General features: G+C 40.6%; 11 protein-coding genes, 1 long non-coding RNA gene and 1 gene segment (V, D, J or C); 1 reads left to right on the top strand and 12 right to left on the bottom strand.

The window, feature by feature from the left end:
- Positions 1 to 1525: 1525 nt before the first annotated feature.
- LOC141781030 (immunoglobulin lambda-1 light chain-like) lies at positions 1526 to 3553 on the bottom strand. The gene is made up of 4 exons (XM_074656544.1): positions 3514 to 3553; positions 3113 to 3428; positions 2757 to 2797; positions 1526 to 1921 (listed from the first exon to the last, which is right to left on the bottom strand). Exons 1-4 carry the CDS (start codon positions 3551 to 3553, stop codon positions 1596 to 1598), a joined length of 723 nt encoding a protein of 240 aa, XP_074512645.1. The 3' UTR covers positions 1526 to 1595.
- Positions 3554 to 5758: 2205 nt separating this feature from the next.
- On the bottom strand, positions 5759 to 16100 carry LOC141781040 (immunoglobulin lambda-1 light chain-like). 2 transcript variants are annotated; one of them, XM_074656552.1, is made up of 5 exons: positions 16054 to 16100; positions 14620 to 14755; positions 14216 to 14534; positions 11821 to 11861; positions 10450 to 10982 (listed from the first exon to the last, which is right to left on the bottom strand). In XM_074656552.1, exons 2-5 carry the CDS (start codon positions 14657 to 14659, stop codon positions 10657 to 10659), a joined length of 726 nt encoding a protein of 241 aa, XP_074512653.1. In that variant the 5' UTR covers positions 14660 to 14755; positions 16054 to 16100; the 3' UTR covers positions 10450 to 10656. The 2 variants fall into 2 exon arrangements, 1 of the variants encoding a protein (XP_074512653.1); XR_012596756.1 differs by lacking the exons at positions 10450 to 10982; positions 11821 to 11861; positions 14216 to 14534; positions 14620 to 14755 and adding an exon at positions 5759 to 5875.
- Positions 16101 to 16289: 189 nt separating this feature from the next.
- LOC141781552 (immunoglobulin lambda variable 3-21-like) lies at positions 16290 to 16759 on the bottom strand. The segment is given in 2 exon segments: positions 16290 to 16627; positions 16720 to 16759. Coding segments are annotated over 2 exon segments (378 nt in total).
- A 972-nt stretch (positions 16760 to 17731) lies between these two features.
- LOC141781029 (immunoglobulin lambda-1 light chain-like) lies at positions 17732 to 21674 on the bottom strand. Its single transcript, XM_074656543.1, has 4 exons — positions 21635 to 21674; positions 21220 to 21542; positions 19098 to 19134; positions 17732 to 18261 (listed from the first exon to the last, which is right to left on the bottom strand). Exons 1-4 carry the CDS (start codon positions 21672 to 21674, stop codon positions 17936 to 17938), a joined length of 726 nt encoding a protein of 241 aa, XP_074512644.1. The 3' UTR covers positions 17732 to 17935.
- Positions 21675 to 26255: 4581 nt separating this feature from the next.
- Positions 26256 to 31793, bottom strand: LOC141781025 (immunoglobulin lambda-1 light chain-like). Its single transcript, XM_074656539.1, has 4 exons — positions 31754 to 31793; positions 31336 to 31661; positions 27606 to 27639; positions 26256 to 26768 (listed from the first exon to the last, which is right to left on the bottom strand). The coding sequence occupies exons 1-4, from the start codon at positions 31791 to 31793 to the stop codon at positions 26443 to 26445; spliced, it is 726 nt and encodes a 241-aa protein (XP_074512640.1). The 3' UTR covers positions 26256 to 26442.
- A 949-nt stretch (positions 31794 to 32742) lies between these two features.
- Positions 32743 to 37257, bottom strand: LOC141781027 (immunoglobulin lambda-1 light chain-like). The gene is made up of 5 exons (XM_074656541.1): positions 37218 to 37257; positions 36808 to 37125; positions 35434 to 35437; positions 34105 to 34142; positions 32743 to 33267 (listed from the first exon to the last, which is right to left on the bottom strand). Exons 1-5 carry the CDS (start codon positions 37255 to 37257, stop codon positions 32942 to 32944), a joined length of 726 nt encoding a protein of 241 aa, XP_074512642.1. The 3' UTR covers positions 32743 to 32941.
- Positions 37258 to 40127: 2870 nt separating this feature from the next.
- LOC141781028 (immunoglobulin lambda-1 light chain-like) lies at positions 40128 to 46488 on the bottom strand. Its single transcript, XM_074656542.1, has 4 exons — positions 46400 to 46488; positions 45983 to 46307; positions 41502 to 41536; positions 40128 to 40663 (listed from the first exon to the last, which is right to left on the bottom strand). Exons 1-4 carry the CDS (start codon positions 46437 to 46439, stop codon positions 40338 to 40340), a joined length of 726 nt encoding a protein of 241 aa, XP_074512643.1. The 5' UTR covers positions 46440 to 46488; the 3' UTR covers positions 40128 to 40337.
- A 923-nt stretch (positions 46489 to 47411) lies between these two features.
- On the bottom strand, positions 47412 to 54027 carry LOC141781026 (immunoglobulin lambda-1 light chain-like). Of its 2 annotated transcripts, XM_074656540.1 has the most exons (4): positions 53988 to 54027; positions 53577 to 53895; positions 48777 to 48814; positions 47412 to 47941 (listed from the first exon to the last, which is right to left on the bottom strand). In XM_074656540.1, exons 1-4 carry the CDS (start codon positions 54025 to 54027, stop codon positions 47616 to 47618), a joined length of 723 nt encoding a protein of 240 aa, XP_074512641.1. In that variant the 3' UTR covers positions 47412 to 47615. The 2 variants fall into 2 exon arrangements, 1 of the variants encoding a protein (XP_074512641.1); XR_012596754.1 differs by lacking the exons at positions 53577 to 53895; positions 53988 to 54027 and adding an exon at positions 51790 to 51908 and having other exon boundaries at positions 47809 to 47941; positions 48777 to 48889.
- A 3379-nt stretch (positions 54028 to 57406) lies between these two features.
- aatka (apoptosis-associated tyrosine kinase a) lies at positions 57407 to 96316 on the top strand. 4 transcript variants are annotated; one of them, XM_074656518.1, is made up of 15 exons: positions 57407 to 57528; positions 60426 to 60541; positions 75570 to 75703; positions 81673 to 81814; positions 86279 to 86358; positions 86778 to 86896; positions 86994 to 87081; positions 87204 to 87337; positions 88050 to 88134; positions 88238 to 88359; positions 88885 to 89034; positions 90060 to 93420; positions 93499 to 93679; positions 93784 to 93987; positions 94726 to 96316. In XM_074656518.1, the coding sequence occupies exons 1-15, from the start codon at positions 57503 to 57505 to the stop codon at positions 94752 to 94754; spliced, it is 4971 nt and encodes a 1656-aa protein (XP_074512619.1). In that variant the 5' UTR covers positions 57407 to 57502; the 3' UTR covers positions 94755 to 96316. The 4 variants fall into 4 exon arrangements, with proteins under 4 accessions (XP_074512619.1, XP_074512621.1, XP_074512620.1 ...); XM_074656520.1 differs by lacking the exon at positions 57407 to 57528 and adding an exon at positions 59912 to 60310; XM_074656519.1 differs by lacking the exon at positions 57407 to 57528 and adding an exon at positions 59912 to 60327.
- A 74-nt stretch (positions 96317 to 96390) lies between these two features.
- LOC141781022 (BAR/IMD domain-containing adapter protein 2-like) lies at positions 96391 to 165767 on the bottom strand. 7 transcript variants are annotated; one of them, XM_074656537.1, is made up of 16 exons: positions 165520 to 165767; positions 145865 to 145940; positions 140864 to 140950; positions 124303 to 124320; positions 124082 to 124143; positions 121932 to 122003; positions 117864 to 118001; positions 110167 to 110319; positions 107477 to 107719; positions 106645 to 106876; positions 105085 to 105286; positions 104927 to 104995; positions 104683 to 104836; positions 104414 to 104451; positions 99117 to 99159; positions 96391 to 98667 (listed from the first exon to the last, which is right to left on the bottom strand). In XM_074656537.1, the coding sequence occupies exons 1-15, from the start codon at positions 165589 to 165591 to the stop codon at positions 99132 to 99134; spliced, it is 1644 nt and encodes a 547-aa protein (XP_074512638.1). In that variant the 5' UTR covers positions 165592 to 165767; the 3' UTR covers positions 96391 to 98667; positions 99117 to 99131. The 7 variants fall into 7 exon arrangements, with proteins under 7 accessions (XP_074512638.1, XP_074512634.1, XP_074512636.1 ...); XM_074656533.1 differs by lacking the exon at positions 99117 to 99159; XM_074656536.1 differs by lacking the exons at positions 96391 to 98667; positions 99117 to 99159 and adding an exon at positions 100576 to 101838.
- A 2629-nt stretch (positions 165768 to 168396) lies between these two features.
- Positions 168397 to 175801, bottom strand: LOC141781017 (charged multivesicular body protein 6-like). The gene is made up of 8 exons (XM_074656517.1): positions 175588 to 175801; positions 173141 to 173250; positions 172753 to 172840; positions 171752 to 171838; positions 171279 to 171344; positions 170899 to 170979; positions 168833 to 168926; positions 168397 to 168695 (listed from the first exon to the last, which is right to left on the bottom strand). The coding sequence occupies exons 1-8, from the start codon at positions 175651 to 175653 to the stop codon at positions 168646 to 168648; spliced, it is 642 nt and encodes a 213-aa protein (XP_074512618.1). The 5' UTR covers positions 175654 to 175801; the 3' UTR covers positions 168397 to 168645.
- A 1556-nt stretch (positions 175802 to 177357) lies between these two features.
- Positions 177358 to 217081, bottom strand: ttyh2l (tweety homolog 2, like). Its single transcript, XM_074656516.1, has 14 exons — positions 216654 to 217081; positions 210222 to 210394; positions 204085 to 204196; positions 196964 to 197184; positions 192485 to 192580; positions 190139 to 190211; positions 186915 to 186984; positions 186764 to 186819; positions 184110 to 184202; positions 183927 to 184019; positions 181753 to 181895; positions 181435 to 181620; positions 181270 to 181348; positions 177358 to 178575 (listed from the first exon to the last, which is right to left on the bottom strand). Exons 1-14 carry the CDS (start codon positions 216780 to 216782, stop codon positions 178495 to 178497), a joined length of 1605 nt encoding a protein of 534 aa, XP_074512617.1. The 5' UTR covers positions 216783 to 217081; the 3' UTR covers positions 177358 to 178494.
- Positions 217082 to 242182: 25101 nt separating this feature from the next.
- LOC141781015 (uncharacterized) lies at positions 242183 to 246121 on the bottom strand. Its single transcript, XR_012596753.1, has 3 exons — positions 245632 to 246121; positions 245488 to 245558; positions 242183 to 242498 (listed from the first exon to the last, which is right to left on the bottom strand). It is a non-coding gene; the product is annotated as an uncharacterized LOC141781015 (long non-coding RNA).
- Positions 246122 to 263385: the final 17264 nt, after the last annotated feature.

Here is a 263385-nt window from a genome sequence, read left to right as displayed (position 1 = left end):
AGTAATAGACTGCTGAGTCTCCCTCCTCCACATTGTTGATGATCAAACGATAATCTGATGTTGACTGATGAGTGGATGTGAATTTTGGAGAGGAGAAACCAGAGCCATAATATACAGTGCTCCAACCGTGATAAAACCTCAGTACATGCTGAGGAACTCCTCCAGGAGTCTGTCTATACCAGTAAGCAGGGCTGTTAGTAACAGTCCCCAGGTTACAGTCCATGGTGGCTGTCTCTCCTTTCGTCACCGCCACAACAGGAGGCTTCTGTGTCACCACCGTCACACCACTCACACCTGGAAACAACAAGATGACACGGAGTCAAGAGAAACACACAGACTGATGAATCCAACATGAGGTCAAAGCTGCAGTAAGTCAGCCTCCTTACATGTTAGAGCAGTGATGAGAGTGCAGAGGATCCCCAGCATGTTGTCAGAGTGTGCTGAGAACGGCCTTGTAACCTGGAAAGTGAGCTCACTGCTGACAGATTAGAGGGTTTGGAGGATGAGGAGAGGAGGTGCTGGAGGAGCAATTTAATACAACACTGAAACTGAGAGGGACTGACAGGAGGAGGAGCTTTGCTTCAATCTGCATAGTTTCTCACATGTGTTGCTCAGTTATATTCTGTGGAGGGAAATGTCTTTAATTTATCCATTAAAGTCAGTGTAGATGACAACTTTAATTTACAAAATACCATGGTGTCATGATGTCAAAGAGGCCTGCAATTTATATGGATTTCTTAGTATTTTCAGTTCCTAATGAATGAGATTTATGTATGAAAGTTTTAATATATTTTGCATCATTTTGCAGGTTTTTCGTACGTCAACAACAGACATCTGCTGCAGGATATAAACTTTGGCTCTGCACACACACATAAGAAGTAAACAGACATTGATTGAGCAGATGTTAATAATGAAACTATCAGAGTGTTTCCAGTCAGAGACATTTCCCTCTGATGTTACAGAGAGCTGACACTTGACCTCTTCATTTACATGCAGCTATAAATAAGGAGAAGAGGCCTACAGGTGCATCCTGTGAAGGAAGAGAGGGAGGAGTAGAGAGGTGATGCTTCACTGATGGAGGATGAAAACTCAGTTTCAGTTGCTCATTTTATCTGATTTTTCTAACGTCTCAACTACTGCAAGCAACTAAAACCAGTCAAATTAATATTAATCTCTCTGTGTTGTATTTTATTGCAAGTTAACATTAATAATATATACATATACATACATTCAACTAAGAATTAAAAATAAATATGTCTGTTATCTTTGTGTCCTGGACTAACTGTAATTATCAGTGAGATGAACATCAGGAGAAGAATAAAATCTAGTGAAATTAATGTAACATTATAAATGATGTTTTCATGAGTACAAATAAATACAAACACTTTTTCCTTCAAAGTTTTTTTTTTTGTATTTTTATTGAATAATTCTTGAAAAAAGCATCATTTTGCAAAGCTGATACAACACCTCCACCTAACGGTCACAGCATGTATTACAAGCATGCAGACAAGTCTTTTACACCATGTGAAGCTTGTGATGAGCAAACAGCACAAACAGTAAAGAAGCAGATGTTAAATGGTCATTGTGCTCCTCTACTATTGTTCAGTGGAACAGTCTGACTTCTTGATGTTTTTCTCTGAAGTCTGGGAGCCCAAAGACACTTTACATGTGTAAACCTGATCCGTGTTCCAGTCTGACGTCTGGACGGCCAGATAGCTGCTGATTTGGAAAGTGTGGTCTAGTTGCTGAACAGCGATGCTGGTAGAGATCCCACTGCTCACTGGACTCCCACCAGACAACCAGCTCACATCTGCAAAAGGCCCAGACTGACTGGACAGACAGACCAGAGAGGCTTTGTTGGACTGGAGCTCAGCACTGGACGGAGGGAAGACTGTCAGGACAGGAGGAGGGAAGCTGGAGCCTGAAAATACATGGAGCACTTTCATCAGATAACTAGGAATCACATCATTAATACAAAGCAGGACAGTAACACATTAGTTTATTAGTTGTGTTGACAATTTAACAAACACGCTGAAGAATTAAAACATTTTAAATCAGCAGAAACATTTAGAAATCATCACCTAAATATGAGCAGTGTTCCTCTTTAAAACATCAACAATCTATCAACCACTAATTTAGAGATGTTTTGATTAATTCAGTATAATATTTATGTTGGAAACTGTCATAAAGTCACTTTCTGTGTCATAAAAAAAGTGGTATTTAAACTCTCATATGATTATTTAAAGCATCGTGATAAATTAAAGTATATCTGTAGTAGTAGTTTAGTGGTGTCTATAACACAAAAAATCTAATTTCAAACAGCCACAATAATATTCAGGTAAAATCTGAATTATCCATAAACTTTAGAAGATTAGTAAACCAACATTACAAGAACAGTTTGGTATTGATATGACAGCGTAAAATACTCTTGATTATTTAACATGGAGTTTTAAGATGTTAAAATAAAAGATAAAAATCTTGTAAATGTTGTCCAACTGGTAAAATCCTCAGCCGCTAAAAACTTTTGAGTATTTGTCAAAAATATTTAAAATATTGTGATCAGTAGCAGATCTTTCCTTTGCCTTCAAACACACAGCCTGGTATCAAAGCAGATATTAAGAAGTCAATCTATTATTCACCAAACAACATGTTGAATATTTTAAACAATTAGCAACAGATACATTGATTATTTTCTCTTAATATGTATCAGAAACATAAAATCCATCCTGTTTTATGATCAGTTAAAAAGTACTTACTTGTCACAGTCAGCTTGGTGCCTGGTCCGAATACCACAGTGATTCAGTTTGTATACATGGCCGTACAAAAACCTCCTGACTCTCACTAATGAGGGGAGTGGAACTGAAACATCCTGTTGAGACCAACTTTCACTGTCAACGTCTCATTCACTTCATCAGTCTGCTTTCATTACAAAACACTGCTGGACTTGTTTCAAACACTTTTGACTCTTTAGACGACTTTGTTCATTATCCGTCCTTGTTTTGATCAGATTTACTGATTTGATTCATTTTATTTTGCTCAAAATTCATAAAAGCTGCAGTGAGTTTCTCACTGAGGTTTTTGTCACAGTGTGAATCACTGTGATACAGCTGCAGTACCAGAGTTATCCCATGTCTGACAGTAATAGACAGCAGAGTCTCCTGCCTCTGTCTGCTTTATGATGAACTGATAATCTATGTCTGATGAGGATTCAGAGTTGAATCGGTCTGAAGAGAATCCTGATCCAAAGGTGGGTGAACTGGCTGAATGGTGAAAACTGAGAACAAACTGAGGAGCTTCACCAGGAACCTGTTTATGCCAACTGACATAAGCATAATCTGTCTGAACGTTGCAGTTGAGAACAGCCTGTTGTCCTGTAGAAACTGTGTGGACTGCAGGCGTCTGAGTCAGCACTTTCACTGCATCAACATCTGTCAACACACAGAGAAAAAGACGTGAATGAAAGGTTTCTGTGTGGAAATCTGGGCTGTAAAAGGAAAGAGAAGAAGATCTTACATGTTAGAGCAGTGATGAGAGTGCAGAGGATCCCCAGCATGTTGTCAGTGTGTGGTGTTAACATCCCTCACTGTCCAGCTGAGAGGTGAGCAGGGTTGGAGTGAGAGGAGAAGAGAGACTGAAGCTTATAAAGACACTGAGGAGAGGAGACATGGAGGAGGAGAATGAGGAGGAGGAGGAGGAGAATGAGGATCAGGAGGAGGAGGAGTGTCAACACTTGACTCTGTTTTCACTCATAATTTAACATCATGCATGCAGTTTCACATTAAATAATTTCTTATTAATCAGCATATATTTGGTAATTTTTATTCCTCATTAAAATGTATCTGAAAAATGTATTTGATAGCAGTTGGTGATTTTTGGCCTGAGATTAATCTACAATTCTTATAACAGATTCAAATCTGGAATTAATTTATATTTTTCCATATCATTATTAATCACATAAACCACAGGATTAACACATATTCGTTGTTTTATAAGTTTGTGTTATAAACTTTTAACTAAGTTGTATATTTTATAGGTAAACAGAACTATTGAGTGTAAAAGTTTACTTCTCACCTCAGTGTTTTTCTTCTTCTAAATATTCCTCATTAATCCAAATTGCTCTGACTAAACTATTAAAAACTAATCAAAAATGTCTTTATCCCCCGCAGCAACCACTAGCTCTTTTTTAATGCTTGTTTCGGTGTCTGCATTATTATGATTTTTATTATTATTATTATTATTTTATATATCTATCTATATATCTATCTATCTATATCTATAGATATAGATATCTATATCTATAGATATAGATATAGATATATATATACTGTTGTACTATACCTTTTGTGCCAATAAAGATTTAACATAAAAATGTCTTTATCTACATGACCTATATTTTGTTGTGTTTTAGCTGCACATTAATGAACTTTTTCAACATCTAAATGCTTTTATGGCGTTCCTACATACATTTTAAAGCTACATCTTAAATTGCACTTTGCAAACATGTTTAATTAAGGAAAAATGAGTTTAAGCAAAGCACCAGTAAATATACTCAACAGTCATTCCTGATATCTGAGTCTGACGTATAAAACAGACTTTAAATGCTGCTGTGTGTTGCCATTTAACATGTTGTAGTCATAGAACGTTTATAGAAGCTGTTCTGAATACCCCAAATGTGATAAATACTTTTGAGATACACAGATGAAAATGAATTAAATCTGACAGTAATCTAAGTGCATTAATCATTTTTCATGAAGCAGACACAAAGTGTTGTTTGATGGCTCTATTATCAGATGTGTCAGAGTCTCAAAAAGCAGAAGTATTAGTGAGGAGGTTTTTGTCACAGTGTAAATCACTGTGATACGTACTCACTAACAGAGCTGTCCCATGTTTTACAGTAATAGACTGCTGAGTCTCCCTCCTCCACATTGTTGATGATCAAACGATAATCTGATGTTGACTGATGAGTGGATGTGAATTTTGGAGAGGAGAAACCAGAGCCATATGTTGGAGAACTACTGCTGTGATAAAACAGTAAGTCAGCCTCCTTACATGTTAGAGCAGTGATGAGAGTGAGGAGAGGAGACGTGGAGGAGGAGGAGGAGGAGGAGGAGGAGGAGGAGGAGGAGTTTTCACCCACTGATAAACTAAATAGTGTTTTAACAACCATCACTACCTGAGTACAGGAGGATTCAACATTTATCACATTTTGTGTATTTCAACTTGTGTCTGTAAACTTTCTGTTACATAAAGATATGTTAAAGTTATTCAAAGCTTGAATTACATAACAATGGCAGATATTATGGATGATGATGGAGTGCATACTGGTGCATTACTTATTTCTTTATTTTTTCATCATTGAAGCATGTATTTAAGGTATAAATAAATATACTGTCATTGATTAATGTGGGAATTAATCCAATAAGAGCATTTAAATGTTTGAAAACAAATAAGAGTGTTGTTTGATGGCTCTATTATCAGATGTTTCAGAGTCTCAAAAAGCAGAAGTAATAGTGAGGAGGTTTTTGTCACATGGTAAATCACTGTGATACGCTCTCCTTAGCAGAGTTATCCCATGTGTAACAGTAATAGACAGCAGAGTCTCCTGCCTCTGTCTGCTTTATGATGAACTGATAATCTATGTTTGATGAAGATTTAGAGTTGAATCGGTCTGAAGAGAATCCTGAACCAAAGTCGGGTGAACTTTTACTATTGTGAAATCTGAGAACATACTGAGGAGCTTCACCGGGAACCTGTTTATACCATTCTACATAATATCCATCATCTCTCTGGATGTTGCAGTTGAGAACAGCCTGTTGTCCTGTAGAAACTGTGTGGACTGCAGGCGTTTGAGTCAGCACTATCACTGCATCAACATCTGTCAACACACAGAGAAAAAGACGTGAATGAAAGGTTTCTGTGTGGAAATCTGGGCTGTGAAAGGAAAGAGAAGAAGATCTTACATGTTAGAGCAGTGATGAGAGTGCAGAGGATCCCCAGCATGTTGTCAGTGTGTGGTGTAAACGTCCCTCACTGTCCAGCTGAGAGGTGAGCAGGGTTGGAGTGAGAGGAGAAGAGAGACTGAAGCTTATAAAGACACTGAGGAGAGGAGACGTGGAGGAGGAGGAGGAGGAGGAGAATGAGGATCAGGAGGAGGAGGAGGAGGAGGAGAATGAGGATCAGGAGGAGGAGGAGGAGGAGGAGGAGGAGGAGGAGGAGTGTCAACACTTGACTCTGTTTTCACTCATAATTCAACATCATGCATGCAGTTTCACATTAAATAATTTCTTATTAATCAGCATATATTTGGTCATTTTTATTCCTCATATAAAATGTATCTGAAAAATGTATTTGATAGCCGTTGACAATTTTTGGCCTGAGATTAATCTACAATTCTTATAACAGATTCAAATCTGGAATTCATTTCTATTTTTCCATATTATTCTTAATCACATAAACCACAGGATTAACACATGGTCGTTGTTTTCTAAGTTTGTGTTATAAAGTTGTACATTTTGTAGGTAAACAGAACTATAGAGTGTAAAAGTTTACTTCTCATATCAGTGTCTTTATTCTTCTAAATATTCCTAACTAATACAAATTGCTCTGACTAAAACTATTAAAAACTATTCAAAAATGTCTTTATCCCCGCAGCAACCACTAGCTCTTTTTTTTAGATGCTTGTTTCGGTGTCTGCATTATTAAGATTTTATTATTAATAATTTATATATATATATATATATATATATATTTGTGTGTGTGTGTGTGTGTGTGTGTGTGTGTGTGTGTATATGTATATATATTTTGTTTTATTGCTTTTATTATTATTTATTATTATTATTATTATTTTATATTATTTTATCTATTTATTTGTTTTTCCTTCTTTGAGATTACTTAATGTAATTCCATGTTTAAGTTGTCAAATCTTCCATGTGTACCAAACTATATCAATCACAAAGATGATTGAAGGGGTTAGGAAATATGGGTGTAGCATAACATTGTTGCAAAATTTGTAAAATACCAGTCCCTTTATTGTTGTACTGTTGTACTATACCTTTTGTGCCAATATAAATTTGAACATAAAAATATCTTTATATACATGACCTTTAGGAGGGTTAATGTAGCATTTTATTATCTTGTGTTTTAGCTGCACATTAATGAATTTTGTTGACATCTAAATGCTTTTATTGGATTCCTACATACATTTTAAAGGTATATCTTAAATTGCGCTTTGCAAACATGTTTAATTAATGAAAAATAAATATAAGCAAAGCAACAGTAAATGTACTCCACCGTCATCCCTGATATCTGAGTCTGACGTATAAAACAGACTTTAAATGTTGCTGTGTGTTGCCATTTAACATGTTGTAGTCATAGAAAGTTTACAGAAGCTGTTCTGAATACCACAAATGTGATAAATACTTTTCAATTACACAGATGAAGATGAAGTAAATCTGACAGTAATCTAAGTGCATTAATCATTTTTCATGAAGCAGACAGAGAGTGTTGTTTGATGGCTCTTTTATCAGATGTGTCAGAGTCTCAAAAAGCAGAAGTATTAGTGAGGAGGTTTTTGTCACAGTGTAAATCACTGTGATACGTACTCACTAACAGAGCTGTCCCATGTTTTACAGTAATAGACTGCTGAGTCTCCCTCCTCCACATTGTTGATGATCAAACGATAATCTGATGTTGACTGATGAGTGGATGTGAATTTTGGAGAGGAGAAACCAGAGCCATATGTTGGAGAACTACTGCTGTGATAAAACATCAGTATATACTGAGGAACTCCTCCAGGAGTCTGTTTATACCAGCGAGCCTGACTGTTAGTAACAGTCCCCAGGTTACAGTCCATGGTGGCTGTCTCTCCTTTCCTCACCGCCACAACAGGAGGCTTCTGTGTCACCACCGTCACACCACTCACACCTGGAAACAACAAGATGACACGGAGTCAAGAGAAACACACAGACTGATGAATCCAACATGAGGTCAAAGCTGCAGTAAGTCAGCCTCCTTACATGTTAGAGCAGTGATGAGAGTGCAGAGGGTCCCCAGCATGTTGTCAGTGTGTGGTGTAAACGTCCCTCACTGTCCAGCTGAGAGGTGAGCAGGGTTGGAGTGAGAGGAGAAGAGAGACTGAAGCTAATAAAGACACTGAGGAGAGGAGACGTGGAGGAGGAGGAGGAGGAGGAGGAGGAGGAGTTTTCACCCACAGATAAACTAAATAGTGTTTGTGGTTTCACATTGTGTCATTGAATCATTTTACATTAACAATATCATATTTCATAATGAGCAGTTGGTGTTTGTAAGTCTGCTGATGTCCTTTGCGTGAGTATTATTGCCTCCAGTCAGACTGATTTCCTGATTAAATCTCCATTTTAATTCTTCTTCAAATAATCCAATAAATCACATCATCACTGTATCGGTTCATCTTCATCTTTTATTGTTGAATGTGAAGTAAACAGTGTTCTATAATATCTCTGTTTCTTCACACGTCTACATTTTTTATACCACCAAACAAACATGTTTCCTAATAATCCAAACTGATTTAACATAAATTAAGAATATCTTCATCTAGATGACCTGATGTAAAGTTAATGCAGAGTTTTCATTGGTTGTGCTTTAGCTGCATGTAGTCAGATTACTGTCAAGATCGCTGCAGCTAGAAATGTAACAACCATCACTACCTGAGTACAGAAGGATTCAACATTTATCACATTTTGTGTATTTCAACTAGTGTCTGTAAACTTTCTGTTACTTAAAGATATGTTAAAGTTATTCAAAGCTTGAATTACATGAAAATGTCAGATATTATGGATGATGGTGGAGTACTGGTGCATTACTTATTTCTTTATTTTTTCATCATTAAAGCATGTATGTAAGGTACAAATAAATATACTGAAATTGATTAATGTGGGATTTAATCCAATATGAGCATTTAAATGTTTGAAAACAAATTAGAGTGTTGTTTGATGGCTCTATTATCAGATGTGTCAGAGTCTCAAAAAGCAGAAGTAATAGTGAGGAGGTTTTTGTCACAGTGTAAATCACTGTGATACGTACTCATTAACAGAGCTGTCCCATGTTTTACAGTAATAGACTGCTGAGTCTCCCTCCTCCACATTGTTGATGGTCAAACGATAATCTGATGTTGACTGATGAGTGGATGTGAACTTTGGAGAGGAGAAACCAGAGCCATATGTCACAGAGCTCCAACCGTGATAAAAGCTAAGTACAAACTGAGGAACTCCTCCAGGAGTCTGTTTATACCAGCAAGCCTGATAGTTAGTAACAGTCCCCAGGTTACAGTCCATGGTGGATGTCTCTCCTTTCGTCACCGTCACAACAGGAGGCTTCTGTGTCACCACCGTCACACCACTCACACCTGGAAACAACAAGTTGACACGGAGTCAAGAGAAACACAAAGACTGATGAATCCAACATGAGGTCAAAGCTGCAGTAAGTCAGCCTCCTTACATGTTAGAGCAGTGATGAGAGTGCAGAGGGTCCCCAGCATGTTGTCAGTGTGTGATGAGAACGGCCTTGTAACCTGGAAAGTGAACTCACTGCTGACAGATTAGAGGGTTTGGAGGATGAGGAGAGGAGGTGCTGGAGGAGCAATTTAATACAACACTGAAACTGAGAGGGACTGACAGGAGGAGGCGCTTTGCTTAAATCTGCATAGTTTCTCACATGTGTTGCTCTATTATCTTCTGTGGAGAGAAATGTCTTTAATTCATCCATTAAAGTCAGTGTAGATGACAACTTTAATTTACAAAAATACCATCATTATGTCAAAGAGGCCTGCAATTTATATGTATTTCTTAGTATTTTCAGTTCCTAATGAATGAGATTCATGTATGAATGTTTTAATATATTTTGCATCATTTTGCAGGTTTTTCGTACGTCAACAACAGACATCTGCTGCAGGATATAAACTTTGGCTCTGCGCACACACATAAGAAGTAAACAGTCATTAATTGAGCAGATGTTAATAATGAAACTATCAGTGTGTTTCCAGTCAGAGACAGTTCCCTCTGATGTTACAGAGAGCTGACACTTGACCTCTTCATTTACATGCAGCTATAAATAAGGAGAGGAGGCCTGCAGGTGCATCCTGTGAAGGAAGAGAGGGAGGAGTAGAGAGGTGATGCTTCACTGATGGAGGATGAAAACTCAGTTTCAGTTGCTCATTTTATCTGATTTTTCTAACGTCTTAAATTAATCTTTCTGCTGTACTTTTTTTGCAAATTAACTTCTAATAACAACATAGCTTTCTGAATTTAAATAAACATATTCAAGTTAGAATTAAAAATAAATATGTGTGTTATCTTTGTGTCCTGGACTAACTGTAATTATCAGTGAGATGAACATCAGGAGAAGAATAAAATCTAGTGAAGTTAATGTAACATTATAAATGATGTTTTCATGAGTACAAATAAATACAAACACTTTTTTGTTCACAGTTTTTTTTGTATTTTTATTGAATAATTCTTGAAAAAAGCATCATTTTGCAAAGCTGATACAATACCTCCACCTAACGGTCACAACATGTATTACAAGCATGCAGACAAGTCTTTTACACCATGTGAAGCTTGTGATGAGCAAACAGCACAAACAGTAAAGAAGCAGATGTTAAATGGTCATTGTGCTCCTCTACTATTGTTCAGTGGGACAGTCAGACTTCTTGATGTTTTTCTCTGAAGTCTGGGAGCCCACAGACACTTTACATGTGTAAACCTGATCCGTGTTCCAGTCTGACGTCTGGACGGCCAGATAGCTGCTGATTTGGAAAGTCTGGTCTGGTTGCTGAACAGCGGTGCTGGTAGAGATCCCACTGCTCACTGGACTCCCACCAGACAACCAGCTCACATCTGCAAAAGGCCCAGACTGACTGGACAGACAGACCAGAGAGGCTTTGTTGGACTGGAGCTCAGCACTGGACGGAGGGAAGACTGTCAGGACAGGAGGAGAGAAGCTGGAGCCTGAAAATACATGGAGCACTTTCATCAGATAACTAGGAATCACATCATTAATACAAAGCAGGACAGTAACACATTAGTTTATTAGTTGTGTTGACAATTTAACAAACACGCTAAAGAATTAAAGCATTTTAAATCAGCAAAAACATTTAGAAATCATCACCTAAATATGAGCAGTGTTCCTCTTTAAAACATAAACAATCTATCAACCACTAACTTAGAAATATTTTTGATTAATTCAGTAAAATCTTTATGTTGGAAACTGTCATAAAGTCACTTTCTGTGTTATAGTTTAAGTGGTATTTAAACTCTCATATGATTATTTAAAGCATTGTGATAAATTAAAGTATATCTGTAGTAGTAGTTTAGTGGTGTTTATAACACAAAAAATCTCATTTCAAACAGCCACAATAATATTCAGGTAAAATCTGAATTATCCATAAACTTTAGAAGATTAGTAAACCAACATTATAACAACAGTTTGGTGTTGATATCACAATGTAAAATACTCTTGACTATTTAACATGGAGTTTTATAATGTTAAAATAAATAAGAAAAATCTTATAAATGTTGTCCAACTGTTAAAAATCCTCAGCCGCTAAAAGACTTTTGAGTATTTGTCAAAAACATTTAAAATATTGTGATCAGTAGCAGATCTTTCCTTTGCCTTCAAACACACAGCCTGGTATCAAAGCAGATATTAAGAAGTCAATCTATTATTCACCAAACAACATGTTGAATATTTTAAACAATTAGCAACAGATACATTGATTATTTTCTCTTAATATGTATCAGAAACATAAAATCCATCCTGTTTTATGATCAGTTAAAAAGTACTTACTTGTCACAGTCAGCTTGGTGCCTGGTCCGAATACCACAGTGATTCAGTTTGTATACATGGCCGTACAAAAACCTCCTGACTCTCACTAATGAGGGGAGTGGAACTGAAACATCCTGTTGAGACCAACTTTCACTGTCAACGTCTCATTCACTTCATCAGTCTGCTTTCATTACAAAACACTGCATGACTTGTTTCAAACACTTTAGGCTCTTTAGATGACTTTGTTCAGTATCCGTCCTTGTTTTGATCAGATTTACTGATTTGATTCATTTTATTTTGCTCAAAATTCATAGAAGCTGTGGTGAGTTTCTCACTGAGGTTTTTGTCACAGTGTGAATCACTGTGATACAGCTGCAAAGGGAGAGCTATCCCATGTCTGACAGTAATAGACAGCAGAGTCTCCTGCCTCTGTCTGCTTTATGATGAACTGATAATCTATGTTTGATGAAGATTTAGAGTTGAATCGGTCTGAAGAGAATCCTGATCCAAAGCTGGGTGAACTGTCACCATAGTGAAATCTGAGAACATACTGAGGAGCTTCACCAGGAACCTGTTTATACCAACTGACATGAGCATAATTTGTCTGAACGTTGCAGTTGAGAACAGCCTGTTGTCCTGTAGAAACTGTGTGGACAGCAGGCGTCTGAGTCAGAACTTTCACTGCATCAACATCTGTCAACACACAGAGAAAAAGACGTGAATGAAAGGTTTCTGTGTGGAAATCTGGGCTGTGAAAGGAAAGAGAAGAAGATCTTACATGTTAGAGCAGTGATGAGAGTGCAGAGGATCCCCAGCATGTTGTCAGTGTGTGGTGTAAACGTCCCTCACTGTCCAGCTGAGAGGTGAGCAGGGTTGGAGTGAGAGGAGAAGAGAGACTGAAGCTTATAAAGACACTGAGGAGAGGAGACGTGGAGGAGGAGGAGGAGGAGGAGGAAGAGGAGGAGGAGAATGAGGAAGAGGAGGAGGAGAATGAGGATCAGGAGGAGGAGGAGTGTCAACACTTTACTCTTTTTTCACTCATAATTCAACATCATGCATGCAGTTTCACATTAAATAATTTCTTATTAATCAGCATATATTTGGTAATTTGTATTCCTTATAAAAATGTATCTGAAAAATGTATTTGATAGCCGTTGATGATTTTTTCCTGAGATGAATCTATAATTGTTATATCAGATTTAAATCTGGAATTAATTTCTATTTTTCCATATTATTTTTAATCACATAAACCATAGGATTAATACATGGTCGTTGTTTTCTAAGTTTGTGTTATAAAGTTGTAACTAAGTTGTACATTTTATAGGTAAACAGAACTATAGAGTGTAAAAGTTTACTTCTCATCTCAGTGTCTTTATTCTTCTAAATAATCCTCACTAATACAAATTGCTCTGACTAAAACTATTAAAAACTATTCAAAAATGTCTTTATCCCCGCAGCAACCACTAGCTCTTTTTTTTAGATGCTTGTTTCGGTGTCTGCATTATTAAGATTTTATTATTAATAATTTATATATATATATATATATATATTTGTGTGTGTGTGTGTGTGTTTGTGTGTGTGTGTGTGTGTGTGTGTGTGTGTGTGTATATATATATATATATATATATTGTTTTATTGCTTTTATTATTATTTATTATTATTATTATTATTATTATTTTATATTATTTTATCTATTTATTTGTTTTTCCTTCTTTGTGATTGCTTAATGTAATTATATGTTTAAGTTGTCAAATCTTCCATGTGTACCAAACTATCTCAATTACAAAGAGATTTGGAGGGGTTAGGAAATATGGGTCTAGCATAACATTGTTGCGAAAATATGTAAAATACTAGTCCCGTTATAGTTGTACTGTTGTACTATACTTTTTGTGCCAATAAAAATTTGAACATAAAAATATCTTTATCTACATGACCTATATTTTCTTGTGTTTTAGCTGCACATTAATGAACTTTTTTGACATCTAAATGCTTTTATTGGATTACTACATACATTTTAAAGCTATATCTTAAATTGCACTTTGCAAACATGCTTAATTTATGAAAAATAAATTTAAGCAAAGCACCAGTAAATATACTCAACAGTCATTCCTGATATCTGAGTCTGACGTATAAAACAGACTTTAAATGCTGCTGTGTGTTGCCATTTAACATGTTGTAGTCATAGAAAGTTTACAGAAGCTGTTCTGAATAACCCAAAATGTGATAAATACTTTTGAGATACACAGATGAAGATGAAATATATCTGACAGTAATCTAAGTGCATTAATCATATTTCATGAAGCAGACAGAGAGTGTTGTTTGATGGCTCTTTTATCAGATGTGTCAGAGTCTCAAAAAGCAGAAGTAATAGGGAGTAGGTTTTTGTCACAGTGTAAATCACTGTGATACAGCTGCAGAGGCAGAGTCATCCCATGTCTGACAGTAATAGACAGCAGAGTCTCCTGCCTCTGTCCGCTTTATGATGAACTGAAAATCTATGTTTGATGAGGATTTAGAGTTGAATCGGTCTGAAGAGAATCCTGATCCAATGCTGAGTGAACTGTCATGATGGCGAAATCTGAGAACAAACTGAGGAGCTTCACCAGGAACCTGTTTATACCAATGGACATAATTGTTGTAATTTGTCTGGATGTTACAGTTGAGAACAGCCTGTTGTCCTGTAGAAACTGTGTGGACAGCAGGCGTCTGAGTCACCACTATCACTGCATCAACATCTGTCAACACACAGAGAAAAAGACATGAGTGAAAGGTTCCTGTGTGGAAATCTGGGCTGTAAAAGGAAAGAGAAGAAGATCTTACATGTTAGAGCAGTGATGAGAGTGCAGAGGATCCCCAGCATGTTGTCAGTGTGTGGTGTAAACGTCCCTCACTGTCCAGCTGAGAGGTGAGCAGGGTTGGAGTGAGAGGAGAAGAGAGACTGAAGCTTATAAAGACACTGAGGAGAGGAGACGTGGAGGAGGAGGAGGAGGAGGAGGAGGAGGAGGAGATTTAACACTTGACTCAGTTTTCATTCATAAATCAACTACATCAAGTATGTGGGTTTCACATCAGACACTTTTTCATAACTTCTGTTGTCAACAAACATGTCTCCAATAACTTTCCTTCTTTACTCATTGTTGCCAAATACAATGATTTCTGTCTAGTCTTTATTTAATTGAAGCAAATTTAATTGCATTCAGCTATTTACTTTCTCTAAGCATTGATAGAGTGAGTCTAAAGGACCGTAGTCACTTGGTTAAAGAGCTGAGTAAATCAGAGTGTCGTCTGCGTAGCTGAGATAAGAAACGTTATCATCATGTATGATTTGACCTGGGAGCACGTACAGTTTGAATAATAGCGGCTCAAGAATCGAACCCTGTTGGATTCCACATGTCATGATGATTGCTCGGATTTATAATCACTCTATCTCTGGTATTTTACAGTAAGCAGTATATAAGCATGGTGTAGAATTGACTTTATTTCATCATCTCGTCACCCTTTCAAATGATTTGCTCTCACTGAAGTAGCATGCTCTATATTAATTAAGTCTCCTGCCTGTGTTTCATTTTGTGGAAACACATCATGAATCACTAAATCTATGTGACATATTGCCAGATTAATGCAGCATTTGTTTGTGTTTTAGCTGCTCATAACTTTCTGTTGTTGTAACTTTGGGCTTCCAGATTACCTTTTGACCTGTTCATGAAGAGGGAACTACCAGATCACTATCTAATACCAAAAAGTGTTTGTGTGACAATCTTCACTACCTGTGCACCAATTAATTTATATCAATTAAGATTATCTGAGTTCAGAACAGCAAATGAGAATATTCTGTAGTCTTTCTATATCTGCAAGAGACGTTCATATTTACTGTTTCACAGTTTAATAGATCATAACTTTTGTTTCAGTGGTTTACATTTACTAGTGAGTATATTATCTGTTTTAGTGATAAAGTGTGTACACATGGCATACTGTATATAACTACCATAGGAACCATAAATCCCTCCTAATGCCTCACTCTCTCATTCGTTCATTCTACCTGGTTTTCCATGTCACTAACTGTCTTGTTGTTTCAGAACCAGCCACTCCCACCTGCCCTCTGATCACCGCTTTCCCGCCAGTTTCCCCACCTGGCCTGCTCCTCCCACTCACTCACCTGCTTCTCATTCCCCTGATTACCAGCGTAGAGTATAAACAGGCCCATTTAATCCTCTGTCTGATTGTCTTTTGCGCTAAGCTTATATTTACACTTACCTGTCTGATGCTGCCTGCCTGATTTCTGGTTTCTGTCTGTTCTGTGTCACTCAGTGTTTCACCAGGAAATATCAGAGGATATATGTGAAAATCCCAAAAGTTTAAGAATATATTTTAAATGTGTAAGTGGGGAAGAAAAACAGAAAGCACTGGCTGTTGGCTTCACTCCCAGTCCAGATGTGTCAGAGTCTCAAAAAGCAGAAGTAATAGTGAGGAGGTTTTTGTCACAGTGTAAATCACTGTGATACCCACTCATTAACAGAGCTGTCCCATGTTTGACAGTAATACACTGCTGAGTCTCCCTCCTCCACATTGTTGATGATCAAACGATAATCTGATGTTGACTGATGAGTGGATGTGAACTTTGGAGAGGAGAAACCAGAGCCATAATATACAGAGCTATAACTGTGATGAAACCTCAGTATATACTGAGGAACTCCTCCAGGAGTCTGTTTATACCAGCGAGCCTCACTGTTAGTAACAGTCCCCAGGTTACAGTCCATGGTGGCTGTCTCTCCTTTCGTCACCGCCACAACAGGAGGCTTCTGTGTCACCACCGTCACACCACTCACACCTGGAAACAACAAGATGACACGGAGTCAAGAGAAACACACAGACTGATGAATCCAACATGAGGTCAAAGCTGCAGTAAGTCAGCCTCCTTACATGTTAGAGCAGTGATGAGAGTGCAGAGGGTCCCCAGCATGTTGTCAGTGTGTGCTGAGAACGGCCTTGTAACCTGGAAAGTGAGCTCACTGCTGACAGATTAGAGGGTTTGGAGGATGAGGAGAGGAGGTGCTGGAGGAGCAATTTAATACAACACTGAAACTGAGAGGGACTGACAGGAGGAGGAGCTTTGCCTCAATCTGCATAGTTTCTCACATTCGTTGCACTATTATCTTCTGTGAAGGGAAATGTCTTTAATTCATCCATTAAAGTCAGTGTAGTTGACAACTTTAATTTACAAAATACCATGATGTCATTATGTCAAAGAGGCCTGCAGTTTATATGTATTTCTTAGTATTTTCAGTTCCTAATGAATGAGATTCATGTATGAATGTTTTCATATATTTTGCATATTGTTTTAGGTTCTTCATAAGTCAACAACAGACATCTGCTGCAGGATATAAACTTTGGCTCTGCACACACACATAAGAAGTAAACAGTCATTGATTGAGCAGATGTTAATAATAAAACTATCAGAGTGTTTCCAGTCAGAGACAGTTCCCTCTGATGTTACAGAGAGCTGACACTTGACCTCTTCATTTACATGCAGCTATAAATAAGGAGAGGAGGCCTGCAGGTGCATCCTAGGAAGGAAGAGAGGGAGGAGTCGAGAGGTGATGCTTCACTGATGGAGGATGAAAACTTAGTTTCAGTTGCTCATTTTATCTGATTTTTTTAACGTCTCAACTACTGCAAGAAACTAAAACCAGTTAAATTAATAATAATCTCTCTGTTGTGTTTTTATTGCAAATTAACTTCTAATAACTCCGTAGCTTTCTGAATTTAAATATACATATTCATCTGTGAATTAAAAAGAAATATGTCTGTTATCTTTGTGTCCTGGACTAACTGTAATTATCAGTGAGATGAACATCAGGAGAAGAATAAAATCTAGTGAAGTTAAGGTAACATTATAAATGATGTTTTCATGAGTACAAATAAATACAAACACTTTTTGTTCACAGTTTTTTTTGTATTTTTATTGAATAATTCTTGAAAAAAGCATCATTTTGCAAAGCTGATACAACACCTCCACCTAACGGTCACAACATGTATTACAAGCATGCAGACACGTCTTCTACCATGTGAAGCTTGTGATGAGCAAACAGCACAAACAGTAAAGAAGCAGATGTTAAATGGTCATTGTGCTCCTCTACTATTGTTCAGTGGGACAGTCTGACTTCTTGATGTTTTTCTCTGAAGTCTGGGAGCCCAAAGACACTTTACATGTGTAAACCTGATCCGTGTTCCAGTCTAACGTCTGGACGGCCAGATAGCTGCTGATTTGGAAAGTCTGGTCTGGTTGCTGAACAGCGGTGCTGGTAGAGATCCCACTGCTCACTGGACTCCCACCAGACAACCAGCTCACATCTGCAAAAGGCCCAGACTGACTGGACAGACAGACCAGAGAGGCTTTGTTGGACTGGAGCTCAGCACTGGACGGAGGGAAGACTGTCAGGACAGGAGGAGAGAAGCTGGAGCCTGAAAATACATGGAGCACTTTCATCAGATAACTAGGAATCACATCATTAATAGAAAGCAGGACAGTAACACATTAGTTCATTAGTTTTGTTGATAATTTAACAAACACGCTGAAGAATTAAAGTATTTTAAATCAGCAAGAACATTTAGAAATCATCACCTAAATATGAGAAGTGTTCCTCTTTAAAACATCAACAATCTATCAATCACTAACTTAGAAATATTTTGATTAGTTCAGTAGAATATTTATGTTGGAAACTGTCATAAAGTCACTTTCTGTGTTATAAAATAGTGGTAATTAAACTCTTATATGATTATTTAAAGCATTGTGATAAATTAAAGTATATCTGTAGTAGTAGTTTAGTGGTGTCTATAACACAAAACATCTCATTTCAAACAGCCACAATAATATTCAGGTAAAATCTGAATTATCCATAAACTTTAGAAGATTAGTAAACCAACATTACAAGAACAGTTTGGTATTTATATGACAGCGTAAAATACTCTTGACTATTTAACATGGAGTTTTATGATGTTAAAATAAGCAAGAAAGATCTTGTAAATGTTGTCCAACTGTTAAAAATTCTCAGCCGCTAAAAAACTTTTGAGTATTTGTCAAAAAAATTTTAAATATTGTGATCAGTAGCAGATCTTTCCTTTGCCTTCAAACACACAGCCTGGTATCAAAGCAGATGTTAAAAAGTCAATCTATTATTCACCAAACAACATGTTGAATATTTTAAACAATAAGCAACAGATACATTGATTATTTTCTCTTAATATGTATCAGAAACATAAAATCCATCCTGTTTTATGATCAGTTAAAATGTACTTACTTGTCACAGTCAGCTTGGTGCCTGGTCCGAATACCACAGTGATTCAGTTTGTATACATGGCCGTACAAAAACCTCCTGACTCTCACTAATGAGGGGAGTGGAACTGAAACATCCTGTTGAGACCAACTTTCACTGTCAACGTCTCATTCACTTCATCAGTCTGCTTTTATTGCAAGACATTGCTGGACTTGTTTCAAACACTTTTGACTCTTTAGATGACTTTGTTCAGTATCAGTCCTTGTTTTGATCAGATTTACTGATTTGATTCATTTTATTTTGCTCAAAATTCATAGAAGCTGCAGTGAGTTTCTCACTGAGGTTTTTGTCACAGTGTGAATCACTGTGATACAGCTGCAAAGGGAGAGCTATCCCATGTCTGACAGTAATAGACAGCAGAGTCTCCTGCCTCTGTCTGCTTTATGATGAACTGATAATCTATGTTTGATGAAGATTTAGAGTTGAATCGGTCTGAAGAGAATCCTGATCCAAAGCTGGGTGAACTGTCACCATAGTGAAATCTGAGAACATACTGAGGAGCTCCACCAGGAACCTGTTTATGCCAACTGACATGAGCATAATTTGTCTGAACGTTGCAGTTGAGAACAGCCTGTTGTCCTGTAGAAACTGTGTGGACAGCAGGCGTCTGAGTCAGCACTTTAACTGCATCAACATCTGTCAACACACAGAGAAAAAGACGTGAGTGAAAGGTTGCTGTGTGGAAATCTGGGCTGTGAAAGGAATGAGAAGAAGATCTTACATGTTAGAGCAGTGATGAGAGTGCAGAGGATCCCCAGCATGTTGTCAGTGTGTGGTGTAAACGTCCCTCACTGTCCAGCTGAGAGGTGAGCAGGGTTGGAGTGAGAGAAGAAGAGAGACTGAAGCTTATAAAGACACTGAGGAGAAGAGATGTGGAGGAGGAGGAGGAGGACGAGGAGGAGGAGAATGAGGATCAGGAGGAGGAGAAGGCGGAGGAGGAGGAGGAGTGTCAACACTTGACTCTGTTTTCACTCATAATTCAACATCATGCATGCAGTTTCACATTAAATAATTTCTTATTAATCAGCATATATTTGGCAATTTCTATTCCTCATAAAAATGTATCTGAAAAATGTATTTGATAGCCATTGATGATTTTGCCTGAAATGAATCTACAATTGTTATATCAGATTCAAATCTGGAATTAATTTCTACTTTTTCATATTATTATTAATCACATAAACCACAGGATTAACACATGGTCGTTGTTTTATAAGTTTGTGTTGTAAAGTTTTAACTAAGTTGTATATTTTGTAGGTAAACAGCATTATAGAGTGTAAAAGTTTACTTCTAACATCAGTTTTTATTCTTCTAAATATTCCTCATTAATCCAAATTACTCTGAGTAATACTATTAAAAACTAATCAAAAATATCTTTATCCCCCGCAGCAACCACTAGCTCTTTTTTAATGCTAGTTTTGGTGTCTGCATTATTATGATTTTATTATTATTATTATTATTTTATACATCTATCTATATATCCATCTATCTATATATATAGATATCTATATCTATATCTATATCTATAAATATAGATATATATATACTGTTGTACTATACCTTTTGTGCCAATAAAGATTGAACATAAAAATGTTTTTATCTACATGTCCTATATTATCTTGTGTTTTAGCTGCACATTAATGAACTTTGTTGACATCTAAATGATTTTATTGCATTCCTACATACATTTTAAAGCTATATCTTATATTGCACTTTGCAAACATGCTTAATTAATGAAAAATAAATTTAAGCAAAGCACCAGTAAATATACTCCACTATCATTCCTGATATCTGAGTCTGACGTATAAAACAGACTTTAATTGCTGCTGTGTGTTGCCATTTAACATGTTGTAGTCATAGAACATTTACAGAAGCTGTTCTGAAAACCACAAATGTGATAGAAACTTTTGAGATACACAGATGAAGATGAATTAAATCTGACATTAATCTAACAGCATTAATCCTATTTCATGAAGCAGACAGAGAGTGTTGTTTGATGGCTCTATTATCAGATGTGTCAGAGTCTCAAAAAGCAGAAGTAATAGTGAGGAGGTTTTTGTCACAGTGTAAATCACTGTGATACGTTCTCACTAGCAGAGCTGTCCCATGTCTGACAGTAATACACTGCTGAGTCTCCCTCCTCCACATTGTTGATGATCAAACGATAATCTGATGTTGACTGATGATTAGAAGTGAATTTGGGAGAGGAGAAACCAGAGCCATATGTTGGAGAACTGCTGCTGTGATGAAAGTACAGTACAAACTGAGGAACTCCTCCAGGAGTCTGTTTATACCAGCGGGCCACACTGTTAGTAACAGTCCCCAGGTTACAGTCCATGGTGGCTGTCTCTTCTTTCCTCACCGCCACAACTGGAGGCTTCTGTGTCACCACCGTCACACCACTCACACCTGGAAACAACAAGATGACACGGAGTCAAGAGAAACACACAGACTGATGAATCCAACATGAGGTCAAAGCTGCAGTAAGTCAGCCTCCTTACATGTTAGAGCAGTGATGAGAGTGCAGAGGGTCCCCAGCATGTCGTCAGTGTGTGGTGTAAACGTCCCTCACTGTCCAGCTGAGAGGTGAGCAGGGTTGGAGTGAGAGGAGAAGAGAGACTGAAGCTTATAAAGTAACTGAGGTGACGTGGAGGAGGAGGAGGAGGAGGAGGAGGAGGAGGAGTTTCAACCCACAGATAAACTAAATAGTGTTTGTGGTTTCACATTGTGTCATTGAATCATTTTACATTAATAATATCATATTTCATAATGAGCAGTTGGTGTTTGTAAGTCTGCTGATGTCCTTTGCGTGAGTATTATTGCCTCCAGTCAGACTGATTTCCTGATTAAATCTCCATTTTAATTCTTCTTCAAATAATCCAATAAATCACATCATCACTGTATCGGTTCATCTTCATCTTTTATTGTTGTATATGAAGTAAACAGTGTTCTATAATATCTCTGTTTCTTCACACGTCTACATTTTTTATACCACCAAAAAAAACATGTTTCCTAATAATCCAAACTGATTTAAAATAAATTAAGAATATCTTCATCTAGATGACCTGGTGTAAAGTTAATGCAGTTTTCATTGGTTGTGCTTTAGCTGTATGTAGTCAGATTACTGTTACAATCGCTGCAGCTAGAAGTGTAACAACCATCACTACCTGAGTACAGGAGGATTCAACATTTATCACATTTTGTGTATTTCAGCTGGTGTCTGTAAACTTTCTGTTACATAAAGATATATTAAAGTTATTCAAAGCTTGAAGTACATGAACATGTCAGATATTATGGATGATGGTGGAGTACTGGTGCATTTCTTATTTCTTTATTTTTTCATCATTAACGCATGTATTTAAGGTACAAATAAATATACTGTCATTGATTAATGTGGGAATTAATCCAATATGAGCATTTAAATGTTTGAAAACAAATTAGAGTGTTGTTTGATGGCTCTATTATCAGATGTGTCAGAGTCTCAAAAAGCAGAAGTATTAGTGGGGAGGTTTTTGTCACAGTGTAAATCACTGTGATACGTACTCAGTAGCAGAGGTGTCCCATGTTTTACAGTGATAGACTGCTGAGTCTCCCTCCTCCACATTGTTGATGGTCAAACGATATTCTGATGTTGACTGATGAGTGGATGTGAACTTTGGAGAGGAGAAACCAGAGCCATATCTCACAGAGCTCCAACCGTGATAAAAGCTCAGTACATACTGAGGAACTCCTCCAGGAGTCTGTTTATACCAGCTAGCTCTTTCGTTAGTAACACACCCCAGGTTACAGTCCATGGTGGCTGTCTCTCCTTTCGTCACCGTCACAACAGGAGGCTTCTGTGTCACCACCGTCACACCACTCACACCTGGAAACAACAAGATGACACGGAGTCAAGAGAAACACACAGACTGATGAATCCAACATGAGGTGAAAGCTGCAGTGAGTCAGCCTCCTTACATGTTAGAGCAGTGATGAGAGTGCAGAGGGTCCCCAGCATGTTGTCAGTGTGTGCTGAGAACGGCCTTGTAACCTGGAAAGTGAGCTCACTGCTGACAGATTAGAGGGTTTGGAGGATGAGGAGAGGAGGTACTGGAGGAGCAATTTAATACAACACTGAAACTGAGAGGGACTGACAGGAGGAGGAGCTTTGCTTCAATCTGCATGGTTTCTCACATGTGTTGCTCAGTTATATTCTGTGGAGGGAAATGTCTTTAATTTATACATTAAAGTCAGTGTAGATGATAACTTTCATTTACCGGATACTATGAAGTCATAATGTCTAAAAACCTGCAATTTATTTTGATTTCTTAGTATTTTTGGTTCCTAATGAATGAGATTCATGTATGAAATCTTTAATATATTTTGCATCATTTTGCAGGTTTTTCGTACGTCAACAACAGACATCTGCTGCAGGATATAAACTTTGGCTCTGCACACACACATAAGAAGTAAACAGACATTGATTGAGCAGATGTTAATAATGAAACTATCAGTGTGTTTCCAGTCAGAGACAGTTCCCTCTGATGTTACAGAGAGCTGACACTTGACCTCTTCATTTACATGCAGCTATAAATAAGGAGAAGAGGCCTACAGGTGCATCCTGGGAAGGAAGAGAGGGAGGAGTAGAGAGGTGATGCTTCACTGATGGAGCAGTGATGAGAGTGCAGAGGGTCCCCAGCATGTTGTCAGTGTGTGGTGTAAACGTCCCTCACTGTCCAGCTGAGAGGTGAGCAGGGTTGGAGTGAGAGGAGAAGAGAGACTGAAGCTTATAAAGACACTGAGGAGAGGAGACGTGGAGGAGGAGGAGGAGAAGGAGGAGGAGGAGGAGTTTCAACCCACAGATAAACTAAATAGTGTTTGTGGTTTCACATTGTGTCATTGAATCATTTTACATTTATAATATCATATTTCATAATGAGCAGTCGGTGTTTGTAAGTCTGTTGATGTCCTTTGCGTGAGTATTATTGCCTCCAGTCAGACTGATTTCCTGATTAAATCTCCATTTTAATTCTTCTTCAAATAATCCAATAAGTCACATCATCACTGTATCAGTTCATCTTCATCTTTTATTGTTGTATGTGAAGTAAACAGTGTTCTATAATATCTCTGTGTCTTCATACGTCTACATTTTTTATACCACCAAACAAACATGTTTCCTAATAATCCAAACTGATTTAAGATAAATTAAGAATATCTTCATCTAGATGACCTGATGTAAAGTTAATGCAGAGTTTTCATTGGTTGTGCTTTAGCTGCATGTAGTCAGATTACTGTCACAATCGCTGCAGCTAGAAGTGTAACAACCATCACTACCTGAGTACAGGAGAATTCAACATTTATCACATTTTGTGTATTTCAACTAGTGTCTGTAAACTTTCTGTTACTTAAAGATATGTTAAAGTTATTCAAAGCTTGAATTACATGAAAATGTCAGATATTATGGATGATGGTGGAGAACTGGTGCATTACTTATTTCTTTATTTTGTCATTATTAAAGCATGTATGGAAGGTACAAATAAATATAATGTAATTGATTAATGTGGGAATTAATCCAATGAGCATTTAAATGTTTTAAAACAAATTAGAGTGTTGATTGATGGCTCTATTATCAGATGTGTCAGAGTCTCAAAAAGCAGAAGTAATAGTGAGGAGGTTTTTGTCACAGTGTAAATCACTGTGATACGTACTCAGTAGCAGAGGTGTCCCATGTTTTACAGTAATAGACTGCTGAGTCTCCCTCCTCCACATTGTTGATGGTCAAACGATATTCTGATGTTGACTGATGAGTGGATGTGAACTTTGGAGAGGAGAAACCAGAGCCATATCTCACAGAGCCCCAAGCGTGATAAAAGTTCAGTACAAACTGAGGAACTCCTCCAGGAGTCTGTTTATACCAGCTTGCTCTTTCGTTAGTAACAGTCCCCAGGTTACATTCCATGGTGGCTGTCTCTCCTTTCGTCACCGCCACAACAGGAGGCTTCTGTGTCACCACCGTCACACCACTCACACCTGGAAACAACAAGATGACACGGAGTCAAGAGAAACACACAGACTGATGAATCCAACATGAGGTCAAAGCTGCAGTAAGTCAGCCTCCTTACATGTTAGAGCAGTGATGAGAGTGCAGAGGATCCCCAGCATGTTGTCAGTGTGTGCTGAGAACGGCCTTGTAACCTGGAAAGTGAGCTCACTGCTGACAGATTAGAGGGTTTGGAGGATGAGGAGAGGAGGTGCTGGAGGAGCAATTTAATACAACACTGAAACTGAGAGGGACTGACAGGAGGAGGAGCTTTGCTTCAATCTGCATGTTTCTCACATGTGTTGCTCAGTTATCTTCTGTGGAGGGAAATGTCTTTAATTTATCCATTAAAGTCAATGTAGTTGACAAATTTAGTATACAAAATACCATGGTGTCATTAAATCAAAGAAGCCTGCAGTTTATATGGATTTCTTAGTATATTGGGCTCCTAATGAATGAGATTTATGTATGAAAGTTTTAATATATTTTGCATCATTTTGCAGGTTTTTCGTACGTCAACAACAGACATCTGCTGCAGGATATAAACTTTGGCTCTGCACACACACATAAGAAGTAAACAGTCATTGATTGAGTAGATGTTAATAATGAAACTATCAGTGTGTTTCAAGTCAGAGACAGTTCCCTCTGATGTTACAGAGAGCTGACACTTGACCTCTTCATTTACATGCAGCTATAAATAAGGAGAGGAGGCCTGCAGGTGCATCCTGGGAAGGAAGAGAGGGAGGAGTAGTGAGGTGATGCTTCACTGATGGAGGATGAAAACTCAGTTTCAGTTGCTCATTTTATCTGATTTTTTTAACGTCTCAACTACTGCAAGCAACTAAAACCAGTCAAATTAATATTAATCTCTCTGTGTTGTATTTTATTGCAAGTTAACATTAATAATATATACATATACATACATTCAACTAAGAATTAAAAATAAATATGTCTGTTATCTTTGTGTCCTGGACTAACTGTAATTATCATTGAGATGAACATCAGGAGAAGAATAAAATCTAGTGAAATTAATGTAACATTATAAATGATGTTTTCATGAGTACAAATAAATACAAACACTTTTTCCTTCAAAGTTTTTTTTTTTGTATTTTTATTGAATAATTCTTGAAAAAAGCATCATTTTGCAAAGCTGATACAACACCTCTACCTAACGGTCACAACATGTATTACAAGCATGCAGACACGTCTTTTCTACCATGTGAAGCTTGTGATGAGCAAACAGCACAAACAGTAAAGAAGCAGATGTTAAATGGTCGTTGTGCTCCTCTACTATTGTTCAGTGGGACAGTCTGACTTCTTGATGTTTTTCTCTGAAGTCTGGGAGCCCAAAGACACTTTACATGTGTAGACCTGATCCGTGTTCCAGTCTGACGTCTGGACGGCCAGATAGCTGCTGATTTGGAAAGTCTGGTCTGGTTGCTGAACAGCGGTGCTGGTAGAGATCCCACTGCTCACTGGACTCCCACCAGACAACCAGCTCACATCTGCAAAAGGCCCAGACTGACTGGACAGACAGACCAGAGAGGCTTTGTTGGACTGGAGCTCAGCACTGGACGGAGGGAAGACTGTCAGGACAGGAGGAGGGAAGCTGGAGCCTGAAAATACATGGAGCACTTTCATCAGATAACTAGGAATCACATCATTAATACAAAGCAGGACAGTAACACATTAGTTTATTAGTTGTGTTGACAATTTAACAAACACGCTGAAGAATTAAAACATTTTAAATCAGCAGAAACATTTAGAAATCATCACCTAAATATGAGCAGTGTTCCTCTTTAAAACATCAACAATCTATCAACCACTAATTTAGAGATGTTTTGATTAATTCAGTAGAATATTTATGTTGGAAACTGTCATAAAGTCACTTTCTGTGTCATAAAAAAAGTGGTATTTAAACTCTCATATGATTATTTAAAGCATCGTGATAAATTAAAGTATATCTGTAGTAGTAGTTTAGTGGTGTCTATAACACAAAGAAATCAAATTTCAAACAGCCACAATAATATTCAGGTAAAATCTGAATTATCCATAAACTTTAGAAGATTAGTAAACCAACATTACAAGAACAGTTTGGTATTGATATGACAGCGTAAAATACTCTTGATTATTTAACATGGAGTTTTAAGATGTTAAAATAAAAGATAAAATTCTTCTAAATGTTGTCCAACTGTTAAAAATCCTCAGCCGCTAAAAACTTTTGAGTATTTGTCAAAAATATTTAAAATATTGTGATCAGTAGCAGATCTTTCCTTTGCCTTCAAACACACAGCCTGGTATCAAAGCAGATGTTAAAAAGTCAATCTATTATTCACCAAACAACATGTTGAATATTTTAAACAATTAGCAACAGATACATTGATTATTTTCTCTTAATATGTATCAGAAACATAAAATCCATCCTGTTTTATGATCAGTTAAAAAGTACTTACTTGTCACAGTCAGCTTGGTGCCTGGTCCGAATACCACAGTGATTCAGTTTGTATACATGGCCGTACAAAAACCTCCTGACTCTCACTAATGAGGGGAGTGGAACTGAAACATCCTGTTGAGACCAACTTTCACTGTCAACGTCTCATTCACTTCATCAGTCTGCTTTCATTACAAAACACTGCTGGACTTGTTTCAAACACTTTTGACTCTTTAGATGACTTTGTTCAGTATCCGTCCTTGTTTTGATCAGATTTACTGATTTGATTCATTTTATTTTGCTCAAAATTCATAAAAGCTGCAGTGAGTTTCTCACTGAGGTTTTTGTCACAGTGTGAATCACTGTGATACAGCTGCAGTACCAGAGTTATCCCATGTCTGACAGTAATAGACAGCAGAGTCTCCTGCCTCTGTCTGCTTTATGATGAACTGATAATCTATGTTTGATGAGGATTTAGAGTCGAATCGGTCTGAAGAGAATCCTGATCCAAAGGTGGGTGAACTCTGACCATGGTAAAAATAGAGAACAAACTGAGGAGCTTCATCAGGAACCTGTTTATGCCAACTGACATAAGTATAATCTGTCTGAACGTTGCAGTTGAGAACAGCCTGTTGTCCTTTAGAAACTGTGTGGACTGCAGGCGTCTGAGTCAGAACTTTCACTGCATCAACATCTGTCAACACACAGAGAAAAAGACGTGAATGAAAGGTTTCTGTGTGGAAATCTGGGCTGTAAAAGGAAAGAGAAGAAGATCTTACATGTTAGAGCAGTGATGAGAGTGCAGAGGATCCCCAGCATGTTGTCAGTGTGTGGTGTAAACGTCCCTCACTGTCCAGCTGAGAGGTGAGCAGGGTTGGAGTGAGAGGAGAAGAGAGACTGAAGCTTATAAAGACACTGAGGAGAGGAGACGTGGAGGAGGAGGAGAGGAGATGTGGAGGAAGAGGAGGAGGAAGAGGAGGAGGAGGAGGAGGAGGAGGAACACTTGACTCACTTTTCACTCATAATTCAACATCATGTATGCAGGTTCACATTAAATAATTTCTTATTAACAGGAATATATTTGGTAATTTTTATTCCTCATAAAAATGTATTTGATAGCCGTTGATGATTTTGGCCTGAGATGAATCTACAATTGTTATATCAGATTTAAATCTGGAATTAATTTCAATTTTTTCATATTATTATTAATCACATAAACCACAGGATTAACACATGGTCGTTGTTTTATAAGTTTGTGTTATAAAGTTTTAACTAAGTTGTATATTTTGTAGGTAAACAGCATTATTGAGTTTAAAAGTTTACTTCTCACCTCAGTGTTTTTATTCTTCTAAATATTCCTCATTAATCAAAATTGCTCTGACTAAAACTATTAAAAACTAATCAAAAATGTCTTTACCCCCGCAGCAACCACTAGCTCTTTTTTTATGCTTGTTTCGGTGTCTGCATTATTATGATTTTATTATTATTATTATTATTTTAAATATATATGTATGTGTGTGTGGGTGTGTATATATATATATTGTTTTTTTTTATTATTATTTATTATTATTTTCTTTTCTCTATTCATTTGTTTTTCCTTCTTTGTGATTGCTTAATGTAATTCCATGTTTAAGTTGTCAAATTGTCCATGTGTACCAAACTATCTCAATCACAAAGAGGATTGGAGGGGTTAGGAAATATGGGTCTAGCATAACATTGTTGAACAATTTGTAAAATACCAGTCCCGTTATAGTTGTACTGTTGTACTATACTTTTTGTGCCAATATAAATTTGAACATAAAAATATCTTTATCTACATGACCTATATTTTTTCATGTTTTAGCTGCACATTAATGAACTTTTTTGACATCTAAATGCTTTTATTGCATTCCTACATACATTTTAAAGGTATATCTTAAATTGCGCTTTGCAAACATGTTTAATTATTGAAAAATACATTTAAGCAAAGCACCAGTAAATGTACTCCACCGTCATTCCTGATATCTGAGTCTGACGTATAAAACAGACTTTAAATGCTGCTTTGTGTTGCCATTTAACATGTTGTAGTCATAGAAAGTTTACAGAAGCTGTTCTGAATACCCCAAATGTGATAAATACTTTTGAGATACACAGATGTAGATGAAGTAAATCTGACAGTAATCTAAGTGCATTAATCATATTTCATGAAGCAGACACAGAGTGTTGTTTGATGGCTCTATTATCAGATGTTTCAGAGTCTCAAAAAGCAGAAGTAATAGTGAGGAGGTTTTTGTCACAGTGTAAATCACTGTGATACGTTCTCACTAACAGAGCTGTCCCATGTCTGACAGTAATAGACTGCTGAGTCTCCCTCCTCCACATTGTTGATGGTCAAACGATAATCTGATGTTGACTGATGATTAGAAGTGAATTTGGGAGAGGAGAAACCAGAGCCATATGTCACAGAGCTCCAACTGTGATAAAAGCTCAGCACAAACTGAGGAACTCCTCCAGGAGTCTGTTTATACCAGCGGGCCACACTGTTAGTAACAGTCCCCAGGTTACAGTCCATGGTGACTGTCTCTCCTTTCCTCACCGCCACAACTGGAGGCTTCTGTGTCACCACCGTCACACCACTCACACCTGGAAACAACAAGATGACACGGAGTCAAGAGAAACACACAGAATGATGAATCCAACATGAGGTCAAAGCTGCAGTAAGTCAGCCTCCTTACATGTTAGAGCAGTGATGAGAGTGCAGAGGATCCTCAGCATGTCGTCAGTGTGTGGTGTAAACGTCCCTCACTGTCCAGCTGAGAGGTGAGCAGGGTTGGAGTGAGAGGAGAAGAGAGACTGAAGCTTATAAAGTAACTGAGGTGACGTGGAGGAGGAGGAGGAGGAGGAGGAGGAGGAGGAGTTTCAACCCACAGATAAACTAAATAGTGTTTGTGGTTTCACATTGTGTCATTGAATCATTTTACATTAATAATATCATATTTCATAATGAGCAGTTGGTGTTTGTAAGTCTGCTGATGTCCTTTGCGTGAGTATTATTGCCTCCAGTCAGACTGATTTCCTGATTAAATCTCCATTTTAATTCTTCTTCAAATAATCCAATAAATCACATCATCACTGTATCGGTTCATCTTCATCTTTTATTGTTGTATATGAAGTAAACTGTGTTCTATAATATCTCTGTTTCTTCACACGTCTACATTTTTTATACCACCAAAAAAAACATGTTTCCTAATAATCCAAACTGATTTAAAATAAATTAAGAATATCTTCATCTAGATGACCTGACGTAAAGTTAATGCAGTTTTCATTGGTTGTGCTTTAGCTGTATGTAGTCAGATTACTGTTACAATCGCTGCAGCTAGAAGTGTAACAACCATCACTACCTGAGTACAGGAGGATTCAACATTTATCACATTTTGTGTATTTCAGCTGGTGTCTGTAAACTTTCTGTTACATAAAGATATGTTAAAGTTATTCAAAGCTTGAAGTACATGAAAATGTCAGATAGTATGGATGATGGTGGAGTACTGGTGCATTTCTTATTTCTTTATTTTTTCATCATTAACGCATGTATGCAAGGTACAAATAAATATACTGTCATTGATTAATGTGGGAATTAATCCAATATGAGCATTTAAATGTTTGAAAACGAATTAGAGTGTTGTTTGATGGCTCTATTATCAGATGTTTCAGAGTCTCAAAAAGCAGAAGTATTAGTGGGGAGGTTTTTGTCACAGTGTAAATCACTGTGATACGTACTCAGTAGCAGAGGTGTCCCATGTTTTACAGTGATAGACTGCTGAGTCTCCCTCCTCCACATTGTTGATGGTCAAACGATATTCTGATGTTGACTGATGAGTGGATGTGAACTTTGGAGAGGAGAAACCAGAGCCATATCTCACAGAGCTCCAACCGTGATAAAAGCTCAGTACATACTGAGGAACTCCTCCAGGAGTCTGTTTATACCAGCTAGCTCTTTCGTTAGTAACACACCCCAGGTTACAGTCCATGGTGGCTGTCTCTCCTTTCGTCACCGTCACAACAGGAGGCTTCTGTGTCACCACCGTCACACCACTCACACCTGGAAACAACAAGATGACACGGAGTCAAGAGAAACACACAGACTGATGAATCCAACATGAGGTGAAAGCTGCAGTGAGTCAGCCTCCTTACATGTTAGAGCAGTGATGAGAGTGCAGAGGGTCCCCAGCATGTTGTCAGTGTGTGCTGAGAACGGCCTTGTAACCTGGAAAGTGAGCTCACTGCTGACAGATTAGAGGGTTTGGAGGATGAGGAGAGGAGGTACTGGAGGAGCAATTTAATACAACACTGAAACTGAGAGGGACTGACAGGAGGAGGAGCTTTGCTTCAATCTGCATGGTTTCTCACATGTGTTGCTCAGTTATATTCTGTGGAGGGAAATGTCTTTAATTTATACATTAAAGTCAGTGTAGATGATAACTTTCATTTACCGGATACTATGAAGTCATAATGTCTAAAAACCTGCAATTTATTTTGATTTCTTAGTATTTTTGGTTCCTAATGAATGAGATTCATGTATGAAAGTTTTAATATATTTTGCATCATTTTGCAGGTTTTTCGTACGTCAACAACAGACATCTGCTGCAGGATATAAACTTTGGCTCTGCACACACACATAAGAAGTAAACAGTCATTGATTGAGCAGATGTTAATAATGAAACTATCAGAGTGTTTCCAGTCAGAGACAGTTCCCTCTGATGTTACAGAGAGCTGACACTTGACCTCTTCATTTACATGCAGCTATAAATAAGGAGAGGAGGCCTGCAGGTGCATCCTGTGAAGGAAGAGAGGGAGGAGTAGAGAGGTGATGCTTCACTGACGGAGGATGAAAACTCAGTTTCAGTTGCTCATTTTATCTGATTTTTCTAACGTCTTAAATTAATCTTTCTGCTCTACTTTTATTGCAAATTAACTTCTAATAACAACATAGCTTTCTGAATTTAAATATACATATTCAAGTTAGAATTAAAAATAAATATGTCTGTTAGCTATGTGTCCTGGACTAACTGTAATTATCAGTGAGATGAACATCAGGAGAAGAATAAAATCTAGTGAAGTTAATGTAACATTATAAATGATGTTTTCATGAGTACAAATAAATACAATCACTTTTTTGTTCACAGTTTTTTTTTTTGTATTTTTATTGAATAATTCTTGAAAAAAGCATCATTTTGCAAAGCTGATACAACACCTCCACCTAACGGTCACAACATGTATTACAAGCATGCAGACACGTCTTTTCTACCATGTGAAGCGTGTGATGAGCAAACAGCACAAACAGTAAAGAAGCAGATGCTAAATGGTCATTGTGCTCCTCTACTATTGTTCAGTGGGACAGTCTGACTTCTTGATGTTTTTCTCTGAAGTCTGGGAGCCCAAAGACACTTTACATGTGTAAACCTGATCCGTGTTCCAGTCTGACGTCTGGACAGCCAGATAGCTGCTGATTTGGAAAGTGTGGTCTGGTTGCTGAACAGCGGTGCTGGTAGAGATCCCACTGCTCACTGGACTCCCACCAGACAACCAGCTCACATCTGCAAAAGGCCCAGACTGACTGGACAGACAGACCAGAGAGGCTTTGTTGGACTGGAGCTCAGCACTGGACGGAGGGAAGACTGTCAGGACAGGAGGAGAGAAGCTGGAGCCTGAAAATACATGGAGCACTTTCATCAGATAACTAGGAATCACATCATTAATACAAAGCAGGACAGTAACACATTAGTTCATTAGTTTTGTTGATAATTTAACAAACACGCTGAAGAATTAAAGCATTTTAAATCAGCAAAAACATTTAGAAATCATCACCTAAATATGAGCAGTGTTCCTCTTTAAAACATCAACAATCTATCATCACTACCTTAGAAATATTTTGATTAATTCAGTAGAATATTTAAGCTGGAAACTGTAATTAAGTCACTTTCTTTGTCATGAAGAAATGGTATTTAAAATCTTATATGATTATTTAAAGCATTGTGATAAATTAAAGTATATCTGTAGTAGTAGTTTAGTGGTGTCTATAACACAAAAAAACCTAATTTCAAACAGCCACAATAATATTCAGGTAAAATCTGAATTATCCATAAACTTTAGAAGATTAGTAAACCAACATTACAAGTACAGTTTGATATTGATATCACAATGTAAAATACTCTTGACTAATTAACATGGAGTTTTGTAATGTTAAAATAAATAAGAAAAATCTTGTAAATGTTGTCCAACTGTTAAAAATCCTCAGCCGCTAAAAAACTTTTGAGTATTTGAAAAAAAATTTTTTAAATATTGTGATCAGTAGCAGATCTTTCCTTTGCCTTCAAACACACAGCCTGGTATCAAAGCAGATATTAAGAAGTCAATCTATTATTCACCAAACAACATGTTGAATATTTTAAACAATTAGCAACAGATACATTGATTATTTTCTCTTAATATGTATCAGAAACATAAAATCCATCCTGTTTTATGATTAGTTAGAAAGTACTTACTTGTCACAGTCAGCTTGGTGCCTGGTCCGAATACCACAGTGATTCAGTTTGTATACATGGCCGTACAAAAACCTCCTGACTCTCACTAATGAGGGGAGTGAAACTGAAACATCCTGTTGAGACCAACTTTCACTGTCAACGTCTCATTCACTTCATCAGTCTGCTTTTATTACAAAACACTGCTGGACTTGTTTCAAACACTTTTGTCTCTTTAGACGACTTTGTTCAGTATCCGTCCTTGTTTTGATCAGATTTACTGATTTGATTCATTTTATTTTGCTCAAAATTCATAAAAGCTGTGGTGAGTTTCTCACTGACCCTAACCCTCACTGAGGAGGAGGAGGAGGAGGAGTTTTCACCCACAGATAAACTAAATAGTATTTGTGGTTTCACATTGTGTCATTGAATCATTTCACATTAATAATATCATATTTCATAATGAGCAGTTGTTGTTTGTAAGTCTGCTGATGTCCTTTGCGTGAGTATTATTGCCTCCAGTCAGACTGATTTCCTGATTAAATCTCCATTTGAATTCATCTTCAAATAATCCAATAAATCACATCATCACTGTATCGGTTCATCTTCATCTTTTATTGTTGTATGTGAAGTAAACTGTGTTCTATAATATCTCTGTGTCTTCACATGTCTACAATTTTTATACCACCAAACAAACATGTTTCCTAATATTCCAAATTGATTTAACATAAATTCAGAATATCTTCACCTAAATGACCTGATGTAAAGTTAATGCAGAGTTTTCATTGGTTGTGCTTTAGCTGTATGTAGTCAGATTACTGTCACAATCGCTGCAGCTAGAAGTGTAACAACCATCACTACCTGAGTACAGGAGGATTCAACATTTATCACATTTTGTGTATTTCAACTAGTGTCTGTAAACTTTCTGTTACTTAAAGATATGTTAAAGTTATTCAAAGCTTGAATTACATAAAAATGTCAGATATTATGGATGATGGTGGAGTGCATTTACTGGTGCATTATTTCTTTCGTTATTTTTTCATCATTAAAACATGTATGGAAGATACAAATAAATATACTGTATTGATTAATGTGGGAAATAATCGGATAAGAGCATTTAAATGTTTGAAAACAAATTAGAGTGTTGTTTGATGGCTCTATTATCAGATGTTTCAGAGTCTCAAAAAGCAGAAGTATTAGTGAGGAGGTTTTTGTCACAGTGTAAATCATTGTGATACAGCTGCAGTGGCAGAGTCATCCCATGTCTCACAGTAATAGACAGCAGAGTCTCCTGCCTCTGTCTGCTTTATGATGAACTGAAAATCTATGTTTGATGAGGATTTAGAGTTGAATCGGTCTGAAGAGAATCCTGATCCAAAGCTGAGTGAACTGTCTGAATGGCGAAAACTAAGCGCATACTGAGGAGTTCCACCAGGAACCTGTTTATACCAACTGACATAATTGTTGTAATGTTTCTGGATGTTGCAGTTGAGAACAGCCTGTTGTCCTGTAGAAACTGTGTGGACAGCAGGCGTCTGAGTCACCACTATCACTGCATCAACATCTGTCAACACACAGAGAAAAAGACATGAGTGAAATGTTTCTGTGTGGAAATCTGGGCTGTGAAAGGAAAGAGAAGAAGATCTTACATGTTAGAGCAGTGATGAGAGTGCAGAGGATCCCCAGCATGTTGTCAGTGTGTGGTGTAAACGTCCCTCACTGTCCAGCTGAGAGGTGAGCAGGGTTGGAGTGAGAGAAGAAGAGAGACTGAAGCTTATAAAGACACTGAGAAGAGGAGACGTGGAGGAGGAGGAGGAGGAGGAGGAGGAGGAGTTTTCACCAACAGATAAACTAAATAGTGTTTTTGGTTTCACATTGTGTCATTGAATCATTTCACATTAATAATATCATATTTCATAATGAGCAGTTGGTGTTTGTAAGTCTGCTGATGTCCTTTGCGTGAGTATTATTGCCTCCAGTCAGACTGATTTCCTGATTAAATCTCCATTTTAATTCTTCTTCAAATAATCCAATAAGTCACATCATCACTGTATCGGTTCATCTTCATCTTTTATTGTTGAATGTGAAGTAAACAGTGTTCTATAATATCTCTGTGTCTTCACACGTCTACATTTTTTATACCACCAAACAAACATGTTTCCTAATAATCCAAACTGATTTAAAATAAATTAAGAATATCTTCATCTAGATGACCTGATGTAAAGTTAATGCAGAGTTTTCATTGGTTGTGATTTAACTGAACATAAATCAACTATGTCTTTGAGGATTCATGTAGTCAGATTACTGTCACAATCGCTGCAGCTAGAAGTGTAACAACCATCACTACCTGAGTACAGGAGGATTCAACATTTATCACATTTTGTGTATTTCAACTAGTGTCTGTAAACTTTCTATTACTCAAAGATATGTTAAAGTTATTCAAAGCTTGAATTACATGAAAATGTCAGATATTATGGATGATGGTGGAGTACTGGTGCATTACTTATTTGTTTATTTTTTCATCATTAAAGCATGTATGGAAGGTACAAATAAATATACTGTCATTGATTAATGTGGGAATTAATCCAATATGAGCATTTAAATGTTTTAAAAAAAATTAGAGTGTTGTTTGATGGCTCTATTATCAGATGTTTCAGAGTCTCAAAAAGCAGAAGTAATAGTGAGGAGGTTTTTGTCACAGTGTAAATCACTGTGATACGTTCTCACTAGCAGAGCTGTCCCATGTCTGACAGTAATAGACTGCTGAGTCTCCCTCCTCCACATTGTTGATGATCAAACGATAATCTGATGTTGACTGATGAGTGGATGTGAACTTTGGAGAGGTGAAACCAGAGCCATGTGCAGGAGCACTCATGCTGTGATAAAAGTACAGTACAAACTGAGGAACTCCTCCAGGAATCTGTTTATACCAGATAACCTGATAGTTAGTAACAGTCCCCAGGTTACAGTCCATGGTGGTTGTCTCTCCTTTCCTCACCGCCACAACAGGAGGCTTCTGTGTCACCACCGTCACACCACTCACACCTGGAAACAACAAGATGACACGGAGTCAAGAAAAACACTCAGACTGATGAATCCAACATGAGGTCAAAGCTGCAGTAAGTCAGCCTCCTTACATGTTAGAGCAGTGATGAGAGTGCAGAGGATCCCCAGCATGTTGTCAGTGTGTGGTGTAAACGTCCCTCACTGTCCAGCTGAGAGGTGAGCAGGGTTGGAGTGAGAGGACAAGAGAGACTGAAGCTTATAAAGACACTGAGGAGAGGAGATGTGGAGGAGGAGGAGGAGGAGGAGGAGAATTAGGATCAGGAGGAGGAAGGAGGAGGAGTGTCAACACTTGACTCTGTTTTCACTCATAATTCAACATCATGCATGCAGTTTCACATTAAATAATTTCCTATTAATCACCATATATTTGGTCATTTCTATTCCTCATAAAAATGTATCTGAAAAATGTATTTGATAGCCGTTGATGATTTTTTTGCCTGAGATTAATCTACAATTGTTATATCAGATTTAAATCTGGAATTAATTTCTACTATTCCATATTATTATTAATCACATAAACCACAGGATTAACACATAGTCATTGTTTTATAAGTTTGTGTTATAAAGTTTTAACTAAATTGTATATTTTGTAGGTAAACAGCATTATAGAGTGTAAAAGTTGACTTCTCACCTCAGTGTTTTTATTCTTCTAAATATTCCTCATTAATCCAAATTACTCTGATTAAAACTATTAAAAACTAATAAAAAATGTCTTTACCCCCGCAGCAACCACTAGCTTTTTCTTAATGCTTGTTTCGGTGTCTGCATTATTATGATTTTATTGTTATTATTATTATTACATATATATATATGTGTTTGTGTGTGTGTGTATATATATATTGATTTTTTTTATTATTATTATTATTAATTATTATTTTCTTTCATCTATTTATTTGTTTTTCCTTCTTTATGATTAACGCAATTCCATGTTTAAGTTGTCAAATCTTCCATGTGTACCACACTATCTCAATCACAAAGAGGATAGGAGGGGTTCGGAAATATGGGTCTAGCATAACATTGTTGTAAAATGTGTACAATACCAGTCTCTTTATTGTTGTACTGTTGTACTATACCTTCTGTGCCAATACAAATTTGAACATAAAAATATCTTTATATACATGACCTATATTTTTTTGTGTTTTAGCTGCATATTAATGAACTTTTTTGACATCTAAATGTTTTTATTGGATTCCTACATACATTTTAAAGCTATATCTTAAATTGCACTTTGCAAACATGCTTAATTAATGAAAAATAAATTTAAGAAAAGCAACAGTAAATGTACTCCACTGTCATCCCTGATATCTGAGTCTGACGTATAAAACAGACTTTAAATGCTGCTGTGTGTTGCCATTTAACATGTTGTAGTCACAGGAGGTTTACAGAAGCTGTTCTGAATACCCCAAATGTGAAAAATACTTTTGAGATACACAGATGAAGATGAAGTAAATCTGACATTAATCATATTTCATGAAGCAGACACAGAGTGTTGTTTGATGGCTCTATTATCAGATGTTTCAGAGTCTCAAAAAGCAGAAGTATTAGTGAGGAGGTTTTTGTCACAGTGTAAATCACTGTGATACGTTCTCACTAGCAGAGCTGTCCCATGTCTGACAGTAATAGACTGCTGAGTCTCCCTCCTCCACATTGTTGATGATCAAACGATAATCTGATGTTGACTGATGAGTGGATGTGAACTTTGGAGAGGAGAAACCAGAGCCATATGTCACAGAGCTCCAACTGCTATGAAAGCTAAGTACAAACTGAGGAACTCCTCCAGGAGTCTGTTTATACCAGCAAGCCTGACTGTTAGTAACAGTCCCCAGGTTACAGTCCATGGTGGCTGTCTCTCCTTTCCTCACCGCCACAACAGGAGGCTTCTGTGTCACCACCGTCACACCACTCACACCTGGAAACAACAAGATGACACGGAGTCAAGAGAAACACACAGAATGATGAATCCAACATGAGGTCAAAGCTGCAGTAAGTCAGCCTCCTTACATGTTAGAGCAGTGATGAGAGTGCAGAGGATCCCCAGCATGTTGTCAGTGTGTGCTGAGAACGGCCTTGTAACCTGGAAAGTGAGCTCACTGCTGACAGATTAGAGGGTTTGGAGGATGAGGAGAGGAGGTGCTGGAGGAGCAATTTAATACAACACTGAAACTGAGAGGGACTGACAGGAGGAGGAGCTTTGCTTCAATCTGCATAGTTTCTCACATGTGTTGCTCAGTTATCTTCTGTGGAGAGAAATGTCTTTAATTTATCCATTAAAGTCAGTGTAGATGACAACTTTTATTTACAAGATACTATGAAGTCATGTTGTCTAAAAACCTGCAATTTATTTTTTTATTTCTTAGTATTTTGGGTTCCTAATAAATGAGATTTATGTATGAAATCTTTAATATATTTTGCATAATTTTGCAGGTTTTTCGTACGTCAACAACAGACATCTGCTGCAGGATATAAACTTTGGCGCTGCACACACACATAAGAAGTAAACAGTCATTGATTGAGCAGATGTTAATAATAAAACTATCAGTGTGTTTCCAGTCAGAGACAGTTCCCTCTGATGTTACAGAGAGCTGACACTTGACCTCTTCATTTACATGCAGCTATAAATAAGGAGAGGAGGCCTACAGGTGCATCCTGGGAAGGAAGAGAGGGAGGAGTAGAGAGGTGATGCTTCACTGACGGAGGATGAAAACTCAGTTTCAGTTGCTCATTTTATCTGATTTTTCTAACGTCTTAAATTAATCTTTCTGCTCTACTTTTATTGCAAATTAACTTCTAATAACAACATAGCTTTCTGAATTTAAATATACATATTCAAGTTAGAATTAAAAATAAATATGTCTGTTAGCTATGTGTCCTGGACTAACTGTAATTATCAGTGAGATGAACATCAGGAGAAGAATAAAATCTAGTGAAGTTAATGTAACATTATAAATGATGTTTTCATGAGTACAAATAAATACAATCACTTTTTTGTTCACAGTTTTTTTTTTTGTATTTTTATTGAATAATTCTTGAAAAAAGCATCATTTTGCAAAGCTGATACAACACCTCCACCTAACGGTCACAACATGTATTACAAGCATGCAGACACGTCTTTTCTACCATGTGAAGCGTGTGATGAGCAAACAGCACAAACAGTAAAGAAGCAGATGTTAAATGGTCATTGTGCTCCTCTACTATTGTTCAGTGGGACAGTCAGACTTCTTGATGTTTTTCTCTGAAGTCTGGGAGCCCAAAGACACTTTACATGTGTAGACCTGATCCGTGTTCCAGTCTGACGTCTGGACGGCCAGATAGCTGCTGATTTGGAAAGTCTGGTCTGGTTGCTGAACAGCGGTGCTGGTAGAGATCCCACTGCTCACTGGACTCCCACCAGACAACCAGCTCACATCTGCAAAAGGCCCAGACTGACTGGACAGACAGACCAGAGAGGCTTTGTTGGACTGGAGCTCAGCACTGGACGGAGGGAAGACTGTCAGGACAGGAGGAGAGAAGCTGGAGCCTGAAAATACATGAAGCACTTTCATCAGATAACTAGGAATCACATCATTAATACAAAGCAGGACAGTAACACATTAGTTTATTAGTTGTGTTGACAATTTAACAAACACGCTAAAGAATTAAAGCATTTTAAATCAGCAAAAACATTTAGAAATCATCACCTAAATATGAGCAGTGTTCCTCTTTAAAACATAAACAATCTATCAACCACTAATTTAGAAATATTTTTGATTAATTCAGTAAAATCTTTATGTTGGAAACTGTCATAAAGTCACTTTCTGTGTTATAGTTTAAGTGGTATTTAAACTCTCATATGATTATTTAAAGCATTGTGATGAATTAAAGTATATCTGTAGTAGTAGTTTAGTGGTGTCTATAACACAAAAAATCTCATTTCAAACAGCCACAATAATATTCAGGTAAAATCTGAATTATCCATAAACTTTAGAAGATTAGTAAACCAACATTATAACAACAGTTTGGTGTTGATATCACAGTGTAAAATACTCTTGACTATTTAACATGGAGTTTTATAATGTTAAAATAAATAAGAAAAATCTTATAAATGTTGTCCAACTGTTAAAAATCCTCAGCCGCTAAAAGACTTTTGAGTATTTGCCAAAAACATTTAAAATATTGTGATCAGTAGCAGATCTTTCCTTTGCCTTCAAACACACAGCCTGGTATCAAAGCAGATATTAAGAAGTCAATCTATTATTCACCAAACAACATGTTGAATATTTTAAACAATAAGCAACAGATACATTGATTATTTTCTCTTAATATGTATCAGAAACATAAAATCCATCCTGTTTTATGATCAGTTAAAAAGTACTTACTTGTCACAGTCAGCTTGGTGCCTGGTCCGAATACCACAGTGATTCAGTTTGTATACATGGCCGTACAAAAACCTCCTGACTCTCACTAATGAGGGGAGTGGAACTGAAACATCCTGTTGAGACCAACTTTCACTGTCAACGTCTCATTCACTTCATCAGTCTGCTTTCATTACAAAACACTGCATGACTTGTTTCAAAGACTTTAGGCTCTTTAGATGACTTTGTTCAGTATCCGTCCTTGTTTTGATCAGATTTACTGATTTGATTAATTTTATTTTGCTCAAAATTCATAGAAGCTGTGGTGAGTTTCTCACTGAGGTTTTTGTCACAGTGTGAATCACTGTGATACAGCTGCAAAGGGAGAGCTATCCCATGTCTGACAGTAATAGACAGCAGAGTCTCCTGCCTCTGTCTGCTTTATGATGAACTGATAATCTATGTTTGATGAAGATTTAGAGTTGAATCGGTCTGAAGAGAATCCTGATCCAAAGCTGGGTGAACTGTCACCATAGTGAAATCTGAGAACATACTGAGGAGCTTCACCAGGAACCTGTTTATGCCAACTGACATGAGCATAATTTGTCTGAACGTTGCAGTTGAGAACAGCCTGTTGTCCTGTAGAAACTGTGTGGACAGCAGGCGTCTGAGTCAGAACTTTCACTGCATCAACATCTGTCAACACACAGAGAAAAAGACGTGAGTGAAAGGTTTCTGTGTGGAAATCTGGGCTGTGAAAGGAAAGAGAAGAAGATCTTACATGTTAGAGCAGTGATGAGAGTGCAGAGGATCCCCAGCATGTTGTCAGTGTGTGGTGTAAACGTCCCTCACTGTCCAGCTGAGAGGTGAGCAGGTTTGGAGTGAGAGGAGAAGAGAGACTGAAGCTTATAAAGACACTGAGGAGAGGAGACGTGGAGGAGGAGGAGGAGGAGGAGGAAGAGGAGGAGGAGAATGAGGAGGAGGAGGAGGAGAATGAGGATCAGGAGGAGGAGGAGTGTCAACACTTTACTCTTTTTTCACTCATAATTCAACATCATGCATGCAGTTTCACATTAAATAATTTCTTATTAATCAGCATATATTTGGTAATTTGTATTCCTTATAAAAATGTATCTGAAAAATGTATTTGATAGCCGTTGATGATTTTTTCCTGAGATGAATCTATAATTGTTATATCAGATTTAAATCTGGAATTAATTTCTATTTTTCCATATTATTATTAATCACATAAACCATAGGATTAATACATGGTCGTTGTTTTATAAGTTTGTGTTATAAAGTTGTAACTAAGTTGTACATTTTATAGGTAAACAGAACTATAGAGTGTAAAAGTTTACTTCTCATCTCAGTGTCTTTATTCTTCTAAATAATCCTCACTAATACAAATTGCTCTGACTAAAACTATTAAAAACTATTCAAAAATGTCTTTATCCCCGCAGCAACCACTAGCTCTTTTTTTTAGATGCTTGTTTCGGTGTCTGCATTATTAAGATTTTATTATTAATAATTTATATATATATATATATATATATATATATTTGTGTGTGTGTGTGTGTGTGTGTGTGTGTGTGTGTGTGTGTGTATATATATATATATATATATATTGTTTTATTGCTTTTATTATTATTTATTATTATTATTATTATTATTATTTTATATTATTTTATCTATTTATTTGTTTTTCCTTCTTTGTGATTGCTTAATGTAATTATATGTTTAAGTTGTCAAATCTTCCATGTGTACCAAACTATCTCAATTACAAAGAGATTTGGAGGGGTTAGGAAATATGGGTCTAGCATAACATTGTTGCGAAAATATGTAAAATACTAGTCCCGTTATAGTTGTACTGTTGTACTATACTTTTTGTGCCAATAAAAATTTGAACATAAAAATATCTTTATCTACATGACCTATATTTTCTTGTGTTTTAGCTGCACATTAATGAACTTTTTTGACATCTAAATGCTTTTATTGGATTACTACATACATTTTAAAGCTATATCTTAAATTGCACTTTGCAAACATGCTTAATTTATGAAAAATAAATTTAAGCAAAGCACCAGTAAATATACTCAACAGTCATTCCTGATATCTGAGTCTGACGTATAAAACAGACTTTAAATGCTGCTGTGTGTTGCCATTTAACATGTTGTAGTCATAGAAAGTTTACAGAAGCTGTTCTGAATAACCCAAAATGTGATAAATACTTTTGAGATACACAGATGAAGATGAAATATATCTGACAGTAATCTAAGTGCATTAATCATATTTCATGAAGCAGACAGAGAGTGTTGTTTGATGGCTCTTTTATCAGATGTGTCAGAGTCTCAAAAAGCAGAAGTAATAGGGAGTAGGTTTTTGTCAGAGTGTAAATCACTGTGATACAGCTGCAGAGGCAGAGTCATCCCATGTCTGACAGTAATAGACAGCAGAGTCTCCTGCCTCTGTCCGCTTTATGATGAACTGAAAATCTATGTTTGATGAGGATTTAGAGTTGAATCGGTCTGAAGAGAATCCTGATCCAATGCTGAGTGAACTGTCATGATGGCGAAATCTGAGAACAAACTGAGGAGCTTCACCAGGAACCTGTTTATACCAATGGACATAATTGTTGTAATTTGTCTGGATGTTACAGTTGAGAACAGCCTGTTGTCCTGTAGAAACTGTGTGGACAGCAGGCGTCTGAGTCACCACTATCACTGCATCAACATCTGTCAACACACAGAGAAAAAGACATGAGTGAAAGGTTCCTGTGTGGAAATCTGGGCTGTAAAAGGAAAGAGAAGAAGATCTTACATGTTAGAGCAGTGATGAGAGTGCAGAGGATCCCCAGCATGTTGTCAGTGTGTGGTGTAAACGTCCCTCACTGTCCAGCTGAGAGGTGAGCAGGGTTGGAGTGAGAGGAGAAGAGAGACTGAAGCTTATAAAGACACTGAGGAGAGGAGACGTGGAGGAGGAGGAGGAGAAGGAGGAGGAGGAGGAGGAGGAGATTTAACACTTGACTCAGTTTTCATTCATAAATCAACTACATCAAGTATGTGGGTTTCACATCAGACACTTTTTCATAACATGTTGTTAACAAACATGTCTCCAATAACTTTCCTTCTTTACTCATTGTTGCCAAATACAATGATTTCTGTCTAGTCTTTATTTAATTGAAGCAAATTTAATTGCATTCAGCTATTTACTTTCTCTAAGCATTGATAGAGTGAGTCTAAAAGGACCGTAGTCACTTGGTTAAAGAGCTGAGTAAATCAGAGTGTCGTCTGCGTAGCTGAGATAAGAAACGTTATCATCATGTATGATTTGACCTGGGAGCACGTACAGTTTGAATAATAGCGGCTCAAGAATCGAACCCTGTTGGATTCCACATGTCATGATGATTGCTCGGATTTATAATCACTCTATCTCTGGTATTTTACAGTAAGCAGTATATAAGCATGGTGTAGAATTGACTTTATTTCATCATCTCGTCACCCTTTCAAATGATTTGCTCTCACTGAAGTAGCATGCTCTATATTAATTAAGTCTCCTGCCTGTGTTTCATTTTGTGGAAACACATCATGAATCACTAAATCTATGTGACATATTGCCAGATTAATGCAGCATTTGTTTGTGTTTTAGCTGCTCATAACTTTCTGTTGTTGTAACTTTGGGCTTCCAGATTACCTTTTGACCTGTTCATGAAGAGGGAACTACCAGATCACTATCTAATACCAAAAAGTGTTTGTGTGACAATCTTCACTACCTGTGCACCAATTAATTTATATCAATTAAGATTATCTGAGTTCAGAACAGCAAATGAGAATATTCTGTAGTCTTTCTATATCTGCAAGAGACGTTCATATTTACTGTTTCACAGTTTAATAGATCATAACTTTTGTTTCAGTGGTTTACATTTACTAGTGAGTATATTATCTGTTTTAGTGATAAAGTGTGTACACATGGCATACTGTATATAACTACCATAGGAACCATAAATCCCTCCTAATGCCTCACTCTCTCATTCGTTCATTCTACCTGGTTTTCCATGTCACTAACTGTCTTGTTGTTTCAGAACCAGCCACTCCCACCTGCCCTCTGATCACCGCTTTCCCGCCAGTTTCCCCACCTGGCCTGCTCCTCCCACTCACTCACCTGCTTCTCATTCCCCTGATTACCAGCGTAGAGTATAAACAGGCCCATTTAATCCTCTGTCTGATTGTCTTTTGCGCTAAGCTTATATTTACACTTACCTGTCTGATGCTGCCTGCCTGATTTCTGGTTTCTGTCTGTTCTGTGTCACTCAGTGTTTCACCAGGAAATATCAGAGGATATATGTGAAAATCCCAAAAGTTTAAGAATATATTTTAAATGTGTAAGTGGGGAAGAAAAACAGAAAGCACTGGCTGTTGGCTTCACTCCCAGTCCAGATGTGTCAGAGTCTCAAAAAGCAGAAGTAATAGTGAGGAGGTTTTTGTCACAGTGTAAATCACTGTGATACCCACTCATTAACAGAGCTGTCCCATGTTTGACAGTAATACACTGCTGAGTCTCCCTCCTCCACATTGTTGATGATCAAACGATAATCTGATGTTGACTGATGAGTGGATGTGAACTTTGGAGAGGAGAAACCAGAGCCATAATATACAGAGCTATAACTGTGATGAAACCTCAGTATATACTGAGGAACTCCTCCAGGAGTCTGTTTATACCAGCGAGCCTCACTGTTAGTAACAGTCCCCAGGTTACAGTCCATGGTGGCTGTCTCTCCTTTCCTCACCGTCACAACAGGAGGCTTCTGTGTCACCACCGTCACACCACTCACACCTGGAAACAACAAGATGACACGGAGTCAAGAGAAACACACAGACTGATGAATCCAACATGAGGTCAAAGCTGCAGTAAGTCAGCCTCCTTACATGTTAGAGCAGTGATGAGAGTGCAGAGGGTCCCCAGCATGTTGTCAGTGTGTGCTGAGAACGGCCTTGTAACCTGGAAAGTGAGCTCACTGCTGACAGATTAGAGGGTTTGGAGGATGAGGAGAGGAGGTGCTGGAGGAGCAATTTAATACAACACTGAAACTGAGAGGGACTGACAGGAGGAGGAGCTTTGCCTCAATCTGCATAGTTTCTCACATTCGTTGCACTATTATCTTCTGTGAAGGGAAATGTCTTTAATTCATCCATTAAAGTCAGTGTAGTTGACAACTTTAATTTACAAAATACCATGATGTCATTATGTCAAAGAGGCCTGCAGTTTATATGTATTTCTTAGTATTTTCAGTTCCTAATGAATGAGATTCATGTATGAATGTTTTCATATATTTTGCATATTGTTTTAGGTTCTTCATAAGTCAACAACAGACATCTGCTGCAGGATATAAACTTTGGCTCTGCACACACACATAAGAAGTAAACAGTCATTGATTGAGCAGATGTTAATAATGAAACTATCAGAGTGTTTCCAGTCAGAGACAGTTCCCTCTGATGTTACAGAGAGCTGACACTTGACCTCTTCATTTACATGCAGCTATAAATAAGGAGAGGAGGCCTGCAGGTGCATCCTAGGAAGGAAGAGAGGGAGGAGTAGAGAGGTGATGCTTCACTGATGGAGGATGAAAACTCAGTTTCAGTTGCTCATTTTATCTGATTTTTTTAACGTCTCAACTACTGCAAGAAACTAAAACCAGTTAAATTAATAATAATCTCTCTGTTGTGTTTTTATTGCAAATTAACTTCTAATAACTCCGTAGCTTTCTGAATTTAAATATACATATTCATCTGTGAATTAAAAATAAATATGTCTGTTATCTTTGTGTCCTGGACTAACTGTAATTATCAGTGAGATGAACATCAGGAGAAGAATAAAATCTAGTGAAGTTAAGGTAACATTATAAATGATGTTTTCATGAGTACAAATAAATACAAACACTTTTTGTTCACAGTTTTTTTTGTATTTTTATTGAATAATTCTTGAAAAAAGCATCATTTTGCAAAGCTGATACAACACCTCCACCTAACGGTCACAACATGTATTACAAGCATGCAGACACGTCTTCTACCAAGTGAAGCTTGTGATGAGCAAACAGCACAAACAGTAAAGAAGCAGATGTTAAATGGTCATTGTGCTCCTCTACTATTGTTCAGTGGGACAGTCTGACTTCTTGATGTTTTTCTCTGAAGTCTGGGAGCCCAAAGACACTTTACATGTGTAAACCTGATCCGTGTTCCAGTCTGACGTCTGGACGGCCAGATAGCTGCTGATTTGGAAAGTGTGGTCTGGTTGCTGAACAGCGGTGCTGGTAGAGATCCCACTGCTCACTGGACTCCCACCAGACAACCAGCTCACATCTGCAAAAGGCCCAGACTGACTGGACAGACAGACCAGAGAGGCTTTGTTGGACTGGAGCTCAGCACTGGACGGAGGGAAGACTGTCAGGACAGGAGGAGAGAAGCTGGAGCCTGAAAATACATGGAGCACTTTCATCAGATAACTAGGAATCACATCATTAATACAAAGCAGGACAGTAACACATTAGTTTATTAGTTGTGTTGACAATTTAACAAACACGCTGAAGAATTAAAGCATTTTAAATCAGCAAAAACATTTAGAAATCATCACCTAAATATGAGCAGTGTTCCTCTTTAAAACATAAACAATCTTTCAATCACTAACTTAGAAATATTTTTGATTAAATCAGTAGAATATTTAGTTTGGAAACTGTCATAAAGTCACTTTCTGTGTTATAAAATAGTGGTATTTAAACTCTCATATGATTATTTAAAGCATTGTGACAAATTAAAGTATATCTGTAGTATTAGTTTAGTGGTATATAACACAAAAAATCTTATTTCAAACAGCCACAATAATATTCAGGTAAAATCTTAATTATCCATAAACTTTAAAAGATTAGTAAACCAACATTACAAGTACAGTTTGGTATTGATATCACAGTGTAAAATACTCTTGACTATTTAACATGGAATTTTATGATGTTAAAATAAATAAGAACAATCTTGTAAATGTTGTCCAACTGTTAAAAATGATCAGCCGCTAAAAATTTTTTCAGTATTTGTCAAAAATATTTAAAATATTGTTATCAGTAGCAGATCTTTTCTTTGTCTTCAAACACACAGCCTGGTATCAAAGCAGATGCTAAAAAGTCAATCTATTATTCACCAAACAACATGTTGAATATTTTAAACAATTAGCAACAGATACATTGATTATTTTCTCTTAATATGTATCAGAAACATAAAATCCATCATGTTTTATGATCAGTTAAACAGTACTTACTTGTCACAGTCAGCTTGGTGCCTGGTCCGAATACCACAGTGATTCAGTTTGTATACATGGCCGTACAAAAACCTCCTGACTCTCACTAATGAGGGGAGTGGAACTGAAACATCCTGTTGAGACCAACTTTCACTGTCAACGTCTCATTCACTTCATCAGTCTGCTTTTATTACAAAACACTGCTGGACTTGTTTCAAACACTCTTGTCACTTTAGATGACTTTATTCAGTATCCGTCCTTGTTTTGATCAGATTTACTGATTTGATTCATTTTATTTTGCTCAAAATTCATAAAAGCTGTGATGAGTTTCTCACTGAGGTTTTTGTCACAGTGTGAATCACTGTGATACAGCTGCAGTACCAGAGTTATCCCATGTCTGACAGTAATAGACAGCAGAGTCTCCTGCCTCTGTCTGCTTTATGATGAACTGATAATCTATGTTTGATGAGGATTTAGAGTTGAATCGGTCTGAAGAGAATCCTGATCCAAAGGTGGGTGAACTTTCACTATGGTGAAATTTGAGAACATACTGAGGAGCTCCACCAGGAACCTGTTTATGCCAACTGACATGAGCATAATCTGTCTGAACGTTGCAGTTGAGAACAGCCTGTTGTCCTGTAGAAACTGTGTGGACTGCAGGCGTCTGAGTCAGCACTTTCACTGCATCAACATCTGTCAACACACAGAGAAGAAGACGTGAGTGAAATGTTTCTGTGTGGAAATCTGGGCTGTAAAAGGAAAGAGAAGAAGATCTTACATGTTAGAGCAGTGATGAGAGTGCAGAGGATCCCCAGCATGTTGTCAGTGTGTGGTGTAAACGTCCCTCACTGTCCAGCTGAGAGGTGAGCAGGGTTGGAGTGAGAGGAGAAGAGAGACTTAAGCTTATAAAGACACTGAGGAGAGGAGACATGGAGGAGGAGAATGAGGAGGAGGAGGAGGAGAATGAGGATCAGGAGGAGGAGGAGTGTCAACACTTGACTCTGTTTTCACTCATAATTTAACATCATGCATGCAGTTTCACATTAAATAATTTCTTATTAATCAGCATATATTTGGTAATTTTTATTCCTCATTAAAATGTATCTGAAAAATTTATTTGATAGCAGTTGGTGATTTTTGGCCTGAGATTAATCTACAATTCTTATAACAGATTCAAATCTGGAATTAATTTATATTTTTCCATATTATTATAAATCATATAAACCACAGGATTAACACATATTCGTTGTTTTATAAGTTTGTGTTATAAACTTTTAACTAAGTTGTATATTTTATAGGTAAACAGAACTATTGAGTGTAAAAGTTTACTTCTCACCTCAGTGTTTTTCTTCTTCTAAATATTCCTCATTAATCCAAATTGCTCTGACTAAACTATTAAAAACTAATCAAAAATGTCTTTATCCCCCGCAGCAACCACTAGCTCTTTTTTAATGCTTGTTTCGGTGTCTGCATTATTATGATTTTTATTATTATTATTATTATTTTATATATCTATCTATATATCTATCTATCTATATCTATAGATATAGATATCTATATCTATAGATATAGATATAGATATATATATACTGTTGTACTATACCTTTTGTGCCAATAAAGATTTAACATAAAAATGTCTTTATCTACATGACCTATATTTTGTTGTGTTTTAGCTGCACATTAATGAACTTTTTCAACATCTAAATGCTTTTATGGCGTTCCTACATACATTTTAAAGCTACATCTTAAATTGCACTTTGCAAACATGTTTAATTAAGGAAAAATTAGTTTAAGCAAAGCACCAGTAAATATTCTCAACAGTCATTCCTGATATCTGAGTCTGACGTATAAAACAGACTTTAAATGCTGCTGTGTGTTGCCATTTAACATGTTGTAGTCATAGAACGTTTATAGAAGCTGTTCTGAATACCCCAAATGTGATAAATACTTTTGAGATACACAGATGAAAATGAAGTAAATCTGACAGTAATCTAACTGCATTAATCATTTTTCATGAAGCAGACACAAAGTGTTGTTTGATGGCTCTATTATCAGATGTGTCAGAGTCTCAAAAAGCAGAAGTATTAGTGAGGAGGTTTTTGTCACAGTGTAAATCACTGTGATACGTACTCACTAACAGAGCTGTCCCATGTTTTACAGTAATAGACTGCTGAGTCTCCCTCCTCCACATTGTTGATGATCAAACGATAATCTGATGTTGACTGATGAGTGGATGTGAATTTTGGAGAGGAGAAACCAGAGCCATATGTTGGAGAACTACTGCTGTGATAAAACAGTAAGTCAGCCTCCTTACATGTTAGAGCAGTGATGAGAGTGAGGAGAGGAGACGTGGAGGAGGAGGAGGAGGAGGAGGAGGAGGAGGAGGAGGAGGAGGAGGAGTTTTCACCCACTGATAAACTAAATAGTGTTTTAACAACCATCACTACCTGAGTACAGGAGGATTCAACATTTATCACATTTTGTGTATTTCAACTTGTGTCTGTAAACTTTCTGTTACATAAAGATATGTTAAAGTTATTCAAAGCTTGAATTACATAACAATGGCAGATATTATGGATGATGATGGAGTGCATACTGGTGCATTACTTATTTCTTTATTTTTTCATCATTGAAGCATGTATTTAAGGTATAAATAAATATACTGTCATTGATTAATGTGGGAATTAATCCAATAAGAGCATTTAAATGTTTGAAAACAAATAAGAGTGTTGTTTGATGGCTCTATTATCAGATGTTTCAGAGTCTCAAAAAGCAGAAGTAATAGTGAGGAGGTTTTTGTCACAGTGTAAATCACTGTGATACGCTCTCCTTAGCAGAGTTATCCCATGTGTAACAGTAATAGACAGCAGAGTCTCCTGCCTCTGTCTGCTTTATGATGAACTGATAATCTATGTTTGATGAAGATTTAGAGTTGAATCGGTCTGAAGAGAATCCTGAACCAAAGTCGGGTGAACTTTTACTATTGTGAAATCTGAGAACATACTGAGGAGCTTCACCGGGAACCTGTTTATACCATTCTACATAATATCCATCATCTCTCTGGATGTTGCAGTTGAGAACAGCCTGTTGTCCTGTAGAAACTGTGTGGACTGCAGGCGTTTGAGTCAGCACTATCACTGCATCAACATCTGTCAACACACAGAGAAAAAGACGTGAATGAAAGGTTTCTGTGTGGAAATCTGGGCTGTGAAAGGAAAGAGAAGAAGATCTTACATGTTAGAGCAGTGATGAGAGTGCAGAGGGTCCCCAGCATGTTGTCAGTGTGTGGTGTAAACGTCCCTCACTGTCCAGCTGAGAGGTGAGCAGGGTTGGAGTGAGAGGAGAAGAGAGACTGAAGCTTATAAAGACACTGAGGAGAGGAGACGTGGAGGAGGAGGAGGAGGAGGAGAATGAGGATCAGGAGGAGGAGGAGGAGGAGTGTCAACACTTGACTCTGTTTTCACTCATAATTCAACATCATGCATGCAGTTTCACATTAAATAATTTCTTATTAATCAGCATATATTTGGTCATTTTTATTCCTCATATAAAATGTATCTGAAAAATGTATTTGATAGCCTTTGACAATTTTTGGCCTGAGATTAATCTACAATTCTTATAACAGATTCAAATCTGGAATTCATTTCTATTTTTCCATATTATTCTTAATCACATAAACCACAGGATTAACACATGGTCGTTGTTTTCTAAGTTTGTGTTATAAAGTTGTACATTTTATAGGTAAACAGAACTATAGAGTGTAAAAGTTTACTTCTCATATCAGTGTCTTTATTCTTCTAAATATTCCTAACTAATACAAATTGCTCTGACTAAAACTATTAAAAACTATTCAAAAATGTCTTTATCCCCGCAGCAACCACTAGCTCTTTTTTTTAGATGCTTGTTTCGGTGTCTGCATTATTAAGATTTTATTATTAATAATTTATATATATATATATATATATATATATTTGTGTGTGTGTGTGTGTGTGTGTGTGTGTGTATATGTATATATATTTTGTTTTATTGCTTTTATTATTATTTATTATTATTATTATTATTTTATATTATTTTATCTATTTATTTGTTTTTCCTTCTTTGAGATTACTTAATGTAATTCCATGTTTAAGTTGTCAAATCTTCCATGTGTACCAAACTATATCAATCACAAAGATGATTGAAGGGGTTAGGAAATATGGGTGTAGCATAACATTGTTGCAAAATTTGTAAAATACCAGTCCCTTTATTGTTGTACTGTTGTACTATACCTTTTGTGCCAATACAAATTTGAACATAAAAATATCTTTATATACATGACCTTTAGGAGGGTTAATGTAGCATTTTATTATCTTGTGTTTTAGCTGCACATTAATGAATTTTGTTGACATCTAAATGCTTTTATTGGATTCCTACATACATTTTAAAGGTATATCTTAAATTGCGCTTTGCAAACATGTTTAATTAATGAAAAATAAATATAAGCAAAGCAACAGTAAATGTACTCCACCGTCATCCCTGATATCTGAGTCTGACGTATAAAACAGACTTTAAATGCTGCTGTGTGTTGCCATTTAACATGTTGTAGTCATAGAAAGTTTACAGAAGCTGTTCTGAATACCACAAATGTGATAAATACTTTTCAATTACACAGATGAAGATGAATTAAGTCTGACAGTAATCTAAGTGCATTAATCATTTTTCATGAAGCAGACACAAAGTGTTGTTTGATGGCTCTATTATCAGATGTGTCAGAGTCTCAAAAAGCAGAAGTATTAGTGAGGAGGTTTTTGTCACAGTGTAAATCACTGTGATACGTACTCACTAACAGAGCTGTCCCATGTTTTACAGTAATAGACTGCTGAGTCTCCCTCCTCCACATTGTTGATGATCAAACGATAATCTGATTTTGACTGATGAGTGGATGTGAATTTTGGAGAGGAGAAACCAGAGCCATATGTTGGAGAACTACTGCTGTGATAAAACATCAGTATATACTGAGGAACTCCTCCAGGAGTCTGTTTATACCAGCGAGCCTGACTGTCAGTAACAGTCCCCAGGTTACAGTCCATGGTGGCTGTCTCTCCTTTCCTCACCGCCACAACTGGAGGCTTCTGTGTCACCACCGTCACACCACTCACACCTGGAAACAACAAGATGACACGGAGTCAAGAGAAACACACAGACTGATGAATCCAACATGAGGTCAAAGCTGCAGTAAGTCAGCCTCCTTACATGTTAGAGCAGTGATGAGAGTGCAGAGGGTCCCCAGCATGTTGTCAGTGTGTGGTGTAAACGTCCCTCACTGTCCAGCTGAGAGGTGAGCAGGGTTGGAGTGAGAGGAGAAGAGAGACTGAAGCTAATAAAGACACTGAGGAGAGGAGACGTGGAGGAGGAGGAGGAGGAGGAGGAGGAGTTTCAACCCACAGATAAACTAAATAGTGTTTGTGGTTTCACATTGTGTCATTGAATCATTTTACATTAACAATATCATATTTCATAATGAACAGTTGTTGTTTGTAAGTCTGCTGATGTCCTTTGCGTGAGTATTATTGCCTCCAGTCAGACTGATTTCCTGATTAAATCTCCATTTTAATTCTTCTTCAAATAATCCAATAAATCACATCATCACTGTATCAGTTCATCTTCATCTTTTATTGTTGTATGTGAAGTAAACAGTGTTCTATAATATCTCTGTTTCTTCACACGTCTACATTTTTTATACCACCAAACAAACATGTTTCCTAATAATCCAAACTGATTTAACATAAATTAAGAATATCTTCATCTAGATGACCTGATGTAAAGTTAATGCAGAGTTTTCATTGGTTGTGCTTTAGCTGCATGTAGTCAGATTACTGTCACAATCGCTGCAGCTAGAAGTGTAACAACCATCACTACCTGAGTACAGGAGGATTCAACATTTATCACATTTTGTGTATTTCAACTAGTGTCTGTAAACTTTCTGTACTTAAAGATATGTTAAAGTTATTCAAAGCTTGAATTACATGAACATGTCAGATATTATGGATGATGGTGGAGTGCATTTACTGGTGCATTACTTATTTCTTTATTTTTTCATCATTAAAGCATGTATGGAAGGTATAAATAAATATACTGAAATTTATTAATGTGGGAATTAATCCAATAAGAGCATTTAAATGTTTGAAAACAAATTAGAGTGTTGTTTGATGGCTCTTTTATCAGATGTTACAGAGTCTCAAAAAGCAGAAGTAATAGTGAGGAGGTTTTTGTCACAGTGTAAATCACTGTGATACGAACTCATTAACAGAGGTGTCCCATGTTTTACAGTAATAGACTGCTGAGTCTCCCTCCTCCACATTGTTGATGATCAAACGATAATCTGATGTTGACTGATGAGTGGATGTGAACTTTGGAGAGGAGAAACCAGAGCCATAATATACAGAGCTCAAACTGCTATGAAAGCTAAGTACATACTGAGGAACTCCTCCAGGAGTCTGTTTATACCAGTAAGCTCTTTTGTTAGTAACAGTCCCCAGGTTACAGTCCATGGTGGCTGTCTCTCCTTTCGTCACCGCCACAACAGGAGGCTTTTGTGTCACCACCGTCACACCACTCACACCTGGAAACAACAAGATGACACGGAGTCAAGAGAAACACACAGACTGATGAATCCAACATGAGGTCAAAGCTGCAGTAAGTCAGCCTCCTTACATGTTAGAGCAGTGATGAGAGTGCAGAGGGTCCCCAGCATGTTGTCAGTGTGTGCTGAGAACGACCTTGTAACCTGGAAAGTGAGCTCACTGCTGACAGATTAGAGGGTTTGGAGGATGAGGAGAGGAGGTACTGGAGGAGCAATTTAATACAACACTGAAACTGAGGGGGACTGACAGGAGGAGGAGCTTTGCCTCAATCTGCATGATTTTTCACATTCGTCTTATTTGTCATCATTATTATCAGTGTAGGTGATTTCCCCAACCTCTCCCAAAAATGTTAGGATCTGAAAAGATTTTCTGCAGTTTTGTTGTAATATAATTGTGACTTTGTCCAGCTCTTAATGATTTGGATTCATGGCATGCATCCAAGTTTGTATTTTTTTAATCTTTATATTACTTTACATACAAAAATCATCTTTATCTAAATCACAAGTTTTTCACAAGTTAAACGGATAGTCCTATTGCAAGATTTAAACGTTGGCTCTTCACACACACACATGTAAAAATGATAATAATTTGCATCATTACTGTGTTTCCAGTCAGGGGCAGTTTTACAGAGAACTGACACTTAACCTCATAATTTACATGAAGCTAAATAAAGACAGGAGGCCTGCAGGTGCATCCTGCAAATGAGAGAGGAGTTGAAAATGAGCCCTGACTTGTGGTGAAATTTAGGGTTGCTTCTCTTTTTGAATGTGTGTTTTTGTGCACATATGTGTCTTTTTTTAATTGCTATTTTTTTTAAACTATTCAAATCAGTAAGAGTGCCCTCTGTGTGTCTCTCTAATAGTAATGCAGTGCTGCCCTCTAGTGTGCATTCAAAAGAATAACACCTTGTACTCTACATCTCCCCTATTTATTGTCATCAGGTTGTGCAGATCTATTGAAAGAAATGCATGCAAAGAACTTGGTAAATACTACTTGAGTAATTTTGTGCAATTACTTCTTCAATCAAAAATTGAAATACATAAATAAATAAATGCATTCCCTGAATTAATATCTAAATGTGAATGTGAAATGTGAATTTTTACTTTGATGCTTGAGAGATTGTGGTGGCACTTTGTCTGCTTTACTGCTAACAACCAGCAGAGGGCCAATAAGAGTGCGTGTGAGGGAGGGAATACATATTTATGTCTGAAGAATGCAGACATTAATCCAACATATGTGTGATCTGTGCATTTGGAATCAATAGTTTGCATAAATCTTCTGAACAGAAACCCCATCAGAATGTATAATCTTACTGAACCAACATGATTCAGAGGAATATCACATGTAAATTGGGCCACAGCAAAAGCAACACTTGTTAGCACTCAAACATGCACATTTATGCGCCTGGCCTCTAGATATCTGAACATGTGCACACCAAAACACTGACAATAATCTGATATTTTCAGGTGAAATTTCATTCATTCATTCATTCATTCTCACTGTGCAATATCATTTTCCACTTGTGCAATTTTATTAATAGTCTGTTTATTGTCAATACTGTGTATACTGCTACTATTTTTAACCTTCCTTTTATTTAAATGGTTCATATTTTATTACACTTTGTTTAGCTCTTTTTTTTTTTTACTGTGTTAGCTGATGCATCTTGTTTTTTGCACTATCCCCTTTGCTGCTGTACACTGCAAATTTCCCCACTGCAGGACTAATAAAGGAATATCTTATCTTATCTTATCTTATCTTATCTTATCTTATTTTATTTTATCTTATTTGATCTTATCTTATCTTATTTGATCTTATCTTATCTTATCTTATCTTATCTTATCTTATCTTATTTTACAGTAAATATGTGGATTGCAAAATTATCCACACTGACTGCAGCGCTGAACCAATCACAGTGTTGGAATTGCTAAGTCCCGCCCCCTTGGATACAGACTGGCCAATCAGAGTGCAGCATCGGCCAGCTACGACTACAGGGTGGGTTCCGACAAACTCCTGATTTTCTACATTTTCAGGCTGTTTTTTGGTGATTTCGAGTCACGGTTAAACTTTGTGCTTGGGGATGTGTAATAGTGATACTCGTTACCCGGAGAGGTTGAAAGGAGATAAATGTATGGATATATGTTTCTAAAACGGTACGTTTCTACGTAAAACTTGTGGAGCTAACATTAGCATAGAACGTTAGCATAGAACGTTAGCTTAGGTCGCAAAACATTTGATCATTGTGATGAAGGTAACGCAGTTTATAGTCTAAGTATATAGTATATACGACTAATGCAGTGAGGGCAAATGTACTACGGAGTATTAGGGCCACATTGAGGGGAAAAAATCGGATATCTCCAGAATAAAGTTATAATATTACGAGAAAAAAGTTTTAATATTACGAGAAAAAAATCATAACTTTACGCGAAAAAAAGAAAGTGACACGTAAAATTACTACTTTATAATATGACTTTATTACGACATTTTCTCATAAATCTATAACTTTATTTTCATAACATTATGACTTTATTCTCGTAATATTACCACTTTTTTTCTCATAAATCAAAAAAAAATTACCGACTTTATTCTCAAAATCACGGATTTTTTTTGTTTCCCTCACTGTGGCCCTAATACTCCGTCTCGTACTGTCGTACCATAGAGGTCAGTGGTATGATAAATAAAAATGAAAATGTAAACAAAAAACAGTTATTCATTTCCATTTCTAAAAATCCACCGGGAGCCACTTGAGAGGAGCTAAAGAGCCGCATGTGGCTTTGGAGCCGCAGGTTGCAGACCCCTGGTGTAGGACGTTAGCGTATCGTTAATTCCAGGGTTTGATGCTGCCTGCCTTTCCTGACCTGTTAGCTACTTTCCCAACTCGCTAGTGTCTTCTGGTGGCTGTTATTTAACAGTGACAGAAAAAAATGGCCACGATGGACTTTTAAATTTTTTTTTTTATTAAAGATAATTCATTTACAAATGTTAAGACATTGTAATTTAAACTCAATACTTCTAACATACACGGAACAATTGGATAGGAAAGATAAAATAATATAATAACAAAAATAAAAGAGGGGGTAGAAAATAATTAAAGGAACAAAAAGAGAAATGCATAAATAAATAAATAAATAATAATAAGACTGCACTCTTCCATAGTAGCTCTATAGGGGTCATCATCATATATGTTCAGTTCTTCATAAGCTCTGAGGAGAGACTTTGCATGTTGCCCTTTCAATAGTCTTAAAGCACTGAGATGATTGTCCACAAAGTCTCTTTTGAAAATGGAAAATAGGGGGTTCATTTTCCTCCATTTGGATGCATGGATGAAAACATTTGCCAGCAGTATCAGATTGTTCAATATCAAGTCACTCTTAGTGTCCTTCATGTTAATACCAAACACAATATTTTCTCTTGTGAGAGGAGCAGAATATATACAGTGGAAAAACAGATGATCAGTATTTTCAATCTCAGTCTCACAGAAGTTGCAGTTATTGTGATCAACATTAAATCTCAGGCCGTGATGGACTCAGCAGACTCTTTTTACTGGCCCAGTGCTCCAGGAAGCCAACCATGCTGTCCTCCATACAACCAGCTGGTCGTGGACTGGCCTGTCTCTGGAGCCTGCTGGTCCTCTTGTGTCTTTCCTCTCCTCTTGGACAGACCTGGTGGTATATGGCAGCATAGAAGGTATGGTGATGCCTGTGTGCTAGTGATGTGTCGGTCATGAACGAGCCGGTTCATTGAGCCGGCTCTTTTAAGTGAACAATAAGAGCCGGCTCCCGTCAGAGAGACGTTTTTTTTCTTTCTTTTTTCTTTAATTAATTCAAGGCAGAATGATAGGACGATCTTCTCCGCGCCACGGGCACTCCATGCACTAACTGTGACTGAATGTGTGTTAATGACGTCCGTGCAACCAATCAAGTTGATGACAGACAAGGATCATACCATCAAGCAGGGCGGGGCAGGGTGTTCAGGGCGCGGTGATGGTCTACAGGTACAGAGCAGGAGGGAGAGGAGGAGAGAAAGATGAGGAGTGCAAATAGCAGACAAGACGAGTGACATTTGGAAACAAAGCAGCATATAAAATTATGGTATTCTGGAAATTTTAAGGTTTAGTATAATTATATTAAATAATTTAAGTGATATATGTGCACACATACTAATCATAGGTCAAAACAGCGCTACATTTGGCTGAATTATAAAAGGCAGAAGTGGTAAAACAAAGAGCCGTTTGGGAGCCGAAAGAGCCGACTCTTCTTGGTGAGCTGAGCCAAATGATCTGACTCATTAAAAAGAGCCGGAATTCCCATCACTACTGTGTGCCCCCCAATTCAAGATAAAACATGAGGAAATATTCCAGTAAAATGTTCAAAAATGACCCCCATACACACTTGCAGGATCCCTGTAGAAATGTCTGCGTCAAGTGGGACACAGAAAGTCGTGATTTTGTCTTCAAAATAAAACGCACACCATTCTTGTGGAACGTAAATGTGCTTTTATTTTGAAGGCTGTAGACTGAAGTACTTGCCTACTGTATGTGGCTTGACACTGGTGCAAGATGTCGCTCATTCTTTCTGGACCGAAGCTGAGACCCAAATGCGCATCGCTGACCGACGCATCTTCTTAAAAAAAAAAAAAAGAGCCAGCTGCTGCTCTCCCTAAAAACGGCATGTGACATGTAGCAAGGAGCAACCAAGGGGTTTTATTCTGAAAGGAACACACATGGGAGATGTGACCAAATATTTGGAGGAGGCAGGATTTGACAGTGTATCAAAATTGGTGTGAAACCGAGTACCAAACCTATCCAGAATAGCAGTCAAATGCAAAGGGATTTTTGTTGTCAAGCAAGTAAACTAACAGATGTGGTAAAAATGGAAATGACTGTCAACATCTGTCTCCAAATCCTATCGAGCTGAAGGTGGAGCAGGATTTTCGGTGGGGCTCTCTGTGAGGTGTGATGGAATAAAATGCTGCGCATTACAGCTTCTACTACAGGTTAATCTAAAACGCACTTGGAATTTATTCTTGACCTTTTTTTTTATGTTTTTAGGCTTTTGCTGTGTTCTGCAACCGCATCGAGGAGGATGGTCTTTGCCCTACATGTGATTGTCATGTCTTCGGCGTTTTTCAATCCCAGCTTTGCCTTCAGCTCCCACTTTGATACAGGTAAGGGTCAAACTGGTGAATAGCTTGAATTTATCCATTTGCTGCAGACCTGCTTGTGATGTATGTATGTTTCTTCGTGATCAAGCTGAGTGTTTGATTCAAGGCCACTGTGTCTTGGTGCTATATCAGGCTATTTCTTAGTCACCAGCAGCAGCATCAATGCCATAACATCATCATCATCATGACAGTGAGCCTAAACATCAAAAGATTAGCTCGGGTGTGGGTGTTTTACATCCAATCTGTCCCTTACAGCTCGGTAACAAGAGGGTTAAAAGTTGTGCCTGCACAGATTCTGCATAGTCCTACACATATGTCCCTGCAGCTGAGTGTGCATGTGTGTATTGTGTGCTTGCTAAATGACTACAACATTACAGAGGTGACCTGCTGACAGAGGAGCATGGCTGTACTGCTTGAGGTTGCTTGTTCTTGGTGTCTGTTTGGATGCAGCGTTTAATCATCCCTCGGGTGTCTGGGTGATGGTGAAGGAGAACCCAGGTGCTGCTGCTGCTGCAGTGCTGTGGGACCACCGAGCAGGAAGTCCTGGCCGTCCTGTGTGAGGGCTTGAATTGGAGCAGAATAAATAACCGTGTGCAAGTGTAAACAGGACTGAGAGAGAGTCCCTGCACTGAGCACAGTGTGCTGAGCATACAAATGACGGTGAGTCCAGTGGCTCTCAAGTTTCAGGGCTTTCTATCTGTCCTCTCCAAACCAGCACACTCTCACTCAGTGATCCCTCTTTGTCCTATTATTCCACCCCTCCTCTACCTTCCTGTGACTCCTCCAGCTCTCAGTCTTTGCATCTCTTCTCTGTTGTCCCTCAGAATGCGACACTAAAAGAGGCTTCCATTTAAAGTCAAATGGGTTATTTATAGGAGGTATGCTGTCCCTGTGCATTTGGGAAGTGTCTGTGCTTACAATAACATTGTAAGACATTATAGCAAGACATAAGAGACCATTTTAACTGTTAACAAACACAGTTTTATTATGTGAAGCACCACAGCAAGACAACTGATAAGGGGACATGGAAAGGATGCTTTTACCATCCCAGAGCATTTTTGGATGCAAAACAACAAGAGACGAAAATAGGAATGTAGTACATTGACACGCATTCACAGCTTTGAAGGATTCCTTCATAAATAATGACTGACCTGGTTCTGCTCTGCTTTAAAACACACTGCACAGAGAAACACAGACTGGTTTAGTGTTTTAGGTATTTGGGAAAAACCATGACAAAAGCACTTCTCGGTGTGGAATGTGTAGTGGGTGCTGAGCCGGCTATCCCTTGTTCTGTGCAGTGAAATATGATACGAACCTACCGGAGGAGTGCAATCATTTAATTTTGAGGCAGGATACATGGTTCCCAGCTGAGTTATGGGTAAAATGTCTGCTAACTGTGGCTCTTCTGGGGCATCTTATAATTTAATTGTCTTGGTATTTTCTTTTCCTGGAAGAGATCTCAGGTTTTTAAGAATTTCCCCCCAGGAATGTGCAGGGACACATTTTCTTTCATCAGATGACAGTAGCTGAATGAGTAGCCTCAGTGACAGGTGACAGGTCAGGGTGGAATCACCACACGCACTGGGATTGGTTAAGCTTTAGGAGTGGGCATGTACATGTAGCTGGAGTGGAGGATAGGCGTCTGGATCGTCACTCTCCTGTCATAATGATCTACATTTCTCATTAGAGCGCCACCTCACTCGCGGTCCTGTTCCTTCCTAGTAATTGCGCTGAGAATTAATGTTGCCTAGGCGATGAAAGGGGGCGTGAGGAGGAACCAGTCATTTTCATGGCCAGTGCTATAAGGACAGAGAAACGTCTCTTAAAGGGGGAGGGACACACAGCATTCAATCAGCTGTAGTTGCTGAATACGTTGTCTTTGAGGCTGAGGAGTAGATTAATAAAACACACCCAGATTTCCAAACACAAAATCCAGCGTTTGAACTGTAGCACTGCTCAAACCGCCCTCAACAGCTGCACTTCCTCCCTTCGCCCGGGGCTATGTAAGAACATAGTGTGCTCTACCTCTCCACACACTTGCACAAACAGTCACTCATGCGCAAACACACTCAGACAGAGGAAAACAACTATGAGGCCAGGTCAGCCGTCACATTGCATGGCATTATATAAGCCATCAGCGTGGACAGGACACACCGTGGCAGGATTTAGTTTTTTTGATCTCCTGACCACATCGGCCCTCACATGTTTGGGGGCTTGGTATGTGTGCGGCCAGCCGGGGGGAAAGTTGGGTGCATGTGTGGCATTCTGCACCAGTGACAACTGCAGCGCCTTGCACCTGGCTTACTACTGCTTCAGCACCTCGGAGAGCTCTCCCATCAGGAGAGGGAGCAGATGTGTGTGTGGTAGCTATTTGAAAACCTAGCTGCATCCTGCGAACAGAATTAATATGCATCGCTTTACTGTCAGGGCAAACAGAAGACAGACCGACCTGGAAGGCAGCGCCGATACACCAACAAGCTGACAATGCAGCAACTGTGGGAGACTGTCTTTCAGCAGTCTCCTCTGGTGCCTGGAGGTGGCAGTGGCAGCTAGTGTGCACGTTACGGACGGTATCTCAGTGTAGATGCAAAACAACACACACTTTACATGTTCCCTCGCATACTCATAGACACATCACTGCAGGCTATAACCAAGGTGGTACTGATACCAGAGAGGAAAGATGTTAAAAATGGTGCCTTGACTTGCTCTCGGAGCTCCTCCCACTGACTCGGTCAGTGCAAGCCAGTGCTGACTGTTTGATTATTCATCTCTCCATGTGTAACCAAGCACTTTAGTTACATAAGTCAGCCTCTGGGGGAACTAGAATAAGAATGAAGTGGATATAGGAAGCAGTCAGGGTCTCCTCTATGTGTTCTCTGTGTGATGTTGTGGGTTTTCTTGGTGTCCTACCCGTTTAAGGCTTGTGTGTGTCTGTGCAAATGCATACTTAACAGGTTTCATGCAGTATTTAAATCACCACCAAGTATAATGTCTTGTTGAATATAAAGCCATTTAGCAACACCGTCACATAGTGGTGGACGGAAGTGGAGAAGTTTGCTAGTTACGAAGCCAGGTCGAGGTGTGTTGGACTGATTTCAGGGATGTTTTATGATGACAGCCAGGGGGGAAAAGCAGATGCATGATGTGTTTTTCACGTGTTCAAAAGGGGCCGCTTCAAATTGGTTAGACAGGTGGAAGACATTTGGGTGAAAAGTGTGACTGTGTGAATTCACTGCATGCGTGTCAGAGTGGGAGTATATGTGCTTAACAATAGCAGCAGGAATCCAGAAGGATATGGGAGGAATAATGAATACATGGTAGCCAGCATAACTCACACTAACTTGTTTTGCTCAGGTATGTTTGTTTTTCAGGCACAAACACATCCCCACACAAAACGTACACACACGCTTCCTTTGTCTGCATCATGAGACTCGGAGCTGAAATGTCATTCCATTAGTGCATATTTCTATGTCTGCATATGGTTTGCACATGCATCTAATTTTATCAGGCCTAAACACATGCAGGGGCCCAATCACTCCTTCCTGTGTGTGTGTGTGCAGAGCTCTATTCTGTCAGGTCTGTATGCTTTAGTCATAGATTATACTATACGACTAATTTGACGTTTAAACAGAAGTTTAAACTTAGATTAGTCGACTACTAAAAGTAAGAAAACGCTCAGAAAAAAGTCAAAATAGATCACTTTAATCTATAAGGTTAGTGCTTATGGGCCATTTGAAATCCTAATATTTCAGTAACCAAATCATATTTTAAACACCACCAGAAGCAATTTGTCCCCAGAGTCCGCTCTGGTTGCTCTGTTAGGAATACGTCTCACGAACCCGGTGTGCGGTGTAATATTTGATGAAACGCCAGTGGGGACTGTAGACTAAGAGGAGTGATGGTTTGGCAATGCTTATAGGCTACCATTAGTATCTTAGTGTGCAAGTTTTATTACCTGCCGCCTTCTCTTCCCCCCACCTCCATCTCTCTCAAACACACACAGCGAGCGACGCATGCTCAGCCCTAGTCGATGTAAAGTAAAATTAATTGTCGCTGTCCTCAGTTCAAAAGTCGAAATTTATTGAAAAAATATAGATGTAATAATTTCCAATGAAATATTCTGCTTCAATCCATATTTGTTGGCGTTTAGCCTTTCAAAAATGACTTTTCCACAGCAGTCAAAAGCCTGTTTACACCAGACATTCAACGCTTCATTCGAAAACCTCAATCAAAACTTTGAATGTAAATGAATGACATGATACAGCCCTATCTGCTAGTCAATCCAGTCGATCAGGAGATAACCAGACCGAATTCTGAACCCTATTTTGTAAAGAGGAGGTGGAGGCAGGCGGAGGCAGGCGGAGGCCGGGGGAACGCGGCGGAGTGGAAGTGAGTCAGGAGCAGCTGATGAGTTCAGATCCCAGCCGTCGCTTCTGGAGGAAGAGCAGTAGCTCTCCACAGCAACAGCTGATATAGCATATGTCAATATGTAATTTTAATGTGTACATTAAAGAGGACCTATTATGCTCAATTTCAGGTTCATACTTATATTTTGGGTTTCTACTAGAGCATGTTTACATGCTTTAATATTAAAAAAACGCTGTATTTTTCTCATACCAGCTGTGCTGCAACACCTCTCTGATTGGTCAGCTGGCCCACTGTTGTGATTGGTAACTAGCTTTGAGGGTGTGTTACTTAGTGACATCACCACGTTACGGAAGAAAAGGCATGACTTAAAGCAAGGCGTTTCAGGCAGTTCAGGAACAGTGTTTCTGTGTGGGAGAGTAACTCACTTTGGCGTGGACTTTGTAACTTTGCAGACCTTAAATGCACGGAAAACAATAAACTGTATCACACTAAAGGAAAGGGACAAAGCACAAAAGCATCATAGGTCCCCTTTAATAAAATAATACGTTTAACAAACGAGTATTTCTGGTGCCGACTAGCGAGGTTAGCAATGCTTTATCAACTAGTGGATTAATCGCGCACATCCCTAATGCAGAAGTAGAGTTCAAACAAATTGTTGTGAAATCAGGAGTTTGTTACGAGCTTTACTGAAATATAATTTATTGTCTGTCCATGTAACCAAATGGTGAGAAAGTTCACCAATCGCGTACTCATGTCCAAATGAGTGATAACACATTTCAACAAAGTACAAGGAAAGCACTAGGCCCATTGGGATATCACAAGTTCAACTTTTTAACATGTGATTTTGGTAACTGACTATCCTAATATACTGGTATTGATTAAATATTGTGATACCAACCGAATAGTTAAAACACTTGAGTTGAAAACCGTTGATAGCCACTGATTTAACTGACTGCATTAGTCCTTTTGGCCCTCTTTTAAGAGCTTTACATGATTTCCATATCCAACTTTGGTTAGTTTTTCACTGTTACATAAATATATAGAAATGCATGCATGTATCCTTCATTACAGTTTTCTCTAGTGTTACCGGGCCATTCCATCTCATATGAAAGTAAAACCTCTATGAATGTATTTTTCAAGTGGTTGATCTGCTTTCTTAAAGGTGCTATGAGTAGCATTTCTCTGTCATTGTTGAATTAATTAATGAGGATTATTACGTCAGAGGTGAAACATTAATATCTCATGGGATTGTTAGTGCTGGTCTTCGGCAGAATTTACATTTCCTATAAACTGTGTTGCTTCCTGTTGCAAAGAGAATCCTTAAATCCTCCGTCTAGTTTCCTCCTCTATTTGACTGAAGAGGATAAACATATTTTCAGTCCGTTCATTCATTCAGCCGTGTGTTTTCCAGTGTGATAAACTGCGAGCAGCTTTTGTGCCATTTGTGCAGAAGGAACAGTCGCTCTGATTCCTTTTGTGCTGCATAATAATCACCCAATTCAGCAGATTTCCTTCAATATCTGAAACCAGACAGCCCACACTGCGAAATGCAGAATAGAGGCCAGTCTCCTCTGCAATAACCTGGTACATTAATTATAATAATGTCTCGAATAAATGAATTATTGATGTTAAATATTACACCTTTACATGCAATGAATGCCCTGGTCGTGTAGTTGGTGAAATCAACTCAAAAAGTCCGTCCATCAGAGACAGAGTTGATACTCAGACCATTTTCTTTCCAGCAGTGTGCCCTTGCCTGGGCTGTCAGGGGACGGACATGACAGGCCTGTAATGCTGATCCATGGTGGTCCTCCTGGGCTCTCACTCCCAGTTAATGACAGTTATCATGGCTCTCTGCAGGCCAGCGAATCCCTCTTCCATCTGCAGTCATTCACAGAGAGCGTGGCTAGAGAACGGCAGAGAGGATGCACATGGGTGGAGGATACGGTACCCTGCCATTAATCGCGCTGTTCCTTTTGCTGTCAATTGGAGACTGACATGTGTGTGCACACGTGTGATTGCCGAGTGCTTCCTCCTCTGCATGTTCAGCCCTCTCTCATCGCAGTCTGATGCTTCTTGCTCTGCAGTTCTGCTTTAGCTCTCCTTTTCCCCAGAGCATTTTCTTTCCCTCCCTCTGTCCTAACTCATGATCTCTCCCCTCTCCATGCAGCCCGTAACAGAGGGTTGCTGTCGGACGTCTTCCTCTCTTGGGAATCCGGGCTGTGTCAGAGCACAGCTCACTTCTCCTTCAATGCAGCTCCTCTCGCTCTCCCAGTGGGGAAAAAAAGAGGAGTGCTAACTCTAGCCGTTCTGCATCCCTAGACGCTGATACATATAGAACAAGTCTTTTAAAAAACAGATGCTCAAATTACATCTTGACACCAAAGATGAGCTAACCACTTGAGCCAACAATTGATCCGTAACGATTGTCCTTATGCATTCTATTTACACATGCACAAAAGCAGTGGAGAATCGATATTTAGCTTGGCTTATATACAGGAAGACAGCTCTCTGTCAATTACCTGAAGCTGTAATATGTATTCAGCTGTAAGCCGATTGTTTTCATTGTCGTTCTGTAGTAGGCAAATATCATTGTAGCTCTGAAAGTTTTCTGCATGTGTGTGTATTTACTTATGTAAATTCTTTGGCTCTGCTCCTGCTGTCTCCTGACTGACCTGTAAAGCTAAACCTAAAGGTCACACTTCTCTCCTGTCTCTATCTATCTAGTCTGCTGTTGTATCCTAAGCACAGCATCCTGTGAGTGTATGCGTTTTTGTTGGAAGCCACTTGGTGCAGCTCAGGCAGGGCAGATGGAGGAGCTTGTTTGCCCCTGCAGCACTGTCCTGAATTTAAACGCATGCTCAGAGAGATTTGGGGCTCTTTCTGCTCTCTTTTATGTGTGCTATGCTTCCCCATTAGGAAGCACTGAGGGGAAGTGGAAGGCAGTTAAGTGGCTGAATGATGGCGGCAGCTAGCCTCCTTTTGCAGGCGGTGACACTAGCATCCACAGAGTTTTCACAATCACTGACTTTGATATATTGCTGTCAACGTTTGTTCACTTTGACTCGGCACCGATCCACTGTGCGCACAAATCCCTTCTCCTACAGTTTATCTCAAATGACTTTATAAACGCCACTATTTTTGTGGACTTTATTCAGCTTTTTCTTGATGTTCTTTTTGGCCCAGATGTCAAGCAAGCATCGGACTTCTGCAGAAGTCCAGGTCAGTCCTCTCCCACTCATGTTTACCTGTCGTTTACCTGTGTTCATCTCAACAAATGAATAGTATGTTCCTGCAATAGAGGAAGCTGCAGTTTCAGGACCGCAGTCCTAGGACCGCATGTGTAGGACCCTAGTTTTTCGCAAAGCCTACTGTCTTCAGTGTAAATACTTGTTTAATACTTCTTGTTTTACCATTTCAATGAAGTTTAAATAATCATAACAATTAAACTAATCTGGCTGCCTGTTAACCCCCACAAAACGTGTTATCAGCCAGTCAAATGTCAATAATCTCACATGTTTCTATTAGGTTTTAGTTGCATCTCTGGACTCGTTGAGACCTTCAGCGGTTCTGTCGTACTCCGCTGTACAAACAGAGAGGTAGTTTGCAAGCAATTTGTAAAAGTAACATTACTTATTTTAACCCAAACCATGATCTTTTCTTTCCTAAACCTAAGGAAGTAGTTATATTGCCTAAATCTAACTGTTTCCATGGTGGCCACACAGTTTTCATGGTCATTTAACATAGGCTATTTCTAATTAGGGGCTAATTAGAGTACGACTACTGCATTCACAACTGCCCAAACGAACCACTCCAGAGTTCGATTAAAACGGACTAAATGTTGGTTTGTGAAAGCGCCCTAAAACTTCCCACAGTCTTTTTGCTGTATATTCCATACAGTTTAGTCATTAGTACCTTGAGGACATGTTTCTACTGTAAGTCAACCTAGCCTTCCTAACAGACACAAAGCTCAGTCTGTGGCCACTGACCACACATCAAATGGAGACTTTTACATAACACAATAGCTTCATAATGTATGTCCCTATTTGTGTCCGGTCTATGAATACCAACTGCAGCCGAAACTGTATCTCACCCTCTCCTCTTTGTCTCCCCCTGACTCTTTCTCAAGACGATTTGATTGCAGTGGTGTGTAGTTTGGCACACTGCCCGCCCTGCAGCACTGTCATTACTTGGTCTCTTGGTCAAAAACAAGAAGCTGTGTGTGTGTGTGTGCATTTGTGCATGCATAGCAACCACACCGGCAAGAAAGAGACAAAGTGAAGTAAAGATGAGAACTCACAGGGAGAGACACTTCTGTTTTGCAGGTTTGTGTCAAAGCATACAACATTATCTGTGGTGTGTTCGAGCTCCTCTTCGTGGACTTGGGGTCGCTGCTGTCAGGAGCAGAAACAACAGCCCACTGCTCTTGAGTTACCACGGAAACTCCAAAGTTATCCCATGCAGCCCAGTGCAACACCTTGACTGGGCTTTCTGTGTGGGTTCATATCTGAATACAAACACATGGCTCGGCCCTGGCCGCGATGCAAGTGTGGGAGGCCACACTGCCTTGAATAAAATCCCTATTTTCTCTCTGCAGCCTTCCCTGCACTTGTTTGTCCTCTCTACCTCTCCTACACATGTCCATTTGGAACAGATTTGTTGAATGCACGATGAGCTCTATCGTGTAAACCGGGTAGTAAATATCCCAGCAGCTGTAGATGTGACATTCACTTGCTTCATCTACAGCTGCACAGCAACAGAAAGCCCTACCTCGCTAGTGCATGCTTTATTTATGATGTACCATGAAAAGCTCAGTGGCTGTGCTTAACGCACTACATTGTCATCTCGTACATAACATGCATGAACACACATACACCCTTGAATTTGAGCATTCCTTAGGTTTCCTGCGTCCTCCTTGAGCCCCCGCATAAATTTCTCTCGCTCTGTTTATTACTCTCTGTCAGTGTGTCTGGTATTTCAGCAGCAGGCGCTATTGCATTTTATGGCTGTTATTTAGTTGCATGTTGAGAAACATGCATTATCAGCTCTTGCTCTGTGACTGTGAAGGACGCCGCTAATTCTTTCCTGCCACAGATGACTGCATGGCCGTAATCTGACAGCACGAGCAAGGCTTCATTAATCCAAGCTGAAGGAGTCATAGATTAGTTGAGTGAAACCGATCCGGAGCGGGAGTGCAAAGTCACGCTTAATATTGATAAGTCTCACTTTTGAGAAATGCAAAGCAACAGCAATGGCCCCCTCATTCATCCTCTTTACACCCACACATCTTTTCCTCCCTCCCTTCATCCCACTGCCTCTTCCTCATCGTCGGCCTGAATTTGCGGAGGGGCCTCCATCGCTCTCCCCTCCCGTTTGTCAGGACATGGCTCATCTTCCTTCAGTCCTGAAGACAGCTTTTTAATAAAGCGGGTATGAGCCCGGCTTTAAGTGCTTTATTTTCATTTCGCCGTGCAGCTGCTGAAGTAATGTGTGCTCCTCAAATATTTATGGAGGTTCCCGGGTCGTCGCTCTCACAGTTCTTCAGAGAGAGTGGGAGATGAATTCCTCAAATGTCGCACTTATGAAAATAGTGCCACTGATTTTCCTCTGGATGACCATATTAGACTTTCTGGTGGTGAATGACGAAGTAAGGTCTGTTGTAGTTAAAACTACATACAAAAAAATCAAGCTACCAAAACTGTAGGTATAACAACAATTCCAGGATGATGAGGATTTTTGATCCTCCATCTATTCATCCATTTTCAAACCATTCGTTTTGATCATAGTGGTGAAAAGATGAGCAAGAAGCACAAACGTCGTTTGTCTCTGCAACTTTCTCCAAATATTTTAGGGGGATTCCCCCAAGCTCTGTCTGCCCTGGAGTCCACACTCAGCCAATCATGCACTTGTAAATACTTGCTGGCTGTTTTTTCGATCCAAACGCCCGCTTAGAGATATTTCAGCTTGATACCAGTAGGCTAGTAGAATCTCAAATAGAAGAGGCAGAGAGGTACACTCTTGTCAGAGTCCAGTGTACATGTGGATCTTATGAATGCAAACACAGCTCCGAATGTAGAAGGACAAATGGCCGTCTGTTACGACTCTACAGGAAACAGTAGTGGTGGTTTGCCAATTTCCATGATGCCTTCATTATCTGCGAAAGAGTAAAAGTTCGGTCCACTGTTTAGCGCCTGTGTTCACCATCTGCTTCATCAGTGGAGGCTTGACAGTTACCAGTTACCTCGGCCTCGGACTCGATAGCTATTCAAGGTAGACAGCTTATCACGATGAATGAGGTTTTGTGGTGGGAGGAAGTGGGCAAGATCGTACACTTTCTACTTCAAGGTGAAAAGTTGCATATTGTTGCTTTTAAAACTTAATATGAAGAGATGTATTTTTGTGGGAGATGATCTTTGCTGAAATAGGTATAGAAAGATGGTGTGTGTAGTAAGGGCATAACAATAAAAAAAGGCGGAAACAGAGCCATTGATCAGCCCTGAGGCTTGCACGTCATGACAGCCGACTTAATAGAAATTGCAACATGTGGATGTGTGTTTTATGTTGTGTCCTTCAGTGAGCCCTGAATCACCACTCCCTCTGATTCAGCATGTGTCATCACTGTCCCTGGCACCATCTGCACAGTGTGCTTCCTCTCTACTCTGTCCACCTTCCTCACATCCATCCACCCATCCATCCATAACCGATGTGCAGCATATTGCTTAAAAAATGCTCACAAGTTTCCATTGAATGGCTGAATAACATCGTTATAAAGTGCTGAATCTCCATTGGAAATTAGGCTAATTTATCTGCGTAATGGCAGAGAGGAAAAAATGCGTGTTTGTAATAGTTGTATTGATTCTTGGATGTGAATATTCATCCCTGTTTCCCCTATCAGCCTCTACACAATGTGTGCTGTCACCGCCCACGCAGGCTTTGTGTTGTGGTATGTGTGGTGGATCCAGAAAGGGCGCTGCTTGGGTTAGCTTCTCCATCTTTTCCACTTCACAGTCACTTTGACATTACAGACACACAAGCTGTTACAGCATAATATAGACGGGAGGGTGCTCCGGTGTACGAGGCACCAGCAAAAACGTGTTTCTTCCAAAAGTGGGTAAATATAGAGGGGGCATGAGGTTTACCGCACCGTAAACGCCAATCAACTAATATGTGTTGGCCAGCAAGGTTGTTACCATGGTGATGTGTTGGCGGGTCAGTGCCCAAAAACACACACACATGCTGTAGTTCTTAAACCAGGCTTCAAGTAGGAACCTAGATGCATTGTGCCTGTCTGTCTTCATTGTGTGTGTGCATGTAGGCTTTATGGCCGTGACCTCATGGTCGAGCTTTGGTCGGAGCGGTACTGTTTGGGCCACAGGAGCTGCTGGGTCTGGAACAGTGCGTTCCCCACAGCCAAGTGGGTCAGGACCGCAGAGTCTCAGTCAGTGAGCTGGAAAAGTATGCACACACAAGCATCACACACCACAATTACTGGTGGACCCAATGGGCACAGGAGTGCCATGCTTGTGTTGTCCTCACAAGGATAGAGAAATAAAGGGAATCCTGGAGTATGCAAGTCCTCTTCTTTAACAGGCTATAGCCGGGTTTCCAGCAAAAAGTTCCTGGTAATTTCAGTCCCGGGACTATTTTTCAAGGAACTAAAAGAGTCCTTCAGCCCATTGTTGTCTGCGTTTCCGTAGCAGCTGCGAAAGCCTGCGAAAATTAGTCCAATGGCGTATGAAAAAGCAACATCACATGGGACGAGGGCTGCTCACAACAGTCAACACACTCTGCAACCATAACATTGCAAACTCAAGCCCAACAGGCAACAACAGCTGTCAGTGTGTCAGTGTGCTGACTTGTCCCAAACTGCATGTGATTATCATAAAGTGGGCATGTCTGTAAAGGGGAGACTTGTGGGTACCCATAGAACCCATTTTCATTCACATATCTGGAGGTCAAGGGACCCCTTTGAAAATGGCCATGACCGTTTTTCCTCGCCAAAATTTAGCGCAAGTTTGGAGCGTTATTTAACCTCCTTCCCGAAGAAAATTAGTGGCATTAAAACGATTTTACATTATTATCATTAGCGTTAACTGTGACATCCATACTTTTAATGTTATCAAACAAAGGGAAATGCTCTCCCCTCGTCCTAAAATGATACTAGAGTACTTTCTTGTTTTATGAATGAAGCGATACAGTTGAAGCAGCGACGCTGTGCGTGTGTTTTACCATAAGCGACGGTCATCCCTGCAACTTGAAAGTTCCTATACTTTCAGAAAGTACAATCCCCGACCAGGGCCATTTTAGTCTGTAAAAAGGCTCCGGAAAATGTCTCTGGACTGAATTTAGACCCTGGTCCCTGCGGTCGAAACGCAATGAGTTCCTCAAAAGGTCCCTAGTTCCAGGGGGAAGTTCCTGCGGTCGAAACGGGGCTTATGATAGATAGATTTACAGCAGATGTAGAAAGGGAGTAAACATGGAGGCCTGGGACTTGGGCATTTCAGAAGTAGACATGTTGGCATAATGCAGTGTGCTGCTGACAGATGGTGGAGTTCTGACAGATTGCTGTGGTTGGCGAGTTAAGTTTACTTGTGGGTATAGTGCTTACGATGACAGAGGAGTTCAGAATATTCACTTTCTGTTTTTGTTTTTTTACAAGAATACATGTTGTGAGAGAAACCGTTAATGAGAACTCGGACCAGAGATGCATAAATACGTTTTATTTAAACAACATGGGAAAATAAGAAGTAATGGATTTGCTGTCTATTAAAAGGGGAAAGCTCTTAGCCGGGAATTTCCGACCACCAAAACATTTCTTAAGATGTGTGTGAGCTTAATTTGGAGAACTAACCACAAAGTATGTAAATTTACCATCATATGAAACGCCTTAACGTCTTAATAACGACTCCACTGATTTAACTCATGAAGATCAGCTTACTTACTTAATCTTTGAAAACAGTTGCGTGACGTCTTTGTGTCTCTGGGGGGAGCTGTTTATAGTTTTCAGGAAATAACCCTGATGATGTCATAGTCATTTTTAACACACAGCCCGTTTTTTTGGCGACTACGTCCACTTCTCATATACAGTCTATGGCATTTACCTGGCCAGGAGATTCTAATGAAAGATGCTATTGAGGTGTGTTGTGGGAGTTGTAGGCCATTTCCAGCATTTTTTTGGAGCTTGAACAATACTAGGGACTAGAAGTCAAGGATTGTTCTCTTTATGTCTTTCACAAATTGCTCAACTACGTGGAAGCCCAATACTCAATTGCTGTAATACCCCTTAAATTAAAATATTCCATAAAGCAGCTCCATCGAGAGGTGATCCCTCCGCTAATGAAAATGACATTAGGGCACTCTTTATAGTAGCATAATAGTGACTAGTTAAAAAGTGTGAAGGGACTATTACTGAACAGAATGGGACCCTAAATAATACATACAGACAAATGAGAAAATCAATGCTCCATGAGCTCATTTTAAAGCATTAAATATGAAGGTCAGATATATGTGCACATTATATTTTCTCCAGCTGTGCTATGAGATGGAGGCTATATTGATGCTCTCCTCATCGCTCCCAGTAGACGGCTAATGCAGGCAGTGGTTAGGTGATGTAGTGCAATAACCTTTGAGTGTCCAATACTTCATTGATTGAGGTTGAGTCCCGCAACCATTTGTTGTTTGGATGCTACAGGTGTACAAATGTTTGTTTAAAGATGAATGCAGTGGGCCCTGATGTGGATGTTAATGAAAAGGCATGTTGGTATGGAGTGAAGAATGAATGTGTTCAGTGAAGGTTTCAATCTCTTTCTCTCTTTCATCTGTCCCGGCAGGAGGTTTAAAACTGTAAATCAGATTTATATGGATGTCCTCAGCTACTGGAGGCTAAAAGACAAACTGACACATGTGTGCTGCACATATGCACGCAAGAAAAACAGTGACAGATGGTGAAAAAACTCGCACAAAGCCCCGAAATAAGTACGCACAATCACCAATGAGCATGTGTGTGTGCTCTCTGTTTATTGGTCACAGACCCACAGAAAACATTTCTTTGACAGACTGCGGTTGAATTAGACCTTTTTCGAAATGCTTTGCACTCAAAACAGAACTACGTCACATTGTGTGCTGTGATTTAATAGCATTGTGTGCATTGTTCTGGAAAGCAGTTATTCCAATTAACTAAATTATGGGTTGTGTTTTGAGGGCGATTTTTGCCGAGCGTTTCAGAAAATGAGAAGCAGATTATAGATTCGCGGTAAGCATTTTCATTCATCGGTTGTTTACATTGAGACAGAACGAGCCACTACACCTACTCTGGCGCTGCTTTATTAAATTATTATCCAGAGGGAGTCATTGTGTTTGTGGGTGGTGTGAAACTCTTTGCCTCGATGACTCAGAGTGCATAGTAACTGCTGTAATTAAGCCACAGGAACCTGATTCCCTATTCAGAGTTACAGATTCTAGCGATGAATAGGAAGCAGAAGAGAATGCTAATTATGAGTCTCATGCTCCTTTCTTCAAGCTGCCAATTAAACGGTCACAAATCATCTGTGTGTGTACAAATCATCTTTGTTTCCATTTAGTTTTAATTTCCTGTATGTTTGCCATTTGATCTGTGTGCGGCTCCACCTTTTTAACACTGGCGTCATCCTTTCCCATGTTGCAGATGGGGCTCCGCTGAGCGAGCTGTCGTGGCCTTCATCCCTGGCGGTGGTCGCTGTCTCCTTCTCCGGCCTCTTCACCTTCGTCTTCCTCATGCTGGCCTGCCTCTGCTGCAAGAAGGGCGACATCGGCTTCAAGGTGAGCTCACTGCTGCCCCCCGCTGGACGTGGTGAGGAGAGCACAACTGTGTGTGTGTGTGTGTGTGTGTGTGTGTGTGTGTGTGTGTGTGTGTGTGTGCACGGTGGATGGGAATCCGTGATTTACATGTGAAAATAACAGAAAAGGAACTAATACTTGTAAAGTATCAAATATGTGTTTCTAGTACTAACACACACTGTACAGACATGAAAAAAAAAAACATCTAAAAGCCTTGAATATATTTTAATAAAGTGTCATTCAACCTCTTTTTAGTGTGCCACTAAGTAAAGGCTGAATTGAGGTTGAAATAAAGCAGGGCTGCAGCTAAAGATTATTCTTTTATTGTTGAGTAATTTGTTGATTTTATTCTTCACTTAACCACTTAGTCTATGAAATGTCAACCAAAAATAAGTGTAAAAATGTTTTGCAATGCCCAACCAACAATTGAAAACTCAAAAATATTCCATTTAAAAAGGATAAACAGAGGAACTTAAATCCTGGAAAGAGCAAATTTGATTGATTTAATTACTTAAATGACTAATTTGTTGCCCACTGTTTTCCTTTCAATCTACTTATCAATTCATTTTTTTAAGCTCTAAAATAAATGTGTCAAGATTGAGTGCCAATTTAAAAAAGAAAAAGAATTGAAAGGGAGCATTCCTGTCCATCACTTGGTACATTAAAAGATTTTTTTTTAAATTTCCTGAAAAAAGTCATAATTAAATGTAAGGGCTGCAACTAACAATTATTTCCATTATCTGCCGATTATTTTCTCAATCGTTTTGTCTATATAATGGTGAAAAGGTGGTGGTGATGCCTTTTTAAATATGTTGTTTCGTGCTATCAACAATCCAAAATCCCAAAATATTCAGGTTACTTTCCTGTATGACAGAGAAAAGCTTCAAATCCTCAAATTTGAGAAGCTGGAACCAGAAAATGTTTGGCATTTGTGCTTAAAAAATGACTTAAATTTATTATTTGATTATCAAAACAGTTGCCAATTAATGTTCTGTCAATCAAGTAATCGCTTAATCAACTAATTATTGCGGATGACTAGAAGAAACGCTTTGGTACTGTGTTAATATTTTACGTTAGAAGTGATTCTCAAGAGACTTCAGTATCATAATCGTATTGATAAAGACCCCTAACTTACATTTACTGTAAATGCTGAAGGACTAATGCCTCGTAGCCTTGGTCCCAGGCTGCCATTGTCTCTATGTTGCCTTCAGCTGCCAGCATGACTCAGCCATGCTGTGTCAAACATCAGCGCTGCACTGAGCGGCTGAGGGCTAACAGAGACTGACACAAGCGGGGGGCATACGGAGAGGCAGAGGGAGGAGAACCCCCAGAGACTGTACTGGCTGCTCCTTTTCGTTACTAGCTCCCTCATTAACTCGCTGCTCATATTATGGCATTAGCATCAAAACATATTTTTCATTTTGGTCGGGCCTTTTTAATGTCTGTAGCTCTTTTAGCTGGAGAATGGATAAATTACAGCCCCGACTGAACAGCCGTCTGTTAAGATCACTTATGCAGAATCGTTTTGCAATTTGAATAATTCCTCGTATGAATTATGGGGCTAGGAATGGAGGGAATAAAAGGACAGGAGGAAGAGGATGAGAGCAGAGCAGCTTGTTTTCTTGTTCATGTATGTGGTGAGAGTCAGGTCTGTGCTTCGGCATTCACACTGAGCAGTGGGAGCAGCCTGTGGGAGGTAGAAACTGCTGCAGGGATAATAGTGCCACTAATGAGCCCGGCATAGAGGAGGCCCATTAACAACTTCTGAACTTTTCTTATGTGTGTGTGTGTGTGTGTGTCTGTCCCACGCCAGATCGCCTCATTACGTGAACGTGTATTTTAATAACCTGCAGGAACGGCAGGAGTCTGGGTCTGTGTCGGCTAATGACAGAAGGATGGCTCTATCTGCTAAAACAACAATAGTTGACTTATTTTGTCATGATACCGTAAACCACGGCCCCACCTTGAGCATGGTGGATTTAAATATGTATTGATTCCTGCAGAGGTATTGTCTTATAGCACCGTGTCATCAGAGAGTTCAGGGTGAAAGTGTAGCTACAGTACAGCTGCCCTCGAGCTGGAAAACAATCAATATCTTTCTCATGGACACTTCAGCGGCGCAGAGTGACAGTTACAAACCACTATGCCACCCTGACTATGTTGTTTTAATCCTCGCATGATTGTCCATTGTGATTAAGTGTAAATTAATCGCACATTTTTTATCTGTTCAAGATGGAGAGTTAAAGGGGAGTGGGCAAATATGCTTGCTTTATGCAAATGTATGTATATATTTATTACTGGAAATCAAATAGCAACACAAAACAATGACAAATATTGTCCATAAACCCTCACAGACTTGACTATGACTTGCCCAAAACTGCATGTGATTATCATAAAGTGGGCATGTCTGTAAAGGGGAGACTCGTGGGTACCCTTAGAACACATTTTTATTCACATTTCTTGAGGTCAGAGGTCAAGGGGGCCCTTTAAAATGGCCATGCCAGTTTTTCCTCGCCAAAATTTAGCATAAGTTTGGAGCGTTATTTAACCTCCTTCTTGACAAGCTGGTATGACAGTTCTCAGGCAATTTGAATTTAAAATATTCTTAATTTATTTGGGTTATGCTAAAATTGTACAAAACAAATAGTTACTTTAGTGAATACAAAATGATGCTTGTTGTCTTTATCATAGTTCACTGTAATTCCTCTATCAAACTATCAAATCTTCTCCTTTCTCTCTGAGTCTGGCAGCAAACTTCACAGAATGGTTCCCCCCTCTTCTTCCCTTCTCTTTGGCCCCGGCCCGTCACTCAACAGCTCACTTGTAAGGTGTGCATTCGTGTGGGACCTGCAAAAATTGCACCGTTGCGCCCGTCCAAAAAGCTCCATTATTCCTCTCTCCATCGCGGTGCTCTTACTGGAGCGCGTAGTGTGAGGCTGGGTATTAAGTGCTTTCTAAACTGAAGGCTCTCTGGGGAGCTATGCAACGCTGACTCACAGCCAGGTGCTCCGCTTTCACACTTCGCTCTGAGGAGAGTGGCAGATGGTTCTCTTGAATGAGAAAACACACATTCCTATGTATATAGACACACACACAGTGGTGTTTTAGGACACCTGTAAACACACACACACACACACACACACACACACACACACACACACACACACACACACACACACAATGAGCCATTCAAATATTTCATATTAGTCCATCCTGCAACCCACTCTCCTGCTCTCCTCCTTTCTCATTTCCTCCTGTTTCTCTCCTCATCTTTTTCTCCTTTCTTTACCTCTGTGGTTGCTGCAAGTGGGAGATGTAAGAGGCTTGTAACAGTTCATTAACCAGCGGATGGATGGATGGCTCAGTGCTTGTGAACAGAGCACCATTGCCAGCCCAGTTTCCCAACATAGCCACAGCCTTAGAAACTGCTAACAAGATGGCCTTGAATCGCTGTGGGATGTTGCTTCGTGTGGTAGGACGTGGTTAGAACAGCATCAAGAGGGGCTTTGACTGAAAGACATGATTTATTAAATGAAATTCAAGAGACTTTCAATGTCTGCTATGACCTAAACAATTATACAGACGAGGACATCATCATAAGTGCAGCATAAGCTTGCCTCAATGACTAATTCATGTGTATGACCTTCTTTAGTGCTGACCTGCTGAGGTTATAATTGACCCTCTCTAAGTCCCGCCCTTTTGCGCTCTGTTCTCCAGTTGAGCAAGCTTGGAACCCGCCAGAACCTCGTTCAACTTTCCCTTTTCCTGTTATACTTAGATATTCTATGTCTGTTCAAAGGTAACATTATTAAGTAAGTCACATTGGTGTCCCAATCTTCACGGACACATTGTATGTAGTCACGGATACTACGAGGACCTTTCATTTTGTGGCGATTTTGGCGGTCCCCGTGGACAAAAGTGTTTCTGAGCACCAGATTCCCTTTGGAGAACCTCTCCTTTTAGTGCAGCAGGGTCGGACAGTCTGCCCCGCGCAGTCCTTGTCCTGGTTCTCCCATGCCTCCCTTCCCATCCAGAGGGCCCAGCAATACGGCCTGGGCCTTGAGCAGCGTGGTGTCGGCTCCCAGCGGGGACCGGCGAAGCAGCGAGGCGAAGCTCTGCTCCTGGCCGGAGGAGGAGTAGCTGCTGGAGCTCTCCGCCTCCCGTCAGAGGTCCGATTGCAGGCCGAAGGCGTCAGCGAAACTGGATCTGGGTCTGTCCACGGCTGGCTGGCCGCTGCTGGAGGCTGAGCTGAAGGAGCAAAGTAAAATCTGTCACAATGACAGTGTGTTGTTCAGCAGTGACGATACATAGAGTATGCTAATAATGTGGGGTTCCTACTGGATTCCTTCCAGGGAAAGAGTAGATTTTGAAGACAATTTCCAGAAAATACTGGGATCTCAATTAACACAATTCAAGCCTCACTCACAGCCCAGAGTGACCGGGATAAGTTAGTTTTTTTAGGTTTACACTGGGACTAGTGCTGAACAAAAATGTGCACTTTTTCCAAACAGAAGAATTAAAAGAGCATAAAAAGTATGAATATGTAACAATAACACAATCATAATTGAACACATAGGACTCACAGAGTTGTTTACTCTTAGAAATCTCGACCCACTCTGACAATACTCTCTGCCTTATGATCTGCCTCATGCTGCAGATTATGCAGTTTGTCTAGTTTACTGTTAATATACTGTTTCTTTTGGCTGCGTCTCTTCTACTGCTCAGCTGGTTTTTCTTAGCATTTACACCATGAAGGTTGAAGGTGTTAAAAGCACTAAATAAAAGCTACTTGGCTGAGTAAAGACAGGTCAGGAGAGTAAAGGACAATACAAGATTTGTCTGGCATGTATGTGCAAAGTATCAAAAATGTCTCCTTCCTGCTATGCGGTATGTCCGCACTTTCCATACATGCTGTATGGGGGTTTCTATATCAGGGACACACTACATTAGAGAGCAAGGACACTGCAGTAGACTGGGGAGCAACGATGGATAGGGGCAGAAAGAAGAGTAGTAGGGATGAAACAGACAGAGCAGAGGATGTGGGATATATGGTGTAGGCTACAGGGATGGAAAGAGAGAAGGTCACTATCTCGCATTTAGCACCTTTAACCTTTTCTATTGTTAATATATAAATAAAGGTTAAACAAATATAAACAGTATTTACTCTATATGTTAGTTCTGGTTATCTTTTTTTTTGTGCACAGTAGAGGATGTAGTTGCAGTTACATGTTGGTGTAACGGGGAAACATTCAACAGAAAGTTCTGGTCTAGTGATTATTATTGATCACAGTCCAGAACAGGTATTTTGTATATTTTTGCAACATTATTGTGTAATAAGCCATCCTTTTTCAGTCCGTACAAACCTTGAAACCTTAGGATGTACAGTACTAATGCAATGCCCTGCACTGGCAGATGTATTCGCACGGTTTAAATCATGAAGCTCCAAATAATCGGGATGCCACAGTGGTGTTTCCTCTCAAATGTTTTAGACATGATGCAAGTGGTGACGTTTCACAAACTAAAACATCCTTTGAGAATAAGAAGTCCTCATAAATAAATGCCAAAATGTACTTTTTACTCTGTAAAAACAAACACAAAAACGAGATGTATGTGAAATCATTTTGTTTTGCAGTTGTTTGACTAGATTGTTTCGTGATGGGAACCTTGGTTTGTATATGTGAGTGTATATGAGCAAGAAAGAAAAGCCAGAAGGAAAGAAAGACAGGCTTTGTGTATACAGTTTGAACACACACATTAGTGTGTTCCCCCTACAGCGTCTTTGTCGTGACCCACACAATACGCCCCGCAACGTACATGACTTATGCATATAGCTCGGTGGGCGTGCCTCAGTGCATTTGAATGCCCTCACAGTTGAACCATTGTCTCCCACTATCTCAGTGGTAGGATGGCTGCGAGTGGGTGACTAATCCAAGCGTGTGTCTTTGCACCAGGAGTTTGAAAACACTGAGGGAGAGGAGTACCAGGCAGATCTCTCCGCCCTGGCCTCGCCTTCCTCCCAGAATGGCCCCGAGGTCTACATCCTTCCCCTCACTGAGGTCTCCCTGCCGGTGTCCAAACAGCCCGGCAGATCCAGTAAGAAACTACACAACACCGTCAAAACACCTCAAAGTTATTTCTGCTTGGACTTTTAATGACCTGTTTTTTAATTTTAGTTTTTGCTTCCTGGTGTTTTTCCTTTCTTCTTTTCTCTCATCTTCTCTCTTTTCTGTATTGCATATCTCTGTAGTCCTTTTTAATTTCCAGCTCTTTAGAAAGAGTGCATGTCTGCCACACTAACAGACTTTTAAAAAAGGTTCTTACATCTCTGGAGCATAGCACACGTGAATTATGTAACATCTTACTGGCTCAATAGATTTGGATGAGATAAAACATTTTATCTACCTTAGTTGAAGCAGACATGGCCTACTTCATTTTGTTATCTTGTATTATATGTCTCTTCTTCATGCCCTCTCTCTCAACAAGGGACATACATCTGTCCATTGTGTAATGCATTTAGAAATCAACCTACATGCTCTATGTGAAAACTGCAGCCCACTGGAGAGGAGGGAATCTGACCACCCAGTATACATTATAAACGGGTTTCTGTGTGTGTTCGTTAAATACATGCTGCTTAACATTAAAGGGATATTTCTGGTGTTTTGAAGTGGGGTTTTATGAGGTACTTGTCCATTATTAGTGCATTACCTAAAGTAGATGACGGTCGGCACGCCCCCAGTTTGGAGAAACAGACAAAGCAATGTACTGCTGTGGACGGGGCCGACACAAAACGTATTTTAGCTTCCTAAAAGAATGGCCAACCTAAAAAAATCAATATCAGTTTAAGTGTACGCTATATTTAGCATTTTCGGCGGTTTAACTTGCCGTTGGACAGCTATCCAATCAAGCTCGTTCTCATTCCCAGGGCGTCAGATACCGACGCTTAAGGCACTCTTTAGCATTGGGAAAGTGTGCATGGAGTGTGGTGGCGTAGTTTTAAGAGCGAAAAGACACGTGGCGGGCAGGCGGGAGAGAGGGGAGGTGGATGGGTCCAACAAACACGAGGCTTTCATCCGGGAGACCGCTGTTCGTGTCCCGTGCATCACGTTAAAATCAATTGTTCGTTCATGTCCAGTGTTCACAACGTTCCGCGTCAATTTCACTGTACAAATGTAGTCGTTTTTAAGCCATGTTGTTTTTTCCTAAACCTAACTATAGTGGTTTTATTGCCTTAACCAAAGCAACTGTTTTTGTTTACTACCCAACATTAAGCATGTGTTTACTGCGTCCAAAAAGAGTGACGCCGAGTTGTCTGAAACAGAAGTCAGTATATGACGAGTTGGGATGAGAACACGTTGTCCAGTCTATGTTTCAGACGGGGAACTGAAGCCGTTATCTATGGTCCTGTAAAGCAACCAGACTCCATTGAAAAAAGACGTAATTTTACCTCACAGAATACGCGGTTACAGAACACGCGGGTTGCTGGTCAACCGCTGCCTCGATCGGTTAGTTTGAATTCACCAGAGTTACACAATATCGCAAACAAACTAACCGATCGAGGCAGCGGAAGAACGGCAACCCCCGTGTTCTGCGAGGTAAAATTACAGGTTTTTACAATGGAGTCTAGTGGCCTTGGCGAGAGCATAGACGATACAACAGCTTCAGTCCCTTGTCGAAAAGGGCTGTCTGACAGCAAGGTAAAGCAGTGAAAATATTCTAAATATAGCGTACACTTAAACAGATTTTTTTAGGTGGGCCTTTCTTTTAGGTGGCTAAAATGCATTTTGCTGCCGGCCCCGTCCTTAGCAGTACATCGCTGTGCTTCCGTGCGATAACTCCTGTCTGCTTCTCCAAACTGGGGGCGTGCCGACCGTCATGTACTGTAGGTAATACACTGACTATGGATAAGTACCTCATGCAACCCCACTTCAAAACAGCCGCACTATCCCTTTAACATGAATCTCCTATTTTACTTCAGTCTTACATAATCCAACATCAGCACTTCAACACACGTCCATATTATGTTGGTGTGTTTAATTTCTATATCCACGATCCTCCTACGCATCGTCACAGCCTGTTTGTTCTTCTTCAGGTCATTCCGCCTCAAACCCAGCCTGTTAAAATGTGTGTGTGCATCATGTATGTGGACTAGAGTGTGTTTGTGTGAGTCTCAGTGTATGTAAGCCAGATCCTGGGTGTCTCTCTCCCTGCATGACTCACTGGCTGTCTGCGCTGCGCTGTGCTGCTCAGCCAGAAGGGAGGTGAGTTGGGGCTCCGCATCCCAGGATGTGAGCTCCGTCAATGATTGGATAAGGCAGCCTCAGGCTCGCAGCCAATCACCAGCCTCCCCTCTGTCCTCCATAGCTACCGCTGTATGATTGGAGCAGGTGTTGCAGGGCGAGGAATGGATGGATGGCGAAAGGAGACGAGAGTGCCTCCTTTCACTGAGTCAGAGAGAATTATTCATTCCTCCTTTCTTATGTAAAGACAGTAAAACACATTGTTATATTCACTTTTTCACATGTACCTATTGTGGATTGGAAGTATTAGGAATGTATACTTTTAGGAAAGCAAATTAGTAAGCATGCAAAAAGATTGAGAGGAGAGGAAATGGCATGAATGACGTCATATTTCAAAAGTATTACATCAATAAGCTGCAGGTCAAGGCTCCTCCATACATATTAACATCATGTCATAAATGATCCACCCCCACACTGACCTACACACGATGAAAATGAGCCTAGTAATTGCATGTTGAACAGAAACACTAGTTATATAGTTTAACCATGAATGGCGTAGTCTATATCACTTATACATCTGTATGAACACGCAGTACAACGTTCGCCATTGATCCGACAGTCCTGCTTTTCACTTGTTGGTCTAATCTTTTATTTAAGAGGTCGTGTAAAGCCTTCACACCCATTACAGAGGCTCGATGCATCAAAGTGAGAGTTATGAAGCGAGTGTGTATCATTCCACGGGCCCACCGATCCCACAGTCTCGCTGGACCCCAACCGTCTTCTCCGGGAATGCCACGACGTAGGACGGGAATGCACACTCACGCTCACACATTCCACATTCGGAATAATGCCACTTTTTAATTTCTCTCCGTCGGGGAGGGGCGGTGTGGGTCTGTTGTCACCGTGACAACCTCTGCCCAGCGTTCCAGTGGAGAATGGGCCTTGTGTGTGTCTGCACATGAGTGTTTGTGTGTGTGTGTTTGGTCCACTGGGTACCAGGAGACGCAGCATGAGCGTGTGAGCGAGCGGGCCAAACAATGGCCCCGATTTAGGCCGGCTGGGCAGTGGGTGAGCATAAGGCCGCGCTGAAACGTCCATGGAACGCACCAGTGGAGGACTGGCATTATGGGCCGAATACAGTGAGAGGTTTGTGACAGGATGAGGAGAGACAGGGGAAGGGTGGTGGCATGCACCAGGACCTAAGAGCGGGGAGGGGAGGCTTGAGATAGGGGTGGCGAGTGTGGATGACAGAGGTCTTTTTCTGCGTCTGACAGAGCAGCGTTTGTGTCCTGTTTGGCTGAGGAATGCTGCTGTCCGGGGTGACAGGGGGGCTTTATGTGGGCCTTATGTCACCACTGGGTGTCTTGAAGCTGCACACAGAACTGGCGCGTCAGACGGCACACTAGCAACATGCGTGACGGTCACATCAGGCGTGATGCATGACCAGAAAATCTCAGCGCCCGAAGCAGAAGTCCTCCCGTCGGCACATCGCTCCACTGCCTCGAAGCCGTGATACGTTTCGATCTCGCTCAGCTCAACCGTAGATTTAAATGTAGTCTTGTGTAGGAAGCGAGGATTTTGCTCGACAGCTGGAGCGCTCCAGACGAGGACAGTGTTGTGTGTTTTCGTGTGTCCCAGTTGGAGGATGAGCTCGGCGCAGACTGGGAGAGGCAGCGTGGCGAGCTTGTTCAGCTGTGCGAGGGCTCGGAGGGTTAAATCCTGCCGAGGCTCTCACACACACACACACACACACACACACGCACACATTACGACCGTGGGCTTTTTCTCAAATACACACAATGAGGCTAAGACGCCTGGGGTTGGGGCTGGGGCCACGGGCTCTCGGTTCTCACACTCTGAACCAGTGCTTCATCTCTGCCTGGGACTCGGACTCAGTCCCCGTCACGGTGCTCAGAGTGGCTGGCCGCTCCACTGCTCCACCATCATCTCTCCACTCACCATCATCATGTCCATTCTTGAGATATGAGGATCCATGGAGGTATTTCAATTTGTACACGACTTGCTGGCTCTTGTAGATACTTATTTAATGTAGCTGGGAAGTTTGGGCAACCTCTCTTTAGTAGATGCAACTATTTATTTAGGAAAATGTGCATTTATTGTTTGGTTGAGAGGAGTTTCTATTGTTTCTCTTCTTATCTCTGTCTGTGATGTTTCCCTGTCCTGTAGGAAAGACCCAACCTTCTATTTTTCTTTTCAGGAATCAGTTTCTTTTCTCTTAATCACTTCTTTCCAACTACAACCGTCTCCTTTTTTGCCTGTCTAAAAGTAATCTTATGTCTTTCTTACTGTTCCTTTCCAGTCCAGCTGCTGAAATCGTCAGACCTCGGCCGCCATAGTCTGCTCTATCTAAAGGAGATTGGACATGGCTGGTTTGGCAAGGTGAAACATGCTTTTTTATTGTTCCTAAAACATACAATCACCCAGTGGTTTTTGGATCCGTAGACACCACCTTTGTACTCATTTGAACTCTTTCAACTGCCTCTGTCTTTACTGTATTAACTGTACTCTAATGTGCTTTCTACTCTGTGAGGAATGCGAGCGTAATGTGATGATGATCTCATTCTAGCGAAGCTAATCTTTGGCACTACTGTTAAAGGAGAGGAGTTGAAATTCACAGTCACAGTAAATTCCTCACAATTTACTGTACAGTACATGCTGCTGTGACACGTCTAGATTTGTCCATGATGCACCGTTCTCGTTCTGCTTTTTTTTCTCACTTTGTAATTGCATTTAGATGCTGTTTGTAGTAAATTCTGATTTACATTAGAGTTTGGTATAAAAGTATGTATACTTCTCAGGTCCTGCTGGGCGAGGTCAACGCGGGCCTCAGCACCACCCAGGTGGTGGTAAAGGAGCTGAAGGCCAGTGCCAGTGTCCAGGATCAGATGCAATTCCTGGAGGAGGTGCAGCCATACCGGTCAGTTCACAGAGATCACACTATGATCAGATTATTTATTGTATGTGCGGTCTTTGTGCATTCATAACTACTTCACAAATCCCGTTTCCTCCGCCAGAACCCTCCAGCACCCGGCCCTCCTGCCGTGCCTGGCCCAGTGCTCAGAGGTCACTCCTTATCTGCTGGTCATGGAGTTTTGCCCTCTGGTTGGACACGCCTTAATGATCAAATTCAGTTCTTTCCACATGTCTTATTATTTTTTCTTGGTGCATTGTTGTTTTGTTTATTCATAAGCGGTCAGAGCAGCTTACGACCTGTTTCCTCTCAGGGCGATCTGAAGAGCTATCTGCGCAGTTGTCGGGTGGCTGACTCCGAGACCCCTGACCCTTTGATCCTCCAGCGAATGGCGTGCGACATTGCCTCAGGGCTTCTGCAACTCCACAAATATAACTTCATACACAGGTGCAGTATGTCAATCAGTCAGTCCCTCTCCATTTACCTTCATCAACCTGAATATTAACGCCCTAGAAAATAGAAAAGGAACCGGTGCGCCCCCTGCTGGTCTCTCCCGGCAACAACATCCTGGTGCTGCCTGAGTAGTTGTCAGAAACTCCAGCATCAGTGATTTTGTTGCCGGGGGCGAGCCCCTATCGCGCTCTCTCTCTCTCTCTCAGCCATGTGGTGGTTGCCATAGCAACCAATCAGTGGCTGCCAGGCGGAGGAGGAGGTGAGATTAAACTAAGTGACTTAGTTTAGTCTGTGTCTTTATATGTACACAGATATGATTTAAATCATGCCGTAGCTGCATAGGATAATCATAATGCTGTGAGACATATTCATTGACAGTATGGCACATATAAAATGTTTTTAACAAACACTGATACACAAGTATAACTAAAGAAAGCTTCCCATAATATACCGACCTGGGTGTAAAAAAAAAAATATATGAATCCTAAAACTTCCAGCAATAATTTAAAGCCCCTGAAAACCTGGTTTCAAATCCTAAATACTTATCTATACTGTAACATTAAATGTTTAAATAAAATAACCTAAAGCTGGATTGAGATTGAAAAAAAAAGGTTTTCAGGGCTTTTAAAGGTGATAAATAAATATGAAATATGTTGATGCAGCTCAGTTGTGCTGTATTAGATAACAGTTTCCTTTGTTTTGACAGTGACCTGGCCTTGCGAAACTGCCTGCTAACTTCAGAAATGTCAGTTAAGATCGGAGACTATGGCCTTTCTCACAGCCGATACAAGGTCAGACTGTCTTTTGATAATGTCATTTTTATTGACTGCATTTTACCTCGTCACCCTATCAGTACTCCAACATGTTTTTGTTGTTGTTCTTCTTCTTCTCTAGGATGACTATTATGTTACACAAGACCAGATTTGGGTGCCCCTGCGCTGGATTGCACCAGAGCTCATAGACGAGGTCCACGGAAACCTGCTGGTGGTTGACCAAACAAAATCCAGCAACATATGGTGAGATATTTATTTTATTTTATTTTATTTTATTTTATTTTATTTTATTTTATTTTATTTTATTTTATTTTATTTTATTTTATTTTATTTTATTATTTATTTTATTTTTATTTTTTTTATTTTATTTTATTTTATTTTATTTTATTTTATTTTATTTTATTTTATTTTATTTTATTATTTTAGTATTAATTTTTAGTACCTGGTCAAAGATTGTGTATTTATTTGTGTTATGACAAACAAAAAAGTTTATTGAGATAACACTACCATACCAACATCACCTTTATCAAAATATAAAAAAGGTTTAACACCATTTTTTTGTGTGTATTTGATTTAATGCAGATTATATTGTTAGAATGTCACTTTGGATTCTCATATTTTGATGTTTACCTGTGAACTTCCTCTGCTTTTATTGTGAAACTCTGTGGGAAATAATGCATACAGCACAAAAATACACTTATGATATAACATAAAGAAGGCCATATCCGGGATATGAGTGGTGAACACACTTTTCTTTGCCCGTTCCAGGTCATTGGGGGTGACTGTGTGGGAGTTGTTTGAGCTGGGAAACCAGCCGTACAGACACTACTCTGACAGACAGGTGCTGACATATGCTGTGAAGGAACAGCAGCTCAAGCTACCCAAACCGCTGCTCCAATTCCCCCTGGCTGAGCGCTGGTAAGACATAGTTGCATGCCCACACACTCGAGGAGACATACTTCACATACACATGCACAGGCTGACCCTCCGAACGGTATATATCTTGATACCACATACATTTTACACATTACAAGCCTTCCGGTCTCGCTGACCAATTAATTTCTAACAAGCCAGTGTGTCTTGTTTTTAAAATCGGTTTCTGCTTTTGGTGGTACACCAGTCCACTGTAGCAATATATCTCTTTGCTAGCGAGGGCAGATGATCAATACTTTCCCCTTTCTTTACGATCCCCCTTGGCATCGACCAGAGTGGAATCACCTCATTCATCTTTCCCTGGGAAGCCAGCCAAATGTTGTTTTTATTTATTTATTTTTCAAAACTGTTCTTCACTAAATTAAATGTGCTCCACTGAGAGGGCTCCAAGGAGGAACGTAAATATCTTTTAACTATGTCAGCATCTGCACTGCACCTCCTTCATGTACTCTATATGTCCTGGACAAGTGCTAGGTGTTGCTAGAAAGCGCTGACTTCTTCTCTTTTATATTCCCCTGTTAGTCTAGAATCAATTGTTTAACTTTTGCCTATTTCTCTCCTTATATGAAAACCTATAGATATTAATAAGTTCTTCTGAGCTAACTGATATGTAGACGTAAGGAGAGTAACACAATTACTGCTACAACTAACAATTATTTTATCTATTATTATTTTCTCTATTAGTTGTTTGGTCTATAAAATGTCTAAAAATGGTGAAAAATGTCCATCAGTGTTTCTCAAGGACCAGGATGACGCCCCTTAAATGTCTTGTTTTTCCCAAAACTCATAGATATTCAGTTTACTGTCATAGAGGAGTAAAGAAATCAGAAAATATTCACATTTAAGAAGCTAGAATCAGAGAATTTTTACTTTTTTTTCTTAAAAAATTACTAAAATCGATTATCAAAATAGTTGGTGATTAATTCAGTAGCTGACAACTAATTAGCTTTAAACACAATTATATCTTATAATCTCTTTTGCCTCTGATCTGTTCTCCTCTCTCCGTCCAGGTACGAGGTGATGCAGTTCTGCTGGCTGCAGCCGGAGCTGAGACCCAGCAGTGAGGAAGTCCACCTTCTGGTCACGTACTTGTGTGCCAAAGGCTCCAGCGAGGCCGAGGAAGACTTTGAACAACGCTGGAACGCTTTGAGACCCAACCTACTCGGCAGCACCTCCCACACAGCCACATCCACGACCCTAGTCCTGACCCCTACGCCCGCCTCAGCTGAAGTCCCCAGTCCAGACCAAACTCAGGCAGTGGAGCTGGCCTCCTCCGCCTCGTCCTCTTTCCCCCTCCTGGAGCACTTCTCTGACAGCTTCCACTCTGACACCGGGGACGACCTGCTGACCGTCACGGAGACCAGCCACGGTCTCAACTTTGAGTACAAGTGGGAGCAGGCCCGAGCCGAGCAGCCCTACTGCTCCTCCTCCACCAGTGGGCAGCTGGGCCAGGGGAACCCATATTACCAGGATATCTACTATTCAAGTAAAGGAAGCACCTCAGGGGGCTGCAAGACTGACAGCCTGACCTCAGGCATATCCCCGTCCTATTATGAACCCGAACACCCGGGTGTGGTCCCAGTGCTGAGCGCTCACAGCCCCTCGGTCAGCAGTGAGTACTACATTCGCATAGAGGAACCAGTAGAGTGTAACATTAACCTGGATGACAGCGTGGTGGACTACAGCCCAGGACTGGAGGCCAGCAGCAGAAGGTTGTCCTCTGACAGTCGGACTGGTTCCTCCATGGCACAACCCAGTGCTTACTGGTCAACTGAGAACAACAGATCTACTGCCTATGACTCCGATTCAAGCCCCACTGTCCAACTCACCATGGAGCCACTGCTGAAACAGTCATCCAGCACCAGCCCTGTAAAGCTCAGCCACTCGCACAACTGCTTCTCGTCCAGTCAAGACGACTACTGTGAATCAGCATACAAGGCACGCCAATCCTGTCTGTCTGTACTGGATACGTCGCCGGAGTCAAACCTCATCCTTCCAGCGGGGCGTTTAGAAAACCCACGCAGTTTGTCACAAGCAGTCAGCAGCCCCAGCTTAGGGTTCTGCGATCCCTACCTTGAAGCGAGCACAGGTCGGAGCACGGTTAGTGAAAGCTGCCAAAGTATGATGGGTCCCCTCAGAAAGACACTACCCATTGTTAACCACATTAGCATCGACGTAGGGACCGACGACGGCTTGCTGGTGGGCCAGCAGCGAGGTGACGACGTCGAGGATGACCTTTTCTCTGAGGGAGAGGCCACAAACTGGACCTCAAACCATTCGGCAAACAATAACAGCCTGAGCTTTGACGGCAGGCAGACAGGAAGTGGGCATGACAGCTACCTGGACCTTCAATATACTGCTCTCTCTAACACAACAGAATTATGGTCTTTAACCAAGGCCACCACCAGAACCTTCCACAGCTCCAGGTCTTGTGGCACCTTGGATGCAGAAGGAGGTTGTAACGCTGCTAACAAGCCCACTGAATTAGATTCATACATTCACTTATGTCACAAAGAAGGAGAGGAAGCTGCCACTCAAGCGGAAAGGAGCTTAACTGCAGAAAATCTAAGAAGTATTGATTCTCTTACCAGCTCAAGTATTAGTGCCAGAGGTACAGAGGGTCGACAAATGGAGGGAAAATATGAAAAGCAGTTGTTGCTTAATGGAGAGAGACTGTACTCTGAGCCTAAGATGATACCCGAGGCCAGCTATATAAAGTCCCCGTCTTTCAACGAGCCTCAGACTGGACAGACTGGAGCCTTGTCGGAGAAGCAGCGAGGCAACATTTGGGAGGGGGTTTCAATCTCTGTTGGTCTGGGAGACAAGAGACTGAACTATCCAGAGACGTCGGAAAGCAGCAGAGCGTTGGACAGCGGTGTGGGGGTCAGAGACTCCAGCCTGGTTGAACTTGGCGACTTTAGCGAGGATGACGACGATGACCTCACAGATATTACGTCGGGGATCTTTGCCGACTTCAACCTGGACTACGCCGAGGTAGAGGAGGAAGAGCTTAGCCCGTCGAATCATCCAGAGAGAACTCCTGACTCCGTAGACACCCTTAACCTGTCCTCATCGATGGCAAGCAACAGCGATCAGGCCTTCAGCCCCGATCCCTTCAACACCCCCGTCCTGCCCAAATCCCTGGACAGTGGCTACGACACGGAGAACAACGAATCACCAGAGTTTTTCTTCAAAGAGCTTGGAGATCCCCGGGGTGGTGAACGGAGCTTGGGTGGAGAACCTGAACTAGTCCTGCAGGTGGGTTTGGGCCAAGGGGTCTGCACATCCACAAGCACCTCAGAGCTACAGCTAAAGGGCCTGACTGATAAGAACCCATACAGGGACTCGGCTTATTTCTCCGACTATGATGCTGAAAATGAGAGGAGCCCTCAAGAGGAAGGCAGCAAGTTCTTTGCAGGTCCAAGTAGCCGCACCTTTCCTGCTGAGAAATCGAGCTCAATCAGAGTAGATGATCTCGTCAAAAGGCAATTCAACGAGGAACATTTAACAAATCTGAGATACGTCAAAAGTTGTGTTTTGGTGAATCTCTCAGAGGCTGAGCCTAGTTCACACCATCCCCTTCCCACCCCTGGGTTGTCCATGCTGTCGCCGTTTCCTCCTCAGATGGGCGGCTGCCTGACTAAAGAGGCAGCCCCTGCAGATGACGACCTCGGGCTGGAGACGGAGCACTCAGGAGAGGAACCTCCCTCAGAGCTTGGCTCCTCCATCGGGTCCGAAGCCTCTACCGCTGTCCAGCAGGCCTCAGGAAACCACGAGGAGGGGAACAGAAGAGCAGACAAATGTTCCCCTGTCCAGTCTTTCCACTCTGACTCCACCTTAACGGACTACAGAGACGAGGCCCCCAGCGAAAATGAAAATGAAAATGGATCCACAGAGGAGGAAATGCCCGAATTCAATCACGTCAAGGAAGAGACGGAGGACAGAAGGGAGATTGTGAGAATAAACGAGGAAGATTTCGAGGACATAGACGCGGGGGAATGTGACTCACAGGACAGCTTATGCGAAGAATCCAACGGCCCCGTCGACCTCTCCTCTTCCTCGTCGCTGTTGGAGCTGTGCGGAGAAGACGTGAGAGCTCCGCTGGAGGAGGCGGAGGATGAAGACGACTCAGATGACAGCGAGTCTGATGAAGAGCTGAGGACATATAACATCCAAGATGAAGACAGTGAGGAGAGTGAGGAGGATGTCAGCACAGTGCCAGTGGTGGTAAGCGACTGCAGCAGGGCGAGACACCTCCGCAGCCTCCTGAAGATGCCCACGCTGCTCACCCAGTCCTTCTGTGACGAGTTGGAGAGGAAGAAAAAAGCGGTGTCCTTTTTTGACGATGTTACGGTGTTCCTTTTTGACCAGGTACGACACGTTTTGACTATTAAAGATTACTTTATTGGTGTAGAATATGAGAGGGATATTTTTGTTTATGACTTCCAGGAGAGCCCCACGGGAGAGCTGGCAGACTTCGCCTTCTCCACAGGAACAGAGTCCAGTGAGCAGGAATCTCCAGAGGAAAAAAACACTGACCACCAGCTGCAGGCTGACCCTGAACTCGAAGCTCAGTCCTGTGAATCATTCTGTGGTTCTGAAGAAACAGATGGGAACAACTCAGAAGAGGGTGAGTTTGTAAAGAACACAAAATGCTACGCAGAGTAATCCGAGTTGATTTCTCCTGGATTGTTCACAATAACTGCAATTGTGGCTTTGTCTGTGTGCACTCAGGAGTGGGTTATGAATGGGAAGATGACCTTTCGTTCGAGCCCCGCCCGTCCTCACCTGACACCATCCCTGAGCCCAAGGCTTCACCCACATCCACCTCCAACAGTCCTGAAGCTCCAAAACCTGCAGCTGTAGCACTTAACCGTTTTATGGTGTCACGATTCTCTATCACACATGTCTCCGACTCCCACGTGGGCTCAGCAACAGGTATGCTTTCACTGTCTTTCATACACAGTTTGGACTGTTGTATAATGTTGAAAACCTCTCAAATCTTTAATTCAAAATCACCCAATATTTTTAAAGTCCAACTGAAATTGAATTGTTTGTTTCATAGTATAGTTAATTAATAATTAATAAATTTTTTATAATGTGATTATTATAAAGTCATAGTGTAGTATGTCATGAAAATGTCATTATCATAAAGTCATAATATAGTATGCGATAATTGTGTAGGGAATCTGTTGTTGTGACAACCCTGGGATGGAGTATAACTTTAAGCTGTTTGATTAATGTCTCTTACGGCCGGGACACATTGCCTGCAGCAGTGCGTGACGGCTGCCTCGCTGAACTGCTGCGTCACTCACGCGTGTGGCGTCCACACTGGCAGCGTTTCTGCTGCCAGCCCTTTCTTTCTACATAGAGTTTGCCTTTCATAATGGCCATTACATTTAATTATAAATGTCATTTATATTAATTTAAAGGTTAAGACGTGTGTGCTCATTTGTAAATAATAGTAATAATCCACAATTAAAAGTACTTTATTCATTCATGGAGCTCTGCAAGTCACTGCATTTTCTACAACATTGTCCTGCAAATTTTTCAGAATAAAAGCCTGGTGTTGAAAATAAAAAACAGGCTCCGCCACGCGCTGCTGATGTTCCCCGTGTGTCCCGGCCGTTACAATGAAAGCTGTCATACTTATTTCCAATACATTTTTTCCAACAGGGAACAGTGAAGAAAGCCCGAAAGATTGATCGCAACACGGTCCCGACTGGAGGAGGACGAGTCCTGGTCCTTCTCGACACAGAAAAAGCAGCATTATTATTATATCTAGATGTTTTACAGAGTTTTATTTTTTATCAACGTGTGGGGCATCTGACCCTGGTGACCCTTTATGAGACAGTGCCTCATGTTGTAGTGAAAGACCCTCAATGATTTGCACATTTCTTTTTTGTTTTTTTTATTTTGTGGAGAAAGAGATAGCTGCTGGTGAGACAACAAAATCAGATCATATTATTTGCAGAAATAGAAATCATCAGTATATTAGTTCAACACACAGTATATGACGATAACTCCTTTGCTTGATGCAGCATCGACTTCTGTTGGTGACCTTACAGGTAATTTAATTTGTAAATTTAAAAGAAAATAAATGAAGATAAATGGAGAAGAAAAATGAAATTCATAGCTGCTCCCCGTCATTGGCTGCCTCGGTCCACCTGCTTACCATCGATCTGGCATTTTTAAAGACTGTTACGGCTCTCATTGTTGGAGCCAGAGAACAATGCTTGAAGAATTTCCCAACACAAAATCAGACTTTATTACAGCCGTGGGTGGTGGTGATGGTGTTTTGAAGATGGAGATGCTGAAACTTAATTTGTCCCTTATTAATCCAAGTCATATCCAAATCATATTGATGGTGGATTCGGTGTGCTATGTTAAAGAAATCAAGGTGTTGCCGCTCCCTATAATTATCACCACCACTCACTCTGGTTAATGATGACCTACAGTATATGTCTACAGTGATCATATCTGTCTGAAGCACTTTGTATAGCCAAGCTGGGTCTTTATTTGTAGAAGTGTGTTGCTCTTCATCAACCCCTCCCCCATCCTGGAATGAAATATCTAAAACATGTGACGTTCCTTATTTGTGTCCACAGTGCCAGCTACAGGTTTATTTTATTGCATATTAGCTTTGTTTATATGACATTTCATCAGCAATAGAGTGACAACCAAAGGGATACAGAGGTGTTGCAACACAACAGAGCGGTGTCATGTCATAAATGTTGAATGTCATCTTTATGCATCTTTTTTCTACGTATCGTCCATAGTGTCATACATAATGTATTCTATTACATTTGTGCTGAATGCCCGGGTCTGAGGTGTACAAAAACAAACAAAAAAAAAGACATTCAAAATATCTCACATAATTGTATGAATGTTTTCTCGACATGTAGCAGGTAGCTTGACTTGAATTACTACTGCTGTATCGGCGGCTCCCTCCCCCTCTCTACCCTTCTGTAGCTCAAAGTGCCAATTCAGTTTCCTCTCACCTTGCCTTTTAAGTCCCTGCAAGAAGAGAAAACTAGTATTTTTGTACGATTTGAAAAGACGCAATCCAGGATGACGGTCTCTAAAATTTGCCAAAGAGATATTACAAAGCCTATTGGCTAAAAGTGGCAGACACCTTTTGGAGAAGGTGAGGTGGGTTGCTCTGTGCACCGGTAGTAACATCATTGCTGTTTCCATTTCCCCCTCCCTTTCCTCACTCATTGCTATTGTACTATCCCAAACAAATAAATCCAAATACTTTGTTTCCCTTCTTGTGTCTGTGATATTGACGTGGAAGAAGTGCAAACAAGAACACATGAAAACACGACAACACAACACATAAAAAGTGTGACGTTTCTGCCCATTTAGATTTATTTTGGACAAGATAATTTATATGCACTTTCTGTACAGTACAGATATAATACAAACGGGGACAAAAAAAAGTGAGAAATGGACACAATGAAAGCTATATAAAAGTAAAAAAAAAAAAATGCATTTGAAACTTGCCGCCCAAATGAGCCGTGTAATAAAAGCCCGATCATATCACTCAGTCTAAAGGACTCATCTGTGGAAAATTGACTTTTCATGATGTTAATTTCTTGCAGTCTAAGAGGCATTTTAGCTCATTCACACAACCACACACATTATTGCTTTTTCATCACATACAGTTCCACTTCTATCCCCACACGTCACACTGTAGATAAATGCCTCTGCTCTAAGCTTCTCTCCCAGATGAGTGTATAATACTGAGAATGAACGATCAAAAGCTACGATAATACTGTACCTTATCTGATAAGCTACCACTCCCTCAAAGCTAAATATATATTTTTTTGAAAAGACCCATTATGTATGCACTGTTTACATCTCTTGGCTATCTGGTAGCTGATATATTACTGACATTTTAAAGGTACAGTGTGTAGGATTTGGTGGCATCTAGTGGTGTGGTTGCAGATTGCAACCAGTGGGCAACCTCCGAGTATGAAAAATGAAGCCAATGAGGAAGTGCCTTAAACTTGCTTTCTTTCTATTAGCCAGCAGGGGGCGACTCCGATTGTATAGAAGTCTGAGAAAATGAGGCTACTTCTCACTTGATTTATTACCTCAGTAAACATTGTAAACATGAATTTATGGTCTCAATCGCTAGTTTCAAGTCTTCTTCAATACATCATGATGTTCATTTAGTAAATAATTGTCCCATTTAGATTCAAATAAACCATAAGGCAGGGTATGCTTTAGGGAAGGTAAGGGACCTTAACCCTAAAATTAAAGTTTATTGTAACTTTTTGGTCGCCTAAAAATGTCTTATTCAGTGTTCGGTTGCTCCACTCTCGTACCACTTCTGATTACAAAAAAAAAAGATGACAACGGCCAAAAACCAAGATTGTCGAAGATCGAGGCTTCAAATCGGTACTCCACAAACCCATGTGTGACGTCACGGTGACTACGTCCATTTCTTATATAGTCTGTGGTAAAAATGTGAAAGGCTCTCTCTAGAGCCAGTGTTTGGTGTGTCCGTTCTGGGCTACTGTAGAAACAAGGCGGACTCCGTGAAGAGACACGCTTCCTATGTAGGTATGAGGAGCTCATTTTAAGCTAACAAAAACACAACAATTCTTAGTTTCAGGTGATAATACACTCATGAAAACATAGTTATAAAAATGATATTCCATTTCTGCCAATAGATCCCCCGAAATGTAACACACTGTTCCTTTAAAGAGGAAAAAACAGCAAAAATATCCTTATTTTGGTGAAATTGCGCTGTACTGGAGCTTGCTAAGCAAAAAAAGATAAAGTCCGAACATTACAAGCAAACAAACACAAAAAAGGGAAATAACCCCACTTATATGTTCAGGAATATATATATTTAAAAAAAAAAAACGTTGAACTTTGATGCAAACCAGTTTACAGAATAATTGGGTCAACGCTGCATGAAGAAAAAAAAAAATAGAAGGCACAGTTCCCACGTTGTAAATATGGGTATACTGTATCACAACTAGTAAATATATAGTACTTTATCACTTAACAAAAGCAGAATCATATCATTCTAGCTATCTGTGGCAGTATTCAATCAACACAGCGCATATTACAGTGATGCACTGAAATCTGTTGTCACCCTCGAGCCTCACTTAAACAACTAAATGCAGAGTGTGCCTTCACTGCTCATTAATGCAAATAATCCTCAAATGAAATTTGTACAGTGTATAGTGTCAAAGAACAAAAGAAATCCCATAGTAGAAGTGCAGATAAATAATAATGTGACTAGTAAAAACCTATTAGCCATACCTTATCAACAACTTTGTGTGATCTAAATAAAATCTACTCTCACACTTGCAGTTGAATGTTCAAGCGAGACATTCAACGTTTGTGGAAGCAAAAAAAATAAAAATATCACGAGGATTAACCGGAAATTCTCCGCGGTGAAGAAACTAAACTTCTTAGCAGTGTAACAAAACTACTGGGCGCTCTTGTGATATAATACAACTCAAACATGCCTCTCTGTTTCCTTCTAAAAGGGCCTCGTTAGTGGACAAAATTGGGGCAGCAGGCCGCTAGTAGAAGATGGGTGCAGATCGGTCATCGGTGAAGGTGGGCCGGAGGTAGACCTCCATGGATCGGTCACTGTGGGGGGAGAGGAAGGGGTGAGACAAGGAACAGTGACAGTTAGGATGAACACGTGACAGAATTTAGAGAGACACACAGTCAGCTATGTAACACCCAAAGAAATCTGCCTTCCCATAGTTGTGTTGAGCAAACAGTTATCTACTGTGAGTTTTAGCAAGCATGTAATGGGGAAAAATAAAGAATAAAAACAGCTTGCTGTAGGCATGCATGCAGGGTTAGTCTTTCTCTGTATGATACACACACATTAAAAAGAAGTATTTCTTTTACAACCCAAAGCCTGCAAGAAATGCTGCCACATCCCTGGATGCCAAAGGACAGAAAAGACCAGCAGCATCCTACTGCAGCCAGACAGCCAGTAACAGCAGAGAGCACCAGGCAGTAATAGAGAGAGGAGGAGGAGGAGAAAAGGGATTGGCTGAGAGGCGATGGGAGGGCTGGTGACTTACGGAGGTCCTGTTCCCTCAGAACCGGGACAATTCTGGACCCAAACTGGAAGGTAAAAAGAACCTTGAATGGGTTTGAATGGCTCAATCGCTCAGATCATGCATGGCTCACATTTTGTTAAAGACACTGCTGGTTAGTCTGGTGCAAGATGAACATACTGTAGGTTGGTAACAATAATAATAACTGGAACTGAAATGAGGTATGGAAGTACACACTCCATGCTCAACATGCCATATGCTCCTTTTCAAATCCTAAAAACCACATGACAAAACGTGTCTGCAGCTCGCCTTAGTGGACATACAGTACATTTCACTGCAAATGCAATCAACAAGCAGGAGTTTCTGATGTTGTGTCTGCTAAAAAATGACCCAAATACAACTCAAACACAAGCTAAAATACAACAAAAAGAAGAAGGTAAGCAGGCAGAGTTCAGATACTCACAATACGCATACACAACACCACCACACACACACACTCACAGTCATTTACAGAGAGCACCATAGATGCTATGGGTGTTACTGGGGGAGGGGTACGGATGACACTGCATGCTTTAGACACAGCAGGGTGGCAGTTTTGAGAAAAAAAAAATGAATTCAAAACATTTAAAGCAGCAGTAGGCAGAATATTGTTGGCATCATTGGACAAAAAGTCCATAATAACCTTTCAGCATATTGTAATTCAAGTGTTCTGAGAGAAAACTAGACTTCTGCACCTCCTCATGGCTCTGTTTTCAGGCTTTAAAAAAATCTAGAGAGAGCGTTCCTATTGGCTGTTCATTCAACGGAGGCAGCTGTCAATCACTCGCAAACTCCGATCAAACTAGGCAGCACTGATTAAATATGAATCAATATTCTGTTACTGTAATGCCTATTACATTTTATAGAAATAGACATTACAGTAACAGAATACTGATTCATATTTGATCAGCGCTGCCTAGTTTGGCCGTTTGATCGGAGTTTGTGAGTGATTGACAGCTGCTCAGAGACGGCAGGCTCCAGCTCGGCTCTGATTGGTTGTTTTCCTCCGGTCTGTGAAATCTTGCAGACACCATTAGGAGCACCGGAGGACACAGAGGCACATGATTTCTTTCAGATTACCTGTCTCATGCACTACTGTCATGATAAAGTGAGTTTTATATGAGTATAAAAATTACTTTTTTTAAAATCATATTTGCTCTAATTCTACCCACTGCAGCTTTAACAGGAAAAGAAGAAAAGAAAATCAGTTCAACTTTGAGAAAAAAAAAAGTTCAACAAAACTGAAAACGTCATCGTCAGTGACAGAACAGATTTCTCGTCAGACCAGACTGTTTATTAATATATAGAGATATGTTTTATTTAGAATACCTTTGTAAAAAGTCACCATACATTCAAGGTCAATTTGTAGTATCACATTTTTCTGGTTTCCCTCCACAGCATGCATAAGATAAACACTTCAACTAATCAGTAGTTTCTGGAAATATTTTGTGTTTTTTTTTTTTTACAAGGACAATAATTTTTCAAAATAAAAGACCAAAAAAACTACATAGCCACTCAGGGAATACAATCATAAATAACACACTGAGAGCCGCAAAAAAGCCGTGATTTGTCATTTAACCTAGAAACGAATTCATTCACAGCTGTTATTGAGGATACTCAACAGAAGATCACTGCAGCTTCAGAAAAAGACCAAACTGAAGGTTATTATTGGAGTGAGGCGTTTTTTATTTTGACAATTCTGGCAGTAAATTCAGCCGAGAATAGGGCTGAGGGTGGAAAGTTTCATCGAAAATTTATATGAAAATGATCATAATACAGTGCAATTTGGTGGACTGACGGAAACAATTTATATATAGAGATATATATATATAATCTGTATATTCTAGAAGCTCTGTTTGAAAATTTGCGTCATTGCACATAAAGTTTGTGTTTAATAGGAAACAAAAAAAAAGAAGCAAAGTAAGGCAAATATGACACACACCCTCTGGACGGAAAGTCTAGCACTGACACGAGGAAGCACAGCGCGACCTATACGGGATCTCTCAGAACAGAAACAGTAATCTGCTGCACAGCCTCACTTTGAACAAAGCTTTTTTTTTTTTTTTGGAGCATGTGTGTGTTGGGTGGGAACTCGATAATACTGGGCCCCACGTGTGCTTAAAAAAAGGCCATTCAGCCGGTGGCTTTAGTACGACGACATTGAAGTCTTTTGGCACTTGTACAGTACATGAACATGTCCTTTTAGTTTGAACAAAATGACACAACCATGTACATGCATGAAAAGACAAGCAGTAGCAAAGGCAGTCTCTTGAGAGATCAGTCCGTGGTGGTGGGCTGCGATCACAGATAAGAGTACTCAGAGTCCGTATCGCTGCATGCCGAGCAGGTAGGCCCCGCTCTGGCTCTCTCGCTCAACGCAATCCTCCACCCACCAACCGCTACTGTCCACACCGACACCAGCAGCAGCAGCAGGAGCACCCAGGGATGGACGGAAGGAGGAAAGGAGGGACCCGAGGAGGAAGAGAGGACAGAAAGGAGGGGATGAAACTGGCCTCTTCCACTTGGAGAAGGGGTGTGTGTGGAAGGCAGAGGAGGAGATAAGTGGACAGGTTGGGGGGAGGCTAAGAGGAGGGGGGAGGGGAGGAGAAGGGGGGAGGAAGAGGCCCCTGTGCTATCCGGAGCTGTCTGTGTCTGTCTGTATGTCTGTTCTCACACAGTCGAAATCAATTTGCCATCAGGGCTGTCACTGTGGAACAAAGAGAGAAGGAAGCTTGCCAGGTCGGACACACTCAGAAAGAAATGGAGAAAGACAAGACAGGCACAAGGAGGCAGGATAGAGTTTTGGAGACGTGTAGGCGGGGGTCGTGAAATCTACGCCGCCCCACCTACAGCTACAACTCCAAACACACCTGATTAGGAAGATTGGACTTCCAATTCCCTCATCAACACTTTTAAAATCTTAGATATTATCGCCCATAATCGAGCAGTTTTCGTGAATATTCGCCTCACTGAAACCCCAGATACGTTACTGTTGATGAGAAAATCAAGTCATCTCCTTAGCTGGAGGGATGTAGTGTTAGATTAGTCTGTTGGGGGTGAATACACCCTGCAGGACAGTGTCGTCTCAAAATACTGATACAGAAAAAAACACATTCAGAGCAGACAAGAGTATGTAAAACAGCTTGACTCTGGTGCCCAAAGCGATGACTGAGATGAGGTCAGCGTGATGTCTACAGTCACAACATCCACCAAACACCGATACGAGTGCACACAGGCCATCTCTCTCGCTCTCTCTCTCTCTCTTTCTTTCTTTCTCTCACACACACACACATGTATATACATGTACACAAAGATGCACTCCCTGATTGGACAGAAACAGGCACAGCATCATTCCTAACCTCACACAACCCTGGTGAGTCAGCGAGGACTTGATAGGATTACGGTGAAAATATACTGGGCCAATAAACTGAGACACTGACCCCGCTAGACTGCATTCATTACTTTAAAAGAGCTAAAGTTAAGTAAACAACAGCAAAGAGGAAAGGACAAAGAAGTCACAGTAAAAAAAATATTCAAAGGAAACACTGTGCATTCATCTCTGGGGATTTTAGCGATTTATTTGCTTGAGCCTAACTATACACCTCACCAGTTGTGAAATCATTAGTCTATTAATCAATGGGTCGATCGACAAAAACTTAATCCCCAACAATTTGGGCAATTGTAAAAGCAAAAGAGCTAAAAAAATTCTGGGTCTAGCCTCTTACATGTGAGGATTTGCTGCTTTTCCCTTTTTTATATTATCATCAATTGGATATATTTGGGTTTTCAGTCAGACAAAAAAGTTCATTTGAAGACAGCTCTAGGGAATTGTGATTGGATTTTGTTAGAGCTGCAACAAAGAATCAATTAATCAATTAGTTGTCAACGATTAAATTAATCGCCAATTATTTTGATAGTAAATTGTTTAAGAAAATAAGTCTAAATTCTCTGATTCCAGCTTCTTAAATGTGAATATTTTCTGGTTTATGACAGTAAACTGAATATCTTTGAGTTGTGGACAACACAAGACATTTGAGGACATCATCTTGGGCTTTGGGAAACACTGATTGACATTTTTCAGACATTTTATAGACCAAACAACTAATCGATTAATCGAGAAAATAATCAACAGATAATGAAAATAATCATTAGTTGCAGCCCTAGAATTTTTCACTATTTTCTGACATTTAAATAGACTTAACGGATAATTGAAAAAGTGAACCTACAGCAAACAATAATAAATACTCCTTGTACTTTATAAACATTGTGTGGAACCTGAGTCTATCAAAGTGTACTATAGTACATAAATATTAACTGTATACACTATGTACTATGTACTAATTGTCATAGAATACACTTTGCAGTTAGTTAAGTAACAAATGTGCTTCAGAATGATGCAATATGTGACTTTGAAATGTCTCTGCCAATTAAAAACTAAAAACATTAAAGAGGACCTATTATGTGTAAGCTCCTCCCCCTCCCGAAAAGCCCAGTCTGCTCTGACTGGTCAACTGGTCCACTCAGTTGTGATTGGTCAACCGAACCAAACTCTTCAGACTCCGCTCCAGCTCCGCTCTAACTAGCTTTGTATGCGGATGTGCCAAACTAGCCGCTGGGCAGGTATTATACAAATGTGTTACTTGGTGACATCACCACGTTACGGAAGAAAAAGCAGGACTTCAAGCAAGACGTTTCAGGCAGTTCAGGAGCAGTGTTTCTGTAGGGGAGAGTAACTCTCTTTGGCGTGGACTTTGTAACTTTGCAGACCTTTTACACGCACAAAAAAACTATATAACACACTATAGGAGTGTGACAAAACACAAAAGCATAATAGGTCCTCTTTAAATAGTCTTTTCTTGTTGCGAGATCTTCCTTGAGCTATCTCACCACTGTCTCCTATTTGTCTTAATGTTTTGCAACTGTGACTCATTGTATTATGAGATAATAGTGTACATCAACAGCACACTCAAAAATCTTTTTAGGACCCATACTAACATTTGGGAGAATAATGTATGTTGAGTATACCAAATTCTGCCCACTACACAACATACTTTGAACCTGCTTAACTACGTGTATGTAGCATTTAATTTGGACACTGCATATATTAAGCAGTAGCCTTTACTAGAGTGTTCTTACATGTAGTAACTCAGGTGAGATGCCATTTATCTAAGATGTCTTCTTCTGATAAGTCACTACTTTGTAAACTATCCAAGTTAAACAATTCAGATGGCAGCAGCAGCAGTCATATCAGTCATTACTTAGAGGGCATAAAAGGGACTTACCTTGTGGCAAAGCGGCCGTCATAATCCTCAATAGCAGGCTGAAAAGATAAAAGTAACATTTACTTACTGAATATCCTGCTGTACTTGCATTCAAACACTAGGCGGCAGCAGAAACTGAGCTAAAGTCTCCTTCTCAGCTACAGTACTGCAGGATTACTCATATCCAATTATGCAACACAAGACTAAACCAGACGGGGGCTACAAATTAAATGAGCAAGAGTAAGAAGTGTTTTGTATGTTAGGTACTACACATGTTGAATTGTACCTACCTGTGTGCCAAAGCCTGCCATGCTGTAGGGGCGTGGGCGGGTCTGTGCTAGGCTCTGTGCCAGCAGTCGGGCAGTCAGGCCGTAGTCAGGTATGGGCAGTGATGCATCACTCTCCAACAAGTTCCCCGTGCTGCTACTTTTCCCATGATGCAGGCTGGGGAGGAGAGAAAACACAAAAAGCCTCAGACTTGAGCTCATTGGGGCTAATTATTACGTCGACACGAGATAGAAAAAGTCTCCATACTTCACTTTGAGCTTCTCGCTGTCGCTTTCAGGCAGCACACGTGTGTAGGAGAACGGGAACCAGCCACGCCTGAGAAGAGTGAACACCTTGTTAAGTCTAACTGTGCCTACATGTGGGGTTCAGGTAAAGTAGAATGAATGAATTAATTCATTACTCACATCTTGTTCTTCTCGTTCTCCCCATAGTGCCAGCCGTCGCGGGCCTCAGGCACGAGCAGGGTGATTACATCTCCCTCAGCGAAACTGAGCAGGGTGCCGTTGTCACCTGCAGCGTGGGAGAAGATGGCCTGGACACGGGCGCGCCCGTTCTTTTCCAGGCCTGCCGCCATGGAGCTGGACCTGGGCAGGGTCCGTGTCTCTCCTGTAGTGCAGACAGAGACGATGGTCAGTGACGTGACATTCATTAAGGCATACTTTTTCTTTTCACTTTTAGTACATACTGCAGCTGCCTTTACAAAGTACGTACTGTAATGCAGTATGCATACAATTGGGACACACTACTTCTTCAAACCTTGAACGTTGACCCTCTTGCTCATATATCTGCTGCGCAGAGGAATGGGGGTTAGAAAAGCATGCTGGCCTGCATACTGCAAAATGCGACCGGATGTAGTAGGACACCCTGGTATTTTTGGCATACTGCATTTGAAATACTATGTATTGGGACATACTAAATCTCTTTCTGGCATAATAAATAGTACGGTAGTATTGGTATTGGAATGCACAGCAAGGGTTAAGAGTACCTGGTGCTCTGAATAACTGGAGTCTGCAGTGCTAACTAAAGCTAACATTTAGGCTCGGTTAGCAGCCAGGCAGATGCTCTAAACTTCGCTTTTTTAAAATGTGCTTTTGTACAGCATTTGTAAAAATTCATATATCACTGCCAGATTAATTTATACTGATACCTATTACACCGCTTTGTCGAATACTTGATTCTGATTGGTCAATCACGGCATCCTATGGTCTGTTATTTCTTCACAACAGGCCGTTGCTATGTATAACAGACCGTTGCTATGGACGCAGTTCTAATATCGGACTCTGGCAGACCATTTTTGTGTCAAATTATTGATTTCTTAAGTAAGTAGCCGTGTATTAAGCGTGATAATGTACGGCTAGCGGGTCATTGTTGGGAAATAAACCCCTTCAGGGCGACACCGCCGCGAAGCGAAAGGGTCTTGCATCGCCCTGTCTGGGTTTATTTCACAACAATGACCCGCTAGCTGTACATTATCACTTACTTATTACACGGCTTTGTTGAATACTTCATTCTGATTGGTCAATCACGGCGTTCTAAGGTCTGTTATTTCTTTATAGTAAACCGTTGCTATGCGTAACAGACCGTTGCTATGGACGCAGTTCTGATGTCGGACTCTGGAGGACCATTTTAATCAATATTTTCTGTACATTATCCTTTACTAAATCACCATAAACACATGAGACTATAGTTGAGATGATTGGTAGACTATCTCATGCCAACATTTCTCATAAATACAAGCTCTTAGTGTATGTTGCTACCTCTCCCTGCTCCTCCAGCAGTTCTCAGCCCAATGGCCAAACTTAGCATAGTCGTTGGTAGGTGATAATCTTATTGTGATTGCAGCTATTTATGTGACGTTAAAATGCCCCTCAGTGTACCTTTAGGTAAAACGATAGGAATAGGTTTGAGGCTCAATCAAATATCCCGCTTGTGATTTCCTTGCTGCAGCGCTACCGTTATCTTACCCACGGGGTTCTTGTTCTTGGCGGGGGCGGGCCTGCGGACAGGGAGGGTGTTGGAGTAGACATCGCTGACCTGTCTCTGGGGCTGAGCCTGGGACTGGCTCTGCGCCTGGGTCTGAGGGGATGAAGGCCTGACTTGGGACACAGATATAGTCCCGCCATCCGTCCAATATTCCTCCCCGTGGACTCCTGTTGTCCCATTTACCATGGACATACCATCGGGGCCCATCAACCTCTGGAATAAACAGGCAGATACATGGATTCAATAAGTTAAATGGTGAAAATGGCTTAGCCTGTGCAATACTACAGTAGCGATTACTTCATGAAATTAGACATTAAGCTGCAGTGATGATGTGTCAGGTTTAAAATCTGCTGCATTCATATTAATTCATCCAAAAAAACTATGGAGAAAAGTCTAGTGAGAGTTTATCCAAGTTCTGAAATGAAATGTGGACTCTAAACAGCCCATTAACCCGAGTGCCATCTTTAAAGTGAGACTGGATTTTCATTTTTATGGAGGGCCAAAGGTGGACAAGCTCACATTAGGAGAGAACTGTTGGCTCCATCACAGTGGTACTACTGAGGAAAGTGAAGTGAAGTAATTCTAGTTATGTAATTCACTTCTCTTAAGAATCAAGAAGGGCAATTTCTGTATAAATTGCCATCAATTTGAAGTCTGTGATGTCATATCCAAGACCACAGTATCTCATCAAAAATGAAAAAAGTATTTGCTCTGGTTTAAAGTTAGCTTCTTTTACAAAATAAAAACATAAATAAATAAAACAGAGACATATTTTTTTTTAGCCTCCATCAGCCACTCCTTTCCTAAACTCACCGCTGGGTGTCCCAGGCCACTGCCCATGAAAACAGCCAACTCCGGGGGCACAGGAAGAGGCACGGCCCCGGGGATGGGGTCTGAGATGACCAGGTTGGATTTGGAGGTATGCAGAGGGCTGGTGCCCCCGAGGGAGGCAGAGCCCATCTGCTGGGCCAGGAGCATGGCCCTCTCTGGCAGCTTGTTGGGGTCTGCGCAGGCCTGTTGCCACACTGGGATCTTCTGGGTCAGCAGGTCTTTACCCTGGAAGTAGGGAGGAGAGATTGGAGAAAGAAAAGTAGAGTTACCGCCTTGCAGTTGTATGCCTCCACCAACCAGTCAAGTTGTCACGTCATCACTTGACAACATATAAGCCTCTGGGGGGAAGGGGCTTCTTCAATACGCCGGTCATTGTTTACAGTCTGATTAGAAACTTGAGATGCGAGACTGGAGTTGAGAGACGACGTGTTTTTTTCACAAGCAGCCAGTTTACAAGCTGATTTTAAACCAATAAGACAGCAGGTGGGTTCAGAGATTGCATTTCGGCCAATGCGTTCCGCCTCCAACCAAAGCCTGCTGCTGTTGAATTATGGCCAAAAATGTGTTTTGTGAGGTCACAGTGACCTTTGACCACCAGAGTCTAATCAGTTCAATCTTCCGAGTGGACGTTTGTGCCAAATTTGAAGAAATTCCCTCCAGGTGTTCCCGAGATATCAAGTTAACGGGAATGGGACGACTCCAGAAAATGCCATAAAAAAAGTCATAAAAAGTCAAAGTATAGCAGCATTATGTCATTAAAAAAAGTCATCGTATATTATGTCGAGCAAGTGGACGTTAGTGCCAAATTTGAAGAAATTCCCTCCAGGAGTTCCTTAGATATCACGTTGATGAGAATGGTATTCTATATTGATATAGCTGCAATGTGACCAGAGAAAGAAGCTCAGTTAAGCATTTTCCTCACTAAACTCTCAATCTCCTTCATATTCTCTCTAAAAAAAAAAAAAAAAAAAAATCCGTTCTCAAAGGTTTTTCCTCACTCTGTATCCTTGACCGCTGCCCTATGCACAGCTATGATAATGTGTTGCTGCTGCTGCGTGGGAGAGGCTGTGGGACAGACGAACGATACAACCGAGCTGCCCACTGCAGCAGCTCACAGCCTGTGGACACGGCTGTTCTCTCTACAACCACAGACACACAGCTTAATGGACGGAAGGACGGAGATCCACACATGTATGACTGTACTGTACAGTATACACACATACAACACGTGGACAGTTTTGTCCCTTTGTATGTGCTGATTTGTAGCCCTCACCATCTCTTTATCCGTCTCTCTCACACACACACACACACACACACACACACACACACACTAGGAACCCGCTGGGAGAGGGTTCTTCAGTTTGCTGAAGGTGAACTCTTCCCACGCACACCCCCATCCTGATTAATGACTAGACTCCATGTTGAAAAAAAGAAGCGGCAGCACAGTCCATGTACACACACACACACACACACACACACACACACACACACACACACACACAGTCCTCCTCCAGCCACATCTTCAGGCTGGCAGTTCACACCCACCAGTAATCCCGGGAGACTGATATACTTCATTACCCAAGAATATCAAATTCTTGGGTAATGGATAAGCATACATTTGTAACACAACAAGCATCTAAATCCTTGTTAATACCGCTCCATTACCTTTGGTGGTACGATATAAGGGGAGGGGGGATCTGTTCGGATTCAAAAGGTTCTTTGCTTTAAATGTCAGCAACAATGTGAAAATAACAAGCAGGTATTATACAACTCTCTAGTGACTGCTGTAAACAAAATGGTAGGGAAACACTTCTGTCCCGTTTGTTGCACTGAGCTTTGATTTCCTCTTTCTCTACATTCAGCTGTATTTTGATGCCTCTTTCCTATTAGAAGTCTTTCATGAACCGAAACAAGCGAGGCAGTTTCTCTACACAAGGAAGTGGCCAGACGCCCGGAGGTGCAATGATGGATTACAGCTTCAGATATGCCTGTCAGCTGGGCATTGTCTACAGTCTTAATGAATTTTTAAAATGAAGAGGCCCCTGTGAGCGGTCAAAGCTAATGCGACTTTGAATTATATATCTCCTAGTATGCTCTTTTTGCTCAACAATGGTCTACAGGAGGTGAGTTTCAAATGAAACGCAGATGACAGATGGGGAGTAGTCGACTAGAATCAACACAATAGCACAAAAAGGAAAAGTTTTATAAATTGACTTAACAATTTAGGTTGATTATAAGCAGTCGGGGCACAGCTGGAAAACAGTGATGTCATGCATTTTAGTGCACCAATCGGAGTTTAGCAACATTTCAATAAAATATGATGACAGTTGAGGAGTTGCCATCACCGTCAATCAAATGTGATGAAAACAAACCCACACAGTCCTGATGAAGCAGATTTGCTGAGTTTTTGAGTGCAAAACTTTGAATTAATAAAACCCAAAGATATTTTTTTCTGAACTTTAACTTTGATTTTTGCTTATTATTATTAGATTAAAGAAATACTTGCTGCTCTAAAGTGGCAGTATTGACTTAAACGTCTATCTTCATGAGGGCGTTTGTTAACTGTGATGTCCTGCAACAAAGATCAGCTGTAAACACTAAATATATCCTCATCTATTCTAATTCAATGGCGTTCACTTCTCCTTATCTCTCTTTGATCAAGAGACACGTACCTTGCCGTGGTAGGCGCTGCTGTTCTTGGCCACGGCACACTGGCGGTCCACCAGGAAGCAGTACCTGCGACGCTCCTCGGACAAGGCTGTCTTGTATCCCTCGGCGATGAAGGTGTCCAGCTCAGTCTGCTTACTGCTGATGGTCTCCACGAACTGGTGGGGTACACACACACAATGACACGTGAGAACTTGGGACATAGTATCTCGAGATTTGTACAAAAGAATCACAACACGCCGGTGTTTGTGTCAAAAGATCTGGATATATTTTATTTTGTTTCATATGCATAAACATAAAGGTTTTACACCTGAGACAGGGAGAAAGAAGTTTTGGTTACTGGTGCATTGCAGGTCCTTCACAGCTGAATGTCAAAAGCCTTTTTCACATATAGTAGGTACATTTCATACATATATAGGTCCTTTTCCGAATAATACATATTATGTAAGGGATAATGTGCAGCGAGCCGGTCATTGTTGCAATGCGATGCGGCACCCCGACGCGGTCTTGCATCGCACCGAAGTGGTTTATTTCACAACAATGACCCACTAGCTGTACATTACTGCAAACACGTACTTGATCGAACAACTTATTCAAGGAAACACTAATTCTGTTATGAAAAACTCAAATCTGTGCATGTAAGGGAAAATGTCATAGTTGGGCTTAAAGTAAGTAAGTAAACTAAGTAAAACATGTACGGAAACAACGTAACCCAACAACGGAAAAACACGTCACAAACGTCAACAAACAGAACAGCGGTCAACAACATTCTAAACACCGGTCTTCTGGTTAAAAGTTTGGCGTTTGTTGGACCCATACACCTCAATAAGTGGTCATTCTTGCTTTTTATACTATGTCACTAACTCTTACCGTAGCATTTATACGTGGATGCGTTTACATACAGGATACATGGCGTACAAAAGTCACGCGGAAATCAAGAAAGGTGTACTTATTGCACGCTAAACGCCTTGTGCATTATCGTTGCATTTATGTGCCTTTTTATGCGAACAGAGGAGGGGAGACTCCCAACGGCTGGAAGTTGGCTCGCAGCCGGCTGGGAGGGAAAATTCTAGTTGGCTGCATCTGTAAGGCTGATTGTCAGAGGGTCTGACGAGGAAAGGGTCCAAGCAGCTAACTAACATCTAAGTGCTTTGTGTTTTAATAACACCTTGCTTCACATTCACACAATTACACACATACACACACACACACACACACTGCTCGGTCCAGCTCTGTCTCGTACTGCCAATCACCGCACAGCTCTGCTGGAGCAATTAGGGGTTGAGAGCACCTTGGCGGTAATAGTTGTGCGAGGAGAAAGCCTTACTCAGTAACTTTGTCGGGCCAGATTTTCCCTCCCGAGTGCTACCGAGGCGAGGCAATTATGACTGAAGATCCCGCAGTGTGGAGGAGGAAATGCTCACAAAGTCCACTTAGTCGATTTTACGTGTCGGACGATAACAAATAACAGGTGTGTTAATGTATGTTTATTAGAGGGAGTAACGGGGACAGGAAGGGAGGGAGTTTGTCTTAACATGAGCTCCCTGAAAATAGTCAGTGACAGTGGTGAGGAGCTACAGGGAGTCTTATTTTGAAGAGGCATTGAGGTGTTTTTGTGAGCGTGTGCATTCACATGTCAGGCTCCGTATTTACAAACAGCAGAGTTTGCATGTCGGTAGCTGAAAGTTTTCGATACTGTAGTCTCGAAGTAGGTCAACTTTCGTGGCTTTAATACTGTAACATCTGGTGATAAATACCGACCTAGAAGAGACGGCTATATTTACTTGCAATGATTTGACCTAGACTTTACTTTTCTTTGGGGTATTGGCTGGTTTGAAGTTTGTTATGGGGTGTGTTTCTCTTACATAACCGGAAACAAATATACCTTTCTTTTGGTATACAAATAAAGCTGGCGTGTCATGTGTAATCACCAAATACACTTTGTTTTTATGCTTACAACGATAGGAAAAAGTCCACCTTGTTTGTTGACACATGACTCCAATACCATTCAATATATTAGGAAACGATAGAGACTTTGGTCCTTTCAGTCTTAGCCGGAGGAGAGGAGAATTGTCATAATTCCTCAAGTTCAGTATTCTCAAGGCACTAGAGTACATTTTTAGAAAGTTTTACAACATATTCCACAAAGGCAAAAGATTAAAAAGCTAATGAAGTTCGTTAAATTTGAGCTCTTCCCTGCAGCTAAATGTAAGATCCTGTGGTGCCACCGCACAGATGCAGACGCATCTCATTTAGTAACCACCAGAGCTCACTACTTCCCCACTGCCAACAGCCACGAGGTTAGTTCATTGGGATTCCAAGTGTGGAGGGAGACTTTAGATGACTAAATGATACCAAACATTTATGCCTTTTTGCATCAACGGCCGGAAGAAATCCACCTAAACCAGCATTACACAAATCCACAGAGCCAAGTTGTCAAATCGAGCAAGACGGGGATGAAAGGATGATGAACGTATTTCTCTCCTGGGACTCAGCCTGACCTTATTCTGTTCTTTCTGCACACCTTAAGCTCAAATTATGTGCTTTGAAACTGGTTCAGTTAGTTGCTTTAGCTCTTTACAGGCACAGCGGCGTTTCGGTTAAAGGGCTTGAGCGTCACCTCGACGAGGCAAAGGGCTTGTCAAATCCGCACGGCCCAATTCTCCGACCATTCAAAAGGTCACCAAAGTAACCCAAGACAATGAGTGCAGTGGGAAAGGCCCCGGCAGACGTCAGCCACTATTATATCTGAGCGACATCATAGCCGGAATGACTTGTTTTGCAAAGGTTATGAATATAAATGAAACCTGCAGCACGTCAATGCAGTTCTCAGCGTTTCTTGCCTCCCCCCTTACACTGACAGATTCAGGACAAAATCCTGACAAAATTTGACATTATGCTCTGAGCAGCTTCCAGTAATTACAAGCTGCCGGGAAGGGAGGGATTCACACCCTTCCAAAAGCGAAGCGATTCACAACAACACAACTGTTTGTGCTCATTTTTCCCTCATTCACAAGCATTTTTTTTCCTGCACAGTTAAGAGCTGCTTAGGTTGGCTCTTCTGCTCCTTCATCATCAGCACTCTTTGGATTCAAAAGAGTCGTATTGCACTGTAACGCTCCGGGGCGCGCAACAGAAAGCACCTATACCTACCTGCTATAAATCTACTGTCTGTGTGTTTGTCAGTGCTTATCTGGCGTCTTTTCTGCTACTGTGTGAATCCACAATTCCCGGTTGGAATCACTTTTCAATTTTATGACACCGAGCTGAAGAAACGCGGCGCTTATCAAACATCTGGAGACATTCATTCCGAATCCTGAACTCCGTCTGGGCTCTTATTAACAGACTATGCGTCGCAAAAGGAGTTTATCTAGATGAAACCCCTTTCTACTGGCACCTTGGTCCACTCCATTGAACTACATAATGAGCTGATTAGCATTTTGGCAGGGGCTTTGCCCATTGATGAGATGGCACAGTGGAGAAGTGTCTGAGAGAGCAGAGGTTGGGGAGTAAAGACAGACAAAGAGACAGACAGAGAGAAGTGGGAGAGACAACAGCGAAAGAGTGTGAGAGAGAGAGAGAGGGCGATCAATGAAATGCGTCCGCCGCCATCTGTGGCCGCCGCCAGACTGCGGCTCAGACACACTTTACTTTTTAATGAAAAGAGAGGAGATAAAAAAGAAAACTTTGCGCCTCTCATCTGCTAGAATAACACAGATGTGGGCAAGGAGGAGGAGGAGGAGGAGGATGAAGAAATGTTGATCTTGCCTTAGCAACTTGTACTTTCTCGACTGCCTCGTCGTATCGCCTGAGAAAACTCATCTCCGTCTGCGCAAATTAGACTAAGCGCTGTGTCTGTAGTCGGCCACTCTCTGAGCCTCTCTAGGTGGAAGTCATTGTGAGTGCAGGGCTCTCTCTCTCCCTCTCTGTGTGTCGTCCTCCTCGGGGGGACTCTGGCACAAACGAGTTGACTTTTCCTCTCACACGCCCACATCCGTGATATGATCAGAGAGAGCGAGCAGGCTGGAAATGGGTAAGGGAGATTGATCTTCCTTTTCTCTGCTCGCTGACGTTATGAGTCCGGAGCCTGATGAGCTTGCTCCTCTGCGCAGATGGGCCCAATTGATCAGTCGTATAGAGACTCAGGAAGAGTGAGGCGCTACTACACTACCGACACTATGTCCAATCAGCACCACGTTTAAATTGTTGGGTTGTCGCTGCATCTACTTAGATCCACAGTAAGATACTGTATCATCCAGAATGAACTACTGGCAATGACATGTGGCATCACGGTACTCATAGGACAAATCTTGAACCCCTGACTTTTAGTCTGCTGTCACCATCCGGTCAAACTTCTAATTAGAACAAATAAAATATCAAAGTCTGTTGGGAAGATTGCCAAGAAATGCCTAGAATATGAATATTTCCTTTCTTGCACCACCGTTAGGATAACAATGTAATATTGCACACAAGATATTCTGTATTAACTGAGCACATTCGTACTCCTCAGGGGATGAGAACTGTTTTATTTTCAATGCCCCCGTGACCTTTCGTAACTCCCTCAAGACAAACTCTAAACTACCATCACTACTCATAAGTAGGGTTGTCCTCGACCAAAGAAATTCTTTGTCAACTAATCAATTAGTTGATTTAATCGCTAGATCTGTAAAACTGAGTTTCTCCACAAAGAATCACCACTTTAAATATTGTGTTTACCAGAAATGTGCTCAGAAGGTTCTTGGAAATAAGTCATTCAACATGAAAAAAGCATAAAAAAGAAAAAACGACTAAAGAAATCTTAGCAGACTAAGACCAAAACAACAGATTATTTGACTAAGAGGGGGCAGCCCTACTCATAAGGCTCTAAATTATGCAAAACTGTCGGAAGATAAATCCTACAAATTTTTATTCTGTGGTGTAATGAAGATTATGGCTTTTAAGGGCCTAAATATGGATTTAGACTTGTATTTTTAGATTTAGTCTATCATTTCTTTAACTAACCAAAAGCTTCCTGCATTCCTGTTTCTGTTCACCAAATCGTGCTTCACCACCTCACCCAACAGATGCCTAAATCATCCAACACAAGGCAGTCAGGAACATGCAACAACTTGCCGCTCTTGACTGAGATTTACAGGCTTAGTGCGCTCAAACACCCCTCCCCATCCTGAGCCCTGCTCCACGCTAAACTGGACTGCTGCGCACACACACTGCCGACACTTCATACAGCATCTCCTCATGGCATCCCTGACACAGTGGAACAAACTCAATGTGACGCAGCAGCACGTCAGATCAACCAGCATATGACAGGAAAGGGCAGATGTGTGTGTGTGTGACTGTATAAACTCAGAGGAGGTGCTTTATTCTACAAGCAAAGTTTTAATACCCAATGAACTCTACAAAACATTGTAAGTGCCGTTAGAATCATGTTTATTGATCTGATTCGGTCATGGGCGGCCATGCTTCACAGCGAGACCGGCAGCAGCTCGGCTCTCACCGAGCAAGCCTTGACCTGTTAGAGATTCTTGTTTCCACCCTCTAGGCAGTCAAGACTTCCAGTTTCTAGAGAAGTTCTTGTGAAGGAACAACTGTCGCCATTTTCTGCTGCGTTCTGCAGTTTGACAGAAGCACAGGCTGCAGGACTAAACCAATCACTGACCCTCACACCACAGTGAAGAGACGGTGTGTGTGTGTGCGTCTATGTGGAGAGAGTACGCTTCTCCCATCAATTAGGCGGTCGAGTGACGTAAAAAACTAAATGTGACAGATAACTAATTAAGTTATGTCTAACACCGAGGGTTCATTCCAACTCATCAGAATTCATTTCACCTGAGCTGCTCTGTCAGAGGTTGCTTTGCTATGGAAATGATCACGACGCCCAAAGCAAACACGGCTTTGTTCCCTCAGTGAATCATGCGACCGCTTCGGTTTGATATACAACCATCTTGACAAGTTGTGAACATCTGACTCCTAAAGACTGAAACTGTTGAAATATTATTGTCTTTGATTCAAATGAGCGTTTTATCCATAATGTACTGTAGCGGTTACACAAGTCACCTAAACACCTTTACCTAAATATAAAAAGCGGATGCTTTTTGTTTAAAACAGACTTAGAATCCCAAACAAATCAATCCACCTGTAGAGCAAATTCAAACAGCACAATATATCTCACAGTGCTGTTCATATGTTCACTTCAAGCCTCATTAAAAACAGAGATTTCTGACTAAAAACACAGAATTTTAAAACCCAGAAACTTCAAAATAAAAGCTTGCAGCAGGATGCTATAGACCATTTCACGGTCGTAAACCTATCCCAGTTTATTTCCTGTTGCAGTGTATGTGAATGACATAAGCTGACAGGAGGTAAACATGGACCCGAGCTGTTGCCTAGCAACGCAATTCCATTGAAATGGTCTATATAATAAATAATACAGAGTGTCTATTTGGATCTGGGTGAGTATAGTCACACGGCAGCTATTCGGCAATTTAAACCCAGCTAAGTTGAATATGCTAGTTAATTTAACAACAGTTAGCTGCAAGAAAGCCGTTCCTGGCAGAAAGATTAGGTATTAGTAGTAGTAGTAGTAGTAATACTAGTACTATAAAGAAACCTGAAGGGGTTTCTTTCACAACAATGACCCGTTAGCTGTACATTATCTCGCTTATTACACGGCTACTTACTTAAGAAATCAATAATTTGACACAAGTCAAGTCCAACATCAGAAACCCGCCCATAGCAACGGTCTGTTATACATAGCAACGGTCTGATATACATAGCAACGGTGTGCTATAAAGAAATAACAGACAGTAGAACGCCGTGTTTGACCAATCAGAATCGGTTATTAAACAAAGCCGTGTAATAAGATGACATAATAACTATAAACCTCTTTAATTAAACACTATAAAAAATTTTTCAAAAATGTAAAAATCATAAATAAGTATATAAATAAGTATAATTAAGTATAATAACCTTTTAAGTAAATAATAGCATTCTGCTTTGAGCTTTTCTTTTGACATGTCTGTGTTTGAGGTACATCATCCTTAGAGGATAATTGAGTCAGCTATTTTGTGGTGCGTATAATTATTCTGTTAGAAACCTGATCAAAGCCATGTGCAGAAATACACTGGCTGAAGTAAATGTGTACTCCTCCAGTACATCAACTAGTACAGCTTAACTACTTGTCTTGTTTCACGTTTGTGTCTGCGTGACAGCTGTATGTGTGTATAGATGTGCTGTATATGTGTGTATAGATGTGCTGTATATGTGTGTATAGATGTGCTGTATATGTGTGTATAGATGTGCTGTATGTGTGTATGGATGTGCGAATAGATTGGCGAGGGCACACAATTCATAATCAAACCTCCACTATTTGCCTTCCCACTCAGGGCACCTCGCCGCCACTGCCACCTCCTCCATCCTTGCTGTTTTGTGGATTTCTCTTTACTTTATGAAGAATAAAGTCATTATCTTGCATTGAGACTCATAAATATTCAAACCAACAGTCTCCCACCACATGCACGCAAACTCTGCGTGAAGTACAGCAGTGCTACAAACTGGCTTGAGAGTTTTATATTTACATTTTCCTTTTTATCTTGTTTGACAGTAGCTCTTTACAAATCTAATTCTGAATTGAGCCATCCATGTTGATGGTTATCTTCATTCTAATTGTTTAGTTGTGATGTAGTATACGAGGCTTCGTGCTCACCTGCATCTCCTTCTCTCCGTACTTGGAGGGGTTCTTGCTGCCCTGGCTCTTCCTGCGCAGCTTCTTCAGCTCGGCCTGGCACTTCTCCAGACTCTCCCCTTTGCTCTTGTGCTCCAGCTGGTATTTCTTCAGGGCAGCCTACATGGGGGGAAACAGCCAGAGCAACAAACACTAAATTAGGACCACAAATTAAAAAGCCTGGGTGACAGACGGTGGTGGATGAGCAAATACATAACAGCACTGCCAACCTATTTCTGAAAGTTTTTACACTAAATCCTACTTTACGAACAAAGAAATCGTCATCTCACAGAACTTTGAAACCTGCTTCAGACATGCAATTTCAATTTAAAGGTCTTATTCATTCGACTTTATTGCCATACGGACGTTATAAACTCAAAGGAAATAGATTGTATTTAGGATAAAATATGCCCTTGTCTAGTCTAAAAAAGGGTAAACATGTTCATTTAATTGTAAAGTGTTGTATATTTAACATATATTTATTATTTTTTACCCCCATCAGCAGCTATAACCCCATAATTTATTATATCTTCAGCTGTGCAATAATCAGGTTTACTCAGGTATTAACGCTGCATTTATTTGTACAGTACATTTAAACTAATATTTGTATGTATTTATACTATTCTTGCGTTTTTACCACACTTAATGATAGATCCTATTTTCAGCATTATTATTTGCACCGTTGTTATAAATATTTCTTATTTTTATTTTCTTATGATTTCTCTATGTTTATATACGTATTTCTAGACTGGGAGCAAAACGTAACTCAATTTCCCCCCGGGGGATAAATAAAGTATTTCTGAGACTGATATTTATTTATAGTTTCCTTGCCGGAGAGAGGGAAGTTCATCCCAAAGCTTGCTGCTGTTTTTAAACCCTACACCTTAAAGAAGAGCGCTTCATGCAGCTGTGAGTGTGACTACAAACAGAGTTTACTCTGTCACGGAGTGGAAGGGTGTAGGGACCGGATTGGAGTTGGGCCTTAGTGTGGAAAAAATAGATAAAGATTGACGGTAAGTGCCTGGCAACGACTTGTTGTGAAGTAAATGCAACGGAACGGGGGAGGGAGAATGTTATCGATGTTATCAATAGCAACTTGAATGTTTGTTTAAGTTACTTATTTCTGTGTGGAATTGTTTTAAAACTCCTTGTTGGTGTATTCAAGAAGACTTTGACATCTTTTTAATCAAAGAAAGAAAGGAAATAGCAAATTCACAGAATTATTATTTTTTGTTTTGCAGATTTGATTTATGCAACGACACATCTCCTGATTGTGCCTCTTAAAACATCATCTGTAATTGATTACCCATCTTCAGCAGATTTCAAGTTATCAGCGTCCTTGGTGAAAAGAATAGAAATCAGTGGCAGCCTGACAATGGGTGATTTGTAGCAACAAAACGACTGGCCCTGTCCCTCTTTACAGCCAGAGTTTATTTATTTAATTCATTTAATTTGCTCTTTTTAATTATTTATTTATTGAGAATAACAACTTTGTTTCCGGGCTGAACCAGCTCTGTTGCTATAGTAACTGTGTCTGGTGTGCGACAAAGCTTGTGTGGATTTCCTGTACGAGGCAAAAATTGGCTGAGGAGAGCTCCTGCATGAGGGTTCAACACCCACATTTGCATACTGCGAGACACGGAGGACGCAGGTATCCTCTGGGTAGCGTTTGGTAGCCAAAAAGAAGCTGTTGACACCAGAAGATATGACACATGCAGTGGGTGGTATTAGCTCTAAACAACCTCTAAACAATAAACTAAGACACTGCTGGAATTTTACATTTTAACTTTATCTACTGTTGATCAATTTTCCAGGTCAGGAGTTTATCTGGAACACTGATTTGCTCAACATTTCAAACATGCCTTTGCAATGGTGTTGTCTTTGCAACCCAATAACAATGAATGACTCATCCTTTCAGTCCCTCCTAGTCTTTGAGGTAAAAGGAGTACATCCAATATGGGTTGCCCTGCTATTCACGTCCAGACCGGTAGCACTAAAAGGTGTGTGAATGACAAGTGTGTAATAAGAACACCCTTCTTGCTTTAGGCGTGTCAGTTTCACAGCATGGTAGACTGTACTTACTGTAATGTAATGACATAGAATAGAAGGGGAGAAAGGCCGCTAATGACGGGCGGGAGGGTCCAACAAATATGGGACTTTCAACCAGGAGACCGGTGTTTGGTTTGGAAGTTACGTTAGTGACGTTTGTCACGTTTATGTAGGTATTTTACTTAGTTTACGTACTTATTTCAAGCCCAACCATGACATTTTATCTAAACCTAAGTGAGTGTTTTTGTTGCTCCCTGCTGGTACTGCACCGTTCTCAAACCCAGGGTGTCAAATACCGACACTTTGTCACGGCCGTCAGCGTTAGATACCAACGCACAAGGCACCCTTTAGCAACGATAGGAGACGCACCAGGCTTTCCATTAACTACATTGTAAACTCATTTACTTTTCATGACGAGTTGGAATGAGAACGCAATGAATATTCATGCCTCGGCGAGGCAAAACGTGAAACTGACACGCTATCCTCTGGTGGACTTTGCTTTCGATTTTAATTACATATTTGTTTATACATTGTGATGTAGTGTTTTTTTATGGACTCCAGCAAGTTTCTACTGTGGTAGTATCTAATGGGGATTCTGGGTAAATAATAATTTAAATAAAGCTAGGACCGGCATGATATCGGTTGTCATATCTTTAACTCCCAGAAGCCGATTCTCCCCAGTGGAAAACCCCCGGAACACAGATCACACAGTGTAGTAATGGTTAGGGAGGACACAGTTGGGTATTGTGGAAAGTCTGCAGGGTGAAGCTGGGTGAACAAGATAACATCCCGATAGCATCTGCCTCATTGATGTGGAATGTTCCCCCTAATTTACAAATCAAAAGCTTGTTGACTTTTGTTACCAGCGCTTGAACCCACAACTCTCCATCACTGGCTACTACTGCAGATAGATCATTAGATCTGATTAGAAACAGAGATGGACTTTGGTGAGAGAATCTGACCTTTGTCCTGCCAGACGTTCTCCTCTAATCTATAGGCTGTTTTTTTTTTTGCATTTCAGGTTTACTGTGTGCCCAAATTCTGACCTCCGAGTTGTAAAACCCGGCGTACGCCATTACGCAAGACAAGAGAAAGAGAGACGGAGGCAGAGGGAGAACAAAGAGAGACACACCGCTGGGAACAGCACACACACTCTTGTAGTCGACAACAGTGAGTCTTTTTGAAGTCAAAATTTCAGATGATTAATTCATAAAAGTCTGAAGCAAAATGACTGCTATTATCGCCGCGGTGGATCTGTAGGAAATTCATTAAAAGTAATGGATGTTAAAACCGCCTCGATAGAGACGTCTAAAATAGTTTATGCATCTGAACTAATAAAGTAAGAAAATATTTCCATATCTTTTTTTTTTTTTTTCCCATATACAGCCAACAGAAATTTGGCAGATGTGTATGGAGTCAAAGATTAAATCAAACACTTATGGTTTTCATTTGGAGTCAACACGGCAACATCTGATTTTACTGATAAGTCTCCCAGCAGCCTACAAACAAACCTTCTTTCCATTTAATTTTAAGAGCAATATATTATAATAAGTGTGTGTGTGTGAGTCAGTGGCTGTGAGCCGCAGCAGCTCATAACGTGGTCTTTCCAACAATACAATACAATAATGGCAACGTTATCCCATCCCCCTAAAACAACGCGCAGCAGTGCTGCTCTACACTCAGGCTGCAGCCCACTCATTCTAAAGATATCACATGTAGACCAGCTCCACACACACTCACGCACACACTCACTCCAGGAGGGCTTTATTATAATCAGTCTACCCTTGACGGGTGAGTAGATGTGAAATATTATTTCAAATCATCACTTTAAACATCCTCTAATCGCCTCAGAGACAGACTTTGATCCAGATGTTAAAACACAACTTCGCCTCCATCTCTGCTATCACTTCGCTCAAATTAGGCCTCGGCAGATTTGATGTAACGTGATATACGAAGTGCTAGAAAATGAGGCTTATTGAGGCTGAGGTGTCAGATACTCACAGTGAGATAGCGGGAGTCCAGGTCCACCTTCTTCTCCAGCTCAGAGAGCAGCTCGTTGTGGAAGGATTTCAACTGGGGAGGAAGCACAAAAACTAAATAAATATACAATTCAATGGCTAAATCCTCCACAGAGGCTGCATGCAGATACAGAGGTCGACGACAAAGTTGTCTCAATAGACAAAGAAGTTATTAAAATACATGTGTTATCTTCATTTACTCAGTCACTGAATAAATGTTTTATCAACAAAGTGCCGGCCTGTGAAGCCTCTCTCAGCTTGCAAATCACTGTCACTGTCACTGATTCAGCGCTATCTGACACAATATTTAGTCACGGGATTGTAAACTGACCTGCCTGAACAACCGGCGACCAAATCAGAACAAAATCTGCTCTGTTCTGCTCTGCTGACATTCATTTATTACATATACTAACTGTCATTGATAACATTAAAGGCAGGGTTGGTATATTAGTTAAATGCTCTGACAAAAAAAGAAGAAAAAAAACAGTATCTGTGGCTGTTGCAGGACTGTAATAATAGGCTACCTGCCTGTGCGCACTCTGCCCGTATACTCATGCACGTCACTGGAGTGTTCTACAAGCTGCCAGCTTGACAGCTGTGAGTACTAACAATAGCCATGTTCGCCGTTCACGATCATTATGATATGTTTATGGTCATAAAGTTAATTTTGGGGGAGTGGCTTTGGAGGGAGGCCTGAAGCGACGGACTGTGAGTGTTGCTGACTTGGTGACTATCTCTCTAGATTTAGGGACTTTTGGAGCAAGTGCTGTTTAGATACTTTCATTGGAAAAGAGTTGGCAACACTTGGATTGTTTTTTCTTCGACTGGATAATTTTTAAAAATCTACTTTACTTTTGCTAGGATTTTAAGACTGCCCACCATGCCTTTAATTATCTTAAATAACATTTTACATAATCATGGAAAGTTTTTTTTTCCTCAATTCATAATCTTTATGATGCCATATTATGGTTGTTGTAGGTAAAAAAAAAAAATACATTTATGAGATTAAAGTGGCCAATTTACGAAAAAAAACAACACAAATTTACAAATTTGTGAGATTATAAAGTCATAAATTTACGAGAAAAAAATCTCGGAAAAATAGTGCAAAACCGTGGTAATGATAAACTGTTTTTTAGTTCCACATCACTTCACTTTGCAAGGTTGGATCAACCCCTTGAACACTGCGGTAACGTGAACCTCCGAGTGCTAAATATATCATATTCATGACTTTATTATCTCACAAATTTGTGAGTTGTTTCTTTTAAATTTGCCACTTTAATCTCAGAGAAAGTTTTTTTCTCATAAATTTACAACTTAAATCAAGTTTTTTTCTCAGATTATTACCCTCCTCCCCCAGCTCCATAATTATTTTCTTTTTCACCTTTTGCACTGCCATAAATCTTTGAAATTAACTGAATAAAAAAATCTAAATTGAAGGTCAGGTTTTGATAAGTAACATGTGCATAGGTTAATATATGTGCGACAGGTTAGTATTTGTCCTACATTTAAATCATATAGTTAGACAGAATCCCAGCAGACTTAAACAGGAAGGAACAGATCAGATTTGGGGAATGTAATCTTCTAATTTAGCTAGTTCAGCTCAAAGTGTCTGAAGCGTTTTTGCAGAGCGAGGACTGTGGATTTAATTCCTGATATCTTAGACTGGAGTCATGCTGAGGAGCTACATGTAACACTGGAGGATCAGTATGAAGAAGAGGAAGGATTACATACATATGGACTGCAGGCATAGGGGCAGGTAGACGACATGACGAGCACCTATATTGTATAGCCCAGGGCTTCTTCTATACTGGACACACACTAATGAACTCTATATTAACTCGTCACGCAAGCATATTACCCAGAAAGCCATACTGTTCAATTAACTCCCTCCACTTCCCCAGCCACCTCCTGTATTAGCAGCTTGGATTTATACGAGCTCAGCGTGTCGGTTCATTCAATACGTGTTCATTTAATTATCGTGCACTGCCCACAGGGGCTCCGGAGCTCAGGGACAACAACTATTGTTAAAATATTACATTAGGAGACCTTTTACATTGCCAGGGTTTTATTATAGAGAGAGAGCTGTGGTGTTGAAGCACACAGCGAACAACCCTTTGAGCTTAGAATACCAACCATCTCCTCTAGCTGCACTTGGATCTGTCTGTGGACCTCCGCCATCTGGAACAGCACATCCCCTGCACACAGAGAGAGAAAGAGAGGGAGACAGGGAACACATGAACAACACTCAACAGCACAAGCATTCCTAGAGCAGAGAGACAGAGAGGAGAGAGGCAGCAGAGAGAAACAGAGAGACCCCAGCGTGCAAAAGCTCATGCAGTAATACACAAACATACAGGACACGTGACTTGTCACTGGGACAACGAAGAACATGATGGAAGTTGTTTTTTTTTAACAGAAAACAGAGAAAATGAAACAATAACAAGTGATGACGAAAATGGGGGAGACAAAATGCTTTAAATTAAATTCTGGTTCTTCAAGCGTGTGAGTGCTGATGTCTCAAGGAGATCAAACATTTTGCCTTTCTTTCTTTGATTAATCTTAAACATCAGGCAACGTGATTTCTACTAGAACAACAAAAATAATATAAACACCTCAAAGAAAGGTTAAAGTCTCCACACAAAAAAAAAGGAAAGAACCAAAAAAAGGGAGGGTCATGCAGCTATTAGTGAAGAGTGTTTCATTGTCATATACCTACAGGCTGCCTCTTCTGAATATGCAGTGCATTGTCGAGAAAAAGGAAAACAAAGAGCTACATTGAGCGAAGGACACATATACATAGAGAGACCTGGTGGAGAGACAGAAAGATGAGACACGTACATTTCCGTGACCAAAAAAGGTCCAAAGCCCCTTAGCTTTACGGGTTATTGCCTAGTGAAAACATTCTAGTATTAAAGGTGTTATTGATAACATTTTTATGTAGAGAAATATTAAAAAAAAATAATCTTTTAGCTTTTAGAAAGGTACCAAATAAAATTGTATTTTACTGAAAAAAAATATTATGATTGTGAATTAATCATTTAAAAAAATTTGGCGGGTCCAAAATGAATGTTTTGTTTATCTCTGTGGAAGATATCTGACGGTTGGTTCCCACTTCTAACAAAGCTTGTGAGCCAATAGTAAAACGACGTTGGTATCACGTGGGTAAGTTAGTGTGGAAAAAAACCGGATAAATGGCTGAGATTGATGGTAAGCGCCTGGCAACCACATGTTGTGAAGTAAATGCAATGGAACAGGGGGAGGGAGAATGCGACATCTAGTGGCTGAACGTTATCAATGTTATCAAATAGCACCTTTAAAAATATGGAGTTACTTTTGTGTCTTTCTTATGCAATCAAACTAAATAGACTATAGCAAAACACTGCAATCAAAAAAATGTTTTATTGCAAGTAAAATAAATTTGTGATTAAAAAATGTATTAATGAGAATTCAAAGGTTTTGTTTGTTGTTGAATCTCGTGGGCAGGACCAACGCTGAAAGATGTAAGACACGTCTCTATTGGCCGGTGTCAAATGGAGTGACAGCTTGGCAACGTCCACTGTTGGATTCGCAAGCAAAACCTTTCAATTACAAATTTATTTTACTTGCAATAAAACATTTTTTGATTGCAGTGTAGGTAGTTTTGTTCTTAAATCTATTTTTAGAATTACATATATATGTATATATATATATACACACATGTATATAGTTAATATAATAAAGACACAAAGGTAACTCCATATAATAATGGTTTATATTGATTATTCAGGAAACATACTTTAATACATTTAACTGTATATTGATTTTAGAGAGAAGTGAGTAGAGCTCAATAAGTGGCCAGTGATGAAAATATCAATAATGTTGTGACAGGTCATATTGTGGTATCATAAATGAGAATCGAAATAGCATTGATTGGCAAAGCAATAGCATTTTAAATCTCAAATTCTGGCAAAGCAAGACTGAACTGTGGTAAAATATCATTTATCTTTGTCTTACTGCAGATATACAGAAGTGCTGGACATTTGAGGCTGAGTAGGAGCTGCGTACCGAAGTGCAATAGAGAGAGAGAGCACATTGGATTTTTCAATCTCACGCTCCCCCGCTGTGTCCTCTTTTTGAAAGCGGACCTGTAAGAGTATACGTCATCTCAACTGTTCTCAAAATGCTTCGTAAGTGAAATCAGAAACTTGTGCTAAAGTGGTTTCAGTACGAACTTTATAGGCCTCGCACCAAAGGGCTTTGGAGTGGTCTCCGTCTCAACACACAGCACACGTACAGTACAATGCAAGTAGCTATACAGACAGACAGTGAAGCAGGTTGGAGCATTAAGACTGTATGGAGGCACAAACAAATACAATATGTTATTACTATTCTGTAAAAAGATGTATCTGTATTATATGTGTTACATGTAAGATGAATGAATGTGATATGAATGTACATGTGTCTTGTGTTTATGAATGTATTAATGGTTTATGTTAGTCCATTCTAGGATAGTATACTGCATACTATCTTACACATCAAGGTATTATATGTTTGTTGGAAAGATATTGTAAGCAAAACCTCATGGTGGAAAGCATAAAATTAAATAAAGGAAAATATGTACAAAAACTACTTAGAAGTGGAAAAAAGTTTCATCTTAATTTTTGTAGTGAAGTAACACATAAGGTCCCCTAGCAACATGGTTTATAACATACTATAATATAGTGGTAAGCAGATATAAGAATTATTTTTTTTATTTATGTACAGTATTTGTCAATAATTATAACGTCACTTATGAAGACATATTTTATATCATTACAACAACTCTATTGTCATTCATTATTCGTTCATACCAAGAGAAGTGAGTAATAATTGTTGACAAATACGTAAGGGATAATGTACAGCGAGCCGGTCATTGTTGTGAAATAAACCCTGACACAAAGCGAAGGGGTCTTGTATCGCCCTGAAGGGGTTTATTTCACAACGATGAATGACCTGCTAGCTGTACATTATCCAGCTTATTACACGGCTACTTACTTAAGAAATCAATAATTTGACACAAAAACGGTCCACCAGAGTCCGAGACCAGAACTGCACCCATAGCAACGGTCTGTTATACATAGCAACGGTCTGCTATGAAGAAATAACAGACCGTGGAACGCCATGATTGACCAATCAGAATCGAGTATTCAACAAAGCCATGTAATAAATATAAATAAACACTTATATATGCTTACAACTACATTATAGTGTTATCAGTGTTTATAAGCTGCTTACAAATGCTAAATAGGGGGACTTAAATTAAAGCGTCACGATGACCAATCATGGACATTTTTCAAAAAGGGGTTTAACTGATATAAATAATGACCTACTAATTAGTCAAATCATCATCATCGCCAGAAACATGAACATGTGTGCAGCAAAATCAAACATATGGTTAAGAAGATTTTTTTATTTTTATGATAACAAGCTAAATTCAGTTCCACCACTGACCCTACAACTCATATATAGCCAAGACGTTCAGGCCTTTTGCCCACGGTGCAACAACCTGCTGATCTTGAGCCTCACAGGAGCAGCGAGAAGCAGGCCAGAGCCTCCCGTCAGTTCCCAGCAGCCCCGCTAAGCAGCTTACAGATACTCATCCCTGATCACAGCCCTTCAGGCTTAGAAACCCTGGCATTCTGTCGGCGGCTTCAACTAGCTGGATCAATTAGCAAATGAGCAGCCATCGCCGTGCACACACAAACACACACAGAGGCTCACACACGTAAACCGGTAGGACAGGGTGTTTGCAAAGAAGCCAGAAAGGTATAAAAATGAATGAATCTGCAATGAGTTCTCATCTTGTCATCTGCAGTTTCATTGCTGCACAATGTACCACAGCATAGAGGAGGAGAAAAAAAAAAAGAAGAAATTCACACTTTGGAGATGCAAACAGTTACCATGGCAACTTCGGTATCATATCGCACAACAACACAGAAAATTGGACTGCAGCCTTCAGGGGCGGTTAACAACGGCAGATAATTCGATCAAGAATCAATAAAGAGGCATAATGTGGAGAATCTGAGTGTGTTGTGCAACAATATTGTTTCGTGCAGGCGTGACACAACCTGACGAGGATATCCGCATACCAGCTAGGAGCTTCGTGACAGACGGCTCGATCGCCACGGTGACAAAGTCATGTACACACACAGCAACAACTCTCTTGTCATGACTGTATCAATAAGCTCGCTTAAACCCCGCCTGTGTCCCTGGGAGAAAACAATAGCTCCTCTGTGGTCGATCTGCACCTGCAGCTCGCAGTGACAAGCAGCCACACGCCCGCTAGCTTTAAACCACTGAGTCAGAGAAGGAAGCACGGACCCGGGTGCACATGAACAGACTGTCCCCTGAAGTATGACATCAGCTTTGTGTAGATGTATCGACTGCTTGTGTAACAGAAGCGATGCATACACCCACACAGGTAGAGAAGAAGAAAAATGTGGGCTACGAAGCAGAAAAAAAAAAAAAAATTAAATAAAAAAAAGTGGAAGTGGAGAGAACACGAGAGAGACAGAGATGGAGAGAATGGAGGAGGTGGATGGAGAGAAACTGAATCACTGGTGAAGGTCAAGTCGGATTCACTACGGGTTGTCATGGAAGCAGGATAATGCTAGGGTCGTTGCCATGGGAGAAGTTGCAAGATGAGGGGCAGCGGCTGCAAAGTGTTGCGTTACAAAACACTGTTCAAAGGATCTCCACCCGTACTATCAGCTATCATCACATCAGCAGCTACGCTTCCCCCCGGGGGGGAGAGTGGAGTGATCCCACCTGGAGAGTCTATGTGTGTGTGTGTGTGTGTACAGTGTGTGGGACTAAACAGTACAGCGATGTTAATACCTGCCTAGTCCTAAGGGAAACAAACAAGTGGCAAAGATAATGGGGCAGAGGGATAACGTGCCAGACGTAGATAATAGCTGAGAGTCTGGGTGGCCGTGTGTGTGTGTGTGAGGACACTCTCTGTGAAACCACAACATATAAACACACTTAATCTCGGAGTGAGGGCAGTTTATGCTTACAGTTCAACCCTCTCTCTCTCTCTCACACTCATTTTGTGAATTGGCTGATAAACTCAGTTTGAACTCTTCCCCCCCCCACTTCAGAGAAATGATTGATATGACGGGTTACTAAAATCGGAAGCTCCGCCATCACAGCCATCACCTACTAACCCGATATAAATTTGTCCAGCAATGGTGTCATGCATTTAGGCCATAATGAAGGCTTACCTAACAGCCTTACTGACTGTGAAAGAGAAGTGGGCCACAGCGCTGTTACAAGTAATCTTTATGTTTGTTCGGAGAAGGTCTCAGGTAGGGTGTCGTGCATTGTCTGCTGGATAAGACTGTTATGTAGTAAATCCAAACCATCTGGTATCAGCGAGCCAAAACCTCTTTTTAAGCCGCTGTTCCACCGGGCCTCAACCGCACAACACGTAACAGCAACACTCTACTTCTGTAGAGTAACATTTAACAAAGAAAGCATAATAGTTGTTTAAATACTAGTTTATTTTAAGCTCAACAACAACAACATATACCATGAGTCTTAAGTCAAAGCCTCATGGGAGTTTTTGAATGCTAACAATTAAAGGTGTAACGATACATCAATCTGGATCGATATATAATCCTATATCATTGATGCAAATAAAATAATCGATAATATCGATACATATTGTCATCTTTAAGATACAACTTTAATTTGAAATTTACCACTTTATATTTATTATTTTTATTAAAAGAATAGATTGTTTTTTGAACTTGTGATTTACACCCCTCCTAACAACATGATTAGGTGTTTAAAATTATTAATAAGTTACATTAACTACTACTTATTGTAGTGTTTAGTAGAAGTTACATTAGAGTAGGGACAGAAACCCAGGTATCAATCGCAATACCTGATGAAAAAAGAAGCCAATTCAGAAGCGTTGCAGGACTTTGGGTTGAAGCAAACATAAAAAAAACATAAATCTAACATTTACTACGGGTCAGCTCTCCATTCCATGAATTCCTGCTCCTTTATTATGCAGAAACTAATAGCTGCATAGCTGATATGTCTGCATGAGTAGCTGGTTGGTCCAGAGCCTCGTAGTGGGCTGGTTCGCGTATCATGTTTCTGAGGTCATGACCTGCATCTGGTTGTACAAGGCTAAGGGTCATCACCCCATTAAGATATCTCCATGACAAAACCTGTGTGATATCCGTCATGAAAGATAAACGTATATATGTTTCACATTGTCTCCAAGGATTGAAACAAGATTTAGAGGTTTAATAACTTAGCTGAGGAAAAACAATCCATGACTTAAACTCTCATAAAAAAAGTACGCCCCCTTTGATTACTGCAGCACAAAACCCCCTTTTCATAATTTATCTGCTTTTACTTGTTGCCGAAAGCAAACTCAGGAGAAACGTAGAGGGACAAAGGAAGGGAGAAAGAGAAAGTGAAATAATAGTGAGTTTGTGGGTGGGTGTGGAATCCTTTAAAAGATCCGGGGTGTTTTTGTCTCTCCGCTGTTTTGCGACAAAGTCCTCTAAGAATCAAAACACAAAGTTCAAAGGGAAGATTGAAGAAAGCGTTACATAAAAGAGAAACCGATTTTGTTCCAGGGCAAATTAGGCAGACAGAGAGAGTGGAGTGAAAAATGGAGTGATGGGGGAAAATCCCTGGAGAATGCAGTAATAACAAGTGATACCTCAAAGCAGCAGAAAAGAAACTGACGTGAACTCGTAGCACACCGTTTTAAGCTTAAATGACGGCGCCGTTTTTCTCCAAAGCTGTGGAGCAGAGCCCTGAGTCATGCATCTACCTGTTGAGGTATGGAGACTCAAGGAGGGGCTGAGTGTGTGTGTGTGTGTGTGTGTTATTTGATCCAGCCCGTTAAACGCCCAGAAACCAGGGTCAATAAGGGTCTCCAAACACAGGGCGTATTCAAGTTGGACTATGCACTAGTGAGAGGGAAATGGTTGGCATGCAGTTATTATTTTAACTCATTAAAAGTGGGTAAAACGATGCTGAAAGGGCAGGATTAAGAAAAGACATTGCAGCAGCTACTATTGCACTTGAGTTTATGTCCACACACAGATATGAGAGCAATGACATATGCAAAAAAAATAAAAAAATGATGCCTGATATTATAAAACCGTGATCCTTTCCTAATGACAAATACTTCAGGGGCTCTTGCATAATCATGACAGACAACATCTGAAACCCACACACCTACAAAATGCAGATTTGCACACATCACAAAACCAAATCAGCCTCAGCTGTAGGGCTGTGTGTTGGCAAGAATCTGGCGATACGATACGTATCATGATACGGGGGTGACGATTCAATATATTGCGATATATCGAATATCAAATCTAATTTTAGGAAAACTGTCACAGTAAAAAGAACACACCATCTGAGTAAAAAACGTCACTATGTGAACTGGCTACTATGAGGACTAACATCATTACACATGAATACAATTGGACTCGTTGGATCCACAAGAGTCTCAGCTTCACAGTGATACCCAATTTATGTAATTCTAAAACTGATTAGGGGACATAACACATTTGTACTGCATTGACTTTGCCCCAAACTGCCTGTGATTATCATAAAGTGGGCATGTCTGTAAAGGGGAGACTCGTGGGTACCCATAGAATCCATTTTCATTCACATATCTTAAGGTCAGAGGTCAAGGGACCCCTTTGAAATTGGCCATGCCGGTTTTTCCTCGCCAAAATTTAGCGAAAGTTTGGAGCATTATTGAGTCTCCTTCCTGACAAGCTAGCACGACATGGTTGGTACTAATGGATTCCTTAGCTTTTCTAGTTTTCTAGTTTCACCATTACCAGAGTGTGGATGTACTGGTTTGATTTCACAGCAGCATGGATGGTGCTGACTGTGGTGCTTTTGCATTGTTGCATGCCAGCCTAACCAGTGCAGAAGATTCCACTGGAGTGTAAGTAAGTGAGTAAAGGAAACATCCGTATCTAAGCTCACCTTCAGCACATGTCACTGCCACGAACAAATGAAGGGCAATGTGGAATGTGTGTAGATGGAGAGAGCATGGGGGCCACTGGCTTCCCATCATGCAGTGCGTGTCTCAGAAATAGAGCAGGAGAAGGCAGGGACCCCTGGGATGGTGGGACAGAGCTAAGAAAAGAGCTCCTCTGCTCTCATTTAAACAGGGACAGGTGCTGGAGGAGAGGAGAGGTAGGCCAGACTAAAGACAGAGAGCTGCGTGTATACGGTAGGTCTACTCTGGGCTGCTCATTCAAATACAGCGTGTCAGAGTTAACGCTTCACCCGCCACCGCTAACCTCTGCTCTTAACAGCAGACGTGTCATTTAGCCTTTTAGATGACATCCATTTACCAGCAGAAATGTAATGCTTACGCCCCGGATCCATTAACCTAAAAAGAGTAATTTATGCTACATCACTTTGCAGCCTCATTTTCCCTGTTTGAACCCTTTTTTTTCTCAGGTAATTATTACTGGGAGGGCTATTTTTTTCTCCCCAGCAGCAACTTCCATTGGTTGACTACAATATGACCCTTTTTTTCCCCCTCTAATGCATGTAATTTCCCAAAAGACATGTCTTTGTGCTGAATCATACACATGTGTTATTAAAACGTGGCAATTAGAAAGGTTACAGAAGTTGATAAGAGGGGAGAAAGATATTTGATTTCCTCTGGCTCAGGGAGGCTGAACTGTAAGCACTTCACATTCCTGTCCAGGTTCTTGAAAAACAGACTAATCAGCCCGAGAGGGGGCTTATTTTTAATTGTTAACTATGGAGGACAGGATGGAAGGAAAGGCTGTGCTACATAGATTCACCAGAATAAGGCTAGTATACAGTTTATAGTTTGACTGTTACACACCTCCAACAGTGAAACACTAGCCATGTAGGGCAGCATAGAGGAACACACCCAGCTCTTAACTCTCTACTTCACCTGAGGACACTAAAAGAACAGGCTGACCATAACAGTGAGTCATAAACAGGCCCATTGCCAGAAACCTATTCCTCCAGTATGTGTATAACCTCCTTATTATTATTATTATTACGTCAGTGCATTCGAGTCAGGTGGGACAAAAGTAGGCTAATATATACATAAAATTGGATTTTATAAACTACCTTTAGCCCTGTTTGTCTTTTTTTTCCAGATTACATCCAAAATCGTTTTTATGTCTGTGAACAGCCATTTTGGACTGAAAGTGACTCCAGTAAAACATGCCGTACAAAAGTAAAACAAAACAATTTCTATTCTATCGTTATATTCAACTGAAATGGCCTGTGTTTAACAATAAAACTGTATGTATAATAAGCGACAGTCGGAAACGAAGCAGCATGTAAAATGACGGTATTCTGGAAATTATAAGGGTTTAGTATAATTATATTAAATAATTTAAGTGATATATATGTGCACACATACTAATCATAGATCAAAACAGCTAAAGCTTAATTTGGCTGAACTATAAAAGGCAGAAGTGGTAAAATTAAGAGCCGTTTGGTGAGCCGAAAGAGCCGGCTCTTCTTGGTGAGCTGAGCCAAATGATCTGGCTCCTTTAAAAGGGCCGGAATTCCCATCACTAACAGTAACGTTAATATCACCGTTAATTACGAGTTCCATTTGAACGCACCATAATTGCGTGTAGCCCCGCCCCCTTCACTCAGTGTAAAGCAGCTGGTGCGGATTAGTTAATAATGTAGGTTAAGATAAACAACAGGGCGAAACAAAGCAGTTTGGTTAAGTTTGTCACAAAAAATACGTCTCGAGGAGCAGGAGGAAGATAATTCAGCTCAATTTCCGCCGTTATTTTCAACCAAAACACAACAGTTTCTCCTCAACAAGTTACCAAGTAGGCTAATAGACACCTAACCGTTACCATGGCTGCTAATTAACGATGACGTCAACCAGTCCATCTCAAAGCTAACCTGCTGCCAAAGCACGTTTAAATATCTTAAATACACAAGAATGAATGAACACTCGTTATATGTAAGGGTTTATGAGAGATGCTCCTGCTTGTTTATCTCTGTCAAAACACGTTGGTGAGGAGGCATTAAGTGTTTTTAATACAGCAGCTGAAGAGGAAGGCCACAGAGGACAGCGCATCTCCATCACTTATTGAGGTGCTCCAGTGACATATTTACCAAAATGAACGTGCTTTCATCACAATACAACAAGCTGTACTGTTGAAAGACTCTTCTCAGCTGTCAGTCAGACAAAAACTGGCATCAGGGCATCAGTGATGACACACAGGCTGACCTCTGTGTCCCTGCTCTCCTCTGAAAGAACTAACTTTGGACTATAATGAAATAATGTCAACACCAAGCCCTGTTGTCTCCTGCTGCGATCATCAAAAGTAAGCTGCCTATTTCAATATTATTGTTTATTGGGTATAGTTTTTTGTTGGATTTTGTGCAGATGTTGCACATCTGTGTGTGGTTGAGGTGGCCGCAGTGCCAGCCTATAAGCATGTTGGTGCCAGTGTACCTCTATCCAGACACTTGATTATAGTGATGCTGTTGTGTCTTTCAGCTGTATGTGGTTTAAGTGTCATTTCTAACGTTACTAAGCATGTTGGTGCCAGTGTACCTCTATCCATGATAGCCTCAATAGCAACATTTGGGGGGATCTCTGGAAAGATCTTGCAATTGTCACTGAAAATGTCTTTTAAAAGCGTACTATGCCCATCAGTATTCACTATTCAAACTGCAAAACATCTAGTCAGAAGATTAATATTGTTGTGTTGCTGTTGCAAATGGTCCGCAATGTTTAGTTTAGAAAATCTAACGTTACCCTGCACAACCTGAAAAGCAAGTGGATTTTTTTCCTGCAGTGACATCATGGTTTCACTCTGTTAGAAGCAGGCTCATGCATCAAGTCGGGGAAACGTGTCAAAGGAGAAAGCAACAGGAAGAAGCCGAGCCCAGGCCTCTGAGGCTCACTCTTTTTAAAGGAAGATAGAATATTTATTTTTTGTATCTCTACCTGTTTGCTGTGCATGAGGTGAAAAGTTGTACAGCGACGGGTAAGAGAAAGAGAGGCTAGTGTGGATTCTGTTGCAGGGCATAGTTGTTGCGTGGTTGTGTAGTTGTGTGTGAGCGGCCTTATTGTTAACAATATCAGCCTTGGTGATGTGTGTGCAAAGACTGGGTCCTGACCCACAGGTGGGTCGCAGGAGATTTATCTGGGTTGCCAAATTAATTTGAAGAATTTCTTCCACAGTCTTATTTAATATTTATATCTGCAATAAACATTTGAGCCACATGAGGGAAACTGATTGTTCGTATTGTTCTGATAGTTGTAGCCTACTTTTAACGCTGTATCTAATATGAAAAGCTAGCGTACAAACGAGTCTGTTAATGCCGCCTGAATGAATTTATTTGGTCTCATTTATAAAGTCTTAGACATGTGTATATGTTTTCAATAACACATGTATTAAACAAAGTTTATTCATCAAACGTATCTCTTCGAAATAGCTAGTTTATCTATTCAAGATAATATAAAGTGATGCAGAAATTGCATTAAAAATGGTCAGGAACATTCATTTACGCACAAATTTGCTCTTCTCACAATTCATACAAACACTGTTGTGTATTGCGCATTGAGTTTGTGTAAGACTTCAGTATAACACTGGAGCACGAGGTGCATTAATGCATTAACGCAATCGATCTTTCGAAAGTTGTAGCGGGCTCAGTTTTAAAGCTAGAGTGAAGATACTGGTATCAAACTAGAAAACCTGAGGATCCATTGGTACCAACCATGTCCAACCAGGCTAAATAAAGCTCCAAACTTACACAAAATGTTGGTGAGGAAAAACGGTCATGGCCATTTTCAAAGGGGTCCCTTGACCTCTTACTTTAAGATATGTGAATGAAAATGGGTTCTTTGGGTACCCACGAGTCTCCCCTTTACAGACATGCCCACTTTATGATAATCACATGCAGTTTGGGGCAAGTCATAGTCAAGTCAGCACACTGACACACTGACAGCTGTTGTTGCCTGTTGGGCTGCAGTTTGCCATGTTATGATTTGAGCATATTATTTATGCTAAATGCAGTACCTGTGAGGGTTTCTGGACAATATTTGTCATTGTTTTGTGTTGTTAATTGATTTCCAGTCATAAATATATACATACATTTGCATGAAGCAAGCATATTTGCCCACTCCCATGTTGATAAGAGTAGAAAATACTTGACAAATCTACCTTTTAAGGAACATTTTGAACAGATGAAAAATGCGATTAATTGCGATTAATCGCAATTAAATATTTTGACAGCCCTGGAAAAATGTAATCCCTCTACAATGTACAAACACTTTGATGCAAGCTGGCTGATTCAACTGACTTTTGAGCCATTTTAATTTTCTTAAAAAGGTAAAATTGGCTATTTGTAACCAAAGAAAAATGAGCTCTATGAATGATGACGAATCAAAACAGGAATTTCTAGTTAAAACCTGTGAATATTCTCATCTGGCTACGGATCTTGTCGTAAATAACAAGCCTCTTAGTTCAGAGGAATATAAACACAACGGAGCAGAGTGGACGGTTAAGATTGTCGTAAATACATCCAGCCCCACTAACTCCACATTTCCTGCATTTCCCTAGAAGGGTTGGAAAGCCACACATGTCACTGAGGTAATAAGTGCTTACGGAGAGGGATAAAGGAAGAGGAGGATGTCAGAAACAGAGGGAGAGAAGGGGAAGAGAAGAAGGGAGGGCAGGTGTGTGTGTTAGCATGTGTGTGTGCATGCATGTGTGTGTGGGCGGCAAAGTGACAGGCGATGATTAGCCCAACCAGAGGAGGATATGTGGGAGGGAGAGTGTGGGAGTAGTGGGGCTGGCGAGAGTGAGCGAGAGAGAGAGACTGTCTCTTTAGGCAGAGATATACACAAGTGGATTAAAAGAGCACTCGTACTGTATAAACACATAGAATTGACAGGAGATTTATGCACAGAAAATGTACAAAACCATGTAACTATAATAGGCATGAACATGTGCAGGCACATAGAGTGGATTCCTGTGGGAACACACTGTGTTTTAAAGGAATGAATTAAGACTGGGGGTAGTTCAGGTTGATTTGTCGCTAATAAAAACAGCTACATTATTTCACAAGGTAATTTAATTCCACTTTAAGCAAAATGTTTATGTGTGTGTATGTGTGTGAAAGACGGGAGAATAAAAAGGGGCGGAGGGAGGAAGAAAGAGATGGAGAGCAGCTGCCGACTCTTAGGTGTGTAGGTGGGACCATTTGCAGCCCGTCTCTTACTGAGCCTCGATGGAATTAACAGGCTTTAAAGACGCGTAGCAAGATATCTAACTCACGCATATGAATGTGTGAGCATGCGCAAATGCCTAGAAAAAAAGCAGATGTTTATCTTTTCAGAATAATCAGCCGATCAACTCAATAACTCTTCAAACAAATAACATTAAAGTCCCAGTGAAATTGAAGTTAGAGCGTCTTTAGCTTCTGTACTGTGACATGTTCCCCAGTGAAACTGAATATTTAAGCTGTGTGCAGTTACAAGGAGGACTTAAAACATCTCGGCGAGTAAGATCATTCGGTTCAGATTCAAACCAACTTTATAAACCCACACGGGGAAATTTGTTGGGTCCAGTGCTCCAGACGTGAGGACAACATAAAGTCCACGGTAAAAATAATAATAACAATAGCATAACATACACAATATGATCTCAATATACTCATAATAAAACACATTTGATCACGTCTTTGTGGTAGGCTATATGTCCCGCCCCTCCTCCACTGTGATTGGAGTAAAAAGTGACAGTGACGAACGCAGTGTTTTACCCAAAGTTCAACATTTTTCAACTCTGGGTGACCTGAAAAAAATGCCAAACGTGCAGCACTTGGTGCAAAAAAGACGCTCAGCATCTTGTCACGCTGCTGGCGTTTAAAAAAAATATGCTGGCCTCAGGAAAAAACGCTTTGGTGGACACGACCTCTTAGTGTTATTTTTTAATTCTCCATCAATGTACACATTAAAACAGGGTGAAATAAGCTATTGAGACACGTTAATTTGGCGAAAAATGACTTATTTACTCACTTTATCGAAAGAGAAACAATTGAAACACTTTGCATTGTGACATCTCTTAAGAAAGATAAGATTAGGCCAAAATAAAATGACAAATTAAAAGCCAATTCTTGAATTAAATTGATATCTTCAAGCAATATCTCACATCTATAGCCTGTGTTGTCGACCGTAGCACATGAGCTGTGGTTTGTTTGGCTAACCTCCAGTATCTGTGTATATTTCTGTGCTCTACCACCGGTCAAACAGGAAACTCCCTTCACACGCTTTTACAGGAGGTCAGAGCGCCGGCGCCGACCTCAGGGTGGGGGACTCCAAAAAGTCGAGAGTAGGTGGCTGGAAAATAAAACAACACCGATGCCTCCCTTGGGAACCACGGTGGCATGTAGTGGAGAGCATTGTGCTGGAGAGTGGCGATGAACAACAGGGGCTAATATCTTTAGCCACAGCACAACCTTTTCTTTTTCAACTAACAACTGCACACAGAGCGATTCAGTCGGTGAACACATACAGGGAGGATGAGTCATTTCAAATATCCAGTCCCTTGCAGATCTTCCTCCAGGCAGGGCTTTTGAAAATGGAATCAGTTTTCAGTTCCCTCATACACTTGTGACAAAAGAGACGAGTAAATTGATATATTTCCACACACACACACGCAGAGTTTCCAAAATTGCCATGGCAATATGTGTAACTACTGGGGGGAGTCGACCAGCACACACGCAGGACTGTAAACACACCTTTAATAGTTTCTGACGATACATTTTCTTTTAAATAAGTCCTTGCTGTTAGAGCCACAGTCTCAAGAAGAGATTAGATCAGCCGTCAGTCGGCTCACATACGCGTTACTCTCTTTTTCGTAACAAGTTCAGCTGAGGATGTCTGGCTTGGAAGAGCCCGCTACTGTAAGTGAGGCTCAGTTCAACACGGAGATACCGCTGTATCAATGGAAAACCTCACAGTGATGGAGAGATAGCAGGAGCGAGAGAAAGAGAGAGAGAGACGCTTACTGAATAAAACATCCTGAGAGCACTTTCATGTCGGTCCCTGTTGGCTGGGGCTGGAGGAAACCCAAACTAGATCTCAGCTCCACCGCAACAAAGGCCCCGTCAAATCAACAAGCTACTTCCACGCAGATCAAGCAGGCGAAAGCCCAATCAGCGCAAAGGGAGTCTCTTCAAACAGGAGCTGATTTCCCACGGGCTGGTGACGGCGAATACAGACGATCACCTAGGAAACAACTCACCAGGAGAGGACCAGGTGTTGGTCGCCAATTGACCTCCATGTTTGTAACCAGAACACACACACCTAATTGCCATGACATACACACATCACATAAGGTGCAACATCTGGGATACATTTTTCCGCACAGAATCAACCCCTAACCAGTCATATAAAAAAGGCTTTTCCAAAAACAATCTCAACCAACTACCCTCTATATACTGCTGTAAATAAATGATGTTCAGCTACCGGCTCGCGGCGCTGACTGTACTGCATTCATTATCTTTTCTACCTCCGATGACATTCCTCTGACAAAAGGAGGCCCATAAATTGAAAAAAAAGTTATTTCCTCCAGGACACAATCTAACAACAACAACCTGCTTTAGGACTAAAATGATTCAGTAAATATTCTAATTAAAAAACACCTCCTGTATCAACCCACACACGTCTCTCTGAATGCAATTTACCTTCCCCTGACACTTTTTCTTTTTACACAGAAAGCTGATGTTAGATGACGTGTGTGTGTGGGAATAATAGTGTTGCACGGTAAACCGATGCTAGAACGGTATCGCAATACCCTGCTGTTAAAAACGGCATGATACTCCATTTTATTAGTACCGGTACTTTAAAAACGGCAGCTTTAGGGTATTTCCTATGAGTTGCGTTGATGTGCAGCAGCGAGGCAGTTTGTGTGTGTGTGTGACTGCATTTAGAGGAGCGGGCGGTTTTAACTTGGCTGCAGGTGGGAGCAGGCAGTCAAAAAATAAACTTTAGCGATAACCAGAATGATGGAGTCAACAAACGCAGTTGAAAAGAAGATTAAAGCAGGCAATGAACCACAGTCACGCTCTGAGCTGGTGTCTGTATCAGCTAAGGCTGACCCGGATGCTTGATTCAACCGTTGCCATGGTAATCAACCTCCAAATCCGGCTCTATTTACCGACCAAATATACCGATTAAATTAGATTCACCATCTTTTCTGAATCTGTCCAAGCATCTCCTGTAATTCGGCAAACACATAATCCACCAAAGAGCATGTGTTAAAGTATAATTTTGCCGTGTGTCTCAGTAACGTGAAGTGAAGGGAAAGGAATTGCAGTCCAGCAGCGACATTCTCTTCACAAACACCACTTAAACACAACACAGCACTTTCTACAAGTTACTGTGGCGTCTTCCTGATTTTAGCAGCTTTTCCCTCATCAACTTCTCACAGAACTTCATCTGAATTTATTATCGTTTTGTGGGTTTTTTCTTTTGGAAGCCTCTCGCGGTCTCCCGTGCTGCAGTACCACTATCTGCCTGAACTGTTACTGATGCGCCGGTGGGGGCGCTGTTTTATAAAAAAAAGTCTTATTTAATGTGTGCTATCTGGTTTCAAATATAAAGTTAACTAGCAAAGAACACACATTAACTCATATATAGGAGACATCAACTTACTGCATATCATGTACATTTTTTATTAATACAGTATGGAGATATTTAGGCAGGGTATCGTATTGAAGTTATAAATTTGATATCGTGACAACATTAGTGTGTAAGTGTATGAAGAACTGCTGCTGCTGTTGTTGGCCAGTGCGGCCAACAAAAAGAAAGAAAAAGAGAGAAAGTGGCAGAAAAAAAAACAGGTTATCAGGTGTATGTCAGTCACTTACCTAAATCTTTGGATCCTTGACTCTCACTGGCCAGTTCACCCATTCTGACCAGAGCATCAAAGTAGCCTTTGGCAGCAAATGTCACATCTGGAGACAAAAGAGAACAAAAAGAAAGCAGGACGGGTTACTAATTTAAAAGTAACAGTGCGTCTCTTCAAATTTGGAAAACTATAACACATCTCAGCTTTATGTAAACAAAGTCGTCAGCAGTCTGGCCAGTGACGCCGAAACATTCGCACTCTTTCCTTCTACCTCTGGTTTCCCTCAGACGCTTTTGAAGCGGTGAATCACAGCTTCTCGCCACCAGAAAATAAGCAACACTGATGTTGCTACGTAATTACTCAACATCATCATCTTGTTGGCATTCTGCGTGCTTGATTGCAAGGAGGAAATTAGTTTCTGACAGATAATCTGTGCTTGATGGGGAAGCCACACAAGCACAAAAATGTGTTTTCTGTTATGTTTATGGCTTAGTGTTACAATGAGGAGAAAAGTTGGTTTATTATCACCACAAAGTATACAGTATGTGAGTAAGTTTAATATTTAGAAAGGGTTTTGGCACTAAGTATATTCCCCCTTCAGTGAAGCCTGATTTAATGTTGCTCCAAACTCATTTCTAGATAACAACTGGAAACACTTGGTCTTAGTCAACTAAGATTTCTTTAGTCCATTAGTCATTTTTATGCTTTTTTCATGCTGAATGTCTTATTTAGATATAAATATCATATTCATTTATGATCATATCTCTGGTAAACACAAAATTAAAAAGGGTGCTTTTGTGTGATTCTTTGTGAAGAAACTCAGTTTTACAAATCTGTCAATTAAATCAACTAATCGATGAGTCAACAAAATCACAAAAGGACAGCCCTAGTTTAACGCTATGATGTCTGGTGTTTGAGTCAACATTTTTTCATTCCTGATCTCTTTTTGATCTCTGACCAAATAGACCAAAAATTCAATATTTGCCAGCCAATAGCTGTGAGATAACATTGTTGTCCCACCAAGGAAATAGCTGTCACGCTGTTAACCACATGCTGTTAATCACCGCTGGTCTTTTCCTTCTTCCATTCCATTTCATCTTTTTTTGTCAATAATATTTCTCAGCAGGGTGACACAGTGACTTGGGGAGACTGTTGATTAGTGGAGGCTCATACACCTGCATAGAAAAGGCTTCGACCTGCTTGGGTGTCCCTCTCAGTGGGCTACCTCCAGGTCTGAAAAGTGAAGCCAATGCTGAAGTGCCTTAAACCTGCATTCTTTCTAACAGCCAGCAGGGGGCGACTCCTCTGGTTGCAAAAAGAAGTCGGACTATATAGAAGTCTATGAGAAAATGAGTCTACTTCTCACTTGATTTATTACCTCAGTAAACATTGTAAAAATTAGTTTATGGTCTCAATCGCTAGTTTCAAGTCTTCTTCAATACAGCATGATGTTCATTTAGTAAATTATGGTCCCGTTTAGAGTCAAATAGACCATAAAGCAGGGTATGGTTTAAGGCGTGGCTACCTTGTGATTGACAGGTCGCTACTATGGCTTTGTCCGGTCTGGGAGTTGTCCGTGTTTTCGCCTTAGAGCTTTGACCCTTCCACAGTGTGTTTTCAGTTCATGAGTTCATTGGTTGCCAGAAAGTGTCTTATTCAGCGTTTGGTTGTAGCTCCACCCTCTCGTATCACTTTTGGTCGCAAAAAAACAACATGGCGACAGCCAAACATCAAGATGGCGACGGCAAAACTCTAGGCTTCAAAACGGCGGTCCACAAACAGCGTTGTCTACGTATACTTCTTATATACATTCTATGGTCCCTCTGCAACACTGGATGCTGTATTGTGGCTGACACTGCAGCGTGACTTCTCAGGGGAGGAGGGGAAGTGAAGGAGTATTTCCCTCTAGCACTGATTAAAAGGTGTAATAATGTAACTCTAATTGCCTCTATAATCTAATGGGGATAGCTAATTGCTCAAATGATCTGTTTTTACACAGAGATTCCAAGGGTCACTAGATGACACATGTGTGCACAGATGTGAACAAACACAAAATGCTTGACCTCTGCTCTAGATCCTCAGGATACACAAAAGCAATCAGTGAGGTTAATCCTAATCAGCAGCCATATCTCTTCTCTCGCGAACTAAATGAAGCTCAAACGTACTCCTGGTTGCCCAGATCAATATTCCCCTTCGGTCCCTATTATTCCTACTGCTGCTGCGCTGGCCGACAAAGGTCACACAGGGCTTCCAGTGATTTCTGCCAATCGGCCCATCTCCAGTGAATAATGGCCGCTGCTTTTAGAGGTGAATCCAACAGCGGTCCAGGTGACAGATGGGCCCTGTGCCTTGAGACAGCTGCCAGGTGAGTGACACGTTCGCAACAATAGCCTGGCAGGGGCAGGCTAATTCTAGCAGACAGATGCATCCCCGCGATAGAGGAAGTCTCCCAGGCTGGAAGCCTCGCAGCTCCGCTCCGAGGCTGAGGGACATATGCTAATGCTAATCCCAATTACGGCTGAGTCAACGGCAGAAGACGGCGTGCGTTTTCCTCTTTCCTCTCTCTTGCCGGGGGAACACCTGAGAACTGAGAGCCGAGCCTCCAGAGCATCACGGCTGATTTCTCTTCATTATGCCAAACAGACCCCCTCCACCTGCCTTGATGTGGAAAGTGTGAGTGTGTCTGTACATGCAAGTTTGCACATGTGCGGTGGGGGGGGTTGTGTGAGTAGGATGGTGGGAGCTACGGCAGATTTTCGAAGTGATCTCCAAGCAACAGACTCTTTCTTTTTGCCTGCTGTTGAGAGTGTGTGTGCAGCTGAAGGGTGGCTGAGTCGATAAGCTGGATCTATACAGATACTTTACTTCTGTCTAATGAAATGTGTGGCGAGGGGCTCACAGAGACAGACGGAGAGGATTACCGGATCTCTGATTGTAAGGCAGACAGACAATTGGTAGGGGACGGGGCTCATCTCAGAGCTACTGATCCATCACTCATGCTTCACTCTAGAGAAGAGGTGGAAGAACCACACACCCCTTTAAATCAGGACAACCATCATTTCCTGTACTTGCATCCTCCTCCTCATGCTGTCGGTGGACTTGTGTAATAAGTTCCAGGCTGTGTTTGGTAGGCAGTTGGAGTCGCTCAGTTGTATGCATCTGTTGCTTTTACACTTACCAAACGCTGTGAGATTTAGCGACTCACTGCTGTGTTGGCAAACCTGGAAAGTGTCCATATCCAGATCTAGCAGGCCTACTCCATGGAGCCCTTTGGCATTTCTGGTACTGAATAATTTCAGTGATTGCACCATATGGGTGGAAGTGTGTCCTCCCATCCCCTGCCCACGCAAATCAGAGCCTCTTAGTCCCTTGGGTCGGGCCAATTCTGCAAAGTGGGTCTTTAATGGCTCAGCGGGTCCCTACCAGTCTGTCTCCTACCTACACCAAGGCCAGGATTAGTTATTGTGTGTGTCAGGGGAAAGAAGCAAAGGCTTGGAGAGGAGGGTGGTACTAATTACTGGATTAGTTGGACTGAGGGGGGTTTGGCCTTGTGTTAAGGTTGAGGGTCGTTTTTGGGAACGAAAGTTTTGGGAACCCAAGATGAAAAATCTCAAAAAGAATGAAAGAATGAATGAATGAATGCCTTTAGTTTCGTTGTACAGCTGTGCAATGACAATAAAGGCATTCATTCGAGATTGACGGTCGTTTTGGAGGAAAGTTTTGGGACTTTGTTACCAAGTCAGAGAGATGACAAATCTCAAAAAGTATGATGCATCGCTGTAAGTGTTCACGTTTACCTTTGTGAATTTGACTGATGCTGACAGATAGCTATCCTCACTTCTACATCAGATAAGAGACCTTTTGTGTTTGTCAGAATACACAAATAGTATACCACATGATAAGGCCTACCCATTTGACATATTGAAATATTGTCCTTTTTTAGCAGGACAAAAAGAAAGAAAGGTAGATAAATATATACATGGAGCTAGGGATGTCATAAGAACAAGTACTTTGGTACCAAGATGATACCAAAATGATGAACACGTGACGTGTTTTTCTACAGTAAGGAAGGTATCGTATGTACCGTCAGCGCTCGAGACCAACGGTGTCCCGTCGTCCCAGGGACGACAGAAAATGTCCAGGTGACGCACCCTATTTTTCCCTGTTCACATTGTGAACAACAAATCTGTGTTGAAATCAGTAGGACGAGAGCTAGTTAATGTTAGCTGTTAGCTCTGTGCAGGACTGTGCTGCTTACCGGCTGCAAACAGTTAAGAGATAATGAACAGCGAGCCGGTCATTGTTGTGAAATAAACCCCAACATGAAGCGGAGGGGTCTTGTATCGCCCTGAAGGGGTTTATTTCACAACAATGACCCGCTAGCTGTACATTATGCTGCTTATTACACAGCTACATACTTAAGAAATCAATAATTTGACACAAAAACGGTCCGCCAGAGTCCGACATCAGAACTGCGCCCATAGCAACGGTCTGTTATACATAGCAACGGTCTGTTACAGGGAAATTACAGACTGCAGAACGCAGTGATTGACCAATCCGAATTGAGTATTCAACAAAGCCAGGTAATAATGACTATTATGATGCGTTCAGGCTCTATTCAGTAAAAATTAGTATTGGGCAAAGATAAATTCTATCGTTATCATGATGTGTTCAAGTGTAATCTTGTAAAATGTAGTTTTTGGTAAGAAACTTGAATAAATCGATAATAGAGAGGGGATTATAACCTGTTTAACTTCCAAACAAAAAACAGTATGCACACTGTAATAAAGGAGTGTATGTTGAATTAAAGAGGATTTATTGTTTTACTTTTGTTTTTACGGTGGTATCAAATTGGTATCGACAATCGTGGAATTTCACTAGTACTGGTATTGACTACAAAATTTCTGGTAACTAGACATCCCTACATGGAGAGAGAGAGAGAGACAGAGAGTGCTGGCTTGGCCGTGTGCCTATAAACCTGCAGTGAAACAGGGAGAAAATAAATGAGGAAAGGACTTACTGGCAAGGGCCTTCTCATAGTTCTTCCCCATGGCAACAAAGTTCCGTAAGCAGGGGTTGAACTGCTCCATGATGGTCTGAAAGAGAAAACAAGAGATAAATGGGAGGTAGGGCTTTCACTTATCAGCAGAGCGGGGTCATGGGCAGAGAAGAAAAGACTTCTTACACATCGCTCTCTTCATTCTCTCTCACACTTCTTCCTGCCTCTCTTTTTTTTCCCTCTCTCCGATACACAAGCCTCCTTCAGCTGCACAAAATCTGTCTCGCAACAGAGCGGAACAGCCATCAACACAATCTTTGGACACTTAAGTGGTTTGTCTTGAATGTTAATAAGGGCAGGAATGGCTTCCTACACTTACATCCTGCCCTCTTATAGTGAGAAATAGTCCAGGCTGGAGAGGATGGGGTTGATGATGATGGTGGCGGAGGAGTGGGAGAGGCACTTGTGAAATTTACATCGACAGGATGCATGTAGAGCATTAGATGATAGACACCAAGGGTCATTATGGCTGCAGAGCAGTGTAGATATACAGACATGGCCATAATTCATCAGCATCTAGACTTAAAAGTCCTGTTATAACATTATATATCTTTATTAGGGCTGTAAAAATGTTAACGAAATAATAACTTGTTAAGGAGGTTAAATAACGCTCCAAACTTGCGCTAAATTTTGGTGCAGAAAAACTGGCATGGCCATTTTCAAAGAGGTCCCTTGACCTCTGACCTCAAGATATGTGAATGAAAATGGGTTCTATGGGTACCCACGAGTCTCCCCTTTACAGACATGCCCACTTTATGATAATCACATGCAGTTTGGGGCAAGTCATAGTCAAGTCAGCACACTGACAGCTGTTTTCTGTTGGGCTTGAGTTTGCCATGTTATGATTTGGGCATATTTTTAATGCAAAATGCAGTACCTGTGAGGGTTTCTGAACAATATTTGTCATTGTTTTGTGTTGTTAATTGATTTCCAGTAATTCATATTTACATACATTTGCATAAAGCAGCATATTTGCCCACTCCCATGTTGATAAGAGTATTAAATACTTAACAAATCTCCCTTTAAGGAACATTTTGAACAAATAAAACATGTGCGATTAATTTGGACAATCATGTGATAAATATTTTAATCGATTGACAACCCTAATCTTTATATAATTCAAGTCTTTTAAGAAACAATCTCATTTACAGTATAAGAAGAAACTGAGCAGATTTTTTTTGTCACGGCAGCAGTAATATGCTGCGTTACTGTAGAGATACAGTATCATACATCATCGGCGTAAAGGCAGAGATGCCTGACATCTCCCAACATCATCGTTTCCTCCACCTCTCCTTCCTCTGCCTGTGCTCCTCCAGGGCTTCCTCCAATTAGCCGGTCCCCAGTCAGCTAGTCAGGAACAGCCAGGGGACAGAGACAGGGACAACCACAACATTGCTGCAGCAGCAGTCCCTACACAAGCCATCAATACTGCAGGAGAATACTTAATAATCTACTTCTAGCCTGGATTCACACCGTGGCAGAAGAATATGGCAAGGTGCCACCAGCGTCAACCTGAAACAACCCCGGCAGCTCATCCTGAAAATCATATGCCTCTCATCTTCAGTCAAACCTCAGCGTTTTTGCTTTTGCCTTCATCTCGCTGTCTGTCTTTTGTTTTTAATGAGAGCCAAGATTTGGATAGGACGGTATAAAGTTGTGTGTGCGCATGCTTTGGTGTGTATCCCGTCAGGAGTCGAAGCTCAAGTGGCTTGAGTGCAGCACAGCCCACCTACAGTAGAAATACCAGTGAGTCAGACATACATCACTAATACTTTAATTACCAACAGTAACTACTTTACTATGCCTCTCCGTTGCATCTAAAGCTGTAGTCAGTCACCACCAATTACAACTGTAAAAGATGCAGCCCGACCTATTGTATACAGTTTTTGACTGAGTATACATGTTTACGTACGTATTAGTACGGATTGTTTCTAGGGCTGTAACTAATGATTATTTTCAGTATTGATTAATATCCCAATTATTTTCTAAATAAAAAAATCCGCACTAACCCTTTCAGTTACTTCCAAATTTAGCACAGCTAACTTTGACCCAGCTAGTGCTAGCGTTCACATTATTCATAACAATATTGATTAGCTTCTATTAGCTTAATTTAGTAACCTACGTCACTGCTTTGCCAACAGCTGAGTGAGCGTTTACATTTGGAAAAAAAAAACGGGAAAAAACGGTGATGGACCCGCCCTTTAAGAAGCTGGAACCAGCAAATGCAATCATCAAAATAGTTGCTGACTTATTTTATGTTGATCAACTAAATCTGTTATTTGTTGCAGCTCTAATTGTTTCCATAGTTTCAGAAGTATGCTAACCTGTGAAAAAATTTAAAACCACCGTAAATTCTGGTCGTTGTGGCAGAAAATATAAACGAGTAAGAAGAGTGAGCAAAAAGACGTGTTATTTCGGTTCCCGTGGATATTAGCTGGCTGAGCTCAGGGGTCACCGTCCTCCCTGTTAAGCTCCTGTCTGTTAACTGGGTCTAGCCCTCCAGCAAAATGGACTCGCAGCAGGTCTGTGCTTGCAGCTCTCGAGAGCACAGCGAGAGAAACTTACTTTGAAAACACAACAGTTGTTCCTGAAGGAAGAAATGTTCTAAAAAAAAGGAGAGCATATTAATACTGCAGACTCTTGAATACACAGCTGATTGTTTTTTTTACAGAGGGCATCGCGTCAGCTTATTGTTTTACATAAACTCATTCCCGAGCTACCATGAAGAGACAGAGCTTTATAAACTACTCTGAACAGCAACTCCTGTTTAAATGAGCTCCCTTTATTTACCATCTGGCTTTGTTAGGCTAATATACAAGAAAAATAGGAGCATAATTGGGGAGAATCCCATCTTCAAGCACACACAAAGCGCTCGTATAAAAAGGTATCCCCGCTCCCGCTGCCTCTGGGAAGATAAAAGACAAACACATCCCTCAGGACCTCGCTACAGAAATGTTTATACCTAAATGTTTCTTCGCGCTGCCTCATTCTGATGTAAAGTGCATCTCACAGATGAGGATAGGGTCACATGAGTGTGTGCAAATCGCACACACGCATACATCAGCGTGTACTCGTGCACACACCTACATTAATACAAGGCTTTATAATAAAGAGTGGTGGTGTTTGAAACCGGTGGGAGGATTACATAACAAAGCAAAGCCCTGTGCAGCATCATTACGGCACACTCTCCCACTGAGGAAGCCAAAGGTAGCTGACACCGGCCCGACCGCCTTTCTTACACATACTGTACAACACACACACGCTGACCCACTGCCACTGAATAAACACACAGAAAATGCAGTTACAGAACATCACAATGCACCCTTATGCAATGGTTCGATATCTTAGTTATTCCTCTTTTTTTGTGCATTTTCCTACGAATGTCCGGCAACACGTAACAATTTTCACACATTACATGCATACAGTCTTTTCAAAATAAACTTCTGCACAGTACGATTAATCGATTAGTTGTCAACGATTAAATTAATCGCCAACTGTTTTGATAATCAATTAAATCGGTTTGAGTAATTGTTGATGAAAAAAAGGTCACAATTCTCTGATTCCAGCTTCTTAAATGTGAATATTTTCTGGTTTCTTCACTCCTCTATGACAGTAAACTGAATATCTTTGAGTTGACGACGTCATCTTGGGCTTTACGAAACACTGATCATCCTTTTTCCCCATTTTCTTGCATTTCATAGACCAAACAACTAATCGATTAATCGAGAAAATGATCGACAGATTAATCGACAATGAAAATAATTGTTTGTTGCTTCTCTACTTCCCATGAAACAACTTGTTTAGGTTTAGGCAAAAAAACTACATGGATAGGTTTAAGTAAAGATCATGGTTTGGGGGAAAATAACTACGGAAGAGGCGTAACTTAAGTACGGATGTTACGTGACAAATCAATGTTGACTTCTGGTTTCACACGGGACACAGACACCAGTCTCCCTAGCAAAGCAAAGAGCATATATTGTCACGAAGTGAAAGTCAATTGTTCATTGCATTGCAACATCAGCGACAGCAGCAAAGCTACATTTCCGCCATTTTGGACTGAAAGTGACTACCGGACGCCAGTAAAACGTCCGCCTAAAAAGTGCCGTACAAAAGTAAAACAAAATTATTTCTATTCTATTGTCATATTCTATCAAAACGGCCTGTGTTGAACAATAAAATATTATCAATATTAGCGTTTTCAGTCCAAAATGGCGGCAGCAGCTGTTGTCAAAAAACACGGAGTTTCGTCTCTTTGCTTTTATACTCGAAAGGTGTTTTTTGACCCATCCATCCACCCGATCTCCTCCCTACGTGGCATTTGTCGCTCTTTATATTTCCTGGTTCACGATTACATGGATTTCGTGGAATATATACGAGTTACAGTGCATTACTTTTCATAGTTATAGCTACAAGCAGTGTATGAGAACAGCCTGAACATAAAGCATTGGATGTTTAGCCATGGATATAAATAAGAGACATAAATTGCAGCGACATGCAGCTAAGGGGAAGTGAAGAGAAAAAAACACACTGAGGTAGTTTCTTTCTTCGTCTCTTCCCATTGTTGCTAAATTTGTCATCCCAGTTCTCTTGTACTACATTGTTACCCTAATTGTGGCAGCTAATTGGGAAATGGGGCCAGGAGGCGACATGAAGAGAGAGAGAGACCGAATGAGAAAGAGAGAGAGAGATCCAGCAAGTGATTGAGTAGAAAATTGCGAGCAAAGGTGTATGGGTAATCATGTATTGTGTATCCCTTCCCATTGAAACACTCCTCTGTATCATCTTTCACTTACAGAAATAATAAAATAAGAAACATGTCACGGCTGAAGAGGTGTAATCTTTCCCTTTGCGGAGACGGAGAAGCTGTCCATTTCGTGACTGCCTACACGAGGACTGAATGAATTCATTACCAGCACTCAGACCAAAAATTAAAGCAAACAATTAAAAAAAAAGAGGGCAGAGAGCAGAGAAATGTCTCCTACAAAAATGAATCAAATCTGTTTGACACCAATTTGTGCTGTGAGGTGAGACGGGAAGAATATGGAGAACTCAGGATTATAAATGCTGCAGATAAGGGAAAACACAGCATTATAAATTGACGGCGTGGAAGTAGCTAACAAGGTCAGTGTATATTAAACAGATTGTTGATTCAAACATCCATCTCCGCTCATTCTGTTCCATCACACAAACGCAGTAATGACATGCAAAGGGGGTAATTTCAAAGTAACACCAGCTGATTAGAATCAGGGGGAATCACGCGCAATCAGAAGCCAGGATGCGATCATCATCATCTGTTCCTTCGCGCCTTCCCCTCGCTCCTTCCTCCTCATCCCCTCTTCTACATGGCAACTAGCCGCGGGCTTGAAAATGCCCAGGATCAGATGAGCACTGTAGCCACCAATTAGTGTATTTGTGAGAACCGTAGGGGCACGTCACGTGGCGATAGGCAGCAGAGGCAGCCGAGCCTAATGATGTAATCAGGGAGGAATGTAAAGAAAAAGGGTCATGTGCGGATGGACTTATGTCAACCGGACAGTTTCTGTCCTAATAAGGAGCAGTGTGAGTTTATACGATGGGTCTCAATCAGCTGAGACCTTTAGCATAAACTGATTAATAGTCAGGTTGCTGTGTAATCTCTTGTCTGGTTGACTCCACTGATGAGGAACCAGGAGGAGACACATCAGGATCCGGGTGTCTCACCACCTCGGCTAAGCAGTTTCCTGGGGGAAACCCTGTAGTTGTTAACACATTGAAATAGTCTTGCTAATTGTGCCCTATCATATTTTGATATCACTAATGTGAAGCTATAAAAGATAAAGCTAGTGGCGTTACTTAGTGCATGTTTACTGAAAATAAACACAGCGAGCCTGGCTAAAAGCTAGGTAAACACTTTAGTAGTTTTTGTCCAGTTAACAGTTTTAAAAATGAACTTTGCAATATGCAAACATGTGCAGAAGAAATTAACTACAATTAAATGAAGTTAAAATCAATGCCACGTTGTTTTGCCGCGGGGTGAGCTATAAATACGCATGTTATTGCAAATCTCTGCGTTCACCGCACTGCGCAAGTCAGTCAATTCCAAAATGATTGGAAAAAAAAAACCTTCAGTGCAATTTATGTGGAGTACGCTGCAGTAGACTGGCTAGCGTACTCCATAAAGATGAGTGTATATGGTTGGGGTGTTAAACCACATCTTAAACATCCAAACCTTTCCACTAACCATGCTTTAATTTGGTTTGTACTCAGATCAGCCTGTCAAAAACATATCATGCTGCCTTCAGGAGCATGCTGGAAATTAGAATTAGAATGTACATAAAGGAACAATTTAACAATGGAAAATACGTAATAAGGACAGTTAGGATTTTCTTTCTTTGTGATCAATTATTTATTTTAAGTTTCACTTGTTTCCCTTCAATCAACCCACTGAAATAAAAAAATAATCATAGAAAAAGGACCCCCCCCCACAAAAAAAACAACAAACAAACAAACAAGACGATATGAATCCCATCCCCCTACAACCCAGGAATCACATGATCATTGTAGACATAAACCAGCAGCATTCTGACGCAAGGGAATTAAATAATTATGCTAATATGGAGGACATTACCATAAATATCTAATTCCTGAATAAAGTTCCACTCACCGGCGGCACGAATGCTCGTCTATCGGCGCATTTTCACCAAATTTCGGGTTGGAGGGCGACTCAACACTTTCCATTAATTTCTTATGGAAAGCAGGAGAAGCAGTCGCCCAGTGCATGGTGGGAATGTTGCGGCGAGTTGGAGAGGGTCTGTATTTGCATACATTTTAAAATCTAAACTTGATGCAAATGAGCCCGTCGAGCACGACGCGTCCAACTCACGAAACTTGGACCAAGCTGTGAAACTACGCGATCTAGTTCTAAAATGAAACGAGATTCAGTAGTGGCATCACCTATTACTCGCTTAAATTGTATTCAGAAATAGATTTTGGTGGATTGTTTAGACGGAATAACAGAAAGTTTACGAGCAGGCCGCCATGTTGTTTCCTGTTTGAAATGGCGAGCAGAAAACCAGGAACCAATCAGGTGCATTCAACGATCGGGTACGTCACCGCTTGAACGGCCAGTTGAGTGGAGCAGCGTGTCTTCTAGTATCCTTGCAGGACCTGTTGGACATGTACCGCTGGATTTAACATTATAGACATGACCACTGACTATTTGTACAACAATTTAGCCACAAATTCACAGACACGGTCCAGCCATATACTCGGTTTTCACCGAGTCTTGTTAAACTATTCCTACTGTTGTCGTAACTGAGAATGGCAGACTTGTTCTATATTGGAGAGACAACAGCCACTTGTAATGGGTTGCATTCCGCACAAATGTTATTACATTTCGCCGGAAGAATGCCAATTTAATTTAAAGTTCATGCTCAAAAAGGAAAGTCAATGTTTTGACTTCTTCCATCTCCTCATAAGGGATTGTGGCAAACTTCTGTTAAATGTTAGATTTAAAGATCAACATCAGTTCCCTGCAAAACAGAGTTATCGAGGGGACCACACAGCAGGGGATGTGGATTCACAAGGAGTCTAAAAATCACTGCAGAGCTACTGTACAAGTGAAGGGAACACAGCCAACTTCTCACTGTAATACAGCTAAAAGACGGGTTACGCTTATTTCAGAGCAAAGTCCAGGTATACACTTTGAGTGGATGCCAAGAAGAAGTCCTTCTTGCATACCTAAAGCCTTACTAACATGCAGTAGGCACAACATGTGCTTTCAGTAGGAGCCAGGGCGGACATCAAATCCAAGAACGCCGCGTGAATATTTGTGTCCTTTCCAAGTTGTATTGAGCAGAGCAAACTTCTCAGCATCGTGAGCTGAGAGGAGACTCTGTACAGTTTGAGAGCAGCTCTCGTGTTCCTTTGTTATAAAAGTGCACAGAGTATATAATTCAGTCAAACACAGACGGGGATCCATAGACGTTCTTCTAACTTTGCTAAGTGCCAAGCAATTCTTTACTAAAGACTGACAGTTCCACACTTGTTCTTGTGTTAAAAATAATGATGTTGCTTACATCATGCAACACTCACTGAATAAAATGGGTCATGCTAACATGACAGATTGATAGGACCATTACGTTTTCTTAAATTTAGCAGTGTATTTTAAAACTACGCCTATCTGTGGGTAAAGGTTTTATCTCTTCTGACTTGGGTGAATGAGAAGGATTTTTCTGCACGTCAGAGACTTCAACAATGAAAAGCTGGCCTCTTGTGATCTCTTAGTCCACCTCGAGCTAGCAACATGCAAGTTATTACAGCTTATTAGTGACCAATTATCCAATTATGGGTTATAGCCGCAGAAGTCACATTAAAACTCATGACCCGGCAGAGTCAGGAAGAGAACAAAAACAATTATGTAAGGGCTCCGTTGTCAGTTAAAGTTTGTAATTGTTGTTCTGCACCTTCTGGAGGCCTAATTATGTTTTTGTCCAGCGTGACTCAGACAGTGCTAACCAAGGAAACTCACCTGTTGGACGCATGCAAAAGGATGCATCTCCCCATTAATCTTGAATCACCTCTTATTAACATTTGTCATATGACACGCCCCATGCTCTTTCCTTTCTCTGCTATGCAAATCCGCCTTGCTATCGAGACTGCGTGGCAGGTGATTAGGGCTGCAACTACAATTGTACCGATACCGAGACCAGTATTGGAACTGCCCAAAGTATCGGCAAGTACGCCGGTCTATGCACCGAGCCAATACCATAATTTATTAACCCAGACAAAAAAATCAACTTGTTTAACAGGAAATCTATTCTTCTCTACCGCTCCAAAACAGGAGCCCATCACTGTCGCCCTGGATGTATCATGGCTGCCACTGGCAACTACTGTTTTAGAAGCAGCGAAGAAGAACTGATATCAGGTAGTTTGTCATGTGACGATAGCAAACAAAATCAGTGCGGTGCTAGTAACGAGTGTAACGGTAAAGGTAGTCAGAGCAAGGCAATATTTCACAGTGGAAAACAACAAGTGAAACGGCGATATGTACAGTATGTAAGGCTTCAGTTTCGATGGGTGGCAGGATGCATGTATTTGTTAATGTTTTACAAAGCGTTTAACCTGAGTCAGGCCATACAACAAAGATAGTAATCATATCACATCCATGCGTAGTAAACAGCTGTTAAATAATAATAATAACTATATCTTTTTTTCACGCTGGGACCAGATCGGTACTCGTTATTGGCCGATACCGCACGTTCAGGTATCGGAATCGGTTTCGGGAAGGGAAAAATAGTAGCGGAACAAATCTAGCTGCAACTAAAAATTCTTTTTATTGTCGATTAATCTGTTGATTATGTTCTTAATTAGTTGTTTGGTCTATAAAATGTCAGAAAATGGTGAAAAATGTCGATCAGTGTTTCCTAAAGCCCAAGATGACGTCCTCAAATGTCTTGTTTTGTCCACAACTCAAAGATATTCAGTTTACTGTCATAGAGGAGTAAAGAAACCAGAAAAATATTCGCATTTAAGAAGCTGGAATCAGAGATTTTTAACTTTTGGCGATTCATTTAATAGTTGATTAATCGATTAATTGTTGCCGCTTTACATGTCAAAGCTAAAAGGTAGAGGAGAAAGGTACAGGCTTATCATTCGTAATCATTTTTCATGAACTTGTGATCCAGAAGGCAAATATCAGCTGTTTATGTAACGTGTGCTTTATCTGTAAACTTCCTCAACCTCTGCAACACATCTAAAACAACACATGCTATGTCATGTGGGAGGAAAATACTTAGTCATGTTGGAGGTGCCTCCCACCTTGCAAAGAAAAGTACTCCTTACACTTTGGTAAATGTTGTCACTAGGGCTGTCAAAGTTTAAGCGATAAAACACGTTAACGCAAATTTGTTTTAACGCCACTAATTTCTTTAACACTTTAATGCAATCGATCTTTCGGAGGTTGTACCGGGCTCAGTTTTAAAGCCAGAGTGAAGATACTGGCATCATATGAAACTAGAAAACTTAAGTCATACTAGCTTGTCCGGAAGAAGGTTAAATAACGCTCCAAATTTATGCTAAATTTGGGCGAGGAAAAACGGGCATGGCCAGTTTCAAACACACTGACAGCTGTTGTTGCCTGTTGGGCTTCAGTTTGCCTTGTTATAATTTGAGCATATTTTGTATGCTAAATGCAGTACCTGTGAGGGTTTCTGGACAATTTTGTCTTTGTTTTGTGTTGTCAATTGATTTCAAATAATTAACATATACATACATGAAAAATGTGCAATTAATAACGATTAACTATGGACAATCATGCCATTAATCATGATCAAATATTTCAATCAATTGATAGCCCTATTGCCACCAATAGATACATTATAAGAGGCTTTTGAGGCCAGTGAAATGGCACAATGTTGTCACATTCAATCAGACATGATGCTTGATGACCCCAAAGTCGTCTAGAAGGGGTCTCAGATGGAGGAGGAAAAACCTCTCATCACCTCTCATACAGGTTCTTTGGCCTGCAGTGTCTGCTGCTGCCAGACAAACAAATCATTTGCTCGCCAGAGACCAACTATTTACTGTGTTTGTTTGCTTTGTTGTCATCTGCAGCCAGTGTGACCCCCCCCCCACACTCCACTCAGCCACTCATCTAACCCAAGACAGGCGCTGGTTACCACAGCAACCAAGACCCAGACCTATTTGCTAGCTTTAGTTCTTTGACCAGCAAAAAAACACCCATTCATTTTGGAGGAGGATCGAAATGTCTCACTCTGAAATCCCTCAAAATAATGTTCTAGTCAATTATGAAAGGCTCAAAAGCAGGAAGTTAATAAAACAGCCAGCAGAGATTGTTGTTTCTCCAAAATGACCATCAAATGAAATAACAAAACAACACATTGTGAAATGACGAACTTCATTTCAGTGTGGGTTGCTTCACTGGTGAGATGAAGAGCAGTCACATTTTGCATGGCAGCTTTAAAGCTTTCAGAAAAGGCGGTTTATGAATTATGGATGTATTGTGTGAGGGTCCCACGGCTGACCTCCTCCTTACAACATTCAGATTTCAACACAGCCATACACAGACAGAAAACCATGTATATTTAGTGATTAACAAATTTAAACTCAAAATACATTTATAGCTCCTATTTAAGTGCCCCACAGTGCTCTCGTCTTTCTGAGTGCTCAGTTAATCTGAATGCGACATTATGGAGGTGGCAATATTTTTCACCGTCTGTCTTTTATTTCATACAGATGCCTCTCAGGGAGCCTGTAAAAATGTACATCCTGCTATATTGCCAGTTAATACAGACTTTGTACAGGGGCAAGCAGGAACATAATTTAAAGAGGACCTATTATGTTTATTTTCAGGTTCATACTTGTATTTTGGGTTTCTACTAGAACATGTTTACATGCTTTAATGTTCAAAAACACTTTATTTTTCTCATACCGGCTGTGCTGCAGCACCTCTTTTCACCCTCTGTCTGAAACACTCTGTTTGAGCTCCTCCCCTTCCGAAAAGCCCAGTCTGCTCTGATTGGTCAGCTGACCCACTCTGTTGTGATTGGTCAATTGAAACAAACTCTTCGGACTCTGCTCCAGCTCCGCTCTAACTAGCTTTGTTTGAGGACGTGCCAAACTAGCCGCTAGGCAGGTATCATACAAATGTGTTACTTGGTGACATCACCACGTTACGGAAGAAAAGGCGGGACTTCAAGCGAGGCGTTTCAGGAAGTTCAGGAGCAGTGTTTCTGTGGGGGAGGGTAACTCCCTTTCGCGTGGACTTTGGGCTTTGTAACTTTGCAGACATTTTACATGCACAAAAACCTATATAACGCCATAAGGGAAAGGGAAAAGCACAAAACCATATTAGGTCCTCTTTAAATAGGAGATGTAAATGCATTTCAACTAGGGCTTTCAAAGTTAACACAATAACATTTTAATGCCACTAATTTCTTTAACGCATTAACGCAACTTGCGATTTTTAGGTGGCAGTGGGCTCAAATTTTGAAGCTAGAGTAAATATACTGGCATCATATGAAACTAGAAAAAACCTAAGGAATCCATTGATACCAACCATGTCATACTAGCTTGTCGGGAATGAGGTTAAATAATGCTCCAAACTTACAATTAATTTTGGCGAGGAAAATCTTGTATGGCCATTTTCAAAAGGAGTCCCTTGACCTCTGACCTCAAGAATGAAAATGAAAATGGGTTCTATGGGTACCCACGAGTCTCCCCTTCACAGACATGCCCACTTTATGATAATCACATGTAGTTTGGGGCAAGTCATAGTCAAGTCAGCACACTGACACACTGAAAACTGTTGTTGCCTGTTGGGCTTGAGTTTGCCCTGTTATGATTTGAGCATATTTGTTATGCTAAATGCAGTACCTGTGAGGGTTTCTGGACGATATTTGTCATCGTTTTGTGTTGTTAATTGATTTCCAATAATAAATATATACATACATTTGCATTAAGCAAGCATATTTGTCCACTCCCATGTTGATAAGAGTATTAAATACTTGACAAATCTCCCTTTAAGGTACATTTTGAACAGATAAAAAATGTGCAATTAATTTCTGATTAATCACGATTAACTATGAACAATCATGCGATTAATCACAATTACATATTTTAATCGATTGACAGCCCTAGTTTTAATAAATAAACTACAGTAGAAGTACAGGGATGCCATAACAGTGTGTCGTATTAGTCACTTTACATCCCAATGGTAAAGTTACACTGCGTGTAAACGTCCTCACCAAAAGGAACATTCAAACCATGTGGGTATGCAAGCCCCATTTCCTACTTTCTGGTACGATAACATGACTGGTTGGGTCTCAGAGAAACACTGTGGCTGCCTGCTCAGCGAGCCCAGTGGGTGGAGTGTGGCCAATGCTGCTGAAAGTAGCAGCATCTGCCACAGAGAGACGTGCAGTAGCACCAGCCACAGGCATGTTAACTGTAGCCCGTGACCCGTAAATGTAAGACCATTGTCCACTGCCACAGTACTAACTGAAATGTTCTGTCTCTGCTTCTGTGTGTCTCTTTCAGTCTGTGTAATTACAGCTTCACCCTCCACAGTAATTAGGGACTATTTCAACAAGGATGTGGAATGTCTCCATCTATTTTTCCTTTCTCTTCATCTCCTTCTTGCTTCCACCCCCACAATAAAGCATTAAGGCTTTCTATAAAGCAAAGAAAAAACTCTTATGTTAGTGCTTTTGTGACAGATAAGTAATATTTTGGACGATCGCCACGTTAGGGTGACCTTACAGATGTTTTTTGCTATTCTGCTGATTGCTTGGAGCTTGTGGTGCACGACGAATTTTTGCGGGAACGGACAATAGCGTTTTTATCAAGGTGACTTCAAATCAACCTTTTCTGTCAGCGACGGTTAAGAAGCTTCTTTTTGCAGTCAATAATACTGTACAGTGTAGCCTCGGATTCAGCGCGGAGCATCTCCAGTCTCCGTCCTTGGGAAGAAAAAAAAAGCAGTGATGAGTAAAAGAAAAGAGAGAACGTCTCTAAACCATCCGCCCCCAGACGTGCAGAGAAGGTGGGCGTGTGGAGCAATAGTCCTCTCTCTCTGCATCGCAGTCAAAGGCACAGGGAACAAATCTGCTGTTCCACAGGCAATGAATGTTATGATATCTCCTGCAGTGTATAATGCAATCTTTTTCAAGGCCCCGAGCAGCGGCAGGCATAAACTTGTTGAAACACCATATTCTGGAGGAAGATGTTCAGGAGCTGAAGTCATTTGAAACTCCATTAAATGGCATATTATAAGGCAAGTGGTGCCTGATGTGATATAGTGCTAGTAAATAAAGTGATGGATGGCGTCATCACTAACCACACAGCACTGTATATACACAGCAGACAGGGTTTACGCCGGACCCCGTATGAAGCGTCAATTACGACAGGTTCAACATATCCATCTTTATCTCCGTCTGAAACAAATAATCCATCACTTTTCCCTCCCTCTCACTCGCCTTCACAAACTGCAAGTCTTTTTAGCACAATGATATGACAGAAACACATAAGAATAATGGCACGTTGTTGCTAAGAGACCACCTGTTCAGATCTCCCACATGAGATTGTGGTGAAACTGTTAGTCCTCTTATCATTATCAGAATATCATTCATTCGAGTGTAGCGAATGTCACGACAATATTTTAACTGAGAGAGGATTATATAATCTTTTAGGGCAGAAAAAACTGCATTTTTAGATCAGGCGTTTTTTTATATCAGTCAACCTACTGAAGCAGACACAATGAAGCTAACCAGAGAGCGTTGAGTAATGCCAAAACAACTATTTTGCCCTCCTCATAACAGCCATTTGAGAAAATGGCAGCCACTGTTTTCCAGGCTGTGTGTTGACGATTAGGGAGTGGCGCTGCATGGGAAAATGAGTGTTGTCCTGAGGGCTGGTTAGAAACGAGACACACCCTTCTATTCCCTTACCTGTCAGGGTGTGTTCAAAAACCTGCACCACACAAAACGTCCTGTGACAAAGACTCTGAATAAATACAAGTAAAAGTTCTACCGCGCTGAAGGGCGTGATCAACCGCCTTGTTACCATGCAACCTAAAACCTGGCGATTAAAAGGTTTCATTATTGGCTGATTTAACACAGTTCTTCTTCAGCCACATTAATCTGTTTGTTCACTTCAGTGTGTCCTCCCCACCTCCCCCCTCCTCAAAGCCAGGTCGGCGCTCAGACTTCATCCACCGGCATGCTAAGAGGCTTGACCCCCGGGGCGCCACCTCTCTCTTCAAACACCCGGCGACAGGGCCAGCTGGTGGAGATGACTGTGGCGCACGCACAAACACGGAAGCACCGAGTGTCAGTCTTAAGTATCCGTCTCACCCTGTCAGCATGGGGATGACTACATGCCAAACGCAGCGTCTGGAACTGCCTGTCTTATCTGAGGGAGGAGAATTGAAGTGAGTCACGGAGGATCACGCTGGGATTGCTGGGTTTTACCGGGGTTGACTCCCCCGTTGATTAAGATAAAGTCATCCCAGAAAGCTAAGGAGTGCCTCTGGCCTTTACCAAAGGAACAACGCTCGCCGTGTGAGATGCTGAATCTCCAGTCTCGCCCTCGCCGCGCTTACACTCCCAGCCCTGTTAAACACACACGCTCAACTGGGCTAACATGAGTCACAGCGGTGCAGTTACCCCCCATCTCCTCCTCCTGCGATTACTCAGTATCTGCCCAGCTGCTGGGCTGCAATGACTTCGCAGCCGCCGTATGTTTTTAGATCTCCTCTTCCTCGGGAGAGGTCTGCTCGCATACATAGCAGACAAAAAACGTCTACGGAGGCTTTCACATGTGTATCGTGGAGAGAAATGGGGGCAGGGTTACAGCAGGGAGCGAGTGTTGTGGAAGTCCCGTTGTTTTCCTCCAAAGTTAGTGTTTTGTGTTAGGAGCTTGACAGTCTCCATGTTTAATCATCAGTGCAAACAATCAGCATTATAAAACAGTAAAAAGCTACAGAAAGTCACACTGTGGATATAACATTAGGGGAGACATCAAAATTGAGTCTCACTCTGCACTATGTTAAGAAATATTCAGTCCTTCCGTCTGTGCTACTAACGACCGGCTGAACTCTGGTACAGTTTTTAGATTTTGGATACATTTTGCATCTTTTCAACAACTTGCATAAGTTCTTGGAAAGAGAGATAACTGGTTGCTCTGTGTATTCAAGGCAAAATGTGTCAGGTGCTCTAGGAAAATAGGAAAAAAATCAGGATAGACAGGAAGGCAATCCAGGCACTCCCAAACACTAAAACAAGTGGCAACGAGGAAGCAAATGTATTAAAAAGCTTTTATTGTAGTGGCTAAATCATTTAAAAATTCAACATGTTTCGACCACTGTAGGTCTCCTAGTTTGTTTGTTTTAAATACTATTTTTAGGGCTTTTTGGCCTTTATTTGATAGTACAGTGGATAAGGGAAAAGGGAAGAGAGAGAGCGGGGTCGACATGCAGCAAAGGGCCGCGGGTTGGATTCAAACCCGGGCCGCTGCGTTAAGGGCGCATAGGTCTCCTAGTTTTTAACACAGGCTGTAAAACAAACATGGGAGGCTATACAGAGAGAAGAAAAATATAAACATTTTACTTATTTACAGAAAGCATGTAAAGTCTATATCCTTGTTAGGACCGAGTACTTTAACACATCCAATCGATGGATCCAAAACACTTGCATAAGTCATTCTTCTTTCTTTACTTATGCAACAAGCCTCGCAGCTCCACCATTCCCTCAATGTGGCTGACAAGCTCATGACATTAAAGTCTGCACTCCAACCTATAACAACAACCAATAGCAGCAGATTGCAGTGACAAAACACGCCGATTACCGTCTATTCCTATAATAAAACAGCATCATTTTAAAAGAAAGTGTGGTTCTGAGGGTAGAAACACCTAATAACATACTGTGACAGATCGACTTTTCATCACTGGGAGTCAAATTGAATCCATCTCTTTAAATATTTAAGCGAACTAAAGAAACCCGCTTTTACACTGCAGGGTTGGTGAGGAAAGCAGGAGGAATGCCAAGTAAGCAGTGTGACTATAGATGACTCTCTCTGTGACCTCCTAGCTTTTGCCACGAGGTCAGATCCCCGGTGTGGAAGAAGGACTCTGTCTCTCCTCTCCACCGCCAATCAGCGTCCCCGGCTGTCAGGACTCTGACTCGGTGCTTTCAGCCCCACTGCTGGGCTTGTGCTTGAATGAGCCTCTACGAAGGGATCTGTCTCTTCCCCCCCGCTAAGGGTTCGGGTTCCAAACACCTACAGTGTGTCTGTGTTGATTAACCCACATTAGTAGGTGTAAATACTTGGACAAACCCCGACAGAGCATGGCGTACAATTCACAATGAGAAAGGATACACTGTAGGTTGTGTGACAAATTCAGGACAGAAATAGCCACCTGAAACGTTTGCTTCCCTTGTTGGCTCTAAAAGAAGCTGCAGTCAAGTCAGTGCTCTCTGCTCATCTGACCTCCTTTCTGATAGATGTCTATTCCCTGTAGGAGCATGAGCAGCTACCCTCTGTTAGGGGAACTACAGCTGGCTTAGGGCGCTGGGGCGAGTGACATTTAAGGGTTATTGTGTGTAAATAATAATGCCTGGGAATACATTGAAAGAGATCTCCTCCAGTGTCAGTGAGCTCGAATCAAAACAGGAACCTGAGATGGTCACAAGATACTGAGGTGTCATCACATGAAGTTTTGTTAAAGGGTAATTTGGGTGTTCTTCCAACCTATTTTCCCATGTGTTTGTGTCTAATCTTTGTGACTAATAGGGCCAACAACTTTTGAAACTGGTCCAGTATTGACGGAAAGAGACTGCAGCTGCTCACGAGGTGTAGTGTAATCCTATTGGGGCAAGCTGGCACTGTCATTTCCGTCCACTAAAAGTGCTTGTTTTTGCCATGACAGGCTCTGATTGTTTTTATAAGAGTCTGACATTGTGGAAAGAGTCTTGCTCAAGGAGACGTCTCGTTCTGAAATCTCGTGAGGTGACACGTTGCCGTAAGATAACGGTGGAAACGTGGAATACATCCATGGTGGAAACGTGAGTGCCAGCCGGGCAGAGTTTGTTGTGTTGCAGTACAGAAAGCGTAGCTAATGCTGGGCACACACTACACAAGAATCAAGCCGATTTTGGGCCCGATTCCCCTCTGTCAGCAAAGCACAGATTTTCTTATGGTTCTAAAGATTATCTTTCCAGATACTCTTGCGGTGCGAAGTATGTTAAGTGTTTTTTACATCCATGATCGGCTCGGATATCCATCCTGGCCGCACCGATTTAAAATCGTAAATATTAAACATGTTCAATATTTACGATCAGATATCCTGTTCTGTGTGTGGGGAACCCGAGGACAGTCAATGACGCAGTCACGTGGGAAAGGACGATAGCCAATTGAAAACCAAGCAGAAGAACAACAACCACAGTGATGGCAGCCGTGGCTAATGCAGGAGCTAATGCAAAACATGAAGCATAAAGTAGTAGTAAGATTGACCTCAGAAGTGGAGGACCGAGCCTGTCAGTTGCAAAAACAAGCACTTAGTGGACGTAACGTTACATTGACGCTGCTCACTTGCCCTTGCGGCTCATTTCATGGTTGCCGGTTACAGCGTTCTCCCTCAATACTGGACCAATTTCAGAAATTGTTGTCTCCATTAGTCACTTAGACACAAACTCTTGGGGAAATAGGATCCAGGTTGGAAAATACCAAAGTTACCCTCTAACATTCCTTCAGTAGGTGCCTGCAACTCTGTCTGAAACATGGCAAAGATAATGGGAGCGCTCCTTTTCCGGCGAGAAGTGATGATGAGCGGCGAGGGAGGAGCATAGCTCATAAATGGAGGGGAAAATATTTGCCGGCGGGAGGAGGCAATGCAATGGATCTGTCAGAGCGATCAATGTTTATTGTGTCTTTAATTGTTGATGAGATAACGACGCCACAGAGACAAAATTATACCAGCAATCACCTGCTGGCTGCTCTGCTGTATGTTACCGACTTCATTCATTCATTTAAAATTGCATTGTTGCAAGTTTTTACCCTGTTTGTATCAGCCATGTGCTCGAGGTAGACTTACACGCTGCTTTTGCCGCTTGATTTGGAGTGGGGCATTTGGCATATGCGCCGTCTGACACGCCTTTAAAATGGTGTGCAGACTCCGCCTACTCTGCGTACGCCAGCGTGGTAATGGTGCGGATCCCTGTGAACCAACGCCTGGACTAAGTTTGAATGAATTTCATAGCAATTATTGCTGAAATGATTTGACAATTAATGGATTAGTTGTTCCACAAACAGTTAATCAGCAACCATTTTCATACTCAAAGTCTTGCATCAAGCATTGTTAGTTAATACATGACAAATCCCCACATTAACCCCACATTAGCTGGTTCGTTTTACATCATGTTGAATGCTTTAGTTTTGGACAAAACAAGCAATTTGTATTTTGGGATCTGACAAATTATGATGGACTATTTTTTTTTATGTTTTATGCTATTTCATAGATAAAATGATCAAATAACCCTTAAATGCTGCTCTGATGCCAATCCATACTATTCTTTTCTTTTTTTTTAACTGAGACTATTTTCCCAGCACTGAGGCTTAACTATCATGCAAAGTTCACACAGGTTCTTCTTAGGCAGAACAGGTTTGAATGTTGAAACCCCTGTGGGGCAAATGTTTACTTGTTGCAACAGATAAGCCCAACCTTCTCTGCCCGTCAAACCACTCACTTCAGGAATGCAATGTCCCCATTTCAGCAGGAAAACTAGGCTATAGAAACCCACTGGTGTCTCAGGAAAAAGCCTACACTACTATACAATAGGCCTACATGTAGGAAAATACTGATTTTGTAAGAAGCTGAGAGGTGTTGCGTTTATTCTCAGAGCTGGTGTCGAGTATGTGGAGGTGGAAGACTAATCAAAAAAAAAAAAATCACCCAACTGCGCTGCTGCGCCTCTCCCTAAAGAGATTACCGAAGGGAGAAAAAAACACACGGCTCTGAATGCGTCTTAGCCAGTCAATAATAAGTCCGATTAAAGGTGGAACTGCACTGACAGCTGCATTCATTATGCACCTCCAAACTTTATTCATTAGTTGAACCTTACCTTATAGACATTTTCCGTCATACGGTGAACCTCGTCGGTGCGAGACATCGTGAAATCTTCAGCCAGGACCATAAACGGTTTTTGTTTTCCTTCAAATGTGTATCCGCGTAAAAAATGGGAGGATAAAATAATAAAACGAAGTGTGGATCAAATAATAAGGCGAAGAAACGCGCCCCGTGGAGAGAGAGAGATGATCCAGCGCTCCAGAAACAAACCACTCCAACTAAACGCACCTTCTCTCTGCACAGCTGACAGCGCGATGCTGCCTTCATGGACTCATCCACAGCGTGGGCTTTTTCCTTAAATCTCAGACGCGTCAGTAGAAGCGTTCAGAAATAAAGTCAGAAATAAAGTAAAAAAAACAGGTCACTAACATTTTACATATGTCATATAATATATCATAATTTTTTATATTTTACATATTTTATAATATATATATTTTTTAATTTGTTATTGTGTTATAAAGTGATTACAAAACAAGTGAAGACATGTGCAGGGACATATATAAAAAAAGACCAAAATATATTATACAGAGAAAGACAAATAACAAAGTACAAAAAAAACCCTGAAACAACACAAGGGGATAAAAGCAGGTTGAAGAATGTGTGTGTGTCTGATGTGTGATGTGGATAATGGATGTGTGTTTGGCATTGAATGAGGCTAGATGGTCATATATGACATATATCTACTCTTAAACACATATATATATATATCATATATCATTATACTTAAAAACACACAGTACACCAGTGATGGGATGGACAGGAGATATTCAAGAATGTAGGCTATATTGCTAAATATGGCAAAAACTAGGCTAAATTACGGTGGCCAATTTTTTTTTGTAAACAATATGTATTGGTTTTCAATAATAAATACAAATGATAAGGACAAACAATGTTCCCCCTCTCCTCACTACTTCTACTTCTCCCTTCCAATAACACAATAACAAAAAATGACACTAACAATAACACATTAGGGATGCACCGATAACAATACTGGATATATTCAATTGAATTCTCTGTTTATATATTATATATATTATATACTGGAATTTGTATTGCTGTTTCAGTTTTGATCAATTTGTTGCTGCATTAACAAGGTTTTCACTTGAAATGTAATGTTGCTGTTGTATTATTTATTATTTTAATAATAAATTACAATTCAGTAAATGTATATCTATGTATTTATTTGTTAGGAAAGCAATGTTTAAGTCAAGCCTGATGTTGCCTTATGTATAAAAGAATGATCCCAGTCACTTCCACACAGTGAGGCTTACAGCTTATTCATTAAACACTGGTATCGGATCGGTACTCGATATCGGTTGGTACCCAAAGCCCAGGTATCGCTATCGGTATCGGTATCGGGACTGAAAAAGTTGGATCGGTGCACCCCTAAACATATTACGAACAAAAGAGGAATGGGTGACATAAATTCATGCAGAAAGGTAAAAAAATAAACAAAAAAACACAGCAGCAACACTCTAGTACCAAAAATAAATATGGCAACACACAAACAAAACTAAGAAAATAAAAAATATAAATACATAAAACATACTTGTGTTAGGGCGTCTCTAATGCTTGCATTACTAAGGAATGTAATAAAAGGTTTCCAGATTTCTACAAACGCATTTTCTCTGTTTCTTAATATTTAAGTTATCCTCACTAATACACTGTGGCCTAAAGTTAAAAAAAAAGTGATAATAAAGTCTAGCATGATGTAATAATTATAATTATATGTCCGTATATTCCATGTTGACATGACTACAGAATGTTTGTTCACTTCGCTCAAACCCTAAATCCAGTAATTCCTACAACAATTGAATGCAGCACCACCTTATCAAGGAGCACATTTGGTGCACACCCCCCATATTTCTCTACCAATTGAGCTCCACCATTTCTGTACTATAATATACAGAGGCAAGTTTGTTTCTCTACAAATAACATTCAATATGTAAATACAGTTCTTGCCCCGGAAAAAGTATATTTATATATTTGCCTATTTATATTGACACTTCTAGTGTGTGTAACGATGAGCTTAAAAGACACAGTTCTCTAAGTTTGCATCCATCTAAGACAATTAGCCTGTAGACACACAAGGTGATTAAGTATCGGAGAAGAGGCCCTGTCATTTTGTCTTCAGAGTAAAGGAGCAAATAAAACCTGTTTGTTTTTCCCTCGTGCATCATTTGGACAGAGAATGGCTGCTCTAAATGAAACCAGTCCAGCCAAAAAGACAGATTTACAGGATGCATCCTGCCCCCGAGTGTACCATGTCCAGACCAGCGAGGTGCATTTTGTTGTTTACTGCCCGTTAAAGCCTTTGTGCACACTGCTGCTATCATCTGAGCAACCCACAGAATGATGTGCTGTACAGTCGTGCCTGTGAAGTTTCTCCTGTTTCTGTTTACAAAAGAACTTTTTATGTACAATTGCATGGCGTAAGTCTGTATAAGAGAGTCATACTCTTAACTGTTTTCAGTAACACCATGGGTGATGTTTTTCTCACAGTGGATAATTTGCGTTAGTTTCATTGTACATGCCAATTAGCGTCTAAGTGCCCACTTAGTGTAGGACTGTAAATACTATACTGGCTTTCTTGTCTAAACATCCCCCACATATCAGCAACATGAGCTTTGTACTTTCTGTCAATAGCCACACACACACCGTGCTGGTGGGATGTGAATGAACACACCTGTTTTGTTGAGTCAAGAAAACAAACTAGCATGGAGTGCCCCCTTCTGGAGAAAACATGATACACACGAGCTGGAAATATGAACAAAATACTATGGTATTAAGTGACAATACAGCCAAAGAACCTTACTTGTTTTGATACCATTAAAAAGGAGAAAAAGTTTATGAAAGAAAAGCCAATAGAATATATTGTTGCCACAGCTCGATTTAATATGGAAAACAACTAATGTGTAAAACATCTAAAAATGAGAAATTGAACATTTCACTGCCTGTATGATACCTCAGAGTGCAGACACAGTGCTGATCCTGTAAAATGTGTGAATGTGCACCGATGTCTGCAGGTCCCGCCTTCACCTGCTAACACTTAAAGATGAAATACTGAAATTAACACAGCGCCCTTCAGTGCAAAGACAGCCTACTCCCAACCACAGATGTTTTAGGCTGCCAACATTTCTCTGTCAGGCCTGTTCTTCGCTTCTCTCCTCTCTAGAAAAGAGAGTCAAAGAAAAAGCAAATATGATCAGTCTGTCATGAATTACTGTACAAGTATATATATATATATATATATATATATGAAGTGTGAAGGAATGCTTTGTGAGGTGAAATAAGAAAAACACCCGTACCTGGTTCAGCTTTAGCTGCCTCTGGGACCTCTGGTACCTCTGGTACCTCTGGTATTGGCTCAGTGGGGACCTCTGGAAGTGCTACGTCTTCTCCCTGTTTCAGTACAGGGCACATGGTAACAATAGAAGTTACACTGATCAACTAGAAAAGCACAAAAATATTTATTTGTCAACCTGGCCTCTTGGCAAAGGGCGTTTGGCAAAACAGGTAATGCACCTGTGAAGCGGGGCTGCGATCACATGTGATTAACTGAAAAATGTGGTTTCTCTCTCTCAAAGACAGTAGTCTACATGAAACTACCACGACATGAGATATGAATTCCCCCTTCCCTCCCACAGTCCAAAAGCTAGCTAGCCCTACTGGCATCAAAACAGGAAGGAAGTGGTAAAGTAGTTAAGACCGCCTCTTGCTTGATTTGATTAGTTGCTTGGGCCAAGTGTGACATTAACGAGCCCTGGCTCTGAAAAGTTGAGACTATTTTAACTTTTGTGTGTTTAAAAACGGCTTGAAAAACGCGTCGCCAGAGAGGAGCGCACTGTAGGCGCGTTGCACCGTAGGAAAACAATGGTTTTGCTGGTGATGCGTTTCTAGCGGCGTGTCTCTGTGATCAGCCCCATAGGCTGCATTTTCGATTTTAAGTCACATATATAAGTAGAGAGAAGTTATTTAAGCCAAACTTGTTGGGTGGCACATCCAAAACATTTGTAGATAAACTGCTAAAAGGAATATTACATTGCTTGCTGCCTTTTTGTCAAATTGAGAAGACTTGGAATTCAAATCTGTGTCTGTGTTCAAGTGTGAAACATAATAATTTGTGCAGTTTGATAGGCTTGAGAGTGTGTGTCATTTGGAATAATAACTAGATCACAAAAGAGGAAAAATCTGCTGAGGTTTTAATTATTAGGAATCAACCGAATTCATATCCACAACAATTATACAGCCTGTTATTACATACAAATAATGATATTGTGGCTTCTAACGTTGCCAGACTTACTCCTCTCCTCGAGAGACAGATGTTGTACAAATCTGGTCAAAATACCAACATGCAGTTTGGGTATGAAATCTGCACTTGACTCAACTCTGAATCACAGATTTGACAACAGCACTGCTCCAGTGGAAACGCTACAGTAAGTAGCAGCTGAAGCCTGTAGTTACACCAGGCCTCAGTGTGTGTGTGTGTCACGATTAATGTGAAGTGGGGTGTTACAGGGAAAGATCATGCACACGTTCTCTGTGTTAAAGGGCAGGTCCATCTGCGTTCTGTGCTGTCTTTTTCAAATGGAAACGCCCACTCAGCTGGTGCAAAAAGCAGTACCGTAGGTTACCAAAGTATGCTAACCGAAGCTAATTAATAAGGTTATGAATAATGTGAACGCTAGCACTAGCTGAGTCAAAGTAAGCTTGTTTGGAAATAACTAAAAGGGTTGGTTTGGATTAAATTAATTGGTAAAATTACTGCTTTTGTGATGTAGTCTGGTGGCTTTGATGAGAGCGATATAACTGCTTCAGTTCCCTTTACCTCGCTATCAGACAGCCCATTCTGGCGGGGTACTGAAGCCCTTATATACAGTATATCGCTGTCTTCAAAGCCACCAGACCAAACTCCATTCATAAAAACAGTCATTTTACCATGCAGAACATGGGAGTTGCTGGTCTACCGCTGCATCGATCGGTTGGTTTGTTTGTAACGTGGCGTCCACAGCAGTACGTTGCTTAACATCTGTGCCGGTACTCCTGTCTGCTTCTCCAAACTGGGAGCATGCCGACCGTCATCTAAGTTACTGTATGTGACGTTAATACATTGACTATAAGGCTGTGTATATACTGTACATGTAGCAGCGTCATCATGCGGAAACCTACATCAGGTCACGTGGGAAAAAGGTTTTTAGAAGGGCTTGGGAAATAGCATTTCGATGGCAAAACATACATACTTTGACCAAACTGAATACATTGAATACACAAGGGACATCACTGGGAAACTACAGAATGATATAAAAACCTAAAAAAAAATAAAAATAATGGACCCACTAATGTTCAAAGGTTAAACATGCAGCACAGCACCCACCTGAGTGATAGCTTCAAGCTCTGCTAAAACAGCGTCCTCGTCCTCCTGCGTCAGGGCTCCAGCCAGCATTTCATCAATTTGCTGCAGGAGCAAAAAAAAATTGTTAGGTGACAGCTGACAGCTCAGGGATTTTGCTGACTAACCGAAAACATGGACAGTTATCCATGTAATGTCTAGGAAAGTTTTGATTTCAGCACTCTGCATCCTCTAAACATAGGGTATATTGTAATATGAAGAAATAATTAAAGTAGTTGCTTGTCAGTTATAATGTAATTTTAGTTGATATGATAGCTTATACCTAATATAAACATATACTATACTGGTTGTAGTCGAAAAAGCAATGTAAAGGTGTGTTTGACTGACATCAAGCAGACATTTACCCTTTGATATTCAATTGCTTCCTGGGTCTCATCCAGGATTCTCTCCACGTCTTCAATTGACATGATCTGTCACAAACAAGAAAAGGAAGCTCATATTACAGAAGAAAACTGATTGTTTTGGATGAAAAGTGATTTCCACATATTCCGGCTGGCTTGTTGTGAATTTCCTGAGCGAGATCTGCACACTGTATCCAAGGATGTGCAGCAGTCACACCGCTGTAGTCAAGGCTTTGCCTCTTAATCCCTTAATCTTCAAACAATGTGCACCAGCTATGCCAACACAAACCACAAGCTTTCTCCGCTGCTCAGTCCTCACCCAAGGATCACATTAAATAAAGTATGTTTATCAGTGGAAACTTTGACATTGTTGAAGTGTACACTCACGTATCTAAAGCTTAAGGGGGTATTCTTATCACATGGATGTGAAAAGCATATTTCTAAACACTGGAAAAGAAACATGAAAGCATATTTACCTCGTGCATACTCTTCAGACAATCGTTGCCAACCTTGAGCCCCTCGATGACTTTCATCTCAATTTGCATGAACTCGATATCTTGAACCTGTTCACAAATATTAGCATGTAAAAACATTAAATTGCAAAATTCCAAACAAACAAAAACTGCATTATGGGTGATCAAAAATAGTATGCATTGACTACCTAGTGGCTCATTATGTTATATATGGCATTTCAACACCAATACACCCTAAGTACATTGAATTTGAGACAGCCATATACTATAAAAAAACAAGTTCATTACTCATAATGACAGCACCGATCATTCTCTACACATTTTTGACGCTCAGGTTTAGTTTGGATTTTGGCAGGAAATCAGTAAGCAGAAAATGAGTGAGCAGATTTTGGAAGATTTTACTTTTTATCTTAATATTTATATCACGTTGAACCCTTCTCCTCGTAAGTATAAAACTGAAACACTCATGAGCGGTGGCTCAACCCGTTCTCATCCCCAGATCATCAAATACAGAGGCTTTGTCACAGCCATCGGCGTTTGACACCACCACCGCACAAGGCACCCCTTAGTGCCGTTATGAAACGCATTAACTACGATGTAAACCCATCCGCGGCGACAGTAAATGCTCCGAGAAAGTGCGACAAGAGTGTGGTCACGTAGTTTAAGGAGCAAAAAGACACAAGCCGGGCGGGCAGGAGGGGAGGCGGATTGGTCTAACAAACACAAGACTTTCATGTCCCTTGCGTCACGTTACATTTTCACTTTACAATCAGCTGATCGTTCGTGTCCCGTGTTCACAACGTTCAGCGTCATTTTCACTGTACAAACGTAGAAGTTTTAAGCCCAACCATGTAGTTCTTAAACCTAACTATAGTGGTTTTGGTGCCTGGTCCTAAAGTGACGCCAAGGGGGCGGTATGTGACGAGTTGGACTGAGAAGGGTGTTGGTTGGCTTGGTGACTTAAAACGTGATGACATCAAACCGTGTAATCTCACAAAACTTACCATGCGCTCTAGGTTTGAAATCTGATTTTCAGTCTTGTCTAGTAGCTGGTCCTGATATCGTTTTTTCTTAAGAAGCAGCAGTGCTTTTCTGCAACAACAAATAAAAAGGAGAAACATAATACAGCAAAAAGTAGTAAGTAAGTATTTTTTTAAGGTGCGTAGCATTGCATACAGATGATGCTATTGTGCTCGTGGAGGGGTCTGCAACTTTAATTACATTACAAGTAGGATACAACAAATAAATAAAAGTACAGTATTTTCTGTCAGTAGAGGTTTTTAAAGCTGCACTTTGGTCAACCATAGTGGTGTCTGCTGTGACTACATGGTGATAGATATTGTTTCAGATCTGAACTGAAAAGAGTGGTATGTTATTTGTTTTTATGCTTACTCTTTCCTGCCATCTTTTAGCAACTGCTTTGCCAGAAGTCGCTCTTTGTCCAGTTGTAGGGTGATTCTCTTTTTGTACTGCTTCAGTTTATCTCTCTGCTGCTTCAGTTGCTGAGCAAAAAAAACAAAACACACAAAGTCAGACATATTCTTAACAAACACTACACAGTAATCGGGAAGGCCAGCTCTGTCTTGGGATGCCCCCTCGACACAGTGGAGGTGGTGGGAGAGAGAAGAATGATGGCTAAGCTGTCATCCATGATGGAGAATGACTCCCACCCCATGCAGGACACCATCTCAGCACTGGAGAGCTCCTTCAGCGACAGGCTGCTCCACCCGAAGTGTGTGAAGGAGCTCTATCTATCGCAGGTCCTTCCTTCCTGCAGCTGTCAGACTCCACAACCAGCACTGCTCCCAGTAGACCAATTACACTTACACATCAAATACTGACAATAACTGCACTATACTGTATAATGACTGTGCAATATCATTATCATTAGTACTACTCAGGTGTAATTCATACTGTGCAATATTTCCAGGTGGAATTTCATTTCATTCTCACTGTACAATACCATTTTCCATTTGTGCAATTTTTTTTAATAGTCTGTTTATTGTCAATACTGTATATACTGCTCCTATTTTTATACTTCCTTCTATTTAAATGGTTCATATTTTGTTACACTTTGTTTAGCTCTTTTCTTTTTTACTGTGTTAGCTGATGCTTCTTGTTTTTTTGCAAATGTCCCACTGCAAACTAAACTAAAAACGTTAGAATCACCACATATCCGTTAATGTGTCAAAGCAGTTAAGTTTCACCAAAGTAATAATGCATTACATGACTGTTTAGTAGGCTAACTTTCTGCATTGCAATGCACAGGGAGCTCTGTTACACTTCATCACAACACACAGACACAAATGTACAACATTTGCTAGCTCAGGGGTCAGAAGCTGCGGCTCTTCAGCTCCTCTCCAGTGGCTCCCTGTGGATTTATAGAAATGGAAATGAATAACTGTTTTTTGTTTACATTTTCATGTTTTATTTATCATTGTTGTAGGTCTATGGTACGACGGGGTATTAGGGCCACATTGAGGGAAAAATAAATAAATCTGAGATCTCGAGAATAAAATCATAATATAACGAGAAAAAAGTCAAAAGTTCATGTGAAAAAAAGTTGTAATATGAGAATAAAGTTACAAGTTTAAGAGAAAAAAGTTGTAATATTATGAGAATAAAGTCACAAGTTTAAGAGAATAAAAGTTGTAATATTATGAGAATAAAGTCATAAGTTTAAGAGAAAAAAGTTGTAATATGAAAATAAAGTCACAAGTTTAAGAGAATAAAATTGTAATATTATGAGAATAAAGTCAATATTATAAAGTAGTAATTTTACGAGTTATTTTCTTTTTTTCTAGTAAAGTTATGACTTTATTCTTGTAATATTAAAAAAAAAATTCTAGTAATGTTATGACTTTATTCTGTAAATCTCAGATGTTTTTCCCTCAATGTGGCCCTAACACTCCGTCGCACATTGTCACTTCATCCCTCACTGCATTAGACTTATATATTATATACTTAGACTATAAACTGTGTAACCTTCATCACAATGCTCAAATGTTGTTTTTTTGCCTAAAATGTCTCTTTTGATAGTAAAGGTTGCTGAGCTAGCTAGTCCCAACAAATGACTTCTGTCTAACGCTAGATTACAGTAAAATGCATCATCTGTGTTGCCTTGCAGCCAGAGCTCTCTGCAGCCCTGTGCAGCCCTGTGCAGCTCTGTGCAGCTCTCTGCAGCCCTGTGCAGCTCTGTGCAGCTCTCTGCTGCTCTGTGCAGCTCTCTGCAGCCCTGTGCAGCCCTGTGCAGCTCTGTGCAGCTCTCTGCAGCCCTGTGCAGCTCTGTGCAGCTCTCTGCAGCTCTGTGCAGCTCTCTGCAGCTCTGTGCAGCTCTCTGCAGCCCTGTGCAGCCCTCTGCAGCTCTCTGCAGCTCTGTGCAGCTCTCTGCAGCCCTGTGCAGCTCTGTGCAGCTCTCTGCAGCTCTGTGCAGCTCTCTGCAGCCCTGTGCAGCCCTGTGCAGCTCTGTGCAGCTCTCTGCAGCCCTGTGCAGCTCTGTGCAGCTCTCTGCAGCTCTGTGCAGCTCTCTGCAGCCCTGTGCAGCTCTGTGCAGCTCTCTGCAGCCCTGTGCAGCTCTGTGCAGCTCTCTGCAGCTCTGTGCAGCTCTCTGCAGCTCTGTGCAGCTCTCTGCAGCCCTGTGCAGCCCTCTGCAGCTCTCTGCAGCTCTGTGCAGCTCTCTGCAGCCCTGTGCAGCTCTGTGCAGCTCTCTGCAGCTCTGTGCAGCTCTCTGCAGCCCTGTGCAGCTCTGTGCAGCTCTCTGCAGCCTGCTAACACAGCCAGTAGCCTTAATGTGTTGATGTTAACAGGACTAATCTGCTAACAGCTAGCTGCTAGCTCACCAAGATGGCTTTGTCTTGTTCCGTTACACGCGAAGGTCGACTCTTTCTCCCAAAAACGTTTCCCATTATTTAGCCACATCCCCTCCACGTCCTCCTTCGTCAACAGGCAAAGTATTACTTATTACCGAACATTTTGCCATGATAATAGAGACAGCCCTGTAATGGCTTTAGCAGCAGGCTAACCGACTACCACCATGTCCACAGTGTAGCTACGGCGAGCGAGGCAGGACAGTAACGCGGTTGTGTTTGACTCCAATGTTATCATTTTGATAGAGCTGCCATATCACTACTGTTGTGATATATCATATATCAGCAGCAGCACATCCCGTCAAAATAGTAGCCTGCTGTACCGATGACTATATCTGGGTACCTGGGACAGCTCCAGGCTCCCCGGGGTGCTCCAGGATCAGCACCTTGGACAGCGACCAGACACATGTTCTGAAAATGACCCACCTGAGAGCTGATGAGGAAGACATGCTGGAGGATGCTGTAGTAGCGCCAGTGATTCTCAAAGTGGGGTAGTTTTTAGATTCATTCATTTGGATTATGATATAAGACATTTGGGTAACACTTTATTTTACAGGTCCCCAAATTTCATGGTAATAAATTCATAATTTAATTTAATTTATAAAATAATAGGGCCACTTTGAGGGAAAAAAAATTACATCTGATATTTCGAGAATAAAGTCATAATATTACGAGAATAAAGTCATAAGTTTACGACAAAAAAGTCGTAATATTATTCGAATAAAGTCATAAGTTTACGAGAAAAAAAGGTGTAATATTAGAATAATAAAATCATAAGTTTACAAGAGAAAAAGTTGTAATATTATTAGAATAAAGTCATACATTTATGAGAAAAAAACGCGTAATATTATGGGAATAAAGTCATAATATTATGGGAATAAAGTCATAAGTTTACGAGAAAAGAAAATGGAATATTATGGGAATAAAGTCATAATATTACGGGAATAAAGTCAAGTTTACGAGAAAAAAAATGGAATATTATGAGAATGAAGTCAGAAGTTTACGAGGAAAGAAAATCGTAATATTATGAGAATAAAGTCCGAAATTTATGAGAAAAAAGTCATGAGTTTGCGAGAAAAAAGTTGTAATATTATGAGAATAAAGTCGTAATATTATGAGAATAAAGTCATAAGTCTACGAGAAAAAAAGTTGTAATATTATGAAAATAAAGTCAGAAGTTTATGAGAAAAAAAAGGCGTAATATTACAAGAATAAAGTCACAAGTTTAAGAGAAAAAAAGTCGTAATATTATGAGAATAAAGTCATAATATTATAAAGTAGTAATATTACGTGTTATTTTAGAGGGGAAATAGAGCAGCGTGTGTGAAAATGAGGAACGTGGAGCATCTTGTGAAGTCATACTTTAGTATAGGTTTCACAAATAACAAAATACTTAATCTTTTGGCACATCTGTTTCTGGCATACTAAATAATTTAGTATGGTAGTATGGGTATTGGAACGCACATCACGAGAGGGTCCTCTTCACGGAGTCCGCCATGTTGCACCGCCATGTTTCTACAGTAGCCCAGAACAGACAATCCAAACACTGGCTCTAGATAGGGCCTTTTGCGTTTTTACATTACCTGAAGGCCACCGTAGTTCTCCGACACGCTTAGAAAGGGAGGGGAAGGGTACTCAGCTGGTTGCAATCTACAACCTCACCGCTATATGCCACTAAATCCTACACACTGTACCTTTAAGCACATGCATGCATTCAACTTTCAACCAGAGAGGACGCTGCTATTTCAGCCCGGTGTTACTCTTTAATGTTGTGTTCTGTTCAAGACATAGCTGTCATTGCTAACATCTCTCTTAAAGTTATTTGTAAGATGTTTTATGGAGTGGAGGCAGAATACAATTCAGTACAGCATTCAAACATTAGTTCAGTTTGATACGTTATCCAACATAGAAAACAGCATACAGCAGATTTCTCCAACACCGAAGAGAACGATCTTTCATTCATAACATACAGAGATGGATCTGTGAACAAACTTTAAATTTCCTGCCTGGAAAATGCCTGGAAGTGAGTTAAATCCCAATCTGTTGCGTTTATTTAGTCCAGGGGGATTTACCCACATGCAACTGCTTTATGGTCTGCAGATGTAGCAAAACAATAAGAAACCCCTCAGCTACGACTATTTGACTCATCCCTGATCAGCTGGTCATACATTAATACAGAACAACGAGATGCGTAAACCTGTGGCAGTTACCTAGAAAGAGAAAAATAATCACAAATATCAACTTGGTTGCATCTTTGGTTCTTCATAACAAAACCGCAATATCTGGTATGGTTTTCATTTTTTGTTATTATTTAGAAAGGTTGAAAATTTGGTGTTTCATTTCACATGGCACCATTAAAAATGACACAAAGGCCTAAATATGAAGGAATTGCATTACTCTCAAAGAGTTGGGATTTTTGAAAAAATCGAAATGCCCATTATGGAAGGTCTATGGGTCATATTCAGCCATCCCACTTCACATCATATCATATCATGATCATATCCATGCAGGCCCCCGGAATACAGGAAAAAAGTAAAAAACAGTTTTCGATCCAATCAGTTCAAGCGCTCTCTATTTGTCTCATAGAAATTCTTATATTGGAGCAATAGTGTTTCCATACATCATGACAACATCAACAACAGTCTCGGGATGAACCCGTGCAGGCCGTCTCTGTTCAAAACTGCATGCAGGGCTTTCAGAGCACTGCACTGGTGTGTTACTGAGGTAATAGCCTCATATGGCCTTCTTTCATGTCTCAGATTGGGACAGCGGGCTGCAGCTCCCGTAAAACAGGATTATGCCATGAAGACAGCCTCCTTGGTAAGAACCCAGAGTCTCAGACAGTGCTTCTCTGAAAAGGAGTCAGTAGGAAGCAACAGGCTACACCTGGAAGTCAGTCCCAAAGTGTCTGATCTGGGCGTCAGTCATAGATAGATAGGTGGTCCTCATACTGGGCGAGTACTGCAAGGGGAAACGATTGAAAAACACAATTTAGCTCATCTGCATTTAAACAACAGCATTTTAAAATCTAATTAAACATGAGTAAAAGAGTTTTTCTTTTAATTATGAGCTGCTCTTTAATGAGGAGGTTGTGGAACTGGGATGGTATGTTAATGTAACGGGGGACTTACAGAGATAGTTCGGGTGAAGTGGGGTTGTATGAGGTACATATCCATAGTCAGTGTATTACCTACAGTAGATGACGGTCAGCACGCCCTCAGTTTGGAGAAGCAGGCAGCAAAATGTATTTGAGCCACCTAAAAGAAAGGCTCACCTAAAAGATCAATATCAGTTTAAGTGTACGCTATATTTAGAATGTTTTTGCTGGTTATTCTTGCCATCAGACAGCCCTTTACGACTGAACTGAAGCCAAAGCCACCACACTCTGCCTCGCAGAATACGGGGGTTGCTGGTCAACCGCTGCCTCAATCGGTTAGTTTGTTTGTGCTGTGGTAATCCAGCAACTCCTGTGATCTGCAAGGTAAAATTGCTGTGGTTGTTTTTCAATGGAGTCTGGTTGCTTTGGCACAGATAACGGCTTCACTTCCCCGTCGGAAACATAGACATTACAGCTTTCTGACGGCAAGGTAAAGCGGTGATAATATTCAAAATATAGATATTGCTTTTTTTTAGGTGGGCCTTTCTTTTAGGTGTCTAAAATACGTATTACTGCCGGCCCCGTCCACGGCAATACATTACTTTGGTTCCGTGCGGTAACTCCTGTCTGCTTCTCCAAACTGGGGGGCGTGCCGACCGTCATCTACTGTAGGTAATACACTGACTATGGATAAGTACCTCATACAACCACACTTCAGAAACACCCACACTATCCCTTTAAAGAGCAAGTGGAGAGACAGAGGGCATAAGTCAGGGGGTCACAGAATAAGTTACACTCACATAAAACACTCTGTGGATAAAACAGTGCCGGAAGGTCAAATGTCGCACAGCTGAGGTACTGTATGGAGCTTTAAGGGCGTCTTTGGGGTTATAGGTTAAAAACATTCTGCATAGCAAACGGCGTCATTACAGAGGTTATAGCCCACAGTGTGTTTTCAAGGAGTGGAATGAAAATGAAATCAAACAAAATCAGGAAGAAATTAGACAGCGATAAAAACTTACGATATTTAAAAGTCTGAGTAAAAAAAAAAGAACATAACAAAAGGGTTAGTTAAAAACACTGGTCAATATTCAGCAGGTAAGATACCTTCTTGAGAAATGAAAGCATGAGTAAAATGCATTGCAGAGCTGAATCACAAAAAAAACTCGAAACAAACAAAAAAATGTGTCTCAAAGAGGCAAACTAAAATTTTAATCAATGGTCCACATTCTCTTTCTTTCCCTCAGAAGGTGTTTTCACGTCTCTGCTGTGAATGCAGTTCAAGCAATGAGTCAGCCACGCAAACAGAAAACTTAACAGGAAAGAAACTTCACATAAAAGAGACTTTAACTGTGGATTTACCAGCGTCATCTATCATCTAGCCTCAGCTCTGGAGACACACCACACGCTTACAGACTCTGAGTTATACCATTAAAACTAGATACCTGCACTGGCTTTATTCAAAACAAACACCATGGTTATTTCACACGTGCATAATATATGCATTAGTCTTAACCCCCTGAGACCCGCGGGATCGGGGACAATCCTGACCAACTTTACTGTCTTTCAGAGGCTGTAGCAGGTTGAGTTTTAGAGTTAGAGTGAAGGAAACTAGAAAACCTAATCCATATCTGTCCTAATCCATTGGTAACACCCATGTCATAATACCTGTTGTGACCTCTAGGATAATCACAGCCTCATGAAAATTTACAGTCACAAACTAGAGACCTAGAACATTCAGAGGATGGATGGCTTTCCAATTGCTAAAAAATGCAATTCTTGCAGAAATCTCCAAATGTCAAAATGTTTTGATCCCAAATCACAGCATGGCTTCTTCTGTGGTGTTCCTCAAGGTCTTAGTGTCTTAATGTGGTATTTTGGAGGGATTATTGATCATTTTTTATCAATTCTCGAGTTGTCAGAAATGGTTAAATCTGTGTAACAAATGGTATCAACCCCAAAATTGCTGCAACAACATACAGTATGAGACATAAGTGAGGATGGGAATGGCCATCATATACTTCTATTATAATGTTTTAAGCCCTTTACACTTTCACAATTCATTTTAATTAATTAATTAATTAATTAATTAATTAATTAATTAATTAATTACAGCTTTCAGTTGATGTACACCACTTCTATGTATCTCCCCCTAAAGACCTCCTGTACCTCCCTAAAAACAAGTCAAAAACGGGTCTATTGTGGGTCTCAGAGGGTTAACCATTAATTTGTAAAAAATTAGAAATACAATCCAAGGCTGTGGTGAAACATGAACATTATGCTCAGAGGTTAGTAGTGAGAGTGTGTGTTCGCATACAGAGATGGCTCTGGGCTATAAAATGTATGCATGTCAGTCAGTGGCCAGCAGAGGGCAGTCTTCCATCACGTGCAAACTCTCCTCACTAAGTGTTGACAGTGTGAGGCTCTATATATACTGTGTTGTTATGTTGGTGGTGCTGCTATGCATGCTCTCTGTTAGTGGTACAGCAGTGTTGAGGTCAGTAGTGCCATCACTGTCATCACACTAGGGACACTAGAGCCTCATAGGGCCAACGCACCGAGGGAGGCGGGGATCCTCTCCCTATCAGCGGCACGTTCTCGTATCGAGGACTCCCTCCGAACAGCATGGACTGATTCCTGCGATGGAAAGAGAGGGGAAAGGAAGGTAGTAAGAGATGAAAAGACACAAATACGTATACACTGCCGTCATCTGTTGATCTTACATGTACTCGGGAGGCGGCACGACATTAGAGGCAGATAGCGGAGGCGGGTGAAGGCTGGCCTCGCTACCGAGGCTGCTGGTATAGCTGCAGAAACTGTGGATGTTGGACCTTCTGGGGTTGTAGGATAGCCGCCGCGCTTGGGGGTTGAACGGGTCCTCCTCGTCTATGTCGTCATACTCTTTGTCCCTGGATGAAAGCGGTACAGTCGTACACAACACACACACGCACAAAGACAGGAACAGAGAAAGTGCGTGCGTTAACACTTTGTACATTGTGGGCGAAGTACGTAATGGGATAAGGGGGTCGCCTGGTTCTGACCTGCTGCCCATTAGTGTCCACACTCTGAAAATCGCACACAGCATGGCAGAGAGTGCACAGGCAGCCAGCAGAGAAAACAAAGAGAGGTAGAGGAGCCCTTCCACCCCATCATAGCACACACCCATTAGGGCATCCAGGTAGTCCTAGGAGAATGGACACATAGTACAGTCAGTTATTGTCAGTGTCCAGCAAAAAAATATTACCTTTCACACCTTTTTTCAAAGAGAACTTCAGTGGATTAGGTGTGTATAACTATTCCTCTGAACCACAGAGATTAAATACATAAATTTAGTTTTTAAAAAAATATGATTTATTAGCGTTTTACAGACAGAGATGACATGGACACAGTGATGGACTGCAAAACATGTTTGTTTACGTCACTTATTGGTGCTATTTAATTGACTTTCATTCATGTATATATCAGAACAACATTAGATCTCTATTCTAAATGTGAACTCGGTCTTACTGTAGCTGATGTGAGGGGAAAAAGCAACAGCAGCCTTTCACAGCAGAGATGACAGAAATGCAGACTTTCACACAAACACAATGCAGTCTTTTTTTCCATACCGAGACCTTCATGTTACTCTGATGACATGCATGGTACAAATGCATTCTTTGTTTGCTTTGCTTGTTATATTTGAGTAATGACTAACAAGCTCTGTGAGCGGCCTTGACATATGCGTGGTTGTGTGTGTTGACGCTGTTATTGATCATTATTTAAAGGGGACATATCATGAAAAACTAACTTTTTCAGTGCTTGTGCACATACAGTACATTTGGGTTTCTGGAGTGCCTACCAACCCACAAACTGTAAAATAAGACTACCCAGTCTGTTTTTTTGTGGGCTGTCTAGATGAGAAAACATGTAATTCAATAAGCCATTCAGATTTGGCTCCCCTTCCTATGTCACATGTCAGGCTGTTCTCATACACAGTTTGGTGCTATATTTACGAAAAGCAAATGCACTTTAATTCATATATATCTCACAAAATCAATTTGTATGTAATCCACGTAATCGTGAACCAGGAAGTATAAAGAACGACAAATGCCACGTAAGGAGGAGGTTGGGGTGGATGGCCCAGCAGACCGGCGTTCGTACCCCGTTTGAAAAAAGAAGTCAACGTTGATTTATTTTGTCACGTAACTTCCGTACTTAAGTTACGCCACTTCCAGTGTTATATTAACCCAAACCATGATCTAAACCTGCCTAAACCTAACCAAGTTGTTTCCTGTGAAGACTGGAAGTTTATTTTGAAAAGTCTGGAGCAGAAAACGCACAAAAAATGAGGAATAACTTTTCGTAATATATCATACGAACCTTTGTATGAAGATACGTTGCATTAGAATATATCGCCCCCCCATTGTGAGTACCTCCACCCTGAGTTTCAGAACTACCTTTGCAAAGGTGCACCATATTTTTCTCACAAGTCAATCAGAGCAGACTTGGCTTTTTAGGGAGGGCGTCTTTAAGAGACAGGCGCTAAAACGGAGCGTTTCAGAGAAAGGGTGAATACAGGAATATTCAGACAGACAGGATGAGAAAAATAATGTGTTTTTTGAACATTAAAGCTTGTAAACATGTTTTGGTAGAATCCCAAAATACAAGTATGAACCTGAAAATGAGCATGATATGTCCCCTTTAAAGTCTGTTGGAGCATTTTAATGCACATCGCCTATATTACTGGCATGCATGTTGACATCCCTGCTCACCAAACCACCCTGCTGATATTTTCAATACAGTCCCCAATCCCCCCCACCCTCCACCTTCCTTTATCTCTCTGCTTTTGTTAAAGAATGACACACACACCTACAGTACATGCAGCGTATAATAGTTATACGATCTAAAAGCCTACATCTGATGTTACAATCACAGCAGCGAGAATGACTCATTTCAGCTCTGAGACGTCTTATTCCCTTTTCAGATAAAACTCTGACAATCTGAAACCTGCAAACGTAAAGTTAAAGTGAGAAAAAAAAGTGGGGGTGTTGAATAGAGCTACTCTAGCTGATAGAGAGTGTACTGACTCTTGCAACGGTGTGTATAAACATGTCGGTCCATGAGAAGTACATAGCGATACGGTTGAAAAATCAGTCAAGTTGCTCATCTAAGCGGCTTTTAGGTATGCTACAAAGCAGCCCTATTAAAAAGTGTCCCGGTCGGAATCTGACCTTACCTTATGTAGCCCGCGGCAGTCGAGCAAGGCTGTTAGCTGGTGTAGACTGAACTCAGAGGAGTTCAGCAGTCGCTGGATCCCCAAAAGGTCTCTCTGTATAAAAAGGTAGTAGAAAAATGAGTAGAGAAATGATACACATTTTTCCTTCGTGTGGTGTAATAGCCCCGTCAGCCAGCCACTTACCTCAGCGGTGGGAAAGACGGGCACCGAGAACTGCAGCAAGCCCTGGATCTGGATTTGCATGGTGGTCAGAGAACGCTGGCAGATTGTCAAAGACTGCGAAAACATAATCGCCCACAAACATTACACACACACACAGCAAACAAAGAGAGGATCCTATTAAGAGGAGCATTGTTTGGGAGCAGCATGTCAACAAGTAATTTGGTGTTAAAGAAGGCTTTATAATGCGCTTAACAGCGGACACACTTCTTTCCAGACAGATAGGCCCAGATTAGCCACCAACCGTCTCGCCCACCAATCACCGTCCCCCCTCCCATTACCCCCCCACCCAACCCGATCTGAAGCACAGACAAAAGACAAATATTTATATCAACTAGGCCATCACAGGAAAAGATTATCTTTACCTACTTAACAGGCGTCATTTTAATCCTTAAATGGATGTTGCGACGATAACAAAGCATGAGGGTTTTTAACAATTATTGGTCATGGATTCATCCTCAATACATGCCATACAGATACAGTGCTGCTCATTAAAACTACACTATACATACTATACATAAATATACACAAGGAGTAGTAGGATCACACTATCTTACGTGTTGAAGTGTTTGTGGTGTGAAGGTGGATCATTACTCAAGAAAGAGAACCTTGTCATTTGTGAGCGCTCTGTTCTCCGCGACTTCACACTGCGGTTCAGTGATAGATTAGGTGATCATGGAGGCCGACCTCATCGTCCTGTTCATGAATTTGAAAACATCATCTGGTGCACCCGGTCATGTACATTAAGATGACCTTAACCGTAACACTATAACAGAGTGGTGCAGGGATGACGTATTTTTGTAGGCCAACCAGAAAGTTAGCATCGGACTGGTTCCCTCAACAGAAAGTTTGGTTTTGGGTTATGGTAGAAAATAAGCTCTGTGGCAAACAAACGTTTATAATACTTACACGTTTTGTTAAGCAAGATCCACAAATGAACACCACTTTTGTGATTTTTGAAGTGTGAATGCAATCGGCAGAATTAAAAAGCTAACGTTGGGCTATAAACCAGTGGTTCTCAAACTGTGGGGTGCGCCCCCCTCGGGTGACCGTGGGAAAATGTGATGTTGGAATCTTTTTCACGTTGGAACAGTAAGCAAATCGTCTCTTCTACATCCATGATAGCAACGGGTTTCATTCAGACAGACGGTCTGTAGGTTTACAGAATGGACAGGGACAGAAAGAAAAGCAGTCGATCCTTCGGAGATGAACAAGACAACGTGCTCATCTGACGGTAATCAAAAGAAAATATGGGGGCTGCACCGAGTAGTTTGAAGCTTCATTCATAACGTTGACATTACAATTATTATTAAACTTGCAAAAACATGAGTCTACCTTCCACCTTCTCTTCCCTCCTCTCTATCAAACACACACAGAGCGAGCAATGTGGCGCTTCGTCCGTCTCTGTAGTTGCCTCAGTCCAAAAGTAAAAAAAAATAAAGAGGACGTTGTATTTCCAAAATTCACAACATGTTTTTATCTAACAAAATATTCTGCTTCAGTCCATATTTTTGGTTGTTCAGCCTTTCAAAAACAACAGTTTCCCTGCAATTACAAAGTGTTTTCTCTCCCGCACGCACCTGTATTAATGGGGCGATCTAGCAGCAATCCAACAGCACCATAAATTATTTTTTTTACAATTATTTCTTGCTCCAAAGAGGGGAATGACAGAAAAAGTTTGAGAACCACTGCTATAAACTAACTACACCACGGTCGCATGAGCGCGAGTACACTCAACGAGGCTGTAAAGGCGGACGAGTCGGCGCGGTGATGTTTAGTATTCTCATTTAGCCACTTGTTAACAACCTCCTTTTTTTCAGACATAAAAGCTTAAAAATTCACAAGTGGGATATTTACTGACGTATTTGTAATAGACATCTAGATGTGAACCAGTTCTAATTAAGAAATACAATGAAAAACAACTGGGGTTTTGTGCTTATAATACAAGGTTATACATCTAAATCTGCTGGCCTTGAAAAGAAGCGGTTCCTGAATAGCAGCCATGGATTAAATTGCAGGGTCGTGCTGCTCACCTCTGCACAGGTTTTGTGTGACAGCTGTATCATTTCTATAGTTATTTTTTGAGGCACTTTTGAATGCACATTCATTTCAAGCACCAATAATTAGCCTCTTTGGAAAGTGCGAGTTGCCTAAATCTTTCTTTGCAAAGTAGTGATGGGCTGATGTCTTTAAATAAATCAGGATTCTTAACTCCTCTTCCTCTTTCCTCAGGATTTTCCACTTGCCTCTAAACAGTAGCTGCCTTTATGCATGATATACAGTAAACTGAATAAATAACTAAGAAATGTTGCTAGTGAGAGCACCCCCAGGCGGAGATTATGCACAGGGTAAAAGATACGGCTAATTTTTGGAGACCCACATATGAAAAAGGAATATTCTTTGATCAAAGTTTATCACTTTAAGTAATTAAATTAGCGTTGGGGGCTCATTTTTTCCTAACTGATCCGATTAGGGCGCGATGATGATGATGATCTAGCAGCTTGGCTTCTCACAAGGAAAAATTTTAAAATAGAAATATATTTTCCGGTGTGTGTGACTCTCGGTAAACAACTACATGTGTAAACAGACAGCTGAGACTTTGGACATGTTGTCAATACCTGTTGGAAGGGGTTTGGAAGATTCGGGCTGCAGAACAAATAATAGTGTGCAATATCTGAAGGGAGAGAGAAATGGGGAGACAGGGAGAGAGATTAGCTTTGTGTCATAACAGTCAATGACAGAGAGCTGGGATCTGTGGAGATGAATTACCTGCGCTGAGGAAATCCTTGGTTTGGTTGACAATAAACTTGTCTGGAGACACACAAAAGTCACTGGTGCCCTGTAGGAAGACAACAACATGCTTTAATCTTGCAGGTATTCAGAATTTATTCAAGCCATGAACTAGATCCGATTTCTTCTGCTGCAACTGAGTCAAACTGAATTTGCACTGGGCAGTTATTGACAATCTCTCAACAACACAAACTATTTGTACTGCAACATTTTTATCACCATTTAAAGGTACAGTGTGGAGGCTTTGTCGACATCTAGTGGTGTGGTTGCAGATTGCAACCAACTGAGTACCCCTCCGCTCACTCCTCCCTTTCCAAGACTGCGGTAACGTGAGCCGCCGAGTCCAAAACCGTGCTTACGCTGTTCGCCTCGTTCAGAACCCATCCTTACCATAGTAACACTACTTTAGGAGCAATGATAGTCAGACTGCAGCTGGCGGTACCATTAACAGATTCTTTCATGAACAACAACAAACGTAAATCTTGCAAAATCTCTCGCGATCAAACGTGACTTTAGTGAAACATCAACAAACATGGCGGATGTAGCAGGAAGAATTAGCTTAGTTTTTGCACTACTTTGTACTGAAAAGTATGGAGGATGGATGGATGAAGTCATGGAGACACATTAAATAAACACATGCGTTGCTGCCACAAGTTAACAAGTTGGTCCTCCATTTCTGTGGTCCATCTTACTACTAATTTATGCCTTGCGTTCTGCATTAACTCATGCATTAACCGCGGCAGTGGTTGTCCACTTCAGTCAGCTTGGTACTCAATTAGCTATCGTCCTTTCCCACGTGACTGCATCATCGGCTTTCCTCTGGGTTCCCCACACACAACAGGATATCCGATCGTAAAAATTGAACATGTTTAATATTTACGATTTGAGAAAAGGAATCTGGCCCAAAATCGTCTTGATTCTAGTGAAGTGTGTACCCGGCTTTAGCTAATGAAAACGCAATTATTCTTAATTTCAGGTGATTATACACTAATATAAACATAGTTCTGAATATTATATTCCATTTCTGCAAATAGATCCCTCAAAATGTTACACACTGCTCCTTTAATCTTAGTATTTATTCAAGCCATGAACTAGATCCAATTTCTTGTGCTGTGTAAAACTGAATTTGCACTGGGCAGTTATAGACAATCTCTCAATAACACTAACTATTTGTTTTGCACAAAGATTTTTATCAACTGTGGAGTGATTGAGCCTTTGAAATTAAAGTATTCACACAAATGTCCACAGACTTGTGCAATACAGCAGCATGCACATACACATATAAATACACACATATAGATACACACACATGTTTTAATCAAGCACACAGAAACATGTGTGGTATGTAGGAACACGCGTCATGCTGTATTGATCATGTAGAGCATTACATGCTTCGATGACCATGGATGAAATCTACTTCATGCTCTTAAATGCATCCATGGAGACCTCCTAATGTGCATACATGAACAATTAGGGGTCAAGGTCATGCACTCTCTGTGCACTTCCCTGAAACACATTAAAAGAAGGCGATAAAAAAAAAAAATAACTGAATAATTTCTCACAGACATGCATAATTGACAGCTGGGGAAAATAACAGGCTGCTGTTTTAAATTGATCCAGTTCAAAGGGATCAAGAAATATGCTGTGATGCAGAATCAAACATCAAAGCCCTGTCATTTATTTCTAATATAATTGCGCGTCCGCTGCTTTTCATGTCAGCTCCAATCTAAAAGTATCTTTTTTGCAGCAAAGTAATGATCTATGTTATAATAAAACAAATGATGTGATGATTAAATGCAGGATGCAACAAAATAAAACACAACTGTAAAGCAAGACAAAACACAAAGTAGGCCTACCTAACCTTAATTTCTCCTTCCCGTAGCTATATTTACACTTCTTCCACCTCAGTTTCACATCACCAACATCTCTCTAAACTCGACCGCGATCACATGACATTTGTTCTCAGCAAAAAACTGTACAGCATGGTGTGCGTCGGGCACCGCTAGGATGCTACCCTTCATCTCTATCTCATTATACTAGCGGGGACATTTTGTTTATGCTTCGTCTCTCATCAAATATGTATAAATTTATGAGCATTTTCTAGGACACCACCATCGTCTACCTTCCTTTCAAGATGCACCATGTTTTTTTGCACCATGCAGTTTCTGAGTAATGATGTGCAGGTGCAACAAGTTGACTTGTGTGTATTTTGCATACGGTCCCATATTCAAATTCTTCTACTGAAGACTTTGATAATCCACTTCTGTGTGGACGACTGGCCTGTACCTATTAATAAGGCGGGTACAGCACATTTACCTCAGCTCACCTATGCTGGAGAAAAGCTACACTCATGTTGTACTCATGTTCTAATAAAATGGGCTAAACTCAGCCACAGGCACAGTCCGAGATATCGGTAATGTGGTTTTACACCTGCAGAGAAGCTCTGCATTGACAGAGAACCACGGGAGATTTCTACATTTCACGCCTGTGCAGTTAATTTCAGTAAAATCAGCTGTCAACGCTCATTCATTCTCTCTTCCCCCATGCCTCACTTAAAACAGCTGTCCAGATGTAAAATTCCTGTGGGATAATCCACAGATGGGATAATCTGCAGGAGGCACGAAGATGGAGGAGAGGAGACGGTGGGAGTGGCGGAATGCCGGGAGTGAGGGGGTTATTCTTTGTACCCCAGACAGTGCCCCTAATACCGGCTCCATTAAACACACTAAGCCCAGATGTGCTGAACACATGGTGTACAGACAGGAAGAGAGAGAGAGAGAGCAATCTGTCAGACATAAGGAGGAGTGAAAGACAAACAAAAGAAGAGTTTTTGAAGAAAGCGGTAATTAATGCTAGAAAGAGCTTTGTTTACAGCGGAGTTGATAAACCTAAAACGCTAGGGACTTGTAATCAGCTTTACTGCATGGCTGACCGTAGAGAAGCGCCCGCTGTAAACAAACATACACAGACACTCTTTAATCAGGAAAGATGTCCAAGAACTTATTGACAGTAAAACCCCTGGGAAGCATGAAGTTGGGAAGCTAAATACAAGAACCATCACCTTCCACCAAAATGAACTCTGCGGGTTGATAAATAACCGACTTGATTGCAAGAGCAGAATATATAATATAACTCCACATGAATAAATAAATAAGAAGCACATTTTAAAGATTTTTTTTTTTAAAAAGCAAGTGTTTTCTCACCACAGCTGTAGCAGTGCCCGCTCCCAGTGAGGCCCAGCTTAAAATCATAGACAGCACTACAAAAGCCATGATCCTGGAGGAAAAGGAGAGAGAGAGAGACGTTGGTGATGGGGAGATACAGACAAAGACACATGGGGAGAGGCAGATGAATCAGCTTGTCTTTGTACCAGCGATCTTCAGCTCTTTTTCACCTAGTTAATTTGATTTATTCTTTTCAGCGTTTGCTTGGGAATTGTCCCCCTTATGCCCGAAGACAGAGGCCTAAGTCGTACTTTGTACTGGTACATCGCAGATTAGACGATATGGCTGTAATTCAATTTATTATGGGGTGATATAAAGATAAATTAACTCATGACTCCTAGCGGAATTCACTTGATAGCTGTAGACTTATATAAAAAGAAAGATCTATTCTATTCAGATATGTTTGACTGGAGCAAAAGAATTGTTTAAGAAAGGTCTCACAAGGCCACAACTAAAAGATAATACTGCTTGAAGTCTGGGGACTTTCCATCTCTGTCTTTTGTCATTTCTGCTCTGCTGGATTCACTAGCAACATCTTAATTGGCTGCACTTTCTGTCAATCGTGGCTGTCAATCACTGTGCAACGTCGCCGTCCATCAACAGCTGCTGCAAACTTTGGTTTCTCGACTTCTTGTGTTATCTGCCCCCTTTTGTCTGGAAAGAGTGAACAGTTCAATACGTTCTTAACCATAGACTGTAAATAAGAAGTGGACGTAGTCACCGTGATGTTACTCATTCGTCTGTGGACTGCTGTTTTGAAGCCTCGAGTTCGGCATTATGGCTGTCAAGATCTTGGTTTTTGACCATGTTAAAATGTTGAACTGTTCCTTTAAAAATCAAGGAAACTGATGGTCTTTCTGCAAACTACATGGACTCATGTTTTCACAAATATTTAATCCACTCTGTCGAGAGGGGAGAGCTATGTACAAGCGAACGCTGAATAAGACATTTTTAAGGCAACCAAAATGTTCTAATTAACTTTCATGAACTGAAAACACGCTGTGAAAGTGTTAAAGTTGTAAGACGAAAACACGGACAACTCCCAGACCGGACAACGCCGTGGTAGCGACCTGTCAATCACAAGGTAGCCACGCCCTAAAGCATACCCTGCTTTATGGTCTATTTGACTCTACATGGCACCATAATTTACTAAATGAACATCATGCTGTATTGAAGAAGACTTGAAACTAGCGATTGAGACCATAAACTCATGTTTACAATGTTTACTGAGGTAATAAATCAAGTGAGAAGTAGGCTCATTTTCTCATAGACTTGTATACAATCTGACTATTTTTTGCAACCAGAGGAGTTGGCTGTTAGAAAGAATGCAAGTTGAAGGCACTTCAGCATTGGCTTCACTTTCTTAACAGTGTGGAGGTGGTTTATGAAAAAAAAAAGAAAATACACACACATATATATATATATAATATATATAATATATATATATATATATAATATATATAATATATATATATATATTATATATATTATATATATTATACTATTAGCCTCAATTTCTTTGCGATTATTGGCAGAAGCAAGAGAACATGCTGTGAACCAGAGGGAGATAAACCAGTAAAAAGAGAAGGAACGACCCCCTGATGGATGTAAAAAGGTTGCAGAGGGCTTCTGTTGTCGACTCGCTCCTCGGACCTTCTTGAAAGCACCAATAAAGTAGCCTGAGAGCACTTAATAATTAGTTGAGGGAGCAGACTCATCCTGCTGGTGCGATCAATAGGCATTAGTGAGGCCCATCAGAGGGAGATGTGAGGAGTGATCCTGGGCATCATCTGCTAACACCGACACGTAGGCTGCACTAAATTGGGCAAATGGGATGGGAAGTCTGGCTGTGGGTATGCTTGTCAGACATCGGTGTTGGTTTAAATGAATGGCTGCGATTTACTAAACAGAACATTCCTCCTCCTAATCTTGAACATTTCTTTCAGAGCTGTGGAATCTAAACACCTTGTCTTTTGTTTAGAGAGGAAACAACAGTGGTTTTGATCTACTTTGATATAAAATATGAAATTTACATTCAGCAAACTGATCAGTCGGTTTGATTGAGCGTATGAGTTGCCTTTAATTGTGTGTGGAAATAAAAGGCAAGTCACTGAGGAGAGGAATACGGGCAGGGCTATTTGAAGATGTAATGCTATCGTTGGTGCCGTTAATGGAGTGACCTATATGGAGCCAGGATGACTGGTGCCCTGTCTGTCTGCAGTCTGTGATCCAGGCAGAGGCCAATGAGATCAGAGATGGACCGCAAGAAGAAGAAAAAAAAAAAGGAAATGTCTCCACACACACACAGTCACTCACGGTACCTACATGATTATCAGCCATCGAGACTGCTTGGCCATCCCCAAGCACATGGCCAAGCAGATGACCAGATCCAGGATCAGCAGCAGCAGATAGGTCAGCCACCTACAAGAGACAGGAAAAAAAAACGAGGCATCGCTATAACAACCCTGATTGATCACTTTCCCTCGCAGTCAGCATACTTTATGTACGAGCCTTGGGAAGTGCGAGCCCAACATATGTTCGGGACCGAATGTGTGAGATCTGTGTGTGCGCTGTACATCAGCATTCTTGTCTCCTAGTTAGAGCCCATCTGCTTCAGGTAATTTCCAGCCTGTTAGCTTAATAATTCAACACCACAAATCCATAGGCATTAATTTTTCAAGCTCTGAAAATGTCCTTCACAGTCAGGCCTGGACTTGGAGCGCATGTGTGTGTGTGTGCCCGTGTTCTGACCAACCAAACACGTGGGAATGCCTCATGACTCATTCTTAACTCCACGAGCCCCGGCAGCATTGTAAATCTTTTAGCAATGACAAAGGAAAATAAGGACATTGATGTTCAGGATGGTGAATTCTGAAGACGGCGTAGTGACATGAACTTGCTGTGAATTATTGCTGTACACCAAGGTCACTAGAGAATATGATTCACTCATGCTGTGTGAAGAAGTCTAGATGTACTCTAATAGACTTTGAAAACAAACTGCGGGCTGGTTATTCCTCTGCTCACAGAGCAGGGCGTACAGTATGTATGGATGGAGACAAACACTAAAAGAGACTGCACTTTACTTTATCTGCATAAGCAGAACTGCAGATCGTTTGTCTGGGGACAGGGATGCATTCAGAAATAGAATAGGGAAGGGAGGGAGGATATAATATTGGAAAACAGAATAGTGTCATTTTCTCCCTTGTTCGGATAACACTGCTAACATTTGCTGGTCATCAATAACACCCTGCCACAGGCTGCTCATAGCTCAATGGCTGCATGAAATTCTATCAACACCCAGGAGATTGGTGTCACAATGGACAAAGTGGCGACTGTAGTCCAGAAGAAGATCTGGTGTCGTGATAGGATGGAACAACACACCATGAGGGAATATGTATGCATGGAATTAATGATGGGAGTATATGTCAGTGAGACAACACTACCAGTGATATAGATATTTGTGCTCTGTCATGCCAGGAGACATTTGCTATCACTATAGTAGCTGCTTCAATAAGAAATAAAGAAGAAAATCTGGAAACTTATACAAGTTAGATATAAAAAAAATTCTAAATGTAGTGAAAATTTTAATGATCAAACAAATAGATTAAACAAATAAAGTCTTAAAGGTGTAGTGTGTAGGATCTGGCGGTATCTAGCGATGAGGTGAGGAGATGTGCCACGCATGTTGGAGAGCTGCGGTGGCCGATGCGAAAACGTAAATGGCCTTCTCTAGAGCCATTTGGAGCCGAACCAGTGTGTAGAGTGTGTGTGTGTAGGTGGGAAGTGAGTGGTGAAGCAAGAGAGAGAAAGAGCGGCGGCTGCGGGAGCGAGCGACGTTATCGACTCTGGCCCAAGCAGGAAAAGTTAACAGTGTTTGGTTTGTCCATTCTGGGCTACTGTAGAAACATGGTGGTGCAACATGGCGGTCTCCGTGGAGAGGGGACCCGCTCCATATGTAGATATAAACGGCTCATTCTAAAGTAACGAAAACACGATTCTTATTATCAGGTGATTAAACACTAAAGAAAACAAACTTATTAATATTATATTCCATTTCTGCCAATAGATCCCCCTAATTGTTACACACTGGTCCTTTAAAGCCGTTTCACCCCAAGCATGGATTTTCGTCCGAAAAGTTAACACGGAAATTTATAAAAACTGATTTTGTGGACTCTTATGAATGCTTTCACACCCCTTCGGAACAAGCGTCCTTGGGTTTCTTGAAAGGCACTATATAAGTCCAATTTATTATTATCAGTATTGTAATTCGCACCAGAACCGGTGTGCAAAGTTGCCAATGCGGGAATGCGGGAAAATTCTCATTCAAATGTTCTGCATTCCTGCATCACATCTTCACATCGCACTGGTGAGAAACGGCTTTTAATCTGCTTATTTCATCGTTTAGGTTGGGATTTATAGTTTATATTCGTGACAAGTAAAAGGCCTGATTCTGACCTTGACTACTCAGCTACGCAGAAGTTTTTGCTATATCATTTGTGTAGGCACACACAGGTTTACGTGGCAACCAGCAAGAGACACACTTGGGGTCATGAATCATGAATTCTTTGCTTTCTTTAGATCGTTTGGATGCTGACCCTGAAGTCCTTCTTTCTTTCTTTGTACTTTGAAAACCACAAGATATGTTGAAGTCCTTCACATTCCTTATGTGCTCGGAAACAAGAAATCTCCATTTTAATTTAAAAAATGCCAAACATAACAAAGGAAAGAATTTAGGTCATGAAAGTCAAAGAGATATACTTTAATATTAAGCAAAAACACTTTAAAACACTTTCTTTGAAACTCCCGTTTCGGTGTAGAGTAAAACAAATTGAGCTGTAGTGGAGGTTATCTAAGACTGTATATAACCAGGGGTGAGGTGACTAACACAACTGTCCATAGACACCATAGACACAGGGAGATGAGCCTCATAACAAGTAAACAAAGCAATAAACTGTGTTGTTAATCGTCTTGCTGCACACAGTTACATAAGTAAGAACCATGCATATGTTTATCACTTTCCAGGGCATAGGCTTAAAGGGTAACTTCAGTATTTTTCAACCTGGACCCTATTTAATCATGTTTTTTGTGTCTAAGTGACTAATGGGGACAGTCATTTTTTAAATGGGTCCAGTGTTGAGGGACGGCAGCCGTGAAACAAGCTGCGAGGGCAAGTTAGCAGCGTCAATGTAACGTTACGTTCACTAAAAGTGCTTGTTTTTGCCACTGGCAGGCTCAGATTATACTTATAAGTGTGTGTTTCTTATAAGAAAGGACCCTACAGAGAAATGTTTTCTTACCTTTCGCTTGATCCAGTCTGTTATTGTGTCCAAATCCCGCTCAAGGAGAAGTCTCGTTGTGAAATCTGAATATCCGTATACTTTGGCTTATATAAATACGGGTAGCCATGGAATTCAAAGACCTCATCCACATTGTGCAAATCATCTAAATATTCAGCCATGGCACTGAAAGTCTTTTAGATAACACTAACTCTTTCCATATTATCAGACACTTATAATAACAATTGGAGCCTGTCATGGTAAAAACAAGCACTTTTAGTGGATGTAAATGACGGTGCCAGCTTGCCCCAATAGCACCATATTGCAGCATGTGAGCAGTTGCCATCTACAGCGCTCTCCCTCAATACTGGACCAATTTCAGAAATTGATGTCCCTATTGGTCAGTTAGACATAAAAACATGGGAAATTAGGTTGAAAAATACCCGAGTCACCCTTTAAATGCATCAGTTTGTACTGCAGAACTGAACGGACATGTCACATATGCAATGAAAGGTCTCTGGTGGTTACAAATATGATTCAACATAGGTTTTATCAGTCAAATTAAACTGAAATCAGGCTGAAGACTTAATGGCACTTTAGTGTTTAATGTGTTTCAGATTGGGAGCTTTACACTTCGCAATTTACTTCTATTAAATCTGCAGCCTACTGGGACAGACGGGAGTTATGGGATGAATTTGATGAGATGACATTAGCTTCAGATCGCTACAGAACCGGCTCACACACACATCCAGATAAGCTCTGTTCTCTGATTAACTTTGCGTCTATAATGTATATCAAACAAATCCTTCAACAGAAGGTGCCATACTACCCTAAATCTATCTCCTGTGAGTCTCTACTTCCAATTTAGTCCCACATACTCTTTCAGTACTGTAATGAACAGGTTGCAAATGTGCAAACTTCACGGCACGACGGCGCCGTGAAGTTTTATGTGCTGGAGAATAAAACAAGCTGCCGAAGCTGTAAAATTACACTCACAGTTTGGAGCAGTGGCATTTGGAGCCTCATAAATTAGCATCCCCCCCTGCAAAAATTAATGCTGGATATTTTATTCATTTGGACTACTTTGTTGTTGATTGGGTTTATTATTTCTCTCTCTGTTTATTGGATTTTCAGTTTGGGCCTTTATCACAGTTCCTTTTTGAATAGACAGTTCTCAAAGAGAAAAACATCAAAATAATAATTGCAATCAATCTGAGCAGTGGTCTGCTCGCAAGGAGATCATCTATGGTCTAATAGCCACTCTTCCATGCATAGCGCTCTGTTGGAACATACGCATTAGAGCTCAAACTGCACAGTAGGCAATAAGCTCAATTTCAGCTTTCATTTATTTAGCAATCAGGAGAAAATAGCTTTTCCGGTCCGTGTTCCGGAGGGAAGATCAATAAAATCCCATCTGCTCTGTGTCTGGTCTGGATCACTTAAAGTCCCGCTCTGTTTACTTCAACCAATCACAGATGAAATAAAACACTGTCAATCACCCCAGGGGAGTAACTAAGGCTCCGCCTACCTGTAATACTCAACCAAGGCTGTTTGGTCAGCGATGGCTCCCAAGTCAACATTGGCTTTGTTGATATCCGGCAGAGTGGTCATCTCACGGATGACGTTGTTGATCATCAGCTGCATGAAGCGCAGAGCTTGGAGGTACTCGGGCCGCGCGGCAAAGATTTCATCCAGGCGTTCCAGGTGCTGCTTCAGCCCAGTTTTAACATCGCCCAGAGATCCTTCAACCTAGAAAATAAAATGAAGATAAGAGAATGGGAGAAATAAGAGGAAATAGTAGTAACAGGATAAGGGAGGGGGGGGAGGGAGGTGAGGAAGAATCAGAGAGAAAACAGGGTCAGAAGGAAACAGCATCATAAATAAATTCATAAACAGATATTCATAAAAAGAAAATTGAAAATACAGAGAAAGGTGAAAGAACCAAAGGAGCACTCTCTTGAGAGAAAGATTAACTTTTCTCCTCAACCGTGTGTTTTATTCAGGTAAACAACGTTAGAGTGGAATACTGATAACAATACCGGGGGGACCTGTTATCACAGGGGTCTTTGATAGTCAGAATGGAGTGGGAGGAGGCATGGCGGAGTAGAGTAAATACATTTTACTTTTCTGTTTGAACAAAAAAACAACTTGATGCTGTAAACACCTGCAGTTTCACAGCATCAATGGAGTTAGAAACAGGTCAATCTTTAGCCTGATGCTGACAGGTGGAATTATTTCAGTACCATAGCCACATTTTATTGAGAGTCACAGGCACAAGAGTTTCAAGGGGCATTAAAAGTGCAATCCACTCTGTAAATGTGAACAAAAAGCTATCAAAATTGCTAATATGTGTTTGAAACAGTGAGCAACCTCTGGGTCTGAAAAGTGAAGCCAATGCGGAAGGTCCTTAAACTTGCATTCTTTCGAATAGCCAGCAGGGGGCGACTCCTCTGGTTGCCAAAAGAAGTCTGATTGTATAGAAGTCTATGAGAAAATGACCCTACTTCTCACTTGATTTATTACCTCAGTAAACATTGTAAACATGAGTTTATGGTCTCAATCGCTAGTTTCAAGTGTTCTTCAATACAGCATGATGTTCATTTAGTAAATTATGGTCCCATGTAGAGTCAAATAGACCATAAAGCAGGGGATGCTTTAAGGCGTAGCTACCTTGTGATTGACGTTGTCCGGTCTTGGAGTTGTCTGTGTTTTTGTCTTACAACTTTAATCCTTTCATAGTGTGTTTTCTGTTCATGAAAGGTAATTGTAACATTTTGGTCACATAAAAATGTCTTATCCGGTTGTACTTAACTCCACACACTCACTTTTGGTTGCAAAAAACCAAGATGGTGACGGCCAAAAACCAAGATTGCGATGGCGAAAATGGCCTCAAAACGCAGTCTACAAACTAATGGGTGACGTCCACTTCTTATATACAGTCTATGGCTTGAAATTAGCCTCCCAGCACCTTTAAAGCTCTCCAATTAACACGTTATATCTCAAAATCTTAAGCCATACAAAAAGGTAAGTAATTGTTTCTCTGCTGGTTGCTCGGCAACTGCTCAGAGCCAAGAAATAGAATAGTGCACTGTATATATTTTGTTTAATCAGGAAGTCATATTGAGATGAAGATCTCATTTATAAAGTGAGACAGAGAAAAAAATAATAAACCAATAATGATAATGGTAATGACCTAGAAATATGGTAATAAAATGGCAATATTTAAATATACATACACACATAAAGACAACAGCATGGCGACTTATGAATAAATGCTTTCTGAAATATCCTTGGCATAGGTATAAAAAGGATGTAAAAATAAATTGAAGTGTCCTATCGATATCAGCGTGTCAAGTGTAAGTCGACTCTGTAAATTATTCCAGACAAACGGGGCAAAATATCTGGAAGCTGTCTCTCCAAGATTACAGTAGTATTTACTGCGGGAACATAAAGTGTAAGCCAGGCTGGAAACGGGTGTTCTAAGTATAATATCACAGGAGTGAGATGGACAATAAATAAAGTGGTCCTTTTTGAAGTAGTCCTTTATAGATTAATAGATAGAAGTGCTGATCTCGCCTGGCAGAGAGGAGTGCCAGCCCACCTTCTGATACAAGACATAATGATGGGTACCATTTGGGTCGTCAGTAATAAATGTAAAAGCTGAGTAATAGCCAGCATCTAAATGTTTAAGGTTAGAGATAGGAGCATCTCTATAGGTCAATTAAAATGGTGAATTGTCTTTTTTACATGTTTGTCATTACCAGTATTGCCAGATTGGGCTGGTTTCTGCCCAGTTGGGCTACTTTTGGTTTTCCACTCGCCGGGTCACGTTCCGCAGTCTTGGAAAGGGGGGAGTGAGCAGAGGGGTACTCAGTTGGTTGCAATCTGCAACCACACCACTAGATGCCACCAAATGCTACACACTGTACCTTTAAGAGACACATATGAGAATGGAGTTGATCTGACGCTCCACCAGAAAGCCTATTTCCCAACTACTCCTTCATGGTTGGGGATTCTAGATTAAATAGAAACAACATTTACAAACTCTGTCCAAAAAAGTGAAGTTCTAGGAACAGCAAATATACTGTAAAGGTTCTCTTAAACTCACAAGAAGTTAGTAAGAGGACCCTGGTTTTAAAATGACACCACCCACACCACAATGACTTAGCTAGAACAGTATATTTAACATTACACTGAGTAGGAGGCTCCACTAATTCTGAACAGATGTTACTGTCTATATTCTAATCCGAAGCGGTTTGCAGCAGTCCCACTTTCTTTATCTCTCATCTTTTCCTCCATTACACCCATGACTTCTCCAACACACTCAAGTATTCTGAGTAACGCTAGTGTTCTTTCCCACGCTACGAAAACTCCTCACGTAGGAGATAAAAACGTATCTCAGTCAGTCTCCTTCACACTGTAACATTTCAAACACTGCTGATTAAGTTCTAGAGGGATGTGCCTAATGGGCAAGAAAGAGTATCCATGTGGAGATGAGGCGAAGATACAGGCCCATCCTCCACTCCCAGAACTCCCAGGGGGGGATATGTGATTGCCAGTAAACCGCTCTCACTCCCCACCTCTATGTTCATCATCTCTCACAGCTCCTGCCACAATGCCCCGAATCTTATCTGCAAGCCAGTACGCCTGAGTGTGAGAAATGGGATCCATCAGCTAGCTGCTCTGGGTGATCCACATTTCCCTAATCTGGACCGTCCCGTCTTCTCTTAAAATGGATTAAAGCTCACTTTTACTGAAAGCGGGTCACAAGGAGGCTTCTCCATATTGGACTCGCCTGTTAAACGAAACCGACTGATTTGAAGCTCACAGCAGCAGCACTCCCAGTGCAAATTCACATGCAACTGAACTGTTCTTCCGCCTTTGGTGATTTTATGTGTCTGAGATTTAACCGTGACAATAAAACAATATATATATATATATGATCACAGCGGTTTAAAGTCATGCAAGGTAATACGTTGAGAAATAGGAGAGACATTCAAGGGAACTGATGTATGGTGCAGAAAGTAGTAATCATTTTGTTCCAAGAATCACAAGACAGCTTTCACCTTCAAAGAGGAAGGGCTATATATAAAAGTGTAACCGCGGTCGTAAATTGGAAGCACACACTCTTGATGTAGTGTGATTGCTGTGTTTTCTCATCCATTATTTCCAGGCGGCACTGACGAGCTCTTAATATTGCGAGCTGAACACAGGAAAATAAAGCTCTAATAAAAGGATGCCTCCGAACAATCAACAGCCCCCTTCAATAGCGAGAGACAGAATGGTCCCCCTGATCGAAGCGTTCCCTCTATGACACATGATGATCCTCCGCAGTGTGTGAGAGGGCATATCTTATGATGAGAGAAGCCTTAACAAGCCAAACAGCTCCTAGTGTAAATCTCTATCCGCACAGGAGAGGCGAAGTCCCTCCCCTTCCGGTGGACCCCATGGGACCTTATTCTCGGAAAAGAAATATGTACAATGATGTTTGTCAATTTAAAAGGTAATTTTACAAGTCAAGAAAGTCTCAGTTTGTTGTAGGTTTGTTGTAGTATCATTTAGTTTTGTGTGAAACTGCTCAGTGAACCACATCTCTCGTCTCGCACAGTATACGTCACCAACACTTAGCTATGTTCAACGCACAGATGAAACGTTATCTTATCTGATGTGTTTTATCCAGCGACTCCTGGTCTTTTTATCAGCCGGGAAGTGAAAGAACGAGCGAGACCCGTTGCTGTTGCGAGTTTATCCCAGTAGGAAACACACAGGCATCGTAGCTTCAGAGAGAGAGACGTCACTTACGCGACTTTTGGGTGTGTAGTCGTATATTAATAGTCTTATACTTCAACAGTTTTACAACAAACTGAGACTTTCTTGACTTGCAAAATTAAGTTTTAAATTGACAAATATCATATGTGTGATTCATGGCGCAATTCAAACAGGATAAAAATAAATATTTGTCTCTCTATATGACTACCGTTCATATGTTTTTTTACGAAATAAGGTCCCATGGTGGTCCAACGGAAGGGGCGGGACTTCACCTTTCTATTTGCAAGATTTCTACGCGCCAAAAGGAAAACAACCAATCAGAACCCAGCTGTCTCTAAAGCAGCTGTCAATCACTGCTCGCAAATCTCGTGAACTTCGATCAAACGGTCAAACTAGGCAGCGCTGATCAAATATAAACAAAGAATCTCTGCATTTTTGTTGCCTCAAATGTCTTCATAAACATCTTGTAGTATACTGTTTAGTTGTAAAATGAGAAAGTTTGTGACCCGGCCACCATGTTGAATGCCATCAGGAGCAAAGGAGTGATTTCTTTTGAACCAACTTATTAGAAACCCACATGAAAGGCCAAGAAAGGATTTGGTAAACCAATAAAGATCAGTGGAGAAATTACTCTTTCAATCACAAGACTAAACACAGACTAGAGCAGCTTTGGCATTATGGGATGGACAGCCGGCCAGCTCATCAGCTCTGGAAGTGGAGTACATTACAGCGAGCTATGATCTTGCAAGTGAGAAAGCCTTTGGTTCCCTGGGGAACATATCTGATGCAGCCATGGCATACATCATGCTACAGGATCAAATCAATACCAAGATGCAGCCGAGAAACTCAGCAGCAAGGATGTGAACTCATCAGAGCTGAATCCCATTTACTTCCTACAGCACAAAGAAAAGGCTGTACTGCAAACTACACCTCCTTTCTCTGGGTTATTTGTTACACCGAGCTGAAACGAATGCAGTCCAATACAACTGAAACTGCTTTGGAGAGGTGTTGATTCAACTTTATGGTCATTTTGGAGGATGTAGTTTGCCACGTTGAATTATACTGAGATATGCTTCTAATATTTTATCCACTGAATTCATACCAACAAGGGGAGAGTAAATAGAGCTTCCAAAATGACCATAAAGTTGAATCAACACCTCTCTAAAACAGTTTCAACGAAAACCTGAACATTATAAGCAATGTTCATGATTGCTGTATTAAAACAGGGCGATAATAAACTGGCAACTAAGTGTATATTTCATCCCTTTATCCATCATGACCCAAATTGTTGCATTACACAAACTGAAGTGTGAGCTAAAAATGGATTAAATCTAAATCTCAGCACAGACAAGGAAAGAGCGTAGACAAAGCTGTTTGTGTCCATACATCAATACAATATGTGTGCTGATGAGGCCTTTAAGTGGATGCGTGCAGGCTGTTCTCATACACCATTTGTAGCTATCCCTACAAAAAGTAATGCAATTTAATTTGTATATATCCCACAAAATCAATTGGTATGTATTACATGTAATTGTGATCCAGGAAGTATAAAGGTTGGAGTGGAAGGGTGGGTCAAAAAACACCGGACTTTGTTCGTATCCCGTGTGAAACCAGAAGTCAACGTTGATTTATTTGTCACATACTGTAACTTCCATACATAATTAACTCCCCTTTCAGTTGTTTTAACCCAAACCGAGATCTTTTCCTAAACCTAACTAAGTAGTTTTGTTGCCTAAACCTAACCTAGTAGTTTTGTAGCCTAAACCTAACTAAGTAGTTTTGTTGCCTAAACCTAACTAACTGGTTTTGCTGCCTAAACCTAACTAGTTTTGCTGCCTAAACCTAAGTTGTTCTTTTCCTAAACCTAACTAGGTAGTTTTGTTGCCTAAACCTAACTAAGTCGATCTTTTCCGAAACCTAACTAGGTAGTTTTGTTGCCTAAACCTAATCAAGTAGTTTTGTTGCCTAAACCTAACCAAGTAGTTTTGTTGCCTAAACCTAACCAATTAGTTTCCTGTGAAGACGGAAGTTTATTTTGAAGACTATATGCATGTAACGAGCAGAAATTGACACGTGTTGTTGGACATTCGTAGGAAAACGCATGAAAAATGATGAATAACTTTTCGTAAGATATCAGACGAACGGTTGCATGAGGATACGTTGATATGTGACATAGTGACATTGTCAGGCACACACAGACACATATACAGTATAGATAGTTAGACTGAGAGCGATGGAAAGAGGAGAGGCTTAACATCCATTAATGCACTGCAGATGGAGTTAATCCTCTTCTTCCTCATTGAGATTATTGCCTCTCGCAGGGCCTTGTTTTGATTCCCCTTCCTCTCCTTCCTCTTCCCTATCCCTCCTCCTCCTCCCCCCTAAGCCTCCCAAATAACTTCCCTGAATGCAGGTCAGCACTTGTATAGCAAGAACCCCCCATTTACAAATCCTGAGGCAGCAGTCACCTCAATTCCTTCACTGTGACAAAAAGCGGATACAGACCCCCCGCAGTGAAGTGCTAGCTTTGAGACAGATGCACACCCCATTAGTAGACGAAGGGGTTCTGGTGTCTACCGGCTGTAAATCACTGTTTCCAAGCAGAGGAAGCCATGAAAAGATTAGGTTTTGTGCTGTCAAGCTAATCAAAAAATGTTGGTAAAATATACGAAGCATGGGACAAGCACTTATTCACAGCAAAATTAATGTCCATATTATTTACTACACTGACATATTTATCGCCACGCAACTCACACTAATTCAACTGGAAAATTATTAAATTGTAACTGGTATGAATAAAAATCATTTCAGAGATCACATCCAATATTTAGGACGCTGATACGATCGTAGATTGAAGAGAGCTTGGCACGCTCCTCTCACCAGATTGTTGATGCCAGATAACGTGTGATTGGCGTTGTAGAGCGAGTAGGTCAGCTGGTACACCCCATCGTTGGTCTCACTGTTTCCATAGAAACCCACTCCAACAGCAGAACTGTGGGGAAAAAAAGAGAGATTTTAATGAATAAATAAATAAACATAATTAATTCACTGTTTGTTTCATCAGGGTACTCGTTGATAAGGGACTGCATGAGGTTATTAGAAGACAAGCGAGACAAAGAAATGTTATTCACAACTCCCGAAGGGGGGGCGTTGAGGCTTTAGGGGAAATATGTATCATACCAGTAAAGGCTTTGTATTGTTTTTCGTAATCTTCTTCATACACTTGAACCTTTATTCTTTCTTTTTTTAGACGATAAGCTTGCTGAATGACATATTTACAAGAAACTTATGACCACATCTCTGGTAAACACGAGATTTAAAGTGGTGCTTTTAGGTGATTCTTTCGGGAGAAACTCAGTTTTACAGATCTGCCGATTAAATCAACTTGATTAGTTGACAAAATTGTATGAGTGTTAGTCGACCGAGAATTTCTTTGGTCGCGGACAGCCCTAGGAATAAGTCATCGACAAAATAAATCTTAGTTGACTAAGACCATTTCATTCATCTCTGTGAAGAAAACTAACTGAAATTGTTATAAGTTTGGATTATTATTTAAGATACAAACAGGATAAGGACACGGCGAAGACCTGAACACAAGTTATATTCACAGTTTGCTAAACAGCCTCATCCTGCATTAGAAAAGTACGCAGTTAAAACAACCTAAGAACTAATAGAACAATGGCCAAGCATCAGGGAGAAGAAAACAATGAATTTGTCAAAAGAAAGAAGCCTATTGAGTATGTATGATTGTTAAAAATTAAAGAAATACATAACACAGACAGAGATATGTATTAAAAGTTTCTAAAAAAATAACTTCCTGCAGTTATTGTGTTAATTATGTGGGTTAATTGTACAGTTTATCAGTTGTTCTGTACTGGTAATGTTGTGCATTGCATATATTAAATATCCATAAATATGTCAGGGGTCATCAGTTTATTCAATGATAGAAATGGGTGCCTTCAGGAAAAAGGTTGGGAACCAGAGGTCGACTACATCAGAGGGGGCAGCTCTGCTTCTTTTGTATTATGTCTAAAGTTGAATCAAAAATTTGCAGTCTTAGAACATCTTTTCTCCCGTGCTACTTCCTCCACTCATCTCCTCCTGTCTGCCATATGGGCTGCATGTACTGGAACTGATATGTGAAAGATAACATTTTTATATTTGTCATATTTCTTCCTCTAAGATCCTTCCCTCCACCCTTTATTACTTCCATCTGTTATAGCCTTTTCTCTCACACACACACAGATCCTCAGCTAAACACATCAAACCCTCTATTTTCAGCAGTAGCTTTGAATTTGTTTGTTCCCATTCATGGCTAAAAAAAACACATCAGACTTCTGTTTGACATCCGAAAATGTATCCGAGTAGAATACAGAGGATCCCTATCTCCTGCCATCCTGCAGCCTGAGCCTCTGTAATAGGGAAGATTAGTGTCCTAACCCCCAGAGTCAGTGTAGCCCGACTGCTGCTAGCAGTCCACACTGACATGACCAATGATACCATTTCATCATACTCGATTGCGGCGAGGTCACTCTGCACAAAGGTCGGAGGTTAGTGGCACTTTCAACCGTGTTTTAGGGGCATTTCCCACAGCTAGACGGGGGAGCTCATCAATCAAGCTTCAGATAACAGGAAGTCAGAGCAGGACTGTTGTTTCTGGGGAAACTAAGTCCTAGTTTGCTCTCACAGTGACTCATATGTTGAGGACTTTTAACACCATCTGTGCTGCAAAATCCACAAAACTCGTACACAATAGCGAGGTAGACACATGGCCGGGTTAACACTGTCATCCTCCGCAGTGAGACAAAGACAATAAAGGAAGTTAGGTAAGTGCAAAGACAGGATGTGGAGGAGTGTATGCAGACTCACGGTGACATATCACACACACACCCCGACAGGATGTATTAAATGCTAATGCGTGTTTCTTTTTGTGTCCATTAGCATCCTGTCACTGTAACCTTGTAAGCATAATGAAAACCACTGCCTGTGTCTCATCTATTAAACTAGTTTCCTCTGGTTATGATGAGGGGCATTGAGGGCATTCTCTCTACAATCGAGTTGGAGCAAAAAAATATATATAATTACAGTAATTAGGGCTGTCAAAGTTAACGCGATAATAACACGTTAACGCAAATTAGTTTTAACGCCACTGAGTTCTTTAACGCATTAATGCAACTTGAGATTTTTAGGTTGTAGTAGGCTTGTTTTAAAGCTAGAGTGCAGATACTGGCATCATATGAAACTAGAATGTGTTTTTAGTTAACCTAACCCAGATTTGTTGCCTAAACCGAATGAAGTAGTGTTGTTGCGTTTTTTGTTTTGTTTTGTTTCAATTTACAATGTTAACCACATGTTTAAACTGTTTAAGACTGTTTGCGACAGTAATACAGTTTCCCTCGAAACGTTATTGAGAATGCAGTTCAGGTGTTTGGTAATAAACTAGAGCTGTTAAAGTTAACACTATGATAACGCGTTAACGCAATTTCGATTTACCGCCACTAATTTATTTAACACATTAACGCAAACTTAACCTCTTAAAAGTCCGCCGATCTTTCAGAGGTTTTACTGGGCTGTTTTAAAGCTAGCATCATATGACACTAGAAAACCTAAGGAATCCATTGGCACCAACCATGTCATACTGGCTCGTAGTGAAGGAGATTAAATAACGCTCCAAACTTACACTAAACTGTCATGGCCATTTACAAAGGGGTCCCTTGACCTTTTACCTCAAGATATGTGAATGAAAGTGGGTTCTATGGGTACCCACGAGTCTCCCCATTTACAGACATGCCCACTTTATGATAATCACATGCAGTTTGGGGCAAGTCATAGTCAAGTCAGCACACTGACACTGAATTACCTGTTGGGCTGCAGTTTACCATGTTATGATTTGAGCATTATGTTTGTTATGCTAAATGCAGTACCTGTGAGGGTTTCTGGAAAATATTTGTCATTGTTTTGTGTTGTTAATTGATTTACAATAATAAATATATACATACATTTGCATAAAGCAGCATATTTGCCCACTCCCATGTGATTAATCGCGATTAAATATTTGAATCCATTGACTGCCTCGACAGTAATCCTTACAAGCAAAAATGCATGGATGTGGTTTTAAAAATGACTTCATTCAGCAGTTTAAAGACAACTTGCTTTACGCATCAAAAAGAGATTTTTTGTTTCAGTCGATCTGCAGCGACCCAGACAATGAGCTCTTCATTAACCCTGTGGCCAGCCTAGTGACATGTCAGCGACCAGAAAAGACCCACTAACGACACCGTAATGAAACAGTAATGACACAGGACATCATGAGTTCAGCCTCCAGGGAGGCATTAGTAGTTTTGTCGCTTTGAAAAAAAGCTGCTGTCTGCAGCAGCTAAAAAAGAAAGCAACACAATAAACAATAGGACTAGAGCATATGTGCACTCCAGGATATTTAGTGCCTTTGTTCCTCTGAGGATGGATCACTTCACAGGCTGTGTGATGACTGGACAATTGCATCTTAGTATTCAAAACGTGTCGCGAGCAGAACAAATGGCCACACGTAATAGCAGATAAATGCCTCAATTCTATGGAGACCAGTGTATCGCTGCTATAATAAATTGTATCAGGGGTTAACAGAAACCGACACAGGCAGGAAGGAATTTTTTTAATATTAGATTTGTTTGCTAGCTTTAACCTTAATTTACCCCCATTCATTCTCCCGAGGTCAGAAATAATCATCCGGAGAGGTGCAGCGGTTCTTAAATCCTTTTTCTATTTTCTGCAGAAGTAGTTCTTCTCGAGCATCAGGCTGAATTAAAAGCTGGAAAAAGTGAACGTGGGTGATCGTGATGAACAATTAGATCTTTCTTAAATGACATTAAAGCATGTTCCTACTCATAATAGAAACCCCATGACCCAGCATAACGAAAGGACAAAATATGTACAGTTGTGTGCCATATTATATGAGAGAATTTCCGTTTTATATGCATCTCTTTGTGTTATTCTGTACTCTTTGATCCAGTCGAGCATAAAAGCCATCAAAAATGTGTCACAAGCACATTTTCAATTAAGCTGCCACAGCTGAAAACTTCCATCAATAGCGACGCCAGTCAATAGGTATTAAACATTAAAAACATGTCAAGACAAAATGCTGTTATCAGCAAGTAAACTTCGAAAAAGAAGGAGCAGGAAATACAACAAAAACCTGCTCTGTAATGTAAAGACTGCCAACTAATTCATGGCCAGATTATTAATTGGATGTTGAATTCAAAGGTTTGTTTTATAATTTGTTGAGCTGAATATATTAACGTCCCTTGGAATCAGTTCTACAGAGAGAGAGAGATGAGGGCTCAGAGACCAGAGCTTCTTTGCTAAACAGTATCATGCCCAGTCAATTAACAACACAAGGGAGGCCTTGTGTGCCGTAGCAGCTTGGTACGGACACAGAAAGCTAACAAAGTTAAAGCCCAACACTTATATAAATGAAATAAATGTCACAAGTTTGAGCGGATCTGTATACGCAAATTTAATCAAGCCTTCTTGGTGCCTCATTTCAGAGACTTCTATCTGGAGACTTTTATTTCTGACATTAACCGTAAACAGAAGTATGGTGGACATACTTCATACTTCCATTATTCCCCTTCTGATTACTAGGTAGAGCCACTTTTCATTACAGCTCTTTTCTTGAATGGTAGTGGCCATGCTAATCTTTCTCGAAGTCATTGTAATGTTACACACTGTTCCTTTAACAATGGAGAAAGCACAAAGCAAGAGTGTAAAAGCACAATATTAAAGGCCAAATCTAAGGCTGCAGCGTTATGATTTGGTAGAGCGTTTAAATGGACCAAGCTGAGCAATCAGCGCCAAAGTTTTGGCGGGCGTGGTGAGCTGAACAGTCAGCTGAGGGATTTAGCACTCTGATCACCTCGCCGTCAGCTGATCGGGGGCCCTGCTGATAATGTGGCCTGTCAGAAACACCCCAGCTTAACTAGCTTTATTTGTATTCTTTAGAAAGAAGGAGAGCAGGTAGTGGAGCTGTGTATTAGCACTCTTTGTTATAGCCTAGATACTGTAAAACTTTTCATGGGATAAACAGCAGATAGAGTCATTTGACTATTTGAATTTGAGCTTCATTTCCTTTGACAGTCCGATGCTTTGTTCAAGTTAGTTTAGATCAGTGGTTCCCAACATGAGGTCCGGGCACAGGGGCTGCACGAGGATTTGTCTGCTCTGAGGTTGTCAGAAATAGATATGCACATGTAATCATACTGTAATAACACGCTTAAGGGATAATTTGTACAAAAGTCTGTACATAAGACAGTTTAAAAAGATATTAATTTTCCCCATTCTGTTTAAACCCAGTATTTCTGCACAGCTGCAGATAAAGATCAGGCTACACTAATATTATTAGTATCATACTTGGAGAATTAGATTTTACTGGTGGCTGCGTAGGATTGTTTCCGACTCATGTGATTCAAACATTTCCAATAAGTCCAAAAGTCAAGATTTATTGAAAAAAGATAGTTGTAATCATTTCCATGATTCATGGCCTTTAGCCTTTCAAAAACAACTTTTTCACTGCTGTCAAGAAACAGTTTGCTCTCCAGCTTGCTGCACACAAAGGGAGGCCCGCACTGACGAGTTACATTCATTACAGAAAGTTGATTTATTAAAAAAAAGACTCATTTAATACACTGAAATACTTTATTCAAATTGAGGATTTTGTTCGAGGATTTGTAATGTTTTTAGGGTGATGACAACAGAAAATATAGGGGTGATAGATTCCATTACCAATCCAACATTAGTGATACCGTCCTCCGTCTTTCTGAATGTCTGGATGACATTTTTTTGCAGTTTTTTCCAAAGTAGATGAGTGGCTTAATCCTAAAAAATCCCCCCCAAAAACACAGCTTTCAATTTGTTAATGCATATGTAGAGTTACTGATCAAGGTTATCACATGTCAGTCTGTGAGTTTAGGTGCACAACAAGAAACACAGTGGCATTATTTGTCCATTTAACCATTCAGACTCACCATATGATAAGACCTGTGATGACAGCACACCAAGTGAGACAGCAGGTATCAGGCCTTTTGGTGTCTTCATCTATTTCCCTGCGGCAGCAACACAGGCAGACCAGGCATACTGCCAGAACCAGCAGGCTCAGAACCAGACCCACTGCACCAACACATGCTAGAAATATCAGAGACTTGGGGGGGGGCAGGAGAGTGGAGAGAGAAAAGAGGCAAAAGACAAAAAAAAAAAAATTCCATCAGTTAAAGGACCAGTGTGTAGGATCTGGCGGTATCCAGCGGTGAGGTGAGGTGATTGCAACCAACATCAACAGCGAGTTGGAGAGCGACGGTGGCCGACGCAAAAATGCGAATGGCCCTCTCTAGAGCCAGTTGTTGTAAGAGTATGTCATTTGGAGTAGAGCCAGTGTGTAGATTGTGTGTACGTGGGAAGTGAATGGTGAAGCAAGAGAGAGAGGCGGCGGTGACGAGAGCGGGTAACGTTACCGACTCCGGCCCAAGCAGGAAAAATTAACAGAGTTTGGTTTGTCGGTCCTGGGCTACTGTAGAACATGGCGGTGCAACATGGCAGACTCCGTGAAGAGGGGACCCGCTCCCTGTGTAGATATAAACGTCTCATTCTAAGCTAACAAAAACACAAGGATTCTTATTATCAGGTGATTATACACTAAAGAAAACATACTTATTAACATTATATTCCATTTCTGCCAATAGATCCCCTAATTGTTACACACTGTTCCTTTAAAGTCAAAGCTAAGAACTTTTCAGCACATTACATCACCTGATTTGACTGTTATCAGCTCATTAAATGTGCGTTATCAGTTGTTAGAAGCCTCATAGATGTGGGTCAGTAGGGGCCTGCTACACCTACTACATTGTAAAAGTGAAAGTGAAACTTAAAAGCAACACGTTCTAACACGTTTAGGCAACAAAACCACTCTGTTAGGTTTAAAATAACTACGCCTCGAAAGTGAAAGTAAAACTTAAAGTTGTGAACACAAAGACAACTACACATTGTTGGTTTCACACAGGTTGCGAACCTCGACCTCCTGGGTGAAAGTACTGTGTTCGTGTCCCATCCGTCACCCCGATGTCCACCCCTTATGGAGTTTCACGCTGTAAATACTGCAGCACCAGACTTCTTCTTTCGCTCCTGTCATAATTACTACAGTTGCCAGGAGTCGCTGTTGTCTTCTTTTACTCCTTGTGATTGCCCATGTGAATCAATGATAAAACTTACTAGTAGATGTAACAGGCCCCTTCTGACCCACATCTATGACGCTTATAACTACTGATAACACCCATTTAACGACCTGATAACAGTCTAACCAACTGATTATATCCACAAATATCAGTAAAGAGGCAGATAGCTGTTATGTGTGGTCTTGACATGTCAGGCTGGGTGACCCCGCCACCCCAGAGGTTGACAGCCTGAGTTAAAACAACCCACCAGTATCAAACAACACTCATGGGTAAAGATATTGTTGAGGTTAGCGTGTTGTTAACTCATCCATCGATCAACTGCTGCCTCCAGCAAAAGGGGATAGCTGTACAGAAGTTTGACTTGACTTGTGTAAGATTTTTCTGCCACAGCAGAACTTCTTGAACTGTGGCTAAAAACAGAAATGATCCAAGGCTGTGGGAGGGGAGGATCATGTGACACAATGGCTTTCATTCAGTCTTGTGATTTCTGAGTGTACAAAATAGTCAAAGCCTGAAGGATGGAGAGAAACACTGATGTAGAGAAAACAGGGAATGCTGTATTGAAAGAGTCTGTATATGGACACGAAACACTCTGTACTCAGACTATTTCATGATAAATCCCCTTGGCCCTTTGATTTTTTTTTTATTCTCTGCAAAGCTGTTACTTTTATCACTACATAGCGAGCAAAAAAAATACAGAAATTGGCAGTACGCTCCGAGGCAGGCACAAATGGCGTTGTTTATTTGCATCAGATTATACTCGGGGGAATATTTCCTGCTTTACACCAATCAGTTTATAATCCTGTTTGTTTTGCTCGTTTTCTTACAGACATGACATATGGCCATTTAGTTATAGTTTTCAGTTGCTTATTTCCCCCTGCATACGCCATCTAAAGGCTGTAGACACACAAATGTATGTTTGTCTTTACAAAAGCTTCATAAAACAAATCTCCAACCATTTAAAAAGTGTTTACACTGCTGCACAAACATTGGTATTGGCTCATACTTTCTGCGTGTTATTGGAACCAAAAAAATCCCAACTGGGGCTCCCCTAGCGTTGGTCGCAACACATTCTCGCTCCGTCAAATAGAGCTCCAGGGATGACGTATTTTTGTAAGCCAACCTGGAAGTTATCATCGCCCTGGAATACCTCAACAAAAATCCAATGGGATTTTTCCACTGTGTTTTAGATTATTGCAGAAAATAAGCTCTGTGGAAAACAAATGTTTATGATACTTACACGTTTTGTTCAGCAAGATAATCTCCACAAAAATGGAGATGAAACTTTTATGATTTTTTAAGTGTAAATGCAACCGTTAGTCAAAACATTGGGCTATAAACAAACTACACCACGGTTGCATGAGCGCGAGTATACACAACGAGGCTGTGACCTTATTTCAGGCATCTTACTAAAAACCCATTAAAAAAAAACATTGACTTCCAGACGAGGGAACCGGAAGTGCTAAAATGCTAACTCATTTCTGGGTTTAGGACTCATTCCTGTAGCACTCTATACCGAGGCTTGGTCAGTGGCCCTAAGCTTCAAACTATAATGCTCTAGGTACCCCTCCAATGCCAGTTTTGGACGTGTCAATGACGGTGTGTCAATATACACTAGTTACATGCATTGTGTCTTTTCAAAATAAACTTCCGTCTTCACAGGAAGTTAGGTTAAGGCAGCAAAACTAGTTAGCTAGGGTTAGGAAAAAATCATGGTTGACGTGACTGACTAATGACTTGTGAGTCAACGCTGACTTTTAGTTTCACACAGAACACAAACAGCGGTCTCCTGGGTGAAAGTCACTTTATACTACGTCTGTTGCTCTGAGCGTCTAATAATGACGCGGGTGGGTGTACATTGGAGTTAGTTGAAAACCCAGTGCGTTGCATACAGACGGTAAAGGGTAAAGGGTGAAGAGAAAGAGAACGGGTTGTTTATCATCACTAGGGACATTAAATTGAGTGGGCTCAAAGTCAAAGCATTGAGCTCTTGGTTAGTTTAAAGGCAGAGAAGAAGAGCATGACATTGGTTTTACTTGCAAATCATTTGCACTCAAGTTTTTGTGCCCACAACTTCAGAAAGTCTGGGTCTGGCTGACTAAGCACTAAGCAGAGCTATTCCTTGACTACAATGTCTGTGACTAATTATTCCATTTGGATGACATTGACACTGGGACTGAATTTAAATTATATTCTTTTGCATATTCTTTGCATAGTCCTTCATTGTTCAAACTCTGTTTCAAGTCATGTCGTACTGAGCCCTAATTTGCCCTTAGATTCACAACAACAGTGCTCAGGATGAAAGAACAGGCACACAGTAATAACAGCCCTGTCTCCTAAAAATTAAGTTTCCATAAAACAAAACTGCACTGTGAATTATGTTTCGAAGGAAACTATTTTGGCACGGATTACGTATTACGTACGCCCACTTGCAATTTTTTATGAACTTCTTCTAAAAAATGCGACGGGTCACCAATCTTTCGGAAGTTGTAGTGGGCTCAGTTTTAAAACTAGCATCATATGAAACAAGACAACCTAAGGAATCCATTGGTACCAACCATGTCATTCCAGCTTGTTGTGAAAGATGCAAAATAACGCTCCAAACTTACGCTCAATTTTGGCGAGGAAAAACTGTCATGGCCATTTTGACCTCAAGATATGTGAATGAAAATGGGTTCTATGGGTACCCACGAGTCTCCCCTTTACAGAAATGCCCACTTTATGATAATCACATGCAGTTTGGGGCAAGTCATAGTCAAGTCAGCACACTGACACACTGACAGCTGTTGTTGCCTGCTGGGCTGCAGTTTGACATGTTATGATTTGAGTGTATTTTTTATGCTAAATGCAGTACCTGTGAGGGTTTTTGGACAATATTTGTCATTGTTTTGTGTTGTTAATTGATTTCCAATAATAAATATATACATACATTTGCATAAAGCAAGCATATTTGCCCACTCCCATGTTGATAAGAGTATTAAATACTTGACAAATCTCCCTTTAATTTTGAACAGATAAAAAGTGTGCGATCAAATTGCAAATAATCTTGATTAACTATGGACAATCATGTAATTAATCACGATTAAATATTTTAATAGATTAACAGCCCTATAATAAACATAATATCGATGGGATGTTGATGCGCATTGCTTTACAAACCAAGATCAATGGTGGCCTGAAAAAAAGGCCAGTCATGCCCAGTTGAACAGTTTCAATGTAACTGCACAGAAATAAACTACAGTTGACCCAGTGACGTGACATTAATTGCACCTTAAACGAAATAGGTCAATACAGAACCGGTGCCAGCAGAGATGCCCTACCTTAACTGGCACCAAGGCCAAAACCTTAATCCAATGATTAGCTAATCATCAGTTTATTGGGACACCGTTGATAAGCCAAGAGCGTAGAGTCTACGTAGTTAGATTTTCTGTCACTATAACTCAGTTCAGGCCCTTCATACTGCTAGTTCCACTCTCTCCTCTAATTTTCCACTCCATTGTTCTGTAATTAGACATGCAGGCACTTCAATTTCCACCGGCTGCGATGCCATAACAAGGCAAAGGCTGCATGAGAGGGAGGAGGAAAGAGAGAGACAGAAAACAACCACAGTATCTGCGGTCATCACCTTTTATCTTCCCAAAATAAAGCTTGTATAAAGCAGGTTTTAAGTATGCATGCCTGTCTAGTTTAATTAAACAATAAGCGTTAGGAGATGCAGTCTGTAGCTGCTCTGCACTTTCCTCAGAAGACAACAGATGAGCATGTCAAATGAAGAGTTATTTTCAGGCTTGATGGGCTGTGCGAGCCCTACAGACTACCAACAGTCTCTGTGACGCCACCATGGCACTCTTCACTCCTCGCTGACTGGTGCTCAGCTGCGTCAGTGTGACACTGCTGGGATTCAATGACCCACATGGACCTTGACACATGAACAGAGAGGTATCCAGTGAGGGACACAAGCCAGAGTAATGGCTTCTATATTCATAAATGTCCTAGGGCAAAAAGGAGCAAGCAGTGCCACATGGAAGTGCACTTACACACAGTCACACACAAACACTTAGAAACTCATTCATATTTCTTGGGAAGGATTTTTGTTATTTTTTTAAATATAACCCAGACAATAATGGGTGTAGTAAGTCTTTCCAAGCTGAAAATGAGATCTGTATGCAATGTTTTCCTAAAACCAATATGTCCACAATGTTTCTAAATTAGATTTAGCAACAATATCATCTGTCATGCAACGAATTAACACAAAGTTGTATTATTCTGGTTGGAATAAATCAAATAATACAGTGTTGATAGTTTGGCTCACATGAAATTCATTAGTGATTTTTAATTAAATTTACGCCAGTCAAACTACGCTGTCGTGATATCATGTGACTTATTTGTATTGCAACACACTGTGCGAGAATGAATCCAAGCTCTTTGTAGACAAATCTAGATTGTCAAACAGACAAAAAAGAGGAGAAAATGAATTCCATAACATAATGAAGTGATGGACTGCAGATGGAAAACTATGGCAACAACTGAGCATGAGCATCCCATATTTTATATTTCCCATCACACAGCCCATTTGATCTGTAATGACTCTCTGGTCCTGCTGCCCACAGACAGTTTGGGACATTTTTACACGGCCTCAAATGGCCACAAATGTTCTGGGGAAATTGAAATATTTAATTTGAAAAACAATCTTTTTACACTGAGAAAAAAATATGTCTCCATACACTCCAATTTATCTTAAAATAAAAGCATGAAAAGGGCAGAACACATCCATCTCTTAGAGGGAATGTGTTTGTAGTGTTAGAATGAGCAGTGTGATGTTTTTTTTTTTACTTTGTAACATTAAATACAGTTGGGTAATATACATGATGAGTGTTTAAAAGTAAAAAAGAGTAAGTTTGTTGTGTCTCTCTTTGCAATGTGTAAAAAACTTGCAGTACATGTTGTTTACTACCTGACATATTTCAGTTAATACAGGTCATGTGTCATCATGTGAGCTCTGCAGGACAGCATGGGGCTCTTATACTTCCTGACATTTGGACCAACACTTGCAGCTCCACTGATGCATCACAGAAAACAAATAAGCGTTTATCACTAAACACAGCAGTTTGTCCGAAACTACTTTTTGTCTAGATGTACATTTAAATAAGTTGTTTACCATTGTCAGAGTGGTCCACGACATTCTCTTTTGAAACTATACGTGCGCTTTTACGCACTGGCACAGTTACCAACCTGCTGATAGCTCGCCTCCTCCGGTCTGAAAGTGTTGTCGCCCGACTGGAAAAAGAAATTGAAGTGGGGGAAATTGTGCAGCCAGTATGTCCACCACGGAGCAACGTAATCGAGCCTTGCAGTGGCCATTCCTGCTGGAAAAAGTCAGTCCGAAAAACCACTGACAGCACGCTCAGATATATTCCCAGGTTTTGGTGAAAAGTAAAAAAGAAACGCGACTTCAGCATTGAAGAGGAAGTTCTTCTGATGCCATTACACCTTGAGAACAGGGCAGATTATCACTACTTCCCACTCCGGTTCCCATACTTCTCTTCTCTTCTGTGTGAACTGTTGCGCAACTACTAAAAGATCTTAAGCGTTTGTATCCTCAACACAGGACCGAGTGACGTGATGTTTCAGCTGAAGCTGCCTCCTGCAGAGAGGGCGTGACGACCGGCTCCCAGTCTCAAGTGGGCCAGGCCTGGATGAGCTTTACATTATGAGAAGTCAACATTAATCTGAATCAATGAATGAATGAATGAAAGACTTTATTTCGAACATAAAATGAATGAAAACAGATACAAAATAATGACAAACAAAACAAGAGTAATAGTGTCCAAAAAAAGGAGTAGGTAGAAGTAAAACTTATATTTCCCTACACTGTAAACAATTGCTGTTAATTTAGAGCAGGATTTCAACAGTATTAACCTGTTATTGCTAAAAAAACAAAAACAGTGCTTTACTGTTAATACAAAAGAAAACCTGTTAAATTACACTCATAGGCCGTTTTTTAACTGAACTATAATGCATTCTTAAAAAAACATCACTTTACTGCTGATCAACTGTCTAAAGTATCATCAGTAACAGTTTCATGCAGTGTTTTTTTAATTCTGGGACCTGATCTGCTCATGTGAGGCTTGTACATTGTACATGATTGTAAAATCAGTGAATTAGCTTTATTGTTCTTCACTCACATGTTGTTATGGTTTGCATTCTGTGCTTGTAGCCAGCTATAGACATACATTTTGGGAAAAGTGTCAACAAGTCTATTATAGCCTTTTTCCTAACAAGTGCCTTTAATTGTATTTAGTGTGACTATTCCTATGTCTGTAACCTGCTAAGTCTATCCATCTAGGCAAAAAATAATGTTTATTAAAATGTATGTATAAAATACAACCTAAATAGTGCATTAAAACAAATCAGTAAGATAATGTAAAATAAAGGTGAAAAACAGCTATATAATGTATCTTTAAACAGTAAATTAACTGTAAAATACTGTGAAATTAATAAAAAAAAAAACAGTTCAAACTGTATTTTTCATTAACATTGCAAAGCTGTAAATTTCAGCAACAGTATAATAATGTTAATTTTACAGTAACATGAAGGCAACCCTGCTGCCAGTTCTTTACTGTTATTTTACTGGGAAATTCTTAACAGTGAAGAGTAATAGTGTCCGAAAAGAAGTAGGTAGAAGTAAACTTATATTTCCCTACCCCTTTCTCACTTCTCCTCTAATAACTCATATATCATAGAATGATAATATAATATCATATAAAAACTATCCCAGATTTAATTACATCCCAAATGAAATATATGAACAGCATCCCCAAGTTTATTTACAACCCACATATCCATCCGGAGTTAAAAAGTAGATATAAACCAACCCTTAACACACAACCCTTATCACAACGCTTCTTCAACCATATACCTCCTAAAAATATATTTTTCGTATAGCTTTTTAAAGTGATTTATATTTGTGCTCCGCTTCAACCCATCACCTAACCCATTCCACAAATCCACCGCACAGACTGAAATACACATACTCTTCTTTTTTGTTCGAACACAATGCTTTTTAATTCAATTTTCCTCTTAGATTATAACCCCCCTCTCTGTCACAAAACATTTTTTGAACATTGCCCGTAAGTGAATTATGTCTTGCTCTGAACATAATTAGTTTTAAATTTGACCAAATCCATGAATTTCAATGCATGGGACTTTAAAAACAGTGTGTTCGTGTGTTCCCTATATCCCACATTGTTTACTATCCTGATTGCTCTCTGAAAACAATATATGAGAATCTCTCAAATGAAACAGAAAAAAAATCAATGATCACTGGAGAGACATGCTGATCACACAAATCTCCATATGGATGTAAATGGCTTGTACTTATTCTCCACATATGACTGTTTTCAACAACTTAAAATGATGATTACACAATAAATAAGTCACATAAAAAAAGAAAAAAGCTCTGCACTCTGGCCTCGAAGTGCTGATGCTGTGTTTTGGTGTAAAGAGGCAGGGGGGGTATTTAGTGCACTATTTATGACTTGTGCTGTTAATGTCTGACCTCTTGTGGACAATGAGGAGCACTGAGGTGATCAGTAATGAGCATTAATGAGATGCTGCATACAGTATGTTGGCTTGTATGCTTTTATTTACAGTGTGCTGGTTTTTTTTTCCAGCAGTGAAATGCTGGAATTTACACCTGTATCAGAATCACCACATTAACTGTAATAAACGTGCATGAATTTCTTTCTTAGTTACAACAAATGCAGGCGCATGTGGCACTTGAATAAACAGACTTTTTTTATGGTGGTGAGGCACAGTGTAACTATATCACTTTTTTATCACTATGTGAATTCATGCAACAAGGCATACAGATGGTTATAGCTGTAGAGGCTCTAACAATGCAGTATTGTTGGACAGCATGAGAGAGTGGTACTGGGTAGGATGCAATACATACTGTAGATAAGAGCATACAGTAGGAGCTGGGTGATATGGACCTCACTGGATACCAATGTTTTTTAATCTGGACAAATGTAACCATGAAAGAGCAATTATTAGCATGAGTGAATTAATGGCGGTTTTGTGAGGGTCTTATTGATAACATTTAGATGTGACAAATATTAAAAAAAAATAATACATCCACAGAGCCTTTAGAAAGGTGCAGAATAAAAGTATTGCTTTTCCTGGAAAAAAATATTATGAATGTGAATTAAAGCTGAAGTAGGCGAGATTGGAGCAAATATGATAAAAAGAAAGTTATTTTTATGAAACCCTGACAGTAGTACATGAAACAGGTAACCTGAAAAAAAATCAGGTGCCTCTGTGTCCTCCGGTGTTCCTAACGGCATCTGCAATATTTCACCGACCAGAGGAAAACAAGCAGTCAGAGCTGATCTGAGGTCCGCTGTCCGGCTGCCGTCTATGAGAGCCGGCTCTCAATCACTCGCGAACTCTGGCCAAACAGTCAAACTAGGCAGCGCTGATCAAATATGAATCAATATTATGTTACGTTAATGCGTAGTTATCGCCTCAAATGTTTTCAGAATCATCTTGTAGTACACGGTTTAGCTGTGACGCGGCAGCCATTGTGAAATCTCCAGGAAATATCTTGAGGGAACGCCAAGTTCTGGTCACATGACTGGAACACAGCCAATAGGAACGCCCTCTCTCTGAAATGACCTGTGATTGGTCAAAGTCTCCCGTCACGGGCTAGATTTTTTAAAGCCTGAAAACAGAGCCATGAGGAGGTGCAGAAGTCTAGTTATCTCTCAGAACACTTGAATTACAATATGCTGAAAGGTTATTATGGAATTTTTGCCCAATGATGCCAAAAATATACTGCCTACTGCCACTTTAAATCATTTAAAAAATGTTGGCGGGTCCAAAATGAATGTTTTGTTTATCTCTGTGGAAGATATCTGACGCTTGGTTCCCCCTTCTAACAAGGCTTGTGAGCCAATAGTAGAACAACGTTGGTATCACGTGGTATCTCTGGGTCGTCAGTTAGTGTGGAAAAAAACGGTTAAATGGCTGAGACTGACGGTAAGTGACTGACAACGACTTGTTGTGAAGTAAATGCAATGAAACAGGGGAGGGAGAATGCGACATCTAGTGGCTGAAAATGATCAATAGCCCATTTAAGACTTTTTGTTCTCATGTCGAGTGATTGGAAATGAGTAGTAATATTACTGAGCAGGACTGGACTGAAATAAGAAAACATATCACTCTATCAGCTTCTGTGTGATGACATCTGGCTCTGACTCATACTGCATTTCCTCAAGGTCTGTTTATTTTTCTGTTAATTTATTCAAAAGATAAAGTTTGATTCCTCTAGAACTGCCTACAGCCTATTTGAATTAGATATACGTTGATATATAACTGGGCCTTATCTTCTGTTTAACCACATTGAGATTTCAAATCGTATTTACAATGGAGACCTGTGGCAAATACAGCAGATTCAACATACTGTATAGTTACACTTAGAGCAGACCACTACAATACCATCACTCAGTAGCCTAATGTAGATAGCAGGCCTTTGGGTAATCAACCAAATAAAATTAAATAAAAGTCCAGTGGCAGATAAAAGGGAAGACGATGTCATTTACATTTTGCCCCGAGGAGGAGTTGTTTTATCTACATGGAGAAAAGAGCGGCTCCCTTACAAGCTCAACCATCTTGATATCATATGGCCACCGCTGTAATTATTTGGTTGCTTTGATGCACCTCCACGGCCAGAGTGCCAAGAGAGTGTGCTCTGAGTCTGAATACTCTGAGTAGGTGATACTTGAAACACACCGCATGAATATGAATCCGCGACTGTGCTCTGCTTTCACAAACAGTCGGATTCGGTGCCAGGAAACTCTCGGGTGATTGCGGTGCCAATCACTCCGGGGACCAATGTGGAAAAAGGGAATGACATGAATAAAAGCACCTCTGTCTGCGTCTCTTTAATTCAGGCCACATGCACCAAGCCTCCTCTCCTGCTGTTCATTTATTCTTGTTATCTCGGCGCAGGCGAAAAAAATGTCAGACCCACAAATCACACTGATGCCAGTGTGAACTTGTACCCGGAGGATGTATGTAGTTAAGCCACAAAAGATAGTCTTATTTCTTAGTACTTGTTTTCAGTCAGGCCAATTCATGTCGGAGTCTAATTAAAATGAGTGTACCTTTGTAAATCAGTGTGTAAAATATTCCACCAACACTGCTGGGGTTTGGTTCCTCCGGTCGTTTAAAGTGCTTCGGATAAAAGCCTCCACCAATAGGGAGATGGTTACATGCAACACTTCCCCACCCAGACAATGAACCATTAGGTGGCAGCCCAGCACTTTTCTGTAATGCTTCTACTGTCCAGTGGTGTCCTCTGTTTGTGTATATCTGTGAACGAAACCTCAACTCATCATTGCACATAGCTCCTTTGTGCATAACACTGTTCATAAAGTGAGATCTAATCTTAATAGACTCTGGCTTATAGATCAGATCCACTACAACTCTCTTGGAATATAATCTCTGGGGTCAGCAGTTTGGGCATTGATGTTACAGGAAAATACATATCAAAGAGGACTTTGAAGTCAAGTAACTAAGACCGCACAGTAAACCTCAAAGTGGGCAGTGAAGGAATAAAGTCATATAGTGTGTGACAAGTCTCAAGGTCAGTAGTGCTCCTCCAGCAGCTCTATTTGAATGTACAGAAGAAAAAAAAAGAAACTGCTGAATTTCAAATCGTGAGCCAAACATTCCTTTCGGAGCAGGTGATTCTCCGACCTTGATTTTTTTTTTGGGCAGCCACATTTCACCCGGGGCCGCCTTGAGAATAATGTCACACCCCTGACTGGAATTACAGACAGAACTCTGCGATAAATCTGCTTTTTTTCATAATGCGATGAATAAGAAATGCATGAGATGCCTAGACACAACTTGGCTGCGTGCGGAGGTTTTGCTCTTTTCATGATAAAAAGGGTAAAAAAAAAAACACTCCTCACAGTCCTCGAGGTTGTTGCTTCTTCCTCATCATGTGCTCAAGTGTCCTCAACAAGCGCTGGATTTACCTCCTGATTGACTGTCTCCATAACAATCACAGGGATGATTGGTTCATTTAAAAGTGCTCTGAAGAGCCTCGCGTCGACTTCCTTATACTACCGTCTCCTTCCATTCCAAGCCGTAACAGTTACTGCTCACTGGCATGTGGAAATGCGTTGTATTGGACTTTTCCTCCTTCATGGTTATTGCTTTTTTTGGATTTGTGACTCAAATCCCCTTGCTCTATTTTGAGTGATTTATACATAGGAGTGAAGATTTATGCCTGAGAGCTCAATGTGCCGGTATTATCCAATCAAACCGGGCTGCTCAGTGGCTCCTGAGATTGCATTAAAGTGTAATATCAATGCAGCAATCCTCGGGATATTGCCACTTTGAAATACCCAGTGTCCCTGCGATGCTATAGCCGCGTGTTATGATCAAGGGGGATTTGTCTATTTAGGTAATGTTTCATGGAGGAGATTGCTTCGGTAGATTAATGAAAAGTTGCCTACCATGTTTAATTTATTTTATCGATGATTGGATTGAGCGAGAAAAAATGAAATGTCAAAGCAGTGCAGGTGACCTGGAAATAAACAAATAAAAGCAAGGGGAATAACCAGATTACAATCTGTCTCTGTCTGTACAGTAAATTAAATAGGACAGACTCCTAAAGAGTGTCCTCATTACAAATGTAACCACATTTATTTATTTTAACATCTCACCTTAGTAGGGCTGACGTGAATGCTTCGAAGCTTCGACTGTTGCCATGGTATTCGACCTCCAAATCATAGTTTGAATGTTTCTTTTTAATTTTTGTTTTTATATATAATATGTAATAAGTAAGGGATAATGTACAGCGAGCCGGCCACTGTTGTGAAATAAACCCCGACAGGGCAATGCAGCACCCCAATGCAAAGCCCTGAAGGGGTTTATTTCACAATAATGACCCGCTAGCTGTACATTATCTCACTTATTACCCGGTTACTTACCTAAGAAATCAATAATTTTACCCATAAATGGTCCACCTGAGACTGAGATCAGAACTGCATCCATAGCAACGGTCTGTTATACATAGCAACGGTCTCTTATACATAGCAACGGTCTACTATACATAGCAATGGTCTGTTATACATAGCAAAGTCTGTTATACATTGCACCGGTCTGCTATACATAGCAATGGTCTGTTATACATGGCAACAATCTGTTATACAGTGCATAGTAAAGGTTTATGGGTTATACATAGTAACAGTCTGTAATACATAGTAAAGGTCTGCTATACAGTACATTGTAAGGGTCTGTTATACATAGCAACGGTCTGTTAATGGTCTGTTATACATGGCAACGGTCTGTTATACATAGCAATGGTCCGTTATACATAGCAACGGTCTGCTATACATAGCAACGGGATCTGTTATACATAGCAACGGTCTGTTATACATAGCAACAGTCTGTTATACATAGCAACGGTCTGTTAAACATAGCCATGGTCTGCTATAAAGAAATAACAGACTGTAGAACGCTGTGATTGACCATCAGAATCAAGTATTCAACAAAGCCGTGTAATAATAATGTATAAATCCCCAAATAGCCCATGAAATAAGGAATAATCCTAATAATAAACAGTATTTATTATTCATATTCAGCATTAATTATTATTAGTTATTCTCAGACGGATATCGCTGTTTGTTGTAGCCCTACACCGTCTGTTTCTTTAACCATAATAAACACATTTTATTGTTCTGGTAGCATGCAAAATTTGCAGCGATTAATTGTTGACATGGACCGCTATCTCCAAACAGTGATTAAATGACCAACGCTCAGCAAGCTCTTTTTGTAGAGGCTGAATTTAATCACCTCTGAACCATCTGTACCCTCAGAATGTTAGAAAAGGGTGTAAAGGAAGCTAGGAAGTAAATTCTTCAGTAGTATCACAGTGTTGCAAAGTGCTCCGAGGGGTTCTGTGCCAGTCTGTGGCCAAAACATGTACAAGCTTTATTATTACCTGTACAGTTAATAAAGGTTTTTCAATCTCTTCTAGACTGCCTTGAACCTTTATTTTTTCTACTTGGGTAAATTTCTTGTTCAGTGTGCAAACGCTCGGGGCCCAAATGAAACCCTTAGTGTGCAAAGCAGTCAGCATGCCCCTTCCTCCCCACCCCCCCGAGATTCATCCCTCCACTGGTGTACGCATGTTGACTGCCTATTCTGCTCTGCTTGGTTTCCTACTCAGTGTGTGGTTAGGCATTTAAAATAAGAAACCCAGACATCGCAGCTACTGTATGTGAGACAGCACTTTCGATGTCATGATTATACTATTATTTTATGCAGCTGCCCAGCGCTATAAGGGCTATTTCATGCAGTAATGATTTTTGTGAGGAGAAAAAACTAAACTGACATCGGCACATTTGTCCTTTTTTTTTAATTTATTCCCCTGCAGGAAAATGGCTTTCTTAGCATGCAATTTATCCAATTACGGATTTACAGCAGTGCGAAGTCGACCATATGATACAGCCTTAGTCTATTTTTCAGCCTTTGGAGCAAATCCAATCATTCCAAATGGTTGCTGATGGTAATAATTGCAACAGCATTGTATTGATAGTGGGTCCATGGAGTGGAACAAACAAAGCACAGGAGGAAAAGGAGAGGATACCGTCTGCAGTTGAGGCCTCAGGCCCTCTAACCCTCACCCAATAGCCCCAATACTGTCCATTCAGCCCCTGGCTGGAAATATCTGGCTGTTTATGTCACAACCAGTGGGCTACATCCGGTTCTGAAAAGTGAAGCCAATGCGGAAGTACCTTAAACTTGCATTCTTTCTAATAGCCAGCAGGGGGCGACTCCTCTGGTTGCAAAAAAACAAGATGGCGACGGACAAATTGCAGAACTTTAGGCTTCAAAGTGACATTACATAAACCAATGGGTGACATCACGTCGACTATGTCCACTTCTTATATCTAGTTTATGGTCACAACAGAGTATAGGCACGAAAATCTTTGGCTACAGCACCTTGGTAGCCGACTGGTTACATCACATGTGCAACAACCCCTCCTGTGTGTCTGCTCGGCCTGCCCTGTGTTTGTTTTACCGCCTTTTCCAATTCCCTTTGCTGTTTAATTTCTTCATGTTTACACTGTAACATCAGAAGTTCCCATTGTTGTTCAAATGTTAGAGTCATCGTGTTGACTGATGGAGAACTTAACGGTTGCTTACTCATATCCTCAGTTACCAGTATTTCATCTTCCAGCAATTTGTTTTTCACAGCATTTTTTTTTTACCGTTTCTTTCAAGCTTTTGTCAGGTACTTCAATAGCGTAATGCTCAGCCATGGTTCATAGTTGGCAAACATTTGGCATCCAAACAAACAGAACAAAAAGTTCAAACAAACTGCTTATTAGAACAGGTTTACAACACATATTATTCCCTTCATTACCTGAGTGGACGAGCCCCCATTTTGTCATGAACTGGCTCACAGTTCATGACAAAAAGAGGGATAACACACAAAGGTTGGAGGCCAAAAGCCAACTCTGGGCCGAGCAGACACACAGGAGGGATCGTCAAACATGCCACGTAACCACAACTTCGCTGATTCGATTCCATTGTGTCACACAGAGCCAGCAGGACCACCGCTGATTTTTTCAGCACAGGGCCACATTACCATTGTGAAATGTGACTAGGTCACAGTGTGCTTCCAAGTGGGCTCCCAGTGGGCATGCTCTAGGCCCAAACTCTGCTTAGTGTGGGCAGCCCACACCCAGTCCACATATGCCGCGGATTTCACAATGGTAACGGGTCCCACAGTGGGCTGCCCACATGGGAGACTAAAGGGCATGTTAGCTGCGAAGCCTTTTGGCTGTTTTATTCCCCTCCTGCATAGTGTATCTGCTTGTGGCCATGCCCTCCATTCTGGTGGCTGTTGATTTGAAGTATTCATTGTGTATTATTTACTGTACTTACTGAGTTTATATTTATCTTGGTTGTTGTTCATGTGCATTTTAATACTGTTGTTCATTTATAAAGGAGAGAAATGTTAATACTCATGTCTGAGAGGGATTCCTGTAAACTGGTGTCTCTTGTAGAAAATTGTATTTTATATTGACTTCAGGGTCTTCTGGAGCTCTCCCCATTTGCATAATTATTTCCCTCTAATATCGGCTAATAAATGGCTTTTGTCACTACTGGATCACATTCACCTTTTCTCCACACACTTCATATTCAGCTAAGCATTGGAGACCTATTTAAGCAAAATGTGACAGCTTGCTTTATTATTCTAATTACATCTGAACCGTTGAGCTCCTGTTCTACAGTTTAATCTACAGCTACTGAAAACCTTAAAGGTGCTACATTTGATATTCAGAGCAGAGGGATTGCCTCAACACGGATCTCAACATGGTGTTGGCTGAGCTGGTGGCTTGCAGCTAATAGTGCAAATAAGGTCAACAGTGCTGACAGTGTGGGGGGGGAAATGGAGGGTGAGGGTGCTACACTTACGCGACGACACCGTCATCAGCTGTAACCGCAGTATGAGCACTGTATAAACAGAGCACTGCTTTCTCTTCCATGTTGGACTGCATTCATGCAAATGTACAAATCTTCCCATCAAAATAAAACTCAATTTTTCAAAGTGCATCTCCTAGAAGCAAAATATAATTGTACCAAAACTTTTTGGCTTGAGAGTTGTCCGTGTTTTCGAGTTTTAACCCTTTCACAGTGTGTCTTCAGTTCATCAAAGTGAATATTAACATTTTGGTCACCTAAAAATGTCTTATTCAGTGTTCGGTTGTACTTAGATCCACCCTCTCGTGTCACTTCTGGTTATCAAGATCGAGACAGCCTAAAACCAAGATGGCCACTGCTTAAAACCAAGATGCCCACTGCTTAACACCAAGATGGCGATGACCAAAAACGAAGATGGCGACTGCCAAAATCCCGAACTCGAGGCTTCAAAACGGCAGTCCACAAACCAATGGGTGATGTCACGGTGACTACGTCCACTTCTTATACAGTATACAGTCTATGGGCATGACAGCTCCTCAAAAGTGAAGCCAAAGTACGCATTTTAAACATCAACATCACAGTCAATCATGTTCCTTTAACTGTGGGAAGCCAAAATCATGATTGCAATTAATATTCAAATAATTGTGCCGCCCTGCGAACATGCCCTAAAAGGCACACACGGCCGGGCCGGCAATGTCAACAAAGCACAGAGAAGCTGTGATTGCAACACAATCAGAGGGAGAGTGACGTCATTCTCTGCTCAGGTAGACATCACTCCTCTATATCTTCACATACCAAAATAGTTGTTTGCTGCTATATTAACGCTCTGAATCACGTATAGAGAACCTTCGAGCTTATTTCCATGAACTGATGGTCATCAGCTGCTTATCAACAGCACATAACATTTCACAGAGAGAGACTATTTGCTCCAAGCTCCGCATTTTTTTGAGTTTAATATGCCTAAGTTCATAATTATCTGCTGCAGAGCTGATGTGTCTCTGCCTGATGCTGCATATCAAGTGGGTAGCAGCGTTTAGATTTATCCATCTTAATTCATTACACATAGCTCCTTGCCCGTCAGTTAACTGCTCATGAGTTTGTGTAGCGTGCTGTAAAGTGTTACCTAAATTGACTTCATACCACATTGATACTCAGGACTTCTATCATTCTTGCACCTTACGACTCTCGTGTGTGCGGTTCATTTAAGTGGTTTCTGAGAACGCATTCTCAGTGTAGCTTGTTGAGGTGTGTTAATAGAGAAAAGAGTGAAATTGCCACTCATAGGAGGAGGAAGTACTGTTCAGTCCCTGGTAGAAGAAGAAGCACTGTCCTTGTTGATGCCGGCGATGAGTCCTCCTCCAAAAAGAAACGGATCCTTCATGCAAGGCTAACTGGAGAGGGCTATCACAGATAATGAAATCATCTTTTTGTCAATGACTCCTCTCAGTTCATACTAGCATATTTCTTTTTGAGAATAGGCGAAATCACTGAGATCCATTCGGCTTGGCAACTTCTCCAATAGCCGCTATTGAATAACCAAGAGTGCTCATGCGTACACTTGAATGCTAAACTAGACGAGGGGTACAAATGAGAGCATTTCAGTGGCCCATAATGCATTCCAAACTGCTGACAACCATTACACACATAATGGCTCCTGCTAAGGACAAGGTCTCAGATTCATTCTCACGGTAAGTGCCTTGTCTGAGTGATGGATAAGGACTAATTAAAGACTGGTTTGTGAAACATGTGACAAACAATGCCGCGGACCAACTAGTGTGGAGAAAACAAGGTGGTGTGTGAGGGCTGATGCCAGATGAATGTAATGAATGGAGGGAGTGGTAGTGGTGGTGGGGGCGTGGATCTAAAGTATTCCATAATGTACTCTCAAAACTGCTGATATACTTCAATGAGTTTAATCACTGAATTTTAAGCAGTTTTGTCAGTGTTTAAAATGCAACGTATTGTGTAATTTGAATAGCTAAGAATGCAAATCAATGGAGTGTAAAGTCAGCGGGTAATTAGACAGATAGGGCTTCCTGGTGGAATAATGTCCAATTGTTTCGAGGATGTGGAGGGAATATATGAAGCCCCAGATGGGGCGGAATTAAACACTGTATGTGGACAATAAATGACACTTCATTCTAGGACGATAAACAAAGGAGCATTTTTATGAAAGCTGTCATTTTTAATCTCCCTGCACATCTCCAAGCCGAGATATTGTCCATTAGCCGCCGTGGACATGAAGTGCAAGGTCATAGAAGACAGACAGCGTTGTTGCTACACGGCATATTTTACATTTTTGGGCTTTGCACTTCTCTGCAAAAGGTTGTACTTTTTATTCGGCGGTGAAGGAGCTGCAGAGTGGGAGAGATTGATTTAGTGCGCTTCAGCTACACGGGCTGCTTTTTGTGTCTGGAGTTGCAATTTAGATTTAGAAGACAGAGGGGCTGCAATCAGGAAGAGGTGGTAATCAATTTTTCTTGTTCATGTGTGCGCGTGATTGTACATGTATAGATGTGTGTGTGTGTGTGTGTTACAGCTGCATAGAGCAGATTCACGGACAGTGGCGAATGAGAGGAGCCTGTAATGTTAACCCGCTTCCCTCGCTGATACACAGCTACTGGCCACGCTCTTAATTACATGGCCTCGCTATTATTGAACGCCGCAGATTTTCTTTTTGTTCTTTCAAAAACGAATCGTTCATATATGTTTTTTTAATTTCCCATGGTCATAGACTGTTTTCTACACACAATTCAGAGAAATTATTATTTGCCCTTGTACAGCACAGCACAGTACAGAGGAGGTTTTTCGCAGAAAGTTCTCGCCGAGCACTTTATTAGAGCTCGAGGACAGTCGAAGCCAGCTGGGTCTTCATTAGTTTTAAACAACACTGGGTTTTTGGCGGGCACTGCTAGTGCGGAACGTGTTTTTTCACCGAGCATCATGATCTCGCAACTGAGCGAGGGAAGATAGATGAGCGTATACGCTAAAGAGTTAGTTTTCACCTTGAACGCGCCATCACTCTTCTTGACTAATTCTCAGGTTCACGCCGTACACGCGGTCAAAGCGCCGCTGCCTGACAGAGAGGCACGTGGCGTCTCTGGCAAACGACTAAATGATCAATCACTAAATTGGATTGTGCAATCCCACAGAGCGTCAAGCAGAGCTGTGTATTCTTGGGGAGGAATTATCATCGCGTCTGTGGCAAAAATCGAAATAAAAATAGATAATTGGAGCGTTAAAGGGAAGATCTCCCCCTTCTGAGAAACAGCTGAATAAGATGCTGACAATGCACTGATTTAATTCCTCCTCAAGAGATGAAGTGTGTGCTTCATGTGAGGACTACAAAGCACAGGAGGCTGGATGGACATGTTCCTGGAAGACGTCCGGTGGGGGTTAGGGAGTGCTGGCAGCCCCACACAGTAGACCCGTCTCCGCTCTGAGTGAAGAGCAGGTGGCACCGCGAGCCCCCGGTCTGCTATTAATTCATGCAACTGTCTGGAAAATGAGCTTGTGATGTGAGCGAGAGCAAGCGAGAGCACAGTCCTTCAATCTTTACAGCTGTGTTTCAAACGGATGGGCCGAAAGCACAGCTGGGGAATGAATGCTTCTCGTGAAAGCTGGGAACAGTATGTTATGATCTGTCTCCATAGCGGTGTTCAACACGGCGCCCTTACTGCCCATTTACACTGTCGGTGTCAGTCACCCTGCTGATGTCCAATCTGATGTGATGAGGCCGAGCTAATCCAGAGATAAACCACTATAGGCGATATAATGCAAGGACAATAATGTGGGCTCCCGTGTGAGTCCCTGAAGCCAAGGCTCCCTCTCCTGCCCCTCATTATAGAAGATGTGTGGTATATACAGGGATAGGACACGACAGGAGTGACTCACAGAGCACATAAACTGGACCGTGAAATAGATGGGGTGCCTGCAGATTGGCTAGGAACGGTGGAGGTAGTTTATTGTGTGTGAGGATGAGATGGGAGGAACTGATTTTCATTTAATGACCAGCTGTGTGATGTGGACTCCTACAGACCCATCTAGAAACATGGGCATCCACACACTGAGAGGAAAGAGGAAAGAAAAAAGGTCCAGGATCAGTATGCCCACCTTCAGCTGGGAAAGGATAATAAGATTTGGCTCCCGCTGACATGAACGGTAAGATTTGTCACTGAAGACTGGTGGGAGCTGCCTTTCAGGTGAAGGAGTGATCTCACACCACTAATGGAGGGCCTGAGATCTGCTGCTAGCATTCAATCTCGCCATGTAGTCACAATCTGTGAGTCCTCATCATATTATAAAGTCAAGAACATATCATTATATGTCCAGTTTTGCTACATTGCCCAAGATACAATTTTGAATTGTTTTTTGTGACGCATCATGATTTTATTGTTGATAAAAATTCAAGGTCTAGTTTCGCAGTTAGGGTTATTTTGTGTTTTTTGTGTATTGCATAAATGAAATCCTGCAAAGCCACGGTCCACTGATAAAATGAAAATATGCTTGAGTACGAAGATTTCCTGAGTTGTCGCCTCTCATAACAATCTTCAATATCACAAGTAGACATAGAGCCTCAGAGTCAGAAGTGCAAATGTTTCCCAAAGGATGTGTAATGAAATGAATAATAATAAAAACAATTTGTAAACAGGCTCACACATCCTCAGAATCAGAAATCAGAAATACTTTATTGATCCCCTCGGGGGGGAAAAATTACTTAAGTTAGTGTTGCTTCTATATTAACATAAGAACGTAAGAAAATAGAAATAAAGGAGTAACATGTACATACTGTTACAATATATATCTCAATATATGTAGAGAAATATAAGTAAATGATAAAAATAACAATGAAAATGAGTATATAAGAAATATGTACAAATAGGTGCATTAAATACATACAATATATAACATATAACCACAGTGCAAATACATAAATACAAAATGCTGAGAAGTGGCATCTATTAAGTGTGTTAAATATAACTGCAATTATGGTATAAATATGAATTAAATAACAATATTTCTTGAAATGTACAGTATAAATGCAGTACTAATGCCAGGGTATTGCACAGCAGGCACAACATAACTGCAAGCCACTCGTCAATACGTAAGAACATTCTTAAGAGTTCATTAATGATCCACTAATACAATAAAACAACTGACTGGGATATTTTAACTGTTTTTACAGGAGACATTACCCTTCATTGAAGAATTGCTGCGATACAGTAAGTTACCACCTAAAGAAATACGTTTGAATAACTTGTTTTCTATTAAAACAGTAATAGAGTAAAAACCATGGCAGAAATGAAGAGTAATGTAATACTAAATATGTAAAAACAAACATCAAAGCTTGACATATTGTGCACAAACAGTTAAATCACAGCAGATGAGAGTGTGACCTTTATTGTGATTTCCTAACTGAACAAGCAGAGTCGTCCCTTATTACTTTACTCTGATCTAATGGAATTGACTGTTGAGACAAAGTGATCTGGCTGCATGCGTCCCTTTATTTATATGAAACATACACTCTGTCACCACCCACGTACAGACATCCCAACCAATCCATTATTGTGAGAATCAATCTCAGACGTTTACTCTCACTGTATTTCCTCGATTTGTCATCGCAGGAAGACGACTGCTCTTCTTTCTTACATTTATTCATCTCTCTCACTCTCTGGCATGTCAACAAAGTCTGTGTGACGATCCCGTATAGGTGCATTGTGCAGTATGCTTCAAGTTTAGCTTGAGAGGCCCGTTCCATTTGGCAGTCACTTAAATGGAGACCCCTCCTCTCTTCCACCGGTGTCTGCTCTGTTCAGCAAGTTGGATTGTAAAGCGTCAGGCGGATGCGCTGACTGTCACCGCAGAATGACAGCGTCCTGACCAGCCAGATTCCTCTGAAGCCGATGCCTTCAGGGTCTGCCCCGGGGTTGTTGAGGCATGCTGGAGTCTGCCATAGGTGGAGGAGTCCTGCAGTACCTCAGCTCATTTTGATTAATGGACCTCTCTCTGCCCCTGAGTGAGCAATTATCAGAGGGTAGGCAAAGTCGTTCATCACTGTAACTGAGCAGCGGGTCTCTTCCACTGTCGAAAGTCACACCTGCAGGGCGAGGGGTCTACGTCCGCATCCCCCACCTCCTCCTCCTCCACCTCCTCCTCCTGCTCCTCCCCATCAACCAGTCTGCTGCCCCCATGTTTGACCAGGAGGGTCCACCTACAGAGGGTCAGAGAGGTGGAGGAAAGTCTGTACAGCATACGTTACCCGGCAGATCCGATTTCCCCACAGTGATTGTTTAGCCGGGGCTCTTTTGCCTTGATCAAATTCGAGCCCGCACGCTACTGTGAGATCAAGTTCCTACTCAGTCCCGCATGTGGCACCGAGCCTGGAATTCACTTTGCAACACGACTGGCACGTGTTGTGAACAACCATTGTCCGGAGCTGTTAGTGGATGTGTTCAGCATACTAAATGTCCTTCACAGACTGCGAGAAAGCTACAGTATTTCATTTAGAACCACCGCAATCTCCAGGAATTGCTAATTATAATAACAAATAAAGCATTTTATCCTGTGTTACGGTAAGCTCGTAGAATTCATTTACTGATATGTTTGTTCTTATAAACAATGACAATCATTTTTGATTTTCTATTCCTGTAAGGGCTCATCAGAAATGGTGGATTAATCACTGCACCCACAGAGAAGATTAATTGACCCTATATCACTGTTACAAGGCCATTAAATAGGTGTAATCGGTCGCTTTTAGCACCTTAGATGTGGGTCAGTAGGGGTCGACTATGCCTACATTGTAAAAGTGAAAGCAAAACTTAAAAGTAATGCGTTGTAACACGTTGTTGTTGCCTAAACAAAAAGGCTTCTTTAGGTTTAGGCAACAAAAACACATAGTTTAGTTCAGGGAAAAACCTGTTTTGGTTTAAAATAACTACGTTTCAAAAGTGAAAATTAAGGCTTATGAATACAAAGACAATTGTCTATACCACAGCGCCTGACTTCTGCTTCTGCTCCTGTCATAATTACTGCAGTCGCTAGAGGTCGGTCTCGACTTCTTTTACACCTTCTTTCGGTAATCAATCATGTGAATTAGGGCTGTGTGTTGTCAAGAATCTGGCGATATGTTACGTATCATGATACAGGGGTAAAGATTCAATATATGGCGATATATTGCAGTACTGTTAGCAAGGCGATATAGTGTGATTTTAAAGACACACCATCATATGTATACAATCTGAGTAAAAACAAGTCACAATGTGAAATGGCTACTATGGGAACTAACATCATTACACATGAATACAGTTGGACTCATTGGATCCACAAGAGTCTCAGCTTTCTAGTCATACCCAATTTATGTAATTCCAAAACTGTTTAGGGACCCCAGTATGCAGAAATATTCAAATACACTTAACACATTTATACTGAATGCAAAAAACAACTTGGTTTTTGCCCCAAACTGCATGGAATTAGCATAATTAGCACCCATATTGAAATTTTTAAGAGGTTAATTAAAAATCAACACAGTGTTTTGGAGAATCGATATTGCAAAACATGATATTGCAATACTCATGTGTATAAATATTTTCTTACAACCCCTAAAGTGAATAGATGATAAAACCTAGTGGGCGTAGTAGGCACCTATTGACCCATATATATGGAGCTCATAGTGACTGATAACGCCTAATTAATAGCCTGACAACATTTGTTTAAATGCACATGGGTGTTAAGAATATTAATAATCTAAATGTGCATTCATTAACAGTTTTAATGACACTTAAATCAATAATTTGCTTGAAGCTTACCCGTTTCATGGTCAAGCCTGTTTAACTATTCACACTTAACAGGCTAGTAGCAGACAGACAAGACAGTGAAATTCACATTCACACAAAAACAAACCTAAAAACAGCATTGACCTTACTGTTGTTAGTGTCCATTAGTGTGACTGACAGGTGGCTCCTGAGGGTTTGTTAGCATTCAGTTTGTGTCTCGCCGAACAAACTCTGACCCTTCATTCATGCAGAACGTATAACTACCCATTCACTATCTTACAAATCATGTGCAAACCGATGTGTGTGTGTGTGTGTTTTCATTTGCATCTTTTTCTCGGCTCTCGGTTTTATTCTAATGCAACATCCCAGAATGCACCATTAATCCTGCATTACTGTGATGTTTGCATTTGAGCTGTGAGGACATGTGTTTACAGAACAGGGAGTAACGGGACGGTCGGATTGCTGGACCCATTGCAGCGCAGTCATTGCTTTTATACACAATACAAAATCCCCACACCCACTGTTCAAAATACTATTAACAAAACTGTTGTTCCTCCCAGGGACCAACAATTTACCTGCAATTTACTTGAATCTATTGGTCAATTACCAGTTTGTTTCCAGTCTGACCCCATCGCCTAATGCCTTTGGAGGAAAGCCAGAATCTGATTTCCTTTTAACGCTGTCTAATGGGCTGTCGGCCGATACATTATGAATGCAAACCAACTGAATACAACCCGTCCCACCGTCGCTATTAGGGCCTTTTTCTATTCATTGATTTCTCTCTTTACTTTTAGCTAATGATTTTCCTCTCGCTCTTTTTATGCATGCCGGTGAATCTGTTATACCTCCCATTGTGGACTCTACAAAAAGAGGAATGCGTTTGAAGGCCAGAGATTTTTGTTTGACCGCCCCGTTATCAAATCACAGCGTGTAATGCATCCGAGATGAGCAATGTCTCTGTCACTATTTATATGGATGTACGAGTGTCTCTGTCTCTCCACCTGAGAGGAGAGTGGGCAGGGCTGGCTTTGTTTCATTTCACCCACGCTTTGAATACTAAGTGGCCAAAGACATATTAGATTCAAGGTTTTTAAAGCTACATTATTATTTAAGGGGGGAGACATCCTATATGGGAATAGGGTAAACATTTTAACAAATAGATATCACCATGAAACTTCCCCAGTTGATTACTCACATTGAGACAATCATTTTTTGTATTACAAGTTTTCTAAAATTGTATGTTTAAATATGCAAAGGAGGCATTATCTTATCAAATATGTGCATACATTTCCAGGACAGAAATCTGAACATTGGATAAAGCCAGGTTCAAAATTCTTGCTTCATGTTGTTGATATATTAGAGTCAAATGTTTTTACAGAGGGGATTTTGGATATCTCTTTTTATCACTCCATAAATCCGAAAATACTGTCAACAGCCAAAAAACAAAATCTATTTTCACCATGTTTTTAGGAATAAAATGTTATATAAATCAGGCAATGAATGATATATGAACAAACGCCTCGGTAAAAACCTTCAGAACATAGAGAGGAATGATACTGCAAAGTTTGAGTCTGAGAAAAAGCATATTTTGAGAAAACAGCCTTTGAAGATATGGATTGTAAAAGTCCATACGTTTTGAAGACACTACAGGTGAATAGGGGTTAAAAATATCAGATATCACAATGAGAGTTGATCGTTTACTTTATGGCAAATATTTTTTGTATTACAAGTTTTTTGAAACGTTATGTTTAAATATGCAAATGAGGCGTTATCTAATGCTAAATGTTGGTGAATTTAGGAGAAATCTACAAACACAAATAGACAAAGCAGTAAAATAAACACCTAAATGTGTATTTTGGATGTTTTCTTTCCACTAGTCTGAAAGAAGACGTGTTATGAAAGCAAAATATAGCCCACAAATCTCAAAATTGACCGGTGCATGAAAGATAATGTTTTTGCCTCCCCTTAGCTGATTATGATGTTTGTGCTCACATACCATTTTATATAAACTGCTGGTTTCTTATGCATTACTTTCAGTAGTTTATATTTCAAAGCTGGAGAGAAACAGTAAATAACTTACTCCGGTGTGATAGCTACATAGTTTGTTTCTCCACATGAGTAAAAGCTATTATAAGAAATCTGGTCAAGACATTCGCTGCAGTGCTCTGGAAATGCTGAAATCTGTGTGCTGCCACCTTGTCCGCCCTCCATCTCACTCTCTCCCCCTATATCTCGCCGTCTGCATCTTTCTGCCATTCCCTTGCCCTCCTTTTTTTTTTTACCATCTTCTCCATCTCTAGCTCACATCTTTATATCACTCCAATTTCCACACGGTGAGATGGAAATTGAATGGGAGGACTGGGTTGCGGGGATAAGATGGAGGTCTCCGAGTGGACAAAAATAAAATCCAATTTCAACCCCCCAAAAAAAACCTAATTGCCCCCCACCTCCCCAAACTGCAGCCCTCCTACTGCAGCCGGTCCCTGCCCGTCCTCAGCAGGTCTCACCTGCACATCTCCAGAATCTCAAAACCTGACACGCAGCAGGAGGGCCAAAAGAGACGGACCAGGCATCAACCCACCTCCACTCTCTCACAACTCAGATTGGACACACACCATTGCCCTTTTTTAACTTTTAAAGCCACTACTTGCTTGGTATCATAATAGATAAAGTATACCAGGTGAAGCTGTGCTCCAGAGAATTTCAAATGCTCAAAGTTGCAAGTCCAGACATTTAAAGGTTTAAACTAGGGCTGTCAAGGTTAACGCGGTCGTGTTAACACCACTAATTTCTTTAACGCATTAACATTGATTTTCAGAGGTTGAAAAGTGTGTGAGGATTTGTTGATAGCAGCTTTGTCAAATCAAACTCAGATTTAGACTTCCAATTCTGTCTCTCATGCTGACTTTTTTTTTTTTGTACCACAACCTCCCCAAATCGGGAAAAACAGACATCTTCAGATATTTCTGGCCGGCAAAAGTTCGGAGACATCTACTTATTTTTGGAGGGTGAGCAATAAGGATCCTCCAGAGCTGTAATCTAGTTGACTGACAGCGGCACACAATGCCTCTTCTCCAACACCTAACCAGCAGACATTCAGTAAAAGCAATGCAATTCATGAGAGGAGAACAGAGACAGCGAGCGAGGTGAGAGAAATGCACTCAGCCACAAAGAGATAAGAAAGGGGAAAGAAGATGAAAGACAGCAAAAGGTGTGAAAAAAAAATCCTCACAAGATGTTAAATTTGGTTCTTCCTACTACACGGTTTTTGAGGTAGATCCCCAAGTCATTTGGGGCCTCGCCCTGACTTTCTATTACTGTTACCATGGTGTGTGCCCACGTTCTGCCGGTTGTAAATGAACACATCTTTCAAGACAAGCCCCACGAGACTAAAGATATGGTGCCATTTATTTGTAAAAGTCCACACTGTACAAGAAGACTCAACCCAGCGTTAACAAAATAGGACAAATACAGTACATACATTCATAAAAGACTTCTCTGAGGCAGATTTGTCTGCAGCATTTAAAGGAACAGTGTGTAGGATTTTGGGGGATCTATAGGTGGAAATGGAATATAATATACATGTATAATCATAAATGGTGCAGGAATGAGTCCTATAACCTAGAAAGGAGTTAGCATTTTAGCATTTCCGGTTTCCTCGTCTGGAAGTCAATGGGTTTTTAGTTAGATGCCTGAAATAAGGTCTGTGGTTAACACAAGCTGAAGAGATATTAGCGTTTTCTTCTACGATACAGAATACATCAGTAAATACCCCATTTGTGAATTTTTAAGCTTTTACATGTCTTAAAAAAGGCGGTTGCTAACAAATGGCTAAATGAGACTACAAAACGTAGTTCATGCGATCGTGTTGTAGTTCGTTTATAGCCTAACGTTATCTCTTTACTTCTTGCGATTGCATTCATGCTTCAAAAATCATTAAAGTGGTGTTCATTTGTGGAGATTATTTTACGGAACAAAATGTATAAGTATCATAAACGTGTGTTTGCCACAGAGCTTATTTTCTGCAATAATCCAAAACCCAATGGAAAATCCCATTGGGTTTTTGTCGAGGGAACCAAGGTGATGCTAACTTCCTGGTTGGCCTACAAAAATATGTCATCCCTGCAACGGAGTCTGCCATGTTGCTCCGCCATGTTTCTGTATACTGTATACTGTAGAAACAAATAGCTATATAGCCTATAGCCCAGAACGGAAAAACCAAACACTGGCTCTTGAGAGAGCCTTTCACATTTTTACATTACCTGAAGGCGACCGTAGTTCTCCAACACGCTTGTGAAACTGCGGTAACGTGAGCGGCTGAGTGCAGAACCGTGGTACCGCCAGCCGCCATCTGACTTTCGTTGCTCCTAAAGTAGTGTTATTATTATAAGGTTGGCGTCTTTGTGAGGTGAACGGCGTTACCACGGTTTTGCACTCGGCGGCTCACGTTACCGCAGTCTTGGAAAGGGAGGAGTGAGTGGCGGAGTACTCAGTTGGTTGCAATCTGCAACCACAACACTAGATGACACCAAATCCTACACACTGTCCCTTTAAGTACCCGATGTTTATACTGATCTGCAATGCAACATTTGTGGACAGCATTTCAATTCACATCAGAGCTCCTGCTGGACTTCTGATATTGAATTAAGACTTCACGATTGAAGCCCTCCACTCTCTAGATATTTCAAGCAAATAAGTAGAAAAATCTATACAATGACATCACCCTCAGCCGGTCAATCATGAGTGAAATATATACAAAACGTTATGGACTAGTAGATACTATAACGCAAACTTTCGGGAGGATGAGGTCAGTTCAAGGAGTATACTAGACCTTGCAGCGTATCCTCTGAGTTTGAAAGGGATTCGAGTTGGACTGAATGCTCTGCAGAGTCCAGAGGGACTGGGAGGAGAGGAGATGGGTACAGTCGGAGAGACACAATGCAGTCCATCATACTCGCCGTCTTGTTAGATTTTCCTCGTAAGCCCTCATTCTAAGCGTCTTTTGATGCGGGCACACGGCTCACTCAATCATTAAAATTTCCATAAACTTGCAATTTCACGGAGGATAATAAAAAGGTCTAATTCAGTGGAAGCAAATAGCACCTTGTGTCCTCAGGCGGCCTCATCTCACAAAGAGGTATCAGATTGTACACCGTGTGCAACCAAATTATTATTTTTTGTTTGCCTCAAAGTGCAAAACAATCTCGCAGACATCTAACGAGTGCTTTGAAGTACGGCGTGTACGCCGGGATGAGGCCATCTCACTTCAGTTTAATCCTCCAGATGTGGAAAGATGCAACGCTTTCGCTCGGTTGATGTTAGGGAATCCTGTTTGTCTCTTTAACAGTCCTGTATTGCAGTTTGTCCTTTTTTGTAGCCAAACATCCGGATACACAAGAAATAAATCCATCCACATGAAATGAGGTGCAGCGCGGGGCTGGAAAGGTGGCGACACGAGTGTTAAGTAGGGCACAGTCTCTGCCGTCACATGGTACGCTTGCTTTGTTCACAGAGCTTTTGTTCAGCCATGATAGCGCCGATAAGCTTGAGCTTATTGTGAGGGCCATTGTTCTGGAAATAGAAAACAAATTTGTAATACCTCTGGTAGTCCATCATGTTTATACAACATCACTCAATCCAAAACTTGATATATTCTGTTCTACAATACCCTATTAGTGATCATACATTATTTGTCTGCACACACAAAAGATTTCATGACCTTTTGAACTTACAATATCCACATGTGCTCCCACACACTGCCGCGCTGCAGACGGCCCTTTTCACACCCGTTGTCAAAGCCGGCGTGCTTCTCATCTCCGTCCTCATTACAGAGAGCTCAGCTCCAAGGCCGCTCTGGAAGGAAGCAGTTAGACTCTCTTCTTATATACTCACTTGTAAAGGAGAGATATCAAGATTATCACTGACCACGCTGTTGTCTGCGGGTTACGCTGCTGGGTCAAACAAGCTCTGTGGGATTTCATGCTGCCACTGTCATTGTTTGTGGGTTTAAATTCACTACATTGAAAGGTGTTTTAGCCTGCAGCCATGATTTTGTTAAGGTGAGACTCTGCAGGTGAGTAGGGTACAAATTTAACAAATAGATACCAAGAAACGTCCCCAGTTGATTACTTACAATAAGGCAATTCATTTTTGTATTACAAGTTCTCTGAAATGTTATGTGTAAATATGCAAATGAGGCATTATGTTATTAAATATGTGCATACATTTCCAGAATTCTGAACATTGGATAAAGCCACGTTCAAACTTCTTGTTTCATTTTGTTGACATATTAGAGTCCTTTTTTCAACAGCCATAAAAAAACATACATTTTTCGTCATGTTTTTAGGAATAAAATGTTCTATAAATCAGGTTATGAATGATATATGAACAAACCCTTCTGTAAAAACCTTCAGAGTATAGATATCAATGAAACTGGAAAGTTTGGTCTATGTTAGTGCTACTGAAGTGGAGATTTCTGGCTCAGAGTATGAGAAAAAAAGATATGTTTGTAAAATTTCATAAATATTTAAAGACACTACAGGTGAATGGGGTAAAAACATTAACTTATAGATAACACCATGCAACTTCCCCAGTTGATTACTTACATTAAGACAATTATTTTTTGTATTACAAGTTTTATATAGATATGCAAATTATGCATTATCTTATTAAAAATGTCCTAATTTGCATACATTTCCATACATAAAACCAGGTTCAAAATTCTTGTTTCATTTTGTTGATACATTAGAGTCAAACATTTTTACTGAGGGAGTTTTGGACATCTCTTTTTATCACTCCATAAATCAGAAAATACTGTCAACAGCTACAAAAAACATCCATTTCCACCATGTTTTAGGAATAAAAAGTTCTATAAATCAGGCTATAAATGATGTATGAACAAACCCCTCTGTAAAAAAAACCTCCAGAATATAGATAGGAATGAAACTGTAAAGTTTGGTGGAAGTGCTACTGAGGTGTAATTTTCTGTCTCAGAGTGAGAAAAAAATCATTTTGAGAAAACAGCCTTTAAAAGATATAAAATTCACTACTTTTTGTAAGACACCACAGGTGGATAGGGGGGAAAAATATTATCACCATGAAACTTCCACAGTTGATAACTTATATTAAGACAATTATATTTTGTACTACAAGTTTTTGGAAATGTTATGTTTAAATATGCAAATGAGGCATTATCTAATGCTAACTTTTGGTAAATTTAGGAGAAATCTACAGATGCAAATAGACAAAGTAGTAAAATAAACACCTAAATGTATATTTTGGATGTTTTCTTTCCACTAGTCTGAAAGAAGACATGTTATGAAAGCGAAATAGCCTAAATTCTCAAAATTGACCAGTGCATGAAAAACTGTTTTTGCCTGAGGTGTCTTCCTTTAATACAACATGGGCATGTGAATGTGGTGAAGTAGTGCTTGAATAATGAATATACCTTCTGTGTGACGGAGCAACACGATCAGGAGCTTAAATTGATAAATCACTTTAATTGACAAGATTCATGGCACCAGTTTATATATCGAGTTACCCATTTAATAGGTACAGCAGTAGAGTCTAATCAAATCCAATACCATAGTCCTCCAATAAATCTTGTCCTTTTAACGACCTTTATGAGTCACTCTACAGTCATTGTTCAGGTTGAAGTTGGTGTTGATGTTGTTGCACTGGATCGCTGCAGATTGTACAGGTGTTCCTCAGTGAAAACATGGCCAGTGTCAAACTCCAGTATAATCCCAGGCCTCGACCAGGTGCAGGAATTCCAACCGGGCAGCAACCTCCGCGTCTGAAAAGTGAAGCCAGTGCAGAAGTGCCTTAAACTTGCATTCTTTCTAACAGCCAGCAGGGGGCGACTCCTCTGGTTGCAGAAAGAAGTCTGATTGTATAGAAGTCTATGAGAAAATGAGCCTACTTCTCGCTTGATTTATTACCTCAGTAAACATTGTAAACATGAGTTTATGGTCTCAATCGCTAGTTTCAAGTCTTCTTCAATACAGCATGATGTTCATTTAGTAAATTATGGTCCCATTTAGAGTCAAATAGACCATAAAGCAGGGTATGCTTTAGGGCGTGGCTACCTTGTGATTGACAGGTCGCTATCACAGCGTTGTCTTAACCCTTTCATAGTCAGTTCATGAAAGTTAATTGTAACATTTTGGTTGACTAAAAATGTCTTATTCAGCATTCGGTTGTACTTAGCTCCACCCTCTCGTGTCACTTCTGGTTCCAAAAAACCAAGACGGCGATGGCCAATTCACCAAACTCAAGGCTTCAAAACGGCAGTCCACAAACCAATGGGTGACGTCATGGTGATTATGTTCACTTCTTATATACAGTCTGATTCCAACTGTCTTTTCAGTCACACTATACAGGTGACATTAGACTAAACTAGGCCAAAAATAGCATGTGTTCACCCATTCAAAAATGCTCCACCACACAACATAAATCACAGTTTTATACAAGAAAATCATCAAATAAATATTAAATAAAAAATAAATATGGTTTATATTAGAATTATAGATTTCTCTCCAGCCACTTGGGAGATTGGGGTTTGATTAATGTCCACTGCATCAACCTTTCTGATCACCATCATATCAACCAACAATCCTCTAATCTCGTCTTGTTAAATTGCCTCGCGGCTCCAACCTGCTTTCTCAACTTTAATTAATCTACCATCTCTCCAAACTATGCTCATTGTTTCTCAACGACCTATATGATGACTTTTGTTTCTACTGCAAACTGTAATTGCACGTGTTGTCCACATTTGGGCTTCACGATTTTGAACAAATATCTAATTGCGATATGATTTGCGATATTAGAGGGTATGATTTTTACATTATTATTCTTATTTTCATTGAAAAACAAAATGATTATAGTGCAATTTTTCTGGAGATCTGTACCAAACAAAGATGTTTTCTTAAGTCTATAGAATAAGATGTCTCTGCAGCAGCATAATATTTAATTTAAAAATGCTATTTTGACACATTTCACCTTTAACAAATACTGCGATTTGAAAATTGCAATAGGTCATATTGCGATTGCGATACAATTTTGATTAATTGTGCAGTCCCAATGTCCACTTTAGACTTTGTTTTATTGTTACATTCATTCAGATAAATGCATGTCATGTTTTATGACTTGCTTGATTTATTCATTGCATGCTTTAATTTATGGTTGCTAATGCTGCTGAATGTTGTCCTGTCTATCAACGTGCCCTTATTAATTCACCAACAGAAACATTTTACAACTTGTTGGCTTCAGCATTCATGTGCACTTTAAAAGCAGCTGGCTTTTCATTTTTAAAAGCGTATTCATTTAAAGCTGCAGTGGATAGAAACGGAGCAAATACGATTTAAAAATTTAATTTTTATAAAACGGTCACTATATCCTGACAGTAGTGCATGAGACAGCTAATCTGACAAAAAAAATGATGTGCCTCTGTGTCCTCCGGTGCTTTTAACGGCATCTGCAGGATTTCACAGACCGGAGGAAAACAACCAATCAGAGCCGAGCTGGAGCCTGCCATCTCTGAGCAGCTGTCAATCACTCGCAAACTACGATCAAACGGTCAAACTAGGCAGCGCTGATCAAATATGAATCAATATTCTGTTACTGTAATGCTTGTTGTCTCAAATGTTTTCAGAAACATCTTGTAGTGTACTGTTTAGCTGTAAAATGAGAAAGTTTGTAACCCGGCAGCCTCGTTGAAATAAGTTGAGGTAATATCAAGCACCGCCCACCAGCTGGAGCACAGCCAATAGGAACGCTCTCTCTCTGAAATGACCTGTGATTGGCCAAAGTCTCCCGTCACGGGCTACTTTAAAGCCTGAAAACAGAGCTATGAGGAGGTGCAGAAGTCTAGTATTCTCTCAGAACACTTGAATTACAATATGCTGAAAGGTTATTATGGATTTTTTTCCCCAATGATGCCAACAACATTCTGCCTACTGAAGCTTTAATGTATGGCTGCTAATGCTGCTGAATGTTGTTCATCTATCAACGTGCACTTATTAATTCAACAACAGATAAACATTTTACAACTTGTTGGCTTCAGCATTCATGTGCACTTTAATAGCAGCTGGCTTTTTATTTTTTTAAAGCTTATTCACTTAACATCCTAAAGCATGTCTACTTCCCCACAATAGAGTGTTACACCCTGGATCCGTCTGCCCCACTGCCCTCTGCATCCCCATCTCAGACCACAACACAGCTCCTTTTCACTTGGAAAACTGGTCTCAATTACCACAAACACTCCCCACACCGTCACCTTCAGAAATTCTGCTTCTCTAATTGTTCTAGTCGAGACCTTTCCCCACCTCTGAACCTGGCAGCTCAATTTCACGACTGTCTCTCTCTTTTTTCCCAAAATACTGCACTCTGAACATGTTTTCTTCTCTCACAAACGCTCCTCGTACATCTCTAAACTGTTTGTAAGATAGAGGGTGATTATTGTTTTCTAGTGAAACGCGTTTAGACTTCTGTTGTTGTCGACATGTCTTGGGATCAAATAGCTCTTTACCACCGAAATACCCTTACACTATCACTGAAATACACTTGGAAGCGAACAATATAAATGGCTGGATCTGTTCCATAGTGTGCTTGGCAGGGACTTTAGAGGTCAATGTGGATTAAGTAGCTTGAATGGAAAGTCTTCTCTTTTAGTTACAGTGCGGCTGAAATGTTGTCTTTGATGACACAGAGGAGCCAGTTAAAATCCCACAGCATAATGTCAAAGAGCGGACAAAACAAATACCGTGGAGCTACATTTAATTTACCTTAAATCGATGCATCTTTTGGCTTCGGTCACATGTTCACTCAGCATGCTGTACCGGATTCATCACAGCCTCTAAACCAGATGAAAACATTCAGCTTAGATTTATGTGAGCTGAAGTAAATGAAAAGGTAGTATGAATACTTACGTTGTGCCTACAATGTCTCAGTTTGCTGGGGGGTACAAAATGAGACACATTTCCGCACCAGGCCGAGGCAAAATGTACAGAAGGTGTAGCTGCAGTCTCTTGAACACACGCAAGAGCAAACGTCCACACACATCTGGCAGCAGATGTCACAGCAGTGTTCAGAGCAATTCCTCCAGTCGTCACACACACACGAGCAGCAGCCGCCAGCCGGTCGGCATTCCTCCTTACTTTGCAGGCAGGAGTTGCAAGGCTTGCAAGACTGTAGCCCCATGGGTCCGCCTGTTGAAAACACACAGAGACACGGGGAGATATTGAAGGAAATCACTGTCTGGAAAAGAAATGGTCTCCTTTTAAAAGTCCAGAATTGGAATTGGAGGATGTATGTACAAAAGGGGAAGTGCTGTGGAGAAAAAAAGATGCTGATAATTGACTGTCAGCCTGTCCCGAACATTGTACAAGTTTCCTGCTAGCTCGCGTTAAAGTCCAAAGTTCCTGCAGTATTTGCTGATGTTCGAACAGCGCAAACAGTTTGACCAACTTTTAGATATAATGCTTGATGTCATACTTTGCCCCCCGAGGCCTTACTCCAGCCCGCTCCCACATTCACGAGACAAAGCGTGAAACCAGCCTTAACAACAATTCTGTGATTCCTAAACCTCAAATGTCACTACCAACAGAGTCATCCTCTGTTAACACAAACCCAAAATGCTCATAACACCAAAAGGAGTCTTTTTTTCCCCAGCTCTGAGCATGAAACCCAACAGAGACACTCTTTCTCAGGCCTACTTGTCACGCGGCCTTCGAGATAGAGATGGTTGGTAAAGAAAGGTTAATGAGCAATACGGCATGAATGAGTAAACACTGATTTAATTATGACTGCAGCACTAACCACCCAAGTTTCTGAACAGAATAAAGATACTAATTGTGTACCAGATGGTTTAAACACTTTTGGAACAGTAAATTGCTTTTTCCCTTTTTTCTCAGAAACGTGTTTTAAGAAGAAAACAAAGCACTTACTTAAAAAGGCGCACAGAAGTTTGGTGACGAATCCTGAACCTCCCGGAGCATGCAAAACAGAAACCTGACTGTCACATGGATCACACATGATCATCATTACAGCAATCAGTCCGAAACCACTCACATTCCTGTCAGAGCACACACGGCTAACGAGGTGTATACAGGCCAGAGCTGAAAGCAAGATTAGAAAAGCAATGTGGATGTATTCAGTCAGCAGTCCGACATATGTACACATTGCACTTGAGTATGTGCAAAATTGTAATTCATAGTTCAGTGGCGGCTCGTGAATGATATTCTTTCTTACCTGGGATTCAGATTTTTTCATTTGTATTCTTTAAATCTTTACAGCAATTTACACTTACAAAGTGCTGTATAGATAAAATGATGATGCCTATTATTATCTCTGCACTAGATGGCTGCTTATCTCTACTTTTTTATGTAAAACAAAAAACTGAGCAGTAAAACAATGACTTCCGAGATTTCTTAAAAACAATCACTGCGACCGAGGGTGACCAGATCCCAAGAAACCAAATGTGGGACAAAGAGTATGTTTGTGTGGGACAATTTGGGACACGTTACCAAGGCTGAGAGGTAGTCTATAATTTTTAAATAATGTCTATCTAACTTACATAATAAACATTTCTATTCCTCCCCTTATCTTGTAACATCTCTATGCTTTTCCCGAATGCATCCATAGATCGGCACATCTCTTTTTTGAGCCGGACTTTTCTTGTGCGACTCACATGAACTATGTTGCCTCATGTCGTATTCCGATGAAAAATATCAAATTTCACAAAAACAAAATGGCTTATAAATACTTATATGTAGTTTCACAGTCTTTGTTTTAGCTGCTCTTCCTTTTCTTTATGGTAGTTTACATCATATTCGGCCTAAATATGCATAGCTTGGGACTTTGCGGTGACTCGCAATTTTCTCCGTTGCGCATAGCGTAGCAAAGACGGTGAAATGTTGACCTGCACTTGACCCACATGTGCGAAGTTTGATTGACAGCAAACAGCCCTGTGATGACAGCCTTCCCTGCTTTCTTCACAGCCATTAAATAAAAGATAAAAGCCAGATCTAAAAAAAAAAAAAAAAAAACATCTGTCCTGCAGTGGTTTGACTTCTGAAAACTAGAGCCAATGAAAATGTGGGACATCGTCTCAATATGTGGGATGTGGGATAAGGTATAAAAATGCTGTGCAGTCCCTACTGCAGCCTCAGGATGGGAATAAACCTTGTGTGCGTAATGTATGTGTCACTAGAAGCCTGTCTGTAAACTGATGCCCGTACAGCAGTCCTTCACCCGTACCGGGATCCAGTCCCGGTTGAGTGCAGCACTCCACCGTCTTCCCGCTTTGGGTCCAGCCCGGGACGGCTGACAGTGTACGAGCAGGCAGGGCCTCAGCTTCTCTGAGCAGTCTGGGCCGACCCACCCACGGCGGAGCCGGGATCCAGGACTGGAACAATCAGAGCCTGTCATGGCAAAAACAAGCACTTTTAGTGGACGTAAATGACGATGCCAGCTTGCCCCAATAGCACCATATTGCAGCCTGTGAGTAGCTGCCGTCTACAGCACTCTCCCTCAATACTGGAACAGTTTCAGATATTGTTATCCCCATTAGTTATTTAGACAAAAAGGCATGGGAAAATAGGGTCCAGGTTGAAAAATAGTGAAGTCACCATTCATATTTTACTATTGTACACATGAATTTGTATCCTTTATATTTGGGGATGCACCGATCAGACGTTCTCAGTCCTGATACCGATCCGATACCAGTGTTTAATTGATCCCTATTTATATTTCTCTCTTTCTAATTCTTATTGTTAACACAAGTCTTTTACCAGAGCCTCAGGAGCATGCCACGTGACATTTCACTACTCTGTGTACGTCACAAATAAACCTTTAAACCCTTGAATCATTGAAACACCTCCATGTTATATATTGTATAGTACTTTCTTTAGTGCAATGCAATCAGACAGGAAATCATAGTGAAGTTGATTGATCAAAGTTAGAATAACTCTCCTTCAGTTTGCGGCAGATATGACATTTAATTTTATTAAGTCTTCAACTGTCTTTGAAAACAGATCACTTCTTTCCAAAAACCAATGATCCTGTGATTAAAAAATCTCCCCAGAAAACAGCTTGCCTTTATATTTTTTACTTACATATCGTATCCTCACAGGAGCTATACTCATCACGGTTAATCAAGGACATAGAACAGACATCTGTTCACATGGCAGCTCTCCTGACGTTTTATTATTTCCTTTCCTTCTCCTCTCTGTCATTCTGTCTCTTTCTCTCTTTCACCCTCTTTCTCTTTTTTTTTTTTTTAGACACACACACACACACACACACACACACACACACACGCACACACACACACACACACATACACGTTCCTTCTTGCTCCCCGTAACACAAATGTCAGCACGCCGCGTGTGACAGGTGAACGACAGTGAAGCGGATTTGACCTTGACGACTCTGAGAGTGAAGTGACAGTAATAAAAGGCGGTAGTGAGCTATTGTTGGCCCAGGGGCATCTATTAATGAATGACATGAAACAGCCGTGAGATTCGGGGACAGGCAGGGGAGGAGGGATGATGGAGGACAGGTGACAGCAGCCCACACACGGCCCTCACCCTGTGATGAGCTCAGCCAGCACCTCGCACACGGGGGTTCATCACTTAAACATACATCCGATGGCATGCTCTCAGACGGCTGCATCGGGACACACGAGCGTGCGAGCAATGTACGGAGGTGACAAAACACACAGCCACCTACAAATACTCGCCGTCTGAAGACATTCTGTCAAAACCTAGTGTTTACTGTAGAATAAATCACCAGCTATTTCATTACATTATTCATGTGCTAAGTAGACCCCACTGCACCTGAGGGCGACTTGCATTTTTTTTTTCCACCTCCCACTCGCTCTGACTCTCATACCCGGATCATGCACTGATATAAACCCCAGTGACAATTCAGCTTAATCCCCAGTTTCCCCCTGCTGCACTGCATCCTGTTAGTGAATTGTTATGAGTGTGGAAATGAGGCTATTTCAGGGATTCGAGCATCTCATATTCAACACACAGTTTCGGGTTCTTACACTCCGGCAGAATTTGTTGGTCTTTTCTACTGATATGGGGGATAATTATAGATAATGAATTGATAGGGGTGATAAGTGTCAGACCACTAATGGAATGCAGTGCTTAACCTCCATAATCCCTTTGTGCCCTTCACTTAGTGTCAGGATAATTAGATTACTGCTGCTGATACCTTCTTTTCCCGCAGACACACACGCAAACATACACCGTGCCTATATAATGGACTTGTCAACACATTTGTATGCATGGACATACTCTATGTATACTACACAAGTGAGGGGCAGACTAGTTTGATTAAAAGTAGTTGTTTAAGGTTGATAAAATTGTATTTTTCATTGACTTAAAAGGTGGAGTTTTCGACCAGTAGTGCTGTGGAGCAAAGTTTTTATGAGTGGGTCCAACCCGATATCATGACCCGTCTTTCCACTAAAGGATAGCTTGTTAGTGTCATGTTTTGCCAAGCCAAGGCGTGAATATTACTTGTGTGTATGAAGGTGCAGTACCAGCAGGGGGCAGCAAAACCACTCACTTAGGTTTAGGCAACAAAACCACTTATAGGTTTAGGAAAACCATCATGGTTGGCCTTAAAATAAGTATGTAAGGTAAGTAAAATATGTATGGAAACAACATAACATAAGTACGAAAAACACGTCACAAACGCCAGTAAAAAACACGTCACAAACGCCACTAAAAAACACGTCACAAACGGCAGTAAAAAACACGTCATAAACGCCACTAAAAAACACGTCACAAACGTAACTAACGCAACTTCGGTCTTCTGGTGGAAAGTCCTGTGTTTGTTGGACCCATCCACCTCCACTCCCGCCCGCCATAAGCAGTCTTTCGCACTTTTTATTCTACCTCACTAGCTCTGAGTGTAGCATATTTACATGGATGCATTTACATTGCAGTCAGTACAGACTACATGGCGTACAAATGACACACCAAAGGCAAGAACGGCGTTATTATGTCACACTTTTGTCTTGTGCATTATCGTGTCATTCATACGCCTTTACGTGCGATCAGGCTGTCCCGGTAGTTGGTCCTCTGCCTGTGCAAATCTATTCGAACCTTTTATTGAACAATACTTGGTCAAAACCGAGTACATGGCTGGACCGTGTGTGGTCAGTCTGTGAATTTGTGGCTAAGTTGTTACAGAAATAGTCAGCGGTCATGTCTATAATGTTAAATCCAGCGGTACATGTCCATCAGGTCCGATGAGGACACTATAGGGGACGCACTGCCCCACTCAACTGGCCGTTCAAGCGGTGAGGTGAATCGTTGAATGCACGTGATTGGTCCCTGGTTTTCTGCTTGCTGTTTCAAACAGCAAACAACATGGCGACCTGCTCATAAACTTTCTGCTATTCCGTCTAAACAATCCACCAAAATGTTCTTCTGACACTGCTGAATCTTGTTTAATTTTAGAACTAGTTTCACAGCTTGGCCCAAGTTTCGCATCACTGCCAGTATGAATAGCTTTGATGCAAAACATTCATAGGTGAGTATTTCACATTTTTGTGTTGTTTATTCGTCACGCTCCCGGTGTGTAAAGGAGAGATATCATGAGAAATCACACATTGGATAGTTCCAATTAAAGTCCCATCACTTCAGCACTGGGCCCAACAACGCCAGGCATGATGTCCACAATGTTCTTCCACAACCTGCCTTGGGAGGATGACTCAAGATAAGCAATGAGTAACAGTTTAAACAGTAAAAATAGTGAGAGATTTACTGAACCTGTCAGAGAAGATATGGCAGCGCTGGGTGATATATAGCGGCGGGGACGGCACGCTGCGTAACAGGCGACTCCAGCATTTCATCAGGATTGGCAAGACACTCATATTTTACCCGAGCCATCGCCCAAGGGCTCTGCTCCAGCACCCTGCATCTCTACATCACTCCTATCAACTGGGTGGGGAGCAAGATCTAATTGGCAGGTAGCATGTCACATTCAGGGATGACAGAGAAAGGAAAAAAGGGGGGGAAAAGATGTTAGCAAGGAGGAGCCTTGGTAGGTATCAGTAAAATAACTTATTGTAGTTATTCTAAGAATGACTGTAATGGATGGACTGTCATTCAATCTTGTACAGATATCCATGGTATCCACATCCCCTGACTTTGTATCTGGTGTCACCAGCAGGAAAGTTTTCTCTAAATGTTTCTACGTGATGGATTGGCACAAAAACATTCATGGCTCCATAGTTTCCTAATGAGGATTTTCTGACTTTTCCTTCAACGCCACCATTGAAGTTGACATTGTTGTTTTTTTTTATTGAAATTAATCAATTGTCATGAAAAACATCTTGTTTTAGGTTAAAATGATTAGAGATTATTTAAGGTTAGGGGACCTTCCTCATCATGGTTACAATAAAAACTACTTGGTTGAGGTTATAGGTCTAATTATGGTGAACATGGAAAACATTATATCTGCCTAACATCAGCATGTTAACACTGTCATTGTTTAGCATGCTAAAGTTAGCATTTAGCTCAAAGCACCACTATGCCTAAGTATAGCTTCACAGAGCCTCTGGCATGACTACAGGCTTTTAGCCTCGTTTGAGCATCAACGATAGATTGTATATAAGAAGGGGACACGTGATGTCACCCATGTTTGTGGACTGCCGTTTTGAAGCCTTGAGTTTGGCATGTTGGCCGTCACCATCTTAGTTTTTTGCAACCAGAAGTGACACGAGAGGATGGAGCTAAGTACAACCAAACACTGAATTAGACATTTTTAGGCGATCAAAATGTGAAAGGATTAAAGTTGTAAGACGAAAACACGGACAACTCCCAGACCGGACAATGCCGTGGTAGCGACGTGTCAATCACAAGGTAGCCACGCCCTAAAGCATACCCTGCTTTATGGCCTATTTGACTCTAAATGGGACCATAATTCACTAAATGAACATCATGCTGTATTGAAGAAGACTTGAAACTAGCGATTGAGACCATAAACTCATGTTTACAACGTTTACTGAATTAATAAATCAAGTGAGAAGTAGGATCATTTTCTCATAGACTTCTATACAGTCCGACTTCTTTTTGAAACCAGAGGAGTCGCCCCCTGCTGGCTGTTAGAAAGAATGCAGGTTTAAGGCACTTCAGCATTGGCTTCACTTTTCAGAACCGGAGGTTGCACCTCCTTCACACAGGTGGGACTTTCTGTTTTAAGCACTGAGCAGCTAGGCTATATCAGACCAGGTGAGGGTTTAGTGTCTTACTAAATTGTACCTTCTGGAAGTAGTTGTTTAGGAGTGTTCTCATTTATTTCCCCATGTAGACCTGCAGCCTGTCTAGAGATTTGAATGAGCAACCTTTCCAGAGGGGCTGCTTCTTTAACTTTTATGCTACTGCCACTCAAGGACGGACTGGCCATCTGGAGTTGTGTAGGACCTTTGGGCCAGTGGCGACTCCAGCTCCACTGATGGGAAAACAATGAAAACAGCCCATTCTGTTTGTCTATCCTGATTTAGACCGGCCCACTGGGTCCACAGAGGTGCCTGTATTCAGAGGTCATCAATTTATACAATCTCTGGAGTCACATCTTTCTTTGCTGTCACCTTTACTTTGGTACGTTGTTCTCCTCATGCACCCAGTGAATGTTGACAGAGTTTTGATGGAAATATCTCATTGCATGTCAAATAGAAACATTATTTTAAAGATTCTTATGTGTCTAAAAAGGCTTTCCAGATATCCCCGCCGCAATATGTGACATCAACATCTTTTTCAGAACTCATCTTGTAGTTGTTGGTGAGATAATTTAGCGACTGTTGGGATTGTTTTCACTTCAAACGTCGAAGACAGTGATGCATCTTTTCAAGCATACGGTGTATTAACGTGTCAGTTATCAGCTCAGCTCAGGCAACAACTTCTCCCCATGTTTGCCAGCTGGAGACCGACATCAGCATTTCCATCATCACCTGTGAAGAATCAGGTGGAGTGGATACCGAGCTGCAGTGGAGAGGTTGCCATGACAGGCTTCTCATAATGACTGATGTCATCTGTGGCACTTTCATTTACTGTTCAAAGTGATGGACAAATGCCCAGGGTGTGCCAAGGGACCGTGTCATCAAGATGTCTTTTTGAAGGAGCGTTTCTGGCACTTGACAAGCTGGCGGGGTGTTTCTGTCTCTTTCTTGCCCACGGTGAGACGAGGAGATCGATTATGATTGGTTTCCCACCAAGTACTCAAGCCGCAAGATTGACTTGGTAATGTGTGTTGACATGGAGATCAACTGAGCCGACTCAAGCAGCCTGGTATTAATGAAGCACAAAATAACTACTGTTTGTTAGCAAGTGGCGGCGCAAATCCTCATTCCCTCTCATTAAGTAAAACACCCACTCACGGCCGCGCTTGTGTGGCAACAAACTAGTCCTCGGCACCAAACTAGCCCTGACTCATGTGTTGTTACGGCAATTAGATGAGCCAGTGTCATGCTTAGTCAAGCCTCAACCTTTACTCATGACTTTGAATGCAACATTTCACTGAGAAATTTAATCTTCAGAGCAGTGCCTTCTTTTCTTCTTTTGGTGAGGGAATTACTTGACACTGGCTTTTGTGGTTCTATTGAAGATATTCCAGCTTTTTTGTTTTTACCTTCAGAATAAAATAATGCAGGTGTTAGGGGATAAATTGCAAAAAACATCTTATATAAGAGCAAACCAAAAAGAAAACAAATAAAGCTTTTACACAGCATTCGAGTGTCAACAGGGTGAATGTCTCTGTATTATTTTCTAAAGTAGAAGCACTAAGAAGCATCAAATAAATGAAATGCAGACTAACTTTAACACTTTACTGTCTGTGCTTGTGTGCATTTCTTGAGCTCGCTTGGCATCCGGCGCGTTCTCCAGCCCATTCATCAAAAGGACCAATGCTCTTGTGAGCGAGAAGATTTATACACCACAGAGGAGAGAGGTGGAGAATTAGCCCAGATTTATGAGCACAGGCCGCAATGGCACGGCACTGGCAGCTGCTACTTGACATTTGAAATAGAGAATGTGAAAGAAAATTGGAGACGGGGGAAACAGGAAATTGGAACAACAGAGAGGTGGTGGCGACTGAGAAATGAATGAGACATGAGCAGGTCCAGGATTAAAAAACAACGGCATGTGATTGGGAAAACTAATTTGTAGTGAATAAGGCTAAAGAGGAAAAGTATTCAATCACAGCAGTCTATTAGCATGAGTTCCATTATTTTAATTTCTGAAAGGTTTCAGCAGATGATTTCTTTTTTAATCTGCTACAGAGAGGTACTACAGGTGAATGGAATATTAATGTTAAGCAGCATTATATGTTTGACACTAAATAAAATGGCCTATGATGATAATGTGAGAGGGTTAGTAAATATAGATCCCACTGAGAATCAACAGGTGAAATTGAGATCCTTTGAGATCTTAAAGAACTTAATGGGTGGACTAAAATGCAGCTTTTAAAGCCCCAGTTCAGCATCCTTCCAACTCTCAACTATCACATCGCTGTTGATAACATGGTCCCATTCCTTCAGCAAGTAAGAGGCTGCAGCCTATAAGTTGACTCCCATGCAGGGTCCGCTGGCACACTACTCATCAGTGTTCAGTTCTCACTGTTGTAGCAGAATTGAGTTATGATTGGTTTAGAAAACATTGAGTCAGACTTTGGCTACACAACAAGGCAAAAAAGAAAGCGCTGTCAGTTGGTTTGTGTTTGAGGAAAAACTGGAATAACTGAAAGGATCTTCAAGCAATGCATTGGTTGTTTTTCTGATTCATAAGTAAGTAAACTGAGTCTTCACCAACAAGCTATTCTCTATGCGCATACATTTTAGCAAACTGAATGTAGTTGTATGTATAAGCTACTAGGAGGAACTTTCATTTTGTGTTGGTTTTTGCAGTCTCTGTGGACAAAAGCGGTAGTGTTTCAGAGCACCAGAGTCCCTTTAGAAAACCTCTTATTTTACTGCATCAGGATCTGACAGTCTACCTCACTGCTCAATCCTGGTTCTGGTCTTCCCATGCCTCCCTTCCCTCCCAAGGGCGCCAGCAATACGGCCTGGGCCTCCAGCAGCGTGGTATCGGTGGTGGCTCCCGGCAGGGACCGGTGGCGAAGCTGGATCTGGGTCAGATCTGAGCTGAAGGAGTTTCTGGAGAACCTGCGTGCCATAAATCGTTTCATCTGATTTCGCGGGGAATCGGACCTGATGACAGGCATTAAGAATATAGAAATAGACAATATTCTAGCCGATGGTCTTGTTTGCTTATGTTGGTCATATAGAGGCATCTGTATGAAACTGAGACTGTTTCATAACCAGTTAAAAGTTCTTTGTAGTAACTTTAATCTGGAAAGTAACTAGTGACTTTCAAATAAAGGCAGTTGAGTAAAAAGTACAATATTTGGGAGTGTGCTGCCATCTCACTTCAGACTTTATATACCTAATAAGAGGAGATGGCTGACATATTGTCTGATATACCCTAGTAGAATATCACACAACCCGAGTCAATGGGATGGCTCATTGGGTTTCTTTGTACAACTTCTTTAGGAGAAAATAGTGGACACAGACCATGAATGCCCTGCACGGTCTGCACCACAGTGGGAGGCTGCCCTTCTCACATGGGCTTAGAAGGCATGCTGGGATGGCTGGAGGATCAGACAGAGGTGACAAAAAGCATGCAGAAGGCTTTTTTTTTAGCGGTCACATCCACTCGGGGTGAATCGTCGTGAGGTGACACAGAGAACCACAGAGGACAGTGGGCGCTTGGCCTCGCGGGAAAACGTCCACATCCAAACTGAGTCCAAATCTGACTCACGACGTCAGTGTTCAGGTTCCATTAGTTTGCCGGTGGCCTGCACTCTACCTACTGACTTCATCATGACTCCCCTACTTCCTATTAGCCATCTGTGACATTGGAGGCCACTCTCGGTTGGGGACATTCCCTGCCAACGCTAGTCAGACTCGTCTTGGCTGGATGGATAGAGCCCCAGGAGCAGGCTAGCTGGCGTTGGTCCACGGTTCTTTACCGTCCAAGCCAGGGTGGGTTGTTGGGGCTGACGAGGCAGGAGCTGATCAGCTCCTCCTGTCTGGTGCTCTCTTAAACTCAAAAAGAAGAAAGCATCCCTTTTGGCCAAGGCACAGTGAGTGTGCAAATGTGCCCATTGCCATGTTATGACAGGGGAAACCACAAAGGACAGGTTCCAGTCATGAAACACACAGATTCTCTTATGACCTACTGATTCTAAGCCAGATCTCTCACTCTGAGATTACAGGAAAATATACGTATTTCCCATCTGATTTGACAAGGAGCTCACTGAGTGTTCTCAACACTACCCGATCTCATGGGATGACGTATAAATAGTACGACATTACAAGGACATTTTGTGTGTCATGACTTTTCCTAGCCTTTTCCTAGGTCATTTGTACACTTTTTTTGCATTTATTTTTTTTTAAACACCACAACACAGTTAGGTTTAAATGTAAATCCAATTTTATTGTCACACATTCTACATAGCACAGCACACAGTGATATTTAGCTACTGCATTTAACCCATCCTAGTATATTAGGAGAAGTGGGCAGCTACGATACAGCGCCCAGGGAGTAGTTTTGAGGGTCGGTGCTTTGCTCAATGGCACCTCTACAGCTACAAGTCCATAGCCTGTACTTGGTCCGTGCGGGGATTTGAACCGGCGATCCTTCGGTTCCCAAGCCAAGTCCCTACGGACTGAGTAGTTTAGTTTTGTTGTTTAGGCAACAAAACCACAAAGGTTTAGGAAAACATCATGGTTTGTTTTAAAATAAGTACGTAAAATACGTATGGAAACAACCTAACAGAAGTATGGAAAACACGTCACAAACGTAACTACAAAACCATACACCTGGTGTCTCGAACACTGGTCTCTTGGTTGAAAGTCCTGGACCCATCCACCTCCCCTCCAGCCGTCCATAAGCAGTCTTTCTTTGCTATTTATTCTGCGTCACTAGCTCTGAGCGTAGCATATTTATGCGGATGTGTTTACATTGCAGTCAATACAGACTACGTGACGTACAAATGACACGACAAAAGCAAGAACAGCATTCTTATTGCACGCTAAATGACTTGCAAACTACCGCGTCATTAATGAGCTGTCTCAACATGTTTATTTTCTTTATACGGTACATTCATATTTTTCAGATTTAGAATTATGTGAAGACATTAAATTATTTTACTCGAAATAAGAAGTAGTGAAACCTTTTTTTTTTTTTCTCAGAGGTTTGGGAGCTCTTCACTCTGAAGTCTCTTGAGACAGCCAGTATTGAGTCAGGAACAACAGAGTCAAGTCAATAAAGACCTGTGAGGGCCAGCAGGTCAAGATGTGAATTCATTCAGCATACGTCAATCACACTGAAGATCTCTCTAGTGGTTCTATTGAGACTCTTCAGTCTTTTGTGTTGATAGTCTTTCATAAATTATGGCACCCCAAGTGAATAGGTTAAAAAAATAACTAAGAGATGTCACCATGAAAAACAAGTTTATTACTCATGTTAAGACATTTTTTTTGTATTACAAGTTTTGTTTAAATATGCCAACGATGCAATATCTTATTAAATATGTGTTAATGTGCATACATTTCCAGAACAGAAATGTGAACATTGGATAAAACCAGGCTCAAAATTCTTGTTTCATTTTGTTGACATATTAGAGTCAAAGGTTTTACAGAGGGGATTTTGGATATCTCTTTTTATCACTCCATAAATCAGAAAATACTGTCAACGGCCATAAAAAAAAATCTATTTTCACCATGTTTTTAGGGGTAAAATGTTCAATAAATCAGGCTATGGATGATATATGAACAAACCCCTCTATAAAAACCTTCAGAATATAGATAGGAACGAAACTGGAAAGTTTGGTGGATGGAAGTGCTGCTGAAGTGGAGATTTCCGGCTCAGAGTTTGAGAGAAAACCCATTTTGAGAATACTGCCTTTAAAGATATGGATTGTAAAATCACATACATTTTGCAACAGGCACTACAGGTGAATAGGGTAAAAAAAAATAGATATCTACAGGAAACTTCCCCAGTTGATTACTTAAATCAAACAATTCTTTTTTTGTATTACAAGTTTTCTGAAATGTTATGTTTAGATATGCAAATGAGGCATTATCTAAAGCTAACTTTTGGTGAATTTAGGAGAAATCTACAGACGCAAATAAAAAGAGTAGTAAAATAAACACCTAAATGTGTCTTTTGGATGTTTTTCTCTCCATTAGTCTGAAAGAAGACATGTTATTGAAGCAAAATAGCCCAAAATCTAAAAATTGACAAGTGCATGAAAAACATGTTTCTGTATATCTCTTTTTATCACTCCATAAATCAGAAAATACTGTCAACAGCCATAAAAAAAAAAAAATTTCGACATGTTTTTTGGGATAAAATGCTCAATAAATCAGGCTATGGGTGATATATGAACAAACCTCTCTGTAGAAACTTTCAGAATATAAATTGGAATGAAACTGGAAAGTTTGGTGGCTGTAAGTGCTACTGAAGTGGAGATTTCTGGCTCAGAGTCTGAGAGAAAACGAATTTTGAGGAAACAACCTCTAAACCTATGTATTGTAAAATTCCATACATTTTGCAAGACACTACAGGTGAATAGATTAAACATTTTTTACTAATAGATATCACCATAAAACATCCCCAGTTGATTATTTACATTAAGACAATTATTTTTTGTATTACAAGTTTTCTGAAATGTTATGTTTAAATATGCAAATGAGGCATTATCTAATGCTAACTTTTGGTGAATTTAGGAGAAATCTACAGACGCAAATAAACAAAGTAGTCAAATAAACACCTAAATGTGTATTTTGGATGTTTTCTCTCCACTAGTCTGAAAGAAGACATCTTATTGAAGCAAAATAGCCCAAAAACTCAAAATGGACCAGTGCATGAAAAACATGTTTTTGCCTGGGGTGTCTCCCCTTATATATACTCAATTCTACTTAATCATGACTTGATGTTAGCATCATTACATGGGTATGACATCAGCTGAGGCACGAGTCTCTCTTAAAGTCTAATGAAGTCTTTAGTATGGGTTACCATGTACTGTGTGTGTGTGTATGAAATACAGGAAAGGCAAACATGAAATGATGAAGATAAAGCTGTTTCTGATGTGTTTGACTACAATCCCTTGGCAGTAGTAAACCCCAAGCTGAAGCATAAAGACTTTGCGTTTGGGAATAGATAAGGGCTCAATTGAGGCTGCTGGAGCCCGCAGGCATTCTTCCTGGAGGTTTTGGAGACTGACTGTATGGACTGATGGAGGCTGTTGCATCAACAGGAGATGATATCTGATTCCCCCCTCTTACTGCCTGAGGGGGAAAAATACATGTGAACCTGAAATGCGCTCAGTGTATTCAGTCCGAGACCGTCGTCAAAGAGACGGGCCCCGCTCAGCGGTTAAATGTTTAATGGACTTAAAGGACATGATTGCCTTTTGGCACTGTGTCAAATTTACGGAGCAGCCATATTTAGTGCCAGTGTAAAATGTTTGGCTCCGTATTCCTGATGACAGAAATGACCTCCATCATATCTGCTGAAGCTACCGCAGCTGTCCGATCTCAAGCACGATGTCTCTTGACGTCACAAGGACGCTAATTATGTTTTTGATATAATCACTTCACAAGAGCTCTCTATGATTAGCTCGAGTGGCTCCTCTAATGAAAATGATGTCTTGCTTTGTTAACCTTGTGTGGCTCCAGCACTCAGGTGTTAAACTGTGGAGGACGTGGGCCGCATGCTGAAAACATAAAATTTTACACCAAGAATATAAACCCTTAGCCCCGAACAGCTCCATCAAATCTCCTCATGCTTTGATGCTGTTATAACGGTGCTACGGCTCGATGTACTTTACAGCCCACTTTATTGTTGCTTTATGGAAATCAATATGTCATTTTACGGCAAATCTTGCAAATACTTTCAATAAACCGTTAACGGGTCATCTAATCTCCTGCGGCCAATTACATTAGGAGAGAGGAAAGGAGCAGTCTGTCAAGCCTCATTTACAGGACAGGATCATGTCGCTAATGTTTTAATCTGTCTCTATTGGGAATCATTTCTTAATGACAGTCGGCAAATGCTCTTGCTATGACATCTGCGAGAATCATCGCCGCCATTACTCAGTCTAACCAATTGTTGGTACGTCAAAGCCGTATGCTACATTATCTCTTTGTTGATGTCTGAATAGCCGTTGATGTCAGTCACTTTGAGAGCAAACTGACACTGTACAGTTGATCAACTTAACATGACGTGCGCTCCGACTTGTCGTTTTTAGTTTGAAAAGGATGAGTCACACCTTATTTTATAGCCATCTCATTTGCACTGTGACAATAAGGAGGAGAGGGTGCAGAGCTTTTGGACTGAATGCTAATGTTTGTACACACCTTGTCCTGTGCTTTCTAGACAGCCCAAACAATGCCCGACCCACATGGGAGCTCTCCAGCTCCACCGCATTCATTTACATTACACTACGGGCCAAAACCTGAAAACTACATAAATCACTCTGTCACTGCTATAAGCTACTATGGCAATTCAATTGGCTTAAGTTTAGTCGGCTAGTGTGGTATAATGCCATCCGTACAGTGCGATAATTCAAACCCATTGATCTGATTACAAGCCCCATAATTCACTGCGACTAGACCGGGCAGACAATAGTTTCATCTCTGTGGGAGCGACACGGCCGGGTCAAAATTCTGCCCATGCCGGCTGTGAATGTTGGTTTTTGGAAATCATTAGGTTTCAAAATCTTCACACTTTGTTAAATTCCGGGAGGGAGGCTGTTGTCACCCTGCCTCCTGCAGCAATGCCAGGCTGTAATGGACACCTGGAAAAAAAGAGACCCTTAACATAATGTTACTAAAGCCCAAGATATGGATTCCTCTCTGTTTGGATGTTGGGTTGAATAGGTATGCTGGAATAGCATCGCGCACACACAAGAGGCTTATGGCAGCAGACCGATGGCTACAGGGAGGAATTTCACATGCTAAAACCAGTGTGAAATCCCTAAGAGACCTCTGGCTCCTATATCTCTATTCATCCCACCTAATCTTTAGTGTGCCCAGGGTATTTTATAATGCCATGATATACCATGGCGGGGTTTATGGGCTCAAGGATTTAGCAGCATGATGCGATCAGAAAAAAAGGCAGAAAGTAATGGTGGAAAATTATTTTTGCTCAGCATGTAAATAGCTGCTTTAATTACCTTCCAACAGCTGAATGTGAAGATGACCTTTATCAGCTGGTGATCTAAAAATTACCGGGGATATAGCTCGCTTTTGTTTACAGCGATCCAAACTGCCGTGCAATTTATGACCTGCTTTTCATATGCAAGGAAAAACAAGCACTTATTGATTAGTTAGAAAACTCATAACTCTGCGGCACAATGTGGTAAACATTGATTATTTCCCTATGTATGAGGTGCTTTAAACTCCATTTTGCACACTTTTCTACACCTCAAACGTAATGAAAGATTACATAGAGTTCTGCAGCTGTCACGCTATCGGTGAGAGAAAGGACAGGGACACAATAACACAATTTCTACCAGCAGCGCAAGCTATTCATTCTAAACAAGGACTTTGAGAGGAAGTACAAACAATAAATTGCCAAATCAGCGTGGAGAAGGTCACATGGAGTGACACGGGAAGGAGGAACAGTTCTGAATAGGGCGCAACAATCAGTAAACAAATGTCAAGTAGCACGGTGGATTTATGAAAAGAATTGTTTTGAAAACAAACATTTCTGATAAAGACTTGGCCCTGGAGCGGCAGTTTACAGCATAAAAGAAAAGTCATAATGTAACTGTGTGGCCATCTAATGCAACGCGCGTGCACGTTGCATGTATACCGTTCCACGTGCCGGTGCATGGTGCACAGAAATTGCCCGCGGCGAGACGCAGAATCAATCCCAATAATGTTGCATCTCTCTCGCAGTTTCTCTGAATGAAATGCACCCTTCACATCTCCAGTTTAAGATATTCAATTTCCAGCTGCTTCTCGGGGGCAGAATTCTGCAGTGGAAGATCAATGCAAAATGACTGGAAAATTGCTAATGTTATTTACATCAAAGTGAGACTCGAGGAGGCCAATTATGCCGGTGATTCAAGGCAATATTCCTAAGTGAGTTGTCCCTTGGGTAATAATAACCGTGTAGCATTCTGATTTTATTAATATTCTGAGACCAACCCGGGTATTGTTTCTTTAAAAGCACATAAACTCTGATAACTTGACTAAAGGTATTTGATATGCTGTGGATGCAGCTATTGTTTAAAATCATTTATTGTGAAACTTATGGTGAAATCTGAGTCCAGAAGATGCACAAAGACATGCAAATTAGGTTTTGTTGTGTTGGGGAGAAAACAGATCTAAGGGTGCGACGTAGAATGGGATATTACCCCTCTGATGTCTTTGCTGAGACGCGGCTATGCATCTCGTAGCAGCAGCGGTTTGGTTGTATTTTCCATGTTTCAATTTGCAGTTGGAGTTTACCACCGTCTCAAGGAAGGAGCTGTGAGATGATCTGTTACTGCAGAGAAATCTGATTTCCTCTGTGAGATACTATGGATGAGGTGTCAAGGCAGATGCAGCAACATTGTATGTATTGTAACGTGTGTGTGTGTGTGTGCTT

The sequence above is a fragment of the Sebastes fasciatus genome, chromosome 13, assembly GCF_043250625.1.
Source record: "Sebastes fasciatus isolate fSebFas1 chromosome 13, fSebFas1.pri, whole genome shotgun sequence".
Classification (NCBI taxonomy): domain Eukaryota; kingdom Metazoa; phylum Chordata; class Actinopteri; order Perciformes; family Sebastidae; genus Sebastes; species Sebastes fasciatus.
The sequence above is the reverse complement of the archived record's forward strand: the minus strand, read 5'-3'. Positions and strand labels throughout refer to the sequence as shown.

Coding starts and splice junctions, on each gene's coding strand:
- LOC141781030 (XM_074656544.1), bottom strand. CDS start 3,553: ATGCTGGGGATCCTCTGCACTCTCATCACTGCTCTAACAT. Junction 3,429..3,513: donor TCTCATCACTGCTCTAACAT/GTAAGATCTTCT, acceptor GTGTGTTGACAG/ATGTTGATGCAGTGAAAGTG. Junction 2,798..3,112: donor ACATGGGATAACTCTGGTAC/TGCAGCTGTATC, acceptor TACAAACTGAAT/CACTGTGGTATTCGGACCAG.
- LOC141781040 (XM_074656552.1), bottom strand. CDS start 14,659: ATGCTGGGGATCCTCTGCACTCTCATCACTGCTCTAACAT. Junction 14,535..14,619: donor TCTCATCACTGCTCTAACAT/GTAAGATCTTCT, acceptor GTGTGTTGACAG/ATGTTGATGCAGTGATAGTG. Junction 10,983..11,820: donor CACCAAGCTGACTGTGACAA/GTAAGTACTTTT, acceptor ATGTATTTTCAG/GCTCCAGCTTCTCTCCTCCT.
- LOC141781029 (XM_074656543.1), bottom strand. CDS start 21,674: ATGCTGGGGACCCTCTGCACTCTCATCACTGCTCTAACAT. Junction 21,543..21,634: donor TCTCATCACTGCTCTAACAT/GTAAGGAGGCTG, acceptor TGTTGTTTCCAG/GTGTGAGTGGTGTGACGGTG. Junction 18,262..19,097: donor CACCAAGCTGACTGTGACAA/GTAAGTACATTT, acceptor ATGTATTTTCAG/GCTCCAGCTTCTCTCCTCCT.
- LOC141781025 (XM_074656539.1), bottom strand. CDS start 31,793: ATGCTGGGGACCCTCTGCACTCTCATCACTGCTCTAACAT. Junction 27,640..31,335: donor ACACCTCTGCTACTGAGTAC/GTATCACAGTGA, acceptor TGAATCACTGTG/GTATTCGGACCAGGCACCAA. Junction 26,769..27,605: donor CACCAAGCTGACTGTGACAA/GTAAGTACTTTT, acceptor ATGTATTTTCAG/GCTCCAGCTTCCCTCCTCCT.
- LOC141781027 (XM_074656541.1), bottom strand. CDS start 37,257: ATGCTGGGGATCCTCTGCACTCTCATCACTGCTCTAACAT. Junction 37,126..37,217: donor TCTCATCACTGCTCTAACAT/GTAAGGAGGCTG, acceptor TGTTGTTTCCAG/GTGTGAGTGGTGTGACGGTG. Junction 33,268..34,104: donor CACCAAGCTGACTGTGACAA/GTAAGTACTTTC, acceptor ATGTATTTTCAG/GCTCCAGCTTCTCTCCTCCT.
- LOC141781028 (XM_074656542.1), bottom strand. CDS start 46,439: ATGCTGGGGACCCTCTGCACTCTCATCACTGCTCTAACAT. Junction 46,308..46,399: donor TCTCATCACTGCTCTAACAT/GTAAGGAGGCTG, acceptor TGTTGTTTCCAG/GTGTGAGTGGTGTGACGGTG. Junction 41,537..45,982: donor GACAGCTCTGTTAATGAGTG/GGTATCACAGTG, acceptor CTGAATCACTGT/GGTATTCGGACCAGGCACCA.
- LOC141781026 (XM_074656540.1), bottom strand. CDS start 54,027: ATGCTGGGGACCCTCTGCACTCTCATCACTGCTCTAACAT. Junction 48,815..53,576: donor ACATGGGACAGCTCTGTTAG/TGAGTACGTATC, acceptor AAACTGAATCAC/TGTGGTATTCGGACCAGGCA. Junction 47,942..48,776: donor CACCAAGCTGACTGTGACAA/GTAAGTACTGTT, acceptor ATGTATTTTCAG/GCTCCAGCTTCTCTCCTCCT.
- aatka (XM_074656518.1), top strand. CDS start 57,503: ATGTATGGATATATGTTTCTAAAACG. Junction 86,359..86,777: donor GACATGGCTGGTTTGGCAAG/GTGAAACATGCT, acceptor TATACTTCTCAG/GTCCTGCTGGGCGAGGTCAA. Junction 93,421..93,498: donor CGGTGTTCCTTTTTGACCAG/GTACGACACGTT, acceptor TATGACTTCCAG/GAGAGCCCCACGGGAGAGCT.
- LOC141781022 (XM_074656531.1), bottom strand. CDS start 165,591: ATGGTCCTGGCTGAAGATTTCACGATGTCTCGCACCGACGAGGTTCAC. Junction 110,320..117,863: donor ACGGAGAGAAGGAGATGCAG/GTGAGCACGAAG, acceptor GTACCCCACCAG/TTCGTGGAGACCATCAGCAG. Junction 104,452..104,682: donor TGGCAGGCTTTGGCACACAG/GTAGGTACAATT, acceptor TTATCTTTTCAG/CCTGCTATTGAGGATTATGA.
- LOC141781017 (XM_074656517.1), bottom strand. CDS start 175,653: ATGGGAAACGTTTTTGGGAGAAAGAGTCGACCTTCGCGTGTAACGGAA. Junction 168,927..170,898: donor AGCTTGAAGCTATCACTCAG/GTGGGTGCTGTG, acceptor GTACTGAAACAG/GGAGAAGACGTAGCACTTCC. Junction 168,696..168,832: donor GGCAGCTAAAGCTGAACCAG/GTACGGGTGTTT, acceptor TCTCTTTTCTAG/AGAGGAGAGAAGCGAAGAAC.
- ttyh2l (XM_074656516.1), bottom strand. CDS start 216,782: ATGGCCACTGCAAGGCTCGATTACGTTGCTCCGTGGTGGACATACTGG. Junction 210,395..216,653: donor AGGAGGCGAGCTATCAGCAG/GTTGGTAACTGT, acceptor CCCCCCCCCAAG/TCTCTGATATTTCTAGCATG. Junction 178,576..181,269: donor GAGGATCCCCGCCTCCCTCG/GTGCGTTGGCCC, acceptor TTCCCCTTGCAG/TACTCGCCCAGTATGAGGAC.